The sequence below is a fragment of the Arvicanthis niloticus genome, chromosome 8 (assembly GCF_011762505.2).
Source record: "Arvicanthis niloticus isolate mArvNil1 chromosome 8, mArvNil1.pat.X, whole genome shotgun sequence".
In the NCBI taxonomy this organism is placed as follows: Eukaryota; Metazoa; Chordata; class Mammalia; order Rodentia; family Muridae; genus Arvicanthis; species Arvicanthis niloticus.
This window is the reverse complement of record NC_047665.1, coordinates 42,671,061-42,959,418: the sequence shown is the minus strand read 5'-3', so window position 1 is coordinate 42,959,418 and position 288,358 is coordinate 42,671,061. Positions and strand designations below refer to the sequence as shown.

Below are 288,358 nucleotides of genomic sequence, written 5' to 3'. Positions count from 1 at the left end.
TGCTGGTGTGGAAATCAATGCGGCAATTTCTCAAAAATGAAACTAAACCTACTATTTACAGAAATAAACCTACCATGTGTGATCCACACTTGGGCATTAACACAAAAAGCTTCATATCTATTACAGAGATATTCGCTTATCCTGCTCATTGCAGCTCTACTAAAAGTAGCCAGGAAATATGTTCATCAGTTGATGAATAATGAAAATCTGGTACGTTTGCAAAATGGAATATTATTCTTTTAAGAAATCAAAATTATAAAATTTGCAGGTAAAATGGTGCAAAAAAAAATGATTCTAATCAGTGATTTTTTTCGAAAAAATAAAATTTAAACCAAGACCTAGAAAGACATAAGACTGCATTTTTGTTTGTTTGTTTGTTTGTTTGTTTGTTTTGAGGTGGCTTTGGGTTGTTTTGTTTTTTCTCATTTGTGGCTGTTAGCTTTGACTCTTCAGATATGTGTGTTTCCTTTGGAATAATCTCTGGTGTCATGAAATTAGGGGATATTGGCAGGCTTTTAAGAGAAAGGGCATAAAAATTTTAAAATAAAAAATAGCAAAGAAGTAGGTTTTAAAACTCTAGATTCTACCTAGAAAATAAAAGAATAGTAATCACTTTGATTTTTTATAGTTATTACTGTTGTATTTTATAAAAATAAAGGAGAGAGAAGGAATGTATTTGGTAGGTGTGCAGTCAGGTGTGGAGGAAGAGGGTGCCTCTGTGGATCAAGGCTAAGGCATTTCTTCTTCCTGAGGGACCAGCTACAGGAGAGGATAGTATAGAAAAGAGTTTATTCAAGGCATGTGGAGGAGAGTTGAGAGAGTAGAGACAGAGAAAGGCAGAAAGAGAAAGTAGAACAGTAGAGGCCAGCCATAAACATATGGAGGAGGAGGTAGGGAAATGGGGAGACAGGGGGAACAGGAACAAGAGGACAGAGAAAGAGCAAAAGAACAAGAGAGAGGAGTGGGCAAACAGCCCCTTTTATAGTGAGTCAGGTATACCTGGCTATTGCCAGGTAACTATGAGGCAAAGGCTAGACAAAATGCCAACAATTATATACCAAAAAAATAGTTATAAGTTCTGAAATACTGCGTGTTCCTTCACTAGTTGTAAACTGTAAAGTTTTGTCAATAGTAAATTATTCAAAGACAAGAAAAGATCATTGAACTTAATGCCATTCTGCTTGCTATTACTCCTAGATCTGTTAGGAGACAAGTTCCTCAGTCAGTCATCTCAGGAACATGCTCCCACCTTCCTGGCAGGATTAAAACTGAGTTCGTGTTCCCAGGTCCCAGAATCCAGCTCCTATCCTGCTTCTTTAGATGTTCCATGTTTGTCTATTAACCAATAAAGGATAGAAAAAGAGAAGATGCTGTTACCCTGTTACATAAGTACGGCTCAGCCGTAAATGTACTGCCTGTCTTGACTTAATTAACTACATGAACATTTCCCACTGCTTCATTCCCTTATCATTTTGAATTCTGGGTCTCTTGGTTCAGTTGACTCCTTTGCTCCTTAATCACTCTAGATTCCAGGTCAGAGTCCAGGAAGGAACTTGACTGCAAAAGTTGACTCAAGCACCCTGAAACTAGGTGACCAGGATAAGGCCAGTCACCAATGTTAACTTCCTTGTCAAACCTCTGATGTCAAAATATGATTGGTCGATGTAACGGCACACCCTGATCCTCCTTGCTTTGTCTTCTCATCCTATAAAACTGTTGTACAAACTCGCTTTGAAGACACAGTTCAGATCCCAAACTCCTGACTCCCTGTGTGCAGAAAATACAGCTTTCATTTTTAAGCTTGTGCCTCTGAAGTGAGTTTTCTTGGCTTCCACCCCAAACACAATAGATCAATCTTCTATAATCAAAAGCCAAGGAACAACATTTGACATAACCTTATTAATTTTGCCACAAATTAAATTTTAAAACATATTGAGACTGATAATCACTATCATCAAATATCTTCCATTATTATCACTATCGTCACCATCACCTTGATTACTGCTATCATAAGCATCCTAGTCATTTTCATCACCATGATCATTACTCTTATGACTACCGTCACCATCATCAGGACCATCATCATTACAGCATCAGCACCAGCATCTTCACCACTATTACCATTCATCATCTCACCATTTCCATCGAATCATCACTTTCACCACTATGGCTACCATCATTACCACAGCCAGATCCAAAGGCTGTCTCATTGCCACCGAAAAGGACAAGCCAACTGACTTGATCCAAATTTGAGTCTAGGCTCAGCTCAAGTTAGACTATAGAATGATTTCTGGTGGTTAGAGAAAGCCAACATACCTGAGGAACTTGTGAAATGATTCACCAAGTGATTTCTATTGACTGTGGCTGAAAAGACTTTTATCTCCCCTTTGATTTACACCAGTAACAGCTATCAGCATATCGAAGTTATGCTAGCCTCCAGACTCCTTGTGCATTTCACAAACTCCTATAATGCATTTTAAAGTCCACATTAGCCCCATGGTCCCTCTCACCTCCACCTCAACCCTAATTCTCACCTCCACCTCAACCCTAAACTCTCATGCTGGTTTAGTTCACAGGCTTTCTGCCTCCCCAAATATGCATTCTCTCTGCAACCCTTCTTTAGAACCCCACAGCTTCTCCCTGCTTTCCATAGCTCTGGGTTACTTCACTGCATACAGCTTCTTTGTTAATCTATTTTCTTTTGCTATAACAAAATACTTTAGGATGGAAACAATGTAAATGAAATTGGTTAATTTTAATTAATACTTTTGTACTCAGACCATGATATGGTAGCTGCATGCATTTGACCTCCAGTAAAGATCTCATGGTAGATAGCATTAAAGTGAAAGGTATACACATAGAGAAAACAATCATATTATGACAGAATAAGAAGATGGAAAGTGAGAGGAGTCAGCCTTGCTATTATAACCAATCTCGAGAGAGCCAATAATGCTATCACAATTACTACATTAATCCCTCTGAGAGATACTCAATAACCTAACATTTTCCACCAAGCTCCACAACATAAATGTTCTACTACTTCTGAACATCACAAGATTGAGGACCAAATTTTCAACTCATGAAACCCTCTCCAAAGAACATACTAACTTTATTCATGGTGTGCTATTACCACTCTAGTTGACTGCATGAGACTGAAGCCTAAAAAATGAGGTGGACCAAAGTCTAATGGAACAGCCAACTTTATTCAGAGCATCAGACAATTTATATTCTGGTAGGTTAGGCTAGGTCATATGTGTTTAAGTTGTACAACAGTCACAACCTGTGCCTGGAAAAATCCTTTGAATAACAAAAGTAAGCAACAATGTGCAATCTGAGATCACCCCCTAAGTACTGTACCTGGAAGGGGCTTGGAAGTACAATCCAAGAACAAACCTATGTTTTGGAGGAACAGAGGTTATAAGACTTTTGTCTTGTTTCTTTGGAGTTATCTCATAAGCTCTCAGATTCCTCCTTTACACTTCAGTCATGGACTGTGTGTGTTCCTACAGTTCACAATCTTCGTAATGGTATTTTTATTTATTTCTTGGTATTTATCACAACTTGAAATTTTTCATTGCTTTTAACTTGCATGCAAAGCAGGTTTTCTTGCCGATACTGTAAAAATAGGTGAGGGATTTTAAAAAAACTCTCTTAGCTACCATTCCACCCCTAGTGTACTATGTAGTGGTTACAGTGGGTCATTAAGTCAATTAAAGCTACAAAAATAATAAATATATCCCCTTTATAAACTCTAACTCAGCAAATAAAGCATCTAAATTATCTCTGATAAGAATTACCCTTTTATGTAGTTTTTCACATTTTGGGAATATTTTGCTTTGATGCCCACAAAAGACTTCTTGAATATATATATATGCAAACCCTGTGGAGAATGGGTAAAAAGAATGGTATGGGGGGGGGGCTGTAAGTCAGAAGTAATGCAAGAGGACTGGTCTATTGAGAACATCTTTCACCTGTCAAAGTTCAAATTAAGCTACTCTTAAATTAGCTTCTAAGACTAACATACAAGAATGCCTTGAAACCCACTTTAAAGATAAATACAAGATGATAGTTCACATATGAATTCACCTACAGACTGACCAAAGAGCACTGGACAGCTGCATTTTGTTTTTCCAAGACTGATGTGTTAGAAGACAGAAGGAAAAGAAAAGGCAGTATTATCCATGGGAAGAAATTAGTCACTGCACAGGGAACATGAAGATAGAGACAGGAAAACATTGCTCGTTCACCCTAATACCTTCTGGAGACTCTGTAATCAAAACAAGCCTATTTTTTTTTATTCTGTTTCAGTAAACATGTTTGAATGAACAAACGAACTTACACAGAGAAAGAGAAACAGATCAGAAATGCTCACTCTTTCTGTCTGGGGCTGAAAATGGTAAAAACAAAACAAAACAAAACAAAACTTCTAAAAAGAGTTTAGGATCTGGTTTTGAGCTGAGGAGAAGCGGGTGGGAGATACAGAACTCCACAAGTGGAAAACTGGTGGACAATCAACATGGACAAAAAAGTGTTGTTCTTGTTTTACTAGACAGTTCATGTGATCACTACCTAAAGTAAAAGCCTTGTAAGTAAGTCAGCATTTAACAAGGGGCTCTCAATATAGAAAGGCATAGGTACTTAAAAGATTTCCCCCAGAGATTGTATCAGAAATCGAGAAAGCGTCAAGACCGCACAGAAATGCCTGCTGGCTTAAAGCCAATCTTCTTAACTAGTGTGCTTAACCTGCACCCTCAAAGTGAAGCATGCTGGTTGGAGCACAGAGAAGAGGAACACCTGGCTCCACTTCATCCCCCACAGCTGTGCTCACGCTCAGGTACCAGACACTTCCCTTGTCTTTCATTCACAAGCTAGATTATAAGAACTAGATGTCTATGTACTTTTCCCACTTCTCAGAACTCTGGTTTAAGAATCTTTCCATTAAGAATAGTCAAGGGAAAGTTCTTGTTTGCCTATAGATATGGTGAGTTTAGAGAAAGGAAGTGACAGGGTGCCATCTTGGTTGCACTGGATAGGATGCTTGATGCTGCTCTGCCAACATCTTACATAACCAGATGGACTCAAATGGACATCCCTTTCAAAATGTGCATAGGAGAGAAAGTAGCTCCAACGGAGCATAGCCAGTACCAAACTGTGGTTTAGAAATATTGTTATCACAGAATTTCTAAGAAAAAGGACTCTTATGCCCAGAAATGTCATAATCAGCACACAAACTTGTAATTGGATGTATTGACCAAACCTGAGTAGAAGTTAAGCATGTAAAGACAATGGGTACACTGTCCCCTCTGAATAGACCAGAATGGCTAGTACTTATTTTAGTTTTTTTTTTGAGGCCCTGATTCCCACAACAACAGTAACTTAACTGGTTGCACATATAGTATATTATGACATGAAAGTTGACACCACATACAAAAATACTAAATACTACACATGCCTGAGGGGCTCTCATTACTACCACTGTGGGAGTTGTAAGTTCTGAATGGCGATAAAAATGGAGTCAGAACCAGCTGAACAACCTTGGATCAGGCCTTTATGGAAACCCTGTGCACTCATATACTTCCCAAATCTTTATTGAGTGCCTAGTATGGGCAAAGCATTGTTCTAGAGACTGTGCAAAAATATGGTACCTGCCTCAAGTAGTTTATAAAAAATATATATCCTCTGGGACCTAGACACAGGTTCTAATAACAAATGGGAGAATTCCTCATGATGTCACCAGCCAGTCAGTTCCACCTTTCCCAAGTGTCACTTGCAGACATTTATGATATAGAAATGCTGCCAGAATCTATGTGCAACTACTAAGGTTAGCCCTCTGTTGTTCACTATTGTATCTTCCAAAGTCAATTAAGCTTTATGTGTTAGTCTGTCATTTTTTTCTTTTCTCCCTCTCCTTTAAAATAAATCTTTAATGTTGAAAAATTTCTAAAATACTCACTATATAAAAGATTCTCTTTAAAGCAAATCTATCCTGATCTCTAGATGTTCAGATCTCCAAAGGACATGCACATATCACATGACATTTCAACAAATATCTACCACCTACCTACTTCCCTGCCTACCTACGTCTAAATGCAGGTATGCTTCCTAAAAATGGAATCATATTGAGCACACTATAAGCTCCTTTGTACTGGGTGCTGGATGCTACAACCTAATCATGCTGAGCTGATAAAGTTCATTTCAATACACCTTAATCACAAACAACAGCTCACGCTAGAACAAACCTGATGAAGACAAGGGAGAATATTCTCTCCACCACCCCTCACCTTAGGCAGTTGCAAGTCTGGGAGATGTCACAGGTAATTTGTTAACCAGAATGAGGAGTGGGTCAATCCATAACTACATGCAAGGTTCATGTGACTGCAGGAAGTTTGAAAAGGGAAAAGGAGAAAATGGTATGATGTAATCATTGTAAAATGGCAATAGAAAACATATACAGAAAGACACACAAATCATTTCACAAATAACAATGTTTATTTCACACAGTGCTTTGGAACACAAAGCTCTTGTGCTGAGGGATTAATCAAAAGTATCAGAAGAGCTATGAAAAGTGTTCAGAGAATAAAAAGTCATTGACCTTGATCAAACCAGCTAAAAAATTAAATTTAAAACAGATATAGCTGATGTTGAAACATATATGAATGATGTTTTGAGTTGGGTGCCCTTTCAAATTTCTTTCTATAAGCATCCTCTAAGTATATACGCTTACAAGAAGAATGACCCTATCTTATCTTCTTACACATATCCATCTATCTATTAGCCCCAAAGCAACTGGAACTTAGTTATTCTCAAAGTCTTAAAATTTGATTTATAAATAATAAATAACCGTTTGTTTAACTAATGATTTTTTTTTTTACTACTTTAAAAATATTTACTTTTGGTGGGTCTAGTAGATCTAAGGCTGGGCACTTAAGAACTTTGGCTTAAACACAAAGGATAGATAAAAACAAAGAGGTATATGCAAAGATAGTACCCATAGGTTAAAGTTAAGGGAAAATTAAATAGAAATTTATAATAGCCCTAATTCAAAACTGAAGATGTATGCCAAAAAGAGGCATGGCATTCTTTGAGCATTGAAGGGAAAGCAGGCACACTTGTAAAGGCAGGACAGATCTCTGAACAAGTTGTTTCTCCATAGGGAGGAAAAGCAGAAATTTTGGCGGAAGCTCAAAGGCATGGGGGAAATGAATTCCAGGTACTTTTCAAATGATTTATCTACTTTAAGGAGAGACATTTAGCATCTGAAGGAAATACTGGATAAAACATTAACTTGTGGGAGATGGCCAGGTCCTCTCATGATGTCATTCCTGTCTGGGAACCAGGAATTGTGTTTTAAGTAATTTTCCAGAATCTGGTTCAACAGCAAACAAGTCAACAGAGAGAAATGGAGATTTACTTCCTTGAATCGTTTCTTTAAAAATTCCAGTCAGAGCCCTCTCTTTTGTCTGCTCAGCCAGTATTGGGCCTTTTGTATAAATAGTGTTTAAAGATAGAAATGTGTGAAGACCATTGTTACAGGAAACACAGGACCTGAAAGCGAAGAGGGGTTACTTCAGCAGTCTAGGAGAGAGAGAGACAAATTCAGAAACATATTGGGCCAGCAGAAATGAATAGCGTATTGCAACCCAGGTACATACCATGAATGCTGTAAGAGCTTCAGAGATTGCTTTATAGTTAAGAATGCATACAAGTCCTGGCGAGGACCTGCATTCAGTTGTCAGCACCCACATTCACCACTGACTATAACTCTAGCTACAGATCTGATGCTCTCTTTGGCCTCTATAGGCATCTGTGCCCATGTTGTGTGCAGAGAAACACAGGAACACATATGCATGTGTGTGCAGAGCCACAAAATTTAAAAACCAAATATATCTTTTAAAAACAATTTCAAAAGAAATATGCTTGTCAGGATGAAGAAATAGAGGCTGACTGCTTAGGTTTGAATCCCAACTCCACCACTTACTGGTAGAGATAGAAATGTGCTTACTGCAATGTTCTTAGAACTCTAAGTATAAAACAAATGCACACTGTTGCTCAAGTAGAATGTTTGTAGAAAAGATGACTTTGTCACACAACAGGATGTTATGAAGGGAAAGCCAAATACATAAATAAATGTAGTAAAATTAAAAATAATTTTTCACTTAGGGATGAAAATGGGCTTAAAAATAAATATATGAAAAACCAATGACTGATGATATTGATGTTGATTGGGATAAAGAGAAGGAAACCTGGGTAAACCTGTACACTGTCTGATTTATGGAAAACAAAAAGAGGAAACAAAAATGGTTGGAAGATTTAAAAAATTCATCTTAGAAAGTTGCAGTTAAAAAAAAATAAACTAGAGCATGCCAAAGTGCCACTTATGCAGGAGACTGAGGATAGAAAGTTGTTATCTTGAGATCATCTTGAGCTACATAGTGTGACTCTATTGTAAAACAAACAGACAAACAAGACCCAGAAATGTAAGCAAGCCACAGGCAGCTTCAGGGAGCACAGTCAGAAACAGTCAGGAGAGGGGAAAGGTTTTGTTTGAAAGGTGGGCTGGCAATTGTTAGCAATAATATGTATTTTAAAATAGGTAACAGGAGAGACCTTGAGTGATTCCACAGTAAAGAAATGAAAAACACATAAGGTTATGAGCACGTTCATTATCTCAATTAAAAAGGTATACAATATGTTCACATGTAGCAAAAATCACTGTATCCATAAGCATTCATGATTATTATTTCAATTAAAAAATTTAAACCTTCCTCTCAAAGAAGCACACTCAATAATATTCCACAAAAAAAACTAAAGGAGATGCCTTTTTTTTCTTTGAGTGAGCAGAAATGGGTGGGAATGCTTTAGAAATGAATAGTCCATAAACAAAATCTTATCATGTATATGAGGAACTTTATGAAGACCAATCACTATGCTTTTATATATGTGAACTGTTTTCCTGTGTTCTCACAGTACCTACAAAGGTAGCAGCCCATTCTTTAATATAATCTTTGACAATTTCATACATATTTTTTTTTGTTTTGTTTTTTGAGACAGGGTTTCTCTGTGTAGTTCTAGCTGTCCTGGAACTCACTCTGTAGACCAGGCTGGCCTCAAACTCAGAAATCCACCCGCCTCTGCCTCCCAAGTGCTGGGATTAAAGGCGTGCACCACCACTGCCCGGCGATTTCATACATATATGCAACACATTCTAGTCACACCCATCCCTCTATGCTTTCTTATTTTCCTCTCACTTCTATCATTACCCCCTTATTTCCCATAAGTTACCAGCTCATTTTATGCTTTGTAACTGCCTTAGGGTTTCATTGCCGTAACAAAACACCATGATCAAAAAGCAAGATGGAGAGAAAAGGGTTTATTTGACTTACACTTCCACATTACTGTTCATCACTGGAGGGAGTTAGGATAGGAACTCAAGCAGGGCTGGAACATGGAAGCTAATATAGAGGCCATGGAGGGATGTTGCTTACTGGCTTGCTTCACATAGCTTTGGGGGGGGGATGGTACCACCCACCATGGACTGCACCATCCCCCATTAGTCACTAACTGAGAAAATGCCTTACCGCTGGATCTCATGGATACAGAGGCATCTCCTCAACTGAAACTCCTTGCTCCCTGATTACTCTAGCTTGTGTCACGTTGACACACAAAACTAGCCAGTACAGTGACCCACAGAGTGTAACCAGGGCCATTGGCATGCGTGTAAGTGTAGAACTATCCACTGGCATGAATAGCTCACCATGGCTATACCACTGAAGACAATCATTTACTCTTGTCTAGCAACCTTGACTGCAATATACTCCCCTGAGCAGGTCCCCATGGTCTCCTCTCCCATCTATGTCTGAGTGCTTACTGGTTCAGTCATAGGCAAGCTGTGTGTGGGCAACAATAGCCAACTTGAGTTCATGAGTGCCACACTATGTCAAGCCAGTAATGCTCCACTATATTCTAGGCTGTTATTAATTTCCAACACCCTCTTCTATTATGTTTCCAGAAGCTTTAAAGGGTGACATAGGTCCTTCATTTAATGAATACTGAAAACTCAACAGCGATTTATTCTCAGCACTTTGACCAGCTATGAGCCTCTGCATTAGTTGCAAAGAGAAGCTTCTTTGATGAAGGCTGAAGATATTACTAGTTTATGAGTAGAAGCATAAATATTTATGAGGCAGGAGCCAATAGAATGGTTCAGCAGGTAATGTCACTTGCCACTAAGTCAAATGACCTAAATTTGACCCTGAACCCACATGGTGGAAGAAGAGAATAGATGTCTATGGGTTGTACACACATGTGTATATCTTCAGCAATGAGAGCTGTAAGCCATAAGAACACTTCATACTCAAGCTATGTGCAAGGAAGTCTAGAAGCAGAAACTATGCACCAGAGCCTGACTGGGTGGGACATGGAGCCACCAACCAGTTGGTAAGAAAGGCCAAGCATGAGGAATGGAGATTCTAGAGCATAGGTGCTGTGACCTGAGGAAGTGATGGCTGGGATGTGGAAGGTGCATCGGAGATAAGAGGCATGGTGATAGCACCAAAATGCTTAAGATTCTAGGTAAAAGGAAGGAAATAATCTACGTAACAAAAGGGAAATAGAACAGGCAGGACAAAGGTTCAAGGTGAGGGTTTGAGTTTACAGCACCTGGGGATAAAGTCACTACAAAATCTCATGATGCTACCAGAAGACCGGCAGATAAAGGAAGGCTGTGTGGGTCCAGAACCCAGTGCCTTTGTCTTGTTCTCCTGGATTCTCAGATCCCCTCTTTGTGCTTCTCTCTGTTTTGGCCACTCCCAGTTTTGTGTCCATGTTGCTACCTATTCCTTCAATCACTGTCCATATTTATAGATGATTTATTTATAACTCTGGAAAAAGACCTCAGCCATCTGATAATACCCATTGAGGATCAGAAAGCCCAATGCTCTGTAAGGGCTACTCAAAACACTAGAACGTTCTTCCTGCCCTATAATTCTGTGGTGATAGCTCAGACATAAAGTGCATAAGAGGTTTCACAAACTTCAATCTCTTGTAAAAAGAAATAAGATTTCTATTCAGTATAAAACAGCAAATCGAGGATCAACAAGATGATCCAGTAAGTAAAGGCTCATGGGCCAAACACGATAGCCTGGGCTTGAACCTTTGGACCTGTGTGGTGAAAGGAAAGCATTGACTCCATCAAATTGTCCTCTGACCTCCACAAACACCACTGTGGCACACACACAAATAAATGCAATTTTAATAAGAAAGCCATTGGTTCCTTTGTGTATATGCACAGAACCATACGTATGCAATCTTGAAGCAGAAATCCCAATTTTGCTCATTTTCCTTCAGGTGCTAGGCAAACTTTCCTTTACATAGTTTTTGGAATCAAACTCTAATTTGCAATCCTGACTGCCCCTTCATAATTACCATGGGAATTCCCATGCATTCTTTTACAGAACCATCTCGTATTTTATACCATTACCAGATTCTAATTTGAAACCAGAAAATGTAACTTTGTATATGGCATTCATCAAATAAATGAAACCAATGAGCATTTATTGATCACTGAACTAGACTAAAATCTTCTTAAACCTCTGCCTATATTCTTTTTTCATCATATTATTATACAGATGATCATTTTTTTATTTACACAATTAATATACATATAATGATAATACATTTTTCAAATTAAGCTTGTAATAAAAAGAAACAATTAAAATATTGTATTCTGATAATACTATTTCCCAGAATTTGGGAATGCAGAAATCATCTAGTTACTCACTGGGCTTGCTTTGCAGACAACGTGTTGAAAGGAATAGGCACAAAATCTTTCTACCCTGAATAATAGTTTAAGGAAATTGCTTTATAAGTAGCAAAGCACTTGTACAAATTTGTCTTCAATAAACCTAATACAAAAAAAAATTGTCAAGCTCTCTAAAGATGATGTTATCCTGTTTAAGCTGCCCTCCAGTGTGCTTTTCTGGTCATGTCTGATTTATTTCATTCTTATAAAGCTTAGCATCTAGTCAGGTTAAACTACTGAAACACAAATTTTGCATGTTTCTTTCATCCATTTGCCTTGTAAGTGCTGTTAAATAAGCCTTGTATTTAAAAGTCAACATTTTTGTGTGCTAAAGCTACCTTACTAGTAACTCCTAAATCAAACACATTATATAATGTGTAAGAAACCATAATTGAGTAACTTGTTTCTTGTAGACATCAATATAAAAGTAGAAACTGATGATTTTCAAAGATAGTATCATTTATACATTCTGTAATAAAACTGCAAGCAGAACAACTTTAAATTCCCAGACAAGGTATGTTGAGAGGAAGTGAGTGGAACCACAACCACTCAGAGCTCCTGAGCCACTTGAGAAGCACATCTATCAAGCTTAAAGTTAGAAGAGGGCCTGCTGCACCAAGTACTCATATTGAACAATCAGTAAGCCATCTCAATGCCTATGGCAGCCCCAGGGAGATGCAAGTGTTGTTAGGGAAAGTGCAGGCAAGGGGTGAAGGAAGATGACATATATAAGCATAGAAAAACCTGTGTCATCTTTGGTAACTCTTTTGAACTATTAACTCATTGTAAGATGGTTATGGTCCACTTTCTCAGAAAGGAAGGAAATAACGAAAGAATGAAAGAGAAGGAGGTGGAGATACATGAAGGTGTTTGAAGTTACCTAGATTGAAAATGCAGGCATAGATTGAAAATGCAGGCAGCCAAGATGCCTTTTACCTAATCATCCCTTAGTCAGCTTCTCAATCTGATATTTCAACAAGATGCCAACAGTACCACTGTATTGCAAGACACACAGATAAAGGATGGACAGCAGAGCTTCATTTTCTGTTGGCATCATGAACACTCTCTTCTCAGTCCTGAGAGGGCAGATTCAGCACCACCCTGACTCTCACAGGGTCTGACATGCCTGCTCCCCATTTCTATGAGAGGTTTTCATCTTTTCCGTTGTGACTCTCTTACTAGAAAGAGACAGAAACCCTGACTCCTCATGCTGCCTAAACTTTCCACTAGTAGGTGGACCCAAGATAAAACACAGATGTACAAGCAATCAAGTTAAAGTTGTGTACTGAAAGCCACAGTTGTTATTAAGCCTTATAAATTATAAACTAAAAATAACTTCAGGAATTAAGAAATGTTATTTATTGCCCCTTAGTATACCCCCTTACCCCTTGCCATCTTCTGCAGTCAGGAGAGCTGGCCCTGGGGTCATGAGACAAGTGAGATGGACTTGCCCCTCACTGTTGTACCTCTCAGGAGAGCAAGCCCTGCACCTTGCCCAGCAGCACAGTAGAACCAACTCTGGAGGCAAGGGCAGGAAAGCAGGAGAGCTGACCTTTCCTCCTGTAGATGGTGGCATTGGGTGGCCTAGCCAGATCAGTGCTGGAGAGCTTGTTTGGTGGTGCCAATATAGGAGAGCTGGCAGGCTGACCAACTCAGCTACCACCCAGGACCCAATCCAAGATTTTGAGTTGGCACACCCCAAAATCTACATCATCTGTGCACTTTAGAGCACATGAAAGAGCTGGTCTTCCTGCTGATCCAAAGCTACAGGATCTCCATGATACAGGACAACTATAGGATGAGGGGGAGGAGTTCTGGTGGGGATCTAATACTGATGGTGTGATGGAGAAGCCTGAGACCTCAAACCAGACTAATGACTCATTGCAATGAACACTTGCAAATAAAGATGTGTAAACAGAGAGATATACTGTGGGATACACTGATACACTACAGCTTTCACAATGAGAGGGTTTTTTATGCTTTGTTTTGTTTTGTTTGTGTGCTTTTTTATTTTCTTTTGTGGGGAGAGGGTTCAAGGGATAGATAAGAGACAGAGAAATGAGTGGAACTGGAATGTATAATGTGGAACTCACAAAGAACCAATAAAAGTTTAAAACTCTTTAATATAATTTAACAAATACATAAGATAGTTATTTTTAAAAATAATATAGTAATTTGTTATAAACTTTAATGACAGCTGGCGGTTCAGGGACAAGGTCTCCTATTCAAGTCATAACCATAGTTTGACCCCCTGTGCAGTACTGTGGTGAGCCAAGAATCAGACAGATACATGGGAGGCAGAATGATCTTGTCATCAACATTTCCTTTAAAGATTTCCTGATGAGGATTTGGTTCCTCCGAGAAAGAAAGAAAGAGTGCCACCAATAATACTAGAGGAAGAAGCATGCAAGCAGAAGAGAGAAGTTCCAAAGCCTATGTGCACAGAATCCCTGCTCTCCTTTCTGTCATCTTGGACTCATGTGAAAACTCAGCCCCATTTCTTCCCTCGGATAGGTCCTTGTGAGAGATGGCATCAACCTGCTGCTCAGGGCTTATCATGGCCACATCTCTCCCATTGATTCAGAGCAGTCATTGAAGGGAGAGATGTGGGTATGGAGATGTGGCAGACATGACACAAGATATATATTTTTAAACCTTAATTATATACAAAACCACAAAATGAAAACAGGGCCTAAATGCTGCCTATGAAAAATGTAATGTTTAATAAATACTTAGTTTATGCACTAATTACTCGCAAGCGCGCGCGCACACACACACACACACACACACACACACACACCAGCATCCTCAGGCAGAAAGAGCCATGCCACAGGAATGGGAAAAAAAAAGAAAAAAATCTCTACCTACTATGCTCCCTTTTGTTGGTTGTGGACTTTTAAAGTAATAAATACTTCACTAAGGATCATTTCAGCAAGCCACTGTGTTGTTTTCTGACTGGGCCTGACAATCCTAGGGTATTCGTAAAAATTAAAGAAGGTATTTTAGAGTAAATTCTGTTAAATCCTTCACTCACAACACAAATGCAAACAAAACTGAAGTTTAGTAGTGATGATCTCAAAGTACTAAATAGAGAAAAGGGGTTTTGTTCTCAGCCCTCTTCTACCTTTGAGGCCACAGATACATACAGTGCTATTGACAGGAAGAGTTGCAGTTAGAAGAGAGTGAGCAGGATCCGAGAAACCCTTCATCTGATTCAGTGTAAAAAAAAAAAATGGAACTGAAATAGGAAATGAGACTTCACAATATACATAAGCTTTCCAAAATTTGGTTTAAGATAAGTCTTTGATGACTTCACATTGCCATGATTCTTAATGATAACAAGGACCATAATTAGTGCATAACTAACTACATATTAAACATTACAGTTTTCATAGGCAGCATTTAGGCCCTGTTTTCTTTTTGTGGTTTTGTACATAAGGAAAGTTTAACAACCCAACACTAACATTTTTTTTTTTTTTTACCAAATTCTAACTTCACCACTTTGTGACCACTTGAAAGTGTCACCTGGCCTCAGCTCCCTTGTCAGTAAAATCAGGTAACATGTACTTATCTCACAGACGTCTTGTGAGGATTAGGCCACACTTGGCAAATGTCTAACACCTACTGTGTACTCACCAATTATCATTAGTGCTCTTGATTTGAGGTAGTTGAATATTTAGCCCTTTTCTGTTGTGTGTGTGTGCGTGTGCGTATGCATGTGTGTGTGTGTGTGTGTGTGTGTGTGTGTGTGTGTGTGTGTATCTAAGTATATGCCATATGTTTCAGGTCCTCACAGGGGCCAGAAGAGGGCACTGGATTCTCTGGACTTGGAGTTATAGGCCACTGGGTACTGGGAGGAAGCACTCTTTGACCTTTTTCTGCATATCATTTTATATATTCAATACAATTTATAAGATTCCCTGAAAGATACAAGATATACATACACACACATAGAATTATTCAACCTTCATTGCCTCTAATTTGCACTACCATTACCTATAAAGCTTCACTCATAATTTAATGCTTGTGATTGAACATAGAGACTTATCCAAGTGAAGCAAACACACTATCACACACCCAAGCCTTGCAAAGCTTTAGAATATATATATGCCAGTATGGTAGAATCACCAACTCACAGAAACTAAATGGAAATTTATGGAGCTGGCTTTGCATATCGTCAGTAGACCTTAAAGCCTGTCCTGGGTGGCTTTAGTGGCAGCCAGAGTTAAGAACTAAGAAAAAGAGTAACCATGAAATTTCAGAAAGAACACCTGGGTTCATTCCTTCCACTCACCAGCAATTCTAGCTATGAAAAGGGAATATCAATCACTCAGAACCCAGTTCTACTTCCACAAGATGGGAAATAGACTCGAATGCAGTGGCTTCCATTGAGAGTACTAATGTAAGGTCAACACCCTGACATGTTCTGGAGAGCACGTTCTGAGCAAGGGGAGGCAGCAAACTGCTCAGGAGCTGGTGAATACAGGCGGTTGTGTACGAGCCAAGTTACTTATCTTGACATCTGGGAGAGAAGAGAAGACGCAAGACTGTACATTTCTCCAATGGGCAGTTCCAGAAAATGAATTTGCAGAAAAGTCTGTCGTGAGAAGTTCCCTAACATCCTCCTCCCTGAAAGAGAAGACTTCATTATCTCCCACTTCACTTTCCTCTTCATACACATGAAGTGAGTCGATTAAGATCCACAGTCACAGATATGCTAAAAGAAATGCAAACCATGACTTCTAGCACATTCTCCGAAGTGTTCAAATAGTAGACATTTTGCTTACCGTATCCAAACACCAAGTTAGCAGAAATGAAAAGTTAATTCTGATTATTTTTAGCTCATTCATCTCTCAATTGTAGTATTAAATGTATGCCAGGTGAAAGATTAGTCCGATACAAAATGAACTATAGAAACCACGAATCTAACTGGCATCCATGACCATGAATTCCCTATTATCTCCTGAGCACTAATCCAGGTACATTAACTGTGTCAGACACTGGAAACACATCTGTGTCCATTATCTGAGTAAGGAGCAGTGAGGCCTGTGTCATTGCACAGGCTGTGTGCTGTGCTCAGCTGAGTTGCTGGCTTGGTTTTAAATCAGTAAGGCATCCAACTGAGAACTAGTTTTTTTATATCATTCTCTCATGTTCTTACTTCTTTATCATTACATACAATATTATGGTCTTTATTGCTGTCTGAATTTGTTTTAGTAGTCTACATGTAACTGATAAATGTCTTTCCCAATGCCAATAATCTACCATTCATTTTTAACATTACACATTATGATCTGTCTGTACTAGGGTTACTCTTAATGTATTGAAATACCATGACCAAAGCAAGTTGGTGAGGAGAGGGATCACTTGGCTTACACTTCCACATAGCTGTTTATCACTGAAGGAAGTCAGGACAGAAACTCAAACAGGGCAGGGACCTGGAAGCAGGAGCTGATGCAGAGGCCATGGAGGAGTGCTGCTTACTGGCTTGCTTCTGATAGCTTGAGGAGCCTAACTACCAGCTCAGGAATGGCACCACCTACAATGGGCTGAGCCTCCCCCATCAATAACTAATTAGGAAAATGCCTTAATAGCCAGATCTTATGGAGCCTTTTTCTCAATGAACGTTCTCTCTTTTTAAGAACAGCAGTAGCAGTGGAGTGGAGCCAGCCTGAGCCTAGAAGACAAGCTGAGTGTGCTGAAGAGGGCAGAGCTGGAGAAGTAACTATGCTCCCCAGAAGAGTCCACAAGATCACGGGTGAATCCCAGACACTGGACACTGAGTCATATATACTGTTGGGATTTTGTTCTGCTCGGTTCGAATTGTGGTTGTGCCCTAGTTTTTTCCTCCTGAAGAAGGTACTTAATTGACTTTTGATTTGTAGGAGCACACAATGGAAGGACTTTGAACTTTTAAAAGAGGTTTTGAATTTTTAAAGAGATTGGCTATTTTAAAGAGACTGAAAATTTAATGTGTTTGAATTTGTAAAGACTGTGGAACTTTTAAAATTATTTATGTTTTTAATGTAAGATGTTGGAGATGAATAAGAAAGGGAAGGGGCAGCTTGACAGGGGTGTATCTGTGTGTCACGTTGACAAAGGGGTCATTTGTTTTGGCTAGTCTTAAGTCAACTTGATACACAAACTGAAAAAGGAAAACCTCAGTTGAGAAAATGCCCAATCCATTGTGGGTGGGGCTACCGCTGGCCTGCGTTCTATATGAAAGCAGGCTGAGCACGTCATGAGGAGCAAGTCAGTAAGCAGCACTCCTCCATGGCCTCTGCATCAGCTCCTGCCTCCAGGTTCCTGCCCTGTTTTGAGTTCCTGTCCTGACTTCCTTCAATGATGAACAACTATGTGGTTTTGTAAGCCAAATAAGCCCTTTCCTATTGGTCATGGTGTTTCATCACAGCAATAGTAACCCCAACTAAGACATCATCTCTTATGGAGGGCCATATATGAGCTCTTTTGTTAAGCACACCCCACTCAGAAGGTTCTAGAGCATTTTTGTTTAGGCTAATTAATAAAAAGTCTTCTTTTAAATGTTGGGTGTATCCAGAAAGTGAAATACTACAGAAAAGAATTTCATTTAGAGCTAGGCATTGTGACACATGCCTATAGTCCTAGTTTCTCAGGAGGCTGAGGCAAGAGAATTATTTGAACACAGGAGTTCAAGGACAATCCAAGAAATAGGAGATGTCATTTTTTAAAAATGTAGATCTATTTTTAAGCAACTTACGATGTTTAATATATTCTTACAAATATATACAGTAAGTTGCAGAGTTCTGTAAACTCTAAGTTTACTCAGGTTGTGTGAACATTCTGGAAAAATAAGAAATTGTTAATAAATATTAGTTTGAAGACAGGGAAATAAGAGGTACTTTACTTTCTAGTTTATCTTGTTTTGTCTTGTTAAAATCATTTCCCAAAAGTATGTTTTATTTTATAATTTATTAAATGCACTGTGTAGCTCCTTTCAATTTTATGTGTTCATCTTCCTGTTTAGGGGAATTGAAGAAGAGAGAAAACAATCCCAGGTCATATTTCAGCTCTCATAGAAAATAGCTACAGGATGAAAATGCATTGTGAGACAGGCCTCCTACTTTTATGAGGGAATGGTACAATTATCGTCTTTTACTATGTAGTAAGCAGTGTGCTCAAAGTTCAACTTCGGAAACTTGCAAGGTCTGTCTTTATTCTCCTCAATAACATAGTTGAAAAAAGAGTGTTTCCGCTAACTACCTTACACATTTTTTGCATTTATTAAATTTAAAAGAGACTTTTAAAACCTTTAGATAAATAGAAGTTAAATAATCAAGTATTTCTAAAATCCTTTGTGTGGGAGGTGCATGTGTGTGCACATGTATGTGTTTGTATGTGCTTACATGTGCTTGTGTGGTTGCTAATTGGATTGCCAATCTGGCCTGTTTTAATTCTTACATTTAGTAATTGGACATCTAAATCTGTTTTTTTTTTTCACAACAACAAAAAAATGTTTTCCATAAAGAAATCAGAGTTTCAACTCTAGAATATATCAACTTTCTACCACAGAACAAATATGATTGCTTTGAATTTAAGCATTGTTTTCCTTTGTTCCTATAACCTTTAACTATAACTCTAGGCATCTTTTGTGTTAGCAACATCACAAATGCGCTAAGAATAGATAAAAGTCCATGCTGTTAAAGAACATTTTTGAAACTGAAAAAAAAATAAATGCAGCAGAAAGCTACTTTTAAGTTTTTGAATACCTCCTATTCATAAAAAATAGAGAATTTCAAACTTGGGAGTTTTATATTGCAGCCAAATTTCTACAAAATCTCCTATTTTTTCCAAATTCTGACCTGGGGCACTTCACCCCCAATCATCACTTGTGCCTTCCATTCAACTAGCATCTTGTCAAATCTGGCTGCAAGATTAAGTTTCCCAATTCAGAATTCAATATTGTAACCCTAGGGATATAAGATCCAAGCTGGAACATTCTGTTTTTTTAAAACTGGATAAAATTGTTTCAGCCCAGAGACCACGGTTGGCCCAGACCATAATGATGAATCTTCAAGACTGACAGTAAGTGAAATGGGTTTGATGGTCTTGGCTTTCCTCGTGCACATTAAGCAGCATTTTACATTTGTCCTGACTCCTGACCTTTGGGAGGACAGGTTGAGAGAATCTTATGTTCTCATATTATGTAAGGCTTACAAAATTAACTAGCTCTGACAGAGCAGTGTGGCCTGCCATGGGCTGGCTTTTTGTGCCTTTCTCCACTTCCTGCCCACGCTGGCCTCCAGTTTTAGAGAAGCAGAGCTGAAGAGCGAAGATGTCTTTTCCCATGCTGCTTCAGTATCATTGAGGCTCCTAGTACCCATGCTTCTGTTTCTATATAACAGTTGCTTCTCTCTCTCAGAAATAATGTATCTTATTTAAAAAGAAAGAAAGAAAGAAAGAAAGAAAAGAAAAGAAAAGAAAAGAAAAGAAAAGAATATGGATGTGAATTCTGCACCAAACCCCTTTATGCTTAAAAGGTAACTTAGGCTGTCTATAAATGATGTACTTTGTTCTCTTTAGGGGCGTTTGCCTGAGTCCCAATGAATGCTACAAAATCTTAACTTTTCAAAGTACACCTGTTTATCCAAGACACTGAATGCTGGAGAAATGTTTTCTTCTTAAAATAATTTCTAAATGTTCATTTAAAAGCAACATTGACACAAAATTAAGTCCCAGAAACACCTACCAGAGTAAGTCACTACTACATAACTTCAGAGTACCAGTTAAACTCTTCTTAAAATGCTCCAAGTATGTCTAAAAAAGGAGTTTTTTATTTCTGAGATTCGTGTATGATATCAACACAAAAGAAGCTTTCTTTCTATAAAAAATTTTATTTGTCTTAGATTGTTTTCACTATATGATCTCAGCTCAAGTAGTTGTGAGATAACCATAAACACACTCATACACACACACACACACACACACACACATACACACACACATACACACACACACACACACATACACACACACACTAGGCCAATGTGTTGGTGAGCTTGCTGCACATTCTTGAGCACTCTTCTGTCCTTATAGAGTTTCTGCTGCCAGACAACCCACCAAGGTTCACTGTTCACATCTTACTCATTCCTCTACTCTGGATCACAGTGGAAAAGAACAAATCGGCTGAAGGCAGATAACAATGAGTGAAGAGAATGCAATGCCAGAGCAATACACCGGAGTGAGTTAGCCTTCTCGTTAAAGGTATTTGCTCATTTATTTCCATCTTTGACTATAGAAATAAAGAGTTGGTAATTACATGGAGCAACCCTAACCCTAACCCTAACCCTAGCCCTAACCATAACCATAACCCATAACCCTAACCCTAACCCTAAACCTAACCCCAACCCATAATCCTAACCCTAACACCTAACCCTAACCCCTAACCCTACCCCTAACCCTAACCCTAACCCATAACCTCTAACCCCTAACCCCTACCTCTAACCCTAACCCTAACCCTAACCCTAACCCCTAACCCTAACCCTAACCCTAACCCGAACCCCTAACCCTACACCTAACCCTAACCCTTCACACAGGAGCAACCTACCTCTCAAAATCGATGACATTTAGATTATTTGGTTGATTGTCCATCCACCCAATTCCTGCCCAGGGATCATCCTTTAATTAGAAAAGCACTGCCAAAGACAGTGGTGATGCAGTTGACTGGGATCAGAACCCAGGATCAACTGCTAAATCGTCTGGTAAAGAACATCCTTCCTATCAAGTGGAGTTTAAAGCTAGTGATAAAACAAAGCTATTTCCAAAGGCCAGCTGGGTAGAAGACAAAAAAGTATCTTACCATGTAAAGAAAATCTAGAAAAAAATTTAATACAAATAATCAAAGATGCTTTCAATTGTTATTTATATATGGCTTTTGTCTACAAAATGTTGGCTCTGAAATAACAATACAGTCATTTATCCATAAAATAAACAAAATTAACATGAGCTTAGTTTAACCCAGGAAATGAAGTTATTAGGTAGAAACCAAGCAGTTTTCACCCTCACTGACTCACACTGCTGGACTAGAAGATGAAGAAAACATGGGATGAGGAATGATCCTTCCTGAGGCTGTGCCTTCCTTGAGATCCTTCCTCAAAGGAGACTCAAAAGAGACATGTAAAGAGAAAGACTGGCACAAATCTCAGAAGAGTTCAAGATAGTGTGGCTCAATAGAGCCGTTTAAATGTGCTCAGGAAACAAGAACTGTGTCTGCCATTGATTTCACTGGAACACATTAAAGCTGTAAAAAGGAGAAAGGAAAGTAAAAGGAAAAGAAGAGAACAGAAAGGAAACAGAGAGAGAGAGAAGGAAAGAGGACAGGGATGCTGGCTTGAGTTTCTATTTAGAACAACTATACGGTTGTTTAGCATAAATGCAAATTAATTTTAAAGTAGTATAATTTATGTTTTTTATTCATGTCTATTATATGGTCAATAGTTACCTTATCCCAAATTGTTTCTTTGTATCTTTGCATTTTATTTCCAACGCTACTTTCTGTTTGATCAGATGTTATAACATAGCAAGAGCTTAAGAAGCATGACGCAATTGAAAAGAGTGTGTTTTTCCACTTTTGCAGATATGTTCAAAGCTAATTCTGATAAAGCCAAAAGAGAAAGATGCTTTAAACTGCCTGGTAACACACAGTGTCCACACCAAGGCGAGTGATTGGGAAAATGTCTTTCTTCCCTGCCCTCCAGCCGGTACTCAGGATTTCATAGGCAGCTCAACACAGGCAAACTTCTTTTCGCATGCTTATTTCACATATTACCACTGCCTTGATAAAATGGCTTCATAATTTAAACTTTGATTTTAAAATATTCAAAAGATAATAAGAATTGAGAGTACCAGACAAGAATCACCTAAGCAGTGTTAGACAGGCCTCTAAATTTCTATCTATTGAAGCATTTGACAAGCCCAATATTAGTGAATCTATCACCATTCTGTACCAGAAGAATAATCTTTCATTAAGTTGCATTTTTCTAATACACTAACCACCTATTCAGCTCAAAGGGAAGTGATTATTATTTTTTTTTTACTAAATCTGAACAATAACAATTTCTCATCCCTGAAATGTCTACATTTACTGGGGCAATATATCAATTTCAAAAAATGTCGCTCAGATCCATGTGACTTTTCCTAAAGTATATGCGGGTCACATTTGGCATATGTAAGACAGAGTTAGGTAAGCCTCGATGTTTAATTCGTATGTATTTGGCGTGTGTACATTTGGTCTAAGCAGAATGATGATAATGTGTGTGTCATTTACGTACTCCCTGGGTGAATTATACCTCACACTAGCTTGAATGTGCTTCAGGTAAGCGCCTTATTCTTAGAAACCCTGGACTGTTTTTGGAACAAGAGAAGATATAAATAAATCTATATTTTAGTGTTTTGATGCTAAAACATGACTTTTAAAACATGTTTTAACACTAGAATATAAGTGTGAAAGAACATGCACTTTAAGATGCTGCCACAAGTCGAGTGCAGGACACACAGTCAGAACAGCGTCTCAGAGCCATTCACACAGCCTTCTAATGGACGACTGTGAAACACTGCAAACTTAATAAACCTACTTTTAAAAAAAAGGATCTGCTTTCCAGAGAAGGAAAACTGCAAATGCTTTTAAATACTCCTTCAATATTGTGAGAGTTTTGAAATGTCCATGCATTAATTCTTTTATATTCTAGCAATGTCCTCTGGGGTTGTACCCATGACCCAGTCATTTCTCTATTACTGGCAAACTCTTAAATACATGTAATAAGCACTTTTTAAAAAAATAAATCTACTTTTCTGTATCTATTTTTAATACACAATGTAGCATCATCTATTGATAATATTTGTTAAATAGCATACGGACTTATACTGCCCAGACCCTCAGAGCTGCACATCAGCATGGTAGATCTGCCAGTTTCTCTGGGGACCAAAGTGTCAAAAGGAGAATTGGACATAGTAACCAGTTTCCATGAAATGAGCAAAAACAAAACAATAAAAACAGCTGCAATTCCGGTGGGCTAATCTGTCACTCAAAACCACAGGTCTACAAATGAGAAAAGAGGAAGTAAACATTTAATGACCTTAAGAGGTGAAAATTTGAGCCTTTATTTATAAATGGTAATTCAAGCCCATGAATCAAAGTCTCCTTAACTGCCGAGCTTGAATTTATTTGAAATCATCTGAAAGATAAGAACTCAGCTTTGGGAACAAGGGAGTTTGCTACAGATAATTACTATCAAAATCTGGTTTGATTTCTAAAAATTGTATGAATGAATCAAGTTTCTTGGTCTTGATATACTAGGCAGAGACCTTGTTCTTCCAAGTCTAGACTGCTTAATTGCTTGCTTGAGGGAAGGAAAATCCTGGGGGAGAGGCACATATGAGCAATATCTGCTGTGTGAAGCCAGAACTCTCCCAAGCTAGATCATGACCAGTAATGCAGGCAGTTCTGCTCTGCCCTTCCCTCCAGTGCAAGCGACTATAGATATATGATCTTAGAGCTGAATGAAAAAAGAGAAGCAAAGCTGGTCACAATCGTGAGAACCAGTCAGTATTTTGAGCAAAAAACATAGCTCGTGACTGCTTATTTGCTTTTCTCACCCAAAGCCATTTAAAAACAAAAATCAGAACAGGAGGGACGCAAAAATAAATACATCAACTCGAATTCCAAACAGAAGAAGCAAACATTTGCATTATTAGGCAGGACTGTCCACATCTGCTAAATAGGTATTAGAAAATGTTTAGTCAATGGCTTGAAAACAAAGCATATCTTGCTTGGCTATGAGGGACTGCAAAGTAGTATTTTTTTTTCATTTTCTTTTTCTTATTGTTACAAGTAATCATTTGAAGAAATGTCCTTAGTTGTACTATAATAGTTAAAATGTATCCATTTCAATTGTTGGTCACTTCCATTTTTGTCTTTATAAACATAGATCAAATTTAGACTTTCATGGTATACATCAAAGACTGTACAGTATTTCCCCCTTTCTTTAGATATTTTTGCTTCCATTTCAAATGGAAAAAAATGAATATTCCAGTACATGCCTTTGAGCACTGAAATTTTTACAATCTTAAGAATAATCACTTCTGCAATGTTTATCTCGACAGTAAGAATAAGTTTTTTAAAACAAATAATTTATTAAAATAATGCCAGAAAATACAGCTATTTGAATGCAACTATTTGCAAAGTATCCATAACAAGTCCTTTAGACTTGCAGTTTCTGGACATAAACCTTAGGAAATTCTTGAGGACACACAAGATACAAAGCTAAGGAATAAAGGCAAGTACTTAAATCTTGGTAAATCACAAATCTTGTGTTTGTAAAATATACACTAATTCATCTTTAACAGTACAAAATGGAGCCTTTTAAAAGTATACACATTTATAATTTATTTCCAATAAAAAACTAAATAACTAACTAAAGTACTCCTTCTGATTTTTTTTCACCACAAACATATACAAAAGGAAATTAGAGTAATTTTTCCCAGTACTAACTGCCATAACTACTTTATAGGAAAATAGAACGTGCAACTGAAGAAAAGTTTTTTTAAACAGGACAAATGTCATGGGTTCAAATTTTAATCATACACAGCAACTTACTTTAACAGATATTTATTTAATTTGTCACTACAAATTTATTTGGACTCCAGTGGATATACTTCTGTCAGCAAACATTTGCAATGCAGCTGGTATTAGCAGTATATAAAATTAGTTGAATATTTTCTCCTGACAAATATATGCACACAGCCTTCACTTTATAATAGGCCAACAGAACAAAAAACAACTTAAAAGTTTAAAAAGAATGTTTTTGTTTCTGTTGAAACAAACATATACTTCTTTTAAAATAGTGTGAGCTTATAGAAATATGGTATTCTGTATCTGACATTTTCCATCTAGAGATGTGTTACGAGCCTTGCTAGTATTAATAAGCCATATGTCCTCAGTCCCCTGAAGCACTTTGCTCTAATTTTGTTGCAGACAGAGTAAGAAGGAAGTTGACTAGCATGCAATTAACATACAGTAAACACATTTCTTGTCTTCATCTTGCCAGCTTGCCTAGGCTGGAGAGTGTGCAAAAACCCCAAAACTTTTTAGAGTTCATAAATATTCGTAACCACATTCTGATTTACAAGTTAACAATTCGTAAGCAAGCATAGAGAACTTAGAGAAAATTTTAACAAAAAGAGCACATTTGAAAGAAAAAAACTGTATATATGCCTCTATTTTTTTTTTTTTTTTTTTTTGCACACCCCACCCCCATCACAGAAAAGATCAGGCTCCCTCCAGCAGGGCACATCCTTCCTTTCAGCACTTCAGTTATCAGAAGGCAAATGAAAAGACAATGACCTTTCCTCCTCTCATTTAGCTTACAACACGAACACTTAAGCACAAACATAAAGTACAGATTTAACAGAAAACACCAGACAGAGAGAGCAGGACTCACTGACCCATTTGGAAGACAAAGACGACAGAACAGCAAAGCTCTAAAAATCAGCTTGTGAGGCCTCTGAGAGATATTCTTCTGGCATTTCATCACAGCAGCCCCAGACCAGTTCACCTCCCTGGATACAGAGAGGAGGAACTAAATAGAGCTGTTTATTAAAGCTGATGTGCTGGATTGCATTAGGAAGCGCGGGCAGGCCACCTGGACCTTTCAGATTGTGGCGGTGTTTAATTTGCAGCCTGCCCCTGTGCAGCAGAGGAGGCGATGGCTACTACTACGTTACCAGGCTCAGTCACACACCACCGGGGCTAGGAGTAAAGAAAGGCACTTGTATTTGTGTACTCATATTTTCCATATAGAGAGAGGAAGATAGAACACAATCCAAATGAAAATATTGAATAGCACAATAAAAAAAAAATTGTAACTACTGCCTGGAAAGCATGGCACTTTATTTTCTTCTCACACTTTATTTTTTTCAGAGATCACAATCTAAGCAGAAAAAAAAATGCTTAAAATGAAAGTTTTTCATATTCAGCCCAAGTCATAAATTTGATATGCTCTTTGAATTTCTTGGTGGTGTTTTTGTTTTGGTTTCTGTTTAAGAACATCACACTGAAGTTTCCAGCTGAGCTTCCCTAGCCAGATTTAATGGGCGCCTTTTGCCTTTCGCACTTCCAGCTCTGCGCTGGCAGGTAGCTGAAGACACAGATAGAAAGATGGTACAGTAAATATGAATTATGTGAATCATATGGTGAGACCCTTGTGGAAAAAGGGGAGTTGAGAAATGGCTGACTCCATACCTGACCAATTACAGCTTGCATGGTCCCCGTGTCCTGCTGCGCTGGGAGATCGCAATCCATCATATGATGCCTTTGAAAAGGAGAATGGGGGTTTCTGGCATGCATCTGTCAATCAACTTCTGCACTCACAACCATCACCAAAAGCAAGGGGGGAAAAAAGTCAAGCTGCTCCACCAAATAGGATGAGACTGTCATGTGACCTCCGGCAGACACGCACACACATTCACTACCTCCATAGAGCGTAAGAATTTTCTGTAGATATGAAATGACATTGACAAATATCCAATACCAAGTAAATAAAGTGAGACAAACAGCTATTCACCAAAGACAAAACGTTAGCTGTAATCTTCTGCTAAAGGTATATATATAAAAAAATAAATAAAAACATGGGGATTTTTTTAATGCTCTAGAAATACATTTTAAAACAAAAAATAAAGATTTCATGTAACAATTGAGTCTTTTTATGACATAAACTTTTACAATTATAATTCACTGCTGGACTTCTCTTAAGCTATCCCTTGTGATTTTATTTTCAAAACTTCTAAATGACCTTTTGATGATATGCAATAACCTCTGCAGTTTCATATAAAGTCATCATTATAGAAAAGCTTAAAATGTTAACCATTTCGTATCAGCCCTGATATTTGTTGATTGGCAATGGATATACAATCATTTGTGTAAACTCTGATGAATACTCAAATATAAAATATTCAAAGTGTGTAAATAGTACTCACTAAACTTTTCATCTTCCAAAAGGTTAGAGAAGGATTTGCTTGAAGCTCATCCAAACTGAGGTGCCATAATGGCAAATATTTCCAGTTTTTCTCCATTTAAATAAAATTATTTGACCCTACACACTGTAGGACAGACTGCTGGCGTACTGTGGGTCATCTACTATAAGACATGAAAATAACCAGGTAGCCTTTTTTAACCCTCTCAGAATTAAGAACTTGACTTTGAAGAAAATCCTACAGACAATACAGACTGACTTTTAGAAAGGCCCAAAACACAAAACGGCACCACTCATTTAGTGATTTGTGAGCTAATAGTTCTGTCTGTTTTTACAACTGGAGCTCATTAATGTATTTTACTTAACTAAAAAAAAAATCACCAAGATTTTGTGCTATAAAAATGAAAGCTAATTTTAAGACTCAAAACTGATATTAAACTTGATAAGTAGTAAAAATTTTAAAAAATGGTTAATACACAATATGTACACACACACACACACACCAGCATCCCCAGACAGGAAGAGCCATGCCACAAGTCTTAAGAACTGAGAACTGGAGGTGTCACTAAACACTATTAGAATCCTCGGTCTGTGCTGAAGCCTCTGTCCTGAGACTTGCGACAGGGACATGGACATGGCAGGATACTTCCGAGGCCTTGCATGTCTATCACCCACCCTTTGCCCGGAATCGTGTAGGGGAGGCTGAGGCTGTCAGGATCATCTGCTAAGCCATGATGGGAGCTTGCAAGGACTGAGAAACCTGCAGCAGGAGCAGGGGCGAGGGAGGGGGAAGAAGGAGGTGGGGCGGGGGGGTGGGGGTGGCACAGGAGGCAGGAGGTGGTATGGTGGTAGTGGCCTCTGGGCACCACATTGTGGAGTCCAGGCAGACAGGCAGAGTGATGACCCAGTTGCAGGGCAGGTTGGCTGATCATCTGCCCAGACCTTGGAATTCTGGGGACCCACAGCTAAGCCTGGAATGGCCCTGCAACCTTTGGTCTCCTGCAGCAGTAGGGGCTCTGCTCTGCTTGAAGCCAGCCCTTGTTCTGCTTGGAGCCAGCCCTGAGCCAGTTTGATGAGGACACATGAGCTCCCTAGCAGCCAGTTCTCTCTGGCTGCTATCTCTCTGGATGTTCAGTGTCCCCCCAGGACCTTAGATTCCTGTCAGGGTCAAGAATCGGGGGTAGGAATCAGGCTGTAGTATGAGGTGGACACCCTTGAAGCTCCTTTCCCACGTTTTGGTGTTTACAACTGACTGCAGGACACCACTGCTTGCTCATAACCTGTCTGATATCAGCTGTAATTATTGTGGGTCAGACTCCAAGAGGGCCTGAGCCAGGCACTGCCAGACCTTGGCTTAATTCATTATCTTCTATTGAAAATCCAGGGAGCCATAACAGTTATTCCCACTTCACAGATGTGGCTCAAAAAAAGTAACTAACTGGGCAGTGATTTAATGTTGATTTGAATCCAAAGATGGAACTTCTGTGAAACCAGAGTTGGCTAGCATTTAAAATAATGGCTACCTTATATGAGGCACTGATTTGTTCAACATATATTTAAGCCAAGTACTGTATCCAGTGCTGAAGACACAATAAACAGTGCAGGTTACTATTGAAACAATAAAATCAATCTGAGTGCTTAAAAATTCATTTGTGGGAGTTGTCTGATTCTGACTGCTGGACAATATTTATAACTCTAGATTATCTCATATAAAGGCACCCCTCCTTCTATTACCTATGCTGGGTGGGTGTGGAGGCATCCTTGGGCAGATGGCAGATTCTCTGAGTCACAACTTTCTCATTTTATACCAGAGATAATAATCCTTTAAGGGTTCTGGGAAACGTTTCTTGGAAGTATGGTAGAAAGGCAAGAAAGATGAATTCTGCTGGAGATTGTGGAAGACCACATGTAGATAGTAGAAAGGTTTGGGTTGTGGTATAAAGAGAAGGGACTTCCTGCTCCCCACAGGAAACAGCATGGTCTGTTTCCCATTTCACCCAGCTCTCAGTGTGAGTGACAGGCATTTCTAAGCCCTGAGAAGTGGGAGGCAAATGGGGGAGCAGGAATGGAGAAATTTACTTCCAGCCCTACAGTAGAATTTAAGAAAGGAAATCCATTAAGCGAAAAACTTACCATGACTACCTTCTGCTTTCTCCTCTCCTCATCCAGTTTCCATAAAATCATGCATCGTTAACCCATTTAGGTTACTTCCATCATCACGGTGCAAGGAGACACAGAGCTCCAAACACAGACCATCTTATAAACCATATGGAATGAGCCAGACCAAAAGAGGCTTCGCCATTGCCCCTGATTCCAATGCTCAGCTTTTTGGATTAGGGATTACCTTGATTTCTTAACGTCAAAAAACAAAGGATGCAGAAATAAAGGCAGAACTGAGACCAAGGTACAATCCTTGTATTATGTAGACTCTGTCTTTGCATTCAATTGATGCATTACATGCTTCAGAGATAAGAGATGGCATACATAGACACTTCTTCAGTCCAAGAACCAATAACAGAAAACACGATAGGTGCACATTTCAAAACAATTCACCAGCAAGCATCTCCTCCTGCTAGATGGAGACCATTTTCCTTTATTCTATTAGAATGTGTAAGTTTACATTAGCACCCAAGGGCCTTTCTTCCTCTTGAGAGCTGTTTTGTGTCTCTGCTGTTATTGGCTTCTCTCTTTGGTTGTAATGATAGCATACTTGCTCCTTCATCACCTATTCCTGGATTGCTCATACTTAATACTCACACCTATATTTTTGGTTCCTGAGAGATTGGCCTTACCGTTTCCTTGATTTTTTTTTTCTTCTAGATTTTTTTTCTCCAGCTAATGTACCCTCAGTTTTTTCCCCAGATTACACATTATAGCACAGCACTCTGTATAATGTGGTTTCTTGCATAGTGATTTGCCATCTATGGTTTTCAAAACATTTATGGACATGATCCTTTGTAGTGGGAGTAAATGTGTGTGGTCAGGACTGCCTTTCCACTGTCTCTGGTTTGCTCTGCTTTACTCTGTCTTCTTTTCAAGGTCTTACGTTTCTCAATTGTTCTGCACCATCACCCTCTGGATGATCTATGGCTTTGTCTATTTTCACTTCTCCCCACCATCACATTTTTGTCTAGACTTGTTTGCAGAGAACTCGGCAATGGTCTTTTCAATCACTATCTGTTCCTTAAGTGATATTACATAGCTTTGGCTTCCACAGGGCACTGACAAGCATACATAATCTGTACCCTGGGATCCTTGGTTGTTCTTATTTTCATATTTCTAGAAAATTGAACACAGAGAAAGTATCACAAGCAGAATGATGACAGTAGAAAGAGAAGAGGAGGGAACAGCCATCATCCCAAGACCCAGGGAATACAGAATTGAGAAGGCTTTGATCATGCACAACTCAAGCACCAAGAGTTGGAAGAACTTGTAGTTTAAAGTTTTCTTCTAAAGTATAATTTTGGAGCATGTTTTTTCCCCTCCACTCCTTGAGAAATAGTGACAAGATATTGCCTTTAGAATGAATAGCTGAGAAAGTAGTTCAGGAGCCTGTTGATTGAGGACAGGAAGCTCCAGAAACATATTACACATCATCTGACCTCTGATTTTGATATCTTTTCTAACTGGAAACTGGGTATTCAGAATGAAAAAAAGCATTACAGGAAACTAATACCCCTTTTCGACTCTCATGATTGCCTTTTGTTACAGCTTGGCATCTTTGAATAAGTTTCCTCCTCTAGGATACACTAGAGGGAGGCACTGAAGTACATGCTCCTGGACTTCACAGTTCTTTGAACAGTTTTGTTGTCTAAACCTAAATGCTAACACAATTTCTCATGGAAGTCCTTTCTGGACAGATGTAGGACAGATGCACAACTTGTTTCCTTGACACTGTGGTTCACCAGGGGACTTTCTTGCCTTTATTTCTTATCGAAAGAGACATATGCCTGAAACCAAGCTAACCAAGGTGCTTGGCTCTTTATTCTTCACACTGGTATATCTGAGGCATTGAGAGCTGACCACTGTTTTAAAGACAACCAGTTTTAAATGAGTATCTGAATGGAGGCAAATTCATTAAGAGAGCATCATCATTCCTAGGCCTTCCTTTGGAAAATTTGCTTTTCTAGTTTTCTATAATTACGACCAGTACTGATTCACCACCACCATAAGCCAAAGACCGGCTTCTAAGACCCAAGACCAAGGGCCCAGGATTCTGAGGTCCTTTCATGAGATGCAGAAGGTAAAATCATTTTTCCAAATGACAGGAATAAGTTGCCTGCTTCTGTCATGCTCCCCTTCTGAAGAATGCACAGTGGAGTTTTCCTGAAGCTCTGTGCTGTGTGATTTGCTACCAGCCTGAATGAGGACGCAGGCAGGAGACTTCCAAGTACCTTTCCGGTAACATATTCCTCAAGCATTGATAAAAAATTTAACACAGTGCCATGCTTCTCACTTTTTTTTATAGGAGAAATAGGTATTTTCCATAGAACATTATTTATATAGCATAATTAAATATATTATTAGATATAGTTTTTCTAACATAACCAATATTAATCAATATAGACTATAAAAACAAACACTGTGAGGAGTTCTAATTAGTCTTATAGTGGTATAAAGGCATCTGAGGAACAACAGGGAAGTGAATGATGGCAGGGCATTCCATTACAGTACCTAAGTGTTTCATTCACACAACCTTGGCCGCCTCATACCTATTTTTATCTTGCATTCACAGAATCTGGTGAAAGCATTACATTAAATATTACAAATGCAGGGTTCATAAAGGTGAATACACCTAAGACAATAATCTTGCATATGTTTGAACTAAGATATGCAATACTTCCTAAGAAGGAATATTGCAAAAAAAAAAGTTAAATTAAGGTTTTTAAAAGTTGTTTGGTTTTTTAAGACTATGTGCTCATGAACAGCATCAAACCTATATGTCAGTAATTCATGCTTTCAATAGGATCCTAAGTATCCATGGATGTCTGCTTCCACTCTTCTTTCTACTGCTGACTCCTTTGTGAAACTGAGCTTGAATGAAGATGTTGACATTTTAATGTATTTCTCAGTTACAGTTTGCAACAATAAAGTCTCTATGCCAGTTGGTACAGAGAACATGAAAGATGAAGATATATTATTTTAAACATGTATTTAATTGTAAAACTATAGTTAAAGCACCAAATAAATAAGAGAAAGATAGAAGAATGCAAAGCTAAATGTCTTATTAATTATCTGGTCCTGTTGTTGAGGAGTATGCAAGGGAGAATGTAAAGAAACTGTCATCAGGACAAATGTGACCATGAAGCTGAGAACTTCATAACCAACAAAAAAATCCCCTACTGTGTTCCATCAGGGTAATGGTATTAGAAATCTGTGTAGGTGGTTTTTAGAACAATGCCCAAATCTGAGTGGGCCCAAATTAAACATCTTATTCTATGTCAATCTATATAGTGTAATATCCCATAGATGACCCTTCCATTATTAGTGCTCAATATATTCATTCTTGGGGGTCTTTTGTCCACTTTATCTCAGTTCCCCTCTACCAATGACATACCTAGATACCAGCAACACTTCTACCATCTCCATAATGTAAATTCTGAGCCTGTCAATCTCCACTTGTGTTTACACACTTATAGAATTGTCCCAAACCCATCATTTCTTTGAGCTCCTTATTATCCAGATCCACTGACACTTACTTCCTTGGTGTTCATTATATGCAGAGAGTGGAACGTTGTAGGTGCAGATTCTAATTACTTTACTTTAGGCTTCTTCTACCCACAAGTCTAACAGCCATTCCTTGCCTGTGTGTTAAGGCTAACATCCCATGACTAATAGACAGAAGCCTTTTGAAATCTATTAACTTAGCAGACTACTAGCTTCTACAAACCCCAAAACTAAAAATGTCATCAAATAGCATCTGATGTTCTATTTTCTGCAAAGCTTTCCCTCATCTTTCTGTAACCACCTCTAGTCTGTGTCTTCCAATATATTTAAACTTTCTTTAATTCATTACTTTCTTTGTTTTTATAAATTATAAAGCTTCATGAAACTGCCTCTACATCAAAACATTGTATTTGGGGAGACTTAAAGGTATGTGGTCACTCATGGGCCATGGTCACTCATATATGGCTCCAGAAATAATCATTTCTTTAATCCTTTTAAGATGTTCCTTTCAATAAAGTAATCATTTCTTTTCAAAAGCAAAAGACTAAGAAGGGCCTCTGTGAACTTCCTTCTAGTCAAGGGACACCTGAGCATTACACTAGTAGTTGAGGCCCTTGCAATTTAACTTGGAGATTGTTACAAGTCTATATAATACCACACTTATGAAGAAGAACCCAGTGGAAAGTACCAGACAAAGCATGTGTATGGAGCGAGAACTTGCTCCTGGCATGCCATGTATAAAGTTATAGAGACTTTGAGTTATGGCTATCTAGAGCTGGCACTGCATGTCATTATATACATCTCAAGTGCAGAATGACTGTGAAATGAGAAACTGCCTTAGAATTCACAGACCTTTGCAGTACGCATCACTCTGCAGACTATTGTCTGCTGTTATTCCTTCTTAATCTTAAGTAAAAAGATTGTCAATTCCTAGTGTGTCTTAGCCATTGTCCCAGAAATTATCTATCTGCTCTTGTGTGTAATCTTATCTTTGTTTCACATATCAAAATCCATCTCATGCTTAACTCAGAGCTTTACCTTGTACATGTACCCAATTGATAGTATGTGGAGAAAGGAAGATGAAAATCGTGACTACTGTCTTGCTTTAATAACATTAACCTCAAATTAGCCAACCATGCTGTCCTGCCATCCAAAGTTATTTCCTTGCTCAATAGTTTCAACTATCAAATACAGGATGCTTTCCCTACCTTCCCCAGATCTTACAGTAATCCCTCAACGTTCCTCTTGCTCAATGATAATTTTGTTTCTGAATTCCTGGAAGACAAAGAAGCAGAGAGGGAATGAGGAGAAGAGACATTTCTACCCTTCCCTTTATTTGTCAAACTACAAAAACAGTAGTAAACAAGAAATTGTAATTTCCCTAGAAATCTCGTTTGCTGGAGCCAGGTAATAGCCAAAGGAAGAACTTGTCTCAAAGGAAGAGATTTCACAGAGTTCTGACAACTTGTCAGATTCTTACTGTAAAGACTAGAGCTGAGAAAATGATGGGTCAGTGATGAGCTGGACCACACCTTGACCAGGACTGTTTAGTTCTGCAACACCTTTTGCCTTCTATTTAAAACTAAATTTCATGCCATGACCAAAAGACATGGATTTGGTAGATGTGGTCTCTAAATATGTTGCTCTTGTCTTCCTACCAGTGTAGCCACATCATTTACTTCTCTGCTTCTCACCATTATATATCTCTTTCACAGGCCTATTGAAGACAAATGGCTGAGAATAACTCATTAAGGATTTAAGAACTGAGACTTTTACACTAATAACTCTAGCAATATTCCTGCCAGCAAATCTGTCAGCCTTTTTTATTTTGACCAGATGTTCTGTCTTCCTCCTGCTAAAATGAATAAAACAAATTTGCTTCTACATTGGAACCATGTACACAAGATCTTGTTCCCTCTTGATTGCATTATATTTTTGTTCTCACAATCCTTCCTTTTCTACATCAGCAAAATTTCTACCTTTCCTAGACTCTGCCAATCAATGCTCAGAACTATATTATCTTTGGTAGTTTCTGTCCCCAGAAAGTCATCTATCATTTCTATTTTTCTCATATGTCACAAGAAAAGTCCTTAAAATAATTGACTTTATTTGACATCTCCCAATTCCCATGAAAGATAAGAGAAATTTGCATAATTGCATTGTCTTTCTACAAATTCTATTTCATTTAAGCTTTATATAGACAGTCTATTAAAATCTATACAATATAAGAGACTCAATAGGTTGCCACATTTAGTAACAATCTACGATCAGCTTTACTTCAGAAAACATTGTTTAAATGCCAGTCTTCTCAAATTAATCAACAGTCAACACAATACCATCAAAACTCATAAAGATTTATGATAGAAAGCAGCAATCTAATTTTAGAATTCATATGAGGTGACAAAGAACAAAATAACTTTGAAAAGAAAGAAAAAAAGTAGATGGAATTAAAATGTAGGATAAAACAACAGTAATAATAATAGTAAATGGTATATTTATATAAGATAGACAAATGGATCAATGTAACAAAATAGAAGCTATAGTGCCAATTCAATAAAGATTAAAGTGATAATATGGACTTCATAAAAAATTCTTTTCGAGAGCTATGAGGAGATGATAAAATGTGGGACTAGATATGATCATATATAATTATATACAATCTGTGAAATTCTTGGTAATAAAGAAAAATTAAAAATAAAATATAAAAAAGAAACTTTTAAAAGACAAATCACAAAACAGAAGCTATTTATAAATTACATATCTGATAAAGGGTTCCTATCCATAATATATGAACCACTCTCAAAAGTAAAATAATAATAATAATAATAAAAGGATAAAAAATTTGAAGAGACTCTCTAACTAAAGAAAATCTACAGTCAGTAATAAACACATGGAAAGTTGTCTTATTCATTAGGAAAGCACTAATTGGCACAAAAAATACAAGTAAAGATGTATCTTGACTTAGTAATTACTCTCTTGCAATTTTCAAATTGATGGTGCTGATAAGTGATATACATTTAGGACACCTACACATCAAATTAAGCCTTAGTCTTTTCTTGGGCTAGCAAAATGCAGTAACACCCTCTTCCATGATGCTGGACAGCATCCCAGAACCACAGCTCCCAGCCAGCACAGTCCACAGTGTGTCATGCTGCTAAGCTTTGGGGTTCAGTAGTTAGGTGGGTTAAATGTTCTTGGAACTTAAAAGTTTCTCAATTTATAATACATTTGGAGGTGTAAACTCAATATATATCTAAAAGTATTTGTACACTCTATGTTTATGGTTAAAACTAAAAAAACTAAACATGCCAATTACTGGCAATAAAGTAGAAAAACTAAACTCTCCTTCTTCAATGACAAGAGTAGAAGAAGGTACACTTATTTTGTAAAAACCAGGTGGGAAGTTTCAAAAAGTCAACTATAAACTTACCAAATGATTAAGGCTTTCCACTCCTAAGTGCTCACTAAACCAAAGGCAGTTATTTTCACAGACTTGCTTACACTTGCTTACAAATGCCTTTAATTCTCTTACTATTAATAGGTCAAACTCAGTGCAATACAAATGGTCATCAATAAGCAAAAACATAAATCTATCTTCTCCCACATGAGTAGTGTTCCATACTACCAGTAATAAAATTAATAAACAGAACTGTCATTAACATATTATATCATAAGGTAATCAACATGCTTATCCTAATCATAATGTACTCCACAACTCTATTCATATTAAATTCTAGATTGTAGAAACTAATAGCAACAGAAAACAGATCAATATATAATAATTACTACACAGGGAGCATTCACATTGGAAACACAGTGTGACATATTCTGATACAGATATAGATGATTAAATATAGATATATAAGTAAAAGTCAAGGAGATAGATCAGGAGAAATGAGAGGTCACTGACAAGCCTCGGGTGGGACAGAAGTTTCACTATCTTGACTGTGATGACTGTTGCATGAAAATTATGTCAAATGATGTACTTAAAATATGACAGTCTATTGTATTTCAATTACATCTTTAGAAAGGGTATAATTTCTGTGAAATTCTCTTGTGAAATTGAGAGGACAGAGAAGCACTATAAAATGCTGTCTTCTGGACATGATGGTCATTGTATTCATGAGGACACAGCAAATGTGACTACCTATACATGCAAATGCATAAAGGTAGTAGTAGTAGGATTTGGCAAGAGAAAAAGGATCAGAAGAAGTGGTAAGGGGACAAGAGAAGGTAAGGGGAAACATCACAGTATAGTGTATAAATAATAAACCATCAAAATTTTAAAATATTTGAAAAAGATATAATTTTACAATCATAATTATTATGGCATCTTTGAGAGACTTATTTTAACAAATACTTTCAAATACTTTTTTATTTTTAAAATATTTTTCATGCCTGTAACAGACTAGTACTTGGTTAAATTTTGAATGCATACTGTGGTGAAAATGAGGCACACAAGTACCCATGGACCCTGCTCTTAACCACCTTAGAAACTCACAGGGAATCACATATTAACCAAATAAGCCTTCACATAAATGTGCAAATTAACAGTTGCAGCAATTTTATGAACACTAATGGAATATATGAAAGAATATTGTACAGTTCTGTAATTCACTTTAGCAATTCCATCATGTTTTATAAAAAGTATATTACCATAATATTCAGACTCAGTTTACTCATGTTGTCCATGAGTTCTTAAGTTACACAGATTCCCAATTTATGCATTCTTGACTTTGATTAATCTTTAATTAAGTTAGACTTTTATTTTCACATAAAAGTTTCAGGTCATTACAATTTCACAGGTAATACATACTTAAAAGTTTGCATTTCTATTGCCTCAAAAGTAAAACAACACTTCCTGATTGCATAAACTATTTGGAGATTACTTAGGTTTTCTTCAATTTTGTTTCCATTTATCCAGTTTCCTGTCTCTTAATATTTCAGAGGAAAAGCTCTCTGAAATATTAAACAAGTAATTTTTTCAAAAGCTTCAGTTCTTAAGTTTTAGTCTTTGTTCTTGATTTTTTTTTGACCTTGCAAAGAGACTGATTGTTCTCTTTTGTTACTATTAGAAAAAAAATAAAAATATGTAGTAAAAGTAACATGAAGGAGGAAACGGGAAAAGTGGGATTGATGGATGCTGGTTTAAGTGAGATGCCACCCAGAGTCTGAGCATTTGAATGCTTGGTTCCAAAGTCTTGGCTGTTTGGGGAAGTTTAGGAGATGTGAACTTGCTGAAGGAAGTACTGAGGGGTGGGTTTTAATGTTTCAAAAGACTCTTCTCATTTCAAGTTGACTCTTGCTGCTTCCTATTTTCTGTTTCTGATGTGAACTCTCAGATGCCGCTCCACTCACCAAGCTGCCTACTACCTTGTTCCCCTCCCATGACGATGAAGAGCTCCTTTTTCTCTGGAATGGTAAGGACAACATAAACCTTTTTTTTCTATAAGTTGGCTTGGTCATCTTGTTTTACCACAGTAATAGAAAGGAGTTATTTATGCAGGAGGAAGGAAATCAACACACAAAGAGGATGGGAAAAGAGGGGGGGCAGTGGAAATAAGGTTGTCTGAAAAAGCCATAAAGATTTATAATATTAACTATCTACCTTAAAATGCTCATAATAATTTGTCTATATATACATATATATATTACATACACATACACATGAAAATTTCTCATTTGAGCTGACAATGGTTACCAAGAGCACAGAATAATAAAATCCACATGACCAGGAGTGAGAGGGCTCTGACTGAGTTGTCTGTTATGGTTGTCCAAGAGAATTCTAAAACATTAGAGACTATTGCTGTTGCCCTTGTTTACTTCCAGAAATTGAAGGTAAGTCTGTATTGCTCATGACACCATGTATGTACAAAAGACACAAGGTCCAGAAGATCCAGATTCAATCAGACATAAAAGCTTTTTCATGAGGACTAGCTTCCATGGGACCAGAAGGCCATGTAAGCTTTCAAGGCAAGGAAGCAGCTAGTTGTCCTACCCAACGATGATTCCTATGAACCACGATGACAAGTCCTTTCATATATATTACTGGGTTTTATACAGAAAATCCCATTCACTAAAGATATTGGTTCTTCTTAAGTAGTTAATGTGGCCAGTGTAATGATGTATGCTTAGTCTTTTGCCTTTCATGGGTTTTAAGAGAGACAAATTTATGTGGTAGCAAACTCTAAAGCCATGATTTGTATTTATTTTCTTAGTAATATAGCTAATAGCTCATAATTTTATATTTTCAGTGTCTGTACAATTGTACTGATTACCTCAATGATGCTCACTGCCATGTGCTTTGCTGAGAGAACCTATGGCCTGGCTGTGGGCTTTGACATAACCCCATTCATCTCCCAAATTTTCTTTGATTCTTTTTTTTGCACCAATACTATGTTACAGAATCTTCTTATTCGTTTCCTATAATACGCCTAGGTTCTGTTGAAGGAGAATGGTATTTAGAACCACTGGGAATATGTCATTTCAAAGGTCAAAGCTAGAAAATATATGTGTTTTTTTGAAGGGCAAAAAGAAATCATGTTTACGCTGATATTCTGAATTCAAAATTTAATATCAGAGATTTGTCCTGATTTCTTTATTTGAAACTTATAACTCTTACATTTATATTTCTTATTACTAATAATTATTTTATAATAACATTTAAGTAACCATGTGCTATTTTATTCCTAAATAATTTTAAATAGCTCACAAAATGATATGTAAAATTCCTATTCTTTTCACATTCATTTATTTATTGCTTCCGGTTGAAATAAATTCCATCTATGAGAAGCTTACACTCATTCTCTGAATTGTTTTGTTTTATTTAAAAGCGTGTTGTTTGAAGCACTTTCTCTGGGCTCACATGTAACACTGAGTGACCTTTTAAGTCTACTAGATCCTTAACTCCACATGATTCTTTAATCTGGGCACAGCTCGGCTGTGGGTCTGTGTTCAGGAGGATGTTCTTCCCACTGCTGTGGTTATCACTTATGGCAGCACAAGTGGTCTTGTGGGATTTGAGGATATCTCACCTTGGTGACAAACACTTAGAATTTAAGTATGATAATTCAGAAAATGTGGGAACCCCCATGCAGACAAATGTTTGAGTCTGAGTACATCTTTTTTAACTGGGAGAAGTACTGTTTCAGAAAACCTGTGGCTCTTTCATTGTGTTGATGAGTCTGATGGCTGGTTCTCTATAGAAAAGAAAAACCACAGAAACCGCAGCATCACTTAACAAAATGTTTTAAATATAAACCTAATATTATTGGAAAGAAAAGGGAATCTTTGGGAAACAAAAATTTTAAAAAATAAAAAGTTAACCTCCAGCTTCATGCAAAAATAGTGGATATGCTTTTTGATCTGGGAATGAAGAATGAAGACAGTCTGGGATTTGAACATTCAGAAACCCAGGAACTGAGCTCTCTAGGTATTACTATAAATCTGGACCAGTGTCTGATACAACTCATTCCCCAGTTGGTTAAAATATAAAAGCATTTTGTTTACATATGATGAAAGTAACAATTATAATAAAAGTTGGCCCAAGATTCATGACTTGCTAAGGGCATCTGACACAATTAAATGAAAAATGATCATAATTCAGCTATTGAAAGCCTCATAGGCTAACAATTACTTAAAATGAGTGGTTAATCTAAAGCTACTTAAAAATGTGTGAAGAACAAAATCAGCAAGAGAAAAGTCACAAAATAATTCATAAACAATAGATTAATTCCTCATATTCTTCAAATTAAAATCTTACAAAATGACTATCATAATTAAGAAAATTAAACGGGTTCCTAAATTGTAAAGAAGAAAATTGGTGAAACAGAAAACTGTTTAAAAGAAATCAAATAAGGCTGATGTGATGGCATGTTTTTACTCTCAATGCTTGAGGAATAAAGGTCAGTGGATCTCTATGAGGTCAGCCTAGTCTAACAGAGGGAGTTCAAAGCTGGCAAAGGCAACATAATGAGACACTGCTTCAATTACTTAATTGATTAATTGATTAAAATCAGATCTTCTAGGAATGAAAATTGGGCAGGGCAGTGGTGGCGCACGCCTTTAATCCCAGCACTTGGGAGGAAGAGGCAAGCAGATTTCTGAGTTCAAGGCCAGCCTGGTTTGAGTTCAAGGCCAGCCTGGTCTACAGTGTGAGTTCCAGGACAGCCAGGGCTATACAGAGAAACTCAAAAAACAAAAACAAAAAACAAAACAAAACAAAACAAACAAACAAACAAACAAAAGAATGAAAATTGGAACTGAAACTAAAATTTGGTGAGTGGCTCAACTATAGCAGGGATTAAGTGAAGAATGTGAAAAGCGAATGGGAGAATAAATAGGCAGGTCTTGAATTAGAAGAAAACTCAGAGCAGGAGCGGCAGAAATTAGCAAAAGACCTAAGTAAGCATGGCAAGAGAGCATCCCATTCCAACATATGTCAAATATAGCTGGAAAAAAAATGTTCTTTGGGATGGAGAATATTGAAAATAACAGAGACCCAAGAACAAATGAAAAACAAAGGAACAAAACAACAGCACCCTGAAAATGTCTAAAATGAAATGAATTTGACATTAGAGCTATATAAATAAGCAGAAAGTCAGAAGAAGATAAAATATCACTAAGAGAAAATCAAAGATTAAGAGAAAGTGGAATTAAATTCCAAAATACAATAATTTATAAAAGATAGAGATTCAGATGAAACCTAGTAAAACCTTTTATTATCTGATATAAATACAGAAATATCAATATATCTAGAAATCAAGAATTCATGTTAAATGTCTATGGGTAGCTGCTAATAATAGCCTATGAGTTATGAACCATGATACAGTAAATAGGAATACATAAAAGATAACACAGTCATAGACAGACAGAAAGACTGCAAAGGGTATTGTAAGTACACACCAACAATGACAGTGGAAACAAAAACTGGATATTTTCAAATGCTAATCAAATGATTTATTAATCAAATTATATTAGAAATTATAAAATATTTAGAACTAACATTGAAATTATTAGCCCTGAGGTTTAGGTGTAAATATAAGTGATGTCATGCTGTAATGATTAACTTTATAGCCATGGATACTGTCCCACAATTCCCACCATTTGGTATTGGAGTCCTCATGTGATCCTTGTCTACCTCAGTGTGTGAGGTAGGGCTCATAACTTGTTTATCGCAGACAGAATATGTTAGGTGTCACAGAAAGGATATAAACGGTGCTGGGATACTGTCTTTTTAGTGTTTTGGGCTATGCTTTCTTGTGCCTCCAGTAGAAGGAGATACAAAATTTGCCCAGTGATAGGACAAGAAGGCAGACTTAAACCAGGAGCTGGCAAAGAACCTCTGAGGCTTTAGCTCAACAATACTAGAACTGAAGTCTGTCTATAACCACAGGAATGATCATGAAAGGGCAGATCCTTCTGGACAAGCCTTGCCATGTCTGCAGTCCTGGCTGGTAGATTGACAGCTGCTTTCTAAAGCGACAAATAAAGTCTGCGGAGCCAAACAAGCTGGGCCCAGACTCCTGACAGCAGAAACTGGAACATTATTGTTTTAATCCACTACTTTGTGTTTTGCAATAATTCTAAGAAATTTATTTTTTTTTTATTTAAAAAGTATGAACTAAGCATTAAGCTGGATAATTTAAAAGAGAGAAAAGGAAAGAAGCAGTAAACCAAAGGAAAGTCAAAGGAAGAAACAGTAAAAGTAATAAATGTTAGGGGACAAAACCTAAACCCACCAATGAACAGAAAAACAAATTATAACAGATACCAAAGAAATTCAGAATATTATAAGGGAGTAGTTGAAAAACTTATACTCTATCACCTTAGAAAACTTAAAAGAAATGGACAAATTTTTAGGTTGAGCTGAGTCATCAGTATTAACCAAGAAGAGATTGACCATGTAAAAATTATCTTAACAAGGAAAGAAGTAGGAAGAGTTATGGATATCCTACCAACTAAAACCAGCCTAGGTCCATTTGGATTCCTAGCAGAATTCTACCAAATTTTCAAAGAACCACAACCAATACTTCCCAAATGATTAAACAGAGGTATAAGTGGGGTCACTTTTAAACTCCTTCTATGTATTATTCTAATACACAAACCAAAGACACAACAAACACAATGAGAACTATCACAATGAACCTGAATAAAAAATTCCTCAATAAAAAAATACTAGCATTATCCTATACAGTCATCTATAAAAAATTTATCTACCATGATTAAGTTGCCTTATTTGAGACTCAGAAATGGCTCAGCACATTTAAGTTGATAAATGTAGTAAGTCCTCTAAGTAGACTTAAAAAAAATTACATAATCATCTAACAGATGCAGATAAAGCCTTTGATAAAATTTATTATTTCTTAATTTAAAAATCTTAGAGAAAGTAGGACTGGGGGTAGATATCTCAGTACAATAAAGGCTAAATGCATGAAAAACTTATAGCCAGCATCATCCTAAAAGGAGAAAAACTCAAAATAATACCATTAAAATCAGAAATGACTCTCTACCATTCTCCTTTTCAATACAGCATTTAATGAACTAGGTAAAGCAACAAGAGAAGGAAACTAAAGAGATATAAATTGGAAAGAAGAAAGTCAAATTATCCCTCTTTGCAGATAGTATTACATTATACACACAAGATCCCAAAACTCTGTTCACTTGAAGAAATGATTGATATTTTCAGCAAAGTGGCAAAATAAAAAATTAGCTTACAAAACTGATGACTTTCTGTATGCTAATAACATGTTGAGAACAAGGTCATGGAAACATTTCCAACCATAATAACTTCAAAAATAGAATATCTATTAATAAACCTAACTGAGGAGATGAAAGACACTACCCAGAAAACTAAATGAAGAAGAAAATTGAGAGACGTACTGCATGATGGGCACACCTCACATGCTCATGGTTTGGTAGAATTCATATTGTTCAAATGACAATTCTACAAAAAGAAATTTGAAGAGTCAAGGCAACACCAGTCAAAATCCCCATGATAGTCTCTACAGAAAAAAAAAAATTCTAAAATTCCTGTAGAACCACAAACTGCCCTCATACTCAATGTAAGCTAAAGAAAAAGGGCAGTTAGAGGGATTACTATACCAAATTTCAAGTATATTGCTGAGCTATAATATATATTAATTATGTTATGAGTTATGTGTTATATGATTGTGTTATGTGTTATATGATATGCCATATGCTATGTTATAATATTTTAGATGATATGTTGTATGTCATACATCATGTGTCATATATTACATGTTAGATGTTAAACATATATAGAGATATATAGTATGGTGCTGGCACAAAAACAAACATGTAGACTAATGGGATGTATTTGAAACCCTGGACATGAGTTCACAAAACTACCAACATCTGATACTTGACAAAAATATGAAAAGACAGCATATTTAGGAAATGGTGTTGGGGGAACTGGGTGTCCAATATTGAATAATTAAAATAGATATAGCCATATCTATTTTATTATCCTGAACATAAAAATCAATTCAAAATTAAAAACATCAATGTGAAACATGAAATGTTTAAACTGCTGGAAGAATATATGGACAGTAACCTGAAAGACATAGGTGCAAGAAAGAGCTTTCCAAATAAGACTCCATTTGTTCAGGAATTCAGCAATAGAAACAATCAATCCAGTAGAGAAGATATCTTCAGAGTGATAGAGAGTTGTCAGCTATATGTTCATTTGAGGATTAATATCCAGAATACACAAATAATTTAAAAAGCAAACAGTCAAGAAAACAAACGACCATATTTAAAAATAGAGTCATGCGTCTAAGTGGAGAGTTCCTCATTCACTGCTCATAGAACTGCAAACTGTAGCAGCCAAACTGAAAATTACTATAGAGAATTCTCGATACAATGAAATTAGATATATCACATTACCCAGCTATATGACTATTTGGAAAATTCCCAATGGACTTTAGATCCATCTAGGAGACATTGCTTAGCTCTGTTCATTGCTGATACATAGATATTCACAATAGCTAGGAAATAGAAAGAACTTAAAAGTCCTCCAAATGATTAAAGAATAAGAAAAATGTGGTAAATAGAGTTATACCACACCAGATGATAATGTTCCTCCTAAGATCTGTAGATTATTTAACAAAAACACCAATACCAGGCATGTGTTTTGGGTATCTGAGATACTACCAAACAATATAAATTACTACCATTGCCTTAGTTTCTTCCCTGAATTTGAAGGTAAGACTTTATTGCTGAAGACACTGTATTCTTCCTACACAGGACTTGAAGGATTCAAGCTGCAACTGACTTGAAAGCCTCCTACATGAGGTCTAGGCCCCATAGTATTTGAAGATGCTATGCAAGCTGCCAAGGGTGAAAAGCAAACAAATATTATGTAGCTGTCACAGCTGCAAACCATAGTATAACCAGCCTGGCAAGATGTCCCTAGTGAAGAAATAGTGGCATTATTATCTTAGGGGTAACCAACAACTATTTAATTGTACTTAAAGTTTATTTAATAGAAAATAATTCATACCTGGTACAGTAAACATAGCTAGCTACCCATAGCAGGTGAGGTCATAGACCCTAGAAAAGAACCTACTACTTCAACATCAACAAACAGTGCAATTTCTAAATGCATTCTTAATATTTACCCTTATTTATACACACAGATAAATATAGGTCTCATCTCCTATCAGAGAAGCTTTTTGTCATAGTTAGAGGCTGTTATTGACACTGACAACTTGTCAATATGCAGAGGATAAGGGACCAAAAACTTACAACTCCTACAACCAAAGTTCAGGAGAAAGGGACCAGAAATATGAGAAGAACCAGAAGTCTAAATGCCTATGGAAGCTTGTCCTCTGCAGGGAGAAGACTTTCAAGTTAGTTGCAGCTTGAGTCCTTCAAGTCTGTGTCTGAAGTATACAGTGTCTTCAGCAATAGATGTTGCTCTTAGCATATTCTAGAGGTAAAAGTGATGCTGCACACAAGAAAACCACTCAACATTGTGGTTTTCATAAATAAGACCTGGATAAAGATGACATCTCCTAACATGCTAATGAGGATGGGGAAATTTCACAAGCCCATGCCTAGATGAAGAACTATAGGAAATTAATTGCTATCGAGAGAGGAAGAATCAACTTTTTCAGTGACAAGTCTACTGATAGATTATCCAGTCACAAGTTGTCCATCCTAAATATATGTTCATATGAGCAACAACACACAGATTCAGTAAGTTTTATATACCTATACATATATATATGTACATGTATGTAACAAGTATAATTAAGAAGAAATGGTCTTGTGTTTGAGAGGGCATGGGGGGGGGAACATGAGAGAGCTGGAGTGGAAACAGGGAATACAAAATATGTAAATATAGTACTAATATAAAATCCCCCCAAAAACAATTAAATTAAAAATTATGTTCTGGCCAGTTCTATTAGTAAATTAACAAAATAAAAATATATTATTGCTCTCCTTTTCCGGCTGGAACCATGGAGGCTGTTCCAGAGAAGAAGAAGAAGGTTGCTGGTGCACCAGAAACCCTTAAGAAAAAGGTTCCCGCTGTGCCAAAAACCCTTAAGAAGAAAAAGGTTCCTGCTGTGCCAGAGACCCTTAAGAAAAAGCGAAGGAATTTCGCAGAGTTGAAGGTGAAGCGCCTGAGGAAGAAGTTTGCCCTGAAGACACTTCGAAAGGCAAGGAGGAAGCTCATCTATGAGAAGGCAAAGCACTACCACAAGGAGTACAGGCAGATGTACCGGACCGAGATTCGCATGGCCAGGATGGCAAGGAAAGCTGGCAACTTCTATGTGCCCGCAGAACCAAAGCTGGCGTTTGTCATCAGAATCCGAGGTATCAATGGAGTAAGCCCAAAGGTCCGCAAGGTATTGCAACTTCTTCGCCTTCGACAGATTTTCAATGGCACCTTTGTTAAGCTCAACAAGGCTTCAATTAACATGCTGAGGATTGTGGAACCGTACATTGCATGGGGGTACCCCAACCTGAAGTCCGTCAACGAGCTTATCTACAAGAGGGGCTACGGCAAAATCAATAAGAAGCAGATTGCCTTGACAGACAATTCCTTGATTGCTCGGTCTCTGGGTAAATTTGGCATCATCTGCATGGAGGATCTAATTCATGAGATCTATACAGTTGGGAAACGCTTCAAGGAAGCAAATAACTTCCTGTGGCCTTTCAAATTATCTTCCCCACGAGGTGGAATGAAGAAAAAGACAACTCACTTTGTAGAAGGTGGAGATGCTGGCAACAGGGAAGACCAGATCAACAGGCTTATTAGACGGATGAACTAAGGTGTCGCCCCTGGTATTTTTGTAATCTGGTCAGTTAATAAACAGTCACAGCTTGGCAAAAAAAAAAAAAAAAAAAAAAAAAAAAAAAAAAAAAAAAAAAAAAAAACATATTATTTAAAATGTAATATCAGCTTAAAATGTAAATACCCAGAAATGAAATTAAAATCTCTATTCAACTTCCTGATCTGCACATGCTTCATCAACCATTTTTGTTTGCTTGTTTTTGTCTTTTTGAGACAGGGTCTTACTATGTAGTTCTTGCTTTCCTGAAATCAATACACAGACCAGGATGGCCTTGAACTCAGCTATCAGTCTGCCTCTGCTTCTAGAGTTCTGGGAGTAAGGATGTGCACTACCACATCTGACTCTTCAACCATTCCCATTTCTTCAACAAAATTATTAAGGAAACTGTGTTCTTTGAATTACATATGGTCCTATCAAAGGAAACGTAGGCAGTCTTCACTGAATTCTGGGTGATCACTCACTGTGAACAGGAGTTGCACTGTTACTACTTGAAGGAAATATGAACTCAACATGATTTGAAACTTGTAAGATAAAAAACGTTTGTCTCTTATTCCATATTTGTTGCAGCTTTAAATATTGTTATATGTTTTTTCCTTTATATGTTTTGATATGTTCAGACTATGTATTTCTACATTTTGCTTAGTATCATGTAAGTATGTGTCTACATACAAAATTAACAAGTTCTTCCAGATTCTGCAAATGGAAACCTGTTGTTTTGACCACACAATCTGTATCTGAAGCTGTCATACTGTTACTACTAGTTGGCTCAATGTTGAGCAGCTAAGCCTGGCTTTTCAGTGCATCAGCATTCAAATCCCTTTCAGAAAAGGAATTCTAAGTTCTGGCTCAGACTCAAATTAGGATGTACTGTTGTTTCATCCTTTATGCAGTGTGAAGCTTTCAATATCGACAGAATTCTAAAAGAATTCTGTTTGTATCTCCAATATACAAATTGGAGATATGACTTTGCAAGTAAGGTACTAATTACTTACTTAAAATAAGTTTGGTTTTTTGTTTTTTTTTTTTTTTAAAGAAAAAGGAGACTTTCTTTGGAAAGAGAGGAAAATCAATAACAAAAGTTTTTCAATATATGATAAGAATCTATATAACAACATAAATTGTTCAGTATACAACACCAGAGTGCTAGTCACAGGCTCAACTCCCCAAAAAAGTGTAATACAATTGAACTGCCATCTAAAGCAAAGATTAGATCCGCAAATTCATGTTTGTATGCTTCCACTCCCACATGAAGCAACTTTCAGTTACTAATAAAGATTGTACAATTTTATGTGTGTTTTGTGCCACTCCATGCTGTTTTTATTACTATAGCTCTATAGTACACTTTGAAGTGTGGGTGACAGTTCTTTATTATTCAGGATTATGTGAGCCACCCCATTTTTTTTTCTGCTTCAAGCTGAAGTTTGTCCTCTCAAGACCTATGAAGAATTGTATTGAAATTTTAATGGGAATTGCATTGAATCTATAGATTGCTTTTGTTAGAATGGCCATTTTAACTATATTAATCCTACCAATTCATGAGTATGGAAGAGTTCGCAGAACCCAGAGGAAGCAAGCCTCCCAGGAGTTCTAACCAGGGCAGTATTTTAGGTAAGCAGACAACAACATCCATCCCAAACATGGAGTAACTGGGACCCACTAGGACCCAGGAAGTCACTCCTGGCCCAGAGCACTGATTCTTTCCAGTCTGGGCTAGAGCACTGAGCAGATCCCAGGCAGCAGCTATGTCCCCAATCTCACAGAACCCAGAGGAAGCAGGCCTCCCAGGAGCTCTAACCAGAGCAGTATCTTAGGTAAGCAGACAGCAATGCCCGCCCCAAACAGGGAGTAACTGGGACCCACTAGGACCCAGGAAGTCACTCCTGGCCTGGAGCACTGATTTCTTCCTGTCTGTGCCTGAGCACTCAGCAAATCTTGGGCCCCAGCTCTAACCCCAGTAGTAACACCAACCTCACACAGTTCTGATACAACCAAAATAATAGGAAAGACAGGCTCCAGTCAGAGACAGGGCAGGTAGCACTAAGGAGATCCAGATGGCAAAAGGCAAGCACAAGAACATAAGCATCAGTGACACAGGGTACTTGGCATCATTAGAACCTAGTTCTCCCACACAAGAAAGTCCTGAATTCCCCATATCACTGGAAAAGCAAGATTCAGATTTAAAATCACTTCTAATGATGATGATAGACGACTTTAAGAAGGACATAAATAACACTCTCAAAGAATTTGAAAAGAACACAGGTAAACAGGTAACAACTCTTAAAGAGGAACCACAAAAATCCTTAAAGAATTACAAGAGAACACAATTAAACTGGTGAAGGAATTGAACAATACCATCCAGGACATAAAAATGGAAGTAGAAACAATAAAGAAATCACAAAGAAAGACGACCCTGGAAATAGAAAACCTAGGAAAGAAATCAGGAGTCATAGATGCAAGCATCACCAACAAAATACAAGAGATAGAAGAGAGAATCTCAGGTGCAGAAGATGCCATAGAAAATATTGATACAACTGTCAAAGAAAACAAAAAAAACCCAAAAAGTTCTTAACACAAAACATCCAGGAAATCCAGAACACAATGAGAAGACCAAACCTAAGGATAATAGGTATAGATGAGAGTGAAGATTCCCAACTTAAAGGGCCAATAAATATCTTCAACAAAATTATAGAAGAAAACTTTTCTAATCTAAAGAACGAAATGCCCATTAACATACAAGATGCCTACAGAATGCCAAATAGACTAGACAAGAAAAAACTACCTCCGATAATATAATAATCAAAACACCAAGTGCACAAAACAAAGAAGGAATATTAAATGCAGTAAGGGGGAAAGACCAAGCAACATATAAAGGCAGACCTATCAGAATTACACCAGACTTCTCACCAGATACTATAAAAGCTAGAAAATGTTGGACAGATGTCATACAGACCCTAAGAGATCACAAATGCCAGCCCAGGCTACTATACCCAACAAAATTTTCAATTACCGTAGATGGAGAAACCAAGATATTCCATGACAAAACCAAATTTACACAATATCTTTCCACAAACCCAGCATTACAAAGGTTTGGAGCGGGAGACCTCCAATACAAGGAGGGAAATTATACCCTAGAAAGAGCAAGAAAGTAATTCTCTTTCAACAAATCTGAAAGAAGATAGCCACACAAAGATAATTCCACCTCTAATAACAAAAAAAAAACAGGAAGCAAGAATCACTGTTCATTAACATCTCTTAACATCAATGGACTCAATTCCCCAATTAAAAAACATGGGCTAATTGACTGGATATGTAAACAGGACCCAGCATTTTGCTGCATACAGGAAACCCACCACAGTGACAAAGAGACTTTGCCTTAGAGAAAAAGGCTGGAAAACAATTTTTCAAGTAAATGGCCCTAAGAAACAAGTTGGAGTAGGTATTCTAAAATCTCCAGCACGAGAACACAAAGGGAGGGACTCATGGCTCCACCTGTATAGGTAGTTGAGGGTGGTCTTGCCAGGCATCAGTGGAAGTGGACAGCCTAGGTACCTGAAAGTTTGGATTCTCTAGTGTTGGGGAATTTCAAGAGCAGGGAGGTGGGAATGTGAGGATAGTAAGAGCACACCCTCATAGAAACTCCCACAATTATATGAATTAGACATGACAGAGACAGACCACCAGACTAGATTCCAGAATTCAAACAAAAAATTATCTTGATACTAAAATTTGTTTTGAGAATTGTATATTGCAGAATACACAGCCTCAGTGTATCTACTCATCAAGAGAGCTGAGCAGACCTGCTCAAACCTCGAACCTCTGATGTCCTGGAATTCCAGCTGGATGCAGTGAAGACACAGTGTCAGAAACTTATCAATTTACTCTTCCCCCTGCCCTCTTCCAATTTCTCAACGCCCATAATCAGCTTGAAGAAGTTAATGAAGAGTTGGCATCACTGTTCCCTGGGCTTGGGGGCTGAAGTGGTTAATATGGGCTGTCTTTCTAGGGGAAAGTAGTGGTTTTGTTGGAACAGGGAGAATTAACTAGGATTTATTGCATAGACATAACCTATTGGCAGAAATAACTATAATTGTTATTAAGATGAAGTTATAATTTCTTAAATGATACAGAATTTACTTTGATTTCAAATTTAAGGTTTTCATTGGTACAAGCTACTTATTGATATAAAAGTGAGATTAATATTGTTACTCTCATAGGCATTGTGCCTATATAACACATTTAGGAATACAAGTCCTTCTTTAACTTTTCTAACTGATTTTAGATGGTTAGCCTGTGAGTTAAGGGCCTATAGCAAATTTGTGGCTCTGAATTTATTGTTAGGATGTTTTCTATATTTTATTTAGAAATAGCTGAGAGGAGTTAACAAACAATAGTCCAGATTGCCTTACATGGATAGTAGGTTTTCAAAACATCAGAAGTCCAAAGAATTGGTGTTACAAACTTTTCTGTATTAAAGTCCATTTTGATTAGAGACCTGTCTGCTCCTGACAGCTTCCTGTCTTGGATTCTAAGAAGAAATTGAGTATTTTTGGAGTTACTCCAGTTATGGTGAGACAGCCACTAGACAAGAATTGCCTCTTTCCATCTACAGACAAATTACTATCCAGAAAAGGACACATTTGCAGAATAGTCGACTGATAATAGCTGCCAAGACAGAGTAATCAGCCATTAATAATTCTACCTCACTAGGTCTGTCAGATGATCCTGGGCCTGAAGGCTGAAGATCAGATGCTCCAACATTTTGTAGTAGAGGGAGTGTCCAGGTGTTCAGCAGTCTCTATAATTTGGCTAAGTGTTAGAAGCTATGCTTTGTGCTTCCCATAATTTCAGATAACTCAGTCATTCTGGATTTCTAATGGGGTTCAGATGTTCTGGTTAGTCAACAAAATGATGGACTGGGTATTAGGTCTATCTTGTACCTTACTGTCCCAAATTGGTATAGCTATGCTCTAATTGTATTATAAGAGAAAAGTTTTATTTTAACAGGAAGGGTTATATGTAGGAGGAGCTAAGGTGGGAGGAGTATGAAGAGGAAGAAGAGGAGTAATGAAAGGAGGAGGAGGAGAAGGAGGAGAAGAGCTAGGTGAGAAGGGGGGGGGGGGACATGGAGGCGGATGTTCACATGTCTCTGCCAGTCAAAGGTAGTTGGTATATCTAGGTTGGGTATTGGGTTACACCTCTGATTGTATGGGCATCTTGTTATTGAGCATTGCCAAACTTATAAAGCCTTTGATTAACATTAAAAATGGTATAAAAGCAAAAAGGAGAAGGGGGATAGGATAGGGGTTTTCTAGGGAGGAGAAATGGGGAAAGGGCGTGGCATCTGAAATGTAAATAAAATATCCAATAAAGATTTTCACATCTCCTAAAAAAAAATGAGTATAGGAGAGCTTTCCATCTTCTGGTATCTTCTTCAATTTATTTCTTAAGTGTCTTAAAGCTTTTTTTATACAAGTTTTTTACTTGCTTGGTTAGAGTTATCCCAAGATTATATATTATATGAGTCTATTGTTTCCATGATTTCTTTCTCAGATCATTTATTATTTTTATATAGGAAGGCTATTGGTTTTGTGAGTTAATTTTGTACCCATCTACTTTGTTGAAAGTGTTTGTTTATCAGATGTAGGAGTATCCTGGTAGAATTTTTAGGGTAACTTATATATAGCATCATATTATCTACAAATAAAGATAGTTTGACTTCTTTTTTTCCAATATGCATCCCCTTCAGCTCCTTTGATAGTTTTATTGTTCTAGCTAAGACTTCCCGTATTCAATTGAATACATATGGAAAGAGTTAACAACCTTGTATAATTCCTGATTTTAGTGGAATTACTTTGAATTTCTCTCCATTTAGGTTGATGTTGGCTATGGGCTTGCTGTATAATGCCATTGTTATGTTGAGGTATATCCCTTGTATACCTAGTTACTCCAGGACTTTATTATGAAGTAATATGAATATTTGGGTTTTGTCTTTCAGTTTGTTTATACAGTAGACTATATTTACCCATTTACATATGTTGAACTATACCTGTATATCTTGGATAAAGCCTACTTAATCATAGTTGTAGAGGAATTTTAATCTAGCAACAAGACTGCTTTGGCAAGGTATCACATCCTAAGACTTTCTAGATTTGTATGATCTGGCTGGGATGCAGACAAGTCACACATCTTTAATCTATTTTTCTGAAATACAGACACAACTTTAGTATACACCTTTAATTCCAAACAATGAAGGTAACATTGATTTGTATAAAAGGAAGTTCCATGTTTGAAAATAACATCTAATTGAGCTGCAGAAAAAGTAATGAATCAGAGAAAGATTTAACAGAACGAGTCAGAGATAGAATATGCCCAACTCTTACAAGAACAGCATAGGAAAAAGAGGCTACTTAAGAGAGCAAGGTGGGTTGTCAGGGGAGGAGACAGTTTTACTGGGACAGTTTTACAGAGACAGGTTGCAGGTGAAGACAGAATGAGACAGAGAATGAGAAGCCAGAAGATTAGAACATACTGTCAGAGTTAGTTTGAGGCAAAGCAGGGTTATTCAGTCAGAAGCCAAGAGAAGCTTGTATGAATCAGTCAACTTGGAGAGGAGTTTGGGCTAGACAGCTGAATTGAACCAGCTAGCCAGAATTCAGACAGAACTAGAAAGGGTGAGGTTATTCAGCAGTAAGCCTCCAAGGTGACAACATCAGGTGAATAAAAGTTATATTTACAAATGGTGGATAATTTTTTTGGTGGGGTATGTGTTCTTAAATTTAGTTTGCAACTATTTTATTGACAACTTTTGAATGTATTTTTATAAAGGAAATTGGTCTGTAATTCTCTTTGTTGAATGATTATGTGGTTTGGGTATCAAGGTATTGGTGACCTCATAAAATGAAATGAGCAATATTGCTTCTGTTTCTATTCTGTAGAATAATTTGATAAGTATTAATATCAAATCTTCCTTCCAAGTCTGGTAAAATTCTGAATTAAAAACATCTGGTCCTAGGATTTTTTTAGGAGATTTTTAATGACTGCTTCTATTTCCCCTTGAGTTATAGATCTGTTTGAATTGCTTATCTGGTCATTAAAAATCTTTGGTAAGTGAAACCTATTGAGAAAATTATCCACTCTTTTAGATTTTCCAATTTGGTGGAGTACAAGTTTTAAATTATGTCCTATGATTCTCTGGGTTTATTAATTTGGATAATCTCTCTTTACCTATTAGTTAATTTGAATAAGGGTTTGTCAATCTTATGGATTTTCTAAAGGAATAAATTTATTGTTTTTTGATGCCTTGCATTGTTTTGTCATTGTTACTGTTTCTATTTTATTGAGTTTAGTCCTGAGTTAGATCATTTTTTGTCTTCCCCCTTTTGGGTGTGGTTATTTTCTTTTTGTTATAGAGTTTTCATATATGCTCTTAAGTTACTAGTATGAGATCTCAATTTTGTATGCTGACATTAAGTGCTATACACTTGCCTCTTAGAACTGCCTCTATCCTGTTCCATAAGTTTGAGTATGTTATGTGTTCATTTTCATTCAATTCTAAAAAGTCTCTTTATTTCTGTCTTGACTTTTTTTCATCAAGTAGTGAGTTGTTTATTTTCTATTAGTTTGTAAGCTTTCCATTGTTTCAGTTGTTGTTAATATCCACCTTTAATCTATGGTGGTCTTAGAGTATGCATGGTGTTATTTTCATTTTCTTGTATCTATTGAGACTTCTTTTGTGACCAAATATATGGTCAATTTACAATGGTACAAAGTCCCATGAGGTGCTCAGAGGCTATTTTTCTTGATTGAGTGAAATGCTCCCTAAATATGTTAGTCAGTCCCATTTGGATTATAGATCAATTAGCTCCAATATTTATGGTTAGATTTTGTCTGGATTGTTTTACTTTTGGCAAGAGTGGGGCATTGAAGTCTCCCACTACCAGTGTGTAAGGACCATAAGTAATTAAAGTTATAGTAGTGTTTTTTCTATATCTCCTAGATGCCCTTGTGTTTGGTGCATAAATGTTAAGAATTGCAATGTCCTCTTCATGGGTTATATTTGATGAGTGTATAGTGTCCTTCCCTATCTCTTTTGATTAGTTTTGGATTGCAATCGATTTTGTCAGATATTAAGTGAATACATCAGCTTGCTTCTTGGGTCCATTTGCTTGGAATATCTTTTTTCATTCTTTTATTCTAAGATAATGTCTATCCTTGGTGTTAAAGTTTGCTTCTTGGATCAAGCTGAAAGATGAATCCTGTTTTTGAATTGTCTACATCCTTTTATTGAGGGAACTGTAGCCACTGATGTTGAGAGTTATAAAAAAAACAGTGTTGATTCCTGCAGTTTGTTACTGTTGTTGTTGTTGTTGTTGTTGTTGTTGTTGTTGTTGTTGTTACTGCTGCTGCTGCTGCTGCTGCTAGTGGTGGTGGTGGTGGTGGTGGTGGTGGTGGTGGTGGTGTGGTAATGGTGTTTCGATTTGCTGGTCTGAAATTATTTATTTCTTGTATTTTCTTGAGTATGGTTAACTACTTCAGATTGAAGTTATCTGTGTGTTGCCTTCTGAAGGGCTGAATTTGTAGATAGACATTGACTATATTTGATTTTATCATGAAATATAATTTTTCCCCATCTAAATTGTGATTGAAAGTTTTTCTCGCTATAGCAGTCTTGGCTGGCATCCATGGTCCTTAGAGGTTATAAGACATTTGTCCAGAACTTTCTAATATTTAGAGTCTCCATTGAGAAGTCAAGTGTTATTATAGCACTACCTTTGAAAGTTACTTGTAGATTTTAATATTCTATCTTTTTCTGTATAGTTAGTGGTTTTATTATTATGTAATAGGAGGAATTTCTTTTCTTATCCAATATATTTGGTGTTCTGTATACCTCTTCAACATTGATAGGGATCTTCTTCTTTAAATTAGGAAAATTTTCTCCTATGATTTTATTGAAAACACTTTCTATGCCTTTGACCTTGATTTCTTCTCCTCACTCTAGTCTTAGTCTTAAATTTCAAAATTCTTTTTAATGAAACTATATTGTTCTGATACAACTGCACAAAAACTCAACAAAAATAAAAATTATATACCAATATCCTCTGGTTTTTACAAAATTTCTACTTTCTCTTCAGCATAAATTCCCAAGACTTAAAAGGAATGGTTTGATAAATACATTTCAATTAGGGTTGAATATTCCAAAAGTATCTTACTCTTTTTATGTTATCTATTTTTCTGTCTCTGTATTAATTGCCATTTTCTGGAAGAAGAAGCTTTCTGATGAATGTTAAGTGATCTAATATTAGGAGTAATTTTTAGTACTAATATTTAGTACTAATTAATACTTTAGTATTAATATCATTTAACAGAATATTAATAGGTTTTTCCTAAGGTCCATGACGTATCTTGTCACAGTTTCCTGGCCCTTTAGCAGTTTCAAGTATGCGTTCCATATCATCAAGTGGGCCTTAACACAAATGTCAGCCCAGGCTACTATACCCAGCAAAACTCTCAATTACCATAGATGGAGAAACCAAGATATTCCATGACAAAACCAAAATTACACAATATCTTTCCACAAATACAGCCCTATAAAGGATAATAGATGGAAAATGTCAACACAATGAGGGAAACTACACCCTAGGAAAAGCAAGTAAGAAATCTTCTATCAACAAACTCAGAAGAAGATAGCCACACAAACATAAAAATAACATCAAAAATAACAGGAAGCAACAATCATTATTCTTTAATATCTCTTAACATTCATGGATTTAATTCTTCAATAATAAAAAAAAAATATGCACTAACAGACTGGATATGTAAACAGGACCCAGAATTTTGCTGAATACAAGAAATGCACCTCACTGTCAAAGACAGACACTACCTCAGTGTAAAGGGCTGAAAAACAATTTTCCAAACAAGTGGTCCCAAGAAACAAGCTGAAGTAGCAATTCTAATATTGAATAAAGTCAACTTTCAACCAAAAGTTATCAAAAAGGATAAGGAAGGACACTTCATAATCATCAAAGGAAAAATCTACCAAGAAGAACTCTCAATTCTGAACATCTATGCTCCAAATGCAAAGGCACCCACATACATAAAAGAAACTTTACTAAAGCTCAAAGCACACATTGCACCTCACACAATAATAAAATTAGATAAACAATCTAAACAATCCATAACTTCTAAAAAAATAAAAGCAGTCATTAACAGTCTCCCAATCAAAAAAAGACCAGGACCAGAGGGTTTAGTACAGAATTCTATGAGTCTTTCAAAGAAGACCTAATACTAATACTCTTCAAACTGTTCCACAAGATAGAAACAGAAGAAATACTACCCAATTTGTTCTATGAAGCCACAGTTATGCTGATACCAAAACCACACAAAGACACAACAATGAAAGAGAACTTCAGACCAATTTCCCTTATGAATATCGATGCAAAAAATATTCAATAAAATTCTCACAAACCACAAAACCAGATACACTGAATCTAATGGAATAGAAAGTTGGGGAAAGCCTCGAATGTATGGGCATAAAGGAAATTTTCCTGAACAGAACACCAATGGCTTATGCTCGAAGATCAACAATCGACAAATGAGACCTCATAAAATTGCAAAGGACACTGTCAACAGGAGCAAACAGGAACGACCAGATTGGAAAAAAGATCTTTACCAATCCTACATTCAATAGAGGGCTAATATCCAATATATAAAAGAACTCAAGGAGTTAAACTCCAGAGAACAAAATAACCATATCTAAAAATAGGAAACAGAGCTAAACAGAGAACTCTCAACTGAGAAAACTTGAATGGCTGAGAAGCACCTAAAAATTTTTTCAACATCCTTAGTCATCAGAAATGCAAATCAAAACAACCCTGAGATTCCACCTCACACCAGTCAGAATGGCTAAGATCAAAAACTCTGGTGATAGCAGATGTTGGTGAGAATATGGAGAAAGAGGAACAGTCCTCCATTGCTGTTGGGATTGCAAGCTGTTACAACCACTCTGGAAATCAGTCTGGTGGTTCCTCAGAAATATTCGACATGACATTACCCTAGGACCCAACTATACCACTCCTGGGCATATACTCAGAAGATGCTCCAACATGAAATAAGGACACGTGCTCTACTATGTTCATAGCAGCCATAATTATAATAGCCAGAAGCTGAAAACAACCCAGATGTCCCTCAAAAAAAATAGGGATGGATACAGAAAATGTGGTACACTTACACAATGGAGTACTACTCAGCTATTAAAAACAATGACTCATGAAATTCTTGGGCAAATGGATGGAACTTGAAAATATCATCCTGAGTGAGGTAACTCAGTCACAAAAGAACCCACATGGTATGCACTCACTGAAAAGTGGATATTAGCCCAAAAGTTTGGAATACTCAAGATTCAATTCATATACCAAATGGAGCTCAAGAAGAAGAAAGATCAAAGTGTGGATGCTTCAGTGCTTCTTAGAAGGGGGAACAAAATAACCACAGGAGAAAATATGGAGACAAAGTGTGAAGCAGAGAATGAAGGAAAGGCCATCCAGAGAGTACCCCACCTGGGGATCCATCCCATATACAGTTGCCAAACCTGGATGCTATTGCAGATGCTGGGAAGTGCTTGCTGTTGGGGGCCTGATATCACTGTCACCTGAGATGCTCTGCCAGAGTCTGACAAATACAGAGGCAGATGCTTGCAGTCAACCATTGGACTGAGTGTGGAGGTCCCAGATGGAGGAGTTGAAGAAGGAACAGAAGAAGATGAGGAGATTTTCAGCTCCATGGGGGAAGCAACAGTGTCTACTGGCCAGACGCCCCAGAGCTACCGGGGACTAGACCACCAACCAAAGAGTACACATGGAGGAACCCATGGTTCTGGCTGCATATGTGGCAAAGGATGGCCTTGTTGGATGTCAGTAGGAAGAGCGGCACTTGAGCCTGAGGGTGTTCGATGCCCCAGTGTAGGGGAATGGCAGTGCAGGAAGACAGACGTGGGTGGATGGGTGGGAGAGCACCCTCATAGAAGTAGGGGAAGGGGGAAATGGGATAGGGTATTTCCAAAGGAGAGACCTGGAAAAGGGAAAACAATAGAAAGAAAAAAAATAAAAATTAAAATAATGTTTAAATTCAAGAAAGAAAAAAGAAAGAAAGAAAGAAAGAAAGAAAGAAAGAAAGAAAGAAAGAAAGAAAGAAAGGCAATTCATGTAACTGAAAAAAATAAATTTTTTTAAGAACTTTTACATCTATGTTTATTAGGGATGTTGGTCTATAATTTTCTTTTAGATTGAGTCTTTGTATGGTTTTGATATCAAAATAACAGTGATTTCATTAAAAAGAATTTTAAAATATTTCTTCAGTTTTTATTTTATAAAATCAGTTGAGGTGTGTTGATATTAGTCCTCCTTTAAAGGTCTGTAAGAAATCTTCACTGAATCCACAGGGCCAAAACATCTTTGGTTGGGAGATTTTGTTTCTATTTTACTAGAAATTGTGGGTCTGTTTAAATTGTTTATTTCATCTTGACTTAACTTCAGAAAGTTTTATATATCAAGAAATACACCCATTTATTCTTTGTTTAACAGCTTGATGGAATACAGATTTTGTTTTAAGTATATTTTTTTGGTTCTCTGAATTTTCTTGATGTTTGTTATAATGCTTCTCTTTTCATCTCTAATCTTACTAACTTGAATTATTTTACCATTTATTTGGTTAATTTGGCTAAAGCTTTGTTAGTCTCTGTTGCATTGATTCTTTATATTGTTTTTGTTGTTGTTTCTATTTTATTAATTTCAGTTGAATTTGTTTATTTCTTCCTGTTATCTCCTTTTTGATGTTACTGCTTCTAGTTTTTCAAAAACTTTCAAGCATGTTAAGTTATTAATATGAGATGTCTCAGTTTTAAAATTTTTTATCTTCATATATGTACTTAATGTACTATCTCTTAGAACTGCCTTGTTTGTATCCCATAATTTGAGGTATCTTATATTTTCATATTCTTATTTAAAAATTTGATTTCCTCTATTTCTGTCTTGACTCAATTTTTATTGAGGAGTGAGTTGTTCATCTTCCGTGAGTTTGTATACTTTTTTCTCTCTGTGTTGTTGATATGTAGCTTTAGTCCTTGCTGGCCAGATAGGAGGTGTCTTGCTTTCTGTCTTAATATACAGTTGATTTGGAAAAAGTCCATGGACTGCCAAGAAGAACATATATTCTTTAGTGGTTTTGTGGAGTATTCTAGATGTATATTAGGTTTGTTTGATTTATGACATTATTTCACTCCAGTGTTTCTTGTTTTGTTTTTGTTTGTCTGTTTCTTGCCTGAATGCCCTGTCGATTGGTGAGAGTGTGTCATCAAGGTTACCCAGTTTCACTGTGTTATGGTCAGTGTGTGCTTCTTTTATGAAACTGAACATTCTTGTACTTAGTGCATAAATGTTTAGAATTATATCTTCTTGGTGGGTTTTTCCTTTAATGACTATGTATTATCTTTCCACATTTCTTCTAATTATCTTTTATATCAAATCTACTTTGTCAAATATTAAAATAGCTAAACCTACTTCCTTCTTAGTCCCATCTGTTCAAGATATCTTTCTTTATCTTTTTATGTCTGACCTTGCTGGTGAGATGTGTTTCTTGGATTCAGGAGAAATATGTATCCTGCTTTTTATTCCAATCTGTTAACCTGTGACTTTTCATAGGGAAATTGAGACCATTGATATTGAGAGTTACTACTGAGTGGTTTTATCATTTCTTGTTATTTTACTATGGAGCTGCTTTTTGTTTTGTTCTTATTAAAGCTGAAGTCTGAAGTAAAAATTTGTAATGTGGCAGGGCTGATTTCTTCTCAGCTCCCCTTTCTTGACCAACAGATGGCCATTTTCTATGTCCTGCCATTCCCTTGTACTTATTCCCTCTGTCCTTATGTGTGTCCTTATGCTCTCTGCAATATGAATAGCAGTCAGGTAGGATTAAGGCCCTTCCCTAATCCTATTTTATCTTAATTATCTCATGGACTCCTGTGTCTTAACACAGATACAACCTATACTAATCACACATTTGAAGAGAAGAATCCAGTTCATCCCACAGCAGTTTTCTGCTCAAAATTTTATCTGTCCAGATTTAAACTCTTCCCCACACTCATTCATCTTTATCCCACTAGCCTCTTTTGTTTTGCCAGAGGCACTAATATCTTTTCTGCCCTGGCTCTTTACACATTGTCTTCCCTTCAAAGATGCTCTGCCTTCTGCTTTGCCGGGGTGCTTACCAGTATTTAATTTCAGGTGAATTGTTTCTTTCTCAAGTCTGGGATCTCAAATTAGCCTCTCTTTTTACTGTACTTCAAATTTTTATTTTATAGTACATAGATATACTTGTCTATGAGATCACTTAATAATACCTATAAAATATGTATAAAGAAAAATTTAACTCAGAGATTAAGACTGTAAAAATAATATTCACTTTTTATTTTGATCACATGTTTTTCATTTCGAGTTAGTAAATCTGAATTTTATTCAGTCCTGTTTCTTTCTGCCTAAAGAAGTACATATCACATTTTTGTTATGGTTAAAAAAAAACATAGATTCTATTAAACTTCTGGTATCCATAGTGGCACCAGTCATATTAGATAAAGAAGGCAATTTCTGAATGCATAATTTTATGTTTCTGCTTTTTGCTTATATTTGCTAATTTTAACATCTGTAGAATCTATTTTTTTTTCATTACTGATGATGGTAATTTGTACTTTCTCTTTATTATTACAGGTAAGGCATGACAGATATAGATCCTTTCAGGTATCCAACTTTTGATTTCACTTATTTTATTTATTCATTTTCAGCTTATTGGGGAGTGTAATTTTCTGTTCTTGCAACCTTAAAAATTGAAACATACATCAAAGATTTAGTTATCATTCTGTTAATATAAATACTTAGAAATATAAATTTTCCTCTGTAAGTACTGTTCTATATATATTTTAAAACTCTTTATGTTTTAAATTTCATGAAAATATTTTTTCTGACTTACAGAGCATGGTTTGAATGGTTCAGTCACTCAATGTGCCCCAATAGACATTCTTTCAAATGAGATGAGTATTGAGTATATTGAAAACAGCCGGAGAATATGGAGATTGTCTTGAAATGCCAACTAGATTAAGTTGGTTAATAGTGCTGTCCAAATCTGACCTATCTTTTATTCACCAGGTTTTGACTGATTACACTTTCGTCAGATGATTAAAATCATCATCTGTAACTGTGGGTGTATCTGTTATGTCAGTTTCTACTTTATGTATCTTAAATCTAAGACTGTTGTACCAATAGAATTTTTCTATGATGTTGTCTCATACTTACTAATCAAAGAAAGACCATTTTTTAAAAATCATAATAGTTCTTCAATAAATGGGAAAACGCGGAGCAAAATGTCATAGCCTCTCTACCTTCAACTTCCTTACTCTTTCTTCTTACCTGGCACATATTTAAGTGTGTCAACCTTTTGATTAAAGAAAAAAAAAACAGGCTTCTTTTAAAAAAAAAAAAAAAGCATTCTATAGCTCTAACTTCACCTTCAAGTCATATTTTAACCGAGTGTCAGTTTCACATAGAGCTGTGTGTCTTTGTTTAATAATGAAAGCAACCATTGCTTTAAAACTATTTTTATTGATTTTTTGATGATTTCACATACTATATTTTAAATATTTTTGTCTCATTCCCCCATATCCTTCCAGATATACCCCCATTCAAAACCTACATTACTTTGTTCCTTATTTTAAAAAATTCTCGTCCCATTCATCCTGCCTATGTACTCAGGTATGTGGACATCCACTGGAGTATGTTAGATCCATCAGTGGCCACATTCTTAAATAAAACTAACTCGCCGCACCTCATCAATAGCAGGAAGTAACCAATAGCACCTCAGATGTGGTAGAATTTCAAACTCATCTCCTGCCTCCATGCTTTGATCTTGTCTGGTTTGAGCTTGTGCAGGTCATGTATAGGTGCTACTGCGAGTGCTTATGTATAACTACTCTTTTGTCTTCAGAAAAGTTTCCTTGTAGTCATTTACCACTACCAAGAGATTGCAGCTCTTACAATCTTTCTGCTCACTCTTTCCCAATGATTTCTGCACCTTGGAGAAGAATAGATGTCCCATTTAGGGCTGAGCTTTCCATCATCACTTATTCTCTGCACATTAATCTCTGTGTTAAAGTATGTCTACTACATATGTATATATGTATACATGTATAAGTATATATGTATATACAAATACTGACAAATAAAGTGTTTTGAGTTAAAAAAAAAATGTATGTCAGGCGGGCGGTGGTGGCTCACGCCTTTAATCCCAGCACTTGGGAGGCAGAGGCAGGTGGATTTCTGAGTTCGAGGCCAGCCTGGTCTACAGAGTGAGTTCCAGGACAATCAGCTACACAGAGAAACCCTGTCTCAAAAAGCCAAAAAAAAAAAAAAAATTATCTAGTGAAGCTTGAGAAACATACCAATCTATGATTATAACAAGAAGTCCTTAGGAGTCATTTTAAAACTATGTCCCATTAACAGAATAATGACAATGACGCCTCCCCTAGGGCCACAAATTCTTATGCATAATAACTGTATAATCTTTCTAAAGCAAGAATAAATCCAATCAGAAATTAGTTTGTTTCTCCCAAGACATTTGTGCCATTATTGCACCAGTAGACATATTTCGCTAGGCAGATTGTTATTGCAGCTCATGAGATTCATAGCAGAATAAGAATGATAATAGTTTTTCTTCTGTGATAGCATTCATAGCACCTATAAGCATTGTGAAAGCTACTTAGTAGGTATGAACCTTCATATCAATACTAGCTTTATCCACATTCTAGAATGGATAGTGACTACTTGCACTATGCAAGCTACTTAGTAGGGATGAAGCTTCTAGGTAAATACAAGCTTTATTTATTCATGTTCTATGACTCAAGTATGTAGTGTGATGTCTTCAGCAGTAATACCACAATCTTGTAGTAAAGCCAAGAGCAATTGCAATAACCTATAGTATTGGGGTTCTATGGAATCCCAATGGCTAGCAGCTTCAATAAAAATAACCCATTCCTGACACTGTATTTTTTTAATCTGCCATTATCAAATTGGTTTCATTCTGTAGTTGTAGGGATGGTTCAACATATACAAATAAATAAATGAAATCTATCACATATATACTAGAGGAGAAAAACCATAATCATTTCATTAGAAACAGAAAAGGCATTTGACAAAAATCAACATCCCTTCATGAAAAAAAGTTCTGGGGACCTTTAAAATACAGAGGACACAGCCCAGTAGAGTACAGGCACAAGCCCACAGTTAACTTTATCCTAACTGGAGAAAAACTCAAAGAATTTCTACTAAAATCAGTTAACAATACAAGAATGTATGCTCTATTTATTCTTGTTCAACATAGTACTTGAAGCATTAGCTAATGAACTAAGACAAGTGAATGAGATCAAGGGGATCAAATAAGGAAGGAACAAGTCAAATAGTCCTTATTTGAAAGTAATAAGATTGTACAATAGGACCCTGTACACTCTATTAGAAATCTCCTACAGCTGATAAATGCATTCAAGGACAATGGCAGAATACAAAATTAACACACAAAAATCAGTAGCCATCCTATATACAAATAACAAGCATAATGAGAAAGAAATCAGATAAACAATACTATTCACAATTACCTCAGAAAATTAAATATCTTAGATAAATCTAATCAGGGAACTGAAAGACTTTTACAAGTCTTTACAACTTTATGGACCAGGATATGAGTAGGTGCTTTGTAAGGGGTCAAAGTAAAGATCATTGAATCCTCAGTCTAATACTACTAAATCAGAAGAGTACTTTTTAAACATTGGGTGATATGCACATCTAGAAAAATATCCTAACTGATATATATGAAAGTCAAGTGGTGTGTGTGTGCACGTGTGCGTGTGCGTACGCATGTGCGTGTGAGCACACACACGTGCTTTCTTCTATTATGTTCCATTAGTCAGCATAGTCTGGACCAGAATACTCTATGAATGAAATCAGTATGAATAAAATGCTGAAGGAGTTAAATATATACTCATAAATTTAAGCAACAGGAGAACTATGAGTGAGCATTGGATTCTGTAAATACTTCTTTTCAAAACATTCTATTTAATGCCTTTATTTCCCAAATTTTACCCAAAATTAATGAGTCCATACAAGTACTCTTTGATTGTTCCAAGCTCATCTGCCACTGGTTTCATTGCTACATTTGTTTATCTTTTCCTTAGGAAAATGAGCAACACAGCAGATATCCTACTAGAAAGTGTGACAATATCTCTTAGTAATGAAAAATAACTTGGACTTTCCCTTTGCTCCCCACAAGGACTGGGTGTTATTTTTTTGATTTTACCATTCATTCCAAGTTCAACCTAGTATTCAGAGTCTGGTCTCATTCTTCCTCTTAAGGCAACTATAATAGGGTGGCATGACCTTGTTTATGCCACACCTTAGACATTTATGTTTTAAAGAATTTGATAAAATTACTTATTTTTGTGCATTCATCAGATTTGTGTTATTATAAATTTTTACATGTAAATAAATGGCAAATAAAACTTGTAAATGTTGCAAGACTCTGTAACCTTGAGCAAATTCATTTTTTGTGTCTAATCGACCTTTCATTTTAGCATCTCTAAAACTGGGATGCTTCTCATAATTGAAGTTGTCATAGTTTAATGGGGGAGGCTTTTATCTTTCCTTAGTGTGCCTTGCAATCAGTCATAGATTATATTCTATGAAACAATAACTCTGAGTATAATCAATTTTTTTATTATTATATAGAGGAACTGAAAGAAACAAGATGTTTATCATGAACATGAGGAAAGTAATAATGGATCTTGAATTTAGTTCTGAGGCATCAAATTTAACACTTGAAATTATTTACCATGGTAGCACCACTAGGGACAGTCAGATAGTGTAAAATGGAAAAGCTCATTAATGGATCATTTGTCCAAATATAGATGAACCTAAAAAGTACATATAATCTATAATATATCACATTTTCACACAGGGGCTTCTGCATTATCTCATTTGAATTTTTGTCTCAACAGACTTCCTCATATCCCCACATCCTGATTATCATTCACAATCACCCACAGCTGTCTTAAATGCAACTCTAACTACTCAGATTTAGTATATAAAATTGTCCAGTGCCTTGTGACACTTCCCTAGTCATTGAATCCAAACACTGCAAAAATCCCCTTCCTGGCATTGGTTGGATAAGATCATGGAAATCTTACAAACCAAACTAAGCTTTCAGTTTCTTCCTTCTTAATGTTATTTGCTTGGTGAATGCAATAAAACAAACATTGTGTGTACTTAAGGGAAATATCAAACACTTATTTTTTGTCATTTTCAAATATGATATTATCAAACACTTTATTGGTACTGGAAAATGAACTCACACAACATAAGCATGGGCTCAATCATCAAACTCTACCCTCTAGTCTAGCCTTGTATTTTTAGGTATACATAAACTCAAATAAAATTAACAGAAAGACAAATGTTACTAATGACTTAAAATCATTATAATACAGTGAAGAAATGCCTAAAAATAATTTATTTATGGATAATATCACAGTCGAGACCATGCCAGAAGAGTCTTACTACAAAGAAGCTTATTTGATATACATTTTATAGTAATAAATATATATATATATGTATATATATATATCATAGTAATATAAATAGCAATATACATAATAGTAAATATATATACTATTACCTCAAAGACAAGTAAAGTTTGGAAGATTGGTTGAATTGAACAACAGATGTTCTTATTTCACTATATTCATCTGTATTTCCTTTTCTTGATAGCAGGAATTTGACTATAACCACAACTGTCTTTTTTTTCTGTGTATCTTCATCACTTAATACATTGGCAGACCAATGGCATTAAGCAAGCATGGAGACAGAATAGGCAGGATTTGCTATTGCTTTTCCTTATAGGTGTAGTCATTCTGAAATAAAACCTATTTGCAGGAGTGATGGAGGAGAGAAGTGGGGTGGTCCCTGGATACAAAGCTGTAGCTAGATAAGAAAAAAAAAGATAAGCTCTAACATTTTTTTACATACCAAGTGATGAGACTGGATAATCATGTGTACTTTAAGCAGCTAAAAGATTTTAATTGTTAGAGAAAAAACTGATATGTATTTGAGACTGTAAACTATTAAACATATGATGTGATCACTCCACAATATATTCATGCATTGAAATATCACATTGTACTCATAGATATATCAAATTATTATTTATAAACTAAAAATAACATGTTTTGAACATAAGCATACTTTAATCATAGAAAGTTTGGTTTAAGAAAAAACAATGATTTCAATGAAATCATCAATTCACTCTTTTAGTTAAATAAAAACATTTTGTTGGGGTTGGTCTTGTGCACTGTGTATTCAGATGCTGAGTTCTGTGCCCCAGATCAGGTTACAGTCTGGACATGGGCATTATATTTACCAGAGTGCTGTAAGGAATGCTCCCCCAATTATCTCTGATTGGTTAATAAAAGACTATAGCTTGTGACTGGGCAGGAGAGAGAGGAAGGCTAAACTTGAGATCAAGTAGGAGGTCTCAGGTAGGGACCATGAGGAGAAGGAAAAAGGTAGGGGGAAAAGGTTGCCATCAGGCAGGATGGACCATGAGGATGTAGCCAGGAGATGCTCACATTGAGCACATACATGAAACAGAACAAGACTCAGTTAGCAAGAATGGGGACATTTATCTGGCTATTAATAGCCTAGCTGGGTTATAATAATCTCAGAACCTACCCAATTTGTTTTCCAGCTTGCTAATAAATTCTGCTGTCTCTGTGTTGTTTACTCAGGAGCTAAATGAGATAGAGTGGGGTAGAAATCCCCCATAAAAATACTATAATAACGTCTTGACTAAAGCCTGTGCATCTTAAGACAGTAAATATTGAATGAAGCTTTTCCTAGTATCTACTATGTTCAGCATGCTTGGTTGTCTAAAGCAAAATGGAAATGGCTCAAATAAATGTCAAAAGATCCATGCTGAGTTTCAACTACTTTTATTTAACAGTAACTTTTGGTCCTAGAAGCTCCTTATCTTCCAGCTTCCTGGAACCACTCTTCCACTTCAAACAATGTAATTGCAATATTTCTCACATGTATGGTATTAAGTACTTAGCCTTTCTTGGGTTTTATAGACGTTAAGAGGGTCTTCACAAGTTCTTGGCACCTTCTGTTTTACACTATGCTCCTTCTGAACTTACATTCTTGATATCCATGGGTCAATACCTGGGTTTCTGTCTTATAGCTTAAAGTACTTAGCTGATTCTCTACACCTCTACCCTTCCTTTGTTTTCTAAACAAACCTCTAACTGCAACACTATGCATAGACATAGACATGTTTTTGATAGCTTAGGCTACCAGAAGCAAATTATGCACATCCAGATTAAAATTGACAGCCTTATAAAACTGAATATTAGGCATTGATGTGCTAGGATTCAAACATCATCTGGACTGAGAATCATTCTGTGGGAGATTACCTTTCCATGTGACTCCAGATTCTTCCTTCTCTCCTCAGCATCAGTACTTTCAACCCTAAGTGATCTTTTCTACCTCTCTTTTTCTATCATCCATTTCTGACTTTAAGCTTAGAGTCAGTCTTAGTTGGGGTTTTATTGCTATGAAGGGACACCATTGTAGGAGGAGCTAAGGTGGGAGGAGTAAGGAGAGGAAAAGGAAGAGGAGGAACTAGGGAGAGAGATCTAGGAGCCATGGAGAGCAGTTGCAGGTAACAACTTTTATTTAGGTTAGGTAATTGAGAAACAGCTCTCTCTGTATGCGCATATTGTTATTGAGCATTACCAAACATATAAAGCCTTTGACTAATATTTAAGCATTAGAGTCTCATTTTTCTACCAGGCCCATGTGGATGGTGGGATGGTAGTCTGGGCAATATCCAGCCTTGTGGAGACAGCGTGGAAGACTAGCAGAGTCATCTCCCATGCTGGCGTCTTATGGGTGGCAGGGCTGGTGTTTCCAACTGGCCATTTCTAGCTGTGGCATGAATGTGGCCTCTGGCCACGGAATATGGCGGCTGAGCTAGGCAGAGCTTAGCCAACTTAGATAGTTGGCCTAACTGGTGGCTGCTTATTAAATAATTACTTCAACACACCATGACCAAGACAACTCTCAGAAAAGAAAATGTTCATTGGAGCTGACTTACAGTTTCAGAGGTTTAGTCCATTATCATTATGGCAGGAAGCATAGTAGCCTGGAGGTAGACATAGTGCTGGAGAAAGGGATGAAAGTTCTACATCTTGATTCAAAGGCAACCAGAAGACTGGCAGGCAGCCCCCCCCCCCCCCAAAAAAAAAGGCTCTGGATCACACTGGCAAGACTTGAGCACATATATGAGACCTCCTAAATGACACACTTCCTCTAACAAGGTTACATACCCTCCAATAAGGCTATAACTCCTACTTGTTGAGATAAATATTTAAAAATGCACCATCCCACGCTAACGTGACTACTCTTGTCTCTGTCTTGTGGAGACTGACTCAGAGCTTCGAAATCTCTCCACCCAGCTCACTAAGTTTCCACTGGCAGGTCGCTACCACACCAGCTCCATGCTTCAAAGCTCCCACGGCCTTTTGTGGTGCACTTCTGGCAAACCCACACTTTGCCACTGTATCTTTCTCTCTGAAACCCAGTCGAGCTGCCATGTGAAGGAAAACACTGCACAGATTCAGTTCAGAATCAATGGTAACTCAATCGCTGGGCTCATCAACTAGAATCCAAATCTTGTAAGCCATATTAAATCTAAATCCTCTGGTAGCAAATCCTAGATTTGCCATCTAAACCAGGAGACACTAGTAGCTACATCTTATCCTCTCCCTAACACCATCTAAAAATCCCTATCCCTATCCTGGGATATATCCCTATCCTCATCTTCCGCTATCCAACCAGTAAGTTCTGCCTACTCATGCAGTGATTGGTTCCTTTATTTATTAAGGTTCACAAAAAGTCACCTGAATATGTGACTCATTCCTTGTTCCAGACTGTACCTCCTGGGAAAGCAGAAGTAACATCAAAATACAAACAGCATCAGGGCAGTCCACAACAATGGACCATGGGCCAAGCATATTCAAACCACCTCAGAATCTTTTGCCTTTCATTCAAGGGAGATGATGTCACTTACTTGTAATATGAAACTATCATATCTATATTGCTTATTCATATCCTCCTTACATTGTACCCAACAGAATTTAGTGCTATGTAGGCTATTGTGCTATGCAAAAAGAAAAGTATACCATAAGAGGAATCCTTCCTCTCTCCTAGTCCTGCCAAGTTAAACTGAAAGGAAAATGAAAGAGAAGATGGAAATAGAGAAGTAAGAAAGAGGGAGAGAAAGAAGAAGAAAAGAAATGAAAAAAAACTGGAGAGAAGACAGGTGGAAGAGCAGAGGAAGAAAGAGGAAAACATAATGATATCTTCTTAATAGAGTTATCAGTAAAGAATCTTTTTAGCACAGAACATCATGGAGAAGAAAAACAGAGTCTAAAATTTTTTTCTAGAATTGAACAGCACTCAGAAGAGATTAAGAATGTATCCAAACAATATAATCTTTGATCCCAGTATTGTGATCTTAATAATTTGCTTTGAAATGCATCAGCAAAGACAGGAGGATGAAAATGAATGTGTGTGCTAATTTTAATCAACACCACAGTGTGTCACTTACCCCAGTCAGGAATTTACTCTCAATATTAGATCAAATGGTATTAAATTGGAAAATACACAGCATGAAGCTATGAATACTTTTTTTTTTAATTTTCAAGTAATTACATTACTAGTTTAGATGCTGAGTGGCTGAGTGTTGGAGTAGATTTATGTTGAAGAGATTTTTGGCTTGGTCATTAGTATAGAGAACACTAAAAATGGTAAAAGTAAAGTAACTGAGCCACAAGAACGTTAAAGTGAGTGCAGAAATTTACATGTTAGTAACTCTCATGATCACCAACAGGCTCTCAAGCAAACACAGTGTTGGAATAAAGAAACCACAATGGTAAATTGCTTACCAAACATGCACAAGCATGTGCCACTAAAAGGGAAAGGGGGCTAACAGTTGCCCAGCTGCCAGTTACTGGTAAATTATCACTTCATCTTTGGACCATTGCTACAGTTGCGGGGGTGGGAGGAAGGTGTAGATTCTTTATTTTTTTATTATTTATTTAATCTATATCCAAATCACAGGTTCCCTTCATTCCTTTCTTCCCAGGGCCTCCCTTTCACCTCCCCTGCCTGTTAATCCAACCTTACTCCCCTCTCCTTAGAAAAGGGGAGGCTTTCCATGGACATCAATCAGCCTTGGCATATCAAGTTGCAGTAAGACTAGAAACAACTTCTATTGAGGTTATACAGAGACAGCCCCTGCTCATGCTTTAGGAGTCCCACATGAATACCCATTTATATAATTGTTACATATCTGAAGAGAGCCTAGGTCCAATCCCATGCATGTTCTCTGGTTGGCAGTTAAGTCTTTGAGCCCCTATGGACCTAAGTTAGTTCATTCTGTGAGTTTTCGTGTGGTGTCCTTAAACCCTCTGGTTCCTTCAATCCTTCCTTCCTGTCTTTCACAAAATTTCTTCAAGTTCCATTTAATGTTTAGCTGTGGGTCTCTGTATCTGTTTCCATCAATTGCTGGGTGAAGCTTCTCTAATAACAGTTATGCTAAACTCTTGTCTGCAAGAATAAGAGAATATTATTAATAGTATCAGGGAAGATCTCCTTTGCATGGCTTGGCTCTCAAGCTCGACCACTCACTGGTTGGACCTTCCTTCAAATTCTGCTCCATCTTTTATCCCTGTACATATTGTAGGCAGGGCAAATTGTGTGTCTAAGGTTTTGTGGCTTGATTGGTGTCCCCATCCCTCCACTGGAAGTCTTGCCTGGTTACACCAGATGGCTGGTTCTGGCTCCTTGTCCCATATTGCTATGAGTTATTGCTAGGATCACCCTCATATATTCCTGAGGATTTCCATTCTCTTAGGTTCCTGATCAGATACACTAAATTAGATAGAAGAAAGAGTGGTGAATAGCCTTGAAGACATTGGTACAGGAGACAACTTCCTGAACAGACTGCCAACAGCTCAGGCACTAAAATCAACAATTAATAAATGGGACCTCATGAAACGGAAAAGCTTCTGTAAGGAAAAGGACACTGTCAATATGACAAAATGGCAACCTACAGAATGGGAAGAGATTTTCACTAAGTAAACATCTGACAGAACTGACATCCAAAATATATAAATAACTCAAAAACTAGATATCAACAAACCAAATAATTCAATTTAAAAATGGGGTACAGAGCTAAACAGAATTGTCAACAGAGGAATCTCTAATACCTGGGAAGCACTTAAAGAAATGTTCAACATCCTTAGTCATCAGGGAAATACAAATCAAATGACTCTGAGATTCCACCTTTCACCTATCAGAGTGGCTAAGATCAAAAATTTCAGCAACAGCTCATGCTGGAAAGGATGTGGAGCAAGGAGATCATTCCTCCATTGCTGGTAGGACTGAAAACTTGCACAACCACTTTGGAAATTAATTTGGTGGTTTCTCAGAAAATTTAGACTATATATATCTTAAGACCCAACTATACCACTCCTGAGCATATACTCAAAAAAAGCTCCACCATATCCAAAGACAGTTTCTCCACTATGTTCATAGCAGCTTTATTTATAATAGCTAGAAACTGGAGACAACCTAAATGCCCCTTAACTAAAGAATAAAGATATAGAAAATGTGGTATGTTTGTAGAGTCTTTCAAAGAAGCAGAAGCTGAACCTTCTTGGAACTCAAAAAGTGAGTTATGTGATGGTTTCTGTGTCTGCTGTTTGTCCTCAGACCATTCATGAACAGCTTTCTCTAAAATAGACCACAGAAGATTAGCAGTGAGCTTTTATTTTAGTGACTATTAATATCTACAACAAATAAACTAATAATTGTGCATGTGTCAACAGATTCAGATGGGTGCCAATGTCACAATTATGATAGTGGCAGCATCTGCTTCCATCAGATGTTGCACAGGACTGGAGACATGACAAAAACATAATAACTATTTAATAAATGAGTAACTAGGGCCCACTGTAAATCTAACTTGGATGTTTGGGAGATAGGAATGAAGAAGAAAATGGATTGTATTTGTTCATTTTGTCACTCTGATGTGTCAGATACAAGCCTGGATAGGAACACAATAGATGTGAAATTAGACAGGCTGACAAGATCCAGGCTAGGCTTCGCTAAGAAACACCTGAATAGGCAGGGATATATGACATACAGTTTTATGAAATTGAAAGTCTAAAACACAAGGTAGGTTCCTGATTTTTCCCTTTATAATAAGAAATTAAAATTATATGAGACAAATTTGTGACTTCTCCATGACGAAGAAAAACACTAGGAAAAAAACATAAAAGAAAGACAAGTTAAAATAAAACATTGCTTGAAAACCAAAGATAAGCCAATAAATATGTAAATGTTCAACAAGCATTCTATAAATAAACTAATACTATTTCATCTTATCCATCACTAGGGACCCTACTGTGAACTGAGCACCATTTGACTGCTAATACTTTAGTTATAAAGTGTCTCTGTGAATCTGGAGAGGCAGGCAGTAGTTAAGAACATTGACCCTTCTTCCAAAGGACCCAGGTTCACTTCTTAGCACCCACATAGTGGTACACAAACATTTGTCTATCCAATTCCAGGAAATCCAATGTCCTCTGGTGGCCTCTGCAGACACCAGGCATGCAAATGGTTCACATACATATATCTAGGCAGACAGTTATACACATAATAAAGTGTTTTGCTGAAGACTCATGTGGAACTGGGTATGGAGGCACATGGCTGTGGTCCTAGCATTTGGAAGGTAGAAGCAGGATGATCAGTACTTCATGGTCATACTTAACAGTAGAGCAAGTTTGCAGCAAGATTGGGTTTTATGAGACCCTGTCTCAAAGTTAAGTAACGAAATAGCTAAGTAACAAAAGGCTCATTTTTGAAGGCTTGATCCCAACTATAAAGAACACTCAGATAAACTTTTGGAAGGTCAATGGATTATGAAGGCTTGCATCCATTGGTCAGTCAATAAGTTGATGTATCCTCATTATAAATTCTGTATTGAAAGATAGAACTTGCCGGGCGGTGGTGGTGCACGCCTTTAATCCCAGCACTTGGGAGGCAGAGGCAGGCGGATTTCTGAGTTCGAGGCCAGCCTGGTCTATAGAGTGAGTTCCAGGACAGCCAGGGCTACACAGAGAAACCCTGTCTCGAAAAACAAAAAAAAAAAAAAAAAGAAAGAAAGAAAGAAAGAAAGAAAGAAAGGAAGGAAGGAAGAAAGAAAGAAAGAACTGTAGGTCATTAAGGACAAGTCTTTAAAGGATGTAACTCCCTTGGTCTTTCTGTCTTTCTTTGCTTCCTGGAAGCCATGAGGTAAGCCAGTCTACCATACCACATGTTCCTTCCACAATATTCTATCTTACTATGGGCCCAGAAACCAAGAAAGCAAGTGGTCATGGGAAGGCTCTTGAACAAATCTTTCATTAATTCACATAGTTTTCTCTGTTGCTTGTTACAATGATGAGAAAAATAATGACACAATGGTCAAAGATCCTCTTCAATTTCAGTTCTAACAGATATGCCTCTCTCTAGAAAAGGTGTAACATGAGCTTTATTATGAGTCAATGGTGCAAGTTAAATGTCAGTTTAATTTTTGCTGCTTTTGCATTTCTTTTACAATATTGTGTGTGTATGTGTGTGTCCATGTGTGTGTGTGTGTGTGTGTGTGTGTGTGTGTGTGTGTGCACTCACATGTGCACATGCAGAAAATTATAAAGGTCGTGACAAGATGAAATGAAGCAAAAAGATATGTTGCTGAAAGAGTTGTAAAGAATACCTTGCAGGCTAGTTAAAGTGAGGAAGGGGCTGAGAAGATCGTCCTTGACTAGAAATATAATAGAAGATGAAAATTTGTACAGTGAATCAAAACTGAGAACACATGAAACTGTAGGGGGCACAGCTAGGGACTAACATCCCCAAAACAATATGAAACAGCATTTCAGGCTGTGTGTTACTATCATTTGAAGCGTCACAAAAAGATAGAAATCTATATATTAATATACACATTAAATTATTTATAATTAAGATATATTTTACTAAGGAGACTAAGTGTACACACAAGCCCTTTAATGGCAGGAAATAGTGGAAAAATCTTTAAGAAGAACCTTGCTGCATCCCAGAAACAGTGAAGCAGACTCCCCTGTCATTCTAGACCCAAGGCCCTTTGTCATTAAGCAGAGGTCATACACTGGAGAACCACTAGCCACATGTTTTATCAACATGCTCTCTTTGATTTTAATGATTTTTATCTCTTTTTATTTTTGTATTTCTCCACATCAAAGTGAAACAAAGGATTCCTCCCTCCTCCATGTGTGCACATACATGTAAAACTCAGAAAGCATCATTGGATAGTATTCTTCAGGCAATGTGCATGTATTTTTTGAGACTATATTGCTGTATATCTCACTGGTCTGCAATTTACCCAGGCTGGCTGATCAGTCCTCCCCAAGGATCCCACGTCTCTGTCTCTCCAGTCCTGAAATTACAAGCACAATGCCCAGGGTTTTAAAATATAGATTCTGAAATGAAACTCAGGTCATGAACTTTACCAACTAAACTATCTCTCAGGGCCACGGCATTTCAGGGCACAACCACACTGCATCTGTATTCCAGTGAAAACTACAGCCCCAAATAACAGCCATTTCCAGGAAGACAAGGCCTCACTACATATTGCTTTAGCTAAGTTACACCCTCAATTTTGCCAACTACCTAGATTTGGGGTATTTGAGTCTTTAAATACTACATTAAAATAATACTTTAAGGTAAATAAATACACACACACACACACACGGGGGGGAGGGGGGGCTCTCTGTGCTACTCCAAAGCACTCTGTCATTAGAAATTTCCTTTCACTGCTCAGAATTGTCTCTGGACAAATCATCTCTGGTATAAAATTATTGTACTTTATCTCCCAGGCCAACATGGTCCTTTTTCTGCAAGTTCACCTGAAATACCTACCAAGCTAAGTGTGATAGCTTACTTCAGTAGAATATTCAGAAGGATCAAAAGTTGAAGGCAATTCTTTTAGGACTAGAGATTTAGCTCTATCATTAACAGCACTCACTGCTTTTACTGAGAACCCAGGTTTAATTCACAGAACCTGCATGTGCCTCATAATGACCTATAACTCTACTTCCAGGGATTCAACACTCTGTCTTAACTTCTGCAGGTACCAGGGAAGCATGTAGTACACAAACATGTTCACAGACAAAGCATTCATACACATAAGATAAAAATAAATCGATTTTTTAAAAAATGTAACAGATCCTTGGGGAGTGCTGAAGAGATGACTCATTCATTAGCAGCACCTGCTACCTAATCATGAGAACCAGAGACTGGATTCTAGTACCCACATGACAAGCCAGCCATCATGCATGCATGCACCTACCACCAAGGAAAGTAAGGATAGGAGAATCACTGAGGCTTGCTGGATTTCAGCCTAGCTAAGAAAACACAAGCCCCAAGATCAAGGAATGGCTCTAGTTTCAAAAGGAAGAGAGGAAGAACGATAGGGAGGAGGCAATGCATCTTCTGGCACCCAGCACATGTACAGACATGCAAACCTACAGACATACCTGCATATGCATTCACACAGAGAAACACACACGTACATGCATGCACACACACACAAATTGCATAAATAGAAAGTAAATCTTTTAAAATTATTAGTCACATAACTGCACTCATGGGCTTGTGGTACCTGGGGTTGCCTGGACAAGATCCATAGATCAAGCCAATCAACATCCTATTATGAATAAGGGAGGGGCTCAAGAGCCTCCACCCATATCTGAGGAACTGTGGATAATGTTGGTTCCTGGAGGAGGGATGGTTTCCTTTAAGGGTAGCCACTGGTAGACTGACCACTCTCCAGTGGATGGCCACAAACCTAGGAATGTATAAAGACCATGTAAATGTTTCTGCTTGGATGGAAGAGTATTCTAGAACTCAAAAACCAAAGAACCATACAGCTCTGAAGTGAAAAGGTACACTAGTGGAAGGGCCTCCCGAGACAAGGGAGCTCAGGAACCACTTAACTCTAAGAGGAAGCCTCTTCAGTAGAGTAGTTGTAGCTTCCAGGGGAAGGTATCCCTAGCTGAGCTCAGCAGCCTCAGCCTTGCTCCTTCTTCAGTTCTTCTCTCCATGGCTTCTTTTCTTCTTGTCTTCTTCCAACAAGAGTCACATCAGGCAGAAAATACCATGAAAGAGATTGGAGGATCTATGGCATGGAGAGACGAATACAGGGATGGCTGCCCTCTCTTCCCGAAAGTGGGCATATTGGACAAAGGGCAGGCAGGGCTTACATATAATTTCTTAGGGGACAGAGCTTTTCAGGGTAGAGATTTCTAGATTGAGGATTGGTGGGGTTTCAAGTACTGAGCTTGGGGGGCTCAGGGATTGGTGAGTTTTGAAGGAAGCTCAAGAGATTGGTCAGTTTTCCTCCTCAGAGATTGATAGCTTTTTTTTAACCCCCATTTTTCTGCATCAGGTCCATGAGTTAGGATGGGAAGACCTTCCTTGCCACAGCTGATTTTTGCTGAGGCGCCATCTCTGTGGGGATGCTCTGGGAGGCTGGAGAGGAGGTGTTGCCACTGAGAATGGTAGTGTTTAACCAAGGCTGTAGGCTAAGGCAGAAAAGAAGGTGTCACCACCATGGACAACTCCTCAGTAAGCTGAAGCAGGAAAGGTGTGACCATTTTGACAGGATCTGCCATTTTTTTGACAGCTTTTGTGGGGTATCTCACCATAGGTGTAAGTAGTCTGGGGCAGGAAGGAGGGGTTGGCTGTAGCTTTGAAGGATCGATTTTGCAATGTGTAGTTTAGGGGCTACACCCCATAAATTAGACTAGGTAGATTATCTTTTTAAAAATTAAGAGGAGATAAGAAGGGGGGAGAAAGAAGAAGGAGGAGAAGGAGGAGGAAGGGGTAGAAGAAGGAAAAGGACGTGAGAAAGAGATGATAGTTGTAATAGTACCAGGAGGTGTGGTGGCACACTCCTTTAATCCCAGCGCATGAGAGGCAGATGCAGGTGGATCTCTGTAGTGGGAGATCTTTAAGTCTCCAACCCAAATAGGACCAGCCAATGAAAACACAACTCAGTAATTATGAATATATTCTGTAAGCCTAGATTGGGCAGATACCCCTACACTACTCTGTTCCCCAGCTATGAGACCCTTATAACTTGAGGGTTTTCCAGACCCTGTGTTTGTCCTTCTACTTCCTGTTTCCCAGTCGACTTCTCTCTCCACTTCAATCATCCTCTTTCTCTTCTCTTCCCAGTCATCATCCCAGTCATCATCGTCTCCTCATCTCTGTTGTTGTCTTCCTCCTCCATTGTCTTCCTCCCGTCATCCTCCCCCCTGCTGTCTTTCCACCAACCTTTATTTTACAAATTAAGATGGGCACAAGGTTCACTAGAAACCACCTATGTAATGACTCACACCTCCTCTGCAGCCCTTCAGAGAAAAGGGGAATTAGTATCAAAATACGAGACCAGGGCTATCCACAACAGATCTCTACAAAGTAGAGGCCAGCCTGATCTATTTGAAGAGTTCCAGGACAGCCAGAGCTATGTAGAGAGAGCCTGTATCAAAAAATCCATTCCTTTTTTTAAATGCACAAACCTGGGGTTGAATAGGGAGGCGAGTTGGATCTGGGATTAATAGGGAGTGAATATGATGAAAATAATTGTATGAAATTATCAAGTAATTTATTATACTTACCCGTATTTTTAAAATTACCTGTCCTAGAAATGGAGGTTGATCAGATGCTCTTCTGTGATGATGAACTGATAGGCAAACAAAAGCTGCAGGAATTTTTTTTTTTTTTTTTTTTTTTTTTTTTTAGTGTATAGTATGCACAGAGGTTTAATCTTAAGAACAGATAGTTTTTAAACAACGATTTACAAGACAACTGGCTTTTGATGTCACATTAAGAAAATCATACTTCGAGCTCCAGAGTATGTGGGGCCATAAAACCTGATTAAAGTTTTATATGATAAAAATCCCAGGAAGTTGAGAAAACCATCCCCACAGACATACCTGCCCAGGGAGGCAGGAAGACACTGATGTCAAGGATTACATGTGAAACAACTGGACAGGAATCACAGTTGTGTCATGGAAACAGGAAAATAAGTGCTACAGACCTGACATGTGTTTGATCCTCCTGATGTTTTAATGCCATTTTCAGCCTCTGAACAGAATAGATGCTGATTTTTATTGTGAGATGATGTAAAAATTGTTCCACAGAGCTTTAAAGTGACTTCAAAAGATACAGGATATTGCATTTTATTCTTAAAGCAGCCGATATAAAATGCAGAAATTGTCATATAGGACAATTTTCTAAAAGCTTTGAGCACATATTCTAGTCAAAAAAGACGTTTTTGAAAGTAGAATCACTAATTTTCTCTTCCTCAATAAAAAGCATGTTTAGCATCTAATTAAATCTGATGCCGTGCAGTTCCTTTTGTAAAGAGAAGTGCTGGTATTGGGGAGGTAATAGGCAAGAACACGGCTGTATTCTCAGACCATGAGGAAGAAACCATTACATTTAGTTCATTGTCATCACTCAATCACAATTATAATCCAAGTTTATCAAACAAGTTATATGTGTTGAAGATAAAACAAATTAGCTAGTGAATGTGCTGTCTGTAAAGGCCCTTCTCTGCTTTGAGGCCCTGGCTACTGATGTAAGTCCAGCTGGCCAAGATGGCCTCCTCTTACTCTTAGCAGCCTTCCTGACCCATTCTGCCAACATGGTACTTCCGCAACTGCAAGTACTCATCTGCCCTCTGCTTCCTTACCCAAACTAATCTTCCTAAGGCTAGCAAGTGGTGGCACACACATTTAATCTCAGGACATGGGAGGCAGAGGCAGGTGGATCTCTGTGAGTTTGAGGCCAGCCTCATCCACAGAGCAAGTTCCAGGACAATCAGGAAAACTACCAAAGTTCTTCTTGAACCAGATATTACTACTGTGATTTTAATACTCAGTCTGCACTCATACGGTGCCCAGTCATTCCAAAGGTAACTCCTAAGTTCTCACCAATGTTGGGTGTTTAATACTTCAAAAATGAGCTTTCAATCAGGAAAGTTAAGCTGTTTCGTTCATTTTTTTAATTTTATATTTTAACAGAAAAATATGTTGCACTTAACTCATATGCTTTGGAGGGATTCGGCCTCCACAGAATCATACTCACGTTCAGCTGTCTACCATGATGGTACCTGAGTAATTCAAGTTCAAGTTTGTTTTTAATTATTTCCCTGAAAAATACACCGAAAAGAAAAACACCCTAAGAGTCATGCAGAAAATGTCAAAAAAGAGTCATTTGCAGAGCTCAACAGCCTGCTGATGACTCTGGGAATATGCCATATCATTGATATTATCAGATTAGCTTCCTATATTCATGCGTGGCATCACCTTTGTCCTAATTCATAGATGTTCTCCTTTTTTAACCTAAATTGTGAGGTTCTATCTGGATTGCTATCAGTCAGTAACCATGTTTTCATTACCGGGAGACAGCCCCCAGTGAACTATATAGGTCTGTCTGCTTCTGACTTTGTCGAACAGTGAAGCCTGATACCTAGACACTAACACCAGGGGCTTCTGAATCATGTTCACTGGTGAGTTAAAACTGTCTTGTGTAAACTGTCTTTTCTCACTTTCTATTAGAATTGCTTCTTAACTTATATTTGTTCTTCAAAAATTGGCATACTCTGATAAATTCGATTTTCTTATGTACACATTTTCTTTTTTTTAACTAAATCTATCATTTTTGTTTTCTTTTATAATTAGAAAGTTTCAATACCGAGTTAATGCACTCAACTGTCTAATCCATCTAATGTTTTATGTTAAAATTCATTTATTTAGATTTATAAATAACATCTATGTATTAGAGATATGTTTACAGTACTTCTGGTCTTGCTATCGAATAACACCCCAAGCATTATTGACTGGATAATTTCTCTTTCTCCTTGTCCATGTTGTGCTTTCCATTAGTTAAGAAATATTTACACTATCACTTTTCCATTTTTATTCTTTGATAGTTTCATAAATGTGTATGATGAATTTCAGTCTGTTCACACCACCCTATTCTTTCTCCTCACCCTTCCTCTCCAGCTGAAGCCATTCTGCTCCCCAGTAAGACCTATGTTCATGTCTTTTCATAGTCTGCCATTGTGCTGAGTCCCATGTGTCCACAGGGATACCTGGATGACTTCCTTTCTTGTCTATACACTGCTTTCCTTTTCTTACTGCTCTTTGTTGTGACTTCAAGCACTGTGTGGAATAGGCGTGTGGGGAGTGGACACCCTTGTGTCCGCATGATTCAGGTTTGTCCTCCATTTAACATGATGTCTGCTATTGGTTTGTCGTATATAACCTTTATGATATTGACACTTATTCCATCCATCCCTAGTTCTTTAGAGCTTTTACCATGAAGTGATTTTGAATTTTGTCTATTTTGAGTATGGCTCTAATGATATGGCCATGTGGTTTCTATCTTTTAATATATTTATAGGATGGTTTATATTTATTGACTTAATTCAGAACTATCCCTGAATTTCTGAAATGAGGCTGTCTTTCTAAAATATTCTTGAGTTCAGTTTGTAGTATTTTATTGAGAATTTTTGTATCTTTGTTTATCAAGAAGCTTGGTCTACAATTTTCTTTTTCTGTTGTTGTGTCTTTTTCTAGTTTGTCAAGAAAATACTCATTTCATGGCATTCCTTTACTTCCTTGCTTTATGTAACCATATGAGAAATATTAGTATCAGTTCTTCATAGAAAGTCTTATAATCGATTTTCCCTTCCAGACCTGAAATATCATTTCTTGTTGGCAAATTTCCCAAGCATGTCATTTCTTGTTGTATATCTCTAAATAACTTATTTTGGAACTACTCATATAAGTCTACAGTTCAGGTCCCAGCACCCATGGTGAGAAGCTCACAACTTCCTGTAACTCCAGCCCTGGGGATCTGATGTCCTATTCTGGCTGCTTCGAACACATGCGTACATGTGCATGTATAAATATGCATTAACATACAGATGAATTAAAGGTAAATATTTTAAGTCATTTATTTCATGTTGGTTTAACTGAAATAGTTCATACACATATAGAAATGTATCCATTTCTTCTGGATTTTTCAATTTTAAATATGTCTTCATAGCTTTCTGAATTTCCTTGGTATTTAGTATAATGTCTTCCTTTCCATTTTATTAATTTGGTTCTCTTTATTTTTGTTTAATTTAGCTAAAGTCTATATGATTAATCATTTTGAAGAGCAACCTCTTTCTTTTGTTTTTCTTTATATTTTTACTTGCTTTATTTCACTAATTTATGCCCTGGTCATAGATATTTTCACTATATTTGTTTCATTTTTCCAATGTTTTCTTAAGGTAGGTCTCTGGTTTTTTAATGTGGGTACTGACAGCTATAAATTTCCTTCTAAGGACGGCCTACATTTTATTGTGTGGGTTTTGATACATTGTATTGTCATTTTCATTTGATTTTAGAAATATTTTGTTTTCTTTCTTGATTCTTTCAATGACTCCTTCATCATTCAATAGTGTGTTGTTTAACTTTCATGAGTTTAAGTGTTTTCTATGGTTATTCTTACTGTTGATTTGTAGTCTTGTTCCATTGTGCTCAGATAGATTGCAAAGAACTGTTTCAATTTTTCTATATTGGTCAAGGCTTGATTTGTGTCCCAGTATGAAATCACATTTAGGAAAATGTTCCATGACTGCTGAGAAGAATACATATTCTGTAGTGTTTGAGTAGAATATTCTGTAGATGTTTGTTAGGTCTATTTACTCTATCATATAATTTAGTATAATACTTCTCTGTTAACTCTGTCCAAATGACCTCTCTAAAAGAAAGTCTGGGGGTTATAAAGCCATTAATAATTACTGTGTTTGGGTTTATATCCTGTAATATTTGTCAGATCTTAGAATAGTGATGCCTGTTTGTTTCAGTTCTATTTGCTTGGAATATCATATTGTATCCTACCCAAAGATAGTATTTATCATTGATGATGATGTATGTTTCTTTGAGGCAACAAAATGAAGGATCCTGTGTTGAGTAATCTCATATCAACTTGACACAATCTAAGTCACTGTAGAAGAGGAAACTTCAATTAAGAAAATGTCTCTGTAGGGAATTTTCTTGATTAGTAATTGATGGAGAGGGCCTGACTCACTGTGGGTAGGGCTACCCCTGGGTTGGTGGTCCTGTGTTGCATAAGAAAGTAGACTGAGCAAGCCATAGGGAGTAAGTCAGTAAGGAGCACTCATAGATGTCCTCTGTGTCAGCTCCTGTCTCCAGGTTCCTTCCCTGTTTGAGTTCCTATCATGATTTCCATTAATGATGAACAGTGATGTGGAGGCATGAGACAAGAAACATTTTCCTTTCCAAGTTGTTTTGGTCATAGTGTTTTATCATTGTAATAGTAATCCTAACTAGGACAGAATCTTGTTTCTAATTTAATATGCTAGTCTATATCTTTTATTAAAGTTACTTTTATTTATTTATTTATTTTACAGTTCAATGGTTACCCTGCTCCTGGTCTGCCAACTCACAGTTCTTCATCTCATTCTTCTTCCCCCTGTCTCGAAGAGGACATTCTCACCACTAACCCCAATCTCTCCAGGCATCCCCACTCCCTGGGGCCTCGAGTCTCTCAATGGGTTAGGTATGTCTTCTCTCACTGAGGCCACACCAGGCATTCCTCTGCTTTATATGTGTTGGGGGTCTCATACCAGCTCCTGTATGATGCCTGGTTGGTGGTTCAGTGTCTGAGAGATCTCAGGGGTCTGGGTTAGTTGAGACTTTTGGTCTTCCTAATGGGGTCACAGTCCTCCTCAACTTCTTCCAGCCTTTCCTTAATTCAACCACAAGGGTTCCGACCCTTGCAGTTGGGTGCAAATATTTGTATCTGGCTCAGTCAGCTACTTGTTGGGTCTATCAGTATACAGCCATGCTAAGCTCCTGTCAGTAAGCATATCATAACATCAGTAATAGGCCTTGGAGCCTCCCCTTGAGATGGATTCCAAGTTGGGCCAGTCACTAGAGTGCTTTTCCATCAGTCTCTCCTCTCTAGTCCCTGCAGTCCTTATAGACAGAAACAATTCTGGGTCAGAGTTTTTGACTGTGGGATGGCAACCCCATCCCTCTACCTAAGGTCCTGTCTTTCTACTGGAGGTGGACTCTTGTTTCGGCCCAAGTGCCCCACGGTTGGGGGCCAAAATGTTGGGGACTGCTCTATCAATGTTGGAACCGGCACTGCCAAAAGCCTTGGGGACTAAATTGTTAGAACTCACACTGCCCCAGGCTGCTCCAGTCCTCCGGTCGGGATTCAGCAAGAGAGAGTGAGAACGGACTTGAAGAATGGAGACCAGACAAAGAGTGATTCAATCCCGTTTATTCTTCAGTCTCTCTTCCTAGTCCATGTCCCAAGTCTTGAGTTCCTAGTCCCTAGTTCCTAGTCCCTAGCACCTCCAAGTTCCAAGTTCTTTCTCCAAGTGCCAAGTGCCTCATACCTAATAACTAACTCCAAGTTGTTCTCTCTGATGTGTCTGATTCTCTGATCTCTCTTCTGTCTGCCTCTCGCCTTTTATATGTCTGACTTCTAAGCCACGCCTCTAAGCCACATCTAAGTCACTCCTTTAATCATGCCCTTAGGTCTTGTCTCTAAATTTGATCTCTAAGTCACACACCTTTAAGTCTCACACACCCAAGGGAAAATCTTGGGTATCTAAAGCAAGATGTTATCAGAGTATGCTCAGCTGTTGCAGGCTAATGTAATCAAGTCTCTTGTCAGGGTACATGGCTCAAGATGGCTGCAAGGATGATAACCGCCTTCTGTTGGCTCCCCACAGACTCTACAAGTTCCCTCTCCCCAGTGTTGGGCATTTCATCTAACCTTCCCTTTGAGTCCTAAGATTATCTTACCTCCCAAGTCTCTAGTGCATTCTAGAAGGTCCCCCTACCTCCCACCCTCAGGGCTTCTCTCCTGCCCCTCCACCAATACCTGAACATGTCCACCTTTATCCTCCCCATCCCATTTTCCTCCCAGGTCCCTCCCAGGTCCCTCCCTCCCCACTTGTGGCTGCTTTCTTCTCCTTCACAAATGAGACTGAGGCATCCTCACTTGGAACCTTCAGCATATTGACCTTTTTGAGTTCTGTGGGCTATATCTTGAGTATTCTACACTTTTGGGGGGTGGGGGATAGGGGCTAGTATCCACTTATTAGTGAGTACTTACCATGCATGTTCTTTTGGGTTTGAGTTACCTCACTCAAGATGATATTTTCTAATTCTATCATGATGTCCTCCTTCTTAATAGCTGAGTAGTATTCCATTGTGTAAATGAACCACATTTTCTGTAACTATTCTTTTGTTGTGGGACATCTGGGTTGTTTCCAGCTTCTGGCTATCACAAACAAGGCTATCACAAACTATGAACATAGAGAAATACATGCCCCTGTGGCATGGTGGGGCATCTTTTGGGTATATTCCTAAGAATGGTATTGCTAGGTCTTCAGGTAGATCTATTTCCAATTTTCTGAGGAAGCTCCAGATTGACTTCTAGAAGAGTTGGACCAGTTTACAATCCCACCAGCAATGGAGTTCCTCTTTCTCCACATTCTCGCCAACATGTGTTGTTGCCTAAGGTTTTGATCTTAGCCATTCTGATTGGTATAAGGCAGAATCTCAGGGTCCTTTTGATATGCAGTTCTCTGATCACTAAGAACATTGAACATTTCTTTAGGTGTTTCTCAGCCATTCAAGATTCTTCTGTTGTGAATTCTTGGTTTAGTTCTATACCCCATTTTTTGATTGAGTTGTTTGGGTTTTTTGTTTGTTTGTTTGTTTTATTTTGTTTTGTTTTGTTGGTGGTTAGCTTCTTGAGTTTTTGTTTTGTTTTGTTTTGTTTTGTTTTATATTTTGGATATTAGCCCTCTATCTGATGTGAAGTCAGTGAAGATTTTTTTTCCCAATCTGTAGGTTGCCAATTTGTCTTATTGGCTATGTCTTTGCCTTATAGAAGCTTTCCAGTTTCATGAGGTCCCATTTATCAATTCTTGATCTTAGAGCATGAGCCATTGGAGTTCTGTTTAGGAAATTTCCCCCTGTGCCAATGAGTTTAAGGATGTTTCCTACTTTCTCTTCTGTTATATTCAGTGTATCAGGTTTTATGTTGAGGTCCTTGATCCACTTGGACTTGAGCTCTGTGCAAGGTGACAAATATGGGTCTATTTTCATTTTTCTACATATCAACAGCCAGTTAGACCAGTACCATTTATGAAGATGCTTTCTTTTTTCCATTGTATGTGTTTAGCTTCTTTGTCAAAGATCAGGTGCCCATATATGTGTGGTTTTATTTTTGGGTCTTCAGTTCTATTCCATTGATCAATGTGTCTGTCTTTCTACTAATATCATTCAGTTTTTATCACTATTACTCTGTAGTAAAGCTTGAGGTTAGGGATGGTGAGTCCCCCAGCCATTCTTTTATTGTTAAGTATTGTTTTTGCTATTCTGGGTATTTTGCCTTTCCAGATGAATTTGAAAATTGCTCTTTCCATGTCTTAGAAGAATTGTGTTGGGATTTTGATGGTGATTGCATTGAATCTGTAGATTGCCTTTAGTAAGGTGGCCATTTTTACTATGTTAATTCTGCCAATCCATGAGCATAGAAGATCTCTTCATTTTCTGAGATCTTCTTCAATTTCTTTCTTGAGAGATTTGAAGTTGTTGTCCTACAGATCTTTCACTTGTTTGGTTAGAGTTACCCCAAGATATTTTATATTATTTGTGGCTATTGTAAAGGCAATTCTTCTCCTAATTTCTTTCTCAGCCTATTTATCATTTGTATAAAGGAAGGCTACTGATTTATTTGAGTTAATTTTACATCTGACCACTTGCCTGAAGTTGTTTATCAGTTGGAGAAGTTCTCTGGTAGAGTTTTTGGGGTCGCTTATACTATCATATCATCTGCAAGTAGTGATACCTTTATTTTGTCCTTGCCAATTTGTATTCCCTTGGTCTCTTTTTGTTGTCTTATTGTTCTAGCTAGCACTGTATAGTACTTATATAGAATAGATATGGGGAGAGTGGCCATCCTTGTCTTGTCCCCGATTTTAGTGGGATTGCTTCAAGTATCTCTCAATTTAATTTGATATTGACTGTTGGTTTGCTGTATATTTCTTTATTATGTTTAGGTATGGGCCTTGAATTCCTGGTCTCTCCAATACATTTAACATGAAGGGGTGCTGTATTTTGTCAAATATTTTTTCTGCATCTAAGGAGATGATCATATGATATCTTTCTTTGAGTTTGTTTATATAGTGAATTATGTTAATGGATTTTTCATATATTGAACCAACCTTCCATCCCTGGGATGAAGCCTACTTGATTGTGGTGAATGATGGTTTTGATGTGATATTGGATTCTGTTTGTAAGAATTCTATCGAGAATTTTTTGCATCATATTCATAAGCGAGATTGGTCTGAAGTTTTGTTTTCTGGTAGGGTCCTTGTGTAGTTTAGGTATCAGAGTAATTGTGGATTCATAGAATGAATTAGGCAGTGTTCTTTCTGTTTCTATTTTATGGAATAGTTTGAAGAATATTGGTATCAGGTCTTCTTTAAAGTTCTGGTAGAATTCTGCACTAAATCCATCTGGCTCTGGGCTTTTGTTTGGTTGGGAGGTTTTTAATGACTTCTTCTATTTCCTTATGGGATATGGGTCTATTTAGATAGTTTACCTGCTCTTGATTTAACTTTGGTATGTGGTATCTGTCTAGAAAACTATCTATTACATCTAGATTTTCCAGTTTTGTTGAGTATAGACTTTTGTTGTAGGATCTGATAATTTTTTAAATTTCCTCAGTTTCTGTTGTTATATCTTCCTTTTCATTTCTGATTTTGTTAATTTGGATACTAAGTCCAGGTTCTTTAGTTAGTTTGGCTAGGGGTTTATTTATCTTTTTGATTCTCTCCAACTTTTGGGTTTGTTGATTCTTTGTATTGTCCTCTTTGTTTCTATTTGGTTGATGCCCTGAGTTTGACTACTTTCTGCCATCTACTCTTCTTGGGTGTGCTTGCTTCTTTTTGTTCTAGAGCTCTCAGTTGTAATGTTAAGTTGCTAGTGTATGCTCTCTCCAGTTTCTTTACCAGGGTGCTTAGTGCTATGAATTTTCCTCTTAGCACTGCTTTCACTATGTCCTATAAGTGTGGGTATGATGTGTCAACATTTTCATTAAATTCCAGGAAGTCTTTCATTTCTTCCCTTTTTTGTTCCCTGACCAAGTTATCATTGAGTAGAGAGTTGTTCAGTTTCCACAGGTATGTGGGCTTTCTGTTGTTTTTCCTGTTATTGAAGACCAGCCTTATGCCATGGTGATCTGATAGGATGCATGGAATTATTTCAATCTTTTGTATCAGTTGAGGGTTGTTTTGTGACCAGTATGGTCAGTTTTGGAGAAGGTACCATGAGGTGCTGAGAAAAAGGTGTATTCTTTTGCTTGTGTGTGAAATGTTCTGTAGATATCTGTTAAATCCATTTTGTTCATAACCTTTATTAGTTTAACAGTGTCTCTGTTTAGTTTCTGTTTCAATGCGCTATCCATTGGTGAGAGTGGGGTGTTGAAGTCTCCCACTATTATTGTGTGGAGTTCAATGTGTGTTTTGAGCTTTAGTAAAGTTTCTTTTATGACTACAGTTGCCCTTACATTTGCGGCATAGATATTCAGAATTAAGACTTTCTCTTGGTGGATTTTCCCCATGAAGTGTCCTTCCTCATCACTCTTGATAACTTTTGGTTGAAAGTTTATTTTATTGGATATTAGGATGGCAACTCTAGCTTGTTTCCTGGGACCATTTACTTGGAAGACCCTTTTTCATCCTTTTACGCTGAAATGGTGTCTGTCTTTGGTATTGAGCTGTGTTTCTTGTATGAAGCAAAATGCTGGATCTTTTTTGCCTATCCAGTCTGTTAGCTTATGTATTTTTATGTGTAATTTGAGTCCATTAATATTGAGAGATATTAAAGACAGATGACTGTTGGTTCCTGATATGTTTGTTTTTGTAGGTGCCTTTATGTGCTAGTGGTTCTCTCCTTTTGGCTTTGTTGTGCAATGCTTAATATCTTATCTTTTCTTTAGTGTAGGTACCTTCCTTGGGTTGGAGTTTTCCTTCTAGAATCCTCTGTAGGGCTGGATTGGTAGATAAATACTGTTTGAATTTGTTTTTTTCCTGGAATATTTTGTTTTCTCCATGTATGCTGATTGAGAGTTTTGCTGGGTAGAGTAGCCTGGGCTAGCATTTGTGTTCTCTTAGAGTCTGCATGACCTCTGACCAGGCTCATCTGGCTTTTACAGTCTCTGTTGAGACGTCTGACATAATTCTGATATGTCTAGCTTTGTATGTTACTGGGCCCTTTTCCCTTGCAGCTTTTAATATTCTTCTTTGTTCTGTGGGTTTAGTGTTTTAATTATTATGTGACAAGAGGATTTTCTTTTCTGGTCCCATTTATTTGGCGTTCCAAAGTAAAGCCTTCTTGTACTTTTATGTACTTTGTTTCTCTTTAAGTTGGGGAAGTTTTCTTCTATGTTTTAGTTGAAGACATTTTCAGGTCCTTTGAGCTGGGAATCTTTATTCTCCTCTATTTTGATTATTCTTAGATTTGGTGTTTTCATTGTGTCCTGAATTTTCTGGATGCTTTGGGTTAGGAGTTTTTTATGTTTTGAATTTTCTTTGACAGTTGTGTCAATCTCTTCTATGGTATCTTCTATACCTGAGATTTTCCCTTCTATCTCTTGTATTCTGTTGGTGATGGTTACATTTGTAATTCCTGACCTCTTTCCTAGGTTTTCCATATCCAGGATTGCCTCCATTTGTGTTTACTTTATTACTTCTAGTTCTACTCTTAGGTCTTAGATGGCTTTATTTAATTCCTTAACCTGTTTGATTATATTTTCCTGTATTTCTTTCAGTGAGTTATTTATATCCTCCTTAAAGGACTCCATTATCTTTATGAAATAGGATTTTAGGCTAGCTTCCTGATTTTCAGAAGTGTTGGTGTATTCAAGGCTTGCTGTGGTGGGAGAATTGGGTTCTGTAAATGCCCACATATTTTGGCTTCTGTTGCTTACAGTCTTGTGCTTGCCTATCATCATCTGGTTGTCCCTGGTGTTTGCTGGTCTGGGTGACTCTGTCTGGAGTCTGCCTCTTTTGTCCCTGGTTGCTTCAGGTCTCCTTGTAGGTCTGCAGTCCTGGCTTTGGCAGATCACCTGTGGGGCCTTCCAACTGGGGATTCTTCACAGGGACAGAGAAGCTGATGATCTGTTGCCCTGGTTGCAGTAGATATCCTGGGAGGCCTTCAGACTGTTGGGTCTTCAGACCAACAAGAAGAGCTGTCAAGCTGTTGTCCTGTGTAAAAATGGTCTTCAGGAAAGTCTACTGACTGTGGTTTCTTTTTCCCTGTGTGCAGCAAAATTCCAGGGAGGCTTTCAGTCTGTTGGATCAGTTACTCTGCATGACACAGAGCCCACAGGAGATCTTCAGACTGTGGTGTCTATTGCCCAGTTGCCCAGTGTACAGAGAAACTCCTGGGATGCCTTCAAGCTGTGATGTCTTCAGGGGAGCAGATAAGCTGGTGATCAGTTGCTCGGTTACCTTATGTGCAGCAGATCTTCTGGGATGTCTCAGGTTGTGGTGTCAGTAACCCTGAGTGCAGTGGATCTTCTGGGCTGGCTCAGGATATGATGTCTCCAGAGGAGCATATCAGCTAGCAGTCTACTAAGGAGAAAGAACTGGGCAGAAGAGGAAGGATTTTCAGCGGGGTTGGGAGACAAATTGAGTGGTGATGAGTCCTGAATCCACTGGGCTCCCAAAGTCAGCTGTGGGACTTCCGGAGGGTTCTTACCAAATGCTCTGAGTGCAGAAGATCTTCTGGGCTGGTTCAGGATATGGTGTTTCCAGGGGTGCCGCTTTCCTTCAGTTTTTATAGATAGTTTTGATTGATAATATTGTCAGTTGTGATCTGTCAAAATGTGAAATAAATGTTTCCAAGCCTCCTAGCAGTTTAAAGTTGCCATTGAAAAATCAATTAGTGATTCTGTTGAGTTTATATGTAAATTATTTCTTAAAGCTTTCAATATTCCTTCTTTGTTCTGTATATTTCACAGTTTAATGTAATGTAAGGAATGTCTTTAGTAGGTCTGTCTATTTGGTATGCTGTGTGCCCCTTGCATGTGGATGGCTTTCTCTTTTTATCAAAAGGCTAAGCCAGAGCTAAAGCCACAGCTGTGGACATTCTTCATATTTCAGATTGTGAACTTGCATAGTGTAGGGGGTGGTTCTGATGTTAAGGTCCTGTTCCCCTATTGGTTCTTGATTGATCAATAAAGATGCCAGGGGGCAGTTGCTGGGCAGAAGGAAAAAAGCAGAATTTCTGGGTCACTGTGGGCAGGTTAAGAGAAGCAGAAAGAAGAAAGGAGATTTTCACCATGCTTAGGAAGGAGAAAAGTTGATCATTCATGTAAAATCTTGGGTGTAGTGACCATAGGCCATTTCCCAAAGTGGGAGATTAGAAAGGAAACTAAGCAGAGGAAAGTTTTGGGTTGCTGAACAAGGACAAGGTAACTGAGCAACTAAAGTTGAGGGCAGATTTAGGATGCTGAGCTAAGAGTATTGAGAAGGGCATGCTAGCTGTGGGAGATTAGAAGCACCCAGCAATTTAGCCAATAAGACAGGTTGAAAAATAAGCTAGTGTGTGCGTGTGTGTGTGTGTGTGTGTGTGTGTGTGTGTGTGTGTGTATCTTTCATCTGTGGATATGAGAAAACCTGGGTAGGGCTGGTAGCTTAAAGAGGGATAGCAAAAACTACATGCTACAACATAGTACCATATCAAACATATCCTATTTGTTACTGGAGAAACTCCAGCATATTTTTCTACTCAATTTTGCTTTGTTCTCATTGCTGTCTTATTTCCCCAAAATAACTAGAAATATTTTTTTCAGGTTTCTCTCTATTGTTCTTTGATTGTCAGAAACCTAGAAAATTTGTGAAGAGTTCATTTGGTCAAAATCAATATTTTTAAACAATGAGAACCCAGTATATGTACTTCAGTGAAATATTTACCTGAGACAATTTATTGTAAAGACAAATATAGCTATCATTTATTGAATGCTTGTTATGTGTTAGAACTCAGTGAAGATGCAGTATATATCAGGTGGCAATGGTAGCAAACAGGAAGATGGGGCAGAACTAATGTCAGTTCAGAGCCAGCCTGGCAAGACAGAAAAGCCCAGTCTTAAAATAAAATAAAATCTATATATGTATGCATTGTCTTCGTAGTCCTGACAGCCCTGATGTAGGAAGTAATATCAATTCATATTCATCCACTGACACCATTTTTACAAGTTCTTTGTTGATGTGCACTTGCATGGTTATACTATAGGATCATACACATATCTTTGCTACAGATTGCTATGAGGCTGCGAGACTGTTGTCTTTTCTAGATGTTTGAGGACATAGGGGATGAGTGGCTTTCTTTTAAATCATTTTGGTTCTTTCTTAGCCTTGAGAAACATGGCTTCTGACTGGGCACATATGTTGGCAGATTCTCTGATTATTCTCCAGTGATCGTTGCCTTCTTATATCCACACTCAGAAATTCCTTTCCTTTGCATGTGCAAGAGACTCGGTGACTTCTTTGTATAAAACATAGAGTTTGTAGGAAGATGTTGAGTGCAACAGGATTGGGTTACAAAACCTCACTCACATATTGAATGTTCACTTGCCAAACCACTAAGGAAATACCTCATAGCAGAGTGCCCTCCAGAAAGAGTATGAGGTGAGGAGCTGAGGGAACTTCTAGCCAACAGCCAGCATGAAACTGAAGCCCACAATCCAAGCCCAGAAGGAACTAAATCCTGGGTTAATCACCAGAGTGAATCTAGACATCACTCCTTCTCTATCAAGTCCTCCTAAGACCACACACCAGGCAAGCCTGCCCACACAAGAAATCTTACAAGAAACTTTAGACTGGAGGATCTTGAAGAATTGGTGATCAAATTCTTCACCCAAAATTAAGGGTTGTTGTAGTAATTATTTAAAAAATCTCAGCCGCCATGTTCAATGGCTGGAGGCCACGTGGGTGCTGAAGCTAGTAATGGCCAGCCAGAAGTACCAGCCGTGCCACCCATGAGACGCCAGCATGGGAGATGGCTCTGCCAATCTTCCACACTGTCTCTGCAAGGCTGGGCATTGCCCAGACTATCCTGCCATCCACGTGGGCCCAGTAAGAAAAATGAGACTCTAATGCTTAAATATTAACCAAAGGCTTATATATTTGGTAAAGATCAGTAACAAGATGCCCATACAATCAGAAGTGTAACACAATACCCAACCTACATATACCAACTACCTTTGACTGGCAGAGACATGTGAACATCCGCCACCATGTTTGCCTCTCTCTCTACTCCCTTAGCTCCTCCTCTTCCTTTTCTTCTTCCTCCTTTACTCCTCCTCTTCCTCCCTTACTCCTCCCACATTAGCTCCTTCTACAAAGGGTTATTTATTATAAGTCACCAAGTTATGAAGTAATTTGTTATGTAGCAGTAGATAACTTGTAAAGATCCTGTCTACAGATGTTGGACCCAAAGATCCAAAACTTTGGGACAAGCTCTGAGCTCTGGCAGAAACACTCACAAATAGGAGATTCACGGCAAAAACATGATGTTTAGTGATAACCAGTGCACTGGGGCTCCCTCACACACAGGCAAGAGGAACCCCGAGCCAAAGGTGGGAACAGTTTTAATACAGAGTTCACGAGGGCAACCACAAAGGCTGACCTTCCCAGGTCCGGTTTCTAGGTGACTCAGATTCACACATTATTTTTATGACAATGACTGTCTTCTGTTTGCTCAGGTTTACCACAGTAAAGGCCCAGCTTCCTGACCACCTCCCATCCTGAAATGTGTCTATGTGCTCTGGGCCTTCCTCACCCTCAGGTGGGTTCCCTCCCCTGGGGTCTGAGGGATGTTACTCAGTCTCTCCCTTCTTCCTCTGAATGTTAATCCAGCAAGTGTCCTCTGACTAAGGATGTGTCCTAGAATAGTGGGATTCTTTCAATTTTAAGTTTGGACTGAGACCTGAAATCCTACACAGACACATAGAATCTTAAACAAACTTAACTTCTTCATTTTCAATGCCCATTTCCTCAAAGGACAAAACAAACACTCTCTAGTGAGCTCAACTCCTTTATTATTTTAAGAGACTAGTATCTTAGCCACACAGATGAGAGAACACTCTTCTCTAATTAAAAAAAATACATTTTTTAAAACGGGAAATAAATATTAATCAATGGTTCTGGAAAAACTGCATGATATATGTATGTGCAAAAATGAAGTTGGAGCTTTAACTCAATTCCTTAATAACATGCTGACCAAAGACCTAACAAAACAACAAAGTGACTAGGTGAAAGCATGTGCCAGGACCTGTTTGCTGATTATAAAGGGGTGATGTAAGTCTCTTCTATACCTACTTATGAATGAAATTGGGGAGGGGTTTCAGGGGGCCTAAAGGGGAATGGTGCCCAGGAAGGACAGTCGGGGGACATCTGTCTCTCTGTGCTGTCCAGGTTCTGTGTGATCACCTGGAACTAGTGATTTGCAGGCAGCTTTGGAGCAGGCTTAGACTAATCAGAAATTTCACCAGAAGCATACAGAGCTGGCATGTCTGAGTAGTTTAATTGTGCACAGTTAATTAGAAATCTGATGAGACAGGTACAAACCAAGGACCAAAGGTAAAGTTTAGAGTTTAGGGAATTTTTTTATCTTGTGTTGAAGACCCCCAAATTAGGGAGACCCTTACTCAAACCTCGGGAAATCACAGCCACCCAAGAACTCTCGCAAGACACCGTACCTGGATGCAAACGGCAGAGGTTTATTAGGGAAATAAGTCGGAGGTCAAACCACAAGCTCTCTCGCAAGAGCAAGCAAGGTTTGGCACTGAGTGATGGGTACGGGGTCTTTTAAAGAGCAAAACCACAAACCAGGGGAGTGGGGAGGGGGTGAGAGGTTGCCAAGGATACATAACATGAGAATAGTGATACATTCCAAAGAAACCCACCCTAAAAGGTTAATGGCCATGGAAATTACCCAGTACAATCATTTTCTCAAAAATGTGGTTTCACCAAGTCACTGCCCTACCTTGTCATTTATCAACTATTTATTCTCACTAGCTCCAGCTGTAAAGCCACAGCTCTGTCATTGTGTTTTTACCACCTGAATGACTTTCACTCCTTACAGCCAGTTCCTGGAACTGGCCTGGCTTGACTGGCCTGGCTTGTTTCAGAGAAAATTTTCCATGTCCCTAAAAGGACTTAAAAGGCATCTATATATGTATATATCCTATAAAAATGATTTTTATAATTTTTCATTCTTCAGTGTATTTACTTGAAATTGCCAGGACAGCCAAAAAGAAACCTTGACTTGAAAAACCAAAAACCAAAATCTAAAACCAAATCAAACCAAAACAAAAAATAAAATAAAAATTGAGATATATTAGCATTACCTCTGTAGTCTGTCCTGAAATCCACCTTCCATGGTGAAGAAAAAGCAGTTGAGTCATGCCTTTGAGTCATAGTAAAAGCTTGTGGATCTAAAAGTGATACTGAAAGACCCCCAAAAGGGGACCTTCACCCAAGTCCGGACCTGCACGAACCCAAGGACACACGAGAAACCATCTTGATGCAATTGCAGAGGAGGTTTAATGACGAGGGCCCTCGGGCCCGAACATATCTCACGCAGGAGATAGAGGTTCCGACCCAGAACCCAGGAAACTTGGGATATTTATGGGTAGGGGTTGGGGAGAGCGGGAAAATTTGGCGCAGTTACATATGATTGGATATTTCAAACATCAGCAACTTGCAGAACTGGCAGAACTTGCAGAACCTCGGACCTCCCAGAAAGGGAGGGAGAGAGAAGTAAACACCAGATAGCCCATTACTCACTTGGGCTTGTTTGGACTTGTCTGGGCACACCCTTGCATGCCTTTATTTTTGATCACCCTGCCCCTGCAGGGACTTAATATTTTATTATGACTAAATTTAACAGATTGTTGGTGGTCTTTGCTGACCATGAATTTTTTGTTATTGTTTCAATGCTGCTTTCAAATTTTATTTTCACAATACTAGGTTCAAATTATAAATGCTCTTTCCTCTATCTAAAGGGCTGGACTTATAGATGAAACAGAAACTTCTAGCATTATTGAAGAACACTTTTTGTTTGGAAGACAACTAAAGGAAATTGCAAATTTTGAACTTTTGACTCTGATAATAGTGGCGGGTGTTTTCCCTGGGCTAAATTAAAAGCTTATCCGAACTCCGTTGATTACTGTTAACATTGTGAACTTCACGGGTTTAACAATAGCAGAGAGAGGGAAAGATTTCTGGAACATTAAAATTTTTTTTATGGTTTAAATTACCTCCTAGACCTTTGCAACATGCATTTACACACCTTGAATTACTTTCTTTAGATTTTCTTTTTCTTTTTTTTTTTTTTTTTTTGAGACAGGATTTCTCTATGTAGTCCTGGCTGTCCTGGAACTGACTCTGTAGACCAGACCAGGCTGGCCTCGAACTCAGAAATCCTCCTGCCTCTGCTTCCCAAGACATGCGCCACCCCCATTCCCACCGAACACCCCCCCCTTTAGATTTTCTTAACTAGTTAACTTGAAACTTGTTCCTCATACAATCATTTACCATGAAGTATAAGTGGTTGATTATTTAGAGCCGTCATTGTATGCCAAGGTTTTGTTGTTGTTTGTTTGTTTGTTTTTAATGAAGAAATTGGAAAAAGTTACTTTGAAAGCTGTTTTGTGAGTTTATTTCTTTAAGAGCAAAAGTCTGTCAGCAAATTGTGTTTGCTTTTCTCCTCTGGAGACCACGCTGCTCTAGAAGGGTGTGGCCTGAGGTCTGAACTTTACATATGAAATGAACTACAGGGGCAGCTGCAGCCTTGGGGAAGCTTGTTTTCTTGCAGCCTAGTAGAGCAAAAGAAGCTTCCTGGAACACCAGTAACAGGGTTAGACTAGGCCGGAAATCCCAGGGAGACAGACACTCTCTAGAGGAGGTGAGGACAAAAAGAAATACCACGTGAGTATAGACGCCCAGACAACCTTATCAGGTCAGAGAGACCGAGACACTAGATGAGAGGCGAATGGTTAGAAAGCACAAAAGGAAGAAGTAGCTGAAGGGGTGGACTCTACAATCTAGAGTCAAATTTGGGCGGCAGAAGCCAGCAGAAACAAATGACTCATACATCCCTTAGGAGAGTCAAATCAGCAGCTTGGTTTCAGAGAGGGAAAAAAAAAATGAGGACATGACTGCTCCCAGGTATGGTTGAGAAGGGTTTATTGCAGTTTATCTAGAAAACCACCAGAGGCGAAAAAACACAGTTGTGAGTGGAAGTGATAGGGTCAGGGAAGTGAGAGAGGAAGAGAAGAGAGTGCCTGGGAATCCAGATACCAAGAGGGCCATGGACCAAGAGACCAAAAAATATACAGGAGTCAGAGGCTGGGGGAAGGGAAGTCCAGCCCAGTCCCTGTGTTGAAGTGTTCCGGATAGGAGGTGGGGTATGTAGCCAGGAAATCTCTGTAACAGGTAGGAAGTGAGGAAGGCTGGTGACAAGAGTCCGCTTTGATATGTTAAATAGGCACGCCTGTAACCAATTGACCCGGGTTTCTTTGAGACCTAACAAAACCCTGTAGGGCTGCACAGGCCTTGCACTTTGCAAAAATGAACCATCAGGGCATGTGGGCAGCAAGCTTTTGGCATGAAAGTGTGAGGGGCTTGTTCTTTCTCATGAAAAGACTTGATTGGTTCTTTGGAATAGTTCTTGGACTGGTAGGAAATTGAAGCCTCATCCTTGGAAATGGCTGTTGTCTCATCGTTTGGTAGATTATTTCAGTGGGTCCTTATTTGTGAAAGCAGAGTGGGGGGGGGGCGCGTGCTGGCATTCCTTCTAGGTGCTGCCCAACAGTTACCTGGCAACAGCCAGATAGGCGTGGCTTGCTAGCTTGTTATAAAAGGGGCTGTTTGGCATCTCCTTGCATTCTGCCCTCCCTCTCTCTGACTCTCTTCTTTTCCTGACCCCTTTCTCCCTCCCCCCTCCACCCCCCCCCCCCCGTGTTCCTGGCCGACTCTCTCTCCCTCTCCCTCTCCCTCTCCCTCTCCCTCTCCCTCTCCCTCTCCCTCTCCCTCTCCCTCTCCCTCTCCCTCTCCCCCTCCCCCCCCTTTCCTCCCTCCTCAACTCCCCTTCCCATGCCCTCCAAAATAAATCCTATTCTATACTATATACCCTTTGCATGGCTGGTACCTCAGGGGGAAAGGAATGCTTCAGCATGGGCCCATCGAGGTACCCCTCCCACTTCAACATACCGTGCTCTATAAAACATATCCTTGGCTTTTTATAAAATGCAACAGGGTGTTTTGTTTGTTTTGTTGTTGTTGTTTGGTTAGGCAAGCCATTTAAGGCACTCGCAATTTCAATGCATGTCACTTAGAGCCTCCTTTTTAGGAGTCACATCACTGTATGGATGTGTACAGAGATGTGTAGCCAAGGAGTGTTTGGGGGAAACAGAGGCGTCTGGTATGGAGGAAGTCAACACAGTGAAAGACAGAGTGCCATTCCTTCTTTCCCTGTTCGGGACCACGGCTGCTCAAAGTGTGGAACTTTGTCCCCGTGTTTGCCCATAGATTGTTTATCAAGTCAGCAGTGAGTTAAGTTCAGAAATCCAGAGTAGGTCTTCAGATACTGTTATTGTTGAACACATACATATATAATGGTACTGGACACATGCGTAAAGCAAGCACATCACATTCAGTATGGTGTCCCACCAAGGAATAGTCACCATTAGCCAACCAATGTGGAAATGTGAATACTGGTCAGCAGGAGGCTTATTTCATTAATGGTTAATTCTGCCCCTGTGCTCCTATCCCCACTCCAATTAAGTATAAAACACACATTGCAAGATTTGATGCCAGACCATAAAAGCTAGAGACAAGCCCTGACACCCAGCAGTAAATATTAAGGGAAAGATTTAATGTAAGCGGTGGTGTATGGCAGTGCTGATGGTTTCTTAGAAGCTACATGGACTAATTTAGAAAGGGGGGGAAAGGCAGAGAAGCCTTCAAGGAAGTAATAACCCAGAGGTAAAAAATATTGATTAGGGAAAAATATTATCTTAATCAAAATATGTCTTTTAGCCGGAAGTTGTTTAGACTCTAGAAAGAGAAAACAAAATATGTTTCTAAGATGCACTTTTTTTTCTTGTGTTATGTGTTGAATAATGACCATGGCTATTGCTCTTTCTCGGGTCTTTGCTGTATAAATCAAAATGCAGGCTTTAAAATTTTTGTGAGAAACTTAATTTATTAGTGTGATAAACACTAAGCAGTAGCAACTATTTTCTAAATATCTCCACATATAACCTGTGGCTTGTGGTATTTTAAATTATATGTCCTGATACATTTTGCAAGTCTGGTCACATGCAGAATTTTTCTTCTAATGAGAACTTGCCACTTCTGCTCTTTGTCACCTGTCTTCAGAAGCAAATAATTCAAAACAGCCTTGCTTTTCAAGTATCTGGGTGATGGGCGAGCAACTCCTACAGAGTCTGCTTCCAGATGTAAGCCTGCCTTCTCAAACATTAGGGCTAGGTATTTCAATGTGCCACATAGTCTTAAATTTTATGTAGCAAAATACTGCGTGCTTATTGTTTGCCATCTGGACATCAACTTTACTCATAGGAGAGACTGTCACTGAGATATGTTATCCTTTTCTTGTACTCCAGAGGTGGAAAAAAACAAAATCAAGTCATAGTAAGAGCACATGAGTACAGTATCTATTCATTCTGTGCCTGCATACACAAAATAAAAAAGTCATAACTACAATGAATAGATTCAATTGATGAACAGGGGTTCAGGTTGTTAAGGAATCAAATTCCCTTGGAGCCTCTAATTCACATTTCCTGTACAAGTACTGGATCTCTCTCCGGCTTCCTTCACCTGGCCTATGCATTTCCTTGCTTTGCTCTGAACACATATGCCAAAACCTTTCAGTGTTTTTGAAGATACACAGTCTTCACTTGTGCTTTGAAAAAAAGAGAGAGAGAGGGAGAAGGAGAGGGAGAGGGAGAGGGAGAGGGAGAGGGAGGAGAGGGAGAGGGAGAGGGAGAGGGAGAGGGAGAGGGAGAGGGAGAGGGAGAGGGAGAGGGAGAGGGAGAGGGAGAGGGAGAGGGAGAGGGAGAGAGAGAGAAAATCATTTTGAATCCATTTTTTCCTCATCAAAATATGCAGAGAGCACCCCCTGTTGGCTGCTTAGCAGCAGGCAACACACAAAGCAGTTTACCTAGAGAGCCGTGGTGATTTGGATCCTGTATCAAAAGGGGGAGGGGAAATCAATATTTACTTAATGGAAAAAAGCAACATTGATAGAGAAGGAAGTTTTATTCTCTAACTTTTAATAGGATCTTACAAGAACTGGGGAGAGAAACACTCTTTTTATTTCTTCATTCTTTGTTTTTTTGGTTTTTTTGTTTTGTTTTGGTTTTTTTTTTTTTTTTGGTTAAAATCAGGTTCATTTCCATTATTAGATAATTTCCTGAACAGAACTCTGAGGAGGGGCCTCCTAACACATACATTTGTTTTGTCTGAGGGCACACTTGGCTCTTTAGGGTCTGTGTTTAGTCTGTTCCAGGAGAAGGCTACGAAAAACACCTTCAGTCTGTACTCACTCCCATTTTTAGTTAGGCAACAAAGGAAAACAGGAGAAAAAGACATAGCACGTACATTTTGTCTGTTGTACTGCACTGCACGTTGAGATACTAGAAACAGATTTTTCTTGTGTTTACTGTACATATACTATGATCCTAACCTTTTAGTTCTCCTGCTAAAATCTGAAGTTACTCTTCTATATTAGACCAGAGATCTTTATTTTAGAATACTGTTTTAAAAGTGTAATGTTATGATTTAAAAAAAAACTACATGCTTTACCAATCCTGCCAATGTGATGTTTTTCTCTAAGAAATCTCTTCTGTTTAAGAAATTTAAATATTCATGCTTTTAGCTTTTAGTATCTATTCTATTATTCTGTTCATTGTAATTATCTATTTATATGTCTCTACATATGAATCTTAGGTGCCCATCAAAGGACCTGATTTCTTATTCCAAGAGTGGCATTTTCTGTCTGTACAGTGTAAGTCATATAAACTTCCCATGTTTCAACTTGCTCATCTGAAAAAGTCACAAACTTGACTGTTGACCTAAGATACATGGGATACTAGATGCACAGCCAGATGTTTGCATCAGATGATGTGTGTGAGAGGACTGGTAATGGTAAAGGAGTTTCCATGCCATCCCATTGCTAGGAAGACCAGTGACTTGATGCATGGTGATGGGTAAAAGTTCAGCAATTGTGTCTGATGAGCTAGGTCCTGATCTCATTGTGCCTCGGGCCACATGCAGACACTTTTACATGTTGTTGATACTCAGCTTTCTTGTATGGAAACACTGAGTTCGTTTTATAAGACTCCCCACACCCCCATGAAGGGAGGACCTCCCTCAAGCCTCAGAAATTCGAGGCTACCCCAATAACTCACAAGACACTATTCTTGATGCAACAGCAAGAGGTATATTTCAGGGTCAGTCGACTGAGGCCAAGACTCGTGACTCACACAGGGGCAGAAGTGTGTCGACCCAGTCGGCTGGGAGTGGTGGGCTTATAAAGGGCAGAACCACAAACCATGGGGGGTGAGGGGGTTACCAAGGAAACATAACATAAAAACAGTAGAAAGTACACTTATCTTTTATAAGGATGTAAACTCTCCCAACCATTTATCTTGTGGTCAGCCAGTTCCTGGGATGACCCAGATGACTTGCATCTTTCTTTGTAGTCAGGAATGTGTCTTCCTGCTTTGGGCCTTCCCCACCCACAGGTAGGTTCTCTTCCCTGAGGCTTGAGGAATGTTAATCCAGCAAGTGTCCTCTGACTCAGGGATAATGTACTCCTCCCGGAATGTATCCCAGGGCAATGAAGGCCTGAAATCTTACATTCAGTTATGCTTCCTTGGGACTAGTGAACCTGCATTCTTTTGCTCAGGTCTAGGGGACATAAAAACTTTCTTTTTTTTTTTCTTTTTTTTTTTTTTTTTTGTTTTTCGAGACAGGGTTTCTCTGTATAGCCCTGGCTGTCCTGGAACTCACTCTGTAGACCAGGCTGGCCTCGAACTCAGAAATCCGCCTGCCTCTGCCTTTCAAGTTCTGGGATTAAAGGTGTGCACCACCACCCGGTCTCATAAAAACTTTCTATATTTTTCATGTCCTTTAAAGAAAAGTCTAAAGAAAAACCTGTATATATTTTATAAAATGATTTTTATAATTTTTCACTTTACAGTTTTCCCATGGGACACTGGTTGCAGATGGAAAAGAGAAGAGTAGACCACATTCACGGACAGGAGGAAGGAAAATGTATATAAAGTTTTAAAAAGTATGCCATTTGACTTTGTTTCTTCATTTTAATCTTGAACAGCCCTAGATGCACAGTGAAGAATTTAGACTTTATCTTTGTTGTGTGACTTTTTCTGAATTCTATATGTCTACCCATCCTAGATAGGGCAACAACAGACTAAAGAAACAATCCCCTTCACATTCAGTTTGGTAGGCCAGAGATTCTTGGGGATCCTTATCAAGTGTGGTGGGAATACTTACAAGCAGCATGGGTGTGTTTCACAGGGCTGCAGCAGAGGAGTCTCTTGCACAGGTATATATGAAAATGCATAAAAACTGCATCATTAGCACACAGTGGTGGCACACGCCTTTAATCCCAGCACTTGGGAGGCAGAGGCAGGCAGATTTCTGAGTTCGAAGCCAGCCTGGTCTCCAGAGTGAGTGCCAGGACAGCCAGGGCTACACAGAGAAACCCTGTCTCGAAAACAAACAAACAAACAAACAAACAAAAAACTGCAGCACTCCAGTTCCCCAAACAGTGACAAGCAGCTACCCCACTAGAGGAGTCTCTTCTTCCCATAGTAACTATTTATTGTTTGTTTGACATCAGGGAAACTCCCCTACCCCTAGTCATCTTATCTACCTTTCTAATTTCATGAGCTCAGGAGGGTGGGGGTTACTTTTTCCTCCCTCCAGAAGGGAAGATAGCAGTGCAGAAGAAACCTTTACACAACAGTCTTACAAAGGAAAGTTGGTGTAATATTTTAATTAAGGATAAAGCATAGTCATGACTAAATTATCAGGATGTTTAGAAAACTCAAGGCTTTGGAGGCATTGTAGAGTGAAAAATTATAAAGGCCATTTTATGAAATATGTGTAGATTTTTTGCCTTACAGAACTGAAAATAAGATTTCAGGCCTTCACATTCCAGGTGAAGGACACTTGCTGGATTACATTCCTCAAGCCTCGCCCAAGGCAGGAAGGCATTCCTGATTACAGATAAAGATGCTACCACCTAGGTGGGGCCCTAGCCCTTAGCCGGAAAAAGTAAAGATAGCAATCTGAAATGGCCGGATAGGGCACAATGGCATGGTAAAAACCACATTTTTGAGAAGAATGCAGGGCGATTTCCACATGACACTAATCATTTAGAGTGAATACCTCTGAATTGTTCCACTGTTTTCATGTTTTGTATCTTTAACAACCCCATCCCACTCCCCTGGTTTGTGGTTTTTCCCTTTAAAACCCTCCAAGGACTGGCCGAGGGGGTCGGACCTTGACTCCAGCGCGAGTACCTGGTCAGACCGCTGGCTGCCAGCTCTTTCCCTAATAAACCTCTGCTGATTGCATCCAGGTATGGTTTCTTGTGATTATTGGGTGGTCGCGATTCCGGAGGCTTGAGGAAGGGTCTCCCGAGTATGGGGGTCTTCAGCATAACTCAGTGTATTAAGAGTTCTTGCTACTGTCGAAGAAGACTAGGCTTATTTCCCAAGCATCCACATAGCTGCTTACAATCATCCCTATCTCTGGTTCCAGGGAATCTGACACCCTCTTCTGCCATACTCAGGTACCAGGTACACATATGGCACACATACAGACACATGCAGGCAAGTGCTCACAGCCATGAAAGTAAAGCTAAATATTCTTTCTCACAATGTAAAAAGCTACTATGTGTGAACATTAATGCATTTTTAAAAATTACTATTGTTGTGTTTTTCATAGGTGAACATGTAGAGAAAAGTCTTACATGGTATTTCTGACTCTGACTCTGATGTTGGATAGTTGTGTTCTAATGTGATGTCCTTAGGACATAAGGCAAGGCTATTTTAAGAAAAGTAATAAATTAGAAATCAAAAACAGAAGCTTAATCCATGGCCACAGGTAAACCTTTCATGTTTCCAGGCATCTCCCTTTTTATTTCTTCTTCATTAGAATTGGTAGAAAGGCCTAAAAACTGTATACAGTGGTGTGGGAAAAGCCACCTGGAACAGAGTCAGCCCCAGATGGGCAGCACGACCTCAAACAACAGTGGAGCTGAGCTCTATAACAATAGAGAATGGTGATGAAGCAATTATAAATTGATGATGACATTTTAAATTTACTATCTGTCCTTTGAAAACTCAGTGGAAATACTTCCACTCAATATGATGTTTAATTAATTTATTGTCAATATGTGGAAGGGTTATGCTAAACTTTTGTTATAGTTTCTAGTGCACTTAGTTTTTGTTACCCAAACTTATCCTTTAAATTTTCTTTTTTGGGGCTAAGAGCAAAATGGGAGAGAGGGTCCTAGTTATTGGGGAAAGTCAGTTGCCATAATCACATTGCTTCTCATTCTGGCTCATGGGGCCATAAAGACTTGCAAAATCTCTAAATCTATAGGATGAATTGTTCAAGGGAAAGATGCTGTTATTAAGGTACATTTTACTTAGTAACTTATCCTGTAATGCAGTCAGCAACTATGTTTCTCTGTTTAAAAGTGTGGATTTTAGGGACTGGAGAAATGAGCCTGTGGCTACCAGTGGATGCTGCTCTTGCAGACCAGAGCTCAATTTCCAGCACTCATGCCAGGCAACTAACAACTACCTATAACTCCAGTTCCAGGGACTCCAACAGCCTCTATTGGTCTCAGAAAGCACCTGCACTCATGTGGACTCAACAGGCACACAACACACACACACACACAAACATGCACACAAACACATATATGCCCACATGTATGAGCATGTGTGCTTATGTGCCCAACACACACACACAAATAATCCTAAAAACATTTTAATGTGTGGGGTGATCTTTAAAAACAATATGTGTTCTTCCACGTTTAAAGAATTGGTTTCTGTCTTCAATTCGAAAGCTTAGACACTTTCCTAGCCAGGGCAGACCCTTCCTCCAGAAGAGTGGGGCCCTATTTCAACCACTCTGGCAGGTGGTAGCCTGGTTTTTAATTTCTTGAAACCTACAAATATACTCTCCACTTTGAAAGAGGCTCTTAGAGCTCAAAATGTATTTCTTTAGAAAGATTCACTGAGAAGCATGAAGAAAAAAAATCCTCCCACAAGCCATGTACTTAGGCAGTCTCTTTCAAGCACCACTTAATGGCGTTGAGCTGAACCATGGATCATGGTTTGAAGCCTGACGTGGCCACTCTCAGCTCTACAATCACAGCTGCCCCAGGAGAGCGAGGGTTTGTGGCTCTGGGTTAGCCTCTATTATTGAGGAGGTTTAGGGAGGCAGAGAGAAAATAGGAAGGAAGACTATTTCTGTGAAGAGGAAGGAATTGGTACAGGAGCTAGAGTGAAATTGTAATAAAGGATGCTGTCATCTTTTTGGTCAGGGAGTGCTGGAGAACTGAGGACCCTGCCCAAGGCTGTCTGTTGCCATGGGGAAACAGATGGCATGCACAGGCCTTAGAATTTTTCAGTAGGGAAAAGGGAAGAGGAAAAGAGTAAAATGCAAAATAAGCAAAGTAGCAATCATCTGTAGTCTCTCTAAATTTAGTCCAATATCCTCACACTGTACATTTAGCTTTCTGTTACCTCCTCTCACCCTAGCTCAGCGAAACTGTCTCTTAATCTTTGGTCCATGTTTTTTTTTTTTTTTTTTTCTTTTTTTACTAACTACAAAGGGATGGTTAAGTTTACTACAATAGGTTTTGTACACAAATATGTGTTGTAGAAAATATGCCTTTTGAACTAATGTCTATATGGATTATATAATTGTATTGTTAGTAATTTGGAAAGTCAGGATATTAGACATATTTCACGCATGAAAGAGTCTGATATACATCCCAGAACTAACCCATGGAAACTCTCTGACAAGCACTATATTATACAATTCTCGGCATAAAGTCTATCCAGGTGAAAGTCTACCCAGAAATCTCCTTGCAGTAAATGGTGAGAGCAAGCATTTAAATATACTCAACTAGACACTATTGTATGACACTTGCATTGGTGTACATGATCATTAGAGCTCAGGTTTGAGGCAAAGTATAAGTGCTACCTTAGTTTAGCTAGCATGAAGCAAGAAGCCAAACAAAAATCATTTGCTTTGCAAAAATATGCATCCCATTTAACTGTTTAACCTGGTGGAAATTCGCTGGTTGAAATGGATGGTGCCCTTCAGGTAACCCAAATCTTGCAGAGGCTCCTGTCTTGGGACTTTTGTTGACACTTCTTCCAAACAGAGAGGCACTATTACAGGACGAAATGACTCTTTGTCTATAGATGCATTAAAGGCATTGACCAGGCAGCAATTTGCAGCACGGTGGGACTCGGAGAACAGCTTATGGCTGTAACCGGAATTCTGTCCGGGGAATGGTATTATTTTGAAATAGCTCCAGATCTGTGAAGACCATCACTACCAGAGTCTGTTTATTTTATTTTATCCTGAGGCTAGCATCTAAGAGTCTCTGATAATATTTGCAAATTTTAAACCAGAGTGTAAACCTGGCAAGGTTTTCAGATCGTTAGAAATATTAAAGAACTGTAATTTGTTTCTTTTTGTTAAAGGAAAGATTTCCAACTATTTTAAGAGGGGTAAACAAAGGACTCCACTCTTCAAAGTAAACTGTACCTCTTTTAGGGAACATTATTTTGCAAAGCTACATCTAAGTCTTGGTTGCATAGTGCTTTATGCCTGTCTGTATAACAGAAGTAGACAGTTCACTCAGCCTCATGCCACTAAGGAGACAGAAGGAAATGCATTACTTTTAACCCAAGAAGTCACATGGTTGTTTACAGCAAGATGGCTAGGTGTTGTCGTTAACATTTGTCTGAAGGTGTTGTTCTTTGGACTCTTGACTCCAGATCAACTAGGAATGGAAACTCAAGGCTAGACCTCTTTTGATCTAGTTCTTGAACCATTTAATATAGCCAATATCTTTGAATTACAGTTTTTCATGATCTCGAAAGTGCTTCTAAAATGGTTCTGACTGTTGGTCTGGTTGACTGCTCATCTGAGACATGGAAAGAAACGTTTGGTAAAATCAGTTACTGGATGAAAGTTAAGGTAGCATCCGAAAGGCCAGTTCAGCCTTGATTACTGTTAGACACAAGTGAGGTAATATACCAGGAGAAAGTAGGAGTGGGCAGTTATAACCAGCATCCCAAGAGCACAGAACACAGCCAATCTTTAGCTGAGCAGAACTTTCCTTGATTCTTTGATTCTGGGAAGTGAGGTAGTTTCTTAGAAAGCCTACTGGAGAGACAACATAGGGACTGATAAGAGGAAAAAGCAAATTTTGTATGTGTATCTACTCGTCAGGTAGGGCTCTTTGTATGTATTGGAAAGTGGATTTAAACTTGTTTTAACAAAAAAGTTTCCCACAACATCTGGCAGAAGATAAACTTCAGAAAATAGTTTGGTCTTTATAAATCTTAATCCCAACTGCCCCGGCCCGCGGGGATTCGACGAGACCTTAGGGAAGGGGGCGAACGAATGAAAGGACAAGAGACACAAAGAATGAGAGCAAGTCTGAGGTTCTGATCAAGCTCTGAAACTTTAATTTTGGGGGCAGGTTATAAAGACACAGCAAACCGGGAAGTTTGGGTGAGGGTCATTGTTTAGGGCTATCTTACTATGGAATCCTTACTGTCTAAGACCTTCCCACTGTCATAATCTTATCACCCTAGACCATCCCACTGTCATAACCTTATTGCCCTAGACCATCCCACTGTCATAATCAGCTCCAAGGAAATGCCAGACGTTCTTTAGGTTCCTGGGACATGAGACCTGTGAATGTCCTTTCTTAACCTTGTACTGACTAGACTTTCTAAAACAGCAGGTAATTTCCTGGGTTTGGCTCCCGGCACCAACAATCTCAGGAAAAGAATAAAGATCAATAATGTGCATGGAGCTAGGGATGAGCTTGGTGAGGTATGGATGGTGAGCCAGGGTATGAGCTTTGGTATGGGTGCTTAGCTAGGGTTGATCTTGGTATGGTATGAATAGTGAGTCTGGGTATGGGTAGTAAGGAGAGAAGCCCTTGAAAAAAGGTGAATGACCGATGATTTAAAAACATATCTATCCTATATATAATAAGTGCTCAATAAAGAATGTCTCTGACATTAGGCTTGTGGGAGCAGCAAGGGTAGAACATTGTTGTTTGAAGCACAGTCTGTAGAAACAGTGAGAGATGGGACTAAAGAAAATGTGTAGAGAGGGCCTTGAGAGCAAGTGGGGAGGAGAGACTGCAGAAAGTACCCTAGAAGCTCACCGTCACCTGTAAGAGAGGCTTTAGCCTTTGTTCTGGTTATGCCACAGAACTATTTCTCTCAAGTAATTCTCATTTGATCCAAATAAAAATGCAAGTACTACTCAGACCACCCACAGTGAATTAGTTCCAGGAACCTCAGAAATGATCAGATCCTCAGATACTCTAGTCCCTTGTGGAAAACAGTATAGGCTTATGTAGAACCCACACACATCCTCCTGTTAAATAGAAATCATTTTTTTGCTTACTTATAATTCATAATGCAATGTAAATGCCTTGAAAATTGATGTAAAATAATTTTCAGTGAGCTGTACAGGAGAAATCATTTTGTGTTGTTTCTTTTCTTTTTGGAATATTATCTGAGACTGGTTGAATCTCCAGGTGCAGACCCTGAGCTGTATTTTGAGGGAGTCTGATAAGGTTTACCTAAGGGCCCTGGCCTGCCTTTGCTTCCTGTGCAATTAAAGGTTCATTTTACTATGGTAATGAAAGGTATAGAAAACTTATGAAAAATATAGAAAGTTTTTATGACCCCTAGACCTGAGGAAGAGAATGCAGGTTCACTAGTTGCACCAAGAAAGCAGAGCTAAATGTAAGATTTTAGGCCTTCACTACCCCAGGATACATTCTATATTCCGGGAGGAGTACATTATTCCTGAGTCAGAGGACACTTGCTGGATTAACATTTAGGAGAGGAAGGGAGGAGCCAATTAACATTTCTCAGACCTCAGGGAAGAGAACCCACCTGCGGGTGGGGAAGGCCCAAAGCACAGATGGTTGGGCAAGGCTATATTCTTGTGAAAGATGAGTATACAAGATGTTTCCGTATGACTCGGGCTAAATTATGGGTTGGGACTTCTTGAGACTTTCCACTGTTTTTATGTTATGTTTCCTTGGTTACGCCCCCCCCTCCTTTATGGGTTCCCCTATATAAGACTGACCCTAACCAGGCTGTCTTGTCAATTCCTCTGCTCCTGCGTGGGTTATAAATTGACCATCAGTCAGACTGATCCCGAAATATACCTCTTGCTGTTGCATCAAGAACGGTGTCTTGTGAGTTATTGGGTGGCTGTGAATTCCTGAGGCTTGAGGGAGGTCCTCCCTTCATGAGGGGTCTTACAGTAATAATGGCACATGTAACAGCTGAGATTCCCATTGGTTACATTCCAGCTTTGCTAGATCAATAAATGATAAGATGTAACAGGAAGACAAAATAAAAATAAAACCCTGTGACAGTTAAATTTTATTTTCATTGTAAACTGCTGTTTAATCCAGGTCCAAAATATTTGAACTAAAATAATGGTGTTTATTTCTTTAATTCCTTTACAGTGACAGCAATATGCTCTGTTATGTTTATATTATCTTAGAGTTAGCTCTATTATAATTAAATAGCAACCAGACTATGAATGTTTCACACTACTGTTTTTAAAAATAAGAATATTTTATTCTTATTAATGAATTAATATTAATTTATGAATATTAACTTCCAATCACTGACATACTGATTATGTTAAATTTTACAGGACGCCTGTTGTTTTCAGTGTGTACAGCAAATCCTTGTGCTTGCTTCCTCCTTCCTCTTTTTTTTTTTTTTTGTTTTTTGTTTTTTGTTTTTTGTTTTTTTTGTTTTTTGTTTTTTTCGAGACAGGGTTTCTCTGTATAGCTCTGGCTGGCCTAGAACTCAGAAATCCGCCTGCCTCTGTCTCCCAAGTGCTGGGATTAAAGGCATGTGCCACCACCGCCAGGCCCTCCTCTTTTTTTTTTAGAATTGTGTTATTTTGTCTTTATGTCTGAAGGGCTCAATATATAAGAGAGAAAACCTGGGCTCATCTACAAGCATATCTTGACCTAAAATTCTACTGAAAACAGACCCTGTTTTGTAAATAGTATTTGGATTTAGTGGCAGGATGTGCTGAGTATTTTGTTTCAAATTTTTGATTGAAAATGAAGGATTTTTATTATATAATACATTTCCCAGCACAGTCAAACACCTGGATTCAGGATAGATTGAATTCATACCTTAAAAACATTGTTTGTGCTCTTCTATCAAAACTATGAAAGCAGTTTAGTAAGTGTGTTGCAGAAACAGTCTATGTCGTGGTCCTTTCAAACAGATGGTCCCAAAAATATCTGATAGAAAGACACACAGTTGGAATCTCATGCTTATTTTACATTTTAGCTCTCCAAATTTGTATCCCCTAAAACTTATTGTCTCTAGTGTTCAAAATGTCATTTTAACATGTAGCTTGAGAAGATCTCCTCAAGTATTCCGTATCAGTACACTTCGGTATTTAACGGGTCTTTAAGAGGCATTTTGTGATATTTACAAAAAATTTTTTATGATGACTTGAAAGATATCAATGACTAGACTATTCCCTTTCAACATATGTTCTTAAGGAAATATTTACCATCTGGACAAGAGCAATAGTAATTAGCTATACTTAAAACATAGAACAAAAAGAATGTTTATCAAGATTAGGATTTTTTTTTTCACAGAACAAAGCTATAATAAGCACCATGGAATGAATATTTTAGAACCTATATAGTGTTAATTCAAAGTGAGTTTTAAATAGGACTCAGTGAAGAAAACAGATGACAAAATCTGATTACGTGTTTTTATTAGAAAACAAATCTTTAAACCCAGAAAAAGAGCAGGATGGGGGGTAGCTGAGGGAGAGGAGGAGCAGAGTACAAAGATGTATTCAGCCATGATGACCAGAATTGAGGAGTTACTAATAGCCCTTGAATTGAATGTCATGCATAGGCTTTATCTTTCTAATTACATGTATGAACATATATTATGTTTATAATTAGAAAAGGATTATTTTAAAATTCTAATGGTTTACTCATTTCTGTCACACGGATGATAAGTGTCTCCTGAAAATCCAAGTGGTGAAGGCATGGTTGATCTCCAGCCTTGTTCTGTAGCCTTTAAGAATTAAAATTATTCCACCAGTCAAAGATAGTTTATATATCTAGGTTGGGTATTGGGTTACACTTCTGATTGAGCATTACCAAACTTATAAAGCCTTTGATTAACATTTTTTAAAAAATGTATAAAAGCAAAAAGGAGGAGGGGGAATGGGATAGGGCTTTCTAGGGAGGGGAAATGGGGAAAGGGGATGGCATCTGAAATGTAAATAAAATATAAAATAAATAAATAAATAAATAAATAAAGTAAAAAAAGTAAAAATATTAAATAAATACAAAAAAGAAACTGTCCCTTTAACTGTAAGCCAAAATAAACCTGTTATTGTTTAAAAAAAAAAAAAAAGAAGAAAAAAAGAATTAAAATTAAATGAGAGGCAGTTGGGATTTGATGTGGCCTTAGAGGAAGCAGTGAAACTTTGGCCCCCTTTGTCATCTTTTTTCTTTTAGACAATGAAATGTTTTTATTTTCATGCCCAGTGTGGACTGCTGCCTCTTCACAAAGCAGGGGAAGAAGGGATGAGGTGAGACATACACAGACACACACATACACACAAACACCAGATTAAATGCCCCAAACTGTGAACCAAAATAAGTCTTTTTCCTTTATAATTTGAGTATCTCAGGATTTAACAACATCATAAAAACTAGGGGCCAACAGTTGGCACTTCTAGTCCGTTGTATGATTAAATAATGTTTCTAGTAGTAGAAGACAAAGGCTTCAGTGGGCTCCATTTTGGAAAAACTAAAATGTGAAAGAAATTAAGGTTTATTGTTGTCACTAAAGGTAACATCAATATTATTTTAGCCATTTTGGGGAAAGGTTAATTAAGGAGAGGCTAGGAGGCTACTTGAAGCAAGTAGCATAGAATGCTGTGGGTTTGCTTGTCATTTGCTGTCATTTCATCCTAAAGATTGTAGGTGGAAAAGTTAACAGTCTAATGCCTAATATCATCTTCTCCCCAAAATAAATTGGACAGAAAAAACTAAAACACCTTGAGTGGAAGGCTACAGTAACAAGACCTAAGCTCAAGACTGGGTTGTTTTCTAGAAACTGCCAAAGAGGCTCAACACTGGGGAGATTTCTTGAAACTTCCACTTTGTCAGAAAGTCTAAGAGGTTGATGCTTTGTTAAGGTCACCTTCTCCCTTGGAGGAGTTCTCCTGGCTAAACTGAGAAGCATTATCTCATGAGTGTCAATATTAAAGTTATTCATATTGTTTAAAATGAGATAAGGTTATTGTGAATAGAATGGGTATCATAATTTACAAAGTTACTATGTTGTTTCAAACCAGTAGGGACAACAACCAACTATCAGTTCAGATCTTTAAAGTAAGCAAATCACTCTATAAATAGACAGGCTATGGTCTGGTTGCTAATACTGAAGACCCCCAAACTCAGGAGACCCTTCCTCAAGTTTCAGGAAATCACGGCCACCCAGAAATCACAAGAAACCATACCTGGATGCAATCAGCAGAGGTTTATTGGGGAGAATTGGCTAGCCAATGGTCAAAACTGCTCGTTCACGCAGGAACAGAATTTTGACAAAAGGCCAGCAAGCTGAGGTTTTTTTTGTTTTTTGTTTTTTTTTTTTGTTTGTTTGTTTTGTTTTTTATAGCATGGGGTGAAGAAAGGAAGGAATTTTCGAGTGGTTACACATTTTTTGGTTGTTTTACAAATTTTGAACATCAGCAGGCTGTAACACTGGGAAAACCTCAAGGGGGGGGGCGGGTAACCAAGAACAGTGGAACATTTCAGAGGAATCCACCCTAAATGATTTAGAGCCACATGAAACTCGCTCTGCATACTTATTCTTCTCAAAAATGTAGTTTTACCATGTCACTGTGCCCTACCCTGTCATTACCAACTATTTCAGGTTAAATATTTCTCACTTTCTCCAGTCAAAGCCCCACCTAGATGACTTGTATCTTTTTTGTGGTCAGGAATGTGTCTTCCTGCTTTGGGCTTTTCCCACCCACAGGTGGGGTCTACTCCCTGAGGCTTGAGAAATGTAATCCAGCAAGTGTCTTCTGATTCAGGGATAATGTCCTGCACCCGGAATGTATCCCGGGGCAGTGAAGGCCTGAAATCTTATTTTCAGTTCTGCATTCTGGAACTTACACTCTTTCTGCTCAGGTCTAAGGGCAAAGAAAAAGCCTGCACATTTTTCACAAAATAGTCTTTATAATTTTTCACTCTACAATACCAAGTAACAAGTGACCAAGCCAGCTCAGTCAACAGGTTCTCCAGCGCAGGAGTGAGGATTAAAAGAAAAAACACAATTAGACAATATTGCAGCATGACCCCAGCCAGTTCTGAGGCTGAGGCAGGTTTATTTTTTCCCAATTTGCTTTTAAACCATTTTAATTACATGCAAGTATTTAGGTCAGTTTTACAGGTGAGGAACCAGCAATATAATAGATGCAAATAGTCAAGGAACAAGCAAGGCAATGAACAAAGTCCCATAATCATTCTCAAGATCACTTACTTCAGAGCCTACTTCCTTGTCCTAGCCCACAGTCATATTCATGCCTGAGGCTACTTCTTTGTTCTAGCCTAAGACTTAGATTCCTGCCTGAAATTACTTCCTTGTCATGGCCCTATGTCAGATTCCTGCCTAAAGCCCATTTCCTTGTCCTTGGCTAATGTCAGATTCCTGCCAAGCAGTCCCCAAAGCTCTCCACAAACAAGTTTCAGGTCTTATCCAGGGATACTGAGTTGTTGAACAGTCTTTCCTCCCATAGTTTGAAGGAGACGGTGAACAAACAATGTACATTAAAGCTGATATCAGATGTACATTATCTGATAGAATTAATGATTGTTGTCAAACACTCTTCAGGCTTTAACCTATATCTGTATAATCTGAGGCCATTATTGAAATTCAATTACTGTCCAGTAAGTCACTCAAAAGGTCGCCAATTATTCAGTTCTAATGAAGTCCCAGGTGGTCTGTGAAGAGTACTTTGAGTAGCAAGAAGAAGCTCTAGGACCTTTCAGATAAGGGAATCTGAAACTTCCACAGGAGAAAAATTGGGGTTCAGAGGTCACATGCCAATTTCATTCTGCCTAGTAGTCCAGAATAAACCTAGCCTGTAGTAAGTTTTAAGTTTGCATGATTATGCTTCTTCACTTCCTTCATACCTAGTGGAGCCCATGTATTTGCTCAATACACAAGTACAGTGCTCAATGTATTTGAATATAGTGAAGATGGCAGATGTAGAGAGCACTGTCTGAGGGCTCTCAGGGATTGAGTGAGTAGAGAAGAATGTGCAGCCAACTTCAGCTGCTTCTTCAACCCCCTTGAGAAAGAAAACAGATCAACCATTCTTCATTCCACAGAGTTGAAAGTCCACCACGGGCCAGAGCTCGTAACGGGCTTCCAGCTTTGCTTGCCTAGACTTGTCTTGCTAGGTTCTTCATTAAAATGTTATAAGAGCAGAACCTGTGTGATGGATGAAAGGGATGTGCCCTTCAGAGAATCTTTGGAGAGAACTCATTCAACATACAAACCTATAGCTCCATCCAGCTGCTGGAAAAGAAAACCCAGACAAACAGGCAGACAGGAAAATCAGCAATGAAATCAGAGCTGTAACCCTGGCTGATTTGAGTTCTCAGAAGACCTTTTGCTTCTTATTTCAAAATTATCATCTTATTTATTTATTTATTTATTTATTTATTTATTTATTTATTAGTGTGTGTGTGTGTGTGTGTGTGTGTGTGTGTGTGTGTGTGTGTGTATTTATGTGTGAACACATATGGTTCTGTTCAGGCTGACTCCTGAAGATGGTGACAGCAAGCACTCTTAAGCACTGGCCTATATCTTCATCCCTCAGAGGACCTTTTCAAGGAAGACTTTCAACTAATAGGTAGGATTAAGAAGAAACCCAGCCTAAAAATAAAGAAGGACAGTGAAGCCATCAAAATGGTAACCCACATCTTTAATTACAGCACTTGGGGGGCTATGAGTTGTGAGTCCAAGGGCAGCCTGGTCTATATATTGAGATCTAAGCCACCGGGCAGTGGTGGCGCACGCCTTTAATCCCAGCACTTGGGAGGCAGAGGCAGGTGGATGTCTGAGTTCAAGGCCAGCCTGGTCTACAGAGTGAGTTCCAGGACAGCCAGGACTACACAGAGAAACCCTGTCTCGAAAAACCAAAAAAAAAAAAAAAAAAAAGATTAAAAAAAAAAAAAAGATCTAAGCCAGCCAGGGTTGCATAGTAAGACCTGGTCTCAAAACAAACAAACAACAATAACAACAACAAAATTCATAAACATTTGAAGTGGATGGAGTGGATCGTACACTGTGTCCAGAACAAACCCTTGTTTGAAAATTCAGTGGTGACTTTCCCAGCAGTTAATCACTGCTGTTAGATATGACTGTCACCAAAGTTAAAATGTACAATAAAACAAGGAGAAAACCATGGTGATAACCCTGCTTTCTTGTCTCTTTCTTGTCCTCTTTCTTGTCTGTGTCTGATCAAAAATGGGAGACTGCCTGTCTGAAGAGGATGCAGTCTCCCTGGCTTCTGTGGATCCAGTTCACAATGGGAAAAGGGAAAATAATGGTTTTTGAGGAAAATCAGAGGAACAAAGGTTTAGGCTTCTCTCTCTTTCCTGTGGAATTTAAATCTAGGGCTTGCTCTGTGTCTGCTATGCTGAGCAAGCCTCTGCATAGCACCAGCTTCTGATTCAAACAATATCCATCTTCATCTGCTTGTAAATGATCACAACTGGGATAGCTGACTGTCGACATTCTTTAATAGGAGAAAGTAGGGAGGGCCACTAGACCCTCCCCTCACCTGAGTATCCAACCTCTCATCCCAGCCAGTACCATTCCACTTTGTCCTGTTTGCACATGCCTTCATAGTTTCTGTGAGAGGTTAGAGTACATAGACTAGAGAAAAACAAGGAAAAGAAACTCCATCTGTTGTTATGGGTAAATCTTCAGCCAGGAAAGGTGAAAACTTTCCACTGTGCTTGCTTGGGGGCCACTTGTGTCCCAGCAGTAGCCCTTCACCCATACTCTGTAAACTCAATAAGCTCATTGGTTTCCCAAGGGAGCTTGATGGGTCTGAAGTTTGATTTGTTATTGGAACTTTAGAAAGAAGAAGATAGATTGTCTGGGCACCTGCCAGTTAAAAAAAAATTCTCACAGTAAGGTCTTTCTGTATTTCTGTAGCTTGAAGTCCATTATGAGTGTTGTGTTGTTTGGGCCCGGGTTGCTTAATAACACACACACACACACACACACACACACACACACACACATATATATATATATATATATATATATATATATATATATATATATATAAACTCTTCGATCAGACATGGCTTTGGACTCTTGATTGTGTGTGTTCAAATCAGCTGCTTGATGAGCAGGCCGGAAGAGGGGCCCCAGGAAGAACTGGAGACTATTTAGGCCCCTGGGAAAAGACCAGTGTCTGAAAGATGACATCATCATGGCTTCCGGGTCACTGAGGATCATGAGTTGGGAAAGCAACATCTACAGACCAAGGAAAATGCTAAGTACTAAGTGTGTGACTTCCTACTAGGCTAGAGTCAGTGTGTGTGTCACAGGGAACGAAAGGCCACTGAGGCATCTGCTACAATCTGACAACTGGTGCTGCTCTCTGTGAGTTCCCGCTGCTTAAGACACCAAACAGACAAAGACTTGTCATCTTGTCCATCAGTGGACAAGATGAGTGGATTCCCACAGAATAGGAAAGATAGTTCATTTTGTCCAGAAACATAGGGTAGGCCAAGTCTTCTAAACTTGTCATTTTATAAATGACAAATGTAGATTCTATCTTGAAGATAGTCAGTGTAAGTATAACAAGCAATTAAACAATAGAGATTTATAAGATTCGATATTTACATGTCATTTGCTAAGTTTTCTCTTCCAAGGGGCCAGATTTGATTCTCACAGCTATATGGCAGCTCTCAAGTATCTGTATCTCTAATTCCAGGGAATCTGATATGCTGTCCTGTCCTCTGAGGGTCATAAGTGTGTACAGACATACATGCAGACAAAATATCTGCACAAATAAAATTAAATTTTAAATTAAAATTAAAGATGTCAATTTAATGTACCAAGATGCTAAATCTTTGCAGGAATACACACTATTTTTTTACTCTCCACTGCATACATTCTTTTCTAGTCACTATCACTTTAAAAAGGAAGTGTGCAGGCACAGCAACATAGCAGACTAAAGAACATTTGATATAGTAGTCTTAGGCTTCAGAAAGGGGTGGATTCTAAACCTAGGCTTGTCGTGTAAGTTTAGTGAGATCTCTGAGTTCCTATCCTCTCCCCTGTTAATGGAGATAACAGTAGGGACTGAAGAGAGGACTAAATGAGATAATTCATAATTTTATTGTGAACCAGCGCCTGAAATAGAAATTGCTTAATGCTACAATAACAACAGACATAGACCAACAATAAAATACGAACCTAGCATTAACTATAGGTGTATTGGAGTCTCTTAAACACGACTCTGTTGAGCAAAAGTAAGAGCTGGCTAAGGAACCAGACTGGTGTGCGGGAAAAACTACATTTCCCAGTAGGCTGTGGCCCAGGGGCTGCTTTCTCCTATTTCCGGATATGTCATGTGACTATCAGGCTGCGCTATGGCGGAAGCAGAGGAGCAGGTAAACGCTGGCTGAACTAGTTCGGGGCAGCCGGGACGTGGAGACCCGAGTGAGGGGTTCTGGGACGCGGAGTGCCCAGAACGTGGCAGTTTTGGCCGGGCGAGTTAGGGCGGCTCTTTTCTGTGTGGATAGCGCCTTGCACACCCGCTCCGTCCGAGCCGGCCTTGCCTGGGCTCAGCCCTTCTGGTTTATGTTAAATGGAATTTTTCTTAAAAGGCAAGTCAAGAGTGGACGCTTATGCAAGGCTTTAAGGATTATTCCTGTTGCTGGCAAGACTTAGATGGCAGCTGAGAAGTGACACTGAGGAGCTGAGTAGAAATTATTGCCTTGTTTTCATACAGACGTTCTGATAGCCACATTATAGGGCGAAGGACAAAATTAAATGAAACTGACAAAATAGAAGACTAAGGCCAGAACTTGGAAGAGATTCCTTAAGTATATGTATATATGTGTATATATGTATATGCATATATATACACATACATGCGTATATATGTATCATCTACCATATTTTCCCCTCATATATTAATTGGCCTGCCTGCCAGTTTCTATGATGTCCCTAAGACATATATGGTGATGAGCTGTTTACTGTCCTAAGGGACATTTACTTGTGGACATTTTACCGTTCACATCTGTGCTTTATTTTGATTATGTCAAAAGTTAAGGATTTTGACAAGGGAAAATTTGGGCTTTGTCACTGAGTTAACAAGAGCCTCTTACCATCGTTTGTGCAAACCGTCTTTTGCAGTGCAGGTCCAAGGAAAAGAGAATTTGCCTTCACAGAAGACCTTGCTTAGTTTGACTACTCCACGATGGCTTTTCACACTGAGCATTTCCGTTTCACATTGAAATGTAGTTGTGCTTTTGTAGTAAAGCAAACGTCCTAGTTAAGTTTTTAGATTAGACCCAGTGTGATAGAAATATGGAGTAGCTCTTCCATTCCCACTCAGGCAGAAGAGGAGTTTGCCAAGGGTGTCTGATGTTAAAATGTAGAAAATCAGGCAGATAACATGATTCACAGTTGTACAGGGCTTTCGAGCTTACAAAGATCCTTACACGTGGCAATTGGTCCTTCTAAAAGAATTCTGTGAGGTGAATATTCTGATATGGAAGTCATATAAAACCTCCATGTCCCAAATCCTCTTGTTCCAAACTGTAGTAAAACAGTGCCCATATTGTAATTACCCTAAGGACCTTGAGTAGCCCACTTCCCTTCCTCTGTTCTGGGACTCTGTTCCCCACTGTGGTCTTCCTCCCTTACTCTACTCTGTCTCACACTGCCTTTCTTGCTGTTCTGTAAACAGGCCAAGCATGTTCCCGTTGCAGAACCTTTGCTCACACTGGTCCTTTTCATGATCTCATGTCTAAAAGGCCTTCTCCCTTACTTTCCTCATTCCTCTGTGGAGTTGTGCTTTCTGATTGTTGCTCCCTGCTCATTCTTTGAAACTGCCTTCTGATATTATTCTGCGTGATATTTATGTCTTAAGCTTTTTTTATTTATTTCTCCTTGTATATTCTCACACTTGCATGCCACATGATAAGAATGTATTTAGTACTGATGACTAATATTGGGATATTGTTTGATACTTAATCTATTAAATGATTGAATTTTACAGATAATGGATTGAAATGCAGTCAATTTGAACTGGCTCATGCTTACATCTATAATGTTTTAGTGTCATGTCTCCAGAGCTCACTACACTACTTTGTTTCTGAAAGTATGCTGAAGAACCTAAGTCTAAATTTTATATATGAGTATATATGATGTATATGTGTATATAAACTTTATGATGTGGAATTAGCCCATATCATCTTAATGGTTTTTGCATTTAGCCCTTATTCCTGCTGTAGCGTTTTTAACAGCTGATGTACTATTGGAAAAAGCATTCTTACCCATTGGTATCAGTGTAGCCTTAAGAAAGACCAGTAGTCTACTTACTCTCTGTTGCAGAAAGAAGCAAATGTTCATAAATTGTTTTATAAATTCATAAAAATTACTATTTTGAAAAATATAAATAATATTCATGTCATTAGTTTAAGCATGAGTGGGGCTTTCTTTTTTCTTTCTTTCTTTTTTTTTTCTGGATTGGTGTTGCTAATATTTTGGCATCTTGAATATTATTTGGAAACCATGACATTTTTTTTCTTCCTACTGAGTACATTAAGAGTTGTTATGTGTATTAAATGAACTATCATGACAAATTACAGAGGGAGGTAAAGCATTTTCATGGTACCCTGTCCTGTAAATGCAAAATTTCTCCTAAGATGAATAGCACAAAATTAAGCCCATTGGCTTATCTTTCCTTACTGTTGTGTTCTTTGAGGATTGTCTCCACTTAAATTTTATGAATAGCCCAAATGGTGACATCTGCACTGAGTTAACATACTATAAAAATTTCACAGTTTAAAGTTAAAATTGTTATTTGAGTAGAGATAAACAGATGTCTTTAAGTCATAATGAAAACCTTGATTTTGCTGAATATAGAAAAAGTACTTTGTAAAAGTAACATTTGTGTTTTATAGTTCACAGAAAGCTAATAGCCTCAATTCTGCCTGGAATTCTTGTAACCAGCAGTTTTGCTTAGTTCTGGAACGATTTATAGGTGGCTTTCATAGTCACAGATGCCCAACAGTGTTTGTCCCGACCTCTCATGAATAACACTCTGCTTGAAGTCTGGTTGGTGGTGTATTTGTCTCCTACGGATTGCTGAGTCCTCAGAATGAGGACTATAGCTTACTCATGTCTATATCTCCCCAGGAGCTAGTCGTTTTCAAACCCAAAGTGAATTTAATAGAACACTTATAGTTGTCACATTGTGAATTCTGTTCAATAGAGTTTGTGTGTATCATTGTATCATATTTAAAATGTTGGGATGTTAGTAATTCACGTGTAATATGGATCACCTTCTCCACACTTCTTCCTCCTTGCCTCCACTCGCTTTCATCTTCTCCACTCAGCCACAAAATTAATCTTCTGGTCCTTGGCTGGATGAGACAGTTTTTGTTTTGATTTCCACTGAATCTTAGAAATTAGAGGAGTTTCATCCTTATTGCAGGTTATCCGATGGTACAGTCCATGCCTATAAATATCTCTATGTATATAAAATAAAAATGAGGTTTGTCTATACTTCAGTGCTTCTATTTTTTTTTTTTTGCTTTTACATTTATTCTCTAAGACTTATTGTTATGAAATAAATCTATTAAAGTGGTTAGAGTGAAATAGTTAATGTATAAATAAGACAAGAGATTAATCACCCAGATCCAGGTTTGGCTGGAGCAACCAAGGTTGGGGCTGTAAAGGAAAGTGAATGCTTAAACACAGCCAGTGCTTTTCAAGAAGTTGCAGGTTGGTACTGTTGGCTTAGAGTCATGACAGTCAAGCTCACGTTGAAGCAGCAGGACACCTGCCCCAGTCCACTGTGCAGGTTGTCCCCATGGAGGGCCATTGTAATCAGAGATACTACTTAAGGCTGGAAACCATTAGGATCCCTGTGGAGTTGAGCCAGGGCTAAGGAATACCCTAAGGACAATCTCATTGGAGATCACAAACTGAGGACTGGGAGGTCACTGCTGGTTCATTGAGGCTGCCAGTGATCAGTCTGTCTGTGCTTTGGGAAGAAAATCTAGGTGGCAGCTGTTGATTATCTCAGGGCCAACACAGAGCATTAGGTGAAGTTCTTCAGGTGGATGCTTTGAGTTTGGAGGATTGGTTTGGAAAAGGAAGGTAAATTACTGAATTTATTGTTAAGCTTGCTGCCTAGGGTTTGTGTGGCTATTCCATTTGTGTCAGTGGATGTCTGCTATCCCATCACCTTGGCTTCAGCCAAACAAAGAAACCGTCCCTGAAACCAAGTCAACCAACCAACCAACCAACCAACCAACCAGAACCAAAAAAACCCACCCCTACCCCAATTTTTAGTTGGACATGAAGTTCTCCAGTTCAGTCCTTTTTGTTTTTGTGTTTTTTGTTTGTTTGTTTGTTTTCCAGACAGGGTTTCTCTGTGTAGTCCTGGCTGTCCTGGAACTCACTCTGTAGACCAGGCTGGCCTTGAACTCAGAAATCCTCCCGCCTCTGCCTCTGCCTCCCAAGTGCTGGGATTAAAGGCGTGTGCCACCACCACCCAGCCAGTTCAGTCCTTTTTAAAAGTATATTATTCAGTGGCATTAAGTACATTCAGGTTCCTGTGCCGCCATGCCCACCGTTTATCTATGGGGCTTTTTACACACTGAAACTTTACCTACTGATAACTCCTCATTCCTACATTGTTCTGAAAATCTCTGTTTTCCATCTGTCTTATATACACAAAGCCACACAGTATTTGTGGAGTGTTTTGGTGAGGTTGACTTATATTACACACAGAACAACACGGCCTTAGCTTACATTTTTTGGGGATTCAAATCTGAGATTTTTTGAGGCTAAAAATGTCAAAAACCGTGTAGTTTTAAATAGTAACTTTTTCATGGTTCAGTCCTGTTTCTTGGGTTTGCATTTTTATGCCTTTTATTTATTTCTTTGTCTCTAGAGCATTAAATAGAAGGGTTGGTCAAAGAATGAAGCTAAGAAACTATACTGGGCTCATACCTGATGTTTATCATCCATTGTGTTCTTAACATGGACAGAAGTGTAGATGTGTTCAGTTAGGTGGTGCTAGTGCTGATCGGAGGTCTTAACGGAGTCCTGAAGCAGATTCTCAGCTTTTGCCAGCTGGTGGAAAGTGTACAGCCCAAGTTATCCCTGAGATCTGCACGCCTTGACACCTCAGGTTCTGGCATTGCATTTTTTCTGGTGTGGAGAAGTGTGAAATTGAATTTTAAGGATCTGGACCATCTCTGTTGGTTGATGATTTACATTGTTTTAATGAGGCACATGAGTGGGCACTCCCCCATTTACCAAGTATATATATTTGAGTGGCTTCTACATTTGAAAAGATGTTCTGAGGTTTAGTGTAATTTTTCTGGAGGAGTAGCCAAATATGTTTTTAGCTCTGTAGATATGGGATATGTTTTTAACACTCAAGATGTGGGAAATGCATGGGTGTCACAGCCTTGCTTTGCTAGTGCTATTTAATATTCAAGGAAGCTCAGGGATTAGAGACATTTTAGAAACCACTAAATTCAGTCTCTGTACCTGGCCTAAGAGGTTAGAGATGATTAAATGCTGTATCAGAGATATATAGATGATAAAACATTTAATATTATGAGCACTATAATATAGAGGGTTAGTAATGAAGTCAGAATAGTAACTATAAAAATCAATATATATTGGTTACCATAGTGAGACATGAAGATACTTATCCCTTCTTGGAATTGTCCACTTCTCCTATAACTATAATCTGTTCTCTGGCAAAAATCCTTAACAATTCATGGAGTATACCCTTAGCAGCTATGGCCTTTATTTTGTACCTGAGCTCATTAGAACACTCATTTCTACATGTCTGTCACTTTGTGTCCTGTGACACTTATTAACTCATTTGTTTGCATATTTGACATTTCCCTCTTTACAAGTATAAACAAGTATAAACATACAAGTATAAACAAGACCTTTACAGTTCTCACCCTATCTTTCTGGTAAAAGCTATCCTACACTTATCTGAAGTGATAGAGTGTTTTTGATTAGCATTTTAATGATTAGAGATTCTGAGAACCTTTCATGTCCCTTTTGTCCATTTTTTTAAAATGTCTTCTTTGAAGAAATGTCTATTTAGGATCTGTTTCTAATTAGGTTATATGTCTTCTTGCTGTTGAGTTGTGTGAATTCTCTGAAAACTTGGCAAGTTAGACTTTTGTGAGGTATATGGCTGACAGATAGTTTTTCCTAACCTATAAGCTGCCTTTTCATATTATTCGCTTTGTGATGCAGAAGATTTTAGTTTAATGCAGTACCATTCATTTATTTGTACATCTGAAGCCTCTGTTTTTTTTGTTTGTGTGTTTGTGTGTGTGTGTGTGTGTATGTGTGTGTGTGTGTGTATGAGTGAGTGCCAAGAAATCAATGCCAAGGCTAAAGTCAAGTAAGGTTTCTATATGGAGCTTCAGGATTTTGTGGCTTAACTGGGTATTTTGTCCATTTTGAGTTGCTTTTATTCTTTTACATGTAGAGACCTAGTTTGTTTCAGCCTCCTTATAAATGACAGGCCCTTTCCCATTCTGTTTTGTTAGGTAGGATACTTGTGGGAAATTAGTACTGCTTGAATGGTTTACTTCTGTCTTCTCTTAGAATAGTGACTTCATTTTAAAAGTGGAATGTGTTTGTAGAAGAAATAGATAAAGATAGTAAAAAGACTAAAACCAGGAACTGAATGGCTAGTGCAGAGGAGAAATGGCTTGGAAGAGTAGGTGGGGTACATGCCATTAACTGTCTGGACAACCAGTGGCCAATGGTAGGAAGGTTAGTTTCTTTTTTCTTATTTGTGTGGGTTGCAGATGTAAGATAAACAGTTGTTTTGGAGGATTGCAGCTTTAAAACTAATGGAAGTTCTAAGATTCCCAGTCACATTGAATAAAACAAACTGCAACCACTCAGAGAAGATTTTATGTTTTATTCATGTTAAGGACACATGTACAGTAAAAGTCTTGAAGGTAACATCTCCGTTTTTCACATGGTCTTCAAGGACAAGGGCTATATTTTCCTTAAGACTTAAGCTTTCTCTAGGAGTTATCTGCCTTCTTTCAAACTTTTACTGTTTTTTTTTTTTTTTGACATATAAAATAAAGCTGTTTTTGAGCATCAAATTTACATTTATGCTGCTATCTGTTTTGAATTGAGTATACTATGCATCTGACTCTCTTTAAAATGTTCAGTTTAGAATGTTCCTACTTCACTTCTTTCGTTGTTCTCTTTGTTTATCTCATGGATTGTAAAACGCTTACATTCGGTGTCAGCATATTAGCTGTAACTTTTTATTGCTATTGATATCTATAAGTACGTTAAGTAAATCTTCATTTTGCTGACCTCTTTGAGGATGCGCGGCATCAGCAGATTCTTCCTTTCAGTGGACAGGTGAGAGATTAGCGGGATCAAGTCCATTTTTTCTTTTTTTGCTTTGTTTCCTCCAGAGCAGCAAGATTCATTGTACAGCAAGAAGGGAACTGTTGTAATGGAGGAATCTGTCTTAGAGTTACTGGTTTATTAAAGGGTTTGTATCGTGTCTGATGAGTACCACTGGAGAGAGATTCTTTTCGACAAGAACTGTTCTAGAGTTGGGGATATGGTTTAGGCGTAGAGTGCTGGCCTAGCATACACAGATCCTTGAGTTCAGTCTCTAACACTAGATAAAACCAGACATGGTGCCTTGAAATACCAGTGTATAGGATATAGAGGAAGATGATTAGAAATTCAAGGTCCTTGTGAGCTACATAGAATGTTCAAGGCCAGCTTGGAAAGCATGAGAACCTGTTTCAACAAACAAACACAAACTAGTCACCCCTACCCCACAAATCCCTCCCCAAACTTTTGGCAAAACAGTAATTTTGGCTCATTAACATAAGGGATTTCAGCATAAAAACTGGTTCATTTCATGTGGTGGTTTCTTTTTTCCTCTGTACTATCAGGAAAGTTTTGCCAGGTGGATTTTCATTAGTGTCATATCCTAGTGTTATTTGTCATTGTCCCCTAAACCCCCATGTCCCAGGCCAGTCAGGTATGAAGTTGTAAAAGGGAGTATTTAAGTCAAGCATGTGGAACCCTCTATAATGCAGTTGCAGATGTTGTTTCCAGAGAAGCTGGTGGGGGACAGTGACTTTACTACTGCAAATGTGTTTTCTTTTCTAACCCCTTCTCTCCTCTGTGTTTGCAGGAAACTGAGTCTCTTGAAGAATCTACAGATGAGTCAGAGGTAAGGTGGAGCATACAGGTTTGCCATTCACCGTGATGCTGTCTTAGGCTTGGTTGGCAACAAAGTCTGGCATTCTCAGGGGCTGAAAGATTGGAAAAGTAGGTTTGTAAAACAGATCCTTAAGGAATAGCATGCCAGTTGTCTTTAAAATATTAAGTAGATTAGGTCAAACATAAAATGAGAAACAAGCTGTTTCTCTTCATCTGAGGCACAGGCTATAGCCACTACCCCATGGACCTCTATCTGTTTTCTTGAATGATGTCTTCACGTAAGTTATGCATACTGGGAAGACTGATGTAAAGTTTTAGAAACCAGTCCCACCCATTAAAGTCTGCTTGTTTTCACAGTTTTTGCATTATGGTTTTACAATGTATATGTTTTCTCCTGTAATTCTGAAGATTCTCCCCAGTTCCTTGCATTTGCTAGACACATGTCTCACCCCAGAGTCACGCCTCAGTCCCAAAGTGTTCATTTTTTTTTCCACGAATGTGAATAATCATATAATATTTCTTGGGTTCTTAAAGGAAAACTACTAGGGATTTTTGTTAAAGATTATAATTTACAGGGAATAAAATTGTTCTTTTAAAATTGTCACTGTGCCAGGCAGTAGTGGCCCGTGCACGCCTTTAATCCCAGCACCTGGGAGGCAGAGGCAGTTGGATTTCTGAGTTTGAGGACAGCTTGGTATACAGAGTGAGTTCCAGGACAGCCAGGCTTACATAGAGAAACCCTGTCTTGAAAAACCAAATAAATAAATAAATAAATAAATAAATAAATAAATAAATAAAATTGTCACTGCTTTGAAAAATTACTTTTTAAAACTCTGCATATGATAAGCTGAGCACAATGCAAATTAATTAGTATACAAATTGTGTGGATGGACTAATAGATGACATGTTTTCTTTTAATATTTCATTTAGGAAGGCAAATGAAAATGTATCTTGCCAACCTGCAAGAAATTTCTACCAGTGTGACAGTATCTGTGATAATTTCTTCATCTTTGGTTGATATATATTGCATATTTTTTTAAAGGATATATTTATTCATTTTATGTATATGAGTACAGTGTAGCCTTTAGACATACCAGAAGGGGGAATTGTATACATTACAGATGGTTGTAAGCCACCATGTGGTTGCTGGGAGTTGAATTCAGGTCCTCTGGAAGAGCAGTCAGTGCTCTTAACCTCTGAGCCATCTCTCCAGCCCTATATTGCATATTTTTATATGGATTTTGCTTTTCCTATGAAATGATGGGTTTCTAAACCTCCAGACAACAACATATATATTACAATACTTTCTGGTCCTGGCTCTTAATATTTCACTGTAGGATTTTTAGCACCACGATACTCCAGGTGCCACATTTTTGAATTTGCTCATACATAGGAAAAGCTATCTGTTAACTTCTGATAGTGTATGGAAGAACAGTCCAGATTACCATTGTTGTGCTTGGTAACCTAAGGTTAGGACTCTGAATGCCCTGAATCATTGGTGTAGAATTAGGCAGTGCTTGAGCTGTGTCCTAGTATTTTATCTCACGGGTGAAGAGGATGTTGAAAGCCACTCAGATCTAAATCTTTTCAGATATCCTCAAGATATCTAAATGGAGTAACAAAGAGAGTAAGCAAAGCATAGAACAAGCCCTCCAGGAGAGCCAGGAAGTAGGGGATAATACACACCGGAATGTGATGGGAGAAATAAGTAGCCATGAAACGAGACGATCCAACTCTGGGTTGGTTCCAGAGCTGAGAGATGCAAGGAGACTGGCAACAGTCACCTGCAAAGCCATCCTTAGTGACTTTTATTTAGCCTTTGTGTATGTGGGAAAATACTGACAAGGGATAGAACAGATATCAAGGACTCTCAAGGACTGCACTTGAAAGAGACTGGGAATAGAGGTGCTGGATGCTGCTGCTTCTGCGCAGGAAGGGGGAGGCATTCTTTAAAAGTTGGTCCTAAAGGGAAGTGTCAAAGTAGAAATGTAAAATGTACTTGAGTACTGTACTTGGTTTCTCCTTTTGGGACAAGGCAGCATGGTAAAGTTAGTTCACAGCTGTCCATCTACAGAGCTCAGGAAAGAACATAGCTGTCCATCCACAGCACTCAGAATCCTAGTAGTCCTCCAGGTCCTCCAGCCTTCCTAGGAACCTCTGCTGTTGCTGTCCCAGGAAACCAAAGCTGTTTAAACATAAATGAGAGGCAGCATTACTCGCCCAGATGTTACCTATTGAAGTGAGTTTGTTGTTGGGCAGGGTCAAGCTTCAGGCCACGGTCCAGCCTTGGGAGAAATTTTTGTGCATGTCTTTATGCAGTTTGAACCACTGTCAATTCCAGGAATAGAGTTTTACGACATCCCTGAGTAGGCTGAAGAATTTTCCTTCATCCCGTTCTCCTTTTCCTCTCATTATTCTTACCAGCTTTTGTAACCGTTGGCTTTTGGAAGACAGGTATTTGCTTTACATTTTCATTTCTGTATTTAAGGGCTCAAAACGTCCATTTTGTGCAAATTATTATTTATGAAATAATACTTTTCAACAATGTATTTGGAACAAGTTGTCTGAAATTCCTGTCATTCCCAGAGATTCCACATTAAATGAGATCTTATGTTAGTCATGTTTATCTGAAGTTCTTATTTCTTGACATTTTGAGAAGTTCATATGTGAGTACTATATCTATATTATTTTCCCACACTTGTCTTTCCATAATCCTTCCTGTACCCCCCCAACTCCTCAAATTCATGACCTCTACTTTAATTACTATTGTTACATATATTATTGTTATATGTACATACAAATAAATAGAATCTACAGAGTCCATGTGTTTAGGGTTGATCAGTTAGGATTGGACAGTGTACCAGAGAACAAGATAGCCTTTAGGGTACAGTAGGAATTTATACCATCAGCCATCTAATTGGTTTGTTCAGTTGGTGTGTTAGGGTTTTACTGCTGTGACCAGACACCATGACCAGTGCAAGTCTTATAAAGGACAACATTTAATTGGGGCTGGCTTACAGGTTCAGAGGTTTAGTTTATTATCATCAAGGTGGGAGCATGGCAGTGTCCAGGCAAGCATGGTACAGGCAGAGCTGAGAGTTCTACATCTTCATCTGAAGGCTGCTAGCAGAAGACTGGCTTCCATGTAGCTAGGGTCAACGTCTTAAAGCCCACACCCACAGTAACACCTACTCCAACAGGGCTACACTTTCTAATAAAGTCACTCACTGGGTTGAGCATATACAAACCATCACATTCCACTCCCTGGCCCCTGTAGGCTTGTTCAAACATATTAGTCTATGGGGACCATACTTAAACATAGCATAATGCAAAATACATCTAGTTTAACTTCAAAAGTCCCCATATTCTATAGCAATCTCAACAATGTTAAAAGTCCAAAGTTCAAAGTCTCTTCTGAGATTCATCCAGTCACTTAACTGTAATCCCTAAAGGAAGACAGGACCAGCTGGACAAACTCCAAACTCCGCATCTCCATGTCTGATGTCAAATTGGTCTTCAGACCTCCAACTTCTTTTTCATCTTTGTTGACTGCAACAACTTCTTTCTCCAGGGCTGGTTCCACTTCCTGTTAGCTTTCCTCAGCAGATAGCCCATGGCTCTGGAGGGTTGAACATCTTGGGGTCTCCACGTTAACTTCAATGTTACAGCTTCTTGTTTCAATATCTGGAATCCACACATGATCTTCTGGGCTCCTCCAAAGGGTTGGTGTCACTTCTGCAGCTCTGCCCTCTTTAGCACTCTATAAACTCAGGTTGATCCACTCCACTGCTGTTGTAGTTCTTGGCGATCACCCCCATGGTATCTCCAATATGCTGGGGTCTTGAGATGCATCTAGGCTTCACCAATTTCACCAATAGCCTCTTATAGGCTCTGTTCATAGTACCAAGCCTCAAATCCTTTGCATGACCCCTTCAGTACTGGGCCATCAACTGCAACTGAGGCTGCACTTTTACCAGTAACCTTCCATGGCCTCTCAGAGTGCCAAGCCTTGGCTGCTCTTCATGACCCCTTCATGCCTTCAAAGCCAGTACCACGTAGGTGATGCTTACATATTACCAAGTACAGCTGTAGCACAAGAGACAACCTTGGCTATCTCTGGAACACAGCTTCTTTGTGCCCTTAGAAAATACTTCCCAGAAGATTTCACCTCAGTGATGTTGGTCTCTTCTTAATCACTGCTAATTTCTTAGCTCTAGCTAACCAGCATCAATTGTCCCACTAGTCCCTTTGATTTTTTACTCTAAAACCAGAGCCACATGGCCAAAGCTGTTCTACCACTTGCTAGGGCTGGAACATAGCCCCCTGTATTCTATTACTAGCTTTCTGTTTTTCAACTTCCTCTCTGCCTAGGCTTGGCTTTCCTGGAACTTGTTCTTTAGATTGACCTTGAACTCAGAGATCTGTGTGGCTCTGTCTCCTGTAATGCTGGGATTAAAGGCGTGTACCACCATGCCTGGATTTAAGCTTTTGTTACCTAGAATCTGCTTTGTCCCAGGCTGGCCTTGCACTCAGAGATCTGTTTGTCTATGTGTTTTGGGATTAAAGGCGATGGGATCTTGCTCTCAAATCCCTTAATCTGCTATCTCCTAGAATGTAGGATTCAGCTCCTTTCACTCCCTGGGGCCCCTTTAATACGTGATCCATATAGTTTTTATTTTTCCTTTCTAAGCTAGCTATGCTTGTTCAAAACACCTTTTATGAGACTTAACCAGAGAGCAAAGTCTCTGCTGGGCATTTTTGAGTCGTCCTTTGTCAATGCAATAAATATAAATGTCTTTATCTTAGACTCAGGTAGACTCTTCAGACAAGGGCAAAAAGCAGCCACATTCTTCACCAAAATACAACAAAAACAGTCTATAGGCCACATACTGAAATTCTTCTCCACTGAAACCTCTTGGGCCAGGTCTGCACAGTTCAAATTACTCACAGCAACAAAGTCTTCCATATTCCTTCTAGGATAACTCATTAAGCCTCACTTAAAACATTCCATGGCTTTCCAAATTCAAAGTCCCCAAATCTACATTCTTTCAAACAAAAGCATGGTCAGGCCTATCACAGCAGTACCCCAGTCCCTGGTACCAACTTCTGTCATAGTTAGGGTTTTACTGCTGTGAACAGACACTAAGAGTAAGCCAAGCCTTATAAAGGACTACATTTTAATTGGGGCTGGCTTATTGGTTCAGAGGATCAGTCCATTATCATCAGGGTGGGAGCATGGCAGCATCCAGGCAGGCATGGTGCAGGCTGAACTGAAAGTTCTACATTTTCATCTGAAGGTTGTTAGCAGAATACTGGCTTCCAGGCAGCTAGGATGAGGGTCTTAAAGCCCATGCCCACAGTCATATACCTACTCCAGCAGGGCCACACCCTCTAATAGTGCCACTCCCCGGGCTGATCATGTAGAAATCATCATAGTAGGACAGATTTATGCCAGTACAGTAAACCTAGGAAACTAATGTCTGGTGAAGTAAGTCATGGACCCTAGAGGAAAACATACCTCCGCTTCTTTCAATAGTATAATTCCTAACTATATTTTATAACCCTATCCTTATAGCATCATACACAGATTAAAAGTATTGCTCTTACCTCTCAGTAAGTTCTTATTTTAGTATATATCTGAGAAAGGAACACTGTCTTCTACTGTAGATGACTTTCATTAATTTTGAAAAGTGAAATCAAATAAAAAGAGTTTGCCAAGGGTAGTAGTGTTGATAAAATTTGGAGTTATACTAGGTGATTAAGGACCAGGAATGGAATTTTATGGATCAAAAATGTTTGATAAAAAAACAACACATCGATTTAAAGAAGGCGTCCCAGGAGAAGGAAGAGCATGTAAGCTGAAACATTGAGGTCTGCTTTTTGTGAGTGAGGGATCTGTTGGTCTTGTGTGATTCATATAAGCAACTGAATAGCTAGCTAAGTTTTGGCTGATTTTGCCTGTACTGTATTCCATTAAGGCAGAGATTCAGGAACATATTTGTATCTCTCAGCCCCTGGCCAAGATGTGTAATAACAGAATGGCTAATCACTGTCATCTCTATATTTATAGTTTTTTGCTACTGTTACTAAAAACATACTTTCTAAACATGACAACTTTGAGGTGGTTTAGTTTTTTTCACAGTTTAGAGGCTATGAGTATGTTTAATAAGTTAAATATATTAAATATTTAATATTTAACATTAAAATTAAAATGAATTGGCAGCTGAAGCTATTTAAAATAATATGTTGAGTGAAAAATTAATATTAAAATTAAATCTACTATTATAGATTTCAGCCACACGGAGAGTTCCCTTTCAGTTTTGTTGATGTGAAAAACCAGTCATTATGAGAAATCAGAAGTTATTTTTAAACCAGAAAATACACCATACAAAATTATTTATCTCACCTGGTAGTCAGATTGTGAATCATTTATTGAAAATTAAATTGATTTTCTTACACATATTAATTTTAATAAACAGGTTTCTAGCAACTAGTACCTAAAATGATAATTACCCTGTTCTGAAATTGATTGCTGTGGAGAAAAGAGCATGGGGTTACAGTGTTCCATTTTTCTAGGGCCCTTGGATTTAAAACCTGTTCTTTTATTTAAGGAGCTATTAATATTAACAGGCTTTGCTGATTGTTGCATCACTCAGGCATGGATAAATATTCCCCTTGAAGCAAATATTATAAATATCATCTCTTTAGAAACTTGTAGAACTTTCTGGATGTAAGGTTTTCACTCTATATTTCTCCCATCTGTTATAGATGAAAAAGATAAATATGGCATGATAGATCTCTGAATGAAATTTGTAATTTCATTGCTTAGAAGGAAAATTATTTCAGACAGTTCAAGATTGAAGTCTTGATCACTCAAATATTTATTGAATACTAGGATAATATAGTGCATTAGTGTTTAAGTAGGAAAATGAATAATAAAAAGAATATTTATTAGGATATGTCAGATAATGAATATACATTAAAAACATTATGGGTGGGGAGGTGGGGAGGATCCGGGAGGAGTTGGGGGAGGGGAAACTGGTCAGCATGTATTGTCTAGAATTTCTTTTCAGTTAAAAAGCAACATGTGGAGCAGCGTGAGGGGTTGATTATATACCTTTCACTGTTAGGGATGTTTTTTCTGATATGGTGATCTTGTGTTCTTCTTTTGGAGATGGTAACTGGGGACTTGAGCATCCTGTATCACCCAGAAGCAGTGACTGCCCCTACACCTGAGTCAGAATGAGAATTGTTTGATTCCTGGACTGTATCCACAAAGTGGCAATAATTGAAGAAGCAAATGAGACCTGTTTAGCTTTAATTTTGACTCTGGGTATGCAGCATTGTATAGCTTACGAACTTCATCCATCTGATTTTTAGTGTTAGTCTAGTATCAGAAAGAATGTTTCCCCAGAGCTATCTCTATCTTTATGCCCAGAACTTGTGAATATGACCTAGTAGAGCAAGGGGGAAGTAAGGTTGCCAGTCAGCTGGCTTTGTCACGCGGAGACTCCTTGAAGCATGTGGGCAGGAATCGTGGTGACCGGAAGGATCTTTATAGGTAGAGCAGGGAACCGGGAGACGGTGTGGTGTGCCGTGGTGTGGCGAGGTGTGCTGTGGCATGTAGTATGTATATGTGGTGTGTAGAGTGATGTGTGTAGTATGTAGTGTGGTGTGTGGCGTAGTGTGTGGTGTGTGGTGTAGTGTGTGGTCTGTGGTGTGTTGTGGTAGATGGTGTGGTGTGGTCTGTGGTGTAGTGTAATGTATAGTGCAGTGTGGTCTGTGTTGTGTGGTATGCTATGGTATTGGTGTGGCGTGGCATGGTGTTTATGAAAAGGAGTCTGCCTGCGTTTGAAGCTGGGGAATTTGAGCAGCTTTCAGAACTTAGGAAAGACAAGGACAGGCTTTTTCCCTCTTGTTTCTAGAAGAGTCCTGCCCAGGGTCATTTGCTGTGGACTTCCTACTACTGAATTGTAAGACAGATGTGTGTTGTTTTAAGGATCAGTATTTGTGATCAGTTTTATAGTAGTGATAGGAGTCTAATGCATTAACTAGTTTGGTTCGGTGACCTTGTTCTTGCATTTCTTCCATGTGGCTTATTTTATAGTTTGGGGAGTAAAATACATCCAGGCAAGGGAAAGCATACTGGAAACACATGGTATTTAAACTGGTTATTCTGGGATGTAATGGAAACTGTTGTAAAGATACATGTATCTTTTTGATGACTCTTCTCAACTGTTGTTTAATTAATCATTTCATTGACATTTGGGGGTCAAATCTGCCTTGTAGAGGCTTGAAGCCTCTGTTGGCAGACTAAGAAGCTATGAGGCCTCTTTTAACCCCAGTTTGATGTTTTGTTTATAAATATACAGATTCCCACTTACCTGTGCTGTCATGTTTCTTTACTTCACAATGTGACTGGTGCCTTCAGGTGGACTGAATTTATATCCAGTACAATATGAGGGAGAGATTGGGGAAGGACAGCCCCTGAGAGAGCTTGAGATTTTAGCCTGTTGTCCTCATTTTTGGCACCAAGGGACTGGGGTGTTTTGAAGTGTTTTGCTTTGTGATAAGCTTTTGGGAGTGGCTCCTGGATAATCTATGGGGTCAACATAATCTCCTCTCCTTTTCCCATTGGCCAGACTCACAACTATGTTTCAAACTATGCTTGAAAACTTTTGTTTTTCCTCAGATGCTCAGGACCTGAGCGTGCTAGAGAAGTACTCTGTCGCAAAACTGTATCCTGAGCAGAAGTTCAAGGGGATGCATCATTGTTATAAGTTGTCTAGAGCAAAGAAGTGATTAGAGTCCAAGCACTTCTGTTCATTCGATAATATATTCTGGCAGGGGACTAGGATGTTAAATTCCAAGAGAGGATATGAGTTCTGCAGTTTAAGCTTGGGGCGTTACATACATTATTGACAATACCTTTAAAAACTAACATTCATTGGATATTATCAGATACTGTACTTTTATAGTTTTTGCATTTAATGTTTACAAAAATTTCCTAAATATGTATTGATCATTCTTTTAAAAGTAGGGTAACTCAGGTTTTAAGATACTTCCTCCATGTATATATAGATTGTGTAGGGTACAGCCAACAGGGGAGATGGCTGCTTGGTCGTGGATTTGAGTAGGCTGTTGGTCAACTCTCACTTTCTTTCCAAACTCTGCTTTTTTCTCAGCTCCCATTTTAAATCATAGTAGAAAAGATTGTTTTCTTTAGTTCTCAGGAACTAAACTTTACCTAACAAAACTGTTGGTACCCAATAAAGACAAGTCAAAACAAGAATTTGTAGTGGCAGCAGATCCAAATTCAGTAAGCAGCTTCTCTAAGGTATCTCCAATTAGATCTCCACACTCCAAATCAGAGACCAGAAACCAAAGCAACTGCAAGTCTTTAATTCTCAGGCGCTGCTGTTAACTGTAGCTCCTGAGTTTCTTCACTATTATTTGAATACTTCCTTGAAAATATATTTGATTTACAGAATTTGGACCCATGACTTCTCTGAATCCTTGGGATATGTTCTTTGGAGTAAACCATAGGAGAAGGTGGGCATCCCTGGGATAAATGCTGCCAATGAGATCTCCACACTCTAAATGAGAACCTAGACACCAGAGCCACTGCTGGTGTCATAGGAACCCTAGAGGGTGTGTGACTGTTAGATACTGAGAGGGGAAGAGGAGGCCCCAACAACAAAAGAAGTCTTTCATTTTAATGTTGTTAATTGTGTATGGTTGTAGAAATGGTTTCATTGTAAGAAGAGGCAGGCTATAAGATGTTTCTATACATTTTAAAAAATCTGCACTTAGGCATGTCTGAGAAATAGTCTCTGCTAAAACTGATTTCAAGGACTTAACATTTATTTTTCATATAACAGTGCAAATTTTAAACAGGGGTTTTGAAAACTGAATTTGCATGGCCTTTGATTTCTAGTCTGCTAGAAGAGGAGCATCATTTTATAAAGTTGTATAAAATTCCAGTTTACACCGCCTTCCCTCCTTTTGAAGCCTCCTCCCTACTCTGTGTATCTAAGAGTAACACAGCCTCTGTGGTTTCTGTGATGCCTGCTTTCGTTTCTAGTCTCTGATTTGGAGTGTGGAGATCTAATTGGAGATACCTTAGAGAAGCTGCTTACTGAACTTGGGTCTGCTGCCACTACAGACGTTTGTTTTGACTGGTCTTTATTGGGTACTCACAGTTTTGTTAGGTGAAGTTCAGAACAATGAAAAGGCATAAACCCTGCTTCTAAGGATCTTGCGATCACCAGAGGATATTGGGAAGAAAGGAAAAGAGGGTTATGTTGGCTTTAGTGGCGGAAATTGTCCACCAGAGTGGCATATCTTGAAGATTGGGGAGGTTATTCCATATGGCTGAGAGGAAATGAAAAGCTTATTTGCTTTTCTCATTTTCCCCCTCTTCTATATATTCTTATCACTTTCCCAATATAAAACAACTGATGAGAGTTGATCCTGTTTATGGTATGTGGCTTAGGGCATGGGAACCTTCACCTTATTTTTTGCTCCTTGAATTGAACATGGAATTCTGATACTACAGGGCAAAGGAGAGTGCAGGGTTTATGAAGACTGCCTGACTTGTGCATCTTAAGCACTGCTCCTCAATTATTACAGGCTCAACTTCTCCCTTTTTTAGAATATTCGAGGGAGGAGAGAGGCTCCAAAACACAGGGATTTCAGTTAAGTTGATATGCTCCAAACAATACTGAACAGTGGCATTTATTTTTATTTTTATAAAAACAGCATAAAATGAATTGATTTTTATAAGAAATGCAATGCTTATTTGTTTTAGAGTGTATTGACCAGGTATGTATCAGAACAGTGATCCCTTCCCCGACTTTAACAAATCAAGTTATCACCCACATCCCCCAGATAAAAAATGTGAAACTTGAGGGAGCTTATTATTGGGTGTATATTCTTCAGTTTATTTTCCCACCAAATATGCATATATTTCTAAAGAAAAAAATGCAGTGTATTTTATGATGTGTTTTAGCTAAGAAGTATCAGGAGAATGCTTCTGTGAATGGTGCTAATGTCTACAAGGTATTTTATCAGGAGAAGTTTATTAAGCTTGTATCTAACTTTGGCATCATGGGCTATTTGAGTGATTTTAGTTTCCAGAACTGTCTTGTTCAGTGTAGGTTATCTCATGCCCACACTGATCCCTCACTGGAAGCAAAGAATGCCTTTTCTCCACATCCGAAGATTTTGGCCACAGTGACTTCAGGGCACTTACTGGGCAACAGAACCATCTGATTGCAAGTTATGTATCGGTGTTTTATGTTTTTAAAAATAATGTATAGCTACAAAGAGTCATGAAGACTTTCCTATACATTTGAAAAAGCAGACCTGATCATCCATGTTAGTTCACCAGTTCCAAATTTTAGTCTTTTTAAATGATTTTTTCATATTAGCAATATTGCTTAAAAGATGAAAATTTAATGTTATTTGCATTCATATAAGAATGTAATTGCTTATCTGTCAGCAGCCTGATAGAAAGATACCAAGAAGCTTTGAGCACAATGAGTCTGTTATCTTCATGTCACTTTCTTGAGAAGTGCGGTCATTGAGGCAGCTGTAATACCTTGTATTAGCAATGGGAATCAGAAATTACTCTTTCAGCTTCATTATGTAGGGATTTTTTTTTTTTTTTTTTTTTTTTTTTTTTTTTTTTTTTTTGCCGTATTTTGGCACTGTAGAAGGCACTGTGAAGTCATCCTTTTCACATGCTTATCTTTTTGTTTAAATAAAATGCTGCTTCTATAAAAGAAGTATAGCACACAGTAATTAACAGCGCAAGGTGCTCATTAAGGCGACCCTATTCATTTTGTGCATTTTGCGGTGGGGCATTAGAAAGCTCACTGAAGGCCTGAGCCCTTGACTGACTTTGAGCTTTCCCTGAGTGTCTTTTCATAAATCCCTTTTCTTACCATAAGTCCCCTCTACCCACTCTAAAGGGTAGTACACAGTTTTAAGATCCCTGTACTAGATTTGAAGGAGCTATATGTTGTGAGAGCACATTTAGAGATAACAATTTCAAGTAAATGTGGATGTTCAGTAAGGTATGATTTTCATTTGTTTCTGCTGCCTTTGTTTATAATACTTTGTGGAGGTAGTTAGATCTATTCCTTCAAATTTTTTTTTTTTTGAGTTTCAAATTGCGTTTTGATTGATATTAATTTCAATAATGCTTTTAATAATTTCCTTATTTGTATATGTTCTTTATTTCCTTTGACAAATTATAATTGGTCAGAAATATTAGCATTTTCATGGATGTTATATGGAGTGAATTATTGGTAATGAGAGAAAATTTAAAATACAAACATTCTGAAATTTAAAATGTTCTTATATTGGATTTTGATAGTTATTTTTTATATTGAACTTGTAAGAATGAGTACAATTTTGAGTATTTCAGTTTTCCTCAAGGTAATTAGAGTTCTAGACAGAATGTCCTAGAGGAAGCAAACCTTTATTTTAAACTTTCATACCCATGGTTGATTATTGATTTGCTTTTTATTAACACTTGGTTTTTACTGTGGAAATTCAAGCTGCATGAGAGCAGTTTTTTCTTTTAACACTGAGGAATTCTTTGAGGATGTGTACTGTCTTTCTATTGTATCCAGTTTTAAAACATTGGGTATTTATTAAAAGTTTTTGCCCCTAGTCAGATGTAGCTGAGGACAGGAAACTAGGTAAACCACTCATCTGATTAAATTTTCTAATGCTTAGCCGAGGTGATTGGAAGGGAATTTGTGCCGGGAAGGCCATCTGCACGGTGATTGTGGGTTGCTGAGTAGTATTTACCCAGAGATGCTTTTACTAGCTTAATCTGGGCTTTATGTGATAGTTCACCTCTTAGGTATATTTAATGTCAATTTTGGTTTCTAAAGTTAAAATTGAATTTAATAAGGAAGTGATATTCAGAAATAAAATATAATTTCTGAATAAATAGTACGAATAAAAAATGTAATGGTTGATGTCCCCACCCTTAGTCAGTATTTTTATTTTGAGAGAATCCTGCTAAATCGACAGTGTTGGCCTTGAACTCAAGTGTAGTCCAGGTAAGCCTCAAATCCTCCCTCAGTTCCTGAGTAGCTGGGATTATAGGTCTGTACAACCAAGGCCAGCTAACATTTTTCTTTTTCTATGTAAAGGAAATTCAAGTCTTTATTTGTAATGTAACAGTGGTGAGCTTTATAAAATGTATTAACATGCAAAACAAAAATACTGACAAAATTAATACAGGATGAAAATGTAGAATCCATTAGCTAGACTACAATTTTTTTCTTATCCATGGGTTTTTAATGATGAGAATAATGCAGTTGATGCAGTGTTGGTCCACAAGTCTGGTGAGGTGCCCTGAACTTCTCCAGGAGAGTCATCCTCCCAGGACACACTGACAAAAGGAAGGGCTGCCTAGTGCTTCTCAGAGAGAAACCCTTAAACTTTAATTTGTTATTTCCTAAAGTGATTTTCTCCTGCTAAGTTTAAAACTCAGTAAAAATAGCCCTGAAATGACATTTATTTTCTGATAGTGTACTGGAATTTCATAGGATGGTTTAAGGATCTGTCTTTAATTAAAAGTGCTATACACTTAGTACCAATCTGTGTTTGTTGAGAAATTGATTCCTTTTGAAGGAAAGCTGAAAACTTTTCTTGTATGGGTAAATGTCACTCTATTCATATCTTCGCTTAGCTGCAAGTCTTAATGCGTGTTCTGTTCTACCAGGTTGTCATAGTAACACAGTTAACTGTCATCTCAACTCAGACTGTTGATGGTTTTATTTGTAGGTTTGTAGGATTATTAAAATTTAACAAAATTATTGATTTGCTTTTTATTAACACAGAGTTATTTACCATGAAAGTTCAGGCTGCACAAAGGTTTTTTTTCTGTTTAAATTTTTTTTTTTCCAAAATTAAAGTGAAACTCGATATTAAATCCCTGTGATTAAATTTTTTTATTTAAAATGTAATATAGACTCTTCAATAGCAGAATAACCTCTGAATTGTAGTTCTGAGTCATTTCCTATTTTCTTTCTTCTGACAAGGAGGCAAAAAAATAAAAGCCTTTCAGTTCACCTTTAGCTTGCATTTAACTAAACATAAAGGAGAGGTGTCAGGAAAGCGTGAACTGGTACGCAAAATGCCTAATACTGAGTCTTCACTTTATTTATGGGTTTTGAAATCTTGTGGGAATGCTTCACTGAACTGTGTTGTGAAAGTATTTATTTTCGTATATTTATGTGAGAGAAATTACTTAGTTTTCACTTATAAATAAGGCAGCCAAACCTTATTTACAGTAAGCTTATCTAATGGTCCGTGGATGAGTGCTTTTATGCAAAATAGTCGGGAGGCCAGAATTAACTTTCACATTGAGTGCACATTTGATGTCCACACTTGAGCAACATGTGGCATCTTATTCTAAAGGCTGCTATCCAGGACTCAATTTGTATTTAACACATTTGCCTCGGAAAGACACAGCTTACCTGTGTGACATCTCATGTTTCCTTTAGAGCATCTCTTCCTCCCTGGGAGATGCAGAGGGTTTATTGGTGTTGTACTCATACTGTATATTTTTAAATACGTGGTTAATTAGCTATGTCGTATTACATGTTAAAATAGATCAGCTTGGGGATGTTACAACTTCTTGAGTCTGGATTGATTATTGTAAAGTATCTTTTCGTATTCCGGTGGAATACTGTGTATGCTCTTGTTCTTAGTTCTTAGTCATGGAAAATTAAAAGTATGTACACCATCTTTGGTGGAGCTCAACAGCTGGCAGGTTATTAAGAATGCTCATTAGTGTTCATGAAATGTTTCTCTTAAATATTAATATTCTCGTAGCTGCATGGTGCCCCTCCCTCACTGTTCTCACGCTGTTATTTACATCCTGTGTCCTCTGCTCCCATACTGAATCATGGCTGACCCATAAATTAGAATATTGAAGAAATGAAGAGTGCATCCTTTGAGGCTAGGCCTAAGATAGCATGAGGCTTTACTTGGTTCCCAGAGTCATTCATAGTGGGAGAAGCTGAATACCTTTGATGTGCTCAGGCAGTTCAGGAAAAACCCCATGAGTAAGGAAATCATTTTTTCCACCAAAGACAATTTTCCCACTTTGCCAGCCATTGCATGAGGCTCATGCCTTCTTTTCTTAGAATTTTATTCATGAGCATAATAAATTTTCATCATATCGCTCTCCTCTCCCTACTCCCACTCCTTTTCCCATCCCCCTGTCAAGTTCATGTCCTCTTCATGTGTGTGTGTGTAAAACCAGTTGAGTCCAATTAGTGTTGTCTATAGTATGTGGGCATAAGGCTGACTTCTTGGGCATGAACTTACCAGATAGCTTGCCCTCGAAGAGCACTGACTCTCCCTGTCAATTGCTATCAACTGCTTGTAGTTCTTCCAACCAGGGGTGGGTCCTCATGAACTGTCCTCCATTCATGCTGGAGTGATAACTGGTATGATCTTTTACAGGCAGCTGTAGTGCTTAGAGTTCTTAGGTACGATATTCATGCCATGTCCAGATGAGACTATATTGCTTAAAGTCTCCTAGTCTTCTGGGTCTTACAAGTTTCTGTACCATTTCCTGAGATATTTCTAGAGCCTTGCAGGTAGGGTTACATGGGCACTTGGCAGCTGCTTATTCTCTGCACTTTGGGCGTAGTTCTCTGAAGTAATAATACTCTATCTGGTATGAAAAGAAGCTGCTTTGATATGGTGGGTCAGAGCTGCACTTAGCTGTGGGTGTCAGGTATTTAGAAGGCAGTTGGAAACTATATCAACTTAGTCAATTGTAGTAGTAGGCTCTCCTCTAGAGAGTGTGATGACTTCTCCAGGCACAGGTGTTTGGATAGATTTACTGTACCAGACGTGAGTTTCCTCATATTAATTGGATCTTATATCCAATCACATTAGCTGTTGGCTACCCCCAAGTTATTATTGGTACTAGTTGCACTATTGGGCATATGTTGCTGGGCCAATCATTATTGTAGTTTACAAGAATTCCAGCTGAGGAAGACTGTTAACTTTTATAGGTATCTTGGATTTATTGATTTGTGGTTATTATCAATACCGATTACCAATTTTATTCATTAACCATGAAGATGGAGAAAATCTTAGGTACCTACCACACACAGTAAGGTCAAATATACAGTTATTTACAATATAATAGTTCAAATATCCATTTTTCCACTTTTAAATTTATTTTATCAGTGAAATTATATATGTAATTGGCAAAAAGAAACAAGAATATTAAGATATATATAACAAGATAACAAGAATATTAAGATATATATTAAGAATATTAATATATATATATATATATAATTGTAGTTTTTAACAATGAATGAAAGGGCTATCTCTTATTTCACCTTGAGAAGTGTATTTTGAATCATTGAGAACAGAGCCACAATAATTACACTGTTCCTTTGTTTTTCATGCAGGAAGAGAGTGAAGAGGAACCCAAACTGAAGTATGAAAGACTTTCCAATGGGGTGACAGAGATTCTTCAGAAGGATGCAGCAAGCTGTATGACAGTCCATGACAAGGTAATGAGCAACTTAAGAGTATTGCAGATGCCTAACATCTATGTTGTTGCTATGGCAAAGGTATTGGGTCATTCCCTGTGAGCCTGGGAGTGAGTCTTAGACCTTTCAAACATGGCAGATCCCCACCTCTGATGCATCTGTTGGATTTATGGTCTGTTGTTTCATTCTGCAGTTGCCCTCCCACTTAATGCTTTTTGCTTCAGATTATGTTCCTTTATAAATAGGTCCCTATATTCACTCAACACTTTAATGATAATATCTACTCTTGTTTTTACCATAAATTCCCTGCTGTGTGTCCCCTGCCTCCTTTGGCAGTCATGCCATGGTTGCTGAGCCCTAGCTGACTCTCTGCTCTTCTTCACTGATGAATATTGACCTGGCAGTTCTTCAGATTCATTTCTATTGAACTTCTCTTCTTTATGGTTGTCTTAGTCATCATATCCTATTGTATGAAGAGGCACCATGACCAAGGCAACTCTTTTAAAACAAAACATTTAATTGGGGACTGGCTTTACAGTTTCAGAGGCGTAGTTCATTATTATCATGACAAAGAGCATAGTGACAAGAAGGGGTGATGCTGGAGAAGTCACTTATTGATTATAATCACGTTCTGATTCCCAAGCAGAGAGATAGAGCCTGTCCTGGCATGGGCTTTTGAACCCCCAAGCCGACTCCACAGTGACACACTTTATCCAACAAGGCTATATCTCTCAGTCCTTCTAATCCTTTCAAATAGTGCTACTTCTCGACTAAATATGAGCCTGTGATATCGGGGGTTGGGAGTATTCTTATTCAAACCACAGTGGTGCATCTCCCACTTCTATGGCACATGCTATGGATAATTTTAGTAACTAGAACTTGATGATCTTTGGCCTTTGCATACTGTCTTCAAATTTTGATGTTCATTTTTACATAAACATCATTCCTGACTATGGAATCCCACTCTCTATTCTTCTTTGTTTTCTGTCCTGTGAAATTGCTAATTATCTTAAACCTACCAGTCTTCCTTATCCTGCACTTGGTAAATGGGGTACTGTTCTGGTTTTTTTTTTTTTTTTTTTTTTTTTTTTTTTTTTTTTTTTTTTTTTTTTTGTCTAGATTCCTTTGCCTCTTGGTTTCAGTGTGCTTATTGAAAATACAGAACTTTGTAGACCCTTGTATAATTTTCATCATCTAAATAAAGGCTGAGGTCTTCAGTGTGGCATGTAAGGCACCCTAGGATCTTGCCTGCTGTGTGTACTTGAGCTACTCTCTCACTAGTCTTTGCTGTGGGCATTGGACTGTGGTAGAATGTTTGTCCTATTCTGCCACCAGCTTATGTGCTAGATTCTTCTCCCCCTGAGCTTCTAGCAGTTCACATTCATCATTTCTCCCTGAAACTGTTGCATATACCATGAACTAGTCTGCATTCTTTCACATTTGTTTTCTTCCTAGCCCTTTGCTGGAGTGGACCTTCAGAGACTCTGATCTGAACCTGCCGTCTTGTCCCTTCAATTTTGCCGATTCCTAACGTCTTAATGGTCTGTACCTGTCCAGCCTGCTTTCCTCCACTTTCCACCTTTCATCCCTGGCTAATTTTTTGGTGCTCCTTGTTAGTTAGCCTTGCCAGCTGTACCACCTGCCTTTTCTCTTGGGCATGAATTAGATGGATCTTTCATCTGTGTAAAGCTGCTTATAATTTCTTATCTCTTGTTATAGAACTTCATGCTGTTGAGCAAGTTGTTTCTGTGCTGGCTTTTCTACCTGTCTGTGTCGGCTTTCTAATTCTTTCTTCCATGTTTATCACACTGACTCTTCTTATTTCTGTGGGTCTTTGAGGTACTGCCATTTTAAACATAGTCCTTAAATTGAATTGTAATTGCTTATTTTTGTATCTATTTTCCTCAGTGTAACAAACTCTTTATGTTGTGTTTGCTCATGTTCTAAGTACATTATACTTCTTTTGTATGCTTGTTGAATGATCATTTGAATACATGAAATGGAAAGCATGTTTGTCCTTTAGTTAGTACCATACACAAGTGGCCAGAGAGCCTGATAGCGTAGAAGGATTGTCGGTGCTGATATTTAGACCATAGACTTTCAGTTGAGGTTTGTATTTTATATTTAGAGGGTTCCAATTGAGTTGGTAGCATTTCAGTTTTATTTTGGCTTCATTTCTGCAGTTCTAGGAAGTGAATGCTGGGTATAGTAGACATGTGCTCTGCATCCCAGATGCCTTCTGGGCCCTGCATTTCAGTATTTATTTCTGTCCCTGTCTACACTGTATTTGTTTTTAATGAGGTCTCATCAGTTCCTGGGAGCTGATTCCTCATGTGTGACTGAAGGCTGTCCTAGTAGCTGTACGTGGAATATCATGAAATACTTGAGAAAGGGCTGAGCAGGCATGCAGTACGCTTCCTTCTCTTGGTGATACCAGGACCTGTTCACAACCCATCTACTTCACCCACATGAAGTTCAGTTGTACACTTAGTGGGGTAAAATGTCTACCGTTTATAAAGCCAGATTAATTAAACACTAATGAGGACATTAAAGCTATATTTATTATTAGACATCCTAGATTTTATACATATTTAGGCAAAACAAAACAATAACAAAAACAACCTGAACTCTAATTCCTAAGTAGCTTAAGGATTTAAAAAAATCATTTTCTGAGAATTTCATAAAGTGTATTTTAATTATATTTATTCTTATATGTGTGTTTTGCCAACTCTTCTCATTTCCACATCTAGTCCCTTTCCCCATTGAATTTAGTTCCCCTCCCTCTCTCTCCCTCCCTCTCTATCTATCCCTCCCTCCTTCCCTCTCTTTCCCTCCCTCCCCCCTTCTTTTCTTCCCTTCTTTCTATACCTGTCAAAGACCAAATTGTGCTACCCAGATATTCTTGGGTATGTGCCTTCTACTGGAGGACGGTCAACTAACCGGGGGCTGTACTCTTAGAGGAAACTGACTCTCTCCCAGCAGCTAACAGTTGCCCACAGCCCCGTGACTAAGGGTGGATTATGTTCCCAACTCCTATGTTCATAATGGGATTTGGTCTGGCTTAGGCTGGCACAGACTTTGCGCACACTCTTGCAATCAAGTTCAAATGTGCTGTGTTGCCTTATAGTTTTCCACTACCGTTGGCTCTTCTACACTTTCCTTCCCTATTTCTGCAATGATTCATGAGCCTTGGGAGGAAGAAAGAGTATGGATGGTATGCGTGTTCCATGTAAGCATGCTGTAGATTCTTATTTTCTGTATCTTGACCAATTTCCATTTATTTATTTATTTATTTATTTATTTATTATGTGTGTGCGACAGTATATGTGCATATATAGGCATGAGCAAGCCATAGTGTGTGTATAGAGTGTGTATGTGTGTGAGATGGTATATGTGTATGTATAGGCATGAGCGAGCCATGGTGTGTGTATAGAGTGTGTATGTGTGTGAGATGGTATATGTGTATGTATAGGCATGAGTGAGCCATGGTGTGTCTATAGAGTGTGTATGTGTGTGAGACGGTATATGTGTATGTATAGGCATGAGCGAGCCATGGTGTGTGTATAGAGTGTGTATGTGTGTGAGATGGTATATGTGTATGTATAGGCATGAGCGAGCCATGGTGTGTGTATAGAATGTGTATGTGTGTGAGATGGTATATGTGTATGTATAGGCATGAGCGAGCCATGGTGTGTGTATAGAGGTCAGAAGACAACTTGGTGGAATTGGTTCTCTTCTATGCCACGAGGATCCTAGGGATTAAACTCATCTGTCTCAGTAGCAAGACACTGAGCCCACAGAGCCCAAAGCCTCATGGTTTTTAATGGCTAGACAGAAAAAAAAAATTGAAGGGTTTGTTTTTATATTCTGTCATATTGTAGGGAATTTTGTACTTTGCATTTTTGCTGCATTTTAAGTTAGTTAAAAATATTAGCAAAAGATTATATGAATTATCCATTATTTCAGTAATTAAATATGATCAGCATATTAAACATTATTTGGAAGGGCATTTAGTTGTTTAGTTCAATACAGTAGCATTCATTTACTTAAAAAAAATGGTTACATGCTTTTCTAAACAAAAGATAGCTTGTCATATCAATACCTGTGCATTTTTTTCATAAATGGTCCAAATTTACTATATCTTTAGATCAAAATTATAAAATCAAAACAATATTTTGCTATGTACTCCAAATGGTTAAAAACAGTAATTTTGCAAAAAAGGAAAAAGAATTAATATGAGTAAAATACTCTGTATTTAAACTCCCAATTTTTCATAAAATAAAATGTAGTTATTTTTACATGGCCTTTACGGTGATGCCGCAGAGTGACACAGTATCATTGCATTTTAAGGATCCAAACTCCTGTAGTTTCCTAACAAACTAAATGCAGAATTTATGAGGAGAATCGATACTGTGAGATACGTGGGGTGCAGTGAGCTTTTAAGACCCATTCTTTTACCGCAGAAAGCCGTCAAATGGCATCACGCTTGCCTTTGGTCTGCATTTTATATGGCATCTCCTATTCAGATATCGTCAGTATCACTCTGAAGATAAAATTACAACCACTTGGGTCCTCTAGTTCTGATTAGAATGTTCTTGTGCTTTGGGGAAACCACTGCTGCTTGCTTTAAATATTCAGACTAATTTCCCACCAGAATCAGCTCTTCTCCCTTTCTCTTGCAGCGCCCAAGCCTCCTGTTTGCACCAGGCTTGCTGTCTGCCCTGGATGACTAATCGTCATGGCACCTGGTGCATTCAGGCAGGCCTGTGCAGCGGAATCGTCATCCCTAGTTATGTCTGCACACCTGATGTTTTATTAACCAGTATTGATTTTTTTACCCAGGGGACTTTTTTCTTCCTGAAAAAAGGCAACCTTGCAGGAGTGAAAGGCATTGCGGGGGATGAATTCCTAATGAACCCCTTTTCCCCCTTTTTGTGGTTCCTCTTTAATGTCGCGTCGTATTTTAAGTGCCTGAATTGAAATTTCATTTTTAGCAATTCTATTTTGATAAATCCCTTCAAATCTTGACTTTCCATGAGGTTATTTTTTTTAAAGATTGTACTGCTTGACTGAAATGCTTAGTAGTGCCCGTGAATTTGAGCATTTCATTATAGGCTGCGATGAAGCATGCTCGCATGCAGTGAAATACAGAGGATTCTGGACTATTTGAGTAAAGCTTAGAGAAATGAAAAGGAAGAAAAATCTCATGTCGTATTTCAGGTAGTCCTTAAGTTTCTTCTGGCTTGTTTAGGATCAGTTCAGAGAAATAAAGAAACAGTGGGATGCATGAACTAGTCTGATATCATAAAATGAATATGTAGCCCAGCAGTCACTAAGTGACAGGAAAGGATTATTTTTGCATTGGAATATAAACATTTATGCTCAGGGTTATGTGGAGCCATTTATAGAGATATCCTAAAGCTGATGATACAAGTACATCTGAGGTCTTTTTATCCCTCAATATGGCATGGATTTTTCCATTCAGGAACAATATTTTATTGTTTTTAAGCATTTTTTCCTCCCCCATTGGCCTGAAATGATGGCCCAGATTTTCACGTTTACCTTAAATTAGGTAGAGTTTCTTAATCATTTCCTCTGACTTTGGGTTCAACTGTAGCATTGTTGAGCTTTGACTGTTGCATTTTTAATTGACTGCCTCAGTCCGTCAGGCATTGTGTACAGAGCACATCCACACCATTAGTTGTCAGTAGATGAGGGCCCTCATGAGTCATTGTGACAGCTGGGATGCACTATCACGGGAAGAGGCCTGCTTCTGTCATTTCCCCAAGCTGGAGCCATGCCTTTTCTAAGGAATGCATATCTTCCAAGTTATTGCAGATATTTATGCGCTAAGTGTTTTCACTTTGAAAGGCTTTTATTAACTGCATACTAATATATGGCATATTTATTAATTGACCTCTCCGTTTTTCTTACAGTTTTTGGCACTGGGTACACATTATGGCAAGGTTTATTTACTTGACGTCCAGGGAAACATCACTCAGAAGTTTGATGTAGTAAGTATATGGTGTAAAAATTGTACACATTAAGTGTCATTCTAAAATTGTGATTTTTAACAGTTGGATAGCATAAAAAGAAGATTTAATTAAATTTGAGTGCTAAGAGTATAAATCTAAAATTTATCATATGTTCTAAATGTTGTGAAGGTGAATTAGAGAAAGAACTCTGGAGGTACAGGTATATTTGTATAAATTTATATAATTTATATAATTGCAATGTTTTGGTTCATTATAGTCATCTGTTTCAATTAGAATATTATATGTATTGTATATATTTTTAATTGGCAATGTGGAATGTCTAGAACAATGGTTTTCAACCTGGCTAATGCTGTGACCCATTAAAAGTTACTCATGTTGTGGTGATCCCTAACCATAAAATTATTTTCTTTGCTGTTTCATAACTGTAATGTTGCTACTGTTATGAATTTTAATGCAAATCTTGGCTACTCAGAATATCTGATAAATGAACCACAGGTTGAGAACCTCTGGTCTAGACGAATTGAAGATCCTGGTTTTTTTAGTGAATGATGTTAGTATACATGCTTTCAGAATCTGTGGGATTCTTTGTGTGTGAGCCCCTCTTTGATGTCTGAATTGTCTTGCCATCTCATCGAGTTGCCAGATGTGATTGAAGCTTTACTGACAGTGTTGGTGAATCAGTTTCTCTCTTCTAGTATACACAGTGCAGATGTTTTATGTGAATGCTTTTAGGCTTACTTGATTGGGACTTTTGGTTTCAAGGATGAAAGAAATGTTACATTTGAAGTTTGATTTCTTTTTTAATGTTTAATCTACTGTTAAGTTTTTAAAATTTATTTATTTTAGTGTATGAGTATTTTGTCTGGATGCATATTTGTCCACCACCAGTGTCCCTGGTGCATGAAGTCAGAGGAGGGGTTTAGATAAGCCGGAGCTAGAGTTATAGAGTATTGTGAGCCATCATGTACTTCTGGAAACTGAGCACGGGTGCTCTACAAAAGCCATTTATCTAGTGGCATGGGGTGGGGGGCATGGCTGATATTAAATACAAACAACACCAACAAAACTCCTCAGCTCTTGTTGCAAGACCTATCACAGGATATTGCATTTTAGCCAACATGTGATACAGAAGAGGAAAAGGATGCAGGCCCAGAAAGAGAGTATGTGCTCGCATTGTACTGCTCCATCAGGACAACTGTGAGCTTGCCGTGTTTGTTTACTTTCCTCTTAATTGTCTTTTTTTTTATTTTTTTATTTTTTTTGGCGAGGGGAATGTACTCCTTACCATTCTTCTTCTAATACTTCAGACACTGGCTGTACATCTTGGCTATCTAAGCTTTTGGCATTTCCACTGTTATCTGTTAACATGAAAGTGTGTGTGTGTGTGTGTGCGCGCGCGTGTGTGTGTGTGTGTGTGTGTGTGTGCGCGTGCATTACACATGCCTTCCTAAGAAAAGCTTGCCTTTTTAAAAGTCTTTAATATTGCATTGTTTAGAGCTTGTGTGTTTGCCTTTGAGATTTACAGTCATATATGCTTGTTCTGTTGCCAGAAAGCAGTCTTTGTGTGTACTCAGCATGGGCTTTCAGTTCTGTCTTTCAGTGTCATGTTAGCTATCTCTTCCATCCATCGTTTTTCAGGTTATTAATTATCTCATCTGTAAGATTGTTTGCACTTTTGGGTTTTAGCCCTGTTTGACATCTTTGAAAACTAAGTGTCTGCAGTGGTTTTTGTTTTGCTTATTTTGTTGTTTCCTTTCTTTGGTAGATGAAGAAAATAATTTGATGATATTTTACTTTATCATTTTAAAGAAATTTGATAATCTACCCTGCAAAAGTTAATTGCTTAAGGGCATGGCTTTTTGATGGTTCTTGTCAGATTAAATTTTTTACTGTCAAATTGCAGATGGTCATTATCTTTTGGAAGAAGTCCTCGCGTCAGTTTCAAGTCTGTCATGAGATTTTTATTTCCTTTTTCTTTGTTTCTGAAGTGGCTGACTTGTAGTGCTCAGTGGCCTCTTTAAAAGGTTGCCTTTTGAGTTTGAAACCGTTGTTAGCACTTGAATTTCTCAGATGTGATAGTTGCCAATTTTCACATTGTTGTGGTTTTGTTTCCTTGTTTGTTTGTTTGTTTTGAGACAAAGTCTCACTCGGTAGCCTCTCATCCCCATTCCCTGTGTTTATTTGTATCCTCCAGGGACTCCACAGGCTCTAGCTCCTCCTCAGTGCCGGGGTTGAAGGTGTCAGTCCTGCCCCTGACAATGGTTGTCATAGTTAATCTAGAACCTTTCTTTTCATTAGGAAGTTAATAAGAGAAAAGCAGAGATTTTAAAGAAATTAATGAATATCTTTGGCTTGGTTTTTACCTGTAGGTAAAAAGTAATGTAAACAAGATAAGACAAAATAATAATTCATTATACTTGTATAATCTTTTTACTTTCCTCAAAAAGTGCATCTTCAACCCATTCATTACATTGGTATTTTTGATTTCAAAAATACCAATCATGAAAGCATGATACCAATACCAATCATGGAATCATGAAGCAGTACTGTTGGCTTTTGTTGATCAATAGAGCTTGGTTTGGCAGGGGATGGAATTGGGGAAGAATCACTTAAAAAATATGTCTAGGTGATTCAGATATTAGAGCTGCATAGTGCCATTATGCCAGAAGCTAACTTTCTCTTATCTATGTAATATAAAAAACGAAAACTGAACAGCTCATTCTGTATTTTAAAAAAGTAATAAGCCATTAATAGCTCAAGAAGAATAATGTTCTTGGTGGAATCTGCTAAAGCTGAGCCAGGCTGCCTGATAACCCAGCAGTCCCACATTGAAGAAGTTCATTTCCAAGAAAAATGCATGTAGTTCATATGGCCATAAAACTGTAGGTCAGCGATGGCTTAATTCATGATAGCCTCCAAATGGAAGCAACCCAAATGCCCACTGGTATAGAAATGGATATGCACATTTTGCGGAGTTCTGAGCAACAAAAGTGAACACAAAAATAATGAACAAAAGTGAGCAGGACATGCTTACAGTGGCCAGTGAAGCCAGACCATCCGTCTTATTTTTGAGCTCTTGGTTGGAATGTACGATCATAAAACACCATGATGTGTTCTCTATAATGTTCCTCATTTTCCTGTAACATATTCATTTAAAGTTTACCACCAGAGTACTTATCTTAAACAATGATCACATAGTTGTGTCATTTCTATGTTGAATATTTTAGAGCATTATGGGACATCAGTGTTTTTGTTCTTGTTTGTAAACTGTTAGTAAAGCTGGGAAGGCTCCATTAGTCAAATCAAACTTCTGTTCTTTACTAGATTTTTGTGCTTTTTTTTTTTTTTAACTAAAAATAGAAAGTGACAAAGTTTTCCTGGGATGCCATGGGAGGAGATGCTAGAGGATTATGTTAGAAAACCATGATTGTTGAAGAAAAGGAAAACAGAGTAAACAAGGGCTTTAAGCAGTAGGTTTGTTAGGCTTGATAAAGTTTTTAATGAGTTTGGGATTTCCCTTCTATTCCAGGCAGTTGTCTGTTGGTATTTCTAATTGCTTTTCATTTAGGGTTAAATTAACAGATTCTGGTCTACAGTTGCCACACTTTGGAACTGTCATGTTCACCCATTAATAGAAACCCATCTTCAAAGCTTAAGTAGCTTGAAAATATTTTTATTTGCAGGAAAATGGATGGAAATCATCATAGTAAGTGAAGTAAGTGAAACTCAGAAAATGCATATTTTTTTTATATTGAAGTAGAGTTAAAGAAAAAAGGATTTAAATGCATAAGGGGGTCTATTTGGGAACAGGAAAATCACCAGTGGGGAAGGGTAGAGGAACAGGACAGGGACAGTGGGGTTGACTGTGTGCAGAGTATATGACAGACATGTCACAGAGAAACCCTACATTTTAGAAAATGAATATGTGCTACTAAAATGCCTTTTTTTTAAAATAAAAAAAGCTGGTTTTTTGATATAGTTACATAATTCCATCCTTTCATTTTCTCTCTCAAACCACTTTCTCATTTACTCCATCCCCTTCTCTCTTTAAAATTTATGGCTTCTTTTTTTTAGATTGTTGTATAATGTGTGTCTATGTATATATAGTACATATTTTATGTATATATATGTATAAATATATATACACACACATATACACACATATAACATACATATATGTGTGTAATATATATATACACATATATGTATATATTCCTAAATATATAATATAATCTGTTCAGTCCAAAAAAATGTTATTTGTATGTATATGCTTTCCATTTCATATTGGATAGACAATTGGTATGCTCTTCTCCCAAGAGCTGTAGAATATCTAACAACAACAATACCAGGCATGAGAAGCCATCATGTAAGTTATTGGTCAGGGTTGTTCAAGAGACTCTCAAAACATTATAACCTATTGTTATTGCCCTTGGTTGTTTTCCCAAGGTAGAAAGTAAGTTCTCTGTTGCTGAAGATACCCATGATTTTCAGACAAGAAGCTCAAAGGTCCCCAAGCTAGAACTGTTGTGAAAGCTTTCCCACTGAGAATTGTAATTTATGGTACCAAAAGGCACCATCCAAGCTTCAAAGGAAGGAAGCAGCCAATAGTCCTATCCAGCTATGGCACTTATGAAGCACAACAGCAAGTAGCACGGCATGACAGCCCCAAGGGTACAGCAGTGGCATGTATACTGTGGCAATAGCCACCATCTTTCTAATTGACCTTGTAAGACACTCCACAAGAGGGGAATTATGCTTGGTACTGGAAACCTGTCCAAATTCTTAGGGCTAATAAAGTAATGGATCTTGGACAAAACCCTACAACTACCAGTTTGTTTGTTTGTTTGTTTGTTTATTTATTTGTTTTTTTTTCAATACAAAAATTTTTTTATTTGTTTTTGTTTGTTTGTTTGTTTTCTCTGTGTAGTCCTGGCTACCTGGAACTCACTCTGTAGACCTGCCTCTGCCTCCCAAGTGCTGGGATTAAAGGCGTGCGCCACTACCGCCCGGTCAACTACCAGTTTATTAAAACAGCGTAATTTGTAACTATTTTCTAAAATATTTGTCCTTATACCCACAGTTTAGTTCTCACTCGTCTTTTAGAAAATTTCTCTTTGCAACAGAGACATTTACAGAAAACCCTAGCTAATGAAGAGGTAAATTATAAATCCCTGTCGCAACTGATACATCCACCACACAACTCCTACACTTGAGGTTCAAGGATCATTGTGGGAGATGGGACAGAAGTATTCTGAGAACTGGAGGAACAGGAAATTTCCTTTGAGATTGTGTCTCCTACAAATGTCAAGAACTGTCTCTTATTCTGCATTCTTGATCCTGATAGGAAGAGATGTTATAGCAATTTCATTTGAATTAAAATAACCTCTCTAAAATGGAAGAAGTTTATAAGACTCAGAAAGTTAAAACTTACAAGGCTCAGGAAACTCATGGAAGAATTACATGATTCATAAGTCCTCTCCCTACCATTAAAAATCAATTACCCCCAAAAAACAAAACAAAAAACCAAAACAACAAACCATCTTACCATTTGCTAAGGAAGATTGATTCTCCCCCCCTCTCAGGAGTCACTGACTGCCTGTAGTTCTACACTTAGGGGTAGAATCTTGTGAGATTTCCTCAGTCCACATTGGTGTGTCAGCTGGTATTGTTACTGCTAAGGTCTTGTTTAAGTTACAAAAATTAGTTAAAGACCTAATTAGTGTGACTCCTGAAACATGAAAATTGCTAGAAGAGAACAGGCAGTCACTGTGAGAAACGGTACCAGGAAGTTTTTGATGAAGAGAACAGGCAGTCACTGTAAGAAGCGGTACCAGGAAGTTCTTGATGAAGAGAACAGGCAGTCACTGTAAGAAACAGTACCAGGAAGTTCTTGATGAAGAGAACAGGCGTCACTGTAAGAAGCGGTACCAGGAAGTTCTTGATGAAGAGAACAGGCAGTCACTGTAAGAAACGGTACCAGGAAGTTCTTGATGAAGAGAGCAGGCAGTCACTGTAAGAAGCGGTACCAGGAAGTTCTTGATGAAGAGAGCAGGCAGTCACTGTAAGAAACAGTACCAGGAAGTTCTTGATGAAGAGAGCAGGCAGTCACTGTGAGAAACGGTACCAGGAAGTTCTTGATGAAGAGAACAGGCAGTCACGGTAAGAAACGGTACCAGGAAGTTCTTGATGAATAGCAGTCAATTTGCCCAGGAATTAAAGCCAACAACCGATGAAGTGGGCCCTCGTAACACTAAAACATTTCTAGGTCCCAAGGGAAACAATCAAGTGAACAGGAAGCCTGTAGAGTAGGAGAAAAACCTTTGCCAGCTATGACTATGCTAGAGGGTCAATTTGTAAAGAACTCCAAAAACAAAGAATCAAGAAACAGATTGCAAATTGGCTATGAATCTGAACAGCGTTCAGATTTATTCTTCAAAAAGAGAAAATAAACATGGTTAAAAAATGTCTCAAAGTGTTCAACACCATTAGAAAATTAGGGAGACATAATGAAAATTTGCAATTATTTGAATTATTTGATACTTATTTGAAATATTCTCTTCCCAAGCTGAAAAACACTTGCTGGTGAGGATGTGGGGAAAGAGGAAACTTCATCCACTGTTAGTCGGATTGCAAACTCTTATAGGTTCTCTGGAAGTCAGTGTAAAATATGCTCAAGAAACTAAAAATAGGTCTTTCATATGACTCAGCTATGTCACTATCACAATTTGTTTCCAGTTGCTGTGATAAAGATCATGATCAAAACAATGTTGTGAAGAAAAGATTTATTTGCCTTATAGGTTACAGTTGATTATAGTGGAAATCAAGGCAGAAACTCAAGGCAAGAACTTGAAGGGAGGAATTGAAGCAGAGAACATGGAGTTAACTGGATCTTTGGTCAACTCAGCTGCTTGATGGCTTGTTCCTCATGGGTTGCTCAGCTTGATTTCTTATGTTTCCCTGTACCCCTCAAGCCCTAGAAATATCTGCCCAGGGGTGCCATTGACCCAATGTTCTATCCCCTCCCATATCTATCATTAATCAAGGAAACATGCTACAGACCTTCCTACAGGTAATCTGATGGAGGCATTTTTCTCAGTTAGGATTCTTCTTCCCAGATCATTCTACTTTGTGTCCATATGTCCAATGAATGGATGAGCACCACCAGTTCTTGGCCTACCCACAATAGCAATCTAGGAAAAGGACTTCACAGAGAATAAAAATTAATAGAAGGATGGCATTCTAGACCCAAAGGATGTGATGAAAATCTTAGGAACAAGCATGCACATATAAAACTCAGAAGATGCCATGTAATCAAAATGAATATGGAGAAGCAGCTAGATCTCAGATTGTACAGGTACATTCATGGCCATGCCCAGGCTCCATGGCTTTTCCTTCCTCTGAACACACACACTATAACTATAACATTGTTATAGTTCTTCTTCTTCTTGGATATTATATTGACATTTCAGATTTTATTCCCTTACCCCATTCCCCTCACCACCCAGGAACTCCCTATCACATGCCCCCTCCTCCTGCTTCTATGAGGATGTCCCCCCACCTACCCCCCACTCCCACCTCCCTACCCTCGAATTTCTTCACACTTGGTGTTCAGCCTTCCTGGGACCAAGGATTCTTGCAGAGTGGTCCTTCATCTTTCCAGTTACAGCTCACTGTTCATATGTAAGGTCCTGAAGAGCAGAGGTCAAGTCTGTGCTGTACATTTCCATCTTGCTCCCACTCTCCTTGTGGGTTGTTTGGTGCCTAGTAAGCATATACTGATTGATAGTGCCATGTTTGGTTCACACCTGTGAAGATAGTTAGTTGTCATTGTGTAACCTTTCAGAAGAATCTGGGAGTCAGCTCTTACTTGCCTGTATATCATTCAGCCATAGGTTTCTCACTGTATTTATGATCAGAATTTTTTCCTATTGCAATCTGCTATAGAAGGAATTGTGTCTCCTTATTAATTTATATTTTGTAGCCTTAATCTCCACTGTAATGAAGTTTGGGGATGAGACCTGTGGGAAGTGATTAGATTTAGGTACGGCTGTGGGGGAGGGGATTAGAAACACCCAAGAGGTCCCCTGCCCCAGAACTGAGAAATCTGGTGTATGAGTTGCCCTGACCATAGTATTTTCCTAGGGTACATCTAGGGGACTGGTATGAGATGTGGACTTTCAATCTTGCTTTTGAAATTAATTCCTTTTGGCAATTAATTTTGCAGATTGTTTTTTTTTAATCAACTTTACAGAAACGTAAACATATCTGGGAAGAGGGTGTCTCAATTGAAAAGTTACCTCCTTCAGACTGGCAAGTCTGTGGGGGCTTTTCCTTGATTGATGTGGGAGGGCCTACCTCACTGCTGCTGCTGCTGCTACTGCTGCTGCTGCTGCTGCTGCTGCTGCTGCTGCTGCTGCTGCTGCTGCTGCTGCTGCTGCTGCTCCTCTCCTCAGCAGGTGGTTCTTGTAAAGGAAACAAGCTAAGCACATCATTGGAAGCAGGCCAGTAAGTAGTGTCTTCTATGGCTTTGGCTTCAAGTTCCTTCTTTGAATTTCTGCTCCAACTTCTCAATGATTGACTGGGTGTGGAAGTGAAAAATAATATAAATACTTATATAAATGCTTTCCTTCCCCACATTGGTTTTGGACAGTGTTTATCACAACAAAGGAAACAAATTAGTATGCGAGTCAAAATAATGTTTTTTGAGAATTTAATGTTTGATTATTATATTTATATCATTTCCCCTTCCTCCTCTTGATCTCCCCCACTCCCTCTCAAATTCAAGGCTTCTTTTTCCTTATTTATTGTTATACACACACACAAGCACATCTACATCACCTGTGTTGCTTCTGTGTATATGTTTTTAAGGCTACTTATCACAGTCCTAATATTTACACCAGTCTTTTTTGGTTGCTATAGTAATTCATAAACCTTCGAGTTGAAGTGTTGAAGAGACTTTGAAAGACCATTCAAAACATAAAAGGTACTAAGTAAGGAGTGCAGGAGTCAATGGGCTTATGCTGTTGCAAGCACGTGTTCCTTGCCATTTACTGTGTCGGTCTCCTTACTGTCTAAGTGTTACTAGGTGTCATCTCTAAATGTCAAAGGATGTTTTTGTTGTTGGTTTCTTCTGTGAATAATTTCATGTTTGTTTCTAGACTTTGGTACTTGGTCATCATTGGACTAGAATGCACTTTTGACCTTGGATTGTCTTCTTTGACATAGAATCATTTCTAATCCAGATGAGTTCTTCTTTCTTTCCTATTGGTGGATAAATGTTTGGAAGATGACTTATCTTTCCTTGTGTGTTTCAGCAAAGGAAACTGTCATGTCTCCATTCTCTCTTTGCCAATACTACCCCCAAAGTTTTGTGTTTCTTTCAAGCTTCTTATCTTGCATTTTTAATATTCATATAAAAATGTTTGTTTACATAGCTTAATTGTTTTCTCTGAGTTACATTTAGTGCAGGCATTTATACTTTTGTACAAATTGTTTTTCTATCCATTGGTGTGCTTAGTTTGATAGCTGTGAGCAAGAAAATAAAAGTTCGCTAAGCTAATATAGATATGTGCTATCTGATAGTATTTCTGTGGTGGGGGCCATAGACTGCAACTACTTTGTAAAGCTAGGTTGCTGGAACTTTTAGCAGCTAACTTACGAAGAACACCATGTAATGGTACAATCACAATGTTACCTGTCAGCCTTCTCATAATATTTCATAAAGTATTAGTTCAAATCTGGAAAAAATCCATGTATCAGAACAGTTTTCCAGGGAATTAGAGTTTTACTGATTTCGTCCCATATCAGAATTACTAGGTATACATACATTCATGATTTCCCCAGCTATTTTTTTGCTTATTCATCATGTGGCCAATGTGGTATTGAGGGTGATTATTCATTGGAAGAATCTTGAAAATCAGGTCTAAGAACCTCATCTAGTTCTCCTCAATCAAATAGCCATGCTTCATACTCTAGGGCTGCTGGTACCTGGTGCCCGTCCTGACGCAGATACTGTCTGTAGTGTGCTATTTTAGCTGTGGCATCATTAATTAGGAAGCAGGCTTTGTATCTGTTGATATGATCAAAATGGTACTTTGTTGGCCCAAATGTGCCAGTACCTATAATTCTTATGTAAGACTGATTGACAGGTCTCAGACTCTCATGAGCTTAAAGAACCTGTTTTCTGTATTTGAGCATAGTGTTTTCAGTGATAAGAGATGTATCAAATGAGTTGCGAATTACTTAAATGGGAAACATTCTAACTTTTGATAAACGATGGTGAGGAACTCACATTTCCAATTTTCTGCATTAAGTATAATCTCAAGTTGTGGATTAAGCATAGGTACCTTGATAACTTTGTGCCATCCCTGCATCTAAGTGAGAAAGAAAACTTATTCGGCATTAAGGCTGCTTGCCTAATTTAGAGTTAGCTGTAAAGTGAAGGATGCTGGAATATCTGGCCCTTTTGTGGTAAGTGTGTTTAGGAAGTTATCTCTTCAGCAGATAGATTTTAATAGTTCTTTGCAGAAAAAAAATACGCTGGAACTTTCCCTGTTTTAAAATCGAAGTTGAAGTAATATTAACTTCTGCAACATGACTGTGCTGTGAGATGGGTAGTAGCCTGGAGCTTAGCTGGCTGAAACCTGCAGATTATTTCCTTCCACAGGGAGAATAGCCTCTCCATGCTTCTTTCTTTGAGGCTTAGTCATTTATTTTTAAGAGAGAGAGAGAGAGAGAGAGAGAGAGAGAGAGAGAGAGAGAGAGAGAGAGAGAGAGAGAGACAGACAGAGAGAGACAGACAGAGAGAGACAGACAGAGAGAGACAGAGAGAGAGACAGAGAGAGAGAGAGACAGACAGACATCAGATTTGCAAGAGAAGACTAAGAGCCCATGGAGTGGAATTGGGAGTTTGGAGCTTTGGATGGCTGAGTGTCACACTGTTGCAGTTGGGGTAGACAGAGTGATGGATTCTTCTTTGAAATGGTATCACAAGGCGGAGGAACAGTCTTCAGAGGGTGTTTTATATAAACATTTGTGTATTCTCCAGAAGCTTTAGAACAAAGGAGTGGACAGGAACTGGTAGGCATGGAATGTTGGTTGACAGGTTTAATTATCAAGATGAGAGTGGTGTATTTTCAAAGACTGTCTTTGAAAAATCATTGACTTTGAAGGTTGATGTATTTAGGGACTTAAGTGAAACCTGGCACATTTGGGCCAACAATTGGTTAGGGTTAGGGTTCTGATCATAACAATAGCTACAAAGCCGGCTTTCTAATATGTAGATTTGATGTCATGAACCAGAAGGCAGGGCCTTTCTGTGTGGATAAGGTCTGCTTAGATTTTAAATGGCATTTATCTTGAGTTTGTTTTATGTAAAATAGACTTTTTAATATCTGGGAACCCTGACTTGTATATTATATATACTCAAATTAATTGTATATACTTCTTCCTTAATCTGTTTTTCTGTTAGAATAGATTTTGTTGTAGCCTTTTGGGGGGAGGTTATTTTGCAGTATTTCCAAATTATTTTTTCTTTAATTGAATTATATATTAATTAGGAAAGATAACAACTCGAAACATGTTTTCCTCCACTTCTCCATACTGTGTAGTCTTACAGAACTTCTCAGCAGGTAGTTGTCCAGTCCTTATTTCATACTGATAAGACAGTATCATAACTTCAAGTAACATATTAATCTTAACTCTTTAGCTTTCTATTTTACTGAAAGGAAGAGAAACAATATACTAAAGCTAGGGAATGTGGAATAAAACATATAATTAGAATACCTATATCAACATGGTTACAATTACAAAGAATAGCCGTGCTAAGTGTTAAGGTATGTGGAAGAGCTGTACCTTCTTTCCTGCCCTCTGTTCTCTCTCCTTGTAATGTTGAGGATCAGTCCCAGCTCCTGTGTTTGCTGGGAAAGTGCTCTGGTTGCAAGCTACATCTCCAGATAGACTGATAACTCACCAGCACTGATGCAAACATAACAGGAGTGGGTAAGTTTTTAGGACATTAAATACCCACTGTATGTGCCAGACTTACTGGACATGGAAGTGAAAGTAGGTTTACATAGAGAGGCGTGTATCCATATTCCTATGAGCCCTTTGGTAATATGCTGCAACTTTAGACAACTTTTGTCAGTCTATAAAGAAACAAAATGTGTTTTATCCATCCAATGGCATTTCTCAGTATAAAGGAAAGAAGTACTTATATGTACAACATGGGTACATACAACTCTGTCATGATAAGGGAAAGAAGCCAAACTCAGGAAGCCACATGATATAAAATAGCATTTATAAAATCATAGAAAATATAGCAACAAGTTAATAATGAAGGGAAGCAAACCAGTTATTGCCCTACTTCATCTCAGAGGAGAATTAAGTGCCTTGTTTAGTAGTCTAAAAGTTAATAAATTAGGATGCTTTTGAGGGATTGGTAACAGAAATCTGTGTCTCACATGCACAAAGAAAATCAAACAGAGAAGAAGTGGACCCATTCATTGTTGTTTGGAGGTGTCAGTTCTCTGCACATGTATCAAACGATGCTGAACCTGAGAGTACACGTTTGATAAATATCATTGAGTGGGTGGAAATCTTTTAAATACCTTCTGTAAGGAAAGGGGACCGTGCCAGGTGGCATCAAGTTTCTGGTACAAGTTGCACTATTTCCCTATAATGAGGCCTGCCATGTTACACTCATCAGCATTGTTTGGAGGTCTGTCACTCCTGGTCCCCAGCACTGGCCGTTCTCATGCAAAACCTCATGGACTTAGGTTTTGAGAAAATAGGAACTGTAATGATTAAGTTTGGGGTTTTCTGGTTCCTTACGAGGCTTTTTACTTGAGAGTAGTTAGTTCATGCATTTTGTTAGTATATATGTAAGTTTCTAAATTGCTTGGCACTTAAAAAGTTTATTGTTTACAGGCAAAATTAATAAGAGTGAGAAAGTAACTCTTGAGGAGGGTGGGTCATGTAATGACTCAGAATCAGAATCATGAGTAGAAGTCAAATTAAATGGTTTTCAACCTTAAAATGGGTGTGTGTGTGTGTGTGTGACCATTTGTATATTGTATTGCTATTTTAAATATTAGCTTTATTGGTTTCATTGACTTATATGCTTTGATTATTTATGATTTAAAAAAGCTATGTTTGCGCCATTTAAAAAAATGTTAATGTGTAAAAATGCTACCTGTATTATGGGATGGCTTGAGAGAGTGCTTAGTGCTTAAGAGCACTTGCTGCTCTTGCAGAGGGAATGAGTTCTGTTCACAGCACTCACACTGGGAAGTTCACAATTGCCTCTAACTCCAGCTCCAGGGATTCTGATGCCCTCTTCTGGCCACCACAGGTATCTGCACATGCTGGCACACAGTAATACAAAAATTAAAATTGTAAATCTTTTAAAGAGTGGCAGATATCTTCTAGTATGTGGCTCATGTTTAAATTTCTCACTTATAGCTATTTCAGTTAATAATTTTTTTAATGGAATAAGTATTTATCAGTCTTCACATTTATAGTGTGGTGTGCATGTGTGTGTGCATGTGAATGTGTGTGCGTATGTGTGTATTACAGGGGAAGGAAAAGAACTGTTTGCTATTATTAAAATATCCAAAGTTATAAAATTATTCTGTATTTTTCTCTAAAAGTTTTCAGTTTTTGCTTTTTATAGTAAGTCTTCATTTTTTTTCCTCAAGAGAAATGTTCCCAGGCATGAGGAGAATTATATTTCTCTTAGTGTTAGGACAGAGTTCCTGTCTTGCCAGGAAAATATTACAGTAATTTTCCCTTACCCTTGAGGTTTGTTCCAAGACCTATGCTGGATGCTTGCAACTTTGGGAATACTGAGCCCCAGGCAGTCTACACTTAGTGTGTTCTCTTCTAGAGGTGTTCACCTGTGCTGATGTTTAATTAGCAGATTAGACACGGAGATAAACACTTAGTAAAATAGAATGTTTATCCAAGTGTAGTGAAATAGCATTGCCTGTATGACTACTCTTGCTTTTGAGACATTGTGAAGTGAGAAGAGGTCACCTGAGTGGAAGACCTGTGATGATAACCACGTTCCATTTGATTGATAACCAAGATAGCTACCAAGTTACTAGTGAGTTGGTAGTGTATAGAGTTGAAACATGTTAAACAAAAGGCCGGCTCATTTTCTGGGAGGAACAGAGCTGGGCAGAGCAAGTAAGAGTTTATCATCCTACTCAGAACACTGGCAGTTTAGTACTTCTAATTGTTTCTGGAATTCTTCTCACATTTTTCTAGACCACAACTGCCTATAGGTAAGTACAACATTGGAAAGTGGAACTGTGGTTAAGAGAGGACCATAGAGCCAAATGTGCAGACTTTCCATTTTACTGCCTGTCTTTATCTGTACTGTGTTATTGGAAACCCACTGCCTTAGAATGCATGTAGAACTAGAGGTAGCTATGAAATGACTTTAAGTGAATCTCTAGCAAATCAGGGTCTCCAGCAGAATGGTCAGCATGATTGTGGAGGTGGTGGGTGTGGACTTGAAGCTAGACAATAGTGGGATAGCACTAGAAATAGACCAGTGATGGTCAGACTCTTGTCTTCCACCCCTTGCCCCATGTTCAAAGGCTATTTAAATAAACTCTTCCTCCCAACACATGTATATGTGTGTGTGGTCATATTCTTCTTCTTTTTTTTTAATCTTTAAATTTGTGTCACAGTTGTACCTCAGATTTATAGTACAGTTTGGGGATTATTTGAGCTTGTTCATGTAAAGCATGTGGCGCAAGACCCGATAAATGATTAGTGTCAGAATGTGGATCAAGTGATGGGTGACTTAACTGCAGGCATTTTTATACTTCTTGAAGAATATATGTTCTTTTTAATTTATTTGTGTAGTTGTCTTTACTAATGTTTATTGTATATAAGATTGAGAAGAAGGGAAGAAAGAAGGAAAAGAAAGGAAACAGTTTTCTGTAGTGTACGTACTCTGACATCAGCTGTACCAGCTGCTCTACCAGGACCTTTGTTTATTTGGGAGGGACCTCCCTTTACCATATGGTGCAGGTAGAACTTCGTAATTAGTTACGTGAGTGAACTCTGTCCAGGGAAGATCTGATTACATGACTGGGGGAGGGGTCCTTTTTAATGTAGAGCGACTGCAGCTTGGTGTCTAGCATAAGTCTTCCTATTGGAAACTTTTTTGTGAGATCATAATGTACTTGGGAAATGACCTACTGGAAGACTGTGTTTATTAATGATTATAGCAGTACTTTCTGTGGGGAAAGTTTGGCTGAATTTGTAAATTGTGAGGTGGTATTTCTTTATCAAGTATTGGAAAAGTAAATTAGACAATGATTTGGTCTCAGTTATGTAAACTATATTGTTTGTCTTTTTTAGGTAAGCGATTTTTTTTCTAACTCTTAAATAGAAGGGCTTTCACCTCTCGAATGTTTGGTGTCACATTGCTGCTGCTGCAAAGTTGAAAATGAAAATGAGGAAGAGGAGACCATTCTTACTGCTAGTGGATTTTTAGTGATAGTATCATTGACTTGTATAATGGAAAAACAGGAATGTCTGTGGGCCCCAGAGATGCTCATGCCATTGTGAAGCATGTCATTGGCAGGAATTCAGGCATCAGCCTTTTGTGTGTGTTTGGGGTGAGGTAGGCTCTCATGTACCTCATACCAGCTTTGACTTTTCATGTAGCAAACATGTCTTTGAGCTTGTTTGTGCTTTTTGAGCCTTTATATAGCATATCCCTAGAACATGCCAGTGCAAGAGTAGCCTTCTAAAGACCTTATTTTAAAGAGTGGGGATATGTTCTTTTTGTTTGTTTGTTTGTTTGTTTGTTTGTTTTGATACAGGGTTTCTCTGTGTAGTCCTGGCTGTCCTGGAACTCACTCTGTAGACCAGGCTGGACTCGAACTCAGAAATCCGCCTGCCTCTGCCTCCCAAGTGCTGGGATTAGAGGTGTGCACCACTACTGCCCGGCCGGGATATGTTCTTTATACTTTCATATTTGTATAGTATGAAGGGTGGCAACTCATTTCTGTTGCCTTACTCTTAGGAACAAAACCCACGACTCTACTGAATGGTTCTAGAGGAAAAAAGGGAAAAACTTTGTGCATGGGTTGTAGTGTTACACACCCTGTAAATTAACTACCATAGTAACACAGTGAACTCCACAGCGCTATGTGTATCTTTCTCCATACTCATGAGGACAATTAAAACTAGTTTCTATTAATTCCTATGCAAACTTATTACTTAAATGACCCAGATTTTCTTGATTGAGTGGTATATGTGCAAATGACGCCCACCGCAGGTTACTGTTGAAATTGAAGGAGCGGCACCATGCTCTCTGCACTGAATTCTGGCTCCATAGGCTGGCAGCCTTGCTGTCAAAGGGCCTGCTAACGGGGCAAGCCTTTTAATATGACAGTGAATACTCTTTTCTCCTGAGATCTAGAGGGCCTACAAGGCAAAGTCTCATTCTTTTTTATATAATTACTGAAGAAAAAGAAAAAAAATTACTCTTTGCCTAATTGCAAAGAATAGCCTTTTCTAGGCTGCTGGTGAGAGTCATCTCTTCGGAAGGCTCTGTTTTTTTCTGTGCCTCCATGTTTACTTTCATCTCTGGCATTATCCCTGTCATAACCCCTTTTGTTCTCTGTCTATTCTCCCAATGATCCTTTTGCCATGTTCTCTCCTTCACTAGTTTTTCAAATTGACACCACCCTTGTTCAAGCCTTTATTGAGTCTCACGTGGGTTATTGCAGTAAAGCTCAACTGATCTCCCTGTCTCATGTCTCTGCAAATCCATCCTTCATACAGCTGCCCAAGAAATCTTCCCAAAGTGCCGCTGGCCTTTTATTCTCCTTTTCACCAAAAGCCAACAGGTGGCCTCCAGAGTCCAGTGCAATACAGCCGCCCTTCTGGGTAGAGCAGGACTTACAGTTGGTTGTCACAGTGTCTGTATTGTAGCACATGCTGTTGCTGCCTCTGGATTGAAAGTTTGTCCCTGTGACATTGCTCTTAATTTTTATAGGCAGAAGAATATGTATTTGATATTCATTTAATAATTACTTCTTGTTCCTTGTTGCAAATATTGTCCAAATTTGCCAGTAATGTGGTGACAGGTAAGTATAGTGTAGGCCCCTCTGAGTCAGTTAACTGAAGTTGATCTGGAATGTAATGTGTTAAATTATTACAGAGAGGCACAAAGTGCTAGGACTGCACACAGACACCTCAAAGGCAGACCTGGTTTGTTTAAATTTTTCCTTAAATTTGGCTTCTGTCATGTAGGGTAATTTAGTAATTGCTACTGTTTTGTTAAACCAAGTCATTACAAGTTTGTCTCCTTCATAACTTGTTTGCAACAACTTGGTGACAGCCTTTGTGGTGGTTTGAGTACTTTTGGCCCAGGGAGTGGCACTATTAGGAGGTATGGTCTTGTTGGAATAGGAGTGGCCTTGTTCGAGAAAGTGTGTCACTGTGGGGGTGGGCCTTGAGAGCCTCTCCTAGCTGGTTGGGGACAGTCTGCTCCTGGCTTCCTTTGGATGAAGATATAGAACTCGCAGCGCCTCCAGTGCCATGCCCACCCAGATGCTGCTGTGTTTCCTGCCTTGATGATTATAGACTGAAACTCTGAACCTGTGAGCCAACCCCATCAAATGTTATCCTTTATAAGAGTTGCCTTGGTCATGGTGTCTGTTCACAGCAGTAAAACCCTAACTAAGACAGCCTTCTTTTTTTGTTATTCTTTCTTTTATATTTTTGGTGGCTTCGTGTATGAGCAAGGAAAATATTTGCTCAATTAAAATAACAATTTCTATAATACTTTACACATTATACGTCACCATTGAAAACTGAGTAATATTTCATTTCAAGTAATTTATATTTGGAGTAAATGATTATGTGTTCACAGTGGCATTCTAGTTATAAAGGATCACTGGCTTGTTCTCAGCAATTCTTTATTGGCAGCATGCATGCCAGGAAGAAAAGCTTTATTTGTTCCTTATATTGCTTCCTGGCTCACTCTGACTTTTGTAGCAGGGCCCTTTAGTGCTCCTTCTTATATCAGATGTAATGTTGCAGGCAACCATTCAGGGTACCATGGCGAGACTAGAATCAGGTTGTCCAAGATCTTCATCTGAGTTGTTAGGAAATTTAATATTGTCTCAGCAGTAGGATGTGGATGTGAACACTGTAGGCTCTGGGGAAGATAAGCTCCAGGTCTGGACTTGCTGTTCATTCACCTGCAGCAGAGGGTGTCTGCAGGGTGGACCTCAAGCAGAACAGCATGCCATGTTTTCATAGTTTAATAATGGCAAGGCCATTTGCCTTTATCATTGTAGACTGTGTTCTTTCCTTGAAGCAATCTGTGTCCCAGTGGTGAATGTCTGTCTAGCGTATGGTTCCTTCCTCTCTGGTGGTGTGTGGAGCCAGCCTTCTGCTGCTCGTGATGCTGCAGCAGGATGAGCAGAAGATGAAATTTCACAAGAGGAAGGCAGGTCTGGGAATCAGCAGTACATGACTTTCTCAGAGGCCAACCCCTTCCAGATCTGGTCTTTTCTTTTAAAGGTTGTTAGGATTTAGACAAAGAACATCATCTAGTAAGACTTCTGCAGGCGGAAAGGCCACTCTGTGCCCCAGCTCTGCAGAGGTTGCAGCGTCCTGGCAGTGCACAGCTGCAAGGTTGGAGCCTTTTTTCAGTCACAAAACTCTTGGTTTTGGATACTAGATAGAGGCAGCAGCCTAAGGTTTTAGAGGCCCAGGAGCCTCTAGACTTCCAAGGTTACAGTGCACACATCTAGTCATGGTCCTTATAGGGGATAGGGGAGGCGGTTAAAAAGTCTTGAGTAGAGGAGATTCTTAAGAAAAATAGTACTTAAGATATTTTGGTGCTCAGCAAAAGCCTTTTAAGTATTCTCATGCATGATGATAATTTAAGGTCAGCAGTTAGCTAAGATAGCAATGAGGGGTGAGAATGTAGTCAGTGGTAGAGCCCTAGTTATGATACAAAAACTGAAAATAAATACATAAATGAATAAAGCAAGCAAGCAAGCAAGCAAGCAAGCAAGCAAGCAGCGATCCAATGACATAAAAGGGCAGAGTTATATTCTTTTCAGACAAGAAGACTTCTGTTCAAAACTTCTTTCCACTCGTTTCATTTTTACATGACTTTTGGTTTTTCATGTTATATGTAGGATATTTGTTGTGGACAATTATTTTCTAATCAGGTGATTTGGTTTTTAAGTCATTGATGGGCTAGTCACATACAAATGGCTAATTAATGATAATGCATAAAGGGTTCAAAGATGGCACAAAAGGTGCTGCACAAGGGTGAGGACAGAGTTTTTATCCCAGTACCTGTGGGAAAGCTGGGCACAGCAGTGTGAGCCTGTAACCTCAGCTCTGGCAAGAACGTGGTGCAGACAGACCCCTCTGGGTTGCTGGCCAGGTTCAGTGAGAGACCCTGTCTCAAGTAAGGTGGGAACTGATGGAGGCAGACATCCAGTTTTGGTGTCAGCCTCACAGGCCAAGACAAGCACACCCGTCCATCTGCACACATGCACATACCACACACAGCAACATGCAAAGGAGGAAAACCATGTTTCCCTATTAAACAACATTTTTACTGTGGAAAGGAGAAATATTTAGGGATGCTGGGAGGTTTGTACATAACAGTGAACTCTATGCATTTTAACCCGCCTGTATTATTGACATTTATTTCTTACGGTTGAGGATGGTAATGGTGAACTAGAAAGCCTAGCAGCCACTGGGGGAACGTTGCCTACAGTTGAGTGTGGTGTGTTGTTCCTGAGATTCTGGTGGAGTCAGCTGACCTCACCTTCAATGAGAGGCATGCTGTCATCCACACTGTTATGGTGGAGGCATTCATGTTCTTGGTTTGTCTTGCTCTATAATTGCTCAGGCACTTTCCAGGTCTGATTAGCTTTGCTTAAATAAGTAAGAGTGAACTTTTGAAAGTATAAATTAATAGTAGACTATGAGTACTTGGTTCTGGAGTGAAGGGAATGTTTCCGCTACTTTATGAAAATTTAAAATGTAACATACCATCAGCCCTACCATATTTTGTCACTCACCTCTGCTGTTAGTTCAAAATGGAAAATACATTCTAATAAAGTAGTTTGACTTTTAGGTCATTGGTGTAGCTTTGCTGCTTTGTGAGCTTTCTGGTTATTTCTCAGTGTGGAAGTAATCATTACTGACAAAGCCCCTCTCCCCATCTATAGGACAGCAGCTTGGGTTACAGCTATTATGTCTTCAGTGTCCCATTTCAGGGCTAACGAGGAAGCCCTCACAGCACACTTCCTGTGCATGTCCCAGCTTAACTGTGAAGTCTGGTTAGTAGTATGGGGCTATGATGGCCACAGTGACTCTCAGTTTTGTCAGCTATTCAAGCCCCACTTGAAGCTTTGACAGTTTGGGTTCTGCAAGAGCCATAAGCATATCAGAGGTTCGCCTTTTTCCTTAAAGTTTTTTTGAGGTTTGACCAGTCTCTAAAACTTTTAAAAAAGAGATTTAGGAAAAGAACACTGTAACCAAATTGCTTGTTTTCCTATCTTCTTCAGTTGTTTGTTTTACAAGGCTTTTGTTTGTTTTGTTATTTAGTTGTTTTCAGACTGACTGATTCTCCTACCTGATGCTCATTGACCGTTTTAAAGCTATGGTCCAGCTCTGCCAGTGCTGTGCAAAACCCCAAGGACACTGTCTTCACACAGATACCTACACACCTCCCTGTGTTTATTGCTACTTTATCATAGTAGGGAGCACATGGAGCTAACATGGCTGCTGCCTCTCAACAGACGAGCAGGAAATGGAATTGTGACGATGATGAGATGTGTGTCTTGTGGAATTTTATTCAGCCAAAAAGAAAGGAAGGTTTTTGTTTGTGGGAAAATGGATATAGCTGGAAAATAGCAAATAAGGTAACCCAAATTCAGAAAAATAAATACTACGTTTTAAATATTTGAATCCTAGCTTCTAATTCTCATCTGTATATCATCATGTAGGAATTAGTGTGGTTTTATATTATGAAACTAGAAAGGGGTCCCCAAGAGGGAGAAAAAGTTTTGAGGACAGGGAATAGAAAAATTAACTGAATACATGTAACATAAAGTGGAAAGAAGAGAGAGGATTCTGGGTGGTAGAAACATACAAGTTGGGAGGCACTGGTGTGTGCAGGAGGAGGCTCAACCAAAAGAGCGTGCATAAAAGTGGAAAGGGCAATGTATTACTTCGTTTCCTTTGTATTAAAAAAGACTTCCCCAATGAGGGGATCGTGCATTGACTCAGGGCTGCAGAGATTTCCTAGGTGGGATAAGGTGGTGCATTCAGGCCACAGATGCTGAGTTAAAAAGGACAGTTCAGAATCAAGACTGCTAAAACCGCCTTGAAGTGATAGAGGATGTTAGGCTTTAGTGTCTCGGTCTATGACCAAGGTGAGGGGACTTTGGATGGGGCTGTCTAAATGGATAGAAGTCATTTAGGGACTGAGTGAGCATCTAGAAGGGTCTAATTCTCAAGTGGCATGTTGACTGAGAGCTGTAGAGCAGGGTGTGAGCACTGGACTCTGATGAAGCCCGAGCTGGAATGGAGTCAGTCCGGATAACTGAGAGCAGGTGAGATACCATAGCCCAGAGTGGGACCTGAGAAGCTTACTAAAATGGCAGTAAGGAAATGAGGATAGGTAAGGAGAAGCCAGTGCAGGAGAGTGGCTGCTACTGGAGAGTCATGTGGGCTGAAGGGCATCCAGCCTGTAATGCAAAAACAGTGCTGGAGACCTTTCCATGAGCAGCTTTGCTGACCACATTCAAGCAGACCTCTCGTGTGTGGCAGTGAACCTAAGGAATGGAAGGGAATGTCACTCACTGTATTCCTTGGAAGAATGATGCCTTGAGTTGTTGAAAATCTTTAAAAAATCCTCATAAATGTAACATTTATAACATTCATCATTCAATATCAGTTAATATTACAAAAGCAGATTAGGAACATAGAATATTTTCAGCTTCTCTCATCTTTGTTATGCATGCCAATTTGGCACCTACAGCCCTTCCCCTATTTTTCATAATGAAGGAGCACGTGTAGTAAATGTCATTAAGTAAGTCTCTCCCAAACAGTATCTAGTGGGTTCATGTTTTCATAACCTTTTTGTGGAGGTGGATGTGGTGTGCTGGTAAACATGTCTGTTCTGTCAGTAGGACCACAAATAACAAAAGGTTCCATTGGCTTTTTATTCTTTTGTTCAGCAGTGTTTCTAAGTATAAAACATGACTGTCATTACTGAGGGAAGAGAAGCAGTGGGCAGCAAGGGTATTTGTTACAAAGTAACCAGCCAGTTAGAGTGATCAGGAAGAGTATTTGTTATAGAGTCAACTAGCTAGCTACAGGTCCTATTTCATCCTCCGAAGTTCTTGGGGGAGAGCAGCTGGCAGGGATGGCAGCTGCCCAGGTACACGTGAGTGACTCTGGGACAAGAGGCTGGGTGACAGTGAATGTATGGGTTTCCCCAAGAACCAGCTGGAGCCTCTATATCTTCTCTTCTGTTCATACTGAGCCTGTATTTGGATCTTTTCTGGAAATAGTCACAAAATGTCCCTCACTTCAAGATTGTCCCCTGTAAAATGTATTACCCATCTTGGAACAAAGAAGGCGTTGCTGCTTGAGACGAAGCCTGATGGTGCCTGAAGTTTGCAATTTTATCATTACAGTTGGGCCCTTACAGGTCCAATTAAAGTAAATTGGTGAGAAAATAAATGTTTTAGTTTCTGTTGTGTGTAGTTTGAGAGCACCTGTAGTCAGACATGCCCTCCTGGGCTAGCGAAGTCTGCATAGAGACCCTGTCTTCCTGCAGGATGTATTACCAATACAAACAAGCAGTAAGGTAAGCTTTCCCCAACTAGGAAAGTAGGGACATTTGCTTTTCACACATGGAATGCAATTGTGAGCTCCTCAGTAGCTGTGACTAAGGGGAAGTGAGCTTCCCTGGAAACCATAAGGATGTTGGGTGCTCTCTAGTGTGCCTCTGAGAGCAGGAGAATGAAGGCCTGTCTTTTCCTATTCATTCCACTCAGTGGCTGTGGGGATGCAGCATTTGTGAAAGGATCAATTATCCATTTGTTAGTCAAAGGAGCCTTACAAATTATACATTAGCAGATTGATTTCTTAGGTTCACTGTTGGGGGACGGATAGCTTAAGGTGGGATGATGAGGAGTGTCTGGGGACATGGCTGCCACTAAGAACACCATTAAAGGCAGCTTTTGAAATGACCAAGGATTTATCCCTAATTGAAGAATGGGCATAATCCATACTAAGTGTATTCATTTCAAGTATTTTCTGTTAGGTAATTGATTGTCCCATGAGGTGTACTTGTTAGTAATTTTGCCTTTTCTTTAAGAACTTGGCACCACATGTAGTGGACTTAGATTTAGAAGGGTTGTCCTGGTCCGCGCCCCCTCCTGTTTACTTGGACTTCCTTTTTTATTCCATTAAGGAAACATTTTTGTACGTTCTATAGTGTCAGCTTGACATTATTGATTTTTGAACAAACTCACTTATATTGTCCAGAATTCCAAATGTATCTCCATTAGGAATAAAATTGTAGCTAATGGAAATTTCGCACAGCTGAGGCCATTTTCCTCTGGCTTGTTTTCCTTTGGTCTCTTCTTTTTCTGTGTCTGTTCCAGCATCCTGTCTTTGGAAACATGTACCCAAAATATGTCTTTAGATATCACTTTTTCCTTTTTTCTGCTCTTATTTAAAAGCGACAAAATGATCCCATTCTGAAGAAATACAGGGTCTTGTGCCTCTGGGGCTTTGCCTGAGTGTGGGCATCACCAGCCTTTAGTTTTACTGTTTGCAGTTGTAGAAGTGCCACAAGAATGCCAGACCTTTGCTGCCGTGTGAGAGGGATAATGATGGATGCTATGCTGGGTACAGCCGTTTACAAACATTGGCAGTTCTCTTCTTGTTTGTTGTTTCTTACATGTTACAGGATTGTTCTACATTCGGTAATGGGACTGGTGATCACCAACATTAACTGTGCAGTAGTTCCTTCCCTGGTGACAGCTGGTGAAAACTAATGATTATTTACTTTCTGTTGTTTTGATCAGTTTTCTGTATAGCCAGGTTTTAAAGATGTTTATCTTTGTGTAAGAACATACTAAATACTTTTAGAAAACTTGCAAAACATAGGTGAAGCTTAGTAATACTCTTGCGTATGTAGGTGTGGTGTACATGCGTGTTTGTGTGCATGTTTGCATGTGTATAGGTGCACACATACTTGGAGGCCTCAGGTTGGTGTAATTGCTCTTTGATCTCCACCTTATTCATTCAGGCAGGGTCTCTCAGTTGAGACTAGTTTGCTAGAGAATCATGTCTGCTTTCTCAAGCACTGGGAATTACAGGTGGGCTGCTGTGGCTTCACAGCGTTTATGTGGCTGCTGGGATCTAAACTTTGGTCATCATGCAATCACTTTATCCTCTGTGGCATCTCTCCAGGCACTTACTCTTGATGATGTCTTTAAAAAAGAAAAAAATATATGTATTCAGTGCTACTATTTGGGAATTTCTGTTTTTAATTATATAAATAATATGGTAAGATTTGTAAATACTAATAAATACTTATCTAGAGAGAGATTGAGAGACATTGAGATTTATAAGCATGTTTCTCCAGACGTACATGTCTGCTCATCACTACTTAGTGAGTAGATAAGGGCATACATACACAGTGTGAATGTTTATTGCAGGGTACAATGGTTAGTGTTAGTTATCAACTTGACAAAATTGAGAATCATTTGGAAGATAGCTTTGGAGCATGCCCGTGGGACATTTTGATTGTGTTGATTAAACTGAGAAGACCTGCCCACTATGGATACTATCATTCCCTGCTGGGATCTTAGACTATGAAAGGGGCAGAGTGCTTCTGACTGTGGACACAGTGTGACCAGCTGCTTGAGTCCTGCTGTTTTGACTTCCCTACCATGAGTTGCTAAAATAAACCCTTTATTCCTTAAGAAGTCACTTTTGTCAATGTATTTTATCCCAGCAATAGGAAAACAAACAAACAAACAACAACATACACTAAGACACACGGAGGAGGCCCATGTCAAAAATCAGCCAAAGGTCAAAAGCCGCAGCTGTAGATGCAGAACTTCCTTGCCCTGAGTTGTATGTGATACACTCCTGCTTAGATGTGAGCTGACCAGGAAGTAGAGTGGAGTCCCAGCTGTGAAGGCTGTAGGCACTCAACCTCCAGGTTTGATCTTATTCTTGTTGGGTGTGCCAGCACCTCTGTTGTCAAGTGAGGCTACGCCTCTGCTCTATTAGCCCTTAGCAGCTGTGACACACATTGCTTCCCAGAGGCCATATCTTGGAGGAAGCCAGATACTTTAATGCATGATATGTCAAAGTATTTATTTTCATCATTTATAATTACTTACTTTGCTTGCTTCTAGAAATTTAAATAACTTCCTTTTCTCAGTCTCATGTAAGAGAAAACTTGCCAGAAAAAGCAGTATTTCTTGGTTTAACTGAGAATATATATTTTAAATAATTCTAATTCATATTCTAAAATATCTTTTAGAAAGGCTTTCAAATTTGGATTGTGATTTTTATGCTTCTTCAACTAACTAGGTACTTTAAAAGTCATCAATGCTTCCACATGTAAGCACTCTCACTGTTTTAGTTCTTGGTATCAATTTGTTTTTTAGTAAATTTGATAGTTCATAATCTCATAACCTTTCATTTGCAGTATTTCCTTTATGAGTTGACTGTTTGCTTTTGATTTTGGTGAATCAAAATTTCACATTTCTTCAAAAACCATTCTAAAGAAAGCTTCAGGTTCAAGAAGCTGCAACCCTTTTTCTGTCTGTATGATGAGGATAAATATCAATCTATAGTAGTCTTTGGAATTATTTTAAAAGTTTTGATATCATAGTGAGGAGATAATTCTAGATTCTTGCTTATGAAGTTTAAGATGTTAGTTTTTGCTGGTAGATTTACCCCAATTTTGTTTTAAGTAACCCAAGAACTATCAAATATCTGAATTCTTACTCTAGTTCATAGATTAAATATACCTTAGTTTCTAAATGAGCCAGTACTTTTCCATTTGATCTTTTCAAAGAAATAAAGTTCAGGTATCGTATAAAGGCACTCACTGAGAAGTTAGAGGAGGCAGCCTGTAACCTGGGAATAAAAGAGTAAAGAATGTCATACCAGATAAAAATGAAGTGGGACATCATTCTACAACCTAGGGAGAAGTGCTGTTGTCCCTAACTCAGGAGCTAGAGGCAGGAGGACTATAAGGCTAAGGTCAGGGTAGACGATGCGATGCAACAAGACTCTGTCTTGAAGTAGCAAGGGATAGAGTTGCAGTTCTGGTGACAGCTTGCCCAGTGTATGCAAGGCCTGTCTATGGTCAGTGTCAGCAGCCCCCCTCCTTCCGGAGTCTCTCAGTTAAGTACTTTGCATCAAGATTATGTGGATAGAAATGCACCATAAAAGCCAGGCTAAGCATGAGGACAGCAGAAGCACAACACTGTAGCTTAAGGCAGAGAAACAGACTAATAGAAGCATGGTGTTTGGATTGCATTTAAAAGTTAATGGAAGCTTTAACCACTAACCCCCTTGAAACACCAAATTATAGGGAATATAAAATAAGTATAAATTTATTTTAATTTCAAGTAGAAATGTACAAAACTATACTTGTATTTTGAAAACTTGAAAACATTTTAAATCACTAATGGTTAGATAAACAGTAAGTATCTATGGATAGTAGTTAAATAATATAAATGTCACTGTTAAAAAAAATATATATACACTGAGGCTTTCCTAAATTCCTTTCTCAAAACTGTGACAAGTACCTGCCAGAAGCAGCTTACTAAAGGCCTGTTTATATTGGTTCACAATGCAGAAAGTATAGTCTGTCATGTCCATAAGTGTGTGGTTTTATTTCTGGGTCTTCAATTCTTTTCCATTGATCAATCTGATCAATCTGTCTGTCTCTGTACCAATACCATGCAGTGTTTAATCACTATTGCTGTGTAGTAGAGCTTGAGGTCAGAGTTGGTGATTCCCCCAGAAATTCTTTTTTTGTTAATGTCCTTAATGATCAGGGAAATTTAAGTCAAAATGACCCAGATTCCACATTACACAAATTAGGATGTCTAAGATCACAACCTAAGGTGACAGCACATCTTGGTGAGGATGTGGAGATAGAGGAACACTGTGGGAAGGGGAATATGATTAGGTATTGGGGTTGGGGGTGGGGACAGGAGAGAAGCCCTGAGGGCCAGCAGAATGAATGGAAATATGCATCCTTGGTGGTGGGGGTGTGGAGTGGTGGGGGTGTGGGGGACCCTCAAGAATGTACCAGAGATCTGGGAGATGAGAAACTCTCAGGACTCAAACGGAAGGACCTTAGGTGAAATGTCCAAATGTGGGAAGATGGAACTTGTAGAATCTACCTCCAGAGGAAAGACAGGGCCTCAAGTGGAGGGATAGGTTGCCATCCCACAGTCAAAAACTCTGACCTAGAATTGTTCCCATCTAAAAGAACTGCAGGAATGAAAATGGAAAAGGGACTGAGGGAAAGAAGGTCCAGTGACTGGCCCAACTTGGGATCCATCTCAAGGGCAGGCTCCAAGGTCTGACACCATTACTGATACTATGGTGCGCTTACAGGAACCTAGCATGGCTGTCCACTGAGAGGCCCAACAAATAGCTAACTGCAACAGAAGCAGATAGTTATACCCAACCCATGGACTGAAGTTGGAGACCCCTGTCGTTGAGTTAGGGAAAGGCTGGAAGAAGCTAAGGAGTAGGCTAACCCCATAGGAAGACCAGCAGTTTTAACTAACTAGGACCCCTGAGATCTCTCAGATACTGAGCCACCAACCAGGCAGCATACAGTAGCTGGTGTGAGGCCCCTGACACATATACAGCAGAGGACTGCATGGTCTTGCCTCAGTGAGAGAAGATGCTCCTAACCTTCAAGAGACTTGAGACCCCAGGGAATGGGGTGGCCTGGTGAGGTGGGGGTAGAGTTTGGAGGTGGGGACATGCTCTTGGAGACAGGGTAAGGAGGAATGGGATGAAGAGCTGTCAGAGGGTGGACTAGGATGGGGATAACAACTGGGTTGTAAAAAATGATTAGAGATAAATATTGAAAAAAATGAACGTTGAGTTTTGTTAGACATTCTCTACATCTGTGAGATGGTTCCACAAATTTTCTCTTTTACTAATATATAAACTAGTGCTGTGTCATCCTTGTGCTAAACCATACTTGCAGTTTAGGAATACACTTTGCTTTAATTTATGTATTGGTTTTGCTAATTACTTTTTCTTGGTTGTCCATTTAGGTCCTTGATTTTACTTTTTCCATGATATTCTTGCTAAAGTTTGTTACTGTGGGCTATCCAGGGCTAGTAAAGTAAGTTGAGGAGCATTTCCTTATTTTTTTGAAAGGATTTGTACAATTAATAGTTTTTTATTCTTTGAAGAATCATGAAATTAATATTTGAGTTAGTGAGCTTGCAGCTGATGACTGAGTTAAACAAACAGTGTTAAGGGCCAAGGAGAGGCAGAAATAGTAGGACAGGTGCTTGAGAAAAGCTAAGGGCAATGAAGGGTTCTATTTCGAGTGCCTTCCTAAGATGCCAGAACACATTTCATGTGGATTCCCTGACTAAATCAATGTAGAAATGATAGGAACGTGGTTGCAACAGAAAGTTATCTTTGCATATAAATAATTATTGTTTGGTAAACACATTTCCTTTTAGGAGTAGAGGGCAAGTTATTTAATACTGAGGCTAACTCAATTGGTACCCTTTTGCAGGAAAATAAAATGATTTCTGGAGAGATTTAAGGTAACAATATAGGTTATAAAGCAATAACCAACTTGAAGAAAAATAAGTGACTTGGTGTGTGTGTGTGTGTGTGTGTGTGTGTGTGTGTTATCTGGACGAATATAAATCAAGAAACATATTTTAAAAAAAGATTTGTTTTTATTTTATGTATATAGTGCTTTGCCCTGAATGTATGTATGTTTACATTGTATGTGTCAGCTGCTAGATACACTGGAAGTAGGGTTACAGACAGTTATAAATCACTGTATGAGTATGGGGATGGAATCCATATCCTTTGAAAGAGTATATACATTCATTCTCTCTCTTTCTCTCTCTACACACACACACACACACACACACACACACACACACACACACACACACACGTATATATGTAGTCTATAGCCTCTGTCTCATCCTGGAGTTGCCCCCCACCTACCCCGCCCCCCATCTCCTCATCCCCGTCAGTCACAGATTTCCAATTATTTCCATGGCCATCTAGACATCTCTCCTGTCCTTCCCCACATTTGGTCCTGAATCTCCCCACCCCCCTTCTCATCCCCTCTCCCTTCCAGTTTCCTCTCTCCATCTGCTTCCTATGACTATTCTATTCCCCGCTTATAAGTGAGATTGAAGCTTCCTTCCTTGGGCTTTCCTTCTTATTTAGCTTCTTTGGGTCTGTAGAGTACAACATGGTACCTGTATTTTATGAGTAATATCCACTTGTAAGTGAATACACACCATGCAGGTAATTTTGGGACTAGGTTACCTCACTCAGGATGATATTCTCAAGTTCTATTGATTTCCCTGAAAAATTTATTATGTCTTGGTTTTTAATTGCTGACTATTATTATATCATGTTGATGTACCACATTTTCTTCATCCATCTTCAGTTAAGGGACATCTAGGTTGTTTCCAATTTCTAGCTATTACGAATAAAGCTGCTATGAACATAGATGAGCAAGTCTTATGGAATTTTGGAGCATCTTTTGGCTATATGACCAGAAGCAGAATACCTGGGTCTTGAAGTAAAACTGTTCCCTATTTTCCGAGAAACTGGCAAATTGATTTCCAAAGTGGTTGTATAAGTTTGCACTCCCACCAGCAATGGAGGAGTGTTCATCTTGCTTTACATCCTCACCAGCATGTGCCATCTCTTGAGTTTCTGATCTTAGCTATTCTGATGGGTGTAAGATGGAACCTCAGAGATGTTTTGGTTTGCATTTCTGTGATGACTAAGGACATTGAACATTTCTTTAAGTGCTTCTCAGCCATTCAGGAGTCCTCTGTTCAGAATTCTCTGTTTAGCTCTGTAGCCCACTTTTTAATTGGATTATTTGAGTTGTTAGTGTCTAACTTCTTGACTTTGTAAATTTTGCATGTTAGCCCTCTGTCAGATATCAGGTTGGTGAAGATCCTTTCCCAATCTGTAGACTGCTGATTTGTCCTATTGACAGTGTCTTTTGCTTTATAGAAGCTTTGCAGTTTCATGAGGTCTCATTTATCAAGCCTGAGCCATTAGAGTTCTGTTCAGCAAATTGTTTCCTATACCAATGTGTTCAAGGGTATTTCCCTCTTTCTCTTGTATGAGAATTGTTTTCTTCTGGTATAAAATGAAGTTTATTTGGGACAAGGGAAGGGGGTCTGGGGAAGAGAATAGAGACAGAGAAATAAAGGGGACAGAGGACAGAAAGAGAGAAGAAAGAGAAAGAAGGGAAGAGGCAGGCTGGGAACATGTGGGGAGAAAGGAAGAAAATGGCTCTTCTGTGAGATTTCATGTATCTGGTTTTATGTTGAGGTCCTTGATCCACTTGGATTTGAGTTTTGGGCAGAGTGATAAATATGGATCTATTTTCCTTCTTCTGTATGTAGACATCCAGTTAGTTCAGCACCATATGTTGAAGATGCTTTCATGTTTCCATTGCATAACTTTGGCTACTTCATAAAAAAAATCATGTGTCCTTATGTGTGTGGGTTTATTTTTGGGTTTTGATTCAATTCCCTTGATCAACGTGTCTGTTTCTGTACCAATATCATTGCAGTTTTTATCACTATTGCCCTGTGGTACAGCTTGAGGTCAGGGATGGTGATTCTTTTGTTGTTCAGAATTGTTTTGGCTATCCTGAGTTTTTTGTTTTTCCTTATGAAGTTGAGAATTGTTCTTTCAAATTGTTCTTTCACAATTTATAAAAAAATTGTGTTGGAAATTTGATGTAGATTGCATTGAATCTGTAGATTGCTTTTGGTAAGATGGCCATTTTCATTGTTAATCCTACCTATCCATGAGCATGAGAGATCTTTCCATTTTTTGATTTTTTTTTCAATTTATTTCTTCTGGGAATTGAAGTTTTTGTCATACAGATCTTTTGCTTCCATGGTTAGAGTCACACTAAGATATTTTATATTATTTGTGGCTATTGTGAATGGTGTTGTTTTCCTAATTTCTTTCTCAGCCTGTTTCTCGTTTGTATAAAAGAGGGTTACTGATTACTTTGAGTTAATTTTGTATCCAGCCACTTTGCTGAAGTTGTTTATCAGCTGTAGAAGTTCTCTGGTAGAATTTTTGGCATTGCTTATGTATACTATCATATCATCCACAATACTTTGACTTCTTCCTTTCCAGTTTTATCCCCTTGATCTCCTATAGTTGTTTTATTTCTTTCGCTAGGACTTCAAGTACTGTAGAATGGACAGCCTTGTCTTGTCCCTGATTTTAGTGGAAGTACTTTAAGTTTCTCTCCATTTAGTTTGATATTGGTTATTGAATCGCTGTATATTACTTTGATTATATTTAGATATTTGCCCTATAACCCTGATTTCACTAATACATTTAACATAAAGGGGTGTTGGATTTTATCAAAGGCTTTTTAAGCATCTAATGAGATCATCATGTGATTTTTTTCTTTCAGTTTGTTTATATGGTAGATTATGTTGATGGGTTTTCATATATTGAATCATCCCTGCATCCCTGGGATGAAGCCTCCTTGATCTTGATGGATGGTGTCTTTGATGGGTTCCTTGATTTGATATTTTATTGCGTATTTTTGTGTCAATGTTCGTAAGAGAAATCAGTCTGAAATTCTCTTTATTTAGTCTTTGTGTGGTTTAGGTATCAGGGTGACTATGGCTTTATAGAATGAGTTTGACAGTGTTCATTCTATTTCTATTTTGTAGAATAGTTTGAGGGTATTGGTATTAGCTCTTCTTTGAAAGTCTGGTAGACTAATGTACTAAAACTATCTGCCCCTGGACTCTTTATCTATCTATCTATCTATCTATCTATCTATCTATCTATCTATTTATTTATTTTTGTTGGGGCACTTTTAATGACTGCTAGCTCTATTTCTTTAGGAGTATTGGGGCTGTTTAAATAGTTTACCTGATGTTGATTTAACTTTGGCAAATAGTATAAATGGTATCTGTCTAGAAAATTGTCCATTTCTTTTAAGATTTTCCAGTTTTGTGATGTACAGGCTTTTGAAGTAAGACCTAATGATTCTTTGAATTTTCTCAGGGTCAGTTATTGGGATACTGTCTCTGTCTCTTGGTTAGTTTGGCTAAGAGTTTGTCTATCTTGTTGATTTTCTCAAAGAACCAGCTCTTAGTTTCCTTGATTCCTTGTATTGTTTTCTTTGTTTCTAACTGAGTGATTTCAGCCTGGATTATTTCCTGTCTTCTACTTCTCTTTGGTATAATGCTACTTTTTATTCTAGATATATCAGGTGTACTTTTAAATTACTGATATGAGAACTTTCTAATTTTCTTATGGAGGCACTTAGTACTATGAACTTTCCTCTTAATACTGCTTTCCTTGTGTCCCATAATTTTGGATATATTGTGCCTTCATTTTTATTGAATTCTAGAAAGTCTTTAATTTTTTTCTTTATTTCTTCCATGACCCAGAGATCATTGAATAGAATGTTGATAAATTTTCATGAATGTGTAGGCTTTTCAGTAATTCTGTTGTTGAAGTCCAGGTTTAATTCATGGCGGTCTGACAGGACACAGTGATACAATTTTCTTAAATCTGTTGATGCTTGCTTTGTGACCTAGTATATGGTCAGTTTTGGAGGAGGATCCATGAGGTGCTGAGAGGAGAGTTTTAAGATGTCTATTGCTAATAGATTGAGAACATTGTCATACATTGTAGATTTTTTCCATGTAGTATTTTTAATGGATTGATGCAGTTTCTGCAAGGTATGTTCCAGTAAATTTGGCTGATCTGCTCTTGAGATACTGTCCGATGCCCTAGCTACTTGTTAGGTCTTGAATCACACATAGAAACTGAAGCTGCATTTTTCCTTATGTGAGATGGAGACACCTCTTCTTAGCCCACCACTTTCTCCAAAGATTGGGTATCAGATAAAGCATATGCCCCATTTGGGGGACAATAAGTATGTTTCAGAGACTGTTTGAACAGGTCATGGCCCTTTGAGTAACAAGAATCCAGAGATAGACTATATAAAACTTGGCATATTGTGAGATGAAAATCTAGTTTTAATAAGTAAATTGTGTAAAGGCCTCATAATGGAGTCTTGGTACTCGTTGGTTATATCCAGCACTTGGATTTAGTTTTGTAGGTATAGAATATATGGTCCTCTGGAGTTTTCTGCAATGGGAAGATAATGTGGTCTCTGTGTCTTTCAGTACAGGCTGTATGGTTTTCAAAGCCTTGATACTGTTACTATGACTGAGGGAACAAATTTTATTTTACTTAATTTTCAGTGACATAGTCTTGATGTTTTCATTGTAACCCTAGCCTTTTTAATGACTGAGCCATTACTCTGGCCTACTAATATAATTTTTATAGTCACTTGTGGGCAGTGCTTCATTCATCAAGAAAAAAAAGTTGTAGGCCACACCCACCATGGAGATATATTTTAAGCCAGTTATCACAGATGGTAGTTAATGTACAGTGAGGGGTCTGTATAGCTTATACTTGCCAAGAGTAAAGTTGATATAAAATGTTGTGTGATGACAGATCAGAACAGAAGATGACCCACTTGAAGAGCTGCTTATCCCCAGAAGTATGTGGTGCTGGCATTCAGAATTTGGCTCAGCCTAGTAGCCTTGTTCTGCTGTGTGCTTTCCCAGGGCAGACTTCCTCTGTCTTTTCATTTTCCTTGTTAACTCTGCAGTACTTATCATCTTCAGTCCTTGTTTATGCTCACATGCTTTTACATCTGCTGTGGTTCTCTACCATGGGCTTCAGTTTATCCTCTTGTGAAGTGGGTCACCTGTCTCCAGGGACCTTTTCCTTTGTTTTTGTTTTTGTTTTTTGAGACAGGGTTTCTCTGTATAGCCTTGGCTGTCCTGGAACTCACTCGGTAGACCAGGCTGGCCTCAAACTCAGAAATCTGCCTGCCTCTGCCTCCCAAGTGCTGGGATTAAAGGCATGCGCCACCACCGCCCTGCACGACCTTTTTCTTGACTAATATGCCAGGAACTGTTAGAGCTAGCTGATTTGGACTACCTGTCAGAATGTTATGTGGTGATGTAGGGATCCAGATGTAAAAGGTTTCTGTAGCCAGAATACTTATGAACTTGTCCCAGGAATCAGTCAGTATATAGCCTTTGTACAGTGTGCGGGTCTTGCTGTGCCTGACCTTTCCTTAATGACTGTGAGACACTTTCCTGTTGAAGATTGAGCGTTTGGTTTTGTGAATTTCCCTTTATCATCAAGGAGGCAAATGGGGTGATTTTAAACTGTACTTGTTGCTTTTTTGTTAACTAACTTCTGTGGACTCAACTTTCCTTTTGATGGTTTGCTGCTATGGAGCTTTTAGAAGGTACATGGAAGCTGTAAGTTTTTAGGAATTGAAGGAAAACCTTTTGTGTGATGCTGACAGTGGTCACTGAGTTTCAACTTTATTAGAAATTCCATGTATGAATATTTTAGTAAATGAACAACTGGCTATATAGAAATTTAAATTTCACTTTTTATATTTAAGTTTTAGAAAATACATCAATAGTGATATGTTATTAAATTTAAAATTATTTAAAATTAGGGATTACAAAATTAATTAATGTGATACAGACTATAGTTTTTTAAAATGAAATATTAATCATAAACTATAAATGAAATGTTGATCTGGTTATTCATTAGGGAACAAACAGATTGGCGAGACAAACCAAAACAAGCAAAAAAATGAATTTACATGCTGACTTCCAGTTTTACTTTGTTGTTGTTGTTGTTCTTTTAATAGATGTTGGCTGGGAAAGAAAATTTTAAGGGTAAACCAGATGAAAATAAATATAAGATTCTGAGAAGTAACATTTTCCCTATGCTGCAAGTCTGTGAAAAAAAGCCTGTGAACACCGTGGCATTCTGAGTTCATGCTGAATGTAGAAACATAGCTCTGTTTGCTTTATGTTTTTGAAATGTAAACATTTTCATTTCAGTAAAAGTATACCTTAATTCATGAAGTTGATAATTCATGTCATGTCAGTTTTATAAAGGGGAAAGACACCTAATCATTAATATGTTTTCCTAAAGTGGTACATGCCATTTTTTGTTTGTTTTTAATAGAGTCCTGTGAAGATAAACCAGATCAGCTTGGATGAAAGTGGTGAACACATGGGAGTGTGTTCAGAGGATGGCAAGGTATGTGGGAAGTGGTCATGTAGCAAGTTGCTTGGGCATTGAGTGCTAGCTTTTGCCCACACAAGAGACTGGATGTTCTCTGCTTACTTTACACCTGTGTGCAGAGAGCCTTGATTTTTCTTTTTCAGTATTGGACTTGCTTTTGGTTGCTCATAATTAAAATAAAATATATTTTGCCCAAATGTGCCTTAGGAAAAGTAATTACAAGAATGTCAATAACCTAACTAGTATTAAGCTGATTAACAGCTGTGGCAGCGTGACGTGTCTCCCTTAATCATTACTGCTGTGCCACTTTGAGTTCAGTGACTAGTCTGCAGTTCCTTCAAGACAGTAGTTTAATGCTTTTCTGCCATAAATCCACAAAATTGGATTTTGTGGGCATGATTTCTGTGGGCTGGTGGTTTTCATTTTAACACACAAGTTATGAATGTTACTTTTGAATTATAGAATCTTTTGATAAGCAATCATAGTTTATCAGAAGAATAAAGTGTCTTACAATGGCCACATTAAATAAATGTAAAATCGATATATGTACAGTTTTCTAAAAACCTGGCACCTACTTCCTGAACCAAAGACATACATCATTTGTGCAGTGTACAGCTAACAACTATCAGTGCTTCTTGCTGATGGTATGCTGTGACATTTAGTGGCTGTGATGATTGATTTTCCACTTGCAAGAATATCTTCTTTGTTTTTAAGTCGATGGAAGTCTTTTCTAATGTTGGCATGCAGAGATAAAATTCTAATGCAGAGTATTCAAGCTACTTCTCTAAAATAGCTGTTTAAGAGAGAATGCATTAAAATCATCATATAAGTTTATGCATTTCTTAGTGATTAGAGATTTCTTCATTTAATTTTATACAGTTTAAGTTCTGTGAATTCAATGGGACATTAAAGTGAGTAAATGAAAAACAATATACTCAGTGCGAAAGAGGTTATACCCATTTCTATCTATCAGCAGTTAGGTAGACACTAACGTCCATTCATCTATTAACAAGAGCAGCACAAAAGCTCAACTCACCCCAAAAGTCTTTTGAAACACAGTTAGGATGCTACTACTTTTACCTTGTGAAATTTTGAGATGAACACGTGTGTGTGTGTGTGTAGGGGATTATTGGTTTATGTGGAAGTTGAAAAGAATATATGGTTCAAACATCTTTGTGCATATATTTGTAAAGAAAGTTAATCTTAGTTTTTTTTTTTTTTACTCAAAGGCCAATCATTATTTTTGCACTTATAGCAGATAGCAGTTTCCTTAGACTACCCGAGCAAGTAAGAGTATTCAGTTTTTTAATTGGAAACATTGGTTAGGGATCCCAGCACTTGGGCTGTTCAAGAATTATTAGTGATGTGTCAAAGTCAAATCTTTTAATTATTCCATCTGCTCCACAGTGTGATGGCCTGAGAGTTCCCAAGTGCCCTTTTAGCAAACACTATGCTTTCCTGGCTTAGAAGAATGTATATCTGTCATGTTTTTTTAGATCTATGATGTATTTTAAAGTATTTTTTTTCATATCTTTTGCTAGCATTAATAGAACTATATAGAAATCTCCCAGTACCTATATTTATGTAAGTCCGCCCTGACCAGAAGTCAGTGTTGTAAAAATTGAGAGGCTGTATAAAATGTTGTATAAAGTGATTAATTATCAAAGTCAACTCTGTCTTTGAATGGCTATTATGGTTTTTGCTTTTATTGTCTTATTAAGACTCATATTCAGACAGTTATATTTATTTCACTGCTAATCTTTGATACTTGTGTTGGTTTTTGAAGTCATCATTCTGACACTTGGACTTTACTCACGTTCTGTCTCATGACTTTCCAGTGCTCAGCTTGTGAGGTAGGAGGTGTACACAGTTTTTGTCAGTAGCTTCATTTTGGTGGCATGAGTTTGTAGACAACTTTCAGGATATGGTTTATTTTCTCATCTGTGAAGGATGCCGTCATACAGAGTATACAAAACAAATTCTGAGTTGATAGATTTTTCTCTCAGATTTTAGAGATAATTCCCTCTTTATTCTGACATGTTGTAGCATACCTGCTGTCAGCCTATTTTTGCTTTTTAATAAACCAAAAATAACTCTTGTCCTTTATACTTTTGAGTCTAGTAATAACAAAACCAAAAATTATAAAGATGACCTTTGCAATTTGGTTGCTGTGTTACATCTAATTCTTATCTGCTGCCATTAATTTTATCTGGAACGTACTAACTCCTTTTGATCCATATACTAAAGTATTGTTTTCATTTCAGGAAAGTTTACTTTAGTTATAATTTTGATTATTACTTCAGTTCTATTTGTTTTTATTTCTTCAAAGAAATTCAATAACTTGAGGCTGGAGGCAGTGTTGGCTTAGAGGCAGAATGTAGCTGCCTTAACGATGGTGTATTTCCTGGTCTCCCTGGTCTCTCTTCTTTGTCTCAGATGGCTTGTGTGCACAAAGAGAAGCCTGCACAGGAAACTTGTGGATCCTGGCTCTGATGTATATTAATTAGTTATCTTTATTTCCAGACTTTCCTTTCTACTCCATTGCAGTGTGAACTTTTCCCCACTTGCATTATTCTACCTAAACTTTTATTTAGGTGGCAGGATAAATAGATGTTCACTGTCTTAAAAATGCATAGCTTCTAAGAAAAATCAGATGCATTGACTCACTCCTGGCACACTTGTTTTGCCATCACATTGGTCCTGTGCTTCTGGTTCTCTGAGGAGGGCAAGCAACTTCTTTACTTATTTAATTGGCTTTTCTTCCAACATTATTTTTTTTCCCTTTGAATGTGAATGTATGTGCCGTTTTGCATTTTTGGTTTTTCTTTGGGTATCAAGCAGTATGGTCTAGGAATTCAGTTTTGAATTATACTGCTATGTTTCTATGTGTTCTTACCTAAGCTTGTTTTCTCCTGCCTGTGCCTCAGTTGGCCTCCTCCTTTGTGAATTGGGATAGTCACACTGAGTCCTGACTACTATGAGGACTCAGTGAATTACCTTCAGCCACTTGGGATAGTTTCCAAAGAGAAGGCCCATGTGGTAGCTGTTAACTGCCCCTTTAATGCCAGTTACCATCACTCTTGACATCACCCCACTGTAGCTTCAGAGATATCTTTCCTCTTGTTGAAGTTTCCAAATAGCCTTTGGGTTGTCCTTTGGCTTCTGTGCTATTAGGACATGCTTAAATGCATTGGGTTTTTTTTTCTCTCCCTTTGAGTCTTTGGAATGGTGTTCTACAAATTTTAAGTATATTTCTGGGTTTTTTTTTTGTTGTTGTTGTTATTATTATTATTTTTTTAATTTATCCTAGCTAGAACCATGCTAGCAAACAGATTCAGTGCCTGGCAGACACTTGAAGAGCCTGACTTGATATTTTTTTTGAAGTTTTTTTTTTTGAAGTTTTTTTGAAGTAGTAGATACTTTCTGTTTCTGTGATAAATTGTGACCAAAACTAGCTTGGAGAGAAAAGCATTGATTTGGCTGTGACTGAGTCCATCATTGAGGGAACTCAGATTATGAAACACTGCTTACTGGCTTGCTTCCCAGCTTGCTCCTCATGGTTTTCTCAGCTTATTTTCTTGTATAACCCAGGTCTACCTGTTCAATGCTAGCACTGTCTACAATGAGCTATGGCCTCTCATATCAATAATCAGTCCCCCAAATTCCCCATAGACATGCCCATAGGCCAACTGATGAAGACAGCTCCTCGTTTGAGGTTTTCTCTTTCTAGGTGACTCCTGTTTGTGTCAAGTTGACTATATATAGCCAGCATGGAGTATTATACAATCACTTTCTTATATCCAAAAGAAAGTCTCTCAAATGAACTACATCTTTGATTTGAGGAATTTGGTGAAGTGCTTTGCTAGAAAGAAGTGAAGCTTCTCTTCCGACCACTTTTAGTCTCAAATGTTCTGCATTGATGAACAGGATGGACAGCAGTAATCTCTCCTTTTCCTGCCCAAGATAGATGAAGTGCCAGCTCACACAAGTGCCCTTGGCTACCTCCTGACCTATTGTTGTCTGGAAGCTGGGAGGGTGCTACAGTGCTTTGCCTACCTTAGTCATAGTTCCTGGGTACTTGGCAGGCTACTGCCTGGTAGTACAGTTGGCAACTTGGTATAATTCCATGGTAAAGTTAATCACATACCCTCCCATCTCATTCGTAGTGGCAGGTAAGGCATGTTCATATCTCTGAAATTCATGTGGCTCTTTGGGTGTTTAGTTCATGGAAACTCTTGTAAGACTTTTCAGGAGAATGGCTGCTAGCCACTTGTTGGAAATTCTTACTCATCCATTCATATTCACATTCATTTTTCTTTCTGTGTGTGTGTCTCTCTCTTTGTTTCTCTGCCTCCCTTCCTCCTTCCCTCCCGTCCCGCCTTCCCTCCTCCCTCCCCTCTCCTACACACACACACTAGAAGTTTTTGTGGCAGGTTGTTAGAACTGCTATGGTGAGTACCATTTTCAAAGAAAACTTTCTATAGTGACCTTTAATTTTATGATCTTTATCTCAACCTCGATCTTTCTTGAAGTCAATACTCTAGGCTATCATTGACTGGATTCCCTTTATAGATTAGTATTATCTCCAGTGACCAGTAACCAAATAAATAAAGAATACAGAGAAGAGAAGTGGAACTGTTAATGTAGTGTAACTTGTGAGTGCCTAGCTTAGGACATGACATCATTGAAGTGAAGCACAGCGTCCATCTGAAGTTTTACAAAAGACTGTAGGACTGTCACCACTAATATTGTTGAGATGTCACTTATGAAGGTATGGGAGTTTCCTTGCATTTCTGTATGCTCAGTGCATCTGGAGTGGCAGTGTTGTTATCTTGTTTTTAAGAAAGGGTCTCATTTGTGGCTCAGGCTGGCCTGGAACTTGAGATTCTCCTGCCTCGAGTATGTGACCAGCTTTACCTGAGGACTCAGCTTGCTCTTCTCCAAGTTGTCTCTTTTTCAGTGTTCTTTAACTGTTAAAAGGCTCTCTGAGGCTTGTCAGGGACAGCCCTGAGGGCCAGTGTCTGCTTCTTTGGAGCTTGTTTGGCATTGTCCCCTTGTGTTTGTCATGTCTGGCCTTCAGTCAATAGGTAGGTTCCCATAGGGATAAAGTGCTGGTCTTCAAGAGATCATGGCTCACCCAACTTCTAAGTGGTACTTATCTGTATTCAGATGAATACCCTGTTTTCTTTATTTCTCCTCTCAGGAAAGCTCTCTTAGTTCAGAGCAGACTTTCTCATTCTTCACAGTTTGAGAGCCAACTTTTCATTGTTGTTATCCTATTCTGCTCTTCTTTACGTTCATGTGAAAACGTACTTTCCTAACCATTGAACTAATCATAGGGTTCTCAATGGAGGAGTTAGAGAGAAGGCTGAAGGAGCTGAAGGGGCTTGCGGCCCATGGGGAGTGTGACAATACCAACCAACCAGAGCTCCCAGGGTCTAAATCACCAGCCTGGGAGCATGCATGGAGGGACCCATGACTCCATCTGTATATGTAGTTGATGGCCTTGTCGGGCATCAGTGGGAGAGGAGAGCCTTGGTCCCGTGAAGGCTGGATGCCCTAGAGTGGGGGGAATTAAAGGGCAGAGAGTTGGGAATGGGTGGATGGGTGGAGGCACACCCTCATAGAAGTAGGAGGACGGGGATGGGATAAGGAGTTTCTGGGGGGACTGTAAATAAATAAATAAAATATCCAATAATTAAAAAAAAAAAAACAGATAATGGAACTGACTATTGTAGTCGAGCATTTGAGACTTTCTGTCAACAATTTAATATTACCCATGTTACTAGGAAGTGCCTTCGTATCCTCCCATTAGTTAGAGCCATGGTGGCAGTATCATGTGTTTGCCATGCCTGGCATCCATTTTGAGAGAGTTTCATGTGTCTCATTATGGCATGTTGATCTTGGGCTCGACAGCAGAAAGAACAACAAAGATTTGCTTATTTGAGTCAAGGTCTATGTATGTAGCCTCAGACTGGCCTCAAATTAACAATTCTATTTCATTTTCCTACTTGTTGGATTACAGGCCTAGGCATGTCCATCACACCTACTGAAAGACTTTATTTTTTAATGCCTGACTTTGTCTATTGAGAGAATTCTCTGCTTGAAGCTTAGGTGAATGAATCATTCATTCACAACTTATGAATATTAAAGCAAGAAAAACATTGAGTTTGCATAGTCTTTATGAGTACAAAAAAATGAATTTGTTATTTAGGATACCATAAAGACATTTCATTAGACTTCGTTGATTTGACAAAATGCTATTAGACTGGGCAGTCTTTAACAACAAAACATTATTTCTGATAACTCTGAGCATATGAGGATCCAGGGTTCAGTAGTGAGGAATGTCCCTACTGCTCCCAGAGTCCTCATTGGCTTGAAAGATGCATTAGTGTCCGAAAGCAGGCAGACAAATGTGCCTACTTAGTTTCTTTTATTTCTTTATAATGGTACTGGTGAACCATTCCTGCAGGAACATCCTGCAGAAGGCCTTCCCCTATAATACCACTACTTTGGACATTGGATTTCACAGAAAAATCTGAGGGGTACAGACATTCAGACCAAGGGTATGTGCAAATGGCCTCATGGTGAATTTCTATGTAAGTAAAGAAGCTCTATTAGAGACCAGGAAGAGAACAAATCCATCTCAAGTGCTGGGGCAGTCAGTAGGATCCTAACACCATCATTAGTTCTGTTTCTGTTAAAACTCCTATACTTCTCCTGTTCTTCTGCTAAGAGTATGAATTTATTAGAACCAATCTGTTGTGGCTGGAGAGATGGCTCAGTGGTTAAGAGTTGTTGCTCTTCCAGAGGATTGGGTTCAGTGCCCAGTACCCACATTCTGGCTCCCAACCAGAACTAATAATTCCAGCTCCAGCAGATATGATGTCCTCTCTTCTGGATTCTTCTGGCATCAGGCAGTCATGTGATACATGTAACATGCATTCAGCCAAAACACTCATAAACATCTAAAAACTCTTAAATAAATGAAACAGATTTATTAAATATTTTCATCTGTTAAACATGAACATAATTATAACCTGTGAGTTAACATTTCCACCCTTGTTATGTGGGCTTCACACATGTGTAAGTTAACCAGGACAGTAGGAAAGGATGCCTGCAGCAGCACTGTTCAGCAGAGTGCTGATCTGGTGTCGTCAGTGGAAGGAGAACATGAATTGTGATGCAGTTGCCAACTTCACAGCAGCTACAGAGAGCCAATCACTGCAGCATACAGAAAGCTCGCAGCGGCACTGCTGCAAAGGGCAGCAGTGGACTGGCATGTGCTTCCATTTGTGCGAGGCTTAAATGGCAGTGTGGCTTGTGCACAGTGATAGGCGGTGGTGGGATTCAGGGTATCACTCACTGAGAAGGACAGTAGAGGAGCTCCTTGGACTTTGTTTCTTTTTGTTTCTCTTCATTCCTTTCTTCCTCCTTTGTTCCCCCTCTCCCCTTCCAGCCTCTGTTTTTCTCTCTCCTCTCCCTCCCTTCCCCTCTCTTTCTTTTCTTACTTTCTCTCTTTTTCTTGGCTTTTTCCTAGGCTGGACTCACTCGTGGTTCTGCAGCCTCAGCCTCTAGTATGAGAGGTACGCTGACAGCTGCTTAAATTCTCATTCTTTATCTGGGTGAGAGTAGAAGGGTCAGGTTTATGTCACAAATTGTGTCAAGCTAAGAATATGTGATTTTTATCCTTTTATGTTCTACACATAAAAATAGACCTAATTATTTTTTTGTTGTGTTTCTTCCATGACTGATGGAAAAGCTGGGGAAATATAACTGAATAAAACAGTTTAAGATAACTTGAAAGTAAACACTGATGAGGGGCAACTATAAACTTTCATTTATGCACAGAATAGATTCAGCATAAGATTGGAATGGATCTCACTTAGGTTATTCTTTTGCCACATCAATGTGTGTATGTACAGGTGTGTATATGCATGTGTATGAATGCATGTGTATATATGTGTATGTTCATGTGTTCATGTTTGTATGTGTGTATACATGTATGTATGTGTGTCTGTAAACCATGTATGTCTGACTCAAGGTAGTTCCTTCTGCCTATGGGAGGAATACAGTTCTATTAGCCTGTGAGAAGTTCATAAAAGAATGTTAGCAACTTGTCTATATCTGCTTCATTTCTGAAAGTTTATTATCTGTTTAATAAACCTCCAGTGAGTAAAGGGAGTTCTATCCATGTGATGCTCGTAAAGCCTTTTTAATTTTTATTTTAAATATTAAAATATAATTACACTATTTTCCACTTTGCTCCCTTTATCTTCTCCATATACCCTGCCTATGTGCCTTATTCTTTAAGATGCTTGTAAAAGCTTCATTCACACAGAGTGCTCTACTCTGATAGGATAGTTTGCACTGGGTACTTCACAGGGTTCCCAGGGACTTGGACTCATTGGAATGTCTCACATTTCTTTTGCTTTCTTTCCTTTTCTTTGCTGACTCAGCCTTCTCTGTCACGGTCATGATAAACTGATGTGCTCTGTTTATTTCTCAGCTGCAGGTCTTTGGACTGTATTCTGGAGAAGAGTTTCACGAGACTTTCGACTGTCCCATTAAAGTAAGTGTTTAAGCAAGTTTTCCCTCATGAAAGAGTTTTCTCCCCTAGATGAGGATGATTGTAGAAATGGATACACTGCTCATCATCCTGTTACACACGTGTCTGTTCAGTCCATTGTGTGCTGGTGCCACTTGAATGTGAAGACTGAGAGCAGATGCAGAGATTGTGACTCTGGTCTTACTCTGTGCTCTGGGAGCTTTTATTTGAGTGTATTAAATCTCTCTCTCTCTCTCTCTCTCTCTCTCTCTCTCTCTGTCTCTCTCTCGTTCTGTCTCCCTCCCTTTCTCTCTCTCTCTCTCTCTCTCTCTCTCTCACACACACACACACACACACACACACACACACACACACACACACACTTCCCATTCTGACTAAGATTACAGGATCATAAACAATCATAATAATTTCTGAGGTACAAGAAGTCATGCTTAGCTGGTTTTTGTTGGTGGTGCGTTTTGTTTTAGAGTGGTAGCTTTATAGATTGAGAAATGTCTGACCAAGCTTTGATACCTAGGAAGGTGTAGATGGGAACTGGCCTTCTATGTGGAAGAGCATGGGAGAAATGGAGAGGCCAGAAAGTTCCAACTGTGTCCAGTAAGTGGCAGAATGTCTTGCTTAGATGTGCATGGATGACTAAAGAGTCAATAAAAGGCCAACTACAATAGGCCAGATCTTCAGACTAAGGAACTTGGCTTCCATCTCATAGGCCGGTGCCTAAGAACAAGAGCAGTGTGGATGGAGCTTGGCTCTAGCAGGGCTAATATGGTGACTGTGTAGGAGAGATGGCAGGTCTGATGGGTAGGACACAGAGATCAGCTGGAGATATCTATCAGGCTAAAGTATCTGTTGTACTCTCAAAAGAGGTGATTTTCTTCACGTGTTTATTCAAATATTGATTGAACAGTAGTACAGGATAGATAAGATCTGACACGTGTTTTTGAAAATTGACTTTGTCAGAAAGGAAGGGGATTTAAACAGAAGAGTTGCTGGGAAAGAGACAATTTAGAAGGCCGATGTCGTGTACTGAACAAAGCACTAAGGAGCTTAGTAAAGGGAGCAAGCTTGAGTGTTCAAGATTGGGAAATAGATTGAGACACTTTTCAAGAGGTGGATATTGTGGCCTTAGTGGCAGTGGGCTGAAGGATGTTAAAGATGAAGGTGCAGAGAGGAAATCCAGTGTTCTGCTGTAGGAAATCTCCTCAGTTATATTAGGTAAGTTTGAGTGAAGGCATTGGGAAGTTGGTCAGAAATTTTGAGAGCTGGGCTGCATCTGGTGGTTTTACAGAAAGTTTATGAATAGGTGCTGGCCTTCGTGGTGGAGATTGTCCCTTAAACACAGTTGGTAATTTGACATGAGTTGAGAAGAAACTATTTTTAAAGATATTGGCCACTTCACAACTACAGGGTTGAAAGAGAAGATTGATGTTGATATTCTGGAGCTCCCAAAAGACTGCAGTGAAAATAAAAATAGCCACTAGCCTGAGAGGTAGTTCTTAGGAAGGCTGGGAAAAAATGCAGGCTAGTGACTGGAGCCTCAAGAAGAGAGTGTTTCCAGGAGGAGATGGCAGTGCTATTAAAAGCAGCCTGCAGGCAGAGCAGTGTCTGTTTCAACCCAGTACCTGTGAGCTTGCTGATAGCCTTAGTGAGGACAGCAGCCCCACTGAGTCCTAGAAGATGGAGTCAGAAGCAGAAGGAAAGATTCTTCATTCAAGACATTTGCTCATAAAACAATGCCATCTGGCTGATACAAAGACATAATGTCCATAGACTATGTTTTGGTTAATGGAAGAATGGGTAGAGAGTGAAGACGGAAGGAAATAGTATTTGGCAGAGTAGCACTGAGTAGTGAGATTGGCAGCTTAGGGAGGGAGAGGGTTCGAGTTCTTTCCATGAGTGCGACAAGCCCTGGGAGGGAGCCTCAGCACAGCTGATGCAGGCTCATTGAGCAGCCAGTACATCAATGCTCCTGGCTCATCTTTCTGAATCTATATGGGGTGTCAGTAAGATGTTTTTGAGAAGAGATGCTCATTATATGTTGTGAGGGAGCTTACAAGGTTCTTAGAGTTTTTAAGAATGTGGAGGAATGTAACATGTGTTTCTGTGTTGGTAGTTAGGATGGGTTAGGGCAGAGTTGTTTTACTAACAATGTATCACAAAAATGATAGCATGTCTGTTAAATTACCCTGACAATGGCAGTATAGAGAAGTTATTAACCTGTCCAGTTGGAGGAAGGAAATATATTAGTTAATTATAGAAATGTAAAATATATTCAGCTGAAGGTCTGGGGAGTTTGCGATTTCACGGCTAGTTGGGGATGAAAAGGTAAGAAAGGAGAAGCTCCTGTATAAAGAGCTGAGTGTCAAAAGAGCCAGGCTGACTGGAGCCTTTACTCTTACACTTTACTGCTTTCCTCCTTCACCTACCTTGTGTGCTTGGTGTTACGTGACACAAAGCCACCAGCAGGAGCAGTGTGGAGCGGCCCTGGAGAGATCTGCAAATGGTTGGGTTCTCTGTGTCCTTCATTACAAATGGTTGAGACATTCTCACTTCTTTGGTCCATTCCCCTGCACGACTTTAGGAGAGGATTCTGCTCAGGGAGCCCTGCTAGCCAGAAGTCAAAAGCCCTTCATTCTTGTACAGCTTTCCTTTGCTTCAGAGAAGACATTTTATCACACAGAGCATCTTCATCAGTCTCAGAGTCTTACCTGAATTCATTGTCCTGCCAAGATCCAGTTTTTATATCATGCTGCCCACAGGCAAGACCGTCACACACTTTCACCTGTGACTTTTAAACCCAGCTTGGGTACTTTTTCTTTTGTAGATCATTGCCGTGCACCCACAGTTCGTGAGATCCAGTTGTAAGCAGTTTGTGACCGGCGGGAAAAAGGTAATGCTGTATGTCTCTCCCAGATGTGTGGCCTGTGACAAATGATGATGTACTGAGACTGAGACTTTGATCTCTAGGGTACTTGCAGCCTGAGTTAGTCAACACCTCTGAAGTAGGAAACAGCGGATGTGTTGAAATGAATGGCTTTCCATAAAAAGGAGGCACCATTTAAATGTAACAAAGTCCTTGTATTAGGGATTGCTGCTCTTGCTTGTGACAAAGCTCCTGTAGGGAGAGGAGAGTTACTGCTGCTCTTTAGTGGCACATTCATGGTGTGCTGTAGGATTTCTGTGCTACTCAAAACAGCGAGGAGGTAAAACTTCCTCAACGTCTTTCTTTTTATAGAAATAATCCCGAAATTAAAAAATCATGCTGATTGTCAGTTATTTCCTATTTTATTAGCCATAGTTTTAAAATATCATTTTTATAACAAATACTATCACATACTAGAAATGACAATATTACTTTGTATGCAGCCATTAAGAAAGAGGTAGTCTGAGTTATTTCAGTAGTGATGTAGCTGTGAGTTGACAGCTTTGAGACCCACTTTCCAAAGTATTTAGAATATTCTATGGTGTGAGTTACCTGCCCTCTCCTAGTGCTCTGGTATGACATGGAGTGAGGTGGCAGGAAAGAGCACTGTGCATCTCCTCATTCTCAAGACCATGTGGCAGACCTGGGAAGCCATTCTGTGGCACAGAGTGTAGGTCACACTCTGATTTCTTCTAAGCAGTTCCCCTTTCTTCTCCTATCTTGCAGCCCATCGTCACCTTTTGGTTCACATCATTCAAAATGCTTATGTTGTTAGTAACGGGAATCATAGGCTTAATATGACTGTCCTTGTCTTAGACAAATTAACTGCCTTTCTTGTGTTTGTCAACCTTGAGAAATAACTTTAAAATGCCTCTTATTTTGTTATTAAGCAGATTTTGATGAGGAGATTTTGTTTGTATAAAATCGCTTAGCTTTAGTTGTGACCCATACATTCTGATAGAATTCAGTGAAGGTAAAGATTTACTAATCTGCTGCCATTTTAAACATTACTTAAGACAGGTTGCTTTCATTAATAGTTGAACGTAAAGAGTAGCTCAGAGATTGCATGCTAGCTGAGGGTCGAGGCAGGTACTCAACAGCAACTTCTGTTCTGCTCCTGAAACATTCCTGAGCTCTCTCTAGGGGCCATTATAACTTCTCTTATATGTTAGGAGCTTCATGAAACATGTTTGTGTCCTTTATACAGTATTGATTTGTTTCCTTGTATCCATTGAGTTTATTATGTAAATTTATACTTCATAAATAGTAAAATGTTACATTGTTTTCATAAACTCTGATGACATCTTCAGTTAAATGGCATTTTCAAAATTTATTGGTTTGGTGTAGTTGTAGAAATCTCCAGAACATCTCTTTCTTCTCTGCACACAGTGTATACTTTTTTTGTTTTGTTTTGTTTTGTTTTGTTTTGTTTTGTTTTGTTTGAGACAGGGTTTCTCTGTGTAGCCCTGGCTGTCCTGGAACTCACTCTGTAGACCAGGCTGGCCTCGAACTCATAAATCCGCCTGCCTCTGCCTCCCAAGTGCTGGGATTAAAGGCGTGTGCCACCACTGCCCGGCACAGTGTACACTTTTAAAGATTGCCTGTGCTACATGGTTTTTACATTATTGTCTTTTGTTGAAGTAGTTGCATTTAATTGAAGATATAGTATTACTTTTTATTTGCTTATTTGTTTTGATACAGGGTTCTTAGAATAAGGCATGTAGACTAGATTGGCCTTGAACTTACAGAGAGCAACTGTCTTTCTCTACCTTACAACTGTGTGATTAAGAGCATGTACCACCATGTCTGGGTTATTAAATATACTTTGCTTTAAAAAATATTTTTGTGTATGGTTGCTTTGTTTGAATGTATTTCTATGCATATCTGGGCTAAGAAATGTATCTTCCTTTTTAGAAAAAAATATAATATACATATATATGTACACACACACAAATACACACACACACATGCGTGTGTGTGTGTGTGTGTGTGTATTTCCTGCATGTATATATGTATATGATGTGTGCCTGGTGCCTTCAGAACCTAGAAGGCATTTGATCCCTTGGAAATAAGAGTTACAAATCATATAAACCACCACGTGGGTGTTGAGGTTCAAACTTGTGTCCTCTGGAAGAATAGCCAGTACTCCTAACCATTGAGCTTTCTATTCAGCACCTTATTTTTTCTTTAAGTAAGAGAGACATTTATAGCTGATATTAAGTAGTAATTATTATTTTTAAACTTTTATTGATTTCTTGTGAATTTCACATCATGCATTCCAATTCCCATTCATCTCCCCATCCTTTTGTATCTGCCCTCTATCTTTACAACCTACCCCTCAAAAGAAAATAATAACGAAAGCAAAAAAACCCCAGAACAACAACAACAACCACACACACACACACACACACACACACACACACAAGCTGTAGTGTGTTCAACAGTATATCCTTTTGCCCACACAGCTTTACTTAGAAATGTTTGTCACAGTGAGTCGTTGGTCTACTTTGAGGCCTCTGGCTTCTGCTACACTATCTATACTGAATCCTCACCAGCACTCCTCTCAGATATCCTGTTGTTTCCCTGCATAAAGGAGATTCAGCAGATTTGGATCTGCAAGTCCAGTCCCTTCATGTGTACCATATTGAGATGGACAAACTCAAAGTCCTGGATGGATCTGGATCTGGGTGATAAGTAAGGGAGTCATCCTGCCCCCTCTCCCACACCCACACCTGAACAGGGAGAATTCTCCAGCACTGCTCTGCCTAGCTTATCCAGTGCTGTAGGCTAACAAGGACAAGGACAACTCTCCAAAGCTCAGACGCCGGGGCTGGCTTCCCAGTGCTCCCCACACCAAGGCCACCTCTACTGTATTGACCAGGCGAGGTGCAGAGCCCAGGCTCCTGAGTGCTGCAGCCAGTGAGGGCAGGACCAACTCTCTCGCCTGCCATAGGTGGCTGGGATAAAGGAATTGGGGTGGGAAATTACTTTTACTTAGGCATACATGTGCTTGTGTCTGGGTAAAGGCAAGTGCCCACAGAGGTCAGATGTGTTGATAGATACCCTAGAACTGGAGTTACAGGCAATTGTGAGCCATGTGATATGAGTGCTTTAACTTAAACTCAGTCCTCTGAAAAAGCAGTTTGTGCTCTTAATCCCTAAGTCTTTTCATCCCCTCCACCTTATAACTTTCCTTCTGACAAATTCCCATGTATCTATCTACCTTGCCACCCTGTGGTTTCTCAGGACATTTGGACTTACAGTATCTTCCCCTTCAGTGACCAGATGCATTTCTGTGGTGTTTAGTAGTAGAAACCTTAGATCATTAATTTGCAGTCATCTTTGCAAATGAAATTGTCTCTAAGTCCCCTCTTTAAAAGCATAGCTTGCTCAGTCATCACACCTTTCTTGCTTTATATTTCTTCACAATGCCTTTTCAACAGCTGGCATGGACCAGCTGGTCATGCCACCCACTCTCCCTCACCCATGTCACCACACAATGCCAGCCTATCTCTCCTGCACTTGGAGCAGCTCACTGGCACTCCCTGCCACTAGGGCCAGCCGTTCTGTGCTGCACAGTGCAGTAGCCTGCAAGGGGTTGCCAAGCTTCCCATGGTGCCACGCCATTGAGGGGTGGGGCTAGCTCTCCAGAGTGCCACAGCTAGTAAGGGGTGGGGCCAGCTCTACAGAGCCCTTGGACGTCAACATGGTCCCAGGCATCAGGCCACACCAGGGATGTCCCCATGGCCTTTGGTGGTAATATGAGCCACAGATATTGACATAGATCCCTAATGCTGCATGGCCACAGACCTGGATATGTCTCTTAGTGGCAGCATGGGCCAGGACTTCACCATGGCCTCAGACGGCAGGGCAGGCTACTTACATCATTCCTTTCTGCCCTCATTTTCATTTCTCCTCTTTGTAGTACACAAACCATTCTGCTTCTCTTTCTTTCCCATTTCTCCACCCTATATTTGCACATCATAGTGGCTCCGCTGTGGGCTGGCCATGTATTGGTGGGCCTCTGGGTGTCTTCTGCCTGTCTATACCACATGGCAGCAGCAGACCTCTGAAGCAGTGACTATTGTGAATAGTTAATTTCTTCTGGCATATGTCGACAAAGTTTTAAGAGTTATTAATTGAGTTATAGAAGTTTATAAACGTTGAAAAATGAGGAAAGTAAAGACTGCATTGGTCCAAAAGCAATTCTTATTGCTTTAACTGGAGTTTTAAACTAGCACCATAAATTCACACAACAACTTGAAAAGTCTAGCATTTAGTAATTGTTGATAACCTTACAATAATTGTATGTCATGGGCACCAAGAGCCTACTGAATAGAGTAGGAAGCAGATGATGTAGAAGAAAAGTAAAGGCAAATATTGTGTAACTGAGAGGTTAGAATCAGAAATAACTTGATATTCAAAAACCTAGAGAAGAACTGCCCAGATGGAGGTACGATGTGTAACAGAGGTGTTTCACCATGAGAACACCGATCTATTCTGCACTTCTTTATATTATGAGCCAACTTCTATAAACAGGGTTGAAGTAGCCCATAGGAAAGTTTTCCTTGTTCATAGGGAACAAGAAAAGCAGACAGGAAAGCAAAGATCTGCTATTAAGATATATGGGCTATTCATAAGAACAGAGAGACACTGTATTTAATATTTAATTGTTTAAATATTTTTGAAGATGACTTTGTTTATTTACTTATTTTATATATGAGTGTTTTGTCTGCACACCAGAAGAGATTGTCAGGTCCAATATAATTGCAGTTAAATAATTTCAGGCCACCATGTGGATGCTGGGAATTGAATTCAGGACCTCTGTAAGAGCAGCTGAGCCATCTCTCCAGCCCTCAGTTGTCTAAATACTATTGTCTTAGTTGCTGTGAAGAGACACCATGACCAAGGTTAGGGCTGGTGTATAGTTTCAGAGGTTTAGACCATTATCCTTCCATTTCCATTGTGATGGCGGAAAGCATGGCAGCATGCAGGTAGACATGGTGCTGGAGGAACTTAGAGTTTTACGTCTCGATCAGCAGGCAGCAGGAATCGAACTGGCCTGAGCTTCTGAGACTTCAAAGCCCACTCCATACTTATAGACCTCCAACAAAGGGACACCTGTGCAAGGCACACCTCCCAGCAGTGCCACTCCCTGTGGACCTATGGGGGCCATTTTAATTCAAACCACAACTAGTAAAGTTAATTCCTTAAAATGTCACAAAGTGGTTAAAATTTTCATTTTAGACCTATGCCACATAAATATAGGAGTGTGCAGGAAATTCCAGGGACTACCATAGCCCTGTCTCATTTGCTTAAGGTTCTAGCTCCTTAATTTAGAGAGACAATGGCTTATCCATAGTGGACTAGGAATAGTAGGCCAGAGTGCTTTATTTTTCTTTCTTTCTTTCTTTTTAATGTTTAGATTTTTTTTTTTTTGATTTCCAAGAAAACTTCTTTTTTTTTAAAAAAAATAGAAATCAGTTTCTTAAACTAGAAATTATTTACGTCATGTTGACATTTTCTTATTCATCTATGCCAAATGTCAGTTGCTTTTCTATTGATTCTCTGTAGGATTCCCAGTCTTGGAATGGTGTCTACACTGCATGTGGAATGTGGGAAGGATCATGCTAACTTCATTTCTTTCATGATCCTGGTGACACAGGGCCATCAAATGCCTCTAAGAAAGCTTTTCTGCAAGGAGTTCAATTTTTTCAATAAATTCAGTAAATTTTTAAAAAATTAAAAAATATTTTCCATATGTAAGACTTTTTTTGGTGGTGCATGTTCACATGTATGTGTGTATGCATGCAGTTTTTTCTGATCATACATGTGGAGACCAGAGGACAACCTCAAATGCGCTCTCTCTCTCTCTCTCTCTCTCTCTCTCTCTCTCTCTCTCTCTCCTTTCTCTTTCTCTCTCCCTCTCTCTCTCTTCTCTCTCTGTGTATCTGTCTCTCTCTGTTTTTCTTTCTTCCTCCCTTCCCTTCTCCTGTATTTTTGTTTGTTTTTTAAAAGATGTTCTCTCACTGATCTGAACTATGAAATACTTATTAGTCAAATTAGTTGATTAATTATTATTATTAATTATTATTAGCAAATTAGTTAATTTAATCTATGTAGACTAATTTGACCAAGTCATTGAGCCCCAAGCAGTCAGCCTTCCTGTGACTCCTCAGTACTAGAACTAAAAGCATATGCTTGCCTTCTTTTACACAGATTCTGGGGATCAAACCTCATGCTTGTAAGGCAAGCACTTTGCGGGCAGAAGTTCAGCCCTTTCTATGTGTCACATATGTGTATTGATCATAGTGCCTCCTTGAATCCTTCTCTTCCTGGAGCAGTCAAGCCTCTGTTGCTTCCTATTTATTGTATCTCTCATTGCATATTTGAATAATAGACCTGATGGAGAAATGCTCGTCATGTTTTCTTGTGGGGCTTAATACAGATGGACTGTTATTAATATTCCCTCCTTCCCTTTCTTTCTAAGTAGGGCTGCATAAAATACGGGATTACAGCAACAACCATTGTTAGGTAGTTTCACTCATAAAAACTGAAGTGTTCCTTTCAAGGACTGCTTATCTCAGATCTGCTTCCTGAGCATATTTCTTTGTGGAGGGTCCCAGGTAGTGTTGTTAGTGTCATTGCATGAACACTACTACATCATGACAATGGGTGGTGGTTTTTGAAAGAATGTGAGTCAGGCAGTAGAAGTGGAATGGCAGTAAGATTATTAATTAACCAGAATGATGATTCGATGAGAAAATAAATATTCTGAATCATTGGAGAAAGAAACTTGTTTACAGGTATTTTTATTTGTATGCATATATGTAAGAATTTCTATGGAGAAATCCGGTAGTGTTGTTTTCTTTGTTTTTAAGCTTTCAAACAATATTTCTCTTTGATATTTTTAACATTAAAGATTGAAACACACTCCATACTTAGATGGCTGTGTGCCCTTTATCTCTAGATCACTAAGAGAATTGTCATATGTTTTAGGAAGAGGATGTCAAAAGATAATCTTTGAGGATGGAGTCAATTTTAGGATGTGATTTGCAGGAGGCAATTGTTTGTGTTAGAATCTAGGCTTAAAGAGGCCAGAGTAATTGTGTTGTTGAGTATCTAAATAAGCTTTATCTAAAAGGACAGAGGCTACGCCAGTGCTAGAGCATAATAGTAAAGAAGCAGGGTCTGTGATTTGAGATAGGATGAGGTATGTGATTATTTTTTGGAAAGTGTTCATACAGACATGCTTATGGAGTAGTCTTCTTTTTACCAAGATCCTTCACGCTCACCCAGTGGCCTTGTATACTGCTGGTGCTGTGAAGTTGTTTATCAGCAGACCAAGGGTTACCTGTGAGTGAAAAGCCAAGCCCTTGACAGATCAATCTTTCTCTTTGTCAGTGGGTTTAAGTAGTACGATAACATCTGATAGATTATTTTTATTGATGTACTTTTAAAAAGTGTGTGAAGGGTCCCATGGCATTGTTTTAGAAATACAATTATGTGTGTAGGTACATTTAGGAAGGGCAATACACCATATCATTGATTGTGGTATGTCTGAGCAAGATTATGAACATACTGGTCTTCTTTTTGCTAGACGCATTCATATATTTTATAATAAATTAATGAAAGAGTGTATAAAGTCATCTCAGTTTAGGGCTTGTTTTTACTTAAAAATTTGTAGTTTGTAAAATTTCCTGCATTCTTGAAGTTGTTTTATTGGTATTGTTTAATAGTTGCGTGATTGACCATTCTATAGGTCTGCTTAATTTTCTCAGCTGTTTTTCTGTTATTGGACCTTTAGTTTGTGTCCATGTTTGTCAGTTGTCTACTTGTGATAAAGCTAGAAATGCTGCTGATGCTTGTCCTCTTTCTCTTCCTCCTCTTCCTCCTTATTGTCATCATTGCAGTTGTCATTGTAGTCATCATCATCATACTTTGGAGACAGGGTCTCATGTAGGACAATTGGTCTCAAACTCTTATTTTGATAAGGATAACCAGGAAATTCTGATCCATCTGTCTCTATATCTGAAATGGTAGGGATATAGGAGTAAACAATCACACCTGATTTATATTGTGCTGGGGCTAGATCACAGGACCACATGCTTGTTAGGGAAGCTCCACCCACTGTGCTCCAGCTCTAGTATACTAATGCATAGTAGCTGTACACATTAATAGGCGTCACTGTGACATTTCTGTAATGCATACATTGTGTTTTGAATGTATCTGTCCTCTTTACTTATTCTTACCCATTCTTTTCTTCCTATTTCTCTATGCTTGCCTCTCTCCCTCCGCCCCATTCTCTTTCCATAGTGGTCACTCTTCTACTTACAAGTTGTATTTTAAAATCTGTCTTGCTTATTTCACTCAGCATAATCTGCAGTTTCATTTCTTGTCTTGCATGTAACTTACCATTCTTTGTGATAGAATAGTATTCTATTATGCATTTATGCCCTATTTCTTTATACTTCTTAGTTAGGATTTCTTTTGCTGTGAAGAGACACTATGATCACAGCCACTCTTATTAAGAAAATTATTTCATTGGAGCTGGCTTACAGTTCAGAAGTTTAGTCCCCTGTCTTCCTGACAGGAAATATTGTGGAACTCAGACAGACACGGTGCTGTGGAGGTAGCTGAGTTCTGTATGTAGATCAGTAGACAGCAGGAAGAGAGTGCCACACTGGACCTAGCATGAGCACCTGGAGACCTCAAAACCCATCCCTAGAGATACATTTTGTCCAACAATGCCATACCTATTCCTGCTAGGCCACACCCACTAGTATCAGTATCACTCCCTATGAATCTGTGGGGGACATTTTCTTTCAAACCACCACAGCTTCCAACTTCTGGTGGGCACCTATGTTTACTTCATAACTTAATTACTACAAGTAATACTCAGTAAACATGGGTGTACAAATATCACTGTAGTGTGATATATATTTCTTGGAATATATATTAACAATGACTATTTTTCATTTTTTGAGAAATATTCCTAATGACTTCCACAGTGACTAGACTAATTCCTGTTCTCACCAGCAGCACGTAGGGCTTTTTCTCCCACATTTTCCTCAGAATATTAATTGTTTGCTTTGCTTGCTTGTTTGTTTGTTTGTTTGATAATAGTCATTCTGATTGGGCTGAGAATCTCAAAGTACATGAGATTTGTGTTCCTTTCTGACAAAAAAATTGAAAAGTTTTTCATCCTATTTATTGGCCATTTGTTCTTCTCTTGAGATGTATTTATTCAGATATTACTTATTAACTTGATAATTCATTCTTTTGCTGATTAAATTGTGTTCATTGTTATACATTCTAGATAGTCGTTACCACTATTGGATAAGTGCCATCAGTGTCCCTGTCTATATGCCATCTCTTCACTTGATCATTTTCTTTGCTGTGCTGAATCTGGGAATCATTGGGCACAAGCTTTTGCCTGTTGTTAGAATTATTTTTCTAGCATTAATTCCTTTGATTAGAATTATTAAGTCAGAGGTAATCACTAGTTTTTAAGTACTTGAACACAGTGCCAAGTAAACTTACATTCCAAGCAATGCACACTCATTTATCCCAGCTGTGTGCAAACAACCTCTGTCATGGTTTTCTCTGCCAGCCATTATTTTTCAGTGACTTTAATTATCAGAACTTTCGAAAATTTTATTATCCACATCTAAACCTGCCTTTGTGGTATGTCTGGTAACATGCTTTGCTCAGAGCAGCTTTTAATATAATAGAAGCCAGGTCAATGAAGACTGTCCACTTGATATTTTTGTCACTCTGAACACAAATTATTGCTGCTTACTGAACAGCCTGAAGCCTTATTACCAATATTGCCTAAATCTGGGATAATTATTTCTGTTCTCAAGGAGATACTATATAGGAGGTCAAGTGAGAAAAGTAGAAATTGAAGTCTATAAGGAGTGCTTATGTTGACTACATTTGCATATCACATCCCGTGGATGTTAGTCTATCCAAACCCATTAGTTCTGCTACGTTTATAGATCTACCAGTGACTAACTGTATGTCCAGTTAGTGTCAGGCTTTCATACAGATGATAGGGAAGGTGATTAAAACAAATTAAGATGAATTCATTTCTTAGGCATTTGTAGCCATGAACATGCATCTGTAGGTATTATAGACAATGGTGTTAAATAGTCTACATTCCACAATGGGTAAGTTGATATTTTAGCCTGTAGGATCTAGATAGGTTATTCCATAGATTTATATCAGTTGCCTGTTTTATCTGTTATTTTATAATACAAAAGAAACTGCTCCTCCTGGGACCCTTTGTATTTAGCTACATGTTTTCATGTTCATTTCTAGTTTGAAGCTGTGGTAGCTAAGTAGACGTGACCTTGCAGCGATTCAACATGTTCACATAGTTTTCACAAAATTAGTTAGCCTTCACTGTCTTGGCGTCATGCTTCTGAAATATTACCCATGAAGCACCTAGTTGGTTCAGTGGCTGTGAGACTCCCGTGCATGGGTGCTTTATGTGGCAGCAGTGTTTGGTCTGCATTTGACTTCTTTTCAGAACATGAAATTAACTCTAGAAGTAGACATTTGAAGGATTATAACAGGTCCGGAAATTAACCAATGAATTTAAAGCGAGTCTGTACTCGAGAATATTCCCTATCTTGCCATGCATTATGATCTTTCTTTGTGGAGATTTGAAAAGACAAAAACCATGTTGGTCCTCAGTCAAAGCAAGATGCACAGTGAAGGCTTCCACCTGCTGCCCTGGCTACTTGCTCACTCCCAGCTCTGTCAGAATTAGGTGCTTCTGTCAGCTGTGCACAACCAGCACCTTCTCCACACTGGATAGTGTTTCATTCAATTGTCTTTTCCATAAAAAAAAACCCACTTATTTCAGTTTTATTCAGTTTTAGTTATGGGAATTTATGTGTGTGTCAGAGAGAGAGAGAGAGAGAGAGAGAGAGAGAGAGAGAGAGAGAGAGAGAGAGAGAACACGCACACATGCCACATGTGTGCACGTGCCTATGGAGGTCAGTTAGCCACTTGATGAAGGTACAGAGAACCAAGCTCTGATCCTGTGGGAGAGCAGTGAGCCTTAATTACTGATCTATCTCTCCAGTCCTTGTTTTATATTAACAATTTTATTTTGGGTCATTCTCGAATCTTTTAGTCCCATAGCAAGACTTCCTGTCCTTCTGTCCTTGCCTTGTTTTCCTGATACTGCCCTGTTAGGTTCTGACTTGAAGAGGTTCATGTTCGTAAAAGATTAATTATCTTTTCCTTGTCCACTATAGCATCCGTCTTGGCAAAGGTTGTTGTGTATGGACTCTTTCTCTCGAGCTCCTTTGCCTTTCTATAGGAACAAAGCTGATGGCTTGCATATCTACTTCCTGTGGCATGATCTCTCTGCTCCAGTCTTTGCCGCTCAGAGCAAGCAGTATTGCAGGGGTTGAAGAAGGCTAAAAAGTCACATTGTTCATAAACTTGCAAGATCCTGAGCTGACAATTGAAACGTGCCCCTTTCATTTATTAGGGGAGAGTAGGTGATTGGTAATGATAGCACTGGGTACCAGAAACACAGGCTGTATTGCAACCTGCTAGGGATCTTGGCACAGGTGTGGGAGACTCTGGGATGTGCATCCTGTACCACTTTGTAGTGTAGAAAAGTGTTAGATACATCTATCAGCACACAGCATAGAAGAATAAAGTATATTGCTGGTTTTTGAAGGCTCCTATTGAAATATAAGTACTGAGAGTGCTGACTGCCAGAATGTGGATTTATGGGAAATAAAGCCCTAAAATACTTTCTCCAACAACAACAAAAATATAGACCTCTTGGAAACAGCTTTTCCTCTCTGTGTACTTAGCTCCCATTGAGCTTAAATTGCTCTCAGTATTGGGATAATGACAATTCGATAATACAGGATGTGGAAGACAAACCAAATAAATTAACCAGCTGCTTTTAAGGCTAGTTCGTTCAATGACTTACCCCTAAAATGCTTTGTAGAACACTCGTGCTCAGTAGGTCTGTAGGCAGGTTTATGACTAGAAGAAAGAAATGGATTTTATTAAATGTCAGTGAAATCAGGGCAGATAGCTTTGTGGTACTTAAATTAGTGCAGAATGTCTCTAAGAAAAGCCGTTTATCTTTCTCTAAATCATCAGTGCAGAACCTTCCTTGGCATTCCTGCTTGAAAATGTGTTCCTACTCAAAATTCCCATAGATTAGTATTAAACCGTAAACAGAAAGTGCACCGTTTGATGGTGGTCTCCTGCATGAAGCCCTGTGTCCCCTGGAGCAAGCCCCACAGAAGGACAATGATAAAAACATCAGCAATTACTGGCAGACATGGGAAGTTGAAGACCATGTAAGGCTTAGCAGCTTGTGTTAGGAATGAGGGCAGGGGAAGGGTGTTGAGAGGAACTGCTGAGGAGCCGTTCCTTAGGAGGGACACGATGCAGGGGAGGAGCGGTTAGGTGCAGAGAGCCAGAGAAGTGAATGCCATTAAGTCCAGAGAGCCAAACAGGGCATAATTTGTGTCCCTCAACGGGAAGATCATCAGCTACTTAAATGGAGCAACGGAAGACTGACATTAAAAGTAGTTTTCAGAATTGTGATAAGCTTTGTAAACGTTACATCTTCTGCCCTTGAGGAATGGGCGTTCCTCATGTAGGAGTTGGGCATGAGCTCAATAGAGTAAGTCCCTTTTGACAGAGATGTGTTAATTAATTGTGTGAATTAAGTTGAAATTTTTCCTTTAAATTTTAGAGACAGGACAGATTTCCATGTATTAAGTACAGTTAGAAATTTCATGTATTAAATAACATTAGAAAATTTCTTATACCAGTTGCAAACACATCATGTGTTAACAATGAGAGGAGGACTAAGAGTAGCTCTCAGAAAGCCCACCTGCTATTTCTCTGTTCATCATGCCTGAGTGTCTAGCAAAGTGAAAGGTGTGGTCCTTTCTCCAGCAGGGAGAAGCAAGGAAGCTCAAATGATAGCCAGACCCAGTGAAGATGATACCTTAACTGGACCATGGTGCTGTGATTGGGCCAGCATGATTATACAGCACATAGCAGGACCACGCAAGTGGACAGACAGGACTCACAAAACAGTGCTTGCTTCTTTACAGATAATTCATTTTTATTTACAAAATGGAGTAGTGATGTGTTTAAAACTATTGTTTCGAGAACCATCCAAAATGAAGACAAATCACATTCAAATTGTAGTGATAAATAGTTTAAAATGTTTCCTTCATTTAGTGAAGTTAGCTTGTTTACTTTTCTGGGTTTCAGACGTGTTTTGTTTTTCCAGCATGTGACATGCCCTGGGCCTTTCTGTCTCTCTGAAACCTATCTCATATCAAACAGACATTACAGGTCTGAACCAAACCTGACCTGGACTGACTTCTGAGTTGGCTTCTTCCTTTCCTTCTTGCCTTCTACTAGAACTCCTGGAAGTAGAACAGGACAGAGGGAGGCTAGGGTCCAGCTGGCCTCCGTTTCCTCTGGTAACCCCAAACAAACTGATTGTATCGGAGGGAACTCTGTGTGGGGTGAATTGGAATTTTGTTTCTATTTACATCAAGTCTTAATGATCTTCTGAAGAAGCTGATGCTATATTTTCAAAGAAGGGTGGTGATTAATTGCTTATACCTCTTCATCTAGCGGCAGAGCCTTGTGAAATTCCCTTTATCCAATCTTCTTCAGGACTCATGATAAGTTCTCCAGTCCTAGACAGTCTGCCCTTAACACATGTACATAGTCGCAACACTGAATAGACCCAGCAGGTTGTATTTATATGATGGTGTGTGTGTGTGTGTGTGTGTGTGTGTGTGTGTGTGTGTGTGTAGCAATAATTAAAGAAAAGGTCATGAATTCAAAAGGAAGAGGAAGGAGGAAAAGTGGAAACCATGTAAGTATAGTACTCAAAAATTCTCAGAGATCTTTTAATTAAAAAAAATTAATGGTTTCTGTAAATTAATGCAGAAGCACATTTGTGTCCTCTTTTAAGATTTCAGTATGTAAAAAAAAAAAGATTTCAGTATGTATTTTTTATTGGATATTTTATTTATTTACAGTACAGACGTCATCCCCTTTTCCCATTTCCCCTCCCTAGAACCCGCTATCCTATACCCTTTCTTCCTTTATGCATTTATCAGTATGTATTTTTATTGCTTCAGCTAGCTCTCTAAATTAACTTGATTGTAAAAAATAAGACGATGGACTTCATCCTTATTAATGAGTTATCATAAAAACAACATGAATATTTAGAAAAATATCTACGTAAGATTTCCTGTCACCCTTTTCTAGAATTCTGATTACCTTGTAATATATGCTTCATATTTCTTTACTATTTTTATGTAAATAAATATTTAATATATGGCTAATTATTCATGTTTAAGAGGTATCAGAAAATACTATTTTGTAGTGTTTTTTTTAATATTCTGGGTCTTCTTATATTGACAATACATATATACGTAGAGAGACAGATATTTATAGGTAGATAGGTAAGGTGACAGACAGACAGACACACTGACACACTCTTTATCAGTCTCGATATTGTGCTCTGTAGTTTCCATGTTTTCAGTCTACCTGCGGTTGTCATATATAACTTGAATGTACTTTTTGCTCACTGCCTTACTGCATAGCATCAATTTCTAGGTCATCCCTGATGTTTCCTCCTCGATACTTTGGACATGGTAGAAGATACACAAAACACTGAGGTGCACTGAAAGGAATTTTAAAATATTCTCTTGCCAGGAATGGTGGCACCTGCCAGTAATCCTAGAGTGTACTGTCAGAGATCCCTCCACATGTAGACCAAGACCCTACACCAGCATTCTAGACCAGCAATAGTGAAGCTTGTCTCTGCCTCACCCTAGTCCTCTCACGGCCTCTGTCCTCAGTACAGCAGACAGTGGTAACACACTTACTTCTGGTTGATGTGCTTTCAGTGATACATGTTATAGATGCCATTGCTTAAAGAGTTGAAGTTGGGTATATAAAGAAAAATATGTTATTAATGTATGAATTATCAGAACTGTACTTTCTTCAGAATTAAGGAGTTTTGACCAGTTATATTTTATTTTAAATTTTCCAGTGGGATTTCACAATAGATTCTTCTCTTTATACAATGTCTACCTACTGTGAAAAATTTAAAGACCCTAAATCCTAAAGCAAATGGTCCATACTTTTGTGATTTCATTTGCTGTTAAAAAGATACTGTCAAATTATTTGCTTTGGATTAAATGAGAGAAAAGATGATTGCTTTCAACTAAAGCAGTTTAACCTGTGATGACTTTCTTGTCAGTGAGAAACTTAAAAGGTTCGGATTTCCCAATTTACAAAATTAATTTGTTCCCAGTTTCTTATTTGAAAAGCCTTCCTGAAGCTGGATTCACTAAGGCATTGTTTGCGAGTCATGGTATTTTGGTGCCATCTTGTGGCTAAGACTTGTCATAATCTCAGTGCTCCAATCTAATTTAAGTAGGAATTCAGGCAGTTCAAGGTATGTAGGGAATTCTTTCCAAAAGCAGAGTATCTATTTAAAATAAGCTTTAAAAATATGGAGAGTGGTTCATTTGTCACTCGGTAACACTGCCAGGCAGAAAGGATGAATAAAGGATCTTCGTGTGACTCTGGGTATCTGAAAACCTGTGTTTTGCTTTGTCCACAGTTGCTGCTATTTGAACGGACATGGATGAACAGATGGAAGTCTTCTGTCCTACACGAAGGGGAAGGGAACATAAGGAGTGTGAAGTGGAGAGGCCATCTCATTGCTTGGGCCAACAATATGGTAAAGGCACACGTCTGTCTGTCTAGCACTTGTGCAGTGGCAGCAGGTTGCCAGATGGAAAGGCCGGGACAGACACTCAATGGAGTTACAGTTCTAATAAACATGGGTGATTAATACTACACCTCAGCTTAAGGAAGTCAGATTGCCTGGCCTTTCATAGTAGAGCAATTCTCTATACGTTGTAGACTGTTTTGGAGGAAGAAACCTGAGGCACAGAGTAACCAAGGAAATGAAAAGCCATCTTAATTATTGAAGGGCTGCTTCAGGCATGTGCTGTGAAAATGCCATTTACCTGTTGCTCATAGCCACTGAGAAAAGCAAGTTTTGATTTCCTCTTTACTCCAAGTATAATCATAGGCCAAAACATGGGCCTGTCATTTAAAAAGTATTTGTACTCTCAGTATCGCACTTAAAGTTTATTTAACGTAAAGTGGGGCCTGGAGAAAGTTTAAAGAGTAGTCTTTTTCATATCTGCCATGTTCTGAAAGGTCAACACATAGTTGAGAAGATCGGTTCCATTTGGTTTGAGACAGTAGAAATTGTCTCACTCGAACACTGCTGCTTGGGACTCTCCTTACACAGCCGCAGTCTCCAGACTCATGCTCAGCCAGCTGCACTTGATGGCTCCATTTGAGCAGTTTGAAGAGTCACATGTTGTTGTCTTTGAATGGATGGATTTTCAGAACCAAAGCCTTTCTGAAAAACTAAAACTCATTCTTATTCAGAAGAATTCCTTTAGAAATGCCTGCCATCTATCAGGTTGAGAGCAAACTTGGCGTTTCTGTGCAAAACATGTTTGTGCTGGATTTGCATTACTTATGCCCTCCACTAACAAGAGAGCCTTTGTCCAGAAAGGAGCCTTGCAGTTTTGGTTCTCATAGGGTTTGTATAAAGAAAGACCCATGGCATTATATGGCTCCTGGGCATGCTCAGGAAACACCATTATTGTTTTGAATAGCACACCTATTGCTATGCTGCTCCCTCTCCAGAATACAAGATGCTTAATGTTGCTTTGTTTTGTAGGGTGTGAAGATTTTTGACATCACCTCAAAGCAAAGAATCACCAATGTTCCCCGAGATGATATAAGTCTTCGCCCAGATATGTATCCCTGCAGCCTCTGCTGGAAGGACACTGTGACACTCATTATTGGCTGGGGAACTTCCATCAAGGTGGTTTACTTGGTCTTTATGTTAAATCCAAATCATTATAGATTTATTGAGAGTGATCTAAAGCAATATGTACCCATGAATGGTTTCTGGGGAACCTAATATCTTCATCTGACACTTTATTTCATAAATACAGATTTTAAGATATGCTTTTCTTTTCTATGATGGGCAAAATAATTGCCCCTTTCTGTTCACAGAGTGATGCTGTATTTGTTGAGCTCTGTTGTAATTTCCCACAGTCCCACTGCAGTTCCTTAGCTGTTTATGGAACTCATGGTTGATTTTGGAGACTTAGTCAAAGGTGTTCATCTTCATATTACTCTTTCTTTGACCATCCGGGTCATTTGGGGTACTGATGGTAGTGAGATGAGATTAAAACTAAATCATCCTGCATAGTTCATAATTTAATGGCATAGAGGCCCTGGGTCATTATTTATAATATAAATGGCATTGTGAAATATTTTCCTGAGATGATTTAATAGTTTCCCTAGTAAGTATGGGGTCAGGGGGAGAGTAGGTCTCTTTTAAAGTCAGAAATTAACCAGAAAGAGAAGGCAGTTGGGGTGGGGGGGGATGAACAGGACACAAATGTCCAAAGTAATTAAGGAGAAGAGCAGCCAGGCCCATATTTGTGGATCCTCACATGCCTGCAACCATGGGGTTTTGTCCCACATTAGAGAAAGCATTCTCTGTGGCTGCACCGGGTCAATGCTGTGCTGGAGACAAATTTACACATGTGCCATAAAGAAGGAATCAGACAAAAAGATAAAGTACATCTAACCATTGATCTGGCAGCTGTATATATCCAGTAACTTAGCCTAAGTAATGTACTTAACATTTTATATTTAAATATACTGAGCAAGCTGTTACTGTTTATAATATTCATGCATGGCTAGAAATAAAAAAAAAAACAAGAAATAAGAGAGTTGATCACATAAGTTATACTACTTTCTTATGATACAGTGTTATAATGACACTAATGATTAATATGGTAGAAGAATACTTAAATGATATTTAGTATTGATAGGAAGCCTTTACATTAATAGCAGTAGCTCTAAGTAGAGTTACTAATGGTGTCCTTAGACTGGGATGTTGTTCATTCTTGTTTTTCTATTTGAGTTTGTCTGTGTTGGAATGTTCCATAGTGTAGTGATACTGAGGCTGGTGATTGTAAAATATCACTGCTACAAGTGAAGGAAGAAGCTGTCACCGCCATGTGGATCAGTACCTGACTGCTAGTTCAATCTTGTATGGAGGGCCAAACCTTTAAAACAAAAAACAAAAACAAAAACAAACCTTGTTTTTTATTACAAAGTTGAATAGATTCTCTTTGGAAAGTATATGCATTTGGAAAGAAGAAAAAAAAAATACTCATAGTTTTCCCAACCTAAAAATAAATTTAACTCATAATGTCTATTATCTGGTGTTTATAGGGGAAGTATGAGATTACTGGATAGATAATTATTTAGCTGCTGGTTTAAAAACTACATATTTGATCTCAACTTTATCTGTATAATTTGAAACAAAACTAGACTTTTTTGAAAAAGTGCTAACAGTAGAAATATTAGACTTTTTTTTGTTTGTTTGGTTTTTTTGGTTTTTTTGGTTTTTCGAGACAGGGTTTCTCTGTGTAGCCCTGGCTGCCCTAGAACTCACTCTGTAGACCAGGCTGACCTCAAACTCAGAAATCCACCTGCCTCTGCCTCCCAAGTGCTGGGATTAAAGGCGTGCGCCTTCACCTAATGGTGAAATATTAGACTTTATAGGCTGCATATTTGCTGCTCTTTTTCCATCTTTTCTCATATAATGGGAAACCACTGTTAACTTCCAGACTATACACACGTGACCCTAATAGGGAATATGTAGACAGCAGACTATGGGACAGCTATAGTATGTATGTTCTACCAAAACATCTTCTACATATCTCTATAGTTTTAACTAAAGCTTTAGAGAAAGGGCCCTTAGAAACAGTAGGTTTACATGAAAGTTCTTTTTGTCATAAAGTGTAACTTCATATTGGACTAATGTTGGGGAATCTAAATAATGGTTGTCATACACTATTCAAACTAATTGCTTAACTTATTTTTTACTCTAAGTATTTGAATGTTTTGCTTGAATGTATGTGTGGGCATCTTAATGCATGCAAGGGCATCTTATGCATTCAGTGCCCACAAAGGCCAGAGAAGGGCATTGAATCCTTTAGAACTGGACTTAAAGAAAGTTGTGAGCCATCATGTGGATTCTGGGACCTGAACCAAGTCCTCTGCAAGAGCAGCCTGTGCTTGAAACTTCTGAGTCATCTCTCCAACCTCTCAAATCCTTTCTGTCTTTTATGTCTTAAGTAGATTATATGCACTTCATCTTTGGCTGACATGACTACCTTTTAAAAAAAAATACCTCACTGAGTAAAATGCTATAGGGAATTTTCTATCTTATCTAGAGAATAACCTGTGAATTTCTTTTTCAGATATGCTCAGTGAAGGAACGCCACGCCAGTGAGATGAGGGATCTGCCAAGTCGATATGTTGAAATAGGTACGGGCCCCTCGCATGTTTCCTTTGATGGTAAAACTTCAAAAGAACATCTGATTGTCAAGTGGAAGCCAAAGGCCATGTTCTCCACCACTGCCTCTCTCTTGGTGCTTGGATAAAATGGGTCCAGAAAGCCATGAAGTTTTGCAAACCCACTGTGGAAAGAACACTTTTCCCCAAACAAACATTAGCTTTCTCATAATAACTTCGTAGTGGGCTTTAAAGTCAGAGTAATATTTACCACCAGGACCTACCTCAGACAGATTTCTGCTATTTCAATATTTACCTAGTTCAGTACTCACGCTTGCTCGTCTTGACTTGACACTTCTCAGTGCTCATTGTCACCATTGCTCTGGCCCCAGTTGCCACCATCTTTTATTTGGAGCATTACAACTGCCTTTTCAGTTTTGTCTGCTCCACTCCAGCTCCAGTCTAGTCTCTTCATTACAATAAAAGTGCTGCCCATCCTTCTCTCTCCAGCAGCAGCTCCCACCAAGCTTCCTGTGCTCTGAGTGCTACAGCCACAGTGACTTTCCTGCACAGATCCAGGGTCTTCTTTTAGCCAGTCTTAGCTACTTTGCGGGTTCCTCTTTTTCCTGCCCCTTTCTCCTTGATTTTACCTCTATCACTAGATAAGAGAGAAAGGGTAGAGGGGAGAGAGAAGGGTGTCCTTGAATCTGATTTATTTCTTCTTTGATCAGAACTACTAAGAAATTGCAGCCAACCATTCCGCCTTTCAGGGGTTAGCCCTAGCACTAATGTGCCCTCTGAAAACTTTCCAGAACTTCTAACGTCACACAATCAGAGACTATTGGCAGCTGGCAAAATCATGCCTCTGCTATAGCAAATGATACTCAGCTGATTTTAATCCCATACCTAGGATTAAAAGAAAAACATATTCTTGTAATATTTCTGTGTTTTTAAAAGAAACCAGAATTTCATAATTCTCACTACACTTCTTTCCCCTCTATCTAGAACATTCTTCTTGCTTCTTTTCTCTTCACCAACTTTTAATCATACCTTGGGGTCAGTTGCTTTCCTGAGAAAACCCACTTGTTCTGCCTGACCAGCCCAAGCCCTCACATTCGGTGTGGATTCATCTGCCCCTAGCTATACAGCTGCACCAGTTCTTGGGATCTTGATTATTTGGTGCATTTCTGTGTCACTTCAATGTAAGCATATACTGGACCCTTTTTGTTTACTTTGTATCTTGAAGGCCTAGAACATCATACAAGGTACTACATAATATCATTGTTGAATGAATGATTCGGTGCACGTTGATGAGCAGAAATAAGTCTTGCCATATTAAAGTTGGATGTAAAATTCGCTTGTGCCTTTGGATGGTGGATGTTGAGGAAGTGTGGTACTGCTTTGTTTTTCTACAATACTGCAAACATTGTTTGCTGTATGTTATCTACTAGCCTCGTGTGGTGAGAACATTTCAATCTGGGTTGTCCTGCACTTGAAGTCAGAAGTATGGTTTGTAGAGTTTTAACCATGTTTTTAACCTCCGGGAAAGATCAGTAGTTCGGATTTCCTGAGTATGAGCAGAGTGCCTGTTGAGAGTGTAGGACTGAGAAAAGCCAAGGAACAAGGACAGACTTCTAGCTACAAGAAAGGTGTTTGCTTGAGTGTCTCTCACTTGTACCTCACTTCTCCTTTGCCTGTCAGGGGAAGCTTCTGAACATCTTGACGCATACCATCCCAAGAGATGTCATTGAATAATTAAGGTGCAAAACAAAAAGCTCTGATAATTTTTAAGGATATGAAAATTCATAGGGAAATGTAGGAATGTAGCTTTGTCATTTGTGCGAGTACATTACTGATATTTGACCACTGTAGTTAGGGGTTAAGTATATAAACCATTCCCATATGGGAGGCATGCCCTTAGTATGAGAGACCTTGAGTGGGATAAGGGAAAGGAAGTGTTAGGGAGTTTAGAATGGAATCTGCTTTATCCATGACAGGGAGCCACTCTCCTTCAGTGCTGTGACAGTGGCATTGAGATTAAAGAAAATCTCTGAGGTGAGAGATCTGTGAGAAGCCAGATGCTTGTAAGTTAGAATCACAAAGGTAAGCAAAAGTGTTTTTCTCCAGCATTCTTACAAATGAAAAATAATAATGATTAAAAATAAATAGGGCCTCTGGACAGTTTCTGTTCCATGAAGAGGTTCTTGGTGCAGAGTGTTGGAATGTCCTTGTTCTGTCAAGTTACATTGTGAAAGTAGATGTGCTCTGTAAAGCCTGCACAGCTTACATTCACCTTACACGGATCTCTTGTATTCTCAAAAGACTCCCAGGCATCAAGTTTTTATGAAAGAGTAGTTGGAGAGATGATGCTTCCTTGATAAGTTGGTGTTGTAATCATTTTTCTGGTGTCTTCTGCCAGCAACAGATGACTTAAGTGCATGAGATCAATGCCTGACTTCCTTGATTTCATATGGATGTTGAACAAAACAACTGAGGTAACAAAGTATAGGAAGACCTATACAGAATGTCAGAGAACCCTTGAGTAAAGAGGAGGAGATGAGAAGTCGCATTATTTTCCCTTTCATAAAACATCATCGTTATCTCCAGCTAACTGGTTATGCACTGTGGTCTGGAAGCTTAGCATGCCATCCTGTGGTCAGCCTCTTGGTTGATTTGGAACACAGTGACCTGGAAATTGACGGTCTGTTTACATGGTTTGGAAGAGCTGTGGGATAATTTTTTCTTAGATCTAAGTGTCTTTCTTCATATGTTTGTTGTCATTTTGACCTACACTTGAGAGCAATGAGATAGTTCTTTTTGCACACAGGTGACTTAGTTTTTCCTCTTAATAAAAGTCTCAGTAAGAACCATAGGAGGTGGGCGTTTCTTTCCAGGTGTTTCTATTTAAGAATCTGGTTTTGAATAGTTTTCTGTTCAACTTCCTCTTTCTATTCTGTTTACTTTTCTATTTTGCATTGGATTTTTCCTAATACTTCATTATGAAAAGAATTTAAGTATGAAAAATCACCTTGCAGTAAATACTGTAACACTTCTTAGATCTAAACACTTAGACTGTAAATGCTATAACACTTTCTAGTCTAAACACTTAGTCTGTGTTTGCTCTGGAGGAATCTGTCTTTATTCAGTCTTCCTCTTGGTATGATAGAAAGACTTGCATATAGTACTGTGAATATGGATATTTGTTTTGTTTTGGTTTGGTTTGGTTTTGGTTTGGTTTGGTCTTTTGGTTTTTTTAGACAGAGTTCTCTGTGTAACCCTGACTGTCCTGAACTCTCTCTGCAGATCAGGCTATTCTTGAACTCAGAGATCCACCTGCCTCTGTCTTCTGAGTGCTGGAATTTAAGGCATGTGCCACCACCACTCACATGCCATATTTGTTATTAATAGTGTTATAGGAAATCTGACACGTGAGTCTAGGAAGATATTCAAGTTGGCAAGGTATTTGCTATCTAAGCAGAAAGGCCTGAGTTTACGTCACCAGAACCTGTGTAGAAATGTGGACTTGGCTATGTCATGTCATAGCCATAGTGATGTCAGTGGAAACAGGAGGGTGTGTGAAGTGTGCTGGCCTAACTCTGGATTTACTGAGGGAATCCTTCTCAGGAACATAAGGTAGAAAGGGGAAAGTGGTGGGGCAGAAACTGGACACCCTAACTGGTCTATACACACACATACACACACACACAGAGCCACTAGCAAAGATGTTAAATATATCACAAACAAAATGTCGTTCAATATGTACGGTATTACATAGGTAGATGGTATTATTCCCATTCTGTAAGTAAAGAAATTTTTCAGAGGGGCTCATGTAACCTATACAAGATTGTCCTGTTCCTAAGCAAAAGCACTTTAACTCAGGCATTCCTATTGCAAAGTTGTTTCTGTAGCCAGATGTGGCTCAAACCTGCAATCCCAACAGTAGGAATCTGAGGCAGGAGGGTTGACACAAGTTTGATGTTACCCTGTGTTGCATAATGAGCTCAAGGCCAGCCTGGCTGCAGAGTAAGGCACTGTCTCAAAAACATAGAGCAGACTAAGAACAGCAGAAGGAACCTGTATCTCATATGGGCTCCCAGCATTGCCTCCTCAGCCTTCTGTCTAACGCACGCCTCCCGCATGCAACACGCAACACGAGAGACAGTATTCAGGTAGTTACTGCAAACGAGGACTTTACTCTGTGACACACACGTGGAAAATTCGGAAGGACGCGGGAGGAAGCGGAAGGGCTGAGACGCGGAAGGGGCCTAGCTTAAAATACACCCTAGAGTGACGTATTCACTTCTGATTGGCTGTTCGCTCACCACCCAATATTACGCCTCGGGATTGGCAGTGACTTTGGCGCGCCTTTTGCCTTTTGCAACTGCGCAGTTAATTGTTTACAAGTGGGAGGACAGGATGTCCACGCCATCTTGGAATGGCAAATCACTGCGGCTCCCAACACTTCTGTAGCCCCTTCACCTCATAGATCCACCAAGTAGGAATTTCCCATAATCCACAGACCCCTGCACTCATCAGTGGTCATGCTGTGTGTCTATACGCCGAACAACTAGATGCCTGAAAATTTTGAAATTTCGCTTCAGAGAAGTGCCTCATTTGGAGAAATGAAATTTTTTTCCTTATTTTATTCTTAGGTGAGAAACACAGTTTTGCATGCTCCATGTTAGTGAGTGAATTTCTGCAGCACACTTAACCATAGGTAGTTGCAGTTATTTCTAAGGACTGGGAGTCAGGAATGACTCTGTTCTCCTTTCAGAAAGTAGAAAGCCTCTGTCATTTAGTGCGTGACTTGAGTTTAGCTGATGACTGAGGTGATTTTATACTTAGAACAAAAATACACATTTGGTTTAGACTTCTTTACTTAGCATGCGTGACCATTTCTCTTTCTTTTATCTAATCTTAATACTCTTACCAATGAAATGTCTTTATCACTTGCTTCATGGTGGCTGAAGTTCAACACATTGCAGATTAATGTACCAGATAGCATTTAGAGAATCCGGGATTAAGTTGAAACCCAAGTTGCCTTAAATGGTCTCTAAACTGTGCAAACTGCTGGCCCAGTGTGGCTGGATGGTTTTCTTATTTTGTCTAGTAGCTGATCTCTGCAACTTTAATTCCATCTATCACCTCTGTGATTGGCTGGTTCCAAGGTTCACATCACGTTTTACTTCAGTATGTCTGCTTTAGAGCGATCCCTGACACTATTAAAATGTTGGTTCCAAAGGTGTTTTCACTGACCACTGCCCAGACATACTGAAAGCTCTCTGGGCACAGTTTGCTTCTGCTTTTGCCTACTGGTTGAAGGCGCAGGAATCCTTTGCTATATGACTGATACAAAGGAACTAGAATGGAATGTGAGAGTCGCAGTTGCTCTTCCTTACAGATAGGGACTTGGGGAGAGGCAACAAGACTGGAAGGGACCAGAAAAGATGGTGTAAGTTGTATGCCCTGCACTATGTTTGCCCGTAGAGTAGCAAAGAAAATTCTAGAAAAGGGCGGGGCTGTCTAATCATACAGATCTTAAGCCTTTAACTGTTGTTCTTGGTGGTATAGTGTACATGTTGCCTGCACTTCTCTGTGTTCTCAATTATATTATCCAATATGCCATCTATCTGAAGAAAAAAAAAAGTAAGGCATTAAATTCTGACATCTGTTGCTCTCTTCTGAAGAGACTACTGTCCAGTTACTGGCCTTCTGTGAGCTCAGTACACTGATTCTTACAGCATGCCTACACTGTTTGCTGCGTCCGCTGGAGGGCGGAAGCCTTTGCTACTGTGGCAGGATGAGGCCATGCCACAGCTGCAGATCCCAGCAGACCTGGTGTTCATCTGCAAAACACTGTATGTGGAAACACAGCACACTGCCTCAGGGGCCCAGAACCACATCTTCTCCCTCTCAGTGCCTCATCTGAAGTGCAGGTTCTGTCTTCTGTGACACTAGTTTCCTCTCAAGCCTTCCCTTCCAAGCCGTGAGCTGTGCAACCCAACAATTTGTTTGGTTTCTTTGTAATTTCTCTTGTCCTGATAATCTACTTAAATGTGAGCTTCTGTCACAATTAGGTTCGTGAACGACCTGTTTCAAACTACATTTTGCTCAAAAAACGACAAGACTTATTAAAACTATTAAAATCATTGTTCTGTGGTGTAGAATGGAATATAAGGAAAGATAAACTTTACTGGTTAATGTTATTTTGAAATAAAAAGCCAATAATTGCCAGAAGGTATTTTATAAATTTAGTCCATAAACATTTATTATTTTATGTATGTTCCTTAGAATAAATACAATTCAGAATTTTTTCTTTACATAAGTAGAAATAATATTTATTCTTTGTACATACATGCATTCTGATGCCATGTCTCTAGCCATCCTTTCTTTATTTTAGCATTAATATGAAAAATAAATAGCATTTTTGGATCTACAAACACTCTTCTTTTGTTGCCTTTGTGGAGAGAATAATGGAAAAGCAAGATTCCTTCTATGGTGTTTGAAGGCATTGTAGCTGCAGACACCTCCACACACTAACAATTCAGCAGGAAGTGTGTGTGTGTGTGTGTGTGTGTGTGTGTGTGTATTCATTTTCTTTTGTGGGTATTACTGGAGATGGAGAGGAATCATTGGATAGCACAGTTCAGTACTTAGAACTCTTCATTTTGAGTCACACCAAGTGTTGCTATTACTGTGGGTTTTGTTTCTCTAAGAAGAGTGTGTGGTGTAAGGGAATGACTCAACACAAGGAATGTTTTAGTTTTATCTAGATGTTGATAACTCCTATATTTCTATTATCCTGACTGTTAGTTTTGGTTGCATACCTCTTCCTTGTTACTCTAAGTGATCACGAATCCACAGTTGGTACTGTGCTAGCCTAGTGCCTCAGTGCTAAGCGCAGGGGAAGTCCTTCAGTCTTCTCTTGTTTTAATTGAGAACACATTAATGCTTCTATCCAGCATCTCAGAGATCATGAGATCTCTGTTATTTATGTAAGCATTGTAGATTAAGGAAATCGGGGTATAGAATGAAGATTTGCATAGCAGTGTCCTAATTTCTCTGTTCTGTGCCTTATAGCTAGTGTTTAAAATACCAGGCTTTGGTATAAATTCAGTTACCTTTAGGAGCCATTGCCTCACATTATCTGTCAGGTAGTCTGGGCAGGCCAGGTGATCTCCAGAGGGCGCAGACCTCACAGCTCAGCGTCCACCACTCCTTTGTGATTAATGCTGTTTTTCCTTGGGTGTGTTTAGCACACAGGCACAAATAGGCCTCCTCTTGGCCCTCATGAGAAGGGTTTCTGTAGCATTTCTGGATTATTGTTCTTTCCCCTGACATGTTGGCAAGGAAACTTCATGGAAGCACTTCAGTGACAGATGTGATTTAGTAAGACGGAACTCAGCTCCATTTATACCAGCATAGCAGGAACAGTGGCCACCAAATTCTATTGTTGATTTGCTTATTCTAGATGGATGACATTACCATCTTCTCTGTAAATGATGCCAGTGTGGACCCAATTAGATCATTCTCTCTCATGGCTTCTCACATTACACCCTGCACTGAAACATCCCTAGAAACTGCTACCCTGTCTACTCTGGACATTCTCTTCTCTGCACTGTGACTGATGTGGAAATGGTTCTTAAATCAGCTTATTTGTGACCATTTCCCTGCAACCTCTTTATCAAAACTGTTTCTGTGTTCCTTGATAGAACATCCTCAGCCCAAGCTTTTGGAAGGAAAGAGTGTTAGTGGGATAGCTGAACCAAAAACACCTCCTTTGAATGTGTCTCAGGACACTAAGCCCACTTATGTCATCCAGACAATGAGAAGGCAGAACTACTTTTCACTTAGACTGGGAATGGTGGCACCCCTTTAACCACAGTACTTAGGAGGCAGAATCAGGACGAACAAAGCTCAAAGTCATCGTCAGCTACATAGCAAATTTAAAGCCAACCTAGGCTTAAAAAGACTATCCCAAAAACACTTATGTCTTTTAAAGTTTATGCCAGTCATTTTTGGTCAGCTGTTCTAGTGTAGAAGTTAAATTATGAAGGTACCTGTAAGATAAGCAAGGACCCGAGAACCAGGGAACCTGATGAACAAGGAAAGAGAAAGGAGGAAGGACATTCTCTCGCCCTCCTTCCATCTGCACATCAGGTTTTACCTCTTCTCCTGTTTCTTCTTTCCAGATGAGGAAATTTTATACATAGAATCTAAAGTCCAGTTCAGTGGAAGTTATGACCCAGCTTTGCAGACTGCACAAGCATTCACTGTCGCTTCTAGCATGACACGCTGAGCTCTCCCAACTCAGGAAAAGAAAGTGTGTTCATCATAGATGATAACCCGAAGTGGAGCAAATACTCAGGACATCAGAGGCTGCCTGAATTACCAAACTTTTGGGTGAATCCCTCCTCAAAACTGTCTCTTCAAATGATGCTGATTTCTACTTTACACCATGGAGTCATCAGAACCAGTCTTTCCCTATTAAATAAGTGCGCACACCTTCCCCCCACTTCAGGAATGGGGATTAGACATGGTCCCTCACCCATGTTAAACAAGCAATCTAACACCGAGCTGTGTCCATAGCCTTGAAGTAAGGTCTCACTAAGTTATCTCTGCTGTACCGTAATTGTTTTTGAACTGGTGATCCTCTTTCCTTAGCCTTTGGAGAGTTGGGAATGTATTCAACTGACAGGCCTGACAGCGCTCCTTGTGTATGTGGTGGTTGCATTTGACTGTGTGAAAGCACTCCTCTGTGCTGGAACCTGACGAGGCAAAAGGGGAGCAGGGTATCTTCCTCTGCAACTGCCTTATTGTCTTGAGCCAGGGTCTCTTCTGAACCAGATTGCCATTTCAGTTAAGCTGACTGGCTAGCAAGCTTCTGGGATCTGCCTGTCCTCCTCCACCCCAGTCCCTCAAATCTGGGACTGTAGACTCGTGTGTCCATGCTTGGCTTTGATGTGGGTGCTGGGGATTTCGACTCAGGTTCTCGTGCTTGCAGAGTCTGGTCTTACACACAGAACCATTTCCTTAGTGTGCATATTTCTTAACTTATAATAACAATCTTTCTTCTTGAGTTTTAAGTACACTATTTTGAAAGCTTATTATTTTTCTCTGTATGTAAGTATGCAAAAATGTTTCAATAAAATGTCTAAAGCCAAAACCAAAGTAATGTTTTATAATAACAAAAGCATAACTTGTACTGTTTGCACTATTGCACCTCACCTATAAGAAAAAATAATTTTATCATTTTATTATTAAAGATAATCAATGTTAGGTTTTACTGTTTCAAAGAGTCTTCATGTGATGCAATGACACTTTTATTAACTTACCTAGTACAGTGGAGCACACATAACTTGCCATTTAGGGGTTCATTTTTTTTGTCTGTAATGTCAACTTTGAGGTCTGTTTCTGGGTGTATTTCCTGAGACAGATTTTTGTAAAGCACTTTCAGTGTTGCTTGGTGAAAGTGCTTTAACATGAGACACACTACAGTGCATATTTAGAATAGTATCATAATTCAGCACATACACAGTGTGTAATAATCACATCAGGGGAGTGAGCATTATTTCCATTTTAAGCATTTTTAAATGCATTGTAGCTGTGTCTTTGCCATCGTGTGCACCTTTATGCTCCATTTAACGGTGAATCTTTTCTGCCTTTTGTTTGCAGTGTCTCAGTTTGAAACTGAGTTCTACATTAGTGGACTTGCACCTCTCTGTGATCAGCTTGTTGTACTTTCCTATGTAAAGGAGGTTTCAGAAAAAACGGTAATTATCTTCTCCCCAGGGACGGAGGGATATGGAAGAGTTGGCTTTTAGCATCACACCCAGGTCAGGCTACCTGTCGGGGAGATTGCTATAATCCAAGCAGAACTTCCCGACCTATGAAGTAAGCCTAGCAGAAATTACCCTGCAGACTAGCATCTCTACCTTCAGAAGGCCCGCTCACTGCCTGCCTTTGTTCCCTTTGCTGCACAAAGAAGACAGACTTTTCTTCTTCTTTTTTTTTTTTCTTTTTCCTTCATCACTTGATATTTCAGTTGAAAGAAATGAAGGATTCCTCATGCTGAAAGGTGAGGAAACTAAGCTTCCATTGCATTAGCAGAGAGGATAGCAATGAAGCTGATTGGTGCAACAGCTGGGGTCCCAGTGCTCAGAGGGACTTTCTGAAAGCTCAGCTCCTTCTTTCCTGGAGTCCAGACATGCCTACCTCTCAGAGGCCTGAGGATCCCAGGGAGCTAGATGATTCCAGGTCCTGCTTTAAAAGGGATTGTTGCTCCTTCAGTTATTCGTGCAGGTGATAGACATTGCAATGTGTTGCTAGCGGAAAGCAGCAGAGAAAACCAAATTTGGTTTTGATGTCATTGGAATGAAGCTCTCATCTGGGACTTAGTGACAGCCAGGCTCCCTTTAAAGCCCAGAGTAGTGCCGTTCCCAGTTTGCCTCCTGTTAGAGCTCAGGGGCCCTGCTGGAACTAGAGAGAAGCAGCCTCAGGGCCTGAGGAGGGAGAGCTTGTTGTAAAGGGTTTCCTTTTGGGTGCTATATATAGAAGAAATTGCAATTGATTCTCTAGCCCTTCACAGTAAGCAGTCAGGTGAAGTGTAAACTCCCTGTTTGTCTTCTTTTCTTCCTCTTCCTCTTCTTCCTTCTTTTCTTCCTTCTTCTCCTCCCCCTCCTCTTTCTCCTCCTTCTCTTCTGCCTCCCTCTTTGTCCCCTCAAATGGCAAAGAGTAAAATAGGGAGAAAAGCCCAGGGAGCCCTTGTTGAGAAGTGGTGGCTGCACTTGAGCCTTTCTCTGAGAGAACACTTGCATTAGGAAGCCATCACTATAGTAACTGAAGCTCTGGGTGCCCATGTTGCTAGGCAATGAAACGCTATAGACATAAGTGAACCCTCAAACTGCCTAAAATCAATAGGGTTGGCTTCTAGCCCTATTGCAGGACATCAGTTTATTATTATTTTATTTATTTTTTGAAAATACGGAAAGGCAGAGGCTCCTGGGGGAGTTAAGAGCAGTGTTTTCTGATGAGGACTGTGGGGCAGATTGAGGATGTGATTGAAGGAAACAAGGGAAGAAGCAATAAAATTGGAAAGGGGAAAGCCTAATAAACAACTGGTCAAAAAATAAAAAGGAAAAGAAAAAAGAAACCTGGGAAACGTGTGTTAATAAAGGGTATGAGAAAGGAGAAAACCGTAGGAAGGCTATCCTCACAGGGCAGACTCCACAAGAATGGCTTTTCAGAGGAAGATGAGCCTAGGAAGTGACTTAGCATGTGGCATATGGAGATTCACTTTCTATAACATCAGTGTGTGGTTTCAGTTCTTAAGTACGGAATAATGATAAAATTGGGGCAGATGAACAGCAGTTTCAGGCACACCGTTACCAATTTCTGTTTTCATATTGAAAATCTGTATCTGTTAGATGTTCATTGGCTACTTCTATTGGCTTTTCATTAACAGCCTCAAGTGTTTCCCGTGTGATGCCTTCTGTGCACACATCTGTCTCCACTCTGGCAGTCACTGGTCCCTCGAGGGCCTCTGTCCTTCTGTACGTTATTTTACTCACTTCACATGTGTGTGTGTGTGTGTGTGTGTGTGTGTGTGTGTGTGTGTGTGTGTGGTTTTCCTTGTGAGCCTGTTTAGAAGCTTCATGCTATTCTACCCAGCTAAAGTACCCTAATTTGTTAATTTGTTAAGCTGTTCCCCAATTCTCTGCTTTTCTTTCCTTCATTGATAAGGCACAGGTTTTAAGAATTGAAGTTTCCTCAACTACTAGGGGATGGTGATAAAACTAAATTGATGCTCTTGAGAAGCTCATAGATAAGAACCTGGGCCATACAACTGGGAGCAAGGGCTGTAAAGTGACACAGGTCACGTTAGTTACAGGTTCCTTCACACATATAAAGGAAATTTTCTTCTTTCCTAACCCCAGTGTTAAGTCAGGATCAAACTTCAGGGTTTTCCTACATACTTAGTAGGTGCCCTGGCCCTGAGCTACACCCAGTGCCCTCAAAGCTTCATGTATGATTTAGTAAATTTCAACTATTTTTCATTTTGTCATGATTTTGACTTTTTTTTTTTTATCATTTTCATTGCAGCCATTTTAACAAAATATTTCTGTCTTTTCCCTCCATTTTTTGTTAAAAATTGATATTTTTTCTTCATATTTTTTCAAAGCTCTGATAAATTATGGTATATATAGTTGAGTGTCAGTAGATGTAGCCCCATTGTGAGATACAAGGCTGGTATAATGGCTTCTTGGTTAACAAAAGTGCTTAGAGAAATCCACATTCCATTGTTTTAAGTAAAAGACAGAACTTTGAGGTTTATTTCTCTCCTTCCCACTCCATACCAGATCCAAATATGTGTGCTGTTGCTGTTTTGCAGGTTGATGGCAGGTGGGGTTCATGCCTGTCAGGCCCATATCCCCAAAGCACAAAACCAAATCAGAACCCACTTAGTCCAGAAGTCTAGGGTTGACCATAAGTTTCAGTTTTTCCAAACATCCCAGCCTTACCATTGACTTATTTAACTTTAATTTTAATTGTTTAACCCCCAGTCTCTGTGTATAAAACTGAAAATAATAAAGTTTAGTCACTTTCCAGGTTTTGTTTGAGAACTCAGTGAGTGAGTGATCTGTGTATCATAGCCCTTGCTCCTCAGACCTGTCAGCTCACCTCTCTTGGAAACTGTAGTCACTGGCTATTTATGCTAACTATAGTAAAATCAAATTGAAAATTGAGTTCCCCCTTCACACTAGCCGCACTGCTCTTGGTAAACAGGCATCTGCAGCCGCGGTCTTCTATATCAGGTGATGGACATGCGGGCAGTTCCACCTCTCAACAAGATCTCATTTAGAGATGGATTTTAATCTCTGGCTTTTGGGCATTCCTAATACGTTTTCTCATATTAGCAGTGATTTGAATAGTGAACTCATTTTTAATACCATTTTGCCATTCTTTATAATTCATGTAGCTGTAGTGTAGCTGTGTTTGCTACTGTTTGACCACAGATGCATTCCTTTTTCACACTGCTGTGATGAAATACCGGGTAAAAGCAACTGGAGAAAAGGTTTACTTTGACAGGACAGCTTATCTTGGTGGGGCCCTCTGATGGCTGCTGATCACACCACATCCACCATCCAGAAATAGAGAGATAGAGCTGATGCTTGTGCCTTGTGTTCTTTTTTTTAGTCCAGGACACAGCACAAGGATGGTTTAGCCCACATCAGTAGCAGGGAACTCTTCCTTGTTCACTTAATTCTGGTAACATCTTCATACAGGAATGCAGAAATATGCTTCCGTGATGATTCTAAATACTGTCAAGTGATAAAGATTCTCAGCAGCTACCACTGCTTTATGGTTGGACTCTGTGCCATTCATAAGTGTCATAATTTTGTGTATTTCACAAAACGATCACAAAATAAGATAGGATTAGGTGGCTGCTTGTGACAAGCTTTTAGAACTGAGGTTGTGTTTGTGCTAAAATGATAAATTTAAAACAAGTATGGATCGTTTGTTCATTTGCATAACCTAAGAAACATAAATAAAATGAGCCTTCTCTTATTTTTCTCCTAGGAAAGAGAATACTGTGCAAGACCTAGACTGGACATCATCCAACCACTTCCAGAGACTTGTGAAGAGATCTCATCTGATGCTTTGACAGTCAGAGGCTTTCAGGAGAATGAATGTAGGGATTACCACTTAGGTGAGGCAGCAGAGATCTGCTTGTATGCCTTCTTAAGCTTATTCTGTTCAGCTTCCCCGAAGGGAACTTAAATATAGGTAATGACAGGACTTTGGGCTGGACTCTGCCAGTAAGAGCCAGGGTTCTAGATTCAGAAATATTACATATCTTGTCTGAGTGCTCATAGCAAAAAGGAATGTTAGACATAGGACAGGAACCAAGGTGAGAAATTTGTTTTTTGTTGTGTTTTTCTGTGTTGTTCCATCAAATCAGCTAGTCAGCTAGCTGTTTGCTATGCTGACAATAAAACCCTTGGCTTTAAACATGCTACATAAACATTGTCACCCAGCACATCCCAGCCCTGTTCTGTTGAAGTTACATTTAACTTGATATCAAACAAAATGAATCTGGTTTCCCTCTCAGTCCAAACCTTGTGTTGCTGGAAGGTTTGCAGTGCAGGCAAACCTAAGTGGCAGTGAGTCCTTCTGCTTGGAACTGAGTGCTGAGAGATGGGAAGAGTCACACCCCATCATAGGGACTACAGCATATTTGCAGGGTGGGTGGGTGAATACATTTAATCAATGCTCAGGAGCAAAAGGACCACTATAGCTCTTTAGTCCTGCCTAGCAAGTCCATCGTCACATCCTTGTAAAATGCACTGAGGAAAAAGAAATACTTTAAGCTATTTAGAAATTTTCTCCTGCTTTATAAACAACAGACATCTTATGAAAATATTTTTAGTTTTCATTTGGACAAAAAAATGATGTGTGACTCTACGTACATCTGGTCCTTCTTATATGAATCCTCTAATTAGTTAAAAACTGTAAGAGTATATTTTGGATTTTACAAAAACAATTAAGATTCAGAACTGAAAACATAGAGTCTGAGTATTTTGCTCAGAGCAAACTTGGTCGTATGCTTAGAAACCCTTTGGAGAGGTTTTATAATTGAATTCTGTAGGAGATGCTCAGCACTGGCAACATGTTGAAATGGCAGATTGTGTCCCCAGGGCTTGGGCATCTGTCAGTTATGCATTAGATGGCCTTGACCCTGGTGAAGAGAAAACATTTATTGTTAAATGTGAGATGTAATTGTTCTGTAAGATTAGAGCAGTACTGTAAGTGTCCATAAATAAGGTTTACACACAGTAGATGAAGTCCAGCATGCGCTACCACGGTCAGTTCAGATTCTGTTTGTTCATCTGAAGTCTGAATGGTAATGTAGTAAACTTACATTTTTAAGCCTATCTTATTTGTGCTTGTTAATTTATAGTCATTTCTTCTAGCTCTTTCTCCTTGCTTCTCTTTTGAATAGTTTTACACTGTGGTGCATTTAAGAGCAGTCCATGTTGCCATGCTCACCCTCCTTGAACTTTCCAGCAGAGTCAAGCACACTTGGCTGCAGAGATAGATAATTGACAGTTGAGTCTAAAATTGTAGGCTAATTCCATCCCCTGATACTATTGCCACTATGGAGTCACCCAAGCTGTCCTCTCTCTTTTTCCTTCAAGAATACTCTGAAGGGGAATCACTCTTCTACGTCGTGAGTCCAAGAGATGTCGTCATCGCCAAGGAACGAGACCAGGATGATCATATCGACTGGCTCCTTGAGAAGAAGAAATATGAAGTAGCTTTGATTTTACTTTCTTGAAAGTATTGACTTGTCTAAAAGCAGAAATGAAAAAAAGATTTTTATAGTAAATCTTTCATATTGAGTTAGTGTGCTCCAAACCAAAAAATATGTTACAATTTCTCTCTCAGAAATTAATGAACAAAAAGCATGCAGTTGAGTTGATGAGCTTTCCTGTTGGTGGTGTGTTGAGGAAGGATGTATGGTTCAGAGCGGGAGTCAGAGCTGACATACTGAAGTTTTGGTGATTATTTCCCTAAAGTGTTTCAGAGTTTTCTCTTTGGATATGTTGGTAAAATTGCTTATTTTGTGTAAGGGAAACATACCAAATTTATTCTTACTTAGAATGGTTTGAACTAATTTGGATAAAACAATGCTGTCTACTTCCCTGAGCTTAGATAAGCTATTACCATATTGCTTTAGGTTCATTCGTTTTTTTAGTGTTTCTTATATTTAGTTAGTTCCTTATTTGTGTGTGTGTATCTATGTAAATGTATGTACATGTATGTGTGTATCTATGTAAATGTGTGTACATGTATGTGTGTGTATCTATGTAAATGTGTGTACATGTATGTGTGTGTATCTATGTAAATGTGTGTACATGTGTGTGTGTATCTATGTAAATGTATGTACATGTATGCGTGTGTATCTATGTAAATGTGTGTACATGTATGTGTGTGTATCTATGTAAATGTATGTACATGTATGCGTGTGTATCTATGTAAATGTGTGTACATGTGTGTGTATCTATGTAAATGTATGTACATGTATGTGTGTGTATCTATGTAAATGTGTGTACATGTATGTGTGTGTATCTATGTAAATGTGTGTACATGTGTGTGTATCTATGTAAATGTATGTACATGTATGCGTGTGTATCTATGTAAATGTGTGTACATGTGTGTGTGTATCTATGTAAATGTATGTACATGTATGCGTGTGTATCTATGTAAATGTGTGTACATGTGTGTGTGTGTATCTATGTAAATGTGTGTACATGTGTGTGTGTATCTATGTAAATGTGTGTACATGTATGCGTGTGTATCTATGTAAATGTATGTACATGTATGCGTGTGTATCTATGTAAATGTGTGTACATGTGTGTGTGTATCTATGTAAATGTATGTACATGTATGCGTGTGTATCTATGTAAATGTGTGTACATGTGTGTGTGTGTATCTATGTAAATGTGTGTACATGTGTGTGTGTATCTATGTAAATGTGTGTACATGTATGCGTGTGTATCTATGTAAATGTATGTACATGTATGCGTGTGTATCTATGTAAATGTATGTACATGTATGCGTGTGTATCTATGTAAATGTGTGTACATGTATGCGTGTGTATCTATGTAAATGTGTGTACATGTGTGTGTGTGTATCTATGTAAATGTGTGTACATGTGTGTGTGTGTATCTATGTAAATGTGTGTACATGTGTGTGTGTATCTATGTAAATGTGTGTACATGTGTGTGTGTATCTATGTAAATGTGTGTACATGTATGTGTGTGTATCTATGTAAATGTGTGTACATGTGTGTGTGTGTATCTATGTAAATGTGTGTACATGTATGCGTGTGTATCTATGTAAATGTGTGTACATGTATGTGTGTGTATCTATGTAAATGTATGTACATGTATGCGTGTGTATCTATGTAAATGTGTGTACGTGTGTGTGTGTATCTATGTAAATGTGTGTACGTGTGTGTGTGTATCTATGTAAATGTGTGTACATGTATGTGTGTGTATCTATGTAAATGTGTGTACATGTATGTGTGTGTATCTATGTAAATGTGTGTACATGTATGTGTGTGTATCTATGTAAATGTGTGTACATGTATGCGTGTGTATCTATGTAAATGTGTGTACATGTATGCGTGTGTATCTATGTAAATGTATGTACATGTATGCGTGTGTATCTATGTAAATGTGTGTACATGTGTGTGTGTGTATCTATGTAAATGTGTGTACATGTATGCGTGTGTATCTATGTAAATGTGTGTACATGTATGTGTGTGTATCTATGTAAATGTGTGTACATGTATGTGTGTGTATCTATGTAAATGTGTGTACATGTATGTGTGTGTATCTATGTAAATGTATGTACATGTATGTGTGTGTATCTATGTAAATGTGTGTACATGTGTGTGTGTATCTATGTAAATGTGTGTACATGTATGCGTGTGTATCTATGTAAATGTGTGTACATGTATGTGTGTGTATCTATGTAAATGTGTGTATATGTATGTGTGTGTATCTATGTAAATGTGTGTACATGTGTGTGTGTATCTATGTAAATGTGTGTACATGTATGCGTGTGTATCTATGTAAATGTGTGTACATGTATGTGTGTGTATCTATGTAAATGTGTGTACATGTGTGCTTGTGTGCTTATACTTGTGTACCTGTAGAGGTCAGAAGATGGTACGGTATGTCCTCTACCGCTCTCCACTTACTCTTTTTGAGGCAATCTTTCCCTGAATCCAGTCCTCAAGTCTTCTCTGCTAGTCTAGAAGACAGCAAGTGTGGCTAGCCTCTCTATCACTGCCCTCAGAACTGGGCTTATAGGCATTTGGAGAGACAACTGGCTTGCTACATAGATGCTGGGATCTGAACTCTGCTCGTCATAAATGCAAAGCAAGCACTCTTAACTGCGGAGCCATCTCTCCAGCCCCTAGATTAAGTAAAATTTTATAAAATTTGTTTATGTGTTAAATATTTATGTGAAACTAATACTCATGAAACATATATACAATTTCCATAAGCTTAATTGTAGACATGAAAACTTATGTACATTCTTTACATTTATTGAAACTTGAATGACAAGTGCTCCTTATCCAGTATTTGTCACAAAGACTTAGAATGACAGGTATCCTTTTTTTCCTTGAAGCCTAAGAGATTTTGTTACACGTTGACTTGTATGTGAAATGTGATTCCACGATCTTAATGTAGAAATGCGTTCAAGTGGGAATTAAATAAAAAAAATCTTCCTTTGCACTTCCTTTGTCTCCCACTCAATCCAGTTCTCTCTCTCTCTTTTTCCCCATGGCCCTTCTCATGATGCTTCTGCAAACAGGAAGCTTTGATGGCAGCTGAAATTAGCCAAAGGAACATTAAAAGACATAAGATACTGGTAAGTTCAGCTTCATTATTTAAGCATACCTGTCCTTACTAACTCATAAGGAAGTAGAGTGATTTGGAAAGAACAACAAGTTCTTTGTGTGTGTTCATAATTTGTTTTGTACTAATTCTTTTAACTGGGAGGGCAGAATATTTCATTTTATCCAGTCAGTTTCTGCTTGTAAACAAGAGACTTGAACACCTGCTAGGATGTAGCTTTAGGAAATTTGGAAACTGCATTTGTTCAATGCTCTTTCAATACTAAGCTCTCTAGTTGACCGTGTGGAAGCCTCTTTAAATCATAGGTAAAATCACATTATCACAAAATGTATCACGACTGGTCTCTTCAAACTAGATTGCTTTGGTATAGCCCTGATAACAAATTCAATTGCTTTTGTTATGGAGACTATTCTAGGAAATCAAATACATTTTTATTACATTTTGGAGGCTGGAAAAGTACAATGGCTAGAAACCAATTTCTTTGCTAAGTGTGACAGTGAATTTGCAGGCAGAGACCTGACATGAAATCATATCCTCCACATGTTAAGACTCTTGTAGTTACATCATTGAGCCCATTGCCCTTGTTTACAAAAGAATACTAGAAACTTAGCCTTCTGTGGGTAGTTGGGTTTCCATACAAATTTCTATTACTTTCTTCATCTTAAAATTCTCTGTAAAACTGTGTGTATAAACCTTAGTTCCTGAAGAATGCAAAACAATAAACTAATAAAAGGAAGAGAGAAAATGAGATATTTTCTTTTTAGGCACAGTTGAGGAAAATAGTAATTCTTTGGAACTGAAGAGGGCCTTGTAACCACTACTGTGGTATATCGAAAGTACAGAGACCGAAGGGGTTCAGGCTTCTAGTTATGTGGTGCAGTTGAATGAACTAACTATATATGTAATTTTAACAATTACGGTATAGGTAAAGCTAGACTAGATTCTTAAAGCAAATACCTATTTAAAACATGGTTCTGATTTTGAACATGCAGAAGATCATTTAACCTCTTGTTTTAATGGCAGAGTAATGGAGAGAGGATCAGAGGGAGGCCATCTGGGATGAAGATCACTTAAGAGAAGCCTCAGTGTAGTTTGTACAGTAAGATGAGGTCTGCTTAGGGCAGTGTAAGTGAAGATAAGCTGGTGGAATCAAAGTCGATAGAGTACTGCCAGCAGCAAACACATCAGCCTTCCATTGGGTTTGGAGAGGGCTACTCATGGCAAATATGTAGGGTTGGAGAACAGAGGATCAGAAATGCAGTAGTTTAAAGGATATTCATACAAAACACAGTGAGAAGAAGGAGCAGTAGGCTGTGTGCTGGGAGCTGACTGGAGCCCATTCAAAAGAAAGGGAGTTAAATGTTTGTGTAACTAACTGAGCAGGTCAAAAAGGCAGACAAGTTCAGCTGCTGGTAATTACCCTAGATTTGGTAATATGAAAGAATTCTCTGCTCATATTATTTATTCTCCCTGTGGCGTAGGGAGTTAAAGTAGTCATGTGAAAACTCGCAGTGTGCCCCAGTGTCAGGTGATGCTTATAGTGTTCTATGAGAGACATTTAGAAATGCTTGTGCTAGGACAGAGTGTAGAGTTGGCATTAATAGTACAGGGCAAGAGGAAATGCCCAGAATGAGTGACACAATAAGAGAAAGACTGACAGAATGAATTGGAGATAGGACATGCCCACCTCTCATGAGAGCAGCACAGGAAAGAGAAGCTATTTAAAACAGCACAAGGGAGGGTCAGTCAGTTGGGAGTCAGTACAGTGAGTGCAGTGCATGGAGTTGAGTTCATTCATGAGCTCATGCAGTTCAGTGCAGGCCAGCAGAGGCAGCTGAAGCCAGAGGATGAGAAGGAGCCAAAAGATTAGAACAAATTGCCAGAGTTATTACTTTGAGGCCAAACAGAGCAATTTGGTGAGCCACTGAGAGAAGCCAGATTGAATCAGTCAGCTTGGAGACGAGCCAGAACAGAAAAGTTGAACCAGCCAGCCAGAGTTCAGAAAGAACTAGAAAGATTGAGCTTATTCAGCAATAATCACAGAGGCTGGAACATTCTAGGCCTAGATTAGATTGCATGGAGGCTAGAAGCTTACAGGCCTAGGCCTAGGGATAGGTAGAGCAGAGAAAGAAACACACAGGGCTCAGCCCAAGCCATGTGTCTGTACAGCTTGAGGAGAGCTCTCATCTCAACCCTTTATGTGAAGAAAAAAAGTCACATGTACATCTGGCACCCAACAGAGAAGCTTTGGCTTTAAAAACTGGCAAAAGGGCCAGTAAGATGGCTCAGTGGGTAAAGGTGCTTACCACCATGGCTAAGTGTTGAGCCGAGTTTGATTTTTGAAATCCACTTGGTGGAAGGAAGGAACCAACTTTCACAACATGTCCTCTGATCTTTACTATGGCACAGATGCACACTCATGTTTATATGCATACACCCACACATAAACAGATACAAACATCCACATTCAAAAAATAATATTAAATACACTGATACAAAAAGAAAACCCTCGGATACTAAGATCAGTGGTCTGATTTTAGAAAATTCCTTTAAGTGTGAAATATAACTTCTCATCTAGTAGTCATTAAGGAAGACATTTAATAGTCTAAAAATGATGGTATTTCTATTTATATTAATTATGCATAGAACTTTTTCTACAGCACAGTGTAACTTCTTTCAAGATATTCAGAGATAACTCTGGTGTCTAAGACCAAGTGCTATACACACTCACCAGGTATGGGTTCCATCTCATGGAATGGGCCTTAATTCAAATCAGATATTGGTTGGTGCTCCAGCAAGTTTTGTGCCATTACTATACAATCATATCCTGAAGGCAGGTCACCACTGTAAATAAAAGGGTTTGTAGCTTGGTTGCTGTTTACCTTTCTCCTTTGGTGGTATGCAAAGTATTTTCTTGTACCAAGAACACTAGCCAGTAGGAGTTAAGCTTTCTGTGGGCACCAGCTTGACTTCTCCGTGTTCAGTGAGTTGTGTAGATACTGTCTTCAGCAAGGAGGCCTTACTGTCAGTTTGTGAAGAGCAACTTACAGCGTTAGCATCATCTCAAGGTGTTTGGGTGCTCCTCTGAGACCCGTTGGCCAACAGTAGAATTAGGTATAACCCATTTCTGGTACTGAAGCTTCATTTGGTACCCTGAAATGTTCAGTTTGGGCTCTGTCTCCCCTATTATTTGCAGTTTTATTTACGTCACCCTCATTGATGTATATGTGTTAGGAAGCTTCTATTGTATTAGGTTTCCATACTGCCACTTAAATGGCCTTGATTTTAGCTGTCTGTCTCCACCTCCCCTAGGATGATAGCCTGCCACTTCATTTTTCTTGCATGTTTTTAGTCTTCTTCTGGAAAAGGCCACATTTAAGAGAAGACACTGGAAACAGACCTTTATATCCAGTGACAACTTTAGGCTGTGTTTCTAGTTTCAGGGACTTTCTCTGGAAAGATATTAGAAGATTTTCACATGGAAACAGGCTAGTACTCTAAAACTAAATTATTAAAATTTATATAAAGCAAATAAAAATGCATTTAAATGTAAATGTGCTGAAGGGTGATGTCACCCAAGCTGTGACATAGACAGATATTGCCAGTGCTTCTCACAGAACCCTGTGTCCTGTCTACTCAGAAACTGACACTCAGCTCTTCAGGTGTTCTAGTTGCATTGTTCATTTACTTTGTTCGCCTTTCTATAGGATATTGGGTTGGCATATGTAAACCACCTGGTGGAGAGAGGAGAGTATGACATGGCTGCACGGTAATAATGACTTCCTCAAGTTATTTATGGCTGATGGTAACAACAAAAATAAGTGGACTTTTGTTTTGCAATTGACTTTTTTTTCATATCTTTCTAAAGGATATAAAAAGGCTTGGTGTAAGACACTAGCCTCCTGCATAGAATTAAAGGACTGTGCATTTTAGCTGGATTGTCACCTTCTACCACATAACCTCAGTCCCAGTTCCCACAGCATAGCCTGCAGTGAGCAGACAGTCTACCTATAGACTCGTGTTAAAGGAGACACTGAAATTAGAATGCCTTCTCCATCACTCTAGAGAGAGGAAGCAGACTTGCCTACAGCTCTTAAGGGAAGCGCTCTGTGTACCCTCCAGTTTCTAGGGCCAATTTTGTTACACATTCCTTTGGAAAAAATTTATAGCAAAGTACATCTGCATACAGTTCAAAGACAATGGTTTTTCACAAAAGTGTAGTAACTAAATGAAAATGATGAAGCCTGTAAGATGCCTTCAGACCTTTCTCCAGTGCCCTGAATTGTTTGAGACTCAGTCCTGCAAATAATGTAGTAGGCTGGGCATCTGATTTTCTAAGTCTGTTTTTTATCCACTGTTTAAAGCTGACCTGGCAGAAGCTGACACGTAAGCTGTAGTGAGTTTCCCTACACAAGTCCAAACCAGCAGTGCTTTCTGAATAAATAGATGACAGGGGAAACCCCAGTCATCTGAAAGAGGTCCATTTTTCCCATAGCTATTTTGTATAGCTTTCATGATTTCCATCAACTCCATGTCTAGTTGAGTCATGGCAACACCTTCATGTTCATTAACACTGAAGCCCTGTCTGAGCTCTAGGAAGAGGTTTACCTAAATTGCTGGGGAAATGTCCACTTACTCTGTCTCTGTTCCTTCATTTACATTTTATTTCTTCCTGCATTGTTTTTGCTCCCAGAAAATGCCAGAAAATTCTTGGGAAAAATGCATCCCTCTGGGAATACGAAGTTTACAAATTTAAAGAAATTGGGCAGCTTAAAGTAAGTTATTTTTATCTTAACCTTTAAGTTCTGAACTACACTTTATTAAAATGGGAATAAAATTGAGGCAAAGCAATTTGTGGTTGGGAAGTATGGATTATCTTGAAAGAAGAGTTAAGCTTTATGTTTTATTTGTATCAAATGTGTACATGTCCACCATGTACTGCTGTGATTCAGGGGCTGTGCTTAGGCGTGATCTTGGGGAGCAGTTATAATTTCATTTAATAGACTTTACAGCATAACACCTTTTAAATTTACTTAAGAATTAAATTAATTCTCTCTCTCTCTCTCTCTCTCTCTCTCTCTCTCTCTCTCTCTCTCTCTCTCCTTTTTCTTTTGTTGTGTTGGGCTCAACCAAGGGCTTCAAAAATGTTAGGCAAGTGATGTGCTGATGAGGTTCTTCTCAGCACTCAACTAATCCATCACCTGCAAGAAGACAGGTTAAAGCGCTTGACTGTAGCTCTCTTGATAATCTCTACAGCTGGGGCACAGCATGCAGACCAGTCAGCCAGTTTTTATTTGTTTGAAGGGTTTTTTAATTTTCATCATCTATAAGCCTTTTGAATACTCTATTGAAATTAAGAATATATTGTTAAAATTTGTATCATTTTTTTAAAAGTTAAATTATAAAGAAATAGGCTTTAATGTGGTATTGTCATACACTGGTGGCATTGTCATACTCTGGTGGCAGTGTCACATGCTGGTGGCATGCTTGCTTCATAAGATGGTTAGGTTTTAAAGTATTAATTGATGTGTTACACCAAGTATAAGGAAAGTTAAAAGAAATAGTTATTTTTCTAATTGGATTTTTATGAATTAAGAAGAAAAGAATAAAGATTAATGCAACCACTTTTGTATTATTGATTCTTACATACACACACACACACTTTCAAAAATATTTTGTAGCTTCCTGTTAGGTAACAGTGTTTATTTGAATCTTTTCCTAATGTTCCAAAGTTTTCTGATACCTAAAATGTCTAAGATTAAAACTATGCTGTTATGTTGTCTGCATGTTTACCACTCCTGAAAGGACTTTTTCTTCCTCCTCAGGCAATTAGTCCCTATTTACCTCGAGGGGACCCAGTTCTGAAACCACTCATCTATGAAATGATTTTGCATGAATTTCTAGAAAGTGATTATGAGGTAAGGAATTCTCCTACAAACAAGGCTTGTTCTCAGTATGTGTTATGAAGCCTAGAAATTTGACTGGTTTATGCCTTCACGTTGGTGTAATATGGATTTCATATAAAGTGATTTTAAATTATATCACCCAAATTATCCTACTAAATCTTGTCCTATCAGAAACCTGTTCTGGCTGTGGCTGAAGAAAGTCAGCCTGTCTTGACTGTTGGGCTTGGAGACTTTCTCCTGTGCGTTGTGTCATGTTTGCTTCATTAGTACCACTGAGAAAGAAATAATTTTTATTGTCATTAAACTATAGAAATAATTTAAGTATTATTTTCCATTTTTCTCATCTTTAGGTTTAGTTTTAAATGAGTGATCGATCACATAACGAATCAAGTAGCAGTGTTTCATAAGAAACACATAAGAACTCCCCATGAGAATTTCTGTCCTGTACAAATACTAAAGATCAGGTTGCAAAAACCAAAAGCAAATGGAAGAAATCTAGGCCCAGTAGTGCACCCTTATAACCCCAGCTACTCAGAAGCCAAGACAGGAGAATGTGAGTTTGAGCCAACCCATCCTCACCTGTCCTCAGAAGTGGTGAGCCACTTCTCTGGAGTCCCAACTTTTCCATTTTCTTTTCTTTCATTTTGCCAGTCAGGAAGTTCTCTAAACCTTGGCATGGAACCTTTCAATTTATGGAAAGTTCATTGCATAGGCATGATGACTAACAAAAAGGATAGAAAACCTAGAGAGGCCTACTGTGGTTACTCAGCATTCATCCTTCATGGGTAAGGTGCTGGACCCTGTGAAGGTGCTCTTATAACCCACTAACTTGTCATGGCCTGCTCTGGGGAGTGGATAAAGAGCAAGAGAGGGCAGATTGTGAACATTACAGTACCACACTATGAAAAGTGTTCTTTTTCTGCTGTTCTTCTCTCGTAGGGCTTTGCCACATTGGTCAGAGAGTGGCCTGGAGATCTGTATAACAATTCTGTGATAGTTCAAGCAGTTCGAGACCACCTGAAGAAGGACAGTCAGAACAAGACTTTATTGAAAACACTGGCAGAACTGTGAGTATGGTTTAGTTCTTGAAATCTCAGAATGGGGACGAGGCCTTTTCATTTTCCTGTATCTACTCTTAATTGGAATCCTTGTTTTAAGTCTTAATGAGTAACTAGAGATGAATGTAAGAAGCTGCATATAATATGATCTATTTGCCAGAAGAATGCAATGGTATGGATGAGTCCTGGTGAGGAGACAGAAGAGTATCAGGCTCCCTCAGGCTCTCCCAGTGAGCCACGTTCTGGATTCTATTATTCTTAAGTCTACAAGTCTGTTACTTTTTTTCTGAACCAGAATCTTTATCTGCAAAATTACAGGGCACACTCACTTTGTTATAGAGATACTTTCAGATTTGAATATTGTGGCTTAGCAAGTGATGTTTGATGAATATTTTTTGTTTGGGGGCACTCCCTTCTGGCTTTGTGCCATATGTCTGAAACAGAAAGATGATCTAGACCCTCAAGGAGCCTCAGTATAGGGCACGAGATGGTGTACCACAGACCATTCAGAGAAGGAAGGGCTGCTGCATGCCTTCCTCAGGACCACAAACCTCACACTGCCCTCACTGATCAGTTCTGTCAGAGTTGGAGAAAAGGATGCACGGTGAGAAAAGGACACATGAGACTTGGCACCGGGGAGTCATGGATGTGGCATCCTAATGGAGAGCGCTCTGTTTTCTATCAGAAGCGTCTTCTGCTGTCACTGGATTCTTTAACACTGTTAGTATGAACAGCAGGGTAATTTCTGGTCAACTGGCTTTCCTCACCTACATGAAGGATTTAGTGTGAAAACATTGTTTCAAAGGAAAAACATGTTTCAGCTTTATGCAGCACCCCTATAAATGAGCTTCTGAAATATAACCCATTTGTCAGCTGAACACTATACAGGAATTCAGACCAATTCCTCTATTGATTAAGAAGGGCTTTTCCTTCATTCTGGACCATAGGTTCATGTCTGGAATATAGATTTCTATACAACGCAGAGGCTGAAGCTGCAAGAAGAAAAAGTAATTACTTGAATATTATACATTTTTGTAAATTTGGTGAGAGGAAAGGCAGGCTTCTGAAAAGAGTACCAGGGGACCATGTATTTTAAGTCTCAGTGAAGACTTGCCATAGTAAACTCTTTGAACAACTATTTCAGCTTTTATGATTATGAAACATAATCTCTGTGCATTTTAATTATTACCATTAATAAGTATTAATTTTTTTATTACCAGGTACACCTACGACAAAAATTATGGCAATGCTCTGGAAATATACTTAACATTAAGACATAAAGATGTCTTCCAACTGATACACAAGCATAACCTTTTCAGCTCCATCAAGGATAAAATTGTTTTATTAATGGATTTTGATTCAGAGGTAATACTTTTCTTATTTCTATGTATTAACTATTAACTATTCAAAGGTTTAATCAGTAGCTACCTGTCTAAGTGAGTCACATACTTAACTATATGCTGGCCATGGTTGGTACCCTCTGACACACCACACACTGTCCATATTATTTTAGCCACTGGCATTCTGAAGGCCTTTCTCTGCATGGTTATTGAGAAAGCCATTGCAGCTAACTGCCAGGCCCTTTTCTTGTGGTGTTGGTGGGAGAGAGCTGGGGTCAAACCCAGGGCCTTGTATATAGTATAGTAAGCACAGCTTCTTCCATTGAGCTCTTCCAACAGCAATGTAGTGCTTTAGCAGAGGTATTTGAACTTTAAAAACAAAAACAATCCAAATGATTCATAAGAGAGAAAAATAACCTATGCTTTGGTTTATTGCACTGTTTTAATCTTTGTCTCAACATGAAAATTTAAATCAATTTCTGTTTAGAGTCTAAACATTAGACCCTGTCCTAGTGTGATTTTGTGGTGATAAAGACTATGGCCAAAATCCACTCGGAAGGAAAAGGTTGGCTTGACTCTGTCCCCATCCATTGAGGGAAGCCAAGGCAGGAACTCACAATCTGAATCTGGAGTCAGGAGCTGAAGCAGAAACCATGGAGCAATGTTGCTTACTGCCTTGCTCCTCCTGTTTGCTCAGTTAACTTTCTTATACACTCTGCACAGCTCACAAGAGGTTTCACAAAGTGATACATTCTCTCTCTCTCTCTCTCTCTCTCTCTCTCTCTCTCTCTCTCTCTCTCATCTCTCTCTGTCTCTTTCTTTCTCTCTCTCTCCTTTCCTTCCTCCCTTTCCTTACCTCTTTCTCTTCCCTCTCCAACTCACCCTCTCTCCCTTTCTCTCTTTCTTTTCCTCTCTGCCTCTGCCTGTCTCTTCCTTTCCCTCCTTTGCCTGTCCCCAGTCATTGTAAAAATGAATCTAATTAAAAGTACTAACACAAGACTTTCATTTGGAAAATAAATTATAAAGTATTCTCTACAAGCTCCAGAAAGATGAGCACATTTTCACAAGGAACACAGGACACCTGAGGATGTTCTGTGCAGCAATATATACTTGAGGATGCTCTGTGCAGCAGTACTCTTCACAACAACTTCTCAGAGTTGCTTCTGGTCAGTTGGGGCTATCGGCCTACAGAGAGTCATGCAGCCCCAGACATTCAAGAGTGTGTGTGGGGTGGGAGTGGTGGGGGGAAGATTCTGAATATAAGGAATACAAAGAAGCATGTCATTGAGGAAGGAAAGGAGATGGCAGCTCAGGAACAGGCACACTTTCTTGTATCTCCAAAAATTGAAGAAAATTATGGAAAGGCAGCAGAAGATCACAGTGTTAGTCAAGTATAAAAGACAAGATAAACACAGAAGTGTGGGATGCTAGGCCACAAGAACACCTACGGACTTTCACCCAGAGCACTGAACAAAGCTGCAGGGAACAGGGGAGTTCTTCCTTCCCCTCTGACAAGTCAAAGAACAGAGTAAAGGAAAACTCTAGAAGAAAAGAGAGCAAAACAAAATCAAAAGACCAATAAGCTATATGGAACAGACACTAGGAAACTACTACCTGGGGCAAAGAACCAGCAAATCCTAGGAGAAGCTAGTCAAAGCACAGGGCGAGAAACAGCAACAGCAAAAGAAAAATGTCTTAAGTACCCCTGCAACTCCCATAGCCTGCCCACTACCCACCAGGACATTTGAGCCAGAGCACAGCAGAGCCATGGGAACTCTACATAGGTGACCTGAACTGAGATGGAGGAGAGCAGACCTTCTCAAGCTAAGCCCAAAGCCTGACAAATAAATAGCCTGAGTTCTGGTAAGGCAGGCAAGCCTGTCCAGCAAAGCAGCAAATGAAGTTACAAAATTGGCCATATCAGGGCTTCAGACATGAAATCCTTTGGGGGAAGAATGGCCATCCCAACCACCATAAAGTAGTGGGAGAGGAGGATGCAGACATATTCTTAGGTTAGGAAACTCCTAAGGCAAGAGCTCTGATACTAACTGACACGTGCAGAAATTCAACCCAAGTCGCTTCTTTGAACTCCACTGAGAGAAACTGTATAGCAGCCATCTGGTGTAACGGGTTTGATCTGCAGCTATAGTACAAATAACAGGGCTCCCAGCACCAGGGTTTCTCCATAAGACAGAGGCTAGACCTCACATCACCCAGCAAGGAGGAGATACTAACACCATAACGCTTCTCAATTTACCTCTATGTCCCAGGGTTTTTTCCTTTACAAAATGTCACTCATGTAGATGTCTGAACTGTTTTCTCTTCGTATTGCATAGGTAGATGTTGTGACAATTCCTTCAGTTTCTGACCTATTCTGTGTTCTCATGACTGTTTCTCCGAGCTGGGCCCCATATATTTTCCCTGTCACTCGTACCTCATTTTCTCGCCATTTTACCTCCCATGCATTTTTCTGTTACTTCTTATCCGTTAGTTTCTATAGCTTTTCTATAGCTTTAATCGTCTTTAAATTCTCCTTTCCATAGCAGTATCTCAACTGCCACTTCCTGTTTACTTTCGCCTCCTTTGTCTTTTATTTATTGAATTTGAATTTTTGTTTCTTTTTTGTTGTTGTTGTCTTGTTTTGGTACTGTTGTTTTTCCAGGGTCTCACTCCGTACCCTTGGCTGGCCTGAAGCTCACTGTGTCAGCCAGGCTAGACAACCATGTGTGTCTGCCTTCTGAGTGCTGGAATTAAAAGCAAGTGCCACCAGGCCTAGCCTTCTGTCTATTTTTTGTTGCTTCAATTCTAATCCCTGGTCTTGTTCATCTTATTTTTCCCTATCAACATTTTTTAATATCTTAGTGCACATCATAATATCCCTGCCCATTTACTCCACCCAAAGTTATCACCAAATTTATGAGTCATAGAAAAAGGAGAACTTCAAGTTATAGTTGTTATTTTCGTAATCCTGGCAGGATATTTCTCATATCCAGAGAAAGAGATGGCTATCCAAATACAGGAGGCATTAGGATGCCAAACAGACAACTCTAGAAGGAAGTTCCTCATATCATACCGAGTTAGAAGCGGCACTTGTTCTTTTCACTATTACTGTGTTTGCATAGCAGACCTGCCTGCCTATTGTGGTTGCTTCTACAGTTAGTATTGAGCATGTGAAGCAATATTAGAGACTGCCTCATGTCCAAAGCATGTGGACGGAGGCTGCAGTTCCTGAACTTGTCTCCAGCTTGAGAGTAAGTGAGGATGCTACATGTTAGTTCCACATGAACATTCCAGATACTTTCACTGAAAGAATATTGTGATTAAAAAGAAATAAATCCAACCCCACATGTATACATACCAGTACAAATACACAAGAAATATGCAGACCAAAACAAGGAATTTAAAACAAAGAAGACACAAACTTCTTATTGAACTGGGTCAGGATACAAATTAACAGTTGAATGGAGTAGCAAAATAAACATGGAATATTGGAGGATACATTCATTAAAGAGCTAGAAATACTGAAAATCTCAAAACAAAATTTTGGAAATAAAATAACTCAGTGGGAAGGCTCACCAACATGGATCAAGTAGATAACAGAATTGGGTCTGGAAAATAAGGTAGATGAACTAAAGCATTCACACACAAACAAGGAAAAAGAATACACATTTTGAGCAGAGCCGGGTGAGATCTATGGGACACTATTAAATGACCAAAATCATAAACATGAGAACAAGAAACGTCAGGCTGAATGCAGACATAATAATAAGGTCATGCATAACATTTCCCAAGTGTAGGGGGAAAGAGGGCCATGTAGATACCAAAACTAATTAAAATGCTAAACCAGTAAGACTAGAAGAGACATTTTCTACATTATGTTATCCGTTAAAAACACTAATTATGTAGAATAAATAAAGAATGTTTAGAAGCTGCCCAAGAAAATGAATCAGCTGCAAAGGCAGACCATGAGTGTGACAACAGGAAACTCTTTAAGATGAAGGTACATGCAGCCCAAGCTAGGAAGGATGTAAGAACTGACAAAGCTATCATGAAAATTAAAAGAGAAAGAATACTTTTTCCTGATAAAGACAAACTGAAGGGACTCATGAGTACTAAGTCAGCACTGCCGAATATTCTTGAAAGAAATATACACACTGAAGAGAAAGGTGAGCATACTCCGAGGTCCCAGGAGGAAACAAAGTGCACTACAGCAACTGATGCACACATGAGACTAGCCCAAGAACCAGACATTTCAAAACAACCATATTACAGCCACTGATACACACTTCCAGTAGTGGCTCAGTATTAATGGCGGTAACTTTCCAGTCAAAAGATACAGACTAGGGCTGGCGAGATGGCTCAGCAGATAAAGGCACCTGTCACTAAACCTGACAGCCTAAGCTCAATCCTATGAACCCACATCATAGAGGAGGGAACCAATTCTTGAATCTTCTGTCTTCTGTACACACACATCCTTGAAAACAAAATTAATAAACAATTATTTTTAATGACACAAGCTAGTACATTGGATTAAAACAGTACCTTGTCTGTAAGAATTCTACCTCATGTGCAAAGACAAATAGAGTCTTAAGGTAAGAAGATAGAAAAGAGTATTCCAAACAAATAGAATGTTGAAAGCAGGCAGGTGATGCTGTTATGTCAAACAAAATGAACTTCAAACAGAAATTAGAAAAAATAAAGTCACTTCATATTCAGGGAAGCCCATCAGGAAGATCTGACAATTTTGACCATCTGTACACTGAACATTGCTTCATGAAAAAAACAGTGCTGGATGCAATGGCAGTTTGTCTAAGACAATAATGGAGGGTGACTTCAATGTCTCACTCCTGTCAATACACAGGTCATCCACACATAATTTTAAAAAGAATCAGAGGGGAGAGGTAAGTGGCATCATAGAGCAAAGAGAGTTCTCACATATCTACACAAATTTGCACTCGTGTAGTGTGCAATACACATTCTCAGGAACCATGGAACTTTTAAAAGCATACCACAGTTTATATTAACATAAAGCAAGGCTTAACAGATACAACAAAATTGAAACAATTTATTCTGTCTTATCACAATGGAATAAAACTGGATTCAGTAAAAAGAAAATTTACAAGCTTGAGTAGATTAAATGACACATTGTTGAGTATTGAGTAGAGCACCACAGAAATCAGGAGGGAAAATAAAACTCCCTAGAAACAAATGAGAATGAAAACAGCGGATCAGAGCACAGGGTACAGGGAAAGTAGTTCTAAGAAGGAAGGTTGTGTAAATAGGTGTTTACATTAAAGTCACCAGAGATCTCAAATAAACAACTTAATGGTTCATGCCAGGATCGTGGAAAATAAGTGCAAGCCCAACCCCAAATCACTAGATGGAAAAAATAATAGAACACGGGAGAATGCAGCTGGAGATGGTTTAGTGTTTTCTAACACCACCATGCAAGTTCGTATCTATCTCTAACTCCTGTTCAGAGGTCCCAATGCCGCCTTGTTTCCATGAGCACTGGGTACAGAAGTGGTGCACATACATGCAGGCAAAACATTCAGGTACATAAAATTTAAAATTGTTTTAAATCATGGCAGAAATAAAATTGAAATAAGAAAACAGTACAAAAATTATGAAACATTACTTGGTTCTTTGAAAAAATAAACTTTGGCAAACTGTAGTCAAACTAACAAAAAAATTCTAGATACACACTTATTAAAGGTAAACCATGAGGCTGTGAACAAATTAAACAGCCATATCACAGAACATGAAGTGATTGAAGAAATAAAACATAATCCAACTATAAAAACCTAGGCTGGGATGAATTCTCAGTTGAATTCTGACAGACCTTTAGTGAAAAATTAAGACTGTGTCCTTCAGATAGTTAAACAGAAAGGGAAGGAAGTCTGCCCACCTCTTTTTATGTTGTCAGCATTGCCCTGATATCATAACCATGTAAAAAGATACTTACACACAAAAGACAGTTGCAGGCCAGTCTCCCAGATATGTGTAAATGCCAAAGATCTCAGCATAATACTTTAAAAGTGAATTCTGCTTACTAGAAAAATGTTTCTTGAGAATCAAGTTGACTTCACTCCTGAAATATAAGAATGGTTCAATAAGTGTAACATGTGTTAACAGACTCAAGGACAGAAATCACAACTTCACCAGGGTAAGTGTAGAAAGGGACCCTTGGAAAACATCTGAGAACGCTCAACATTCATTCATGATAAAACAAAAATAGAAATAGAAACAGAGTTTAACCATGGTAAGGACAAAGCCCAACAGACTTAAACATACTACAAAGGAAAAAATCCAAAGAAAAGTTGTATATAAGAGAAAGATTTCTAAGTTCTCCAGCTGGTGGATTGACTTGGAGTCTTAGGTGGAACAAGACAAGGAGAAAATGAAAGAGATTTGAGTAAAGGAAAGGAACAAAGCATCCTTATTTGCAGTCATGTGCCTATACATAACAGAAAATGCCACTGAAACTCTTAGATCTGATCAAAACTTTCAGCAAAGTAGCAGGATCCAAAATCCACATGCAAAACCCAGTCACCCTCCTGTAGAGTGAAGCAAACATGCTGAGAAATCAACAAGGGTTGTTTTTAAAAAACAACAACAACAACAAAAACACATTCATAAAATACCTTCTCCCCCTCCAAAAAAAAAAAAAAAAAAACCAAACACACACACACACACCACACACACAAAACCAAACAAACAAACCTTGGAATAAATCTAGTCAAGAATGTGAAAGACCTCTTGTCTTAGTCATGGAATCTCTTATAGAAGAAGTATTTAATTGCGGTTGGCTTACAGTTTCAGAGGTTTAGTCCATTATCCACATGTCTGGGAGCATGGCTGTGTGAACTTACACATGATAGCTGAGAGTTCTACATCTGGATCTGAAGGCAGCAGAGAGAGGCAGACACTGAGCCTGGGTGAGGCCCTCAAAACCCTAAAGCCTACCCCCAGTGACACACTTTTTCTAGTAAGGCCACACCTACTTCAGCAAGGCCACACTTTTAATTGTTCTCTGGTAGAGCCATTTTCCGATGGCCATGTATGAGTCCATGGGGTTATTCTTATTCAAACCTGCACACCTCTAGAATGTACATTTTAAAGCACTGGTGGGAAGACCTGGATACACTTCTGACTCTGAAGTTACTGTTGTGAAAGAACACCTATTGCCCTGATGTTTGATTGATCTGATGGCCAGCTACACAGGGTCTAGAATTACTTAAGAGAATACACTGGACTAGACGGAAGGGAGTTTCTGTATAATTGAGGTGCAAAGGCCCACTATAAAAATGGGTAGCGCCTGGACTGGAGTCCTGGACTAAGTCAAAAGTAAACAGTGACCTGAGCACAGACAATTTTGTTTCCTCACTCTGGATATATCATGGGACCAGCTGCCTCAAACTCCAGCTCCTGCTGCTGCCAAGACTTCCCTGCTGTGATATGTTATAATCTCAAACTATGAGGCAAAAAGAACCTACTCTCACTCACTCCCTCTCTCACTCCCTCCATTTTTCCTTCCCTCCTTTTTTCAATTCTTTGTTTTTCCTTCCTTAAGTTGCTTTTATCAGGCACTTTGTCACAAGAAGAGTAATTAATATAATCACTCCAATCAATGTAGAGAGTCAATGCAAATCCATCAAAATTCCATTGCCATTCTTTACAGAACTAGAAAAAAAAAAAATTCTAAAATCTGAGTGGAAGCGCAAAATAGCTAAAGTAACTGTGAAAAAAGAACAATGTTTAGGAAACCACCAGAGTCCATAAACTTACCGTAGAGTGTCATGGTAACAAAACCTTGACCATTCTGGTACCAAGCCAGATATGTGGACCAGTGCAATAGAATAAAGCCACAGAGTTGGCACCAGGTTTCCAGCAAAGATGCCATGAACATTCATTGGAAGAAAGCCTCTTCAGCAAATGGTGCTGGGAAACTGGGCATGTACATGAAGAAGGCAGATGTGATCCCACCCTCATCTCTCACCCTGTGCAAAAGGTAGTTCAACATGGGTCTAAGTAAAACTTGAAAATTGAAATTGATAAGGAAAACACAAGGTAAACATTCAAAGATTTAGCATAGGGAAGACTTTCTGAAAAGCATCTTTTTTCTAGTCGGTTCTCTCCTACATTACATGGATTCCATGGATCAAGCTCAGGTAGTCAGGACTGTAGAGCAAGCATATGCCTCTATCCCCTATGTCATCTTGATAGCCTAGCAGCAGTTTGATTCAGAATGACAGTGTATTAGTTTTACGTTGCAAAGCATAAGGCTGCAAACTAAAGCCTATGTCCTTAAATTGTATTGTATTGCTTTTCAATAACAAGTAATTAGGGAGAAATCTGCTGCCTTCAATTTTACCACTAAATCCCACCATCTTGAGGGGCGGGGGCAACAGTCCTGGTGACATTGCGACCTGCAGAGGACTCAGTAATTCAGAAAATAAAACTGAAAATTAACATGGGATTGCATAACATTAAAAGGTTTCAGCAAGGGAAATGAGTCAAAAGATGGCCTCCAGATAGAAAACTGTGGTAGAATAAATAATGAATTCAGAAAGCAAATAGTAAGGAAGCAGACTCCAACTAACAGGATAAACAGAACAGATGTACAAATGACCAGTATACAGGAAATATAAGCTCATCTTTAGCCACCAAGTAATTCAAGTTAAAAGTGTATTAAAAAAATGCCCTCTCATCTCAGAGTGATAGTTGGTGTGGCTTTCATTAAGTAAACAATGAGGAACAGAAGCTCTTTGCAAGAGTGTGATTTAGTCTAGTGTGGAGTCAGCACTGTGGGTCCTGCAAAGGTAAAAAAGCATATGACCCAGCTGTCACACTTGTGCGGTCTCACACCTGAAGGGCTCAGTGGCAAGTCTTTTGCTTCTCACAGTACTATATACAGTGTTCACATTAAAAGACTCTGTGTAAATTTCTGTCAACAGATGAATGAATAAAGATGTGGTATATATGCACAGTGGAGTTTTATTCAGCCGTAGACAACAAAAGATCATGTTAAACAAAGTAAGGGGAATCAAATTTTCATGTGTATGAATCTTAGATTTTATAAAGACATATAAAAGTGTGTGTGTGTGTGTGTGTGTGTGTGTGTGTGTGTGTGTGTGTGATGAAAGCAGAATTAAAACTGAAAGCATCTGGTGTAGAAGTAGACACCTTTATTGTCAGCCCTTGAAGGCAGAGGCAGGAGGAGGGGTCTCTGTGTTGGAGGCCAACCTGGTCTACATGTCAAATTTAAGGCAAGTCAAGGCTACATAGTGAGACCCCGTCTCACAATAACAGGAAGGAAGGAAGGAAGGAAGGAAGGGAGGGAGGGAGGGAGGGAGGGAGGGAGGGAGGCAGGGAGGGAGGGAGGGAGGCAGGGAGGGAGGGAGGGAGGGAGGGAGGGACGGATGGACGGAGGCAGGCAGGCAGGCAGGCTGGCTGAGAGAACCAAGGGACTAGCAAGACAGGAATTCAAAAGAGTATGGGGTATGAATGTAGTCAAAGTTTGTAACATACTTGTATGAACACCTTATGAAACCCATTACTCGGCAGAAATGCACTAATAAAAAAGATGAGATGCTCATATAAAATATAGTTCCAGAGTGAGTGAGTGCTCAGACAGTAAAGGCACTTGTCACCAAGCCTGAAGACCTGAGTTTAATCCCTAGGGTCCTTGAGGTAGAAGGAGGGAACCCACTCCTCTAAGTTATCCTCTGGCTACACAAGCTCTGAGGCATGCATGCGTGTGCACATGTGTGCATGTACATTCAACAAGTATGTGATTTAGAAGAATTAATTATATTTTCCTTATCCATTTTCTCCTGTGTCTTGAAAGTCTACCATATGCACTAGTGGGGAAAGATGGCTGAACTGAAACTCATTGCTGTTTAAAGAATGTGAACCAAAGTTAAGGGATCATAGTTTTCTAGTTAGAAAAGATCTTTGGAATAATCAAACACCCTTATTTATAGAGAGAAATGACATTTGGAAGAGATACCAGTAACAGAGTCAGCAAGATCGGGGTGTTCTGTCTGTTGGGCTGCCGTCCCATTACCTCTTGTTGTAAACTAGTTGGTGTTTTATGAATGCAATAAATGGTGTAGAAATGTCCACCAGTTTTATGTACTTGGGAATCAGACATTTCACTTGTTTCCCTGGGGTTAACCTGTTCTCAGCCCAACCCTTACTCACTTCTGTGATTGTGGTAATGTGACATTCTCCAGAGCTACCAAGGATCACATGGAAATGTAAACATAGCTGACACATCAAAGGGCTAGAACACCTTGCCTATTTTGAATACATTAGGAACTATCACATTTGGTAAAATAGAGCATCACAGCAGTTTAACAATGTACAAAGCACACGGAACTTGGATTAAGACACATTTGAATGTGCATTCCTCTACAAATGGCATTTTATATACAGACCGTGTATGAAGCTTGGTGCTTCTTAAGTATAAGAAATAAGGCCTCTCACCCTGTATAAACTGGTAGTTTATGGACTGCAGTGTGTTTAGTGTTCTTGTGTGGCAGACAAGTGACTATGTCTGTATTTATATTTCAGAAAGCTGTTGACATGCTTTTGGACAATGAAGATAAAATTTCAGTGAGTCTTTTCATATGTAATAGACCCGTTCTTTGTTGCTAATAACATGTTGCAGACTGCATCCCTGAGAGAAAAGAGGTTTACCTGGCTTTCTGTCTGGACCAAGGTCAAGAGGCTATACTTGGTGATGGCCTTCTTGCTGGCAGAGTGACAGATCATTGTGGGGTGTCACATATCAGGACATAGGATGAGCCTGTCTCTTGTGAGAGGTCAGGTTTATACCCTGGAAGAAAGAAGATACATACAAGACATCTGTAGCCAGGTCTGCTCTTTTAGAACTGTATGCTCTCAGACAACCTATCCCACTCAGAGTCTAGTTTGGTCCCTTTGTATGATAATCAGTCACCTCCTACTAGGCCCTTCCTCAGAAAGAGCCCCACTCCCTTTTAGCAATCACATTAAGAGTCAAGCATGGACTCAAGTTCTGGTGGGAACAAGGCACATTCAGGCCATAATGTGTTATGTGTAGGTAAGTGTATGTAGTACTGTGCCTCCAAGAAAGTGCCTCAGATGATTTGTAAATATGATTGTCTCGTAACTGCTTTTTAATTTTTCTTTTTCCTCAGATTAAAAAAGTGGTAGAAGAATTAGAAGACAGACCAGAACTGCAGCATGTAGTGAGTATTAGTCTCCTTTGCCATTTTAATCCACCAGCAGGCGATGCCTGTGTATCTGTGGGGGTGTCCATGCAGGGACCATTTCTTAGAGAGCACTGTTCAGGTTGGAGATTTGACCACAGACAGTGTGCAGGTATTCTACAATGGATGCATGATATAACTCTAATGAGGAACTAATCATAGCACAAGTGGTTGGAGTTTGATTTACAACTGAGTTGGGACCTTTATAAAAATATATGTTCTGTTTTCTACTATTCTTTGCCTGAGAGTAAGTGTCTTTCCTCTGTAGTTGTTATTAAATATTTTCATGTCAGAAGTCACAGCACAGGCCAGTAGTACAGCATAGATACCAAGCCCTGGCATTCTGTGTCCAGGAACAGATTTATAGCTTCTCTCACCCACACTACAGCTTAGCCTAACTCTTCTGTATAGGTTTGACTGTATTATGAAGGGTGTTAGTCTAGATTTCTTCGGAGGCTCCTTTGATTCCATGTATCATGTCATCCAGGGAGTAGAGCAGGAATAATGTCTTTGGTCTCTATTGCTGTGCTCAAATACCATGACCAAAAACAACATGGTAAGGAAAGGGTTCATTCTTAGAACAACTCTCAGGTCACAGTCCATCACTGAAGGGAGGCAAACCAGGAACTCAAGTCAGGAACCTGTAAGGAGGCCCTGAAGCAGAAGCCATGGAGGAGCACTGCTTGCCCTCATAATTTCCTCAGTCTGCATTCTTCCAGAGTTTAAGACCACCTGCCCAGGGGTGGCAAGGGCCACAGTAGGTAAAGCCCTTTACATCAATCATTAATCAACAAAATGGCCTACAGATTTGTCTACAGATCCTGTGGTGGTATTTTTTCCAGTTACAATTTCCTATTCCTAGATATGTCTAAGTTCGTGACAAGTTAACGAAACACAACCAGCACAAGGAGATATTTTCTATATACTTTAAAAACATAAGAAATGCTTGAGTGGCCATGGGGATTATCCCAGTAGGGATAATCTTTGCTCTGAAAGTATAATGTTCTATTTGAGAGTCAGCCGCTATGCTGAAGGCCCTGAGGATTCACAGATGGGAGTGTACGCTGTATATATTCTGGTTTTGTTTATTGCTCAGGATTTAATGCAGATACTATTACCATAGCTTTTATGACCAAAAGACCCTCAAGATTACCTGCTTGCCCAAGCAAGGCTCCACTCTTCTAGTCATCATAAAACTGCTTATAGAGCAATTTCTGACCTGTTTAAGCTATAACAGAGCTATGGGAAGCATTACTATGCAACAGTGTCGCCAGTGAAAAGCGTGGCAGTTATCACACTCAAATAGTCAACCTGTTACCTGGAAGTGTAATGTTGGTATTACACGTGACTGGTAAGCACATTCTCAGGGAAAGCACCATGTCCTGGCCACATCTAGACCCCACTGCAAGCAGCCTGTTAGCAGTCCTCATCAGACTTTATTTAGCCCAGCAAATGACCTCAGTGTGGCTGTTCCATGTCCCCTTCTTGCCCTCCAGACAAAAGTGAGCACCCCAAAAGATGACTCCTGCAATACATAGGTAGGTCTCAGCATGGTCTATAGCACCAAACTCACACTTGGAGGCAAACCAAGGCTCTTTGTCTATTACGAACCTATTCACCTGGTTACAAACACTCGTGGCCTGAGTGTACTTTATGTGATTAATGTGATCATGTCTCCCTTCATCTGGTGGGTTATAGGCTTGTGTTTGTATTTAACATTAACACTAAGTATCTATTTTGTGGTATTATGTAATAAACTCAATCTTTTTTAGTAAAAACAAAGAAAAAAAATTCCCTTTGGAGTCCAACTGTTTGAAACAACTGTACTTGTATTACTTGTTTTTGCTTTCTGGTACCATCAATATGGTGCAATTTAATTGCAGAAAGATCACATTAATTCTCTAAAAATGGGTATATGAAGTATATAATGATTAATTTAGTTCCTTCTGTGGTTTTTTAGAACAGTTATGTTGTGACCCTGTGTCTTTTCATGTAAAAGAAAAAGACTTTTTAAAGACTTATTTTTATTTTATGTGTAAGAATGTTTGGCCTGAATGTATGTAAGTGCACTATGGGTTTCTTGGTATGCATGGAGACCAGAAGAGGAAGTCACATCCCCTGTAACTGGAGTTATGTTATGGACATTTCTAAGCTGCCATGTGGATGTTCAGAACCCAACCCAGTCTTTTCCCAGTCGTCTGCATTGCTATGCTCTTAACATTGAGACATCTGCCCAGACCCAAGAATAGAATTATTATCATCCAAGACTGCTATGTGGGCAGTTGATTTCTGGAGCAAGCAGATGATGATGTTAAGTCTTACCATCACTAATGCTTGTGTAGTGCTTAGCGTATGCCAAGCGTGTTTCTGTGTAAGGCACAAATGGCAATTGCTTTGACAGTTATGACAACCCAGTGACATTTTGTGCATGTGAAGACCCCAGTTGCAGTTGGATAAGGACGTATCTAATTTTCCATAGTTGTCATTGACCAGCCAGGATCTTCAGAATCTGTTCATAGGCATTCTTCACACTCCTCTTCACCTAGAGGGTCTTCCTGCTTCTGAGAACACATCTCCTAACTGCTGTGGAAGGTGTCAACACTCAAAAGTAGTAAAGTTAACCAAGGATTTTGTTCTTCTTATTCTCTTATTGTGGATTACCTTGTTCTGTTTAGTATTTGCACAAGCTCTTCAAGAGAGACCATCATAAGGGACAGCGCTACCATGAGAAACAGATCAGTCTGTATGCCGAGTATGATCGACCAAACCTACTTCCCTTTCTCCGAGACAGTACCCATTGCCCACTTGAAAAGGTAAGTCGCTGGCCCCCATGTAGAACCATCAGAAATAGTTGTTATTTCATAAACCATTTGTCAGTCTTCTCTCCCTGCCTGTGTTCAACCAGAAAGTTTACAGTGACTCTGATACTACCAGTATATCAGAAGCCCTGTGAGGACTCCAGCTATTCAGTCACAGATTTCCAGGATTTAGAATCACCACAGTTCCTCAACTTAAAAGTCAATGATAAGGTTTTTTTGGTTTTTTTTTTTTTTTTTTTGAATTGTTCATTGCAAGGGAGCTACTGACTCTGTAACAATTTCTAACAAGTACCACTGTTTTAAAGGACAGTTTGTTCCTTCATGTGTCTGTCACGTTCCTTAGTACATCAGTCACACTTTTTATCATATATTGTGTTTTCCCTTGCTTAATACTGTTTCATCTCCACAAAAGTATCTTTAGGAGGATGGAGGCATCTGGTACTTAACAAGCTGAGACTGGGGGTGTGAACAGGACAGGTATAGGCTAGGATTGAGGGTGTGAATGGGGCAGCTGTAGATTAGAACTGGGGTTATGAATAGAGCAGCTATAGGCTAGGATTGGGGGTGTGAACAGGACAGGTATAGGCTAGGATTGAGGGTGTAAATGGGGCAGCTGTAGATTAGAACTGGGGTTATGAATATAGAGCAGCTATAGGCTAGGATTGGGGGTGTGAACAGGGCAGGTGTAGGCTAGGTGTGGGATGTGAATGGGACAGCTATAAGCTAGGACTGAGGATGTGAGTGGGGCAACTATAGGTATGCTAGGGGTCTACACAGGGCAGCTGTAGACCAGGGCTAAGAAGCTGAGAGTAGACATGGAAACTAGGCCTCTGAACCTTAGGCTGTTATTCTTCACTATGCTGAAGAATTGTTTTTCAGGTTTAAAATGTTAATTAAAACAACAGCAAAGGCTTTACTTAGCATTGTAAGCATCAAGAAAAATACAGCTGCAAACATGTCTTCGGTCTGTAATTTACAGATGTGATCCTGTGATTTAATCATGCCTACAGGATGTTCCAATCCTTATAGCGTTGGTAGGTTTATAACTGAATGTATGATCTCATATTAAACAACATTCATGAGGTGACAGTGTGTGTAATTTGGGTGAACACACCATTGACACAAAGTTGATAAAATTTCACTAATGGATTAAAAGAAAGATTAGCTAGAATACATCAGAGTCAAGGCTAGATAGGAGTCATAGTTTAATTACAGTTGACAATGTTCCTTATAATACCCTGAAATTTCCCTTTTTCCTTTATTCCGAATCAAAAAAGGAGAGTCAGAATACTACATTTGCATCCTGTTTTACTCAATTTCTGTCAGTTATCTTACTTTTTTAAACCTTTATTTTTTTCTAAAATTCCTCTCTCTCTCTCTCTCTCTCTCTCTCTCTCTCTTTCTTGTGTCTATCTGTCTATCTTTCCTTCCCTCTAAAGTCCTCTAGAGGGATCACAGTGTCCAAACATTGGAGGACCTAAAATAAAGATGATGTCGCATTGTCACATTTGTGTCAATAATAGAAGAAATCTTTGCCCTGGTAATACTTTATGTTTCACTAAAATTCCTAGATATTTCTAGAATCTCATCGTTTTTAAGAAGAGTAATTTAAGATACTGTTAGCATCTGTTCAAAAATATTTTTGATAACATAGGAAATTTAAATTTCAAAGAATTGGTGTTATAGAAAGCTATCCTCTATGTAACATGACTTGTTGAACTCTTGACAACTATGGTTCCTGGCAGGAGACTGGCACAAGATTGAGACATATACTCACATATAAGCTGTAACAGTGTCAGGTGGTGTGCTCAGTAGGCTCGGATTATCCCTGAGGGTGCATAAGCAGTTAACATACTGACCATTGAGAATCTAAACCATGGCAAATTAATGTAAACTGTAATATCTACTTAAGAGTAAGTGGCTTCTGTAATGAACCATTCAAGTGAGGCTTATCATTTCTGGCTTAAATGGTACATGTGACTTGAAACATCCTTATTTCATCTCAATTCTAGACTATGGTGATGTTCCCATTTATCTATCTATCTATCTATCTATCTACCTATCTACCTACCTACCTACTTACCTATCTACCTACCTATTTATGTGCAGTGACCTTTGTGATCAGCCCCACACCCCCACCCTATTTCTTACATGATGTAAATATAGTCTACAGGAAAATTTTAAGGCAAGCATCAAAATATCAAGCGTAGCTCATGCTGTTGTTTCCTAAGGTAGATCACAGAGCAGAAAGGGATAATTAACTCAAGCTGTTCTTTTTTTTTTGGCTTTGATTATTTTCAAAACAACCTGGCTGGCTGATGGTTTCTAAATAACTACTTTAAATATGCAACCCAGTTAAATTATTCTGAAACCTTTATTGAGTCCTCATTTGAAAAAGTATTCATTACAGACCCACTGTGCACTCAGCATTGTGCTAAGCATAGGGATTGGTGTACACATGGTCCCTGCAGAGGGAAGTCACATGACTAATGTGACTGCTTAGCTTTCATAGTGATAAAGAATCATGAGCCCACATGCACAATGAAGCTGGAGGAATGCCTACAGTGTCTGGTCCAGTGTAGGACCTGTGGCAATATTTGTCTCCAGTTCTTCCTAGGGTAGGAAGTATTGAGGAGGAAGCTTTAGAAAGGGGGACACTGCAGAGGTGGTCAGGGAGGATAAGGCCACACTAGGATGGCTGGACAAGGCTGTGGGTCACCATGCAGGTAATGCAGGAGGGAGGTCTATGAGATATGGTTTAAAGAGTACCACATTCAAATGCTACCTTTCCATGGAGTTTGTCACAGGAGAACAGCATGAATTCAGTGTTGCTTCTCCATGCACATGGTCCTTTCCTCTGCATTGTGTTAGTCATGGAAAGATATTTGGTCATTTCTGTATCACCCTACTTGTGCCCAAGAGCCTCCAGTGGACTTACTGTCTCTTCTCCTGCTTCTTTGCTTCTAGGCTTTTTCTTTGTCTCCTTAAGTGTCATCATGGCATGATACTATCATCCTTCCCTCCGCTTCCTTGGTTCAACATGACCTTTCAGCACCCAGCAGGGAGAGCATAGTAAATGTATGCCATTTGCTTTAGAGTGATTGTGTTGTTCATCAGTACACAGTCCATCTTTATACAGTCTATGAGGAGACAGTTTGTACAAATGACTATAGATTCGATTGGAAGCAACGCTATAAACTTCAGAATATAATCTACTAGAGAGAAAGCTTAATAGGGGAAGCTCCTCCCAGCATTGCTTCTGCTTCTACTTAGAGAATGCTACATTGCTCTGTGTGCTCTCAGTTCCATTGTGTAGATCAAGATTCATCCACCAGGAGGTGAATGAACGCAGAGGTCCACAGAGATGTGGTTTGTTTGGTTTTGTTTAAAAAAAAAAATGAAAAAAACTTCCAAGTTTGTAAGTGACTTTAAGTGACTCTCTTAATATTCTTTTCCTGTTTGGTAACATTTCCTGTATAGTAACATTTCTCCCTGCTTTGATTAAAGGCTCTTGAGATCTGTCAACAAAGAAATTTTGTAGAAGAGACAGTTTACCTTCTGAGTAAGTAATGTTTGTTCATTTTAGGCCCATAAACAAAGGAATGGGGTGAGGATTTGTTGTAAAGCATGTAAGAATGGACACAGATTTGTGGACCTTAGGCCTACTGTATATAAAACATAATGCAGGGAACAGGAGAGTTCAGAGCCCAGTTGAGTAGCAAGAGCTATTGGAGCCGTGTGTTGGAAAGAACATCTAGCAAACGTGTAATAAAAGAAGCAACAAGCAAACAAATGTGTATCACACTTCATAACAGATAAAACTGTAGATGGGCGGACATATTTTGGGTTGTTTTCCCCTTTAGTTTATAACTGGTTCATATTTACCACACATTGATATGAAACAAATTCTGTTTTCAAAACTCACCTCCTTAATAACTAGAATATGAGGCTTTGGAGCAAGAGAGAAGCTTCCTGATGTGTTGTAGCTCTCAGTGCCCCCTCTTCCTCTGGCACCTACCTCCAGACATGCATAGCCTGTATACAGTGTACACCAGGGGACCAGACTTCCCTGTCTTCCAGAGCAGTGCGGATTATACTGAGGATCTCATGTGCTCATGAAGATCTCATGAAGAAGCTGTGCATAGACTAACTGTGAGCCGTCTCTCTGGCATCATTTCCCTGCCTGCCTGCCATGTTTCCCACACCACAGCTTTCTTTCACACACCACTCACTGTCACTGGCTCCCTGGGCCTTGGTTGAAAATTAACCCAGGTCTCTTATTCCTGTGCATAGAGTGGGTAATTCATGGATGGTCAGCGTCAGCCTCAATCTGCTTTCTGTAGGAGAGCTACTTGAGACTATTTTCTACTTGAGCACTGTTTTGGGCCGCTCTTCACAATTTCAGGTAGCTCATCCACTTACTTCTCCCAGCTGTGTTCTTCCAGGAAGTATCTGCTGGAATTCATTTTTATTATGTTTTAGAAACAGTAGATGACTTAATTCATGATCCTTTACTGGTTCCTGCATGGAACAAGGGAGAAGGCCTTAGACAGACAGTTGGCCTTCTAGTACATAAGGCCTTCTACATGAGCTCTAGTAACAGCTTGTGGAAATTAGGAAGTGCCAGTAGATCAATGAGCAGAAGAGACAGAATGATTTCCAAGTTCTTTAAAAAATCTTAACTGTATCAGAATTTGAAATCCAAAAGAAATTGCAGACTTGTGAGAAGGAAGGCAGAATCCAGCAAACCTACCTCCAACTCCACTGTTCAGTGGAGTGGCTACCTGATCTTGCCAAGACATAAATACTGTATTCCCTTTTCTATTAAAAATAACTAAATGACAAGTAATACTAAGGCCAGGCATGGCAGCACATGCCTTTAACTCTAGCACTCAAGAGGTGGAGATAAGCAGATTTCTCAGTTGAAAGCCAGCCTGGTCTACATGGTAAGTTTCAGACTAGCTGGAGCTACATAGATAAAGTGAGATTCAAAAAAGCAAAAGGGAAAGGTGTTTTACAAATAGTCAGTAGTTTAAGCTGGAAAGATAATTCAGCAGTTAAGAGCCTTTGCTGACTTTCTGGAGGATCCAGGTTAAACCTCTAGCCATCCAGGGCACATGTGGCTCACTGCTGTTCTGAAACTCTGGTTCTAGAGGATACAATGCCTTATGGTCTCCATGGGCACCAGGCACATGGTACACAGACAGACACAAGACATACATAAGTAATAAAATATAAATAAAAATTTATTTTAAAAAAATGAAGTATGGACTTTAATAAAGCATATACTGCCTAAAATTATAGTGAGAGTAAATAATGTCATTTATATAACACCATCCTGGGAATATTCCACACAACATGAGCACTAAATAGAAAGGAAATAATAGGAAATGCTAGTGTCCACCAGAAAGTCAGCCTTAGCCTTATCTTTCAAACTTTGCAAATCAATGAAGAAATACACTTTTTCTTTTTTAAATGACTAAAGTATCCTATACTTCCTCACCCCACCTAGGCCGAATGGGAAACAGTCGAAGTGCCCTCAAGATGATTATGGAGGAATTGCATGACGTTGATAAAGCAATTGAGTTTGCCAAGGAACAAGATGACGGAGAGCTCTGGGAAGATCTGATTCTATATTCCATCGACAAACCACGTAAGCAGAAAAGCCATTTAAGTGTAAAACTTTTTTTTGTCAGTATAGATTATAGCCAGTTATCTGAGGAAGAATTATCTTAGGATACATTGGGCTAAAATTATGACCAAGTGGCTTGGTCGAGGACTTTAATTCCCAGGACCCACAGAGTGGAAAGAAATTACTCCCTTAAGTTGTCCTCTGACCTCCACACATGACTCATTCTATCTCTCTCTGTCTCTGTCTCTGTCTGTGTCTCTCTCTCTCTCTCTCTCTCTCTCTCTCTCTCTCTCTCTCTCACACACACACACACACACACACACACACACACACAAATTAATACAAGTGAATAAACAGATAAATATATGTAATGAATTCTTAATAGTAAAGCATCCACTATAAATCCAGAAGTGGAAGGTCTGAGGTTTGGAATTGTAATAGTGTTCCTTTCCAGCCCCACTTCATCAGCACAGTACTGGAGTTCGAAAGTCTACTGCTCAGCCCAGCCTAGCCCAGCCATCTGCCTGGCTCTCTTCTCCCTACAGCTTTATTGTGATTTTTGTATGGCTGCTTTTAAATTAGGAGGCTCTATTCTCATGTAATTACCTTACATCTAAAAATCAACCTTGAAGACTTTCTCTCTTGAAACTACAAGATATCTAACATGATTATAACTTGAGTTTTGTAACCACAGATAAGTTAAAACTCTCACATCCTCTGTCTGTAAAAGGAAAGCACAGTATATGCTAACCTTGCATGATAGCAGGGTGACCAGAGGCTCTCCATGCTACCTGCACTTTGACAGTAAAAACAGTTTGGAAGAGATATGAACAAAGATGAACATTTAACTTTTCTAAAATGTTCTCAGTTTCTCCTTTTTGTCTTAGAGGAAGTTAGTTCTTATGAGTGTAATTTAAACTTAAAGACGATTGGTTCTTAAGAGTTTATGAATTCACACTTTTTAACACATTTCTTGAAGGAAATAGGTTCAGTTACTTTTGATCTAAAGTTGGATTGTGAACAAAATGCATTCTAATATTGCTCATGTGTTATTTGGTCTTACATGGTGTTTTGTAGCATTTATCACTGGCCTGTTGAACAACATTGGCACACACGTGGACCCGATTCTACTCATCCATCGAATTAAAGAAGGAATGGAGATTCCCAATTTAAGAGATTCCTTGGTTAAAATTCTGCAAGATTATAACTTGCAGGTAACTACTCTTACACAGATGAGCATCTGAGTGAGTGAGTGAGTTCATTTCTAGATAAGTACTTGTAAGCCATTTGGATGCCTGTTAGACTTTGCAATTCGCTATTTGGAAACCTTTTCAAATAGAGAAACTGAAAAACCGTCTCAGCTTCAGGAAGCTTTTTCACTGTGTGTAAATAGAGCACAACACTGAAGAAGATGTGAGAGTAAGTTGCAAAGACTTTGAACCGGCCACAAAAAGTTCTTAGAGAAAATAAATATTGTATCTAATTAAAGTATATATTTAAACACTAGGAATAATTTTGCAGCCATTGAAGGAATCTGTTGTCTGAAACACACTTAAACAGGATCTAATCAGCTTTTGTTGTCTGATTGGAACAATAATGCTTCTTTATTAGCCCTTTAGTTCAAAATTTGTGATAAATGGAGCCCATATTCTCATATAAATAATTAATATGATAGTTACTGAGTATTCTAACATTTTTTTCTTTAAAAGAATTGAATAGTGACTATTTTTCAGAATCCTGGTAGCTTCCTTAATACTGGAAACTATTTAAAATATATTTACATGCAGACTGTTTTTTCTGCAGTCACTTGAAAGTGTTTTTGTTGTTATAACAGATGAACTTGCTTTCCTAGAAGCAGTATGCATTTTTCAGGTTGTAAGAAGAACATTATGATGTGGATAAGTCAGATCAGATTGCTAGTCACTGTGGAGGGTGCAAGGTAAAGGACTGCCTGCTGAACTCAGGGTGATGTAGCAAGAATCATCGAGAAAACCTGCAGGACAGACAAGAGCTGGTCCTCTTGATACTGTTACTTAACATCGTCATAGCTGTAGTGAAGGTATTCAAAAATGGGCTGGGGATAAAGGTGGTCAGAGTAGAATTACATGAGAAATTGAGAAGCTGGGGCCTTGTGGAATTAACCGAATGAACTCTAAGGAATGGCTGGTGCAGACAAGGGGGACTACAGAGGGAATGTCAGCATCTTCATGGTCCTCGGGAAACTGTGGTTTGACTGCAAGGCACAAGTTGAAGGAAGAAGGTTTTTTTTCTGTAGACTTGAGTGGGTAGTCTAGAAGCTTGACTTGGAAGCACTATGTAGGAAATCGGATTAGTTAAGAAATATATGTCAAGTTGAGACAAAGAACACCGAATCTTTCATTGGTAGTTATGTTCAAAGCCTTTGGAGGGTTTCAAATAATACTAGGGAAATTATTCAAGGGAGGGAAAAAATAGGGGAAAAGAGTAAGAATCTAAGAACTGGTCAATAGGGAGGAGCAGGGACAGAGAAGTCCCTACTTTTTGCAGTTTCCTATGTATGTACAACAGTGGTCCAGACAAGGAAGCATCTCAGGCTTGGAAATGCGCTTTGGGGGAAATGGTGCCATATCCAACCTTGTAATGCCCTTAATTCCCTGTGAGTGAGATTGCCAGTATCCTGTGCTTTGGTGGGCCCTTCCTTACTGAGGTATGGCAGAACATGCAGAGTGTCTTAGACCACTGTAGTACCTGTATCTGATATTGGGATGCTTAGATTGGTGCTTAGAACCAGGCTTTTGGGGTGAAACCATGCTTCTGATGCCAGCAAAGGCAGCTGGCACATTTCTCACTGTGCTCTCGTCTTGAAGCTCACACACACTGCTGCAGTCTCACTATTCATTCACTTCTATGAACAAATTTGCATAGTACTGAGCCAGCTGAAAAACAAAGCATTAGATACAAAACAAATGTTTAACAAAAAAATGGTCTTCTAAAATAGCTGGTAAACCAGTATCTTCTTAATTATAAATGTATAGAGAGATTTTCCTTAGTCCGTGTAAATATGCAAATACGCACTTGGGTGGTGATTTAAGGAGACCCAGAATATTTTGACCAATGGGTCCAGAGAGCCATTGTTACCCATCAGCCTCTGGGTAGAAAAACTACTACTTAGAGGAAGAAGGAGGTTGGGAGAGGGAAGGGCAGAGCCAGGGAAACCATCACCCTAGTGATGCCCCACTGGAGGTCAGAGCCTCCCCGTGTGTGTGTGTGTGTGTGTGTGTGTGTGTGTGTGTGTGTGTGCGCGCGCGCACGCGTGGTATTGACTGTTAATTTTGATTTATCTCCTTGCCTAAGCAACCTATTGAGGGATCATGTAAAAATAAATATCTCAGGTCTCTGGAGCCTTTTGCTGTTCCCCAAAGGTTTCTCACAGACATACTTTTATTTCATTGTATTGGTCTTTGTTTATTTCATAAAGCTATAATTTATGTTCTCATTTATAATAAGAGTTCAACCCCATAAATCTCCCAAATTTGTGGGTGGTATTATAGACCTATGAATTTCCAAGGATCCCGTGTATGACATAAGGCATGATATGAAGCACCTTCAGACTAAGGTCCAGGGTCCTCGGTCACTGTATGCTGCCATGCGCCCTCAGTGCCCTTCTCAAACAGACTATGTAGGGTTCTTTAAGGAGAGAGAGACACTGTGGCAGCCAGCAGGTAACAGAGAGAGAAGAGTAGTTATGGGACACTTGGACAGCTTCCCCCACATGACGGCTCCATACTTTGTAGCCTGTCAGCTCTGAAGGGTAACAGAATTGAGCGTGTTTACTCCCTCAGATACTGAGGAAGTTAGAGAAACGAAAATCAGCACTTTGTCACTAACCACTTTGTTTTTGACAGAAGTTTTAAGTCCATAATGGGTCTATAATGAGCATTAGCCCCCTTGCTCAAAGTAGAAGACTGAGGCTCCAGAAGGTTAATGGCATTTTGGTATTGTGAGATACTGAGCTAGTTTTAAGCTCAGGCCCTCAGAGGAAATGCCATGCCCTTTCATCCAGGACTACATCAGCCCTAACACACAATCCCTAAAGCTCTGCCAGTAAGGACCACTTCCTAGCTTTTCCCTCATGATTACACCTCTTGAGAAAAACAGCCAGCCTGTTTGAACTTGTTTCTAAAGAGGCAGGAGGCTCAGGGAGCCAGCCCTGGACTGCACCTCTGAGTCCCTGTGTAGGTCGGCAAGTGATGTGGAATGAGTCCTCTTCCCCCCGAGAGCACTCAGCCCTCTCCAGGTGTGTAGATAATCCTGTACTAAACGATTCCTGTAGTTCCCCCATAGTTTCTTAGAATTGAAAACACAAATCAATTTACAGAAATCAACAACTTTCGTGTTTTTCTTTTTTTGGAGGAGAGACAAATTTCTTTTTCACTTTTATTATCTAACCTCTCTGTATTTTTCCTGGGATGTTTTTTAAACTCTCAAATTCCTAAAATAAGGCTTTAAGACCAAACAAATTTTTTTCTTAATAAATTTATTTCAGTTTGATCTTATCACATTTGAGTGATGCAGATAGCCTGTGCCAGCCAGCCATCACTTCCTTGATGCATTTAGTTCTTACTTTGTGCTATTATGAATTAAGTACAGTCATGATTTTAAGGATTTTTTTTTTTAAACCTGAAAAGGAAACCTTTGAGTTTATCTTTTCTATCAGGACTTAGTCATGTTTGGCAATGATCCAACAAGAGCAAAGCTGCCCAAGCAGAATTGAAGCCCCATGACCCCAGTGGCCATGGCCAGGCTACAAGTGAGGAAAGTCATGGGGCTTGGAAGCTGGCAGCAGTTGCATTCTGAGGACAAGCATGTGCAAAGTGAATAAGGCAAGGCCAGCAAAATCCCAGTGTTGAGAGTCTTTTCAAATAAAAACTGCAGAAACTTGGCAGTTTTTCTAGCACAGCCCCCACAACAGCTGTTTCTATGGAACCATAATGATTTCTCTGATATGTGGTTCTTTATTGCTTTGTGAAATATATGTGAGGGTAGACTTTTCCATTTACTTGGGATTATTATCCATGGTGATGTGCTATAGAAGAATCAGGAAGAAAATACAGAGCAAATCTAAGGTCTCTTGTCAGTTGTAGAAGCCGTAAGTATGTTCTCATTCATGGACTGTAGACCATTGATTGTAGTTGCAGCTTGTTTTTTTAAACAAAGGACAAAGGGAAAGTAGAGAGGAGCAAGGGTGCTTGAATGGACGAGGGAAGAAGTTGGCCCTTAAATGTGGATAATCTGGGGAGAATAGAAGGACCTAGAATTTCTAAAAAGGTAATATTGTTCCTTCCGAGCAATGTCAATAAATATTTTTTGAGATAGAAATGGTATTATGAAGTTGAGGGAAGGCGATAATTTATCTTGGACAGAGTTCTTATACCAGAAGTGTTGCTAAGCTGGGTTGATAATCATGGGACTCTTATTGGCCAGATGGTGAGATCTCATAGAGATGTCGCAGTTAGCTCATAAGCCTGTCTCTTTAATGCACACATCACTCTGAAAGACCAGACCCCACAGCCTGCAAACTGTCTTTGGGACAGTTACGCTACTGTGCTTTGATTTTACAGCTCCTAATTTGCTGCTCTACCCTGGTACCTGGCTCCTTCATGTTCCTGTCATGGCAGCCAGTCCAGACTAAATCATGTAGTTAAGAACTTCTACCATTTTCCTTTGTTTGGGGATTTCTCGTGATTCGCCCCATCCCCATCCCATGCCTGAAGAGAAGCCGTTTCTTCCCCTTGGTCTTCCATTCATGTTGTCCCTGAGAGAATGAAGTAACCCTTCCTCATACACTTCCGATCGTAGCTCCTGCAGTTGCAGTGCCCTTTTGTTTAATGCAGTCCATCTCCATGTCAGCTCCATACATGAACTAGCCCTACCTCTTCTTTCTTCTATTTAATAGTTCAAACTGATTTTCGTTTCTGAAAGTGACATCAGAGGAAAGCAGCACAGAGAAGAGAGCGCTTGCGCGGCAGGGTACTGCTGTCTTAGGGCACTGGCTGCCTGAGTCTGACTGTGACGCTGAGTCAGACTGTTGTCAGGGGCTCTCACTTTCTGATTACTGCCTTACAAGGTCATGTCAGTGACACTTAGAAATTTCTTTTTTTCTCTTTTGGTGTAGAGCCTTGGATTTTGATTAAGTTAGGCAAAAAATATGACTCTACTTTTCCTTCCCATGAGTTCTTGACTCTTGACAACTGACAGTGTTCCTAGTAAATACTGTCTGTGAGCAGGCAGGTTGTAGCTCCTTAGAAAATGCTTTGTCCTTAGGCTTTTCTGTTTCCTTTGCAGCCTGTGGCCTATGTTTGTTCCACAGGCTATACCCTGTATCTGTCACTGCCCAGACATTGTACCCTGGATGGTGTCACAGTGCTTCCAGAGCCCACACGGAGGAGCTGAAACTGAGCTGATTAGTTAGTTTGATGTTAGAGGCCAGCGGCCTCACAGACCTGCGGACCAATTTTCTGAAAGTTTGTCAGCATCAATATTTTATAGATAACTTTCTTGGGGTATTGTTTTTCTTCTTCCTTCCGAATGCTGTAATGACTTCTGATAAAAACCTTAACATCTTTTAAAGAAAACAAAAATAATATTACATTTCTAGTAGAATCTGGCAGTTAAACTTAGGCACATCTATAAAGCTAGCATTTGAGGGGTTGGGCCAGGAGCATCCCTATAGAATAAGACATGTTTTCATAAAAAGATGAAAATGGAGGACAGCCCCTCCAAAAGTAGTATCAGTAGATGTAAGAATCTACTGATTAAGAATCATTACTGTAAGAATCGCAAAGCCTCGCTTCTTACAAAGCCACAGGTACAGAACTTCAATCATCAGTTTGGGTCCCAAATGTGTCCTGTCATGTAACTGGGGGCAGCCTCTAGCTGGAGTCACCTGGGGCTGATGTTCATAGGGTTTCCAGGGGAACTCAGGTCATTGTGTGTGGTTGCCATGGAAACCCATGGTTGCTTGTACCCACTCTCATTCCCAGTGGTGTCAATTTATACTGTGGAAGAAAATTGCATATCTAGGTTTTGAACTAAATGCCATTAGTGTGAAGAAAAACAAAGGGGTACTGGAGCACATACAGTGACATACAGGCACCGGTAGTCACAGGCTTCTCTGCACATTTCTCATCTGTACCTACTGCCTTGATCATTATGGACGCAACATTTGTCAGTAGATAGCTTTATTAAATGACTAGATGGCTTTGAAATCACAAGTCTTCCATCCTGTGCAAAGGTCTGAAGGTTAGACTCTGAGTCATTCAAAAACCAAAGTGCCAGCAAATAACCACGGTCCCCTATGGCGACCACATGCAAAGTACAGAAGCCTGTGAGATAGCAGTAGACTTTTAGTCTTTACAAGACTTTGGAATTTGTATTTGATTTTTACCAATGCCTCAATGTACTCATAAAAACAAATAAGTTGCAAGGAATAATGCCTGGCTTACTTGACAGTGTTTGGTGGGCAAAGGAGCTAGTAAGCATTTCTGGTATTGTCTGATTCCTCAGATACATACACACTTGAGTTACTAAATGGTCTTTCTTTTTAAACATGTACATTAGATTCTGCTTCGGGAAGGCTGCAAGAAAATCCTCGTAGCCGACTCTTTGTCGTTGCTGAAAAAAATGCACCGAACCCAAATGAAAGGCGTTCTGGTAGATGGTGGGTAAATCTGAAAGGATACTTCAAGCCTTGCACCATGCTTTCTGAGAGGCCAAGCAAATGGCAATGTGCTTAACCTGTAATGTGTGTGTTTCCTTACAGAAGAGAATATCTGTGAGTCGTGCCTTTCTCCCATCCTCCCAACAGGTAAGATGCTTAGAAGGGAAATCATTGCCCAAACACGTGTTCGTGGTGAGTGAAATTAAGATTTGAAATTAGCTAATCACTGCCTGAAAATTATATGGCTTCACAGTTGAAAGATTTCAGCCCCTTCTCTGCTCTTGTGGATGCGGCTGCTCCTGACAGAGTAGTGTATCAGTCAGTAACTGTAAGCTTTGCAAGAACACACAGGGTTCTTCAAACCCTGCCATGGCCTCAGAATTCTGAGGACTGTGGGCCTGAGAGCCAGTACTTCCAACAAGGCGATGCTAATGGGTCTGGTTAGGGGCTGTTCTAATCTTCAAAAGTACAGCAAAGCCAGATGAACACCTAACCCAGTCCATGTATTTCTGTTGTGAGGGGAAAGACCGATATGGATATCTGGGGGCATTGATGAGTGACTTCATCTTCACTGTACTGCACCCAGACTGTCTTCATGGATACTGTACTCAGCATCAACTGACTGGCTCACTAAAGTATAGAAGCTTCTGTCTCTTTGTCCTGCTAGATTTGTCATAATAATAAAATGGTCTGCAGCAAAAGATCATTCAGAAATAAGAAAAACAAACTCATAATTTGAAAGTAGAAAAGCACAGTTGTCAGGGTACTTTAAAATGCAGATTCTGCATGGGAAAGCTCAAAGGTGTCACTGCTCACAGGTTCCAGTGTTAGGAACTCTGTGTTCCATAGTTCGCAGAGCACGGGAAGTCATTTTCACACAAGTGCTCTTCCTGAGGGAGCAGGTTCGCATTTGCAACACTCCTGTAAACCACAGTGCTTTAGGGAGCTTTTCAGTGAAAGGCATCACGGATGCCTGTAAAGCTCAATCCCAGCTTCTCCTGTGGTGGGCAGTAGGTCTTACCAGAGCTCATGTGGCCACACAACAGATGCAGATGAGAGGACCTGACTAAAGAGAAGTGTAGTAAGTGCAAAGAGCCTGAGGTCCTAGCCCAGTTCTGCCTCTGGCCTCAGCGGGAGATCTTAGCAAAGCGAAGGTGAACTGAATAACATTTTTTTTCAAGCTACACGCTTGATTTCAGTATTTGGCAGTTGGAATCATGGTCAGGACACACACAGGGACACATATTCTACTTTTTCAAATAAACATCACGTTCACTGTGAAATTGTGTTGCATTAGTTATCTTGGTAACTGATACTGAGGCCAAGTAAGTAGCCTGTAAATTGTAGTTCAGGGCAAGGTGATTCTATACCTTGGGCTCCTCGCCCCTCCAGGTACTTTTATAAAGAAGCCTCTTCAAATGGAGCCTATTGCTGGGAAATTTGCTCAAGACTCGTCTGCCTGGTGCATTGAATTCTTCTCCTTCTGTCACTGCCCCTTGCAGATGCAGCGAAACCCTTCAGCGTGGTGGTCTTTCATTGTCGGCACATGTTCCACAAGGAGTGCCTACCTATGCCAAGCCTGGTAAGTTGTCAGTACAACCGCTGGTTTTGTTTTGTTTTGTTTTTTGTTTTTAGACCATGGGTTCTGGGGCTTGAACTCAGTCCCTTGTGCTTGTACTTCACCAGCTGAGCCATCTACCCACCTCGCTTGTGTCCTTTGCGCTGCAGAGTAATAGAAGCATGAGTCCTGGCTGAGCTAAAACATCCTCCACAGAGCTAGGAATGATGCTCCATCATTTCAGGGCCCTCAGCTCCCTGAATGATGACAAAATCACATTTCTGAATGGAAAAGTAGCCATTTTTAACCCATGCTTTTACCATTGTTTTCAGAATGCTCCTGCTCAGTACTGCAACATCTGTAGTGCCAAGACCCGTGGGCCCGGAAGTGCCGTCCTGGAGATGAAGAAGTAGGCCTGCCCACATGCCATTTGCCACCCTATTCTGGATGACTTTTGGATCACAGCAGCTGTGTCAGTGCCAGTGCTGTTCAGGGATGTGTTCAGGGCTACTCTGTGCTCCACGTCAGTTGTTTCTCCAGACCTCCCTTACAGAAGCTGCTTCTTGTCACTGACGGAGAAGTCAAAGCTATTCCCATGCTAGGAAGTATTTGGATTGATAAGCAATATCTCATGATTTGTTTATTTGTTTATTTAGTTAGCAAATGAAAACCCAAGTCTCAGAGTTTGAAGTCACTTCATTAGACCTTAGTTCTAGCACCAGGCATGAGCTGCACTGCTGAGAACACCGCCAGCTGCAGTCAGCGCAAAGTTCTGCTGGTAACAGTTCTGGCATGCCTGGCTACTCTGTCATCAGCTGTGGGTAGCTTCCTAATATGCATTTGGTGAAATACTGAAAACTGTCACATGTGGGAATTTCATTAGCTGATGTACTATAATTTTATGTTTGCTACTTACATGCTGTGCAGTCTGACTAGTTGAGTTATCTGGCCCCATCAGGTAATCGGTATTTGTTGAATAAATAAATGTTGTCCTTCTCATTATGAATTCTTTATTGTGTTGCAAGCAGACCAGTGCCCTTTAAGGAATAGAGATGAGTTTGGGCACCTGAGGAGATGTGGTTGATAAGTCAGCAGAAAGCCAGACAGAGTTAAGTGAGACTCTCCAAAGAAGTGGGAGGGGCCGGTGCCAAGAAGAGACTTAAGATATATCTCACTGTCTCCACTTTTGTTGTTCTTAACATTTCCAATTGATTGTAAAGATTTGGCTTAGTAAATTTTGTCACTTCTCTTGCTGTTTGGAGCAGGTACACGTCCAGAAAAACTAAACAGAACTCAGGAAGGGGAGGATGGTGCTAAATCCAGCACACTTTACTTCCGAGGTAAATTACATCAATTCCTAAATCACATTCGGACAATAAACCCTAAGTACAGAAAAGGAGATAGTAAGCTGGCTTCATTCTTATTCTTAAATAACTGAGCTGAGATGCAGACAACAAAGTGTATTCATTCCCTCTTCAAAAATAACTTCAAATCTCTAGAACAAGATTGTGTTGTAAGCAAAGAGCACCACCTTGCCTCCCTGGATAATTTTTTCTTCAAAAACTAAATTGATGGGTAATTGTACTAAAGTGTAATCAATCCTTCCCATTATTTTTCACATTATAAAGATTTAAATATAACAAAATACTAAAAGTGCTAGTTATCCAGTCTTTGTAATGTGTGACCAGCCCATTAAAAACAGATCTGAAGAGCTGTCAATAATTAGGAACACTAACTGTGCTTTCATAGGATCTGGGTTTAATTCTCAATACCCACGTAGCAACTCATAACTGTCTACAACTTTAGTTTCAGGGGATCTGAAACCCTCTTCTGGCCACTGTAGGCGACAGACATATGCGTGATATACAACATACATCCAGCCGAGACACGATACACATAAAATAATTTTAAAACTTTTAAATAAGTAAAATATGTCAGAAGCCAGCCTGGCCCACTTTTACCAGAGATTATAGGCACAAATGCTTGTCCTTAAAGAAAACTGCCCTGTGTATGAATCAGCCAGATTTAAAGTTACTTAGTGACAGACATTTTATTTTAATTGTTTTTAACCAGAATTTCCTACTAGTTGGTGCCCATCTTTGAAAAGTTTGTCAGACACTCTCAGCCAATTGTCACAATATAGAAATCCTATAAAACAGATCTTATAGAGTAATTATGATGTGCAGGGCTTTTATGAGCCTTAGCCAGCCTATAGCAGTGTATGAAGGCTTCTTGGTAGATTCCCTGTTTGCCCATGAAGAAACACAAAGGCTCAGCAGCTCCCCACAAGTCAAAGTGGGAGTCAGTGTACCAGCTAGATTCAAACTCTGGAAATCACAGTCCGCCCGCAGGGCACCTGCTTCGACCCACTGAAGATCTTTTTACAGAAGTACTTAGCTGACCTGTTGTGCTTAGCACATAGAAAGAGTAAGGTGAGAGAATCACTGGTGTATCGGAAGAACAAGCAGTAGGAAGATTCTAGAAGCATCAAGCCACCCACACAGCGTGGCTGCAGTGGCTGCCCTGAAACCACTGCCCATTTCCAGCAGAGGGCGGCTGTACACAGCAGGATGAGCCATCATGTTGTATAAACGTTAACCTGTTTCCCAGTTCCACATAGAGTTCTTAGTAACCATAACCGTCGGGAATACTGTGTAGGCACATACATATGGGGGAGGCATTTCTATATGTTAAATACTGAATCAGTTAGTTATGGTTTGATATTAAGGCCTGGAGTGTTAATACTACATTTCAGTTGTACTGAGTTTCATTTCTTGTGCCTTGATTCTGCTGAGGGCTGGTTTCTACGGTCTGAGGAGAGATACTGTCTTTGTGTGGCACAGATTTGAGTGTGATTAGGAACAACAGTGTGATGCTAGGAAAGACAAGAGGGAATGAAAATCGGTCTGAATTATCCACAGAATCAGCCACTGTCCAAGCTCTTCGTGTGCACCCAGCATAGGAGTTCTGAAGGCAAACAATATGGCATCCCCTATCTAGACTCTCAGGAGTCCCTGTGTCCTATGTGTGCAAGGGCTTGCAGGCTTTGGTTTGATCTAAATAATGCATTGCCAGTAACTGTAGCCTCCTGCCTGTCACTCCTGCATGGCGGCTATGAGTTTACTTCTGTGTCCTTCACCCTTGCACTGCTGTTGCACTGTAAGACCTAGTCTTCCTAGTGAGTCCTCAGTCACCCTGACCTTGGACCACTGGCTAAAGGCTTCTTTCTCTGTTGCTCTAGACAGTACCAGGATCTGTCGCCTTTATCCAGTTCATGGTTGTCTGTTGAACAAATGCAGTCTCTGTTCACTTGGTTATCCAGTCCCAGCTGGCTCTAGCCATCAGTCTGTGCATTAAACCTGGTGTTATGGGAAATGCAGGCATGGTAACTTGGTTGATCTTTGTCTGTCACCATGCTAAGAATGTATGTGAATGAATAGAAGAAGATGCACATTTGCTTTCAAAGATTGCTGCTCCTAAGAGAAAGTAGAAGGTAAGATGGCTTCTATTATCTGGGAGCTCTTACCCCTTCCCCACTGACAAGCTGGGTCCTGGAATAGGAAGTAGGGCATTCCCTCTGAGGTCTTAGCCCTGCAGCTTGGTCATTTGAGCTTTTGGATCTTTAGGGCAGTAGAATTGACTGTTACATTATTATTTCATATTATTTCAGGGTTGGAGTTTGCAAAAGCTGGATCTACTGGCAGCTGTTGCCTACATTTCTAAAAATGTTTTGGAGCTTAAAAGGTTTGCTTTTCCTTTCCCTGCCATGGCATCTCCACTCTTGTTTCTATCTTACCAAGAGCAAGGGAGCTATAGCCCATGTATAATAGTGATCTACCTTGACTGTATCAGGTGTCTCCGTGTCAGTTCAGTTTATGTTCAACTTCATTCCCTTCCCTTTGTTATGGCACCCTGTGGTCTGTGGGCTCAGTATGGATAAGAAACCTTTTGTTCATCTTAGTGCTGAGAGCTTCTACTGCAATGACTCAAAGCATCTGGAAGATGCTGAGTGAATGAATGACTGGGTGGGTGGATGGATGGATGGATGGATGGATGGACAGATGGACAGACAGACAAGTGGGTAGATTATTTGTGGCAGGATAGAAAGGGAGAGAGAGGTTTTTGGTTCTGAGTGTGTGACTTGTCAACATGGCCCTTTCCTGATGATTTTATTACCCACAGGCTGCACTACTCTACCTTATCCCTTTCTCTCTTGATCCTCACTGTATGTCTGTGTCTGTGTCTCTGTGTCTTTGTGTCTGCGTCCGTGTCTATGTGTGTGTGTGTGTGTGTGTGTGTGTGTGTGTGTGTGTGTGTGTGTGTGTGTATATGTGTATATATATATATATATATATATATATATATATATATATATGTGTGTGTGTGTTTCTGTACACTTTTCCCTGTGTCTGTGTCTCTGTGTCTCTGTGTCTCTGTGTCTTTGTGTCTGCGTCCGCGTCTATGTCTATAGATAGATAGATAGATAGATAGATAGATAGATCGATCAATCGATCGATCTATCTATCTATCTATGTTTCTGTACACTTTTCCCTGTGTCTATGTCTGTGTCTATGTCTGTGTCTGTGTCTCTGTGTCTTTGTGTCTGCGTCCGCGTCTATGTATATGTCTCTGTATACCTTTTCCCTGGTCTACTTTCTTACTCTTAGAATGGCTTAGAAGCTGTCATCTAGTTCCCATCAATCTTCAGGCTCTAGAGTCCCAGCCAACACCCTAACATACACATGACAATGAAAGCCCACCCAAGTCACGCCTCGATCAGAAACAATGATAGTAAGTGTTTTAAGTTGTTAAGTTTTGGGGTGATTTGTTATACAACAATAACTTGCTACCACATGACCACAAATACGGACCGTCTGTCTGCTAAAAAAAAGAAAAAAGAAAACTGTGATAATTTTAATAGATTATTTGTCCTATTTACAGAGAAAAGCACTCCTGATTTAGCAGGTGAGAATACTTACTTGGTTTAGGTGTTTTAAAAAACAGATCTGACAAAATAAAAGTAGCCAGGAGAGAGCTAGAATGTAAAAACCAGGCCATTTTGGGAACAAGTGGACAAATTGGACACTACAATATTTTAAACTCACAAAACCTGAGAAGAATGGTAAATTTAAAATTTTAGAAATTAGTTACATAAAAGAGGAGAAAAGGGATACTTCCAGGCGACTTCAGAACAGCTGCTAAGATGCACCAGTGAGAGCAGCAGCAAGAGCTGGCTTGGCCTAGGATGGCCTATGTTAGGGAATGTTCATCTAAATATAAGGGAGCTTTGGGTCCCAGAGATCCCGAAAGGGACAGGATGGCTCAAACTAAGATTGATAAGCATCTGTCAGGGTGCTGAAAAGGACACTGAGCTGTCCCCAAAAGTAGTTGGTCTCCCCATCTCCATTCCAGCCTAAGCAGCTCTAAATCCCCAGAGAAACAGCAAATTCAATCAGAAACAGCAAAATTAATCAGCTACTCTTATTTCTATACTCAGATCCTGTGCCCATCTGGTGTGTGTCTGAATACCCACATCTTTGGCCAGCTTATAAATTCAGTCTCTTAAGGCCCCTTCCTTCATTCTTCTGCCAGAGTATTGGTGTGTCTCTCTCATCTGATTACTACAGCAACTTCCTTTTTTGTTGATTTTGTTTGCATTAATGTACTATTTTTGCCCAGAACAATGCTAGTTCTCACAGAATTGTCAGTAATTCATATATATCTTGAGTTTTTTTAAAGAAGAATGAGCATGAATGTTTGCATGTGTTACAAGTAGTGCTATGTTCCACTCAGGATGTGATTTTTGCAGTCCTAGCTTGTCTTCTTCACACCAATTGTAGCTGTATTTTAAGATGCAGCCTCCTTCTTGCAACACCATGCATGGGGCCACCTGAGCCCAATCCATCTTTCCAAAATGATGTATTACCAATGTTACCAATATTTTCTCTCTGGTTCATTGATGCTAAGTTTCTCCATCAAAATATGTAGTTGAGGGGTATCTTGAAATATCTTTCTACTTAAACAGTAAAAAGCTCAAGAATACAAATTTCTCATCCCCATATTCTCAAAGTACTGTTAAGAAGTTAGTAAATCTTTTGTAGAGAATGTTATCCTAATTTGAAATTTTTTAACGTAACTTCTGTAACAGTATTTTAGGCTTTAATTATTTAAAATCATACACTAAGATTTCTGTTCAAAATATGTACTAAACAATTGTACACATTTGCTCAGTTGAGTGGTGGCAAATAGCACTTTGAATCATGCTTAGTCTAAGCTCTCTTTCAAGCAGGCTTGACACTATCTATGAGCTGAATTTAGGAGTGTCCCAAAAAGGTCTATGTGTTAAACCTTTGGTCTCTAGAGTGGCAATATTGGGAGCTGAATCTCAGTAGTTGGGACTAGTAGCTCTGTGATTTTATTCATGAGAACAGTCTGTATCAACACACTTCAGTGACTTCATTAGGACCTATATGGCTGCTCAGGCTTGAACTTAAGACTCTAGATGTGTGAGACATGTCAACTGCCCCTCTCTATCTCTCTTCCACCCCACCCTCTGTGTGAGGTATTTCAAAGTGACACAGAGTTGAGCCCCACAATGAGTTTGAGCCCTGGGTTTTTCCTAGGGCTTTGTGTATCTGAAAAGGATTCTTGTACAGCCTAAAGAAAGATGAACTTCCTAGAGAGGTGCTGTCACTCAACACAGGCTTCCCGTGTTACACAGAACTCATTGTTTCCAAAAGTTCCACTGCATGACTGAACCATTTGTCAAAATTTGTGCTTCAAAATAGGTTCTCCAAAAGCATTTCTTAGTTACAAATGGTGTGAGCTAAGGATCAGGGGAACACCGCACTGATAGTAAGGGAGGAAGATCTGACAAGTACCATAGGAGGAGTATACCGTTTGACCTCTAGCTAACACCCATACATCTCCCAACTGTCCTGTTGAGAAGTTTCATTGCACCTTAGACTTTAGAGAATTTAAACCATTGGAATAATTTATTTAGTCTCAATTTATTTAGTAGCAATTACTGTATTGTAATTTCAGTGGTTATTTTTAACTCTGTCTATTCCCAGTGCCTTCAGAGTATACAGAAAGATACTCAGGTCTGTCCACTGACTAAGGAAATAATGTGGCTCTAACTCTGCTAAAGCCTCAGCCTGTGGAGGCCCAAAGCAAGCTAAAAGCAAGCAAGGAAAAAACGAACAAAAACAAAAAGCAAAGCAAACAAACCCATTCCTCGGGAGGCCGGCCTTCAAGCATTTCCCTTCTTTGTTCAGTTGTGCAGCATATGTCTGCATCATTGTGGGGTGTTAAAAGAAAATGAGCTGGTAGGAGATGGGGGACTGGCACGATTGGTAACATGCTTGCTGGAGCAGCATGAGGACCCAAGTCAAAGCTGCATACCCAGCATAGCTGGGGAGGAAACATGGATCTGAGCATCATCCTGGCTACAAAGTCTGGCCTAAATGGTGAGCCCACACAGGGAAACATGGCAAGAGATGGAGGGAAGGAAATACTGACCTTCTAACCAGGAAGTAAGGAGCTTTTTATGTAGCACAAAGAGAATGAATGTTTTCTGTACTATGAATCTGTAATGGAGAACTTAAGTTGAGGCGCTCGCTGCACTTAAAACTTCTGTTTTCAAGAACGTGGGTTTTTTTCTGGGTTAAAAATTTCAGGATTTTTTCCCTCCTGTTCTGAGCCCTCATTCTGTTTGAGCAGCCTGCACATTTCCATGGCACTGCATATCCCAGTATTTGCTCATGTAGGCTCTGCGTAATTTCGTTGTCCCTCCGGATGTAAGTCAAGGTTTTGCCCTGTTTTAAATATTCATGAGACACTGTGATGACAAGAAACATGAAGGATTAGCAATAGCTACCATAAAGAGTGGTAATAGGCAGATGGCTGCTCTATAGGCTGTTGACTGGCCGTGTTCAAGGCTCTGTCCTCACTGTGGACTTAGGATGGTCTTTTACAGACACTTCCATCTTCCATGTGCTGTCTCCTATGATAGTCATCATGACCCTCTGAGATCCATTCTATTACTCTCATTTAGCAAAGGCAGAGGCTAAGACTTAAAGAAGTCAGGAGTCTCAGAGCACATCAGTGACTTTTTACCCCTTTATAATCTGTATGTTCTGACTGCACTTTTTTTCCTCACAGATGCATTGACAGTCCTCATTACAAGATGAAAAGCTGTGGGCTGTTTTGTGCAGCAGCCTCTGACCAAGCTAGCACACAGTGGGCTCTTGACATCTATCTATCTATCTATCTATCTATCTATCTATCTATCTATCTATCTAATTTTGGTGTGAGTGCTCTCCTAAGGCACTGACATCATTTTGCCAATGGCTGTCCTTTTCTTGCTTTCCAACTTTGCTAACCAAAATGAAAATGGAGCCAGAACCTAGAAGAAAGATTCAGTCCCCTGTCCCTCCATAAAGAGCTCACAACATTGGCTGTCTTCCAAAGGCTGCCATTTTGTGTGATGCACACAATAGGATGTTCACAAAGGGACTAAATTATTGCTTGATTTTTTGGCTTGATTTCTTTCTTACCCTTCAGTAATGCCTCAGTCCTATCTGAAATAGCTTTGATTCTCTGCTTCATAACCTTTAGATGATCCTATATTCAAGGTTGCACCTTCAATACATAGTTAGGATACTTCTTCAAGACCACTAGGGGCATATTAGATTTTTAGTTTTCATCCCAAAGTACCTACAATTTCTTATATTCATTTAATATAAAAAAAATGACTTTAATAACCTCGGCAGCCTAGTCAGTGGCAGCATCCAAAGCCAAGATTTTATGAATATAATTTTTCTTTGTGGCCACAAAAATAATAGAAACCCTTTTCAGTAACAAATATTGGAGATTTTGAATGGAAAGATGCATTGGCCTCTAGAGACTTTAGCAAATACTTTTCATAGAATCTCATTCACAGCCCATCTGAGGCAGTGTTCAGAGGGAAAAGAGCCCCCTTTCAATGGTTCCAGAAAATTTCTCCCATCAACTGTGAGTGCCAAAATTGGTTCATATGTATTATAAGTTGGAGCCTGTGTCTGAGAGCTACTCATCTAAATCATAAAGACAGAGAGTAAAGAGGCTGGAATAGAGGCGAGAACTAAGATACATGCATTGTTAATATCCTTAATTCACTTAGACCTATTTGCTAAAAGAAACCATCAAAAGCTTCCTAGGAAGTTTGTTCCATAACCCCACATCCTCACATCTCTATGACTACTGCGTTTCATGTACCACATTGTGCAGTCAGATTAAAAGATTTAAAAGACAGCCCAGACATTAAAGAACCGGAATAGTTTCTCTCAGATGGGTAAAGAGAAAGCCCCATAGCATACTTCAAGCATAGGAATCAATATAGAGAAGTCATGTCAAAGATCCTTTTGGGGCTAAAGGAAGATTGAAGGCAATGTCTCTGGGAATTGTACTTTCTTCATGGTATCAAGGTGGGGAAGCAAGTTGTGTGAGGTCCAAGCATGAGAAGCATGAGTGCAGCTGGGCCGGGGGCCAAGTCAGATGAACTACTGTGAGATTCTTTAAGTTCTGGATGTGCTGGTGCCCCTGGCCCACTGTTACTCCAGCCTGTCCCCACTGTGACCTCACAGGCAGCACCCTAGCAACCTTCAGGTAACAGCAGCTTCTGCAGTTGCCCACCATGTTAGGAGAAAACCCTTAGAAGATGTTTTTCCTCTGGGTGGCTTCTGATTGCCCAATAATGTTTTCATTGGCAGGAGGTAATAAGAACCCAGCTGCGAAAGGATTCTAGAAAATGTAGTTTGCAGATTCATGGGCCCAGTAGAATGAAGCCTGGGACGGCAGATGTGGAGCTGAGCTATGGGGGGTAAATAGTGAATGAGCACCACGTGGTTAACAGGTCATTGGAAAACAGCATAATGCTAGAGGATCATTCATTCGACTCATCTGACCCAGACTGGACTGGGGAGAGAGCGTCTTCAGTCAGTTCTAAAGAGGTACATGCCAATCAGTTATTCCTCCCTTCTTTTAAAGCAAGTATCCCATTACCTATCATCCATCAGACAAAAGGAGTAGCCTAGATAAGATGAAGAACAAGAGGCATCTCAGGTGAGACACAGCAGTGTTTGCCATATCATGTGCAAAGTATGTATGATATGGGACCAATAAAAAGGATTAAGTCATACATAGCCGTGATGGCTCACAACTGCAGTCTTTGAGCTCAGAAGCTGAAGCAGGAAGGCCAACTCGTGCTGCCATGGAGAAAGTGTTTTTAGAGTGACTAACCCAAACAGGCTTCCTCACCTCGAAGGAACCACATATGTGAGATGCAGTCCTTTAGAAATCTGGTTTTCCTGTATGAGGATATCTTGTGTAGGGGGTTGCATACTGTACCCACAAGTTGAACTTCACTTGAAAATTAAGGATGGCATGTCTGGGGTAGAAGTGAACAGTAAGCCATATAGTACAGGGCAAGAGCAATTTCAACATGAAAAAGTCTGGTGCAGCAGATAGCTGCATTATAGCAGACTCTGAGTAACCAGACAGCAAGGAGCAAGACCTTCCAAGAGTCTGAGTCCAGCACTGCACTTAGAAACAATGGCTTCTGTGCACTGCTTCATTATAATGACATCCTCGCAAATGAGCTTTGCAGCGTTGAACATCTGTGTCATGATCTGATACTATGAAACATGCAAACCCCTTGGGACAGAAGGGGGGTGAATCCCCCACCTTAGCTCTATGTCACTCTGGGAATGCCTGCACTCACTCACTGGCCACTTGATGGGCAGGTACATTCACTTTGTCCTAAAAAACTTTCTCTTCTGTGTTCTTGCTGTGTCCTGAGTTCCTTTTCCTACAGGAAAAAAGGTTGGCCATGTGGGCCTGAAGGGTCCTTATCTTGTCTGTGTATCCCTGACACATCCTGAGTCTGGCAATTCTATGGCTCTTACTCAACATGACCACATAATTTTAAAGCAAATCTTATGTTTATTCCTGGTAAACATTGAAGTTTAGGTCATGAAAAGATAAGAACATATAGAATAATCTCATTATATTACTGAAAATTAAAAATTTCTTAATATCATTAAACATCCATTCAACAGTTATCTCACCAGCCTTTTATGTCCAAAAATGCCAAACTCTCCACATTATTGTATTATTTAATTCTATTTCAATTTATGAATTGTTTCCTTTTGGCTTCTCCCCTTAAATTTACTTGGGAGTAGTTTTAATGCAATTTTTCTAATTATAAAATCAATTTGATTTTTTTAATTTAATATTGGAAACTACTGAAATGTACAGTATGATTGTTATCAAAATCACCGAGTACCCAGCATCTAAGATAAAGAACATGTTGGTATCATTTCCTTACTAACAAAGTTCAAGATAAATATTAGATACACACACAAAAATGATACTTCTGTATTAATTTTTTATTGCACTGTGACCAAGACACATTATTGAAAAAATGAGTTTATTTGAGTTTCCTTCTGCCATGTTGACCCACCATTATGAATTACTTCCCAGGAATAGAGAGTAATTCATAATGGTGGGTCAATATGGCAGAAGGAAACAGACTCAGTGGCTGGGGCTGATATCCGAGAATGGAGAGCTCACATCTTAAAGCAGAAGCATGAAACAGAGCAAGCAAACTGGGAATGCTGTGTGGCTTCTGAAACCTCAAAGTCTGCCTCCAGTGACATGCTTCCTCTGACAAAGCCACACCTCCTAAACCTACCCAAGCAGCAAAAACAGCAACTGCAGCCCAAACAGTCGAACATCTGAGCCAATGGGGAGCCTGTACCTTGAAAAGGGATCTGTCATCATCACCTTATGCTGACTTCCTTGAATGATATCCTCACTATGATTTCTCAGCTAGAATGATAGGTTAATTTTTATGAGCTTTAAATGCTGTGGCCTTAATAAACTTCTTTTCTTCACAAAGTACTCAAAGTTGAATACTTTGCTATAGCAACAGAAAGCAGAAACAGTACTGAAGTATTTTTGAATGTATACCTGCCAGAAATGAAGGAAGGATTTTGAAGAGATAAAGGGCAGTGAGTGTCTTAGTGCAGCTGGAGTCTTGGGAGCAGTGAATTATTCTTGAGAGTAGGATCTGGTCCTAACTTCTGAATCAGATACCAATGGTCTACTGAGTACAGGGTATTAACAGTAAAACAGCATGGGTATCCTGTATTTTATGACTAATATCCACTTATAAGTGAGTACATACCATGTACTCTGGGTTACTTCATTCAGGATGATAATCTCAAGATCCATCCATTTGCCTGCAAAATTTATGATGTCCTTGTTTGTAATAGCTGAATAATATTCCATTGGTAGACATACCACATGTTCTTTATCCATTCTTCAGTTGAGGGATAACTAGGTTGTTTCCAGTTTCTGGCTATTATGAATAAGCCTACTATGAATATAGTTGAGAAAGTGTTTGTGGGATGATGGGGAGTCTTCTGCATATATGACCAGGAGTGGTATAGCTGGGTCTTTGGGTAGAACTATTCCCAGTTTTCCAAGAAACTGCCAAATTGATTTTTAAAAAGGCTATTACCCATAAAATACAGGATACTTATGCTATACTCCACAGACCCAAATAAGCTAATAAAGAAGGAAGGAACAAGCAAGGATGCTTGAACCTCATTTAGGAAGGGGAATTAAATAGTCATAAGAGGCAGATGGAGAAGGAGAACTGGGTAGGAGAGGGGATTTGGAGGTGAACTGGGGGATTCAGGATCAGGTGTCTGGAAGGACAGGAGAGATGGCTAGATGGTCACAAGAATGAATGGAAATCTGCAACTGATAGGGATAGCGAGGTAGGGGGCAACTGTAGGACATGACAGAGATGTAGAATAAGGGAGGTGCCCAGAAATCAATGGAGGTGACCTTAGGTGTGACTCACAGCATTGGGGATATGAAACCTAAAGAGGCCATCTCCTGTAGCCAGGCAGAAAACCCAATGGTGCTATAAAGACATCTACTCACAAAACTTTCAACCCAAAATTTATCTTGTCTACCAGAAAGACAGGCATGGGGGATGAAGCAGAGACTGAGGGAATGGACAACCAATAACTGGCCCTACTTGAGACCCATTTCATGGGCAAGCACCAATCCCTGACACTATGATACTCTGTTATACTTGCAGACAGGAGTCTAGCATGGCTGTCCTCCGAGGTTCTGGCCAGCAGCTGACTCAGACAGATAAAGACACCCACAGCCAAACAGTGGGAGAGATGTGCCCAACCTTATGGGTACTTGATACGCCAGGGTGGGGGGATAACCAAGGGGCCTCCATCCGCTCAGAAGAGGAGATTGGGGGTGTGGGAAGGACAGTGGAGGGTGATCAGGAGGTGGGCAATGAATGGCATATGAAGTGAATAAATAAATAAAATTAATAATAAAAAATAAAGAAAAAACAGTAAAACAAACTGTTACAAGTACCAGTGTGAGGTACTACTATGGCCTATTGTAATGTAAATGTCTTGACAACTGATAATGAGAACATCCAAGAGCCTTTTTGATGGCATGTTCAGCCTTCTTGAACGTAGCTGAAAATCAGGGATGTTCCCCCTGTTCTGGTAATAATTTATAATGTGTAAAAAAAAAAAATGTACCAGTTTCCTAGTAACACCATGTACCTTTCCTTTCTTAACACCAGATTTTTACTTAATGCTGTTTCTTTTCAGGACATTAATTTTTCACCTACTCCTGATGTTATATCTATGTTGTATATGAGTTTACAGTCTCACTTCATACTAGTCTTCACCAAATGTAGCCTTTAAGTTTTGGAAATGTCACAAAAATGCTAGCAGTGTATAGTCCAAAGGAACACAAACAAAGGTTAAGACACAGTACCTGCCTTCCAGTACTTAGACATTTTTCTAGAGAAGAAGAACGATTGGGTAATTAGGATCCACCTTAAAAGAAAAGGGGTTGGGAAGCCTAAGAGTGAACTTCCCAGCTAACAAATGAGCAAAACCAGGAAAAAGCAATTCATTTGGAAGCAGAAACAAGTAACAAATGAAAGCAGTAGGAAGCCCACCCTCATACTACTTCCCGAAAGGTGATGAGAACAAAAAAGAGCTAAGGCTGTAGGCGGGAGAACGGAATGTCAATATATGTCTTTACTGCAGGATGGAGGTGTAAATTGACCACAGATTTTAGGAGATAATTTAGTATCATTAATTAAATTTAAAAATATGCATGGCCTCATCCCAGTGATGCTCACTGTAGATGTCTAGAGATGGTCTTACACTTTTGCATAAGACCTAACCAGAGGTAGTCGTACTCAATACTAACAAAAGCCTTAAAAGCCAGAGCTTATGCCATATAATTCTAAGCAGCAAGTCAAATAATGAAACAGGCTGTTGTACATTATACAATGCAGCTAAAACAAGTTATGAGCCAGTGCAGAAAGAAAAGGACCCACTAACACATAATAAAACAGAACAATGTGCTCCTGAGACCTGTACAAAGAGTCACAAGTGTCTGTGGGAGGAGTCAATGGAAGGGGGAAGTGGGGAACTGCCTACACTGTCTCAATGACAAAATCACATCCCTAGGATGATACTAGGAAATACTGTAACATTTTGAAAGAGAACATAAGAAGTAGAAACATTTTTTTTTAAAGTTATCCGTGTCCTTGTGGTTTTGTATCTTTTAATGAATACTTACATAGTTCTTTGCTTAACTAAGAAATAAAACTGTCAGCCAGGTGGTGGTGGCACACGCCTTTAATCCCAGCACTTGGGAGGCAGAGGCAGGTGGATTTCTGAGTTCGAGGCCAGCCTGGTCTACAGAGTGAGTTCCAGGACAGCCAGGACTACACAGAGAAACCCTGTCTCAAAAAACAAAACAAACAAAACAAAACAAAAAACTGTTCTTGAAACCACTCAGTTCTGAGTGTTTCCTGACCCGGACACTCAGTTTAGTGTCTTTGCTTTGCGCCTTTTATAAAAACATCAAAGGCTAACATTCACACGCACTGTGGTGTTGGTGTGTTTAGTGAGAACCTGACTTTGTAGTCTGGCTGAAGGCAGTCAAGTGCACCTTCAGTATAAACCCTCGAGACATTTTCTCATAGGATCTCAAATGGACATTTGCCAGACCCTTGGGTTTATGTTGATGCTCTAATTTTTAAGAAGGCAGCAAAGCCTGGATTGCTTTCTTTGGAAAGGAGTGTTTTGATGTGTGATGTAGGGAAATTCTTTAGTCTGCCTTCTTTCAATACTTTATGAGAAGAAGAACTAAAGGACAATAGATGAAGAAATCGTTTGTCAATGGCCACAATGACATATCGCACACTGCATAACTGCTTTAAAGTTGAGAGCATGAGGGTGACATACCATGTGCTGGAGATACCATGTGTTCCCATCTTGTTCTAGTTCATTCTTAGAACACATATATCATGCTATAATGAACACCAGGCATAAATCTGCAGAAACTGGTAGGTCCAGACAACAGGCTCATCTTAACGTCTGACAGCCAGCTGGCCTCTACAATCAGAAATGAGTGATCTAGGGATAGGCTACTCTGAGGTTCAAATTCAGGAGTTGATCCTGACATTCTCTCTATGGAAGGATAAAATATGAGCTTTTGTGGGGAACTGAGATGCCTGGAAGGGAACACCAAAGTCAAAGTGGGAACACTGCTTGCCTTGCCAAAACAAAGCAAATACTGGACAAGACCATGGCTGTCCTAGCACCTGAATATTTTTCCACTGCTCCAGAGGGACACTATATGAGGAACAGAAGCAACATCAATAAATCTCTGTATATAACAGAGGTATACATACACGTCTTTGTACAGGACCACTTTAATCATTTGTTAGTATATTCTCATCTTCAGCATATTCATACTGCTGGACAACTATCACCACCATGTAATTCCAGAACCTAAGCCAATACCAAGCTCTGCGCCTGCCAATCAGCACTTCCCACGCCTCCTCAGCCACTTGTAACCTCTGGTTTCTGCATCTGTGAATTCAATTTCACTAGGTACTTTGTGAAAGTAGAATTATACATGCTTTGGCCTTTGGCCTTTTGTGCTTTATTTTATTTAGCATAATGTCTAATGGAAGGCTCAATCATGTTTCATAAGTCCTTTTTAAATCAAAATCACATACATACCACAACACATTTATTTATATATATATGTATATATATCCATATATATCCATATATATATATATGGGATATATATATATATATATATATATATATATATCCAATTAATCCCTTGATGAATATTAGTTTGCTCTTGTGTTTGGGCTATTATGAACAATATTAATAAACACATTAGTGTGCAAATATTTACTAAAGACTCTACTCTAAACTCTTTGGAGTGCATGCCCAGATGGAAGGGTTAGGTGAGGAATAATCCTATTTTTAATCAAGTGCCATATTAATAGCAACATTTTACAGTTCTATGACAATGAATAAATAAGTATTCCATTTTTTATATCTCTACCAATACATGTTATTTCTGAGTTATTCTGTTTTAGATTCTTTTATGTTATATTATGGTATTATTATGTTTTATAGTAGCCATCTAATGGGTATGGTGTATTATCTCTCTATTATTCCATAGGAAAGCAGCCTATTTAAAGGCGAT

General features: G+C 38.9%; 3 protein-coding genes across 6 annotated transcripts in view; 2 read left to right on the top strand and 1 right to left on the bottom strand.

Moving 5' to 3' along the window:
• Positions 1–27,293, bottom strand: part of Pou6f2 (POU class 6 homeobox 2) — a 489,703-nt gene extending 462,410 nt beyond the window's left edge. Inside the window, exon 1 of the mRNA XM_034509572.2 lies at positions 27,078–27,293. Within this exon, the coding sequence (XP_034365463.1) occupies positions 27,078–27,182 (105 nt within the window). The 5' untranslated portion in view covers positions 27,183–27,293. The remainder of the gene's footprint in view (positions 1–27,077) is intronic.
• Positions 27,294–46,936: 19,643 nt separating this feature from the next.
• LOC117713815 (large ribosomal subunit protein uL30) lies at positions 46,937–47,820 on the top strand. The gene has a single exon (XM_034510286.2). The coding sequence runs from the start codon at positions 46,959–46,961 to the stop codon at positions 47,772–47,774; it is 816 nt and encodes a 271-aa protein (XP_034366177.1). The 5' UTR covers positions 46,937–46,958; the 3' UTR covers positions 47,775–47,820.
• A 71,403-nt stretch (positions 47,821–119,223) lies between these two features.
• Vps41 (VPS41 subunit of HOPS complex) lies at positions 119,224–272,734 on the top strand. 4 transcript variants are annotated; one of them, XM_034510346.1, is made up of 30 exons: positions 119,246–119,283; positions 127,080–127,118; positions 143,575–143,679; positions 145,114–145,199; positions 149,595–149,672; positions 185,031–185,105; positions 193,600–193,662; positions 196,484–196,549; positions 212,241–212,360; positions 213,384–213,530; positions 215,995–216,061; positions 225,704–225,801; positions 229,610–229,739; positions 231,229–231,344; positions 234,422–234,478; positions 238,173–238,234; positions 239,159–239,240; positions 240,291–240,383; positions 241,311–241,438; positions 242,650–242,794; positions 253,348–253,389; positions 253,956–254,006; positions 256,703–256,840; positions 260,354–260,408; positions 262,359–262,499; positions 263,556–263,692; positions 270,078–270,177; positions 270,280–270,324; positions 271,680–271,759; positions 272,068–272,734. In XM_034510346.1, exons 4-30 carry the CDS (start codon positions 145,197–145,199, stop codon positions 272,146–272,148), a joined length of 2,400 nt encoding a protein of 799 aa, XP_034366237.1. In that variant the 5' UTR covers positions 119,246–119,283; positions 127,080–127,118; positions 143,575–143,679; positions 145,114–145,196; the 3' UTR covers positions 272,149–272,734. The 4 variants fall into 4 exon arrangements, with proteins under 4 accessions (XP_034366236.1, XP_034366237.1, XP_076795447.1 ...); XM_076939333.1 differs by having other exon boundaries at positions 119,258–119,499; XM_034510345.2 differs by lacking the exon at positions 145,114–145,199 and having other exon boundaries at positions 119,224–119,283.
• Positions 272,735–288,358: the final 15,624 nt, after the last annotated feature.

Excerpts from the sequence above, each read along its gene's own strand:
- LOC117713815 (XM_034510286.2), top strand. The coding sequence starts at position 46,959 with ATGGAGGCTGTTCCAGAGAAGAAGAAGAAGGTTGCTGGTGCACCAGAA.
- Vps41 (XM_034510345.2), top strand. The coding sequence starts at position 119,263 with ATGGCGGAAGCAGAGGAGCAG. Across the intron at positions 234,479-238,172 it reads TTAAAAGACATAAGATACTG|GATATTGGGTTGGCATATGT; the intron begins GTAAGTTCAGCT and ends GCCTTTCTATAG. Across the intron at positions 242,795-253,347 it reads TAATGGATTTTGATTCAGAG|AAAGCTGTTGACATGCTTTT; the intron begins GTAATACTTTTC and ends TTTATATTTCAG.